Source organism: Salmo salar, chromosome ssa26, assembly GCF_905237065.1.
Source record: "Salmo salar chromosome ssa26, Ssal_v3.1, whole genome shotgun sequence".
Classification (NCBI taxonomy): Eukaryota; Metazoa; Chordata; class Actinopteri; order Salmoniformes; family Salmonidae; genus Salmo; species Salmo salar.
The window spans coordinates 3,141,198-3,429,555 of NC_059467.1; the positions used below are offsets into that span (position 1 = coordinate 3,141,198).

At 42.2% G+C, this 288,358-nt stretch overlaps 8 protein-coding genes across 13 annotated transcripts in view; 3 read left to right on the forward strand and 5 right to left on the reverse strand.

Moving 5' to 3' along the window:
• Nucleotides 1–17,726: 17,726 nt before the first annotated feature.
• Nucleotides 17,727–32,989, reverse strand: LOC106587034 (phosphatidylinositol 3-kinase regulatory subunit alpha). Of its 2 annotated transcripts, none has more exons than XM_014174884.2 (16): nt 32,731–32,989; nt 31,548–32,143; nt 30,861–30,953; nt 30,672–30,746; nt 29,815–29,931; nt 29,377–29,578; nt 27,883–27,965; nt 24,909–25,014; nt 24,665–24,763; nt 23,370–23,550; nt 23,048–23,173; nt 22,823–22,965; nt 19,642–19,818; nt 19,468–19,542; nt 19,149–19,319; nt 17,727–18,507 (listed from the first exon to the last, which is right to left on the reverse strand). In XM_014174884.2, the coding sequence occupies exons 2-16, from the start codon at nt 31,873–31,875 to the stop codon at nt 18,318–18,320; spliced, it is 2,166 nt and encodes a 721-aa protein (XP_014030359.1). In that variant the 5' UTR covers nt 31,876–32,143; nt 32,731–32,989; the 3' UTR covers nt 17,727–18,317. The 2 variants fall into 2 exon arrangements, with proteins under 2 accessions (XP_014030359.1, XP_014030360.1); XM_014174885.2 differs by having other exon boundaries at nt 31,548–32,138; nt 32,731–32,955.
• Nucleotides 32,990–41,664: 8,675 nt separating this feature from the next.
• Nucleotides 41,665–58,755, reverse strand: shld3 (shieldin complex subunit 3). 3 transcript variants are annotated; one of them, XM_045708264.1, is made up of 2 exons: nt 58,632–58,755; nt 41,665–42,833 (listed from the first exon to the last, which is right to left on the reverse strand). In XM_045708264.1, the coding sequence occupies exon 2, from the start codon at nt 42,807–42,809 to the stop codon at nt 42,051–42,053; it is 759 nt and encodes a 252-aa protein (XP_045564220.1). In that variant the 5' UTR covers nt 42,810–42,833; nt 58,632–58,755; the 3' UTR covers nt 41,665–42,050. The 3 variants fall into 3 exon arrangements, with proteins under 3 accessions (XP_045564220.1, XP_045564219.1, XP_045564221.1); XM_045708263.1 differs by lacking the exon at nt 58,632–58,755 and adding an exon at nt 58,141–58,282; XM_045708265.1 differs by lacking the exon at nt 58,632–58,755 and adding an exon at nt 52,574–52,593.
• Nucleotides 58,756–72,755: 14,000 nt separating this feature from the next.
• Nucleotides 72,756–76,624, reverse strand: LOC106587035 (serine/threonine-protein phosphatase 2A catalytic subunit beta isoform). Its single transcript, XM_014174887.2, has 7 exons — nt 76,170–76,624; nt 75,554–75,763; nt 75,254–75,427; nt 75,008–75,097; nt 74,756–74,917; nt 74,008–74,126; nt 72,756–73,879 (listed from the first exon to the last, which is right to left on the reverse strand). The coding sequence occupies exons 1-7, from the start codon at nt 76,269–76,271 to the stop codon at nt 73,807–73,809; spliced, it is 930 nt and encodes a 309-aa protein (XP_014030362.1). The 5' UTR covers nt 76,272–76,624; the 3' UTR covers nt 72,756–73,806.
• A 12,679-nt stretch (nt 76,625–89,303) lies between these two features.
• LOC106587036 (interleukin-6 receptor subunit beta) lies at nt 89,304–113,164 on the forward strand. The gene is made up of 17 exons (XM_014174888.2): nt 89,304–89,953; nt 90,091–90,144; nt 90,403–90,453; nt 98,559–98,660; nt 100,312–100,435; nt 100,669–100,802; nt 101,947–102,080; nt 102,416–102,575; nt 102,833–102,915; nt 104,985–105,201; nt 105,758–105,943; nt 106,059–106,160; nt 106,681–106,824; nt 108,661–108,801; nt 110,307–110,391; nt 112,066–112,147; nt 112,309–113,164. The coding sequence occupies exons 1-17, from the start codon at nt 89,938–89,940 to the stop codon at nt 112,699–112,701; spliced, it is 2,208 nt and encodes a 735-aa protein (XP_014030363.1). The 5' UTR covers nt 89,304–89,937; the 3' UTR covers nt 112,702–113,164.
• A 249-nt stretch (nt 113,165–113,413) lies between these two features.
• nudt12 (nudix (nucleoside diphosphate linked moiety X)-type motif 12) lies at nt 113,414–133,968 on the reverse strand. The gene is made up of 7 exons (XM_014174893.2): nt 133,759–133,968; nt 116,125–116,348; nt 114,960–115,528; nt 114,680–114,847; nt 114,414–114,527; nt 114,123–114,322; nt 113,414–113,955 (listed from the first exon to the last, which is right to left on the reverse strand). The coding sequence occupies exons 2-7, from the start codon at nt 116,328–116,330 to the stop codon at nt 113,845–113,847; spliced, it is 1,368 nt and encodes a 455-aa protein (XP_014030368.1). The 5' UTR covers nt 116,331–116,348; nt 133,759–133,968; the 3' UTR covers nt 113,414–113,844.
• A 48-nt stretch (nt 133,969–134,016) lies between these two features.
• LOC106587038 (solute carrier family 12 member 2) lies at nt 134,017–181,840 on the reverse strand. Its single transcript, XM_014174894.2, has 26 exons — nt 181,145–181,840; nt 174,156–174,287; nt 173,813–173,888; nt 173,294–173,389; nt 167,021–167,160; nt 166,793–166,903; nt 166,534–166,642; nt 166,170–166,297; nt 164,101–164,185; nt 163,821–163,972; nt 162,496–162,603; nt 160,342–160,465; nt 160,065–160,166; nt 150,663–150,818; nt 150,380–150,479; nt 142,538–142,649; nt 142,267–142,407; nt 140,140–140,246; nt 139,793–139,872; nt 139,276–139,425; nt 137,153–137,275; nt 136,814–136,925; nt 136,494–136,580; nt 135,967–136,102; nt 135,357–135,424; nt 134,017–135,218 (listed from the first exon to the last, which is right to left on the reverse strand). The coding sequence occupies exons 1-26, from the start codon at nt 181,613–181,615 to the stop codon at nt 135,083–135,085; spliced, it is 3,342 nt and encodes a 1,113-aa protein (XP_014030369.1). The 5' UTR covers nt 181,616–181,840; the 3' UTR covers nt 134,017–135,082.
• Nucleotides 181,841–215,360: 33,520 nt separating this feature from the next.
• Nucleotides 215,361–229,268, forward strand: znf608 (zinc finger protein 608). Its single transcript, XM_014174900.2, has 9 exons — nt 215,361–216,123; nt 219,647–219,875; nt 222,399–222,486; nt 224,024–226,319; nt 226,743–227,145; nt 227,387–227,541; nt 227,794–227,941; nt 228,149–228,208; nt 228,408–229,268. Exons 1-9 carry the CDS (start codon nt 215,767–215,769, stop codon nt 228,425–228,427), a joined length of 3,756 nt encoding a protein of 1,251 aa, XP_014030375.2. The 5' UTR covers nt 215,361–215,766; the 3' UTR covers nt 228,428–229,268.
• Nucleotides 229,269–266,958: 37,690 nt separating this feature from the next.
• The window catches only part of cep120 (centrosomal protein 120), a 62,080-nt gene continuing 40,680 nt past the window's right edge, over nt 266,959–288,358 (forward strand). For 2 of the 3 annotated variants that reach the window (XM_014174901.2, XM_014174903.2), the window contains exons 1-9: nt 266,959–267,403; nt 267,877–268,033; nt 268,210–268,324; nt 273,026–273,170; nt 275,017–275,165; nt 284,291–284,488; nt 284,713–284,937; nt 285,160–285,400; nt 285,726–285,900. In XM_014174901.2, the coding sequence (XP_014030376.2) occupies nt 267,355–267,403; nt 267,877–268,033; nt 268,210–268,324; nt 273,026–273,170; nt 275,017–275,165; nt 284,291–284,488; nt 284,713–284,937; nt 285,160–285,400; nt 285,726–285,900 (1,454 nt within the window). In that variant the 5' untranslated portion in view covers nt 266,959–267,354. The remainder of the gene's footprint in view (nt 267,404–267,876; nt 268,034–268,209; nt 268,325–273,025; nt 273,171–275,016; nt 275,166–284,290; nt 284,489–284,712; nt 284,938–285,159; nt 285,401–285,725; nt 285,901–288,358) is intronic. The other variant, XM_014174904.2, reaches the window with a different exon arrangement.

Sequence of the window (288,358 nt, forward strand, 5' to 3'; positions counted from 1 at the left end):
GGCGATTCACCACCTGGTTATCAGAAGGGGGAAAGGAGAAGATTAATTGTGTGTCGTCTGCGTAGCAATGATAGGAGAGACCATGTGAGGATATGACAGAGCCAAGTGACTTGGTGTATAGCGAGAATAGGAGAGGGCCTAGAACTGAGCCCTGGGGGACACCAGTGGTGAGAGCACATGGTGCGGAGATGGATTCTCGCCACGCCACCTTGTAGGAGCGACCTGTCAGGTAGGACGCAATCCAAGAGTGAGCCGCGCCAGAGATGCCCAACTCGGAGAGGGTGGAGAGGAGGATCTGATGGTTCACAGTATCAAAGGCAGCAGATAGGTCTAGAAGGATGAGAGCAGAGGAGAGAGAGTTAGCTTTAGCGGTGCGGAGAGCCTCTGTGACACAGAGAAGAGCAGTCTCAGTTGAATGACCAGTCTTGAAACCTGACTGATTTGGATCAAGAAGGTCATTCTGAGAGAGATAGCAAGAGAGCTGGCCAAGGACGGCACGCTCAAGAGTTTTGGAGAGAAAAGAAAGAAGGGATACTGGTCTGTTGTTGTTGACATCGGAGGGATCGAGTGTACATTTTTTGAGAAGGGGTGCAACTCTGGCTCTCTTGAAGACGGAAGGGACGTAGCCAGCGGTCAAGGATGAGTTGATGAGCGAGGTGAGGTAGGGGAGAAGGTCTCCGGAAATGGTCTGGAGAAGAGAGGAGGGGATAGGGTCAAGCGGGCAGGTTGTTGGGCGGCCGGCCGTCACAAGTCGCAAGATTTCATCTGGAGAGAGAGGGGAGAAAGAGGTCAAAGCATAGGGTAGGGCAATGTGAGCAGGACCAGCGGTGTCGTTTGACTTAACAAACGAGGATCGGATGTCGTCTACCTTCTTTTCAAAATGGTTGACGAAGTCATCCGCAGAGAGGGAGGAGGGGGGCAGGGGGAGGAGGATTCAGGAGGGAGGAGAAGGTGGCAAAGAGCTTCCTAGGGTTAGAGGCAGATGCTTGGAATTTAGAGTGGTAGAAAGTGGCTTTAGCAGCAGAAACAGAGGAAGAAAATGTAAAGAGGAGGGAGTGAAAAGATGCCAGGTCCGCAGGGAGGCTATTTTTCCTCCATTTTCGCTCGGCTGCCCAGAGCCCTGTTCTGTGAGCTCGCAATGAGTCGTCAAGCCACGGAGCAGGAGGGGAGGACCGAGCCGGCCGGGAGGATAGGGGACATAGAGAGTCAAAGGATGCAGAAAGGGAGGAGAGGAGGGTTGAGGAGGCAGAATCAGGAGATTGGTTGGAGAAGGATTGAGCAAAGGGAAGAGATGATAGGATGGAAGAGGAGAGAGTAGCAGGAGAGAGAGAGCGAAGGTTGCGACGGCGCAATACCATCTGAGTAGGGGCAGAGTGAGTAGTGTTGGAGGAGAGCAAGAGGGAAAAGGATACAAGGTTGTGGTCGGAGACTTGGAGGGGAGTTGCAGTGAGATTAGTAGAAGAACAGCATCTAGTAAAGATGAGGTCAAGCGTATTGCCCTCCTTGTGAGTAGGGGGGGACGGTGAGAGGGTGAGGTCAAAAGAGGAGAGGAGTGGAAAGGAGGCAGAGAGAAATGAGTCAAAGGTAGACTTGGGAGGTTAAAGTCACCCTGACCTGTGAGGGGTGAGCCATCCTCAGGAAAGGAACTTATCAAGGCGTCAAGCTCATTGATGAACTCTCCAAGGGAACCTGGAGGGCGATAAATGATAAGGATGTTAAGCTTGAAAGGGCTGGTAACTGTGACAGCATGTAATTCAAATGAGGAGATAGACAGATGGGTCAGGGGAGAAAGAGAGAATGTCCACTTGGGAGAGATGAGGATTCCAGTGCCACCACCCCGCTGACCAGATGCTCTCGGGCTATGCAAGAACACGTGGTCAGACGAGGAGAGAGCAGTAGGAGTAGCAGTGTTTTCTGTGGTAATCCATGTTTCCGTCATCGCCAAGAAGTCGAGGGACTGGAGGGTAGCATAAGATGAACTCTGCCTTGTTGGCCGCAGACCGGCAGTTCCAGAGGCTGCCGGAGACCTGGAACTCCATGTGGGTCTTGCGCGCTGGGACCACCAGGTTAGAGTGGCAGCGGCCACGCGGTGTGAAGCGTTTGTATGGCCTGTGCAGAGAGGACAGAACAGGGATAGACAGACACATAGTTGACAGGCTACAGGAGAGGCTACGCTAATGCAAAGGAGATTGGAATGAAAATTAACTAAACAACTGGGGAAGCGAGAGAGCAGGGCCTCCCCCACTAACCATTCACTGAAACACTCAAATATAACTTTTCCAACTTCCACTTTAGAAATTATAATTGATGTAAACTACAGTGGTTCAATGTTTCCAGGAATAGGCTCAAACTTAGTTTATTCAGCTAGATAACTTGGTACAGTATTCTTCCGTGAAACCCACCCTGTTAGTTTATGACGCCATAGCTAACTAGCATGCTAGCATCCAATAACACACGGTTAGCAACAATACTTGGTTACAACAAACTACCAATGGATCATTCGTGTCCGTGTCTAGTTCCTTTCATAACGCAGAAGTAATTAAACGTTGGCTAGCTAACACAAAGTCAGTCCTGCTAGCTACACAAGTGGACTTCACATCTCGAACGTTCAGGAAGTTAAGCTTACGTTGCAAAAATCTTGTTGACTAAAATGATAAATGATACAGTACTGCTAGCTGGTAGAGTTGGCTAGCTAGCAGTGGCTGCGTTGTTGACTTTGTTTGAAAATGTAGCTGGCTAGCTAACCTGTTAGGGCTAGGGGGCAGTATTTACACCGCTGGATAAAAAACGTACCCGATTTAATCTGGTTACCACTCCTACCCAGTAACTAGAATATGCATATACTTATTACATATGGATAGAAAACACCCTAAAGTTTCTAAAACTGTTTGAATGGTGTCTGTGAGTATAACAGAACTCATTTGGCAGGCAAAAACCTGACAAGGTTTCATGCAGGAAGTGGCCTGTCTGACGAGGTGTCGTTCTTCTTGTCTCTGTTTATTGAAGAGTGAGGATCTTAGCTGTCCCGTGACACTTCCTACGGCTGCCATAGGCTCTCAGAAGGCGGCAAAACACAGAATCGTGGCTTTGCAGGCTCTGGCTGAAAAAAAGTAGCGCGTTTGGGTAGTGGCTGGTTACAGTACTGTGAGACTCAGGCTCGTGCCCGCGTCGACCGAAAGCTGTGTTTTCTTTCCTCTGTTTAGCTAAATGGACATTCCCGGTCGGAATATTATCGCTTTTTTACGAGAAAAATTGCATAAAAATGGATTTTAAACAGCGGTTGACATGCTTCGAAGTACGGTAATGGAAAATTTAGATTTTCTTTGTCACGAATTGCGCCATGCGCGCGACCCTGATTTACCATTTCAGATAGTGTCTGGGACGCACGAACAAAACGCCGCTATTCGGATATAACGATGGATTATTTTGGACCAAACCAACATTTGTTATTGAAGTAGCAGTCCTGGGAGTGCATTCTGACGAAGACAACAAAAGGTAATCAAACTTTTATTATAGTAAATCTGATATTGGTGAGTGCTAAACTTGGTCGGTGTCTAAATAGCTAGCCCGTGATGCCTGGGCTATGTACTTAGAATATTGCAAAATGTGCTTTCACCAAAAAGCTATTTTAAAATCGGACATATCGAGTGCATAGAGGAGTTCTGTATCTATAATTCTTAAAATAATTGTTATGCTTTTTGTGAACGTTTAGCGTGAGTAATTTAGTAAATTGTTAGCGAATTCCCCGGAAGTTTGCGGGGGGTATGCTAGTTCAAAACGTCACATGCTAATGTAAAAAGCTGGTTTTTGATATAAATATGAACTTGATTGAACAAAACATGCATGTATTGTATAACATAATGTCCTAGGGTTGTCATCTTATAAGATCATCAAAGGTTAGTGCTGCATTTAGCTGTCTTCTGTGTTTTTGTGACATTATATGCTAGCTTGAAAAATGGGTGTCTGATTATTTCTGGCTTGGTACTCTGCTGACATAATCTAATGTTTTGCTTTCGTTGTAAAGCCTTTTTGAAATCGGACAGTGTGGCTAGATTAACGAGAGTCTTGTCTTTAAATAGCTGTAAAATAGTCATATGTTTGAGAAATTGAAGTAATAGCATTTCAAAGGTTTTGAAAATCGCGCCACAGGATTCAACTGGCTGTTACGTAGGTGGGACGAATTCGTCCCGCCTAGCCCAGAGAGGTTAACCTCGATAGTTACTCTGTACTACACCTTTATCTTTGATACAAAGACAACTATGTAGCTAGCTAACATTACACTAATCAAATCGTTCCGTTGTAATGTATTTAGTTTCTACAGTACTGCTAGTTGGTAAGGTTGGCTAGCTAGCAGTGGCTGTGGTGTTGACTTTGTTTGGAAAACGGCGTTGCTGCAAACGAATACAGCTGGCTAGCTAACCTTGTTAGTTTCTCAAAGCTACACCTTTATCTTTGATACAAAGACAGCAAAGACAACTATGTAGCTAGCTAACATTACAATAATCAAATCGTTCCATTGTAATGTAATGTAATCAGGTAATATTAATTACAGAGAAAGTATTTTATAGAATAGCATGTCATATCACTTAATCCGGCATAGCCAAAGACACGACAACAGTACCAGTCAAGTTTGGACACACCTACTTATTTTTACTATTTTCTACATTGTAGAATAATAGCGAAGACATCAAAACTATGAAAAAACACACATGGATTCATGTAGTAACCAAAAAAATTGTTAAACAAATCAAAATCTATTTTATATTTGACATTCTTCAAAGTAGTCACCCTTTGCCTTGATGACACCTTTGAACACTCTTGGCATTCTGTCAACCAGTGTCACCTTTCCAACAGTCTTGAAGGAGTTCCCACATATGCTGAGCACTTGTTGGTTGCTTTTCCTTCACTCTGCGGTCCAACTCATCCTAAACCATCTCAATTGGGTTGAGGTCGGGTGATTGTGGAGACCAGGTCATCTGATGCAGCACTCCATCACTCTCCTTCTTGGTCAAATAGCCCTTACACAGCCTGGAGGTGTGTTGGGTCATTGTCCTGTTGAAAAGCAAATGATAGTCCCACTAAGCGCAAACCAGATGGGATGGCGCATTGCTGCAGAATGCTGTGGTAGCCATGCTGGTTAAGTGTGCCTTGAATTCTAAATAAGTCACCAGCAAAGCCCCCCCACACCATCACACCTCCTCCTCCATGCATCACAGTAGGAACCACACATGCAGAGATCATCCATTCACATACACTGCGTCTCACAAAGACACAGCGGTTGGAACAAAAAATCTCACATTTGGATTCATCAGACCGAAGGACAGATTTCCACCAGTCTAATGTCCATTGCTCATGTAAGTATCTTATTGTTATTGTTGTCCTTTAGTAGTGGTTTCTTTGCAGAAATTCAACCACGAAGGCCTGATTCATGCAGTCTCCTCTGAACAGTTGATGTTGAGATGTGTCTGTTACTTGAACTCCGAAGCATTTATTTGGGCTGCAATCTGAGGTGCAGTTAACTCTGATGAACTTATCCTTGGCAGCAGAGGTAACTCTTGGTCTTCCTTTCCTGTGGCAGTCCTCATGAGAGCCAGTTTCATCATAGCGATTGATGGTTTTTGCGACTGCACTTGAAGAAACTTTCAAAGTTCTTGAAATGTTCGGACTTATTCTTTTGACACGACTATAAATTCTTGGACCCCGGGTGGTAGGAGATGGTGAAATATAGAATTGAGTGAATAGCAGGGCCCATCGAGCTTGCCTGGAGTTGAGGTGCTTGGCGGTGCGGAGAAATTCCAAGTTCTTGTGATCTGTCCATACTATGAATGGGTGTTCCACCCCCTCTAACCAGTGCCTCCACTCCTCCAACACCATCTTCACCTCGAGTAGTTCTCGGTTACCCACGTCGGGATTTCTTTCCGTGGTGTTGAGACGATGGGAGAGGAAAGAGCAGGGATGCAGCTTTAGGTCCTAGGCAGAACGCTGGGACAGAACGTCCCCCACTCTGAAGTCTGAGGCGTCGACCTCCACCACGAACTGCTGGGACGGATCTGGATGGATTAGGATGGGGCGGTAGTGAATTGGTGCTTGAGGTCCAAGAAAGCCCGGTCCGCAGCTGGAGACCACATGAATGGGACCTTGGGAGAGGTTAGTGGTGAAAGGGGGGAATCCAGGGTGCTGTAACCCTGGATGAACCGGCGGTAGAAATTGGCGACCTCAGGAAGCGTTGCAGCTGCTCTCTGGAGGTGGGATGCGGCCAATCCACCACCGCTCTCACCTTTCCAGGATCCATCTGTATTTTGCCTGCAGCTATGATGTATCCAAAGACGGAAATGGTGGTGCGATGGAATTCACATTTCTCCGCTTTGACGAACAGCTGGTACTCGAGAAGACGGCGCAGGTCTTGTCGGACATGTTCTTGAGCCGAGCGAGGAAAAAAAGAGGATGTCATCGAGGTAGATGAACACGAACCGGTTCAACATGTCACAGAGAATGTCGTTAACCAGGGCCTGGAACACAGCAGGAGCGTTGGTCAGTCCGAATGGCATCACCAGGTATTCGTAGTGCCTGCTAGCCGTGTTAAAGGCGGTCTTCCACTCGTACCCTTCCAGTATCTGTACCAGATGGTAGGCGTTCCGAGGGGTCAACTTCGAGAAGATGGTAGACCCCTGGAGAGGCTCAAAAGCCAAGGCAATGAGTGGAAGCGGGTAACGGTTTTTAACCGTGATGTTATTCAGGCCCCAGTAGTTGATACACAGGGGCAGAGATGTGTCTTTCTCCACAAAGAAGAACCCTGCACCGGCGGGGGAGGCAGAAAGATGCATACCCACTGCAGCCAAGGGAGTCCTCAATGCAAGATTCCATCGCCTTTGTCTCCTAACCCGACAGGGAATAAAGCCGTCCCCAAGGTGGTGTGGTGCCCGGTAGAAGGTTGATGTCACAGTCATAGGGCTGATGCGGAGGAAGCGAAGTGGCATGGGACTTGCTGAAAAACCCCCAGAGGTCCTGGTATTCCGCGGGAACGGCAGAGAGGTCCAGGGCTTTTCCCAAGCCCGCAGGAAGACGTCCTGGGGCAGGCTGCACCGACTTCATGCAATGATCGTGGCAGAAAGGGCTCCAACCCTTGATCGAACCCACAGTCCAGTCAACAAGGGGATGGTCTCTCTTGAGCCATAAAAACCACAACATCACAGATACCTGAGGGGATTCTATAAGTAGAAACTGGATCGACTCGCTGTGGTTGCCTGACACTCACAGTTTGATAGGAACCGTGTTGTGGGTGACAATTGAATGCCCAACAAGCGCTCTGATGTCCATGGGAATGGAGAGGGGTTAAGTGAGGATTCCCAGCTCAGACACCAGGGTAGCGTCCATAAAATTCTTGTCGGCCCCTGAGTCAATGAGTACCCGGAGAGATTTGGACCGGTCACCCCACAGCAGGACGGCATGGAGAGGGGTATGAGTAAGGGGAGACTGAACATTCTCCGTAAAGTCCACCAGCGTACTCATACCTCCTGACGAGCCGGGCCATTTTATAGGACAGGTAGAAATGTAATGACCTGTAGTCCCACAGTACAGACAGCTCTTGGTTTAAAGTCTGTGTAACCATTTGGCAGGAGACAATCTAGCCCTGCCAAGTTGCAAAGGCTCCGGGGGAGGTGAGCCGGCAGATTATTTTGGCAATGTAGATGCCTTTGACTTCTGGGATTCCTCGGAGGCGAAGTGGGATCCATGGATGAGCCAGGGGGAGTGGGAACAGACCTCCTCTCCCTCCTACGTTCCCGTAGTCGCCCATCGATAAGGATGGTCAAGGCGGTGAGAGAATCGAGATCAATGAGCAGCTCCCAGGGTGCAAGCTCGTCTTTTACCTCCTCCGATAACCTGTGAAGGAATGTGTCGAACAGGGCTTCTGGGTTCCAGGCGCTCTCGGCGGGCCAACATGGAAATAGACCGCATAGTCTGCCCCACTACTGGAGTCTTGGTGTAGCCGGAGTAGCTTCCAAGGAGCCTCTCTCTCTGACAACAGAGAATGAAACACTTTCTTCACCTCCTCCATGAACACATGGTGGACTGTTGCTCCCACACCGACGTAGCCCAGGCAAGAGCCCTCCCGGACATCAGTGTTATAAGGTACGCTACCTTCGAGCGGTCCGATGGAAAAGAAGAGGGAAGTAACTCAAAGATGAGGGAACACTGGGAAAGAAATGTCCGACAGGTCTGTGAATCTCCAGGGAAGTGTTCCAGAGGAGGTAAGCGGGGTTCTCGCGAAGGCAGGGTGGGCTTAGGTGACGCGCCACTGACAGTGGGGTTACTGAGAGGCTGGAAGGTTATGGTATTGGCTGGCAAATTCTCGGATTTGCTCCAGCAATGTATGGAAAATACGGTCGTGGCGTTCCGCCAAGGTCTGGAATCCTTCCATAAGACCTTGAAGTAACTCCTCGTGTCTCCCAATGGTGGCATTGCGGAGCTGTACCGAGTCTGCTGGGTCAGTCATGGTCAGTTCGTACGATCACGACTCAGGATAAGACCCAGATGCAGACAGTTCAAATCACAGATGTGTGAACACGGACTAGAGAGAACAGGATTACGGGGAAAAACATGCTGATAGGCATGACGAGACATGACGAACTGGCAACAGACAAACAGAAAACACAGGTATAAATGCACAGGGGATAATGGGGAAAATGGAAGACACCTGGAGGTGTGGTGGAGACAAGCACAAGACTGGTGAAACAGATCAGGGTGTGACAAAAAGTATTTTTGTGGTATAAGTTTAAAAATGTTTACTTTATTATTTAAAGCAAATCAGTTTTAAAGTATGAATGGTTTTAAAAAATGTTACAGTAGTGATGGTGGTGACTGGTTATAGTTGAAAAAAGTAGGTAGATGAAAAGTTAGGATTACCTGAACATATGAAATTTGGTTTGGCCTAACTAGCTTGAACGGTTTTAAGAGGTACTGTTGGTGAGTTATATTATGCTCATTTATGCCAATGTATACAGTTGAAGTCAGAAGTTTACATACACCTTAGCCAAATACATTTAAACTCAGTTTTTCACCATTCCTGACATTTAATCCTCATAAAAATTCCCTGTCTTAGGTCAGTTAGGATCACCACTTTATTTTAAGAATGTGAAATGTCCGAATAATAGTAAAGTGATTTATTTCAGCTTTTATTTTTTTCATCACATTCCCAGTGGGTCAGAAGTTTACATACACTCAATTAGCATTGCCTTTAAATTGTTTAACTTGGGTCAAACGTTTTGGGTAGCCTTCCACAATAAATTGGGTGAATTTTGGCCCATTCCTCCTGACAGAGCTGGTGTAACTGAGTCAGGTTTGTAGGCCTCCTTGCTCGCACACACTTTTTCAGTTCGGACCACAAATGTTCTATGGGATTGAGGTCAGGGCTTTGTGATGGCCACTCCAATACCTTGACTTTGTTGTCCTTAAGCCATTTTGCCACAACTTTGGAAGTATGCTTGGGGTCATTGTCCATTTGGAAGACCCATTTGCGACCAAGCTTTAACTTCCTGACTGATGTCTTCAGATGTTGCATCAATATATCCATGTCATTTTCCCGCCTCATGATGCCATCTATTTTGTAAAGTGCACCAGTCCCTCCTGTATCAAAGCACCCCCACAACATGATGCTGCCACCCCGGTGCTTCACGGTTGGGATGGTGTTATTTGGCTGCAAGCCTCCCCCTTTCTCCTCCAAACATAACGATGGTCATTATGGCCAAGCAGTTCTATTTTTGTTTCATCAGACCAGAGGACATTTCTCCAAAAAGTACGATCTTTGTCCCCATGTGCAGTTGCAAACTGTAGTCTGGCTTTTTATGGTGGTTTTGGAGCAGTGGCTTCCTTGCTGAGCGGCCTTTCAGGTTATGTCGATATAAGACTCATTTTGCTGTGGATATAGATACTTTTGTACTTGTTTCCTCCAGCATCTTCACAAGGTCCTTTGCTGTTGTTCTGGGATTGATTTGCACTTTTCACACCAAGTACGTTTATCTTTAGGAGACAGAATGGGTCTCCTTCCTGAGCGGTATCACGGCTGCATTTTCCCATGGTGTTTATACTTGCGTACTATTGTTTGTACAGATGAATGTGGTACTTTCAGGCGTTTGGAAATTGCTCCCAAGGATGAAGGAGACTTGTGGAGGTCTACAATTTTTTTCTGAGGTCTTGGCTGATTTCTTTTGATTTTTCCATGATGTCAAGCAAAGAGGCACTGAGTTTGAAGGTAGGCCTTGAAATACATCTACACCTCCAATTGACACAAATTATGTCAATTAGCCTATCAGAAGCTTATAAAGCCATTACATAATTATCTTGAATTTTCCAAGCTCTTTAAAGGAACAGTCAATTTAGTGTATGTAAACTTCTGACCCACTGGAATAGTGAGACAGTGAATTATAAGTGAAATAATCTGTCTGTAAACAATTGTTGGAAAAATTACTTGTGTCATGCCGATTTGCCAAAACTATAGTTTGTTAACATGAAATTTGTGGAGTGATTGAAAAACAAGTTTTAATGACTCCAACATAAGTGTATGTAAACTTCCGACTTCAACTGTATGTGTGTGGTTCAGTAGTTGCGGTCAGTAAATGTGGTCATAAATTGTCAGTAACTGTGGTCGGTAGTTGGGGTCAGTAGTTATGTGGTTGTGGTCAGTAGATGTGGCCAGTAGTCATTGTCAGTAGTTGTGTGGTTGTGGTCAGTAGTTGTAAGTAGGTGTGCAGTTCAGTAGTTGTGGTAGGTAGTTGTGGTAAGTATTTGTGGTCAGTAGCGATCAGTAGTTGTGGTAAGTAGATTTTGTGGTTGTGGTCAGTAGTTGTGGTTTCGTAGTTGTGTGGCCAGTAGCTGTGGTCAGTTGTTGTGGACATTAGTTTTGTGATTTGTGTTCCGTAGTTTTGGTAAATCTGTGTGTGGTTGTGGTCACTATTTGTGTGTGTTTGTCAGTAGTTGTGGTGTGTTCTGTTGGAGATGTAGCAAAGCGGGACATTCTCCAGCTACATGTCCAAATCAGCATCAAGTAAACTCCTCCAGAAACCACAATCTGTACAACAAGTCACAACAGGCCAACACACCTAACTCCCATCACAAGAACGACCATTCTACTCTGGGTGCTCTGACCAGAGCTGAAACCTCAAGAGTCACTGCCTACGCCCACCCATCGGCATCCCCTTCCTTTCAGCCAATACCGCACCAGCTGGTGTTACCCTTGTCAGGAAGAGCCATCCTGGACACTGGATCATCCTACACGCTGCTCAATGAGAAGCTGTGAAAGGAGGTGAAAGGTCCACAATACAACATGAAGCCATGGACAATAGGTCCTGACGGTGAGGCTTAAAGACCACTCGGATGGAGTGAGGTGGGATTCCGCCTGTGTAACCACTCCTATATGATTCCTTCTGTTATTGTGCCTTCCAAGACCCTTGCTTTTCCTGTCGTGTTGGGAATTGATTTCATGTGCTTCAGTGGTGTCCAGATGGACATCGGACTACTGGTTTCCGCACAAACAGAGCGAGAAGCATTTCTTCCAAGCAGAAGCTACACAGTTACATGATTGGGGTCCAAGTGTGGCAGTCTTCTCTGCCATTGCTCCGGTACAGTTAACACCTGGTAAGCACCGGACTCCTGAAGCACAAAACATTCCTGTTTTTTGTATTAAAGAATGCGCCTGCCACCTTCCAAAGAGTCATGGAGACTATGTTAGGTGAGCTCAAAGCGAAGATCTGTTTTGCCTACCTGGAATATATAGTGTTATTATCTACGCCCAGACCAGAGAAAAACACTTTCAAGATCTTCAGGCAGTGTTGGACAAGCTTAGAGAAGCCGGTCTGACATTGAACATCCATGTACATCCTGAAAAGACCAAGACTTCCCTGTGCCAACCACCCTCAAGGCCCTTCAACGGTTCCTTGGGATGGCAGGATGGTACCATCGGTTTGTGTCAAACTACTCCCTGGTGGCAGAACCACTCAAGGATTAAAGCAGAAAGGATCAAAGTTTGTTGTATGCACTGTTTATTGAGGACAATTGAGTGATTGAGATCACTTGGGGTTCACTCAACCATTTACTGTGCCAGGTTATTTTTTGTATGCCCGAGGTACAGGACTTTACAAGTGGACCTAGGTTGTTATTATTTTGAGACTGTTGTGACATTTATTATTTGTTTTAAGGGTTTATGAAAAGTGTATTTATTTCTATATTGACATTTACATGAGTCCTTTGTATTGGTGTAGATTTAACTCTGTCAAATGAGATCAACTCACAACAAAAGGAGAAATCCATATTTTCTCTGGTCGGCATTACCTTCCTGGCACCCCGAATAAACTCAAGTTAAGTCAAAACTGTTACAACCCTACTTCTGACAACTATTGAACACACAACTAATGACCATATTCATTATTTACTAATAACAGCTGCAAATCCCAATAAAACTACATCACGTTTTGAAAATCACTTTCCTTGCTTTTTCTAACACTATCATGAATCTAGCAAAAAAGTTGTCGGTCAGAGTGCAGTATTTATTTAAGCAATAAGGCACAAGGGGGTATGGTATATGGCCAATATACCAAGGCTAAGGGCTGTTCTTAATCAAGATGTAACGCGGAGTGCCTGGACACGGCCCTTATACGTGGTATATTGGCCAATAATCACAAACCCCCAAGGTGCCTTATTGCTATTCTGATATACCAGGGCTGTCAGCCAATCGGCATTCATCGCTCGAACCACCCACTTTATAATTAGTATTAAAACATAAAACATTGTTGGTATATTTCTCACACTGGCCATGGAGGGAGCAGGCCTGCCTCAAACAACAACTGCCACTGTTCACTCGCTTCATATTTGAACTGAAGTTTAGATAATAACCACAATAACACCTATTGAACACACAACTACTGAACCACAAAACAACAACCACACACTGATTTACCAAAACTACTGGCCACAACTACTGACCACAGCCACACAACTAATGACCACAACCACACAGCTACTGACCACAACCACAAAACAATTGACCACAACTACTGACACACAACTACTAAACCGCACAACTAATGATCACAACCACACAACTACTGACACACAACTACTTAACCACACAACTAATGACCACAACCACACAACTACTTACCATAACTCCTGAACCACAAAAATAATGACCACAACTGCTGAACACTACAACTACTGACCACAATCACACAACTACTAACCACAAGCACACAATTACTAAGGTGAGGAGTTCGCCTAGGCGTCATGATAGGGGCTGTACCAAATGTTTGATGTATTATAATAATTGATTATGCTTATGTTGTATTAACAGAAGGGGAGGGGTTATAAGACCCCGCCCTCCTTAAATTTATAGGGTCCTAGACTACAGATTAACAATATATATATATTCATTATAGAGGTTTAGTGTTGTTCCACAGTTGTATTCTAGTCTTTCTGCCTCATAAAAGAGACCCCTCTGAGAAATATGTGACTGAGACAGAACTCTGCAAGGGAGTGTTGGAGATAAGAGACTAGTCCGACATTCCACAATAAATCAACTCTGGGGAGTGGACATTTATTGCCTAGGCCTTAGAAAACACTGGAACTATTGTATCTCTCTTGCAAGTTTATATAGCTGTGTATGCGTGGGCTTGGTCTGATGAGTAGATAGTAATGATGTATGCAGTGACATCACAAGGGCTGGACTTCAGGTTTAATAAAATAACTTGGGACCTTTTATATTTTGCAGAACTTACTCGGAAACATGCGTTATGTTCCTGTTGTCAACTTCTGTCTGCAATTGCATTAATAAAGGTTTTTGAATGATTTAATTAAAGATATTGTCATAATGCTAATTTCGCCAATGATTGACAAGGAACAAGGAAACGAACCCGAACACTAACCACACAACTACTGACCAAAACTACTGGCCACTACAACAGACCACAACCACACAACTACTGACCACAACCACTGACCACCACAGACCATACCTACTGACCACAGCTACTACCCACACAACAACTGACCACAACAACAACCAAACACCTATTTACCAAAACTACTTACAACTACTGACAGGAATTACTGACCACAACCACAAAACTATTGAAGACTACTACTGACGACATCACTACTTACAACAAGCACACAACAAGTGGAGCACACACCTCTTTACCAAAACCCGCTGACCAACTACTAAAAACGACTCCAAGATCGATGGCATGGCTTGGGTATTTGTTTGGGTGTCTGTTTCTTTCTCTGTTTATATTGCTGTTGACATTCACTATCATTCTCAAACAGCTGTCCCAGTCTAACCAGTCCATCTACAGTGGTGACTGAGTTGATAGGCTAGTAGAGGGTTGTTTTTTTTCCAAGATCAACTTAATGACCTCTTCCTCCTCAATGCCAGGTTTCCACCGTCTGCACAAGGAGTAGTAACTGTATGCAAAGTCACGGATACTCTCGCTCTCTTCTTGCACTCGATTCATGACTCTGTCTGCCAGCTCATCTGTGTAGTCCTCAGACAGAAAGGTAGAAGACGCAGGCCTCTATAACTCTGCCTCTTCCTTTTTCTAGTATCAGGGATTTGGGCCTAGTCCGAGATGAGCAGTGTTTCCTTCGCCGCCGAGAAATTGAAGTAGAAATCCTCATCGAAGGTTAGTGATCTAAATGTCCTTGAGTGGCTCAGCCAGAGCCCCGGACTTGAACCCGATCAAACATCTATGAAGAGACCTGAAAATAGCTGTGCAGCGACACGCCCCATCCAATCTGACAGAGCTTGAGAGGATCTGCAGAGAAGAATGGGAGAAACTCCCCAAATACAGGTGTGCCAAGCTTGTAGCGTTCTACCCAAGAAGACTTGAGGCTTTAATCGCTGCCAAAGGTGCTACAACAAAGTACTGAGTAAAGTGTCTGAATACTTATGTAAATGTGATGTTTTTTTGTTTTTATAAATTAGAAACATTTTCTAAAAACCTGTTTTTACTTTGCATTATGGGGTAGTGTGTGTAGATTGAGGATTTAAAAAAAAAATAATTTAGAATAAGGCTGTAACGTAAAAGTTAAGGGGTCTGAATACTTTCCGAATGCGATGTACATACATACGTCCTCCATGGAGACCGTAAGCATGTAGCCCTCATCCTCAGAGGCTCTCCTCGGATGCTCAGACTAGCTATGCTCGAAGTGTGACAAAAAGGTGTTTAGCTCATCGGGTAGGGCGCCGTGTGTCCGCGACGTGACCGGCTTTATTTTTGTAATTCGAGATCGTTAGAAGCCCTCGTGTCCGACCCGCTCCTCCACTTTGTTCCTATACTTGTGTCTTGCCATATTGATCAATCTGTGTAGGTCATATTTGCACTGTTGAAGCAAAGAATTGTCTCAATTGGCAAATACATGTAAGTAAAAACATAACTAATTTAAATTATATTTCATGAATTTGGTGCTTTAATGTTCCCTATGTCATATCAAGTCAGGCATGGAAAAAGATTTAACAGTTGCAACTAAAGAATTCTAAGTAAAGGTTTTCTGATACAGAAAATACAGAATCAAGGAATGACATTTACTCTCTCAGGGACAACAAATACTTCACTGGCCTTTCTATGAGGAAATAGGGTGGTTTATATGCATTCACAATAGGGAATATTAGTAACACAATAACACAACATAAAATAATTAGAGAAACAAATCATCTTTGCACAAGGTTTCTGGGTCAAAAGGAAATAAATAAAACTTATATATATATATATATATATATATACACACACACACACACACACACACCAGTCAAAAGTTTGGACAGCTACTCATTCAAGGGTTTTTATTTTAACTACTTTCTGCATTGTATAACAATAGCTTAGACAAAATATGAAATAACACATGGAATCATGTAATAAGCAAAGAAAGTGTGAAACAAATCCAAATATGTTATATTTGAGATTCTTCAAATTAGCCACCCTTTGCCTTGATGACCGCTTTGCACACTCTTGGTATTCTCTCAACCAGCTTCATGAGGTAGTCACCTGTAATGCATTTCAATGAACAGGTGTGCCTTGTTAAAAGTTCATTTGTGGAATGTCTTTCCTTCTTAACGCATTTGAGCCAATCAGTTGTGTTGTGACAAGGTAGGGGTCGTATACAGAAGATAGCCCTATTTGGTAAAAGACTCAAGTCCATATTATGGCAAGAACAGCTCAAATAAACAAAGAGAAATGACAGTCCATCATTATTTTAAGACATGGTCAGTCAATGCGGAAAATTTCTTCAAGTGCAGTCGCAAAAACCATCAAGCGCTATGATGAAACTGTCTCTCATGAGGACCGCCACAGGAAAGGAAGACCCACAGTTACCTCTGCTGCAGAGGGTAAATTCATTAGAGTTAAACTGCACCTCAGATTGCAGCCCAAATTAATGCTTGAAAGAGTTTAAGTAACAGACACATCTCAACATCAACTGTTCAGAGGAAACTGTGTGAATCAGGCCTTCATGGTCAAATTGCTGCAAGAAAACCACTACCAAAGGACATCAATAAGAAGACGAGACCTGCTTGGGCCAAGAATTACAAGCAATTACATTAGACCGGTGAAAATCTGTTCTTTGGTCTGATGAGTCCGAATTTGAGATTTTTGGTTCCAACCACCGTGTCTTTGTTTGACGCAGAGTAGGTGAACGGATCTCTGCATGTGTGGTTCCCATCATGAAGCATGGGAGAGGAAGTGTGACGGTGCTTTGCTGGTGACACTGTCAGTGATTTATTTAGAATTCAAGGCACAATTAACCAGCATGGCTACCACAGCATTCTGCAGCGATACGCCAGCCCATCTGGTTTGCGCTAAGAGGGACTATCATTTGTTTTTCAACAGGACAACGACCCAACACACCGCGTGGCTGTGTAAGGGCTATGTGATCAAGAAGGAAAGGGAGATACCTAGTCAGTTGTCCAAATGAATGTATTCAACTGAAATGTGTCTTCCACATTTAACTCCGAATCAGAGAGGAGCGGGGGGCTGCCTTAATCGACATCCACGTCTTGCTCGGGGGCAGAACGACAGATTCATGTCAGCTCAGGGATTCGATCCAGCAACCTTCCGGTTTACGGGCCCAACACTCTAACCACTAGGCTACCTGCCGCCCCTAAAAAGGAGGGTGATTGAGTGCTGCATTAGATCACCCGACCTCAACCCAATAGAGATGGTTTGGGATGAGTTGGACCGCAGAGTGAAGAAAAAGCAGCCAAGTGCTCAGCATATGTGGGAACTCCTTCAAGAATGTTGGAAAAGCATTCCAAGTGAAGCTGGCTGAGAGAATGTCAAGAGTGTGCAAAGCTGTCAATAAGGCAAAGGGTGGCTACTTTGAAGAATCTAAAATGTATTTTAGATTCTTAAAAAAAAAAGTTAATACATGATTCCATGTGTTATTTCATAATTTTGATATCTTCCCTATTATTCTACAGAAAATAGTCAAAATAAAGAATGAGTAGGTGTCCACATTTTTGACTGGTACTGTGTGTGTGTGTGTGTGTGTGTGTTGTATATATATATATATATTTTTTTTTTGTTGAATACATTTAAAATGACTCTAATATGAATGCTTTTAACATTTTACAGACAAAGTGTAAACCAAAGTCTTGTGTGTAGAAGTAGAGAATGAAAAATGTCCCACACCATGTCGAGCTAATAGGTAGCCTACATTGATGCCCAATAATCATTAAAAAAAAATTATATATTTAGGGTACATATTAATTCTGAGGACGCAGACATCATTACATAGCATAACAAAAAATTCCACTTGACAGTGTCAGGATGTTGAATGAAGATTTTGGTATTGGAAGCCAAACATTTCAGTTAAATGCAAACACTGAAAATGCAGTTTCCCAGACACAGATTAAGCCTAGTCCGGAACTAAAAAGCAATTTCAATGGAGACTCTCCATTGACCATGCATTTTAGCCCAGGACCAGGCTTAATCTGTGTCTGAAAAACCTGTCTTAAAATGTCACATGCTGCTTTAAGTCTCTCCTCCTTTTTTCAATTAGTAGGCTTGACTGCACATACCATGCTCACTCACACATACGTAATCATGGCTATCCAAAGGAAAAAGCTAAAAATAAAAATAAATTAAAAAAAGTTTAAACGAGGACCATAAAGGGAAGGACTCCGTCCTCCATCTCCTGATTTTTGAAATTTCCAAAATGTCAAACACCTGTACCAATGTTTCACTTTTTTAATTGATACCATCCCAGGCATTTGCATTTCCAAAGAAGTCGTCTTGATTGTCCATCATGAAGTCCAAGTCCTCACCATGAGTTCATCACCGCCTCTTCTGGGTGTAAACTGGGTAGGCGAGCGTGACATTTAAAGAATCATTGTGCTGTACGAGTGATGTGTGGTGGTAGTGCAGGACTAGTTCTTTTAGGGAGCCATACAGGTTATACGGCTCTGCAAATCCATAGCCCGTATGACTCTTGTTGATAACACAATGCTTCACCTCACCCTCCACACTGCAAAGAAAGACATTTTAAATTAGAATACATCAAGATCAGAATACATCCAAATTCCATGTATGGACTATTTTTCATGGTTCCGAAAATAACGAATGGCCTGGTTTTGTTACATGTTGTCAACTTGATCATTTAGAAACACACCAAGGTCAACTTTTCCTTCTTCCTTCAGTCTCCCTCAATATGTAGCATGAGGTTAATCAGTTTGTTTATTATGAATATGATCTTGCATGACAATTCTAATCAATATGCTAATCACTTTGCCAATACACACTCAATACTAACATCATAAAATCTGTCAACATGTTAACACTGAATAATCGGATCTCATTAAATAAGATTGATTAACTCTATGAAAAATGAGTGTTTAGGTCTTAAATTATCATGACACTAAACTCAAATCATGTGTCTTCATATGGAAATGTTTTCCGGGTGATTAGGTAGCCTAAAAATCTGTCGCTATGCCCTTGAGCAAGGCACTTAACCCTAATTGCAACAGCGGTGCTATACAATAGTGACCCTTGCCGTGGCCCCACTCCTTGCGGGTGTCTCACGGGGGAGTTGGGATATGCAAAAAAAACACATTTCCATTAACAGGACAAATATAAGCACCCCGCAAACTTGTATTATTAGATACATACACAACACTGCAGGCGTAGCAGCCAGCTTTGCTACTGTCCCGGACCAGGAATGTTCCGTCCTTCTTCCCCCGGAGCAGAGCTTCTGCCTGTAGCCGGTTGATGTTGCCTAGCCTCCACGAACGTTCATCATGATGTGGGAGGTCCTCATCGTCTTCAACCATTGAGTACTCACTGTAATACAATAATCACATTAGTTTTATACGACACTAACTTCTGTTTGAATTACTCCTTTAAAAAGAAACATGCAAAAGGAGTCAAAACTTTGAAGTGGATCTTTAAAGAACAATCCAAAGTAAAAGCGTGGGAAATGGATACTTACTCCTCTGGGTTTTCATTCTTGATACCCAACCATTCATTCAGCTTCTTCTGCCTCACTCCCTTTTGTGTCAGCCACCTACCATGAGAAAATAAAAAAGGTTTAATGTCAGTCATTTAGTAACGGGACATAATAGACAAGATATTTGATAACAGCAAAGACTGGGTCTATACTTACATTAGGTATTGGTCTCTGGTCTTGCGGAGCTGAATCAGATCAGGTTTGATGCTGTTCATCTTCTTATCGATCTCCCTGTAATCTGCTGCTTGCTTTTTCAGATCATCCTCCAGGTGCCGTTTGCTGTCCACAATCTCACTTATTCTCGATTTCAGTTTGTCGTAGTTTCCCATGATTCTAGGAGAAACAATTATTGTCAAAAATATATCACCTATTGTCAATATATGAGACAGCTGTTGTACTTCTATAAGAATGGCACATTTGGCTTCTCCAACAGTGAAGTAGTAGTTGTGGCATCAACAAAACCCCAGTGATTCTGTGGGTATACAAACTTCTACTTTACTATTACCATTAGTGATGCACCGATATTACATTTTTGGCCGATAGCCCGATATTATCCTTGCCAAAAAAAACAATACCGATAACTGATATTTAAAAATGTAGCGGCCTTTTAAGGATTCTAGTAGTTAAAATAGTTCACACACACACACACACACACACACACACAGGTCTAAGGCACTGCATCTCAGGGAAAGAGGAGTCACTACAGTCCCTGGTTTGAATCCAGGCTGTATCACATCCGGCCGTGATTGGAAGTCCCATAGGGCTGCGCACAATTGGCCCAGCGTTGTCCGGGTTTGGCCATCATTGTAAATAAGAATTTGTTCTTAACTGACTTGCCTAGTTAAATAAAGGTTACACACACACACACACACACACACACACACACACACACACACACCAACAAGTTATTTTGTTGGCATTTACGTATGTCCCCATTACCAGTAAAACATCATCAAAATTTATTTCACTTACTTGCTGCGCTGTTTCATTGTTCATTTGTTCAATTGTTTCATTCTCAACCAGGGTTTATATGGAGCGCTATTTGGACCTTTGCGTGTCAAATAAGCTTGTTGACCAATCAGGACCTGAATATGACTGCACGTCACATAATAATATAACACGTTTATTTTTTTACATAGTGATTACACTATCACTCGTATTTAATATGTCACAACGATTCATCGATATTTAAGCTATGATGCTTGTAAAGTTGTCTCGCGCACCTACATTGCTGGTCATAAAAAAAAAAGCTAGCTAGCTAGCTCATGGATGCAAACAATGTTCTTCCCCCAAAACATAGCAAAAAGACAATATGTTTCAGTAGCTATAGTTGGCTAGCTAACTATATAGCTAGGTGTCACCATTTAAAATAACCCTAATTTATAAGACAGTTCTTATTTGATTAATGGTGGTCGGACCCATCTATGTGAAGCTAGACACAATAGTGAACTTTGCAGTTAGCCTTCAAAATAAAAGTATGTCATTGACAGTGATGCAAATGAATACAAATAGTAGAATTATTCCATAATTGAATAAATCATGCTAAACAAGGTTGGAATGTTATATAAAACCAACTAAAGACAATTTGTTAATTTGACAAAAATCTGTTGAAATCACACAATGTTACTTTAGAATTGCATTGGGGGGAGGGGCATACTTATTTCACTGTACAGTATTACCTATGAATTGTGGATCAACGACATGGGGTATCAGTCTACTCAGTGACACCCAGAGAACATTAGTGTCGTAGCTCTTATTGCGGGACTCAAACAACTGAATTGAGACACATTTATTGTCAACCTATGTGTATTGAACACTATTCCCGAGGAAAAACCATACTGCGTGGATATTTTGGAGTCCGATAACTCTGAGGATGTTGGGAAAAAATAGCTTGGGTATTGAGTAGACTAATAACCCATTTCATTGATCCCCAATCCTTACGTAAAGCTGTACAATATGAATGTCAATACATGCAATAGGCAGACTGGGGAGGTGATTTCAGAGTCACAGTCCCGCGATAAGAGCTACAACGCTAATATTTGCGTAAACTCTTCAGTTGTGTTCTGTGGGTGTCACCGAGTAGACTGAGACTGATTTTATTGCGTCACATTCCAACCTTGTTTAACATTATCTAGTCTAAATATGGAATGATTCCACCAATTGTAACCTTCTGCATCACTTTCAAAGGAGGTACTTTTATTTTGAAGGCAAACCGCAAATTCCACTATTGTGCCTAGCTTAACAACACATAACCCGGTCCCGTCGAGCGTCACTAGCCAGATGAAGCTAGCTGGCTGCTTATAACATTAACTTTGGGCAACAGGGTTAAGTAGCTGGCTGGCTATTTATTTTCATGAACTAAGGTTCAATTTCAATAGGTGAACAACAAGTGGCTACCTAGCTAATACTTACCAGGATTCCTAAATCATTGCTAAGAATAATGAAAATGACTGAAGTTTCGACTGGTCATTGTTTTCAGGCTGGTTGTATTGGTGCTAGCTAGGTACCAAGCTAAAGCTAGCTACCCCAGAAGTTGCGGTCGAACAAATAATGCTTTATTACCAACGCGGTGTTTGCTTGTTTGCAGACTTTTTGGACAGCTTTGACAGTGCTACTGATAGTAGGGTGGCGCTTGGCTTGCACGTGCAAATTCAGAACACACAACATTCTATAATAGAACTGCTTTTTGACGTGTCAAATTAAAAGCTTATTTAACTCATCAAATAGTGTTACTGTCAAATAGTGTTATTTGACACGCAAAAGACCCAAATGGCATTCCATAGTTTGTTGTGAAGCTAATAGCAGTGACGCTATTACTGTGTAACTCCGGTAGGGCAACATCTGAAAAATAGCGCACTTGGTAGTGTGTGCCGGTGCTCGACCAGTCGCGAAAGCCAACATCACCCACGACAGAGAACGGTTGATTGTCAAGGGCAATGAATTCCATCATCTTGGCATTAATGCATTTCGCCTTTGAGTTGTCTCGCTGAAATGTTATTACTCTTTCAAATGACTGCTCAAATTGAACTTGTTGGAAGCATGCACTTAGTATTTTTCTGCTTTTGTTCTGTGTAGCGCTGTATTTTTCGTGGCGTCATTACATCATCTACTTACGTTATATAGGTGTGCACGTCAGCTTTGACATCGGTTTTGCACATCGGCGTTAAACTAGACATCGGGCCGATGCTGGCATTTTTAGCTAATGTTCGGCCGATTCTGATACGCTCACCGATACATCCCTAACAGATATTAACCACTTTATCATAGAACTGAACTGTGATTTGTGTTAGCTACATCTTTGGTTGAAAAGATATAGATGTATAATTTTCATTATTACCTTTGGATTTCTTTATCATTACCCTCTCTCCTGAACTTTTCAATGTACTCCTTGCTATAGCGCTCTTGGGTTTGGCACTGCTCCTCAAAGATCTTAATGGTTTCATTGAATGCCTCAATGGCTGTTCTCTTCATTTGAATTTCCTGAGGAAAACAAAGAACCGGAGGTTGGATACAGTACAATCAGAAACGATTCAATCACAATTGAATGACAATAGCAATTCACCTGTGATGTTCTTGTATACTCCTCGTACAGACGATCGTACTCTCGGTTCTTCTCCTGGAACTGCAGGTGGTACTCCTGCAGCCTTTTACCAACAGCTTCAATGTTGTCCTCTTTAACAACCTGGTCCTGCAGGAGACAACAAAGCAGTTAGAGGAACAAATCTCATTCGGTCATCTGGCAAAAAAAAGTTCTGGGTGACACTCAAATGCCGGATATGAAAATGAAGCACTGACTGTGCTCACAGAATAATCTGACCAACGGATCTCTTATCTTCGAATAAGTGTAGCTTCCATTTGTGTTTGAATTGTGGAGGCACCCTTACCTGCTGGAGCCTTGACACTGGGTACAGCAGTCTCACGTCCAGCTTTGGGTTGTACTGGGCTAAGGACTCGTGTCTGTAGTGATTGATGAGCTCAACCACCGAGTTGAATGTCAGTGGGTCTGAGAAGCCGTATTTCCCATCCCGATGGAATATTTTGATCAGTTTGTTATTTCCTCCTTTCCTATGAGCGAGATCAAAAAGGGACGTTTGAAAATGTCCATGTGTCTTTAGGCTAGGGTTTCATTTTAAATTTACCGGACATTTGAGAAATATACCGGACCCATATGCATTGTGTGATTAGGGCGTCCACCAACGGTGCTCAGAATAACAGAAATCACATTTAGATTATGGTAATTCATCTTAACAGAACATGCAACTCTAGGATGCAACCAAATTCTGATGCGCACTTTGAAGACGTTGGAATAACTGCCACTTTTCCTCAGCCAACAAGACGAGTTACAAACAGCAAAATCACTAGCCTATGTCAATCTACTATTCCCCATAGTAGAAAAGTTGACCTATTCTCTTGGTCAGTTTGCAGTTCTAGCCTATTCCAAACAGACTCAGACAGTTGTGGGATCCCTAATTTATACAACCAGTTTAGCTACATAAGAAAAATGTTAGAACGCAAATCAGGCTGATGCAACAGATCAGAACGTTTAGCTTAAAATGTTGATAAACTATTATTTCTTCGCATTATAAGCTCACGAATGTGTGTTCCATAATTCATTTAGCCGGAAAATACCGTTTCCAAAAGCACACCACACCACACATAAGAGCGGCAGAGATCAAAATATCCGTTAGAAATTAAGAAAGAGGGAAGATCTAATGATGCAACAACTAGGCTCCTAATATGACTAGGATTGTGCCTTTGGCTACCGGACAATGAAAAAGTTTATTTGAAAACTATTTGAACATGAGAAAAAAAAAAGGCCATTGATTTCAATGGCATATGGAAGTCTTTATAAAATAATTGTTTCTATGGTCAGATTTTGGCTAGGCTACTTCAAAGCAAGGTAAAACATGCCTCATAATATGAAGCAAAACAATAATGTTTAAAATAATTAACTTACAGACCGATAAGCATGACTGGTCAAATTTATTTCCATCGACTGGTATTTCCATCAATTAAAAAGCATAATTTTGCTAAGGAATTATTTATTTTCTTATGGACAATTTTATTTATTGGCTTTTCAATTATTTTATTTAAAAATCGGCTATTACCGGTTAACAGAAACCCTGCATTAGACAAAGAGTTCCATATTAATTTAGCAGCCATGCGATTCACAACGTACCTCAGAGTCAGTGTGTAGTCTCCATGCATTTTGGTGGATGCATCTCGGACCAGAAACGTACCATCAGCTGTGTCTCTCAGCTTCTCATTCACCTCCTCCCTACAAGAAAACGAAGGGTTATGCTACAGTTTCTTCAAATCCAATAGGACTCATTATCAAACTGGAAACCAAGAGATTTCCATCACAAGACACTGACCATTCATTCATTATTAATTGAATTATCATTAAGATCATCAGGGCTTGCCTTGAGATGTCTCCCCAGTACCACTCCCCGTCTTGCAAGGCCATGTTGTTGTTGAACCCGTTGTTTGGAACTGGGGTAGTGGCCTTTGGTGGTTTCGGGGGCAAAGCTGCGGCAAGAAGAGAGAATGAAGCTGTCAATTTGCAGTCTCACAGTGCATAACTTACCTTTTCTGAACTTGTGAAATTTAAGTTGACTTCATTAGGTGAGTGAGGAGGATAGTTATAAGCTACCAGAAACAGGCTTAAATTCCCCCAAAAACTGCAACGGTTCATAACAATATGAGTGTAATGGCTCAAAACTAATACCTACATGTAGGCTATTGTTTGATTTATTTGTGTCAACTACTGCATTACCAGTTAAGTAGCTACACTTTGTTGCATTAACATAATGACCAGAGAGAAAAAAGAGTGGAAATGTGTTATTTGGCCACGTTTTAATGTAACAATATCAACATATTATGATGACAGACTAAATAAATCAAAAACTGAGAAAATGAGGCCTGAAAGCAGACATAAAATCCAAAAAGAAGTACGCCTCTGTACACCATAACTACTCCTGTGTGTAATAGTAGTACTTCGCTGCAGTTCATCTGCTCTGCCGAGCTATCAATGTAACATAGCCTAATCATCACAATGCACATCCATGTAGAAATACCCACAATGAAAATATGTTATACAGCCTAATGGTAACATCTCACAAAAAAAATTATGTAGGAGGATGCCAAAGGAACACATGCAAACCACAGATGGCGAACAGATGTTGCGCTGGAGGGGATGGCTCCCGTTTTATGGGCTCTTAACCAACCATGCTATTCGTTATTTATTTTTCGCATTGTTTGTAAATTATTTTGTACATAATGTTGCTGATACCATCTCTTATGACCGAAAAGAGCTTCTGGACATCAGAACTGCGATTACTCACCTTGAACTGGACAATTAAAAAATATTTAACGAGTTGGATGAGAGGGATTTACTCCAGATATGGCCCTCATCCCCATCATTCACAGGAGAAAGAGACATATCGCGGAAGGAGTCCGGGGTGCCTTGTGAGGATAAGGCAGCGAGCGGCTAATCTGCCTTTACCATCAGTACTATTGGCCAACGTACAATCGTTGGATAATAAAGTGGACGAACTACAAGCACCCATATCCGGGACATTAAAAACGAATATCTTATACTTCAAGTCGTGGCTGAACGACGACATGAATAACATACAGCTGGCGGGTTATACACTGTATCGGCAGGATAGAACAGCAGCCTCTGGTAAGACAAGGGGTGGCGGTCTTTGTATATTTGTAAACAACAGCTGGTACACGATATTTAACCTGTTATGGCTAGGGGGCAGTATTTTCACGGCTGGATAAAAAACGTACCCGATTTAATCTGGTTACTACTCCTGCCCAGTAACTAGAATATGCATATAATTATTGGCTTTGGATAGAAAACACTCCAAAGTTTCTAAAACTGTTTGAATGGTGTCTGTGAGTATAACAGAACTCAAATGGCAGGTCAAAACCTGAGAGATTCCTTTACAAGAAGTGGCCTGTCTGACCATTTCTTGAACTTCTTTGCCATCTCATTCAATTACAAAGGATCTCTGCTCTAACGTGACACTTCCTACGTCTTCCATGGGCGCTCAGAGCCCGGGAAAAAACAGAATGTCGTCATCCCAGCCCCAGGCTGAAACACATTATCGCCTTTCTCAAGTGGCCGATCAAGGGACTGTGGGCTTAGGCGCGTGCCCTGGCCGCCCCCGTCTTTGTGATTTTTCCTCTGTTTGCCGAAAAGGAGATTCCCGGTCGGAATATTATCGCTTTTTTCCCGAGATAAATTGCATAAAAATTGATTTTAAACAGCGGTTGACATGCTTCGAAGTACGGTAATGGAATATTTAGAATTTATTTGATACGAATTGCGCCATGCGCACGACCCTGATTTACCATTTCGGATAGTGTCTGGGACGCACGAACAAAACGCCGCTATTCGGATATAACGATGGATTATTTTGGACCAAACCAACATTTGTTATTGAAGTAGCATTCCTGGGAGTGCATTCTGACGAAGACAACAAAAGGTAATCAAACTTTTGTAATAGTAAATCTGATTTTGGTGAAGGCTAAACTTTCCGGGTGTCTAAATAGCTAGCCCGTGATGGCTGGGCTATGTACTTAGAATATTGCAAAATGTGCTTTCACCAAAAAGCTATTTTAAAATCGGACATATCGAGTGCATAGAGGAGTTCTGTATCTAAAATTCTTAAAATAATTGTTATGCTTTTTGTGAACGTTTATCGTGAGTAATTTAGTAAATTGTTAGCAAATTCCCCGGAAGTTTGCGGGGGGTATGCTAGTTCTGAACGTCACATGCTAATGTAAAAAGCTGTTTTTTGATGTAAATATGAACTTGATTGAACAAAACATGCATGTATTGTATAACATAATGTCCTAGGTGTGTCACCTGATGAAGATCATCAAAGGTTAGTGCTGCATTTAGCTGTCTTCTGTGTTTTTGTGACATTATATGCTAGCTTGAAAAATGGGTGTCTGATTATTTCTGGCTTGGTACTATGCTGACATAATCTAATGTTTTGCTTTCGCTGTAAAGCCTTTTTGAAATCGGACAGTGTGGTTAGATAAAGGAGAGTCTTGTCTTTAAAATGCTGTGAAATAGTCATATGTTTGAAAAATTTACGTTTTTGTATTTTTGAGGAATTTGTAATTCGCGCCACGCCTATCATTGGATATTGGAGCAGGTGTTCCGCTAGCGGAACGTCTAGATGTAAGAGGTTAATAGTTTAATCCAGCACTAGAACATATACTGATACTATTTAGTAATTACTAAATGAAAAAGTAACCAGCTATGGCCCATGCAAGAGGTGTCTATCTTCGAGATCTATAGTCAGCAATTAGTTCAGCAGACATTAAAAATCACATTCAATTCCAAATATGAAACATAAAAAATATTACTTGTATTACCTGGAGCAGCCTGGGTTTCACTCAATTCACTGTTGACCAAGATCTCTAGAATCTTGATAAGGGAATCCAGGCTGGCCTCACAGCTGAGAGATAGGAAATGGTTACATTTATTATCTGCTGCATCCTTAGTTCATTGACCTGTCAAAGGCTTTCGATACTGTTGATCACTCACTGCTAATTCAGAGGCTTTCGTCAACTGGTTTAGACCAGGATGCATGTAACTGGTTTAAAAATTACTTGACAGATAGAACTCAATGTATATCTACTGATGGTGTTAAATCTGGCTTCCTGGATATTATGAAAGGTGTGCCGCAGGGGTCGATTCTGGGTCCTGTAGTTTTTACCGTTTACACTAACAATATCGACTTGTCTGGAAAAAGTTGTAACCTGTACTTGTATACCGATTATACTTTTGTATATGCTATTGCCCCCACGGTTGACCAGGCACTATCTGAACTACAGTCTTCCTTCATTGTATTACAGAAAAACTTTATTGACCTGAAATTACTTCTGAAAGCAGGTAATTCTAGAGAGCATAAAAATATATTTGATGATTTAAGCATATGTACTTTAGATGGTGTCCACATTGATCGTGTCCCTGTTTACAAATATCTGGGCATCTGGATAGATGAAAATCTGTCTTACATAGCATATTGATGAGTTAGTTTAGAAGCTGAGAATAAAAATGGGCTTCTTCTATGGAAATAAATCCTGCCTCTCTCTGAATTGTAGAAAGCAGATTATTTAGTCGACGTTCCAATCGGTTCTAGACAATGGAGACATCTATATATGGATGCAGCTGCCACTTCATTAAAGCCGTTAGATGCAAATTATCATGCGCTTTATTACGGGCAACAATTGTTGTACTCATCACTGCATTCTCTACCAGAAAGTTGGTTGGCCCTCTGATGTCACGTAGGTTGATACATTACTGTGTTTTCATTTATAAAGCCCTTTTGCAAGAAGTCCCACTGTACCTAACATCATTACTAAACTTCAGACATACAAGTTACCACACCTGGTCTTAGGGATGTTTAACTCTGGAAATTCCTTTGGTTTTCTTCCACCTTATTTGTGGAACAATCTTCAAAATGTTCTTATTATATGATGTTCTCGTGCCTCTAGGGCAATTCAGAAAGATGATTGAGGATCTTATTACGGATTAATATGTTTGTTGTTTATGACTGTGTTTTCTCTTTCTTTCTTTCTGCTTGCATTTATATTTTGATGTGTGTAATTTATGTAATTCATGGCTCATCTGTAAAAGAGACCTTGGTATCAGTATGACTCCTTGATCAAATAAAGGTTAAATAAAATTGGTATGTGTATTTAAACACACAAAAAACAATCTGTTCACATTCTACAGTTACTGTGAGTGTTACTGTCTCTATGACATGTTGTTCTTAAACTGCCCTCGTACATAAAAGCATTCCTGTCAGCATAATTGCCCCTTGTGGGATAAATCAAGTATTTCAATTGTAATTGTATACTGACCTTGCTGGTTGAAGCCTGAAAAGCACAGGGCTAAAGATCTCCGCCAAGTCTCTGACACAGAGTTGGTTTTTGCTGGTGTTCTGAGAAATCCGGCAGAAATGTTTGATGAGGCAGTAGAACGTGAGGCAGTATTGGGGCGGATGGGTAGGTGAGCTGGCTATTCTGCGCAACAACTGGGCACAGTCCTTTGGATCCTTTACCTCTGTGAGCATGAAAAGGAGAAACAGTCACACAAGGTAACGATTAAATCAATGACAACCACTATTAAAATGTATTGCACAACATTGCCCTGGAAAACTTGCCACAACATACTATAACTTTATTTGTATGGTGAGCCACATAAAACCGGCTTGCGGGCCGGATTTGGTCTGTGGGCCGCTTCTTGAGCATACGTTTGGTTTGAGTGATTCTATTAGTTTTATATCTATCAGGTCTTACCCTGCGCTGCATGAATCATCTCACTTTGGAGAGAGGTGGGAACAACTGGATTAGGCAAATCCTGCAGGTATCTCCAAAGGCCATCACATAGCGACTGTAGGTCCAAAGGCTCCAAATCTATAAATGCATCAACAAACTTAGTAGATGGTAGAGATGAACACAACAAATGACAGTTACAACAATCACTTGGTTAAGAAAATCATATTTCTAAAGAACTATTAAAAATGGGAGAAGTAGTATGGTGGAAAAATTGCAAGATTATGTTATAATACTTTTATTGCATCAAATGGCTGTTTTATGCAACAGAATAGGGTATTCTGTTATTAACTATTGTGTGTTCTACTGAGGATGGGCCTCTGGGAGATAACACTGACAGGAGATTTACAATGTCTTTGGGTGATAAAACCTAAAGAGCATTCCAGAGCATGAGTTAATGTTTCTGTTCTATACGGGGCCAGACACTGGTCTCTATACAATGAAAACTGTTGACACAGCAGATACTGTCTGCTATGTATTATAGGTATCTTTCATACAAATCTTAACCTTGTGACCCATTCTATATATCTGTTATTCGTCATGTAGGTTGGAAGGGGTGTATCTTGGCTATAAAATACCTTTGTACTTTTGTCTCGGGGCTCTCAACGTATCATCTGAGCGTAAATCGTCAACCAGCCATCATTATCGTAGAGCACTCAATCGATTCACTTTATATGTGTGTTGTATTGACCTGCTCCCTTATTAATAAGTGATTAAAGATTTAGTTTAAGTATAACTGACTTGTGTGATAAGTTTGTCTCTCCTCATTTGATAGTAAAGAAATGAACCACCACATTAGGCACAATCTGCCACTCACTCACCACAGTCAGTGAACTGTCTCATATCCAGCCCACAAGCTGCTGTGAAAGTTCTATAAAGGGTTGGACATTCCAAACCTGCAGGACAGAAAATAGGATCAGGAGGTGGATTTGATTAACCATTTCAATGTAATTTCAAAACATTCACCATCGTTAACTACTCCCATGCACCAGGCCACGGTCTCTTCTTACCTTTGCCTTCTATTGCCTCCAAAAGCTTGACCAGGATGGGTGATGCAGTCTCTGGAGGAGCAAACTGTTCTGGCAGATCTGGCAACATGAAGCCTGCACAACAGAAAGATGACGTACCTGAAACTTTCTAAACTGCTACCGGATAGTTGATTGTTACCTGATAACAAAACACCCATCTCGCTCACCTTTCCTTTATAGGCATTCAATTAAAATGAATAATTATTTATTTTTACACACAGCAACGGTTGTGTCACATCTAACAAGCCTGCACAGATATTAATTTTCCTTGCGGAGTTACGGCACTGTTGTAGGTATAGGCCTTCCTTACAGTAAATTATTAGTATCAGATCACAGTTACACACAAGCATTTCCTGTTTGCCCCTAAAGCTTCCTTTGTAAAAGCTTATGATGCACTCTAATCCTCCACATCAGCGTTTTCATAGATCCGTATTCAGCACATCTGCAGCTCAGTGCTTAATACTAGTTGTAACCAACTCAAACTGATGAAACAGCAAGCCAAGGAAGAGCTGAAACACAAACTAGAGCCTGAAATTCATGTCTATTCATAATCAACAGTGCAAAAAGATTGGTCACAGTAATTTAAAATCAAAATTGGTTGTACAGTACTTTTAAAATCGACAAGATAAAAACATCATCAGCAATGTAACCTTATGTACAACTACTCACCCTCTGATTCTGGATCTGTCCTGGCTAGATCTGATGTGGAAGGAAGAGGCCTAGGTGGCCTTGGTTTTGGTGTTGGTGGTGAAATTATTTTTCTTCCCACAAACTCAACGTAAGTCCCGGGGAAGTCACCTTTTTCATGAGTTGTCTCATTGAATCCTGGCAGCCACCCAATCTCATCTGGTTTTTCTTCAGCCCAATTAGGGCAGCCTAGGGCCAGCAGAGCACCCTTGCTCACCACAAGTATATCGCCTACATGCAAATCAATGTCCTCCTCCCTCTCCTTTTTATAGTCATACAGTGCTCTGTACTGGTATCCTTCTGAAGTCATCTTGATATATGATATCTGTTTCCCAATACACAATTTAAGACCAATAAGATTTGGCCCGAGGTTAAAAATTGACTATATTCTTTCTAACGCATGTTTCCTCCATCTCCATTTTATGCGGATCTTCTTCCCCCCAAAAGTATGCAGATTCAGCACCTCCAAATGTTAATGTTAAGGTTCTGTCCTGTTTTTCAACACACCCTCCTTATGCTTCATGCAATACAATCCCATCAAAGGCATCGGCATCTGTAGTCCCATGAAAGCATCTGTCCTGGATGGAGGCAAAATGTATATTCAGAAATCAAAATTAAAGAACTATGGTAGCTAGATTGTTGAAATCATTTGTTGGTTTACAAGCTAACGTTTTCAATGATTTCAAATCACCAACAAAACGGTGATTGTCTATGAATAAGAAACGTTAATATCTAGCTAAAGTTACTGTATACTTGAAACTATATAAGTTCCACATTGCTTTATCCAATGTCTTTGTTCGTGACATAGCTATTAGCTTGGACATACTGTACTAGCTATACACCAATAGTCTAGCTGGGGATTGGGGAGAAGGGAAGTAGCTAACGTTACTAGCTAGCCGGGTAGCTACGTCTATTAATACACATCCACAAATCCGGGCGCACACACCATCCAAAGGACAAACGCAAAAGTAATTTAAAAATACAAATGATAAAAACATTTAGATTAAAGAAACCATGCCACTCGTTGTGTAGCTAGTTGGTATGTAACATTATTAGCTAACGTTAACTAGCATACACAGGCCCGTGAAAATGTGGGACCTCCACTGCCTCGGATCAGATTTGGCAGATGGCTACTTTAGCTAGCTAACGTTAGTTGAATAGCTACCTTATTGTTATTTTCCTCAGAAAAAATCTTCAGAAAAAACAAAGATCAGATTTCATTGGGAAGTGCAGGATAGACGCGGTCTCCAAACTATGCGACATAGCTAGCTATGATATCGAAAAAGCATCCGGGTGCAGTAACAGCTAGTAGCAAACCGCAGTGCAGCTAGTTAGCCGGTCGTCACTAGTTAAACCCTGACTTTGTGGCTGTGTTATGACCGAGGTAAAAAGTAGTGGATATTCTGTTCTCTCAACAATAGCTATTGAACCAAGCATGCCATGACAATGAAGATATTCTGAATTAGGGGAGGATGGACAAAAATCCACAACTTTTTTTTTAAGAGACATTTCATTGTATATTGTATTTTTTGTTGTTGCTTTCAATCTTCCATAGCTCTTACACAAAGCATGGCATGACTATGAAAAGTATATATTCTGAAACGGGGAAGGATGGACAAAAATCCACAGCTTTCCCCCCTATATTTTTTACCAATTCTACTGTCAATATAAAATAATTAATTGCAGACAAGTATATTTCTATAACATTTTTGAGATTGTAAATTGATCATGCAAATTATATTTGTGAAAAGCCAGTAAAAAGAATAGTCACGAGCCTCTATTGAATAGATGGCCACTAATTATTTCTGGTGATGTGGGAGGGGTTTTGTGGTCAAACAACAAAGAGAAGAGGTGCATAACTTGCTACAGTATACAAAAGTTTCGGTCTCACAACCTTCATGAGACAAAAAGGTCTAAAGTTGAATGATGGGGAAATGTAACCAAACTCTTAAACAGAGATCTAGATGCTAGGACTGACAGTCCCTGATAATGAATTACACTATGAAAACATACATCAAATTATGATAAAGGGGGCTATTAAGGAACCATTCAGCAATTGTGTGATTTTGTTATTAACAGAACCGCTTCACTCGTTCTGCTTCCATTGTGGGATGGAGAACCTGGAGGGCAAAAATATATTTGATTGGGTAAGCGGCTACACAAGTGTATATATTGATGTCTTTACATACAGTTAGGAAAGCAACAAATATAATTCATGAATCTTATAGAGAGATACTGTAGTTAAGGAAAATGAGTATAATATTGAAAACAGTAGATAATCTGCTAATGTACTGAGTTCTCCCCTGCTTGGTACAGAGGGCATCTCTGATTAACCCAGAGAGCACACTAGCTGACACATACCACAATTTCTCCAGGCACACTAACGTAGCCCATTGCCATTGCCTTCTACCACTCTGGCGAGCATGGCAACAGGGTTTGTAAGTCGCTCTGGATAAGAGCGTCTGCTAAATGACTTAAATGTAAATGTGGTTCTCATCCAGCGATAAATGTGCAGGGGCACCGGTGTCAAGGTAATATGTACATGTAGGTAAATGGGGGGCAATGCAAATAGTCTGGGTAGTCATTTGATTAGCTGTTCAGGAGTCTTATGGCTTGGGGGTAGAAGCTATTTGGGAGCCTCTTGGACCTAGACTTGGCGCTCCGGTACCGCTTGCCGTGCGGTAGCAGTGAGAACAGTCTATGACTAGGGTGGCTGGAATCTTTTTAGGGCCTTCCTCTGACACTGCCTGGTATGGAGGTCCTGGATGGCAGGAAGCTTGGCCCCAGTGATGTACTGGGCCGTACGCGCTACCGTCTGTAGTGCCTTGCAGTCGGAGGCCGAGCAGTTGCCATACCAGGCAGTGATGTAAGCTGCAAAACCTTTTGAGGATCTGAGGACCCATGCAAATCTTTTCAGTCTCCTGAGGGGGAATAGGTTTTGTCGTGCCCTCTTCACGACGGTCTTGGTGTGCTTGGACCATGTTAGTTTGTTGGTAATGTGGACACCAAGAAACTTGAAGCTCTCAACCTGCTCCACTACAGCCCCGTCGATGAGAATGGGGGCGTGCTCGGTCCTCTTTTTCCTGTAGTCCACAATCATCTTCTTTGTCTTGATCACATTGAGGGAGAGGTTGTTGTCCTTGCACCACACGGTCAGGTCTCTGACTTCCTCCCTATAGGCTGTCTCATCGTTGTCGGTGATCAGGCCTACCACTGTTGTGTCATCAGCAAAAGTGATGGTGTTGGAGTTGTGCCTGGCCGTGCAATCATGAGTGAACAGGGAGTACAGGGACTGAGCACGCACCCCTGAAGTGCCCGTGTTGAGGATCAGCTTGGCGGATGTGTTGTTAAATACCCTTACCACCTGGGGGTGGCCTGTCAGGAAGTCCAGGATCCAAATGCAGAAGGAGGCATTTAGTCCCACGGTCCTTAGCTTATTGATGAGCTTTGAGGGCACTATGGTGTTGAACTCTGAGCTGTAGTCAATGAATAGCATTCTCACATAGGTGTTCCTTTTGTCCTGGTGGGAAAAGGGCAGTGTGGAGTGCAATAGAGATTGCATCATCTGTGGATCTGTTCTGGCGGTATGCAAATTGGAGTGGGTCTAGGGTTTCTGGGATAATGGTGTTGATGTGAGCCATGACCATCCTTTCAAAGCACTTCATGGCTACAGACGTGAGCGCTACGGGTCGGTAGTCATTTAGGCAGGTTACCTTAGTGTTCTTGGGCACAGGGACTATGGTGGTCTGCTTAAAACATGTTGGTATTACAGACTCGGACAGGGAGAGGTTGAAAATGTCAGTGAAGACACTTGCCAACAAGTAAGTCTATAGGCTACTAGTGGAACTAACCTTGGGCTGAATTTAATAATCAGAATTCCCTTCTCCCAACTGCCGTGCTCCGAAGCACCTCTCACTCACATGGCTCTCTCAGATATCTCAATTCTTATTAGCTAACGCCCATCATGTGATGGGGTCCTTTTCAAAGGTATCTCAGCTAAGTAGGCTACACGTGAAGAAAGACACATCAGGGACGCAAATGTGCGCGTCCCTCGTATCGAATTCCGAGGCGCATATTGAAGACGTCGACATTTACTTTGTCAGCCAACAAGATGAGTAGGCCTAACAAACAGCAAAAGCACTAGCCTATGTCAAGCTACTATCCCCCATAGTATGAAAGCTGACCTATTCTATTGGTCAACTTGTCCTTCTGTGCAATAAATAAATATTCCAAAACATACTCTGGGACAGTTGTGGGATGCGATAGATCCCAAACGAATACAACTACTCCCATAAAAAAAAAAGGTTTAAAAGCAATGAGGCTGATGCAACAGATCAGAACATTTAGCTTAAAAGGTAAAACTATTAGGCTATTTCTTCACATTATAAGCAAGAATGTGTGAAAAATGCAATCAATTAGCAGGAAAACACTGTTCTCAAAAATGACCGCAAACGCCATTATGCATGTAATGCTTTATTATCATTGAGCATTTTTATGGTGAAAATGTTCTTCCCCAAACTTGAAACTGTGTGCCAGTAAGGCTCAACACCGGTTATAAAGTAGATTAATGTGCTTATTTGGCCACTTTAGTTGTGATACAAACCTAATCAAAACATATACAGTGCCTTGCAAAAGTATTCATCCCACTTCGCGGTTTTCCTATTTTGTTGCATTACAACCTGTAATATAAATGGATTTTTATTTGGATTTCATGTAATGGACACACATTTTAATAGGCCAAATTGGTGAAGTGAAATGAAAAAAATAACTTGTTTCAAAAAAGAATAAAAAAAGAAAAACGGAAAAGTGGTGCGTGCATATGTATTCACCCCCTTTGCTATGAAGCCCCTAAAGATCTGGTGCAATCAATTACCTTCAGAAGTCGCACAATTAGTTAAATGAAGTCCACCTGTGTGCAATCTGAGTGTCACATGATCTGTCACATGATTTCAGTATATATATATAATATGATACACACACACACACACACACACACACACACACACACACCTGTTCTGAAAAGGCCCCAGAGTCTGCAACACCACCAAGCAAGCGGCACCACCAAGCAAGCAGCACCATGAACACCAAGGAGCTCTCCAAACAGGTCAGGGACAAAGTTGGGTTATAAAAAAATATCAGAAACTTTGAACATCCCACGGCGCACTATTAAATCCATTATTAAAAAATAGAAAGAATATGGCCCACAACAAAACTGCCAAGAGAGGGCCGCCCACCAAAACTCATGGACCAGGCAAGGAGGGCATTAATCAGAGACGCAACAAAGGAGACCAAAGATAACCCTGAAGGAGCTGCAAAGCTCCACAGCGGAGACTGGAGTATCTGTCCATAGGACCACTTTAAGCTGTCACTCCACAGAGCTGGGCTTTACGGAAGAGTGGCCAGAAAAAAGCCATTGCTTAAAGAAAAAAAATAAGGAAACACATTTGGTGTTTACCAAAAGGCGTGTGGGAGACTCCCCAAACATATGGAAGAATGTACTCTGGTCAGATGAGACTAAAATTGAGCTTTTTGGCCAACAAGGAAAACGCTATGTCTGGCGCAAACCCAACACCTGTCATCACCTCGAGATCATCATCACCACAGTGAAGCATGTTGGTGACAGCATCATGCCATGGGGATGTTTTTCCATCGGCAGGGACTGGGAAACTGGTCAGAATTCAAGGAATGATGGATGGAGCTAAATACTGGGAAATTGTTGATGGAAACCTGTTTTAGTCTTCCAGAGATTTTAGACTGGGACAGAGGTTCACCTTCCAGCAGGACAATGACCCTAAGCATACTGCTAAAGCAACACTTGAGTGGTTTAAGGGGAAACATGTAAATGTCTTGGAATGGCCTAGTCAAAGCCCAGATCTCAATCCAATTGAGATTCTGTGTTATGACTTAAAGATTGCTGTACACCAGCAGAACCCATCCTACTTGAAGGAGCTGGAGCAGTTTTGCCTTGAAGAATGGACAAAAATCCCAGTGGCTAGATGTGCCAAGCTTATAAAGACATACCCCAACAGACTTGCAGCTGTAATTACTGCAAAAGGTGTCTCTGGTCTTATTTCATGTTTGTTTCACAAGAAAAACTATTTTGCATCTTTAAAGCGGTAGACATGTGTAAATCAATAGATACAAACCCCCCCAAAACTATTTTAAATCCAGATTGTAAGGCAACAAAATAGGAAAAATGTCAAGGCGGGTGAATACTGTAGCAAGGCACTGTAGGTGCATTTAAGCATCAGCTGTCAGAGCAGCTTACCGATCACTGTACCTGTACACAGCCAATCTGTAAATAGCACACCCAACTACCTCATCCCCATATTATTACTTACACTCTTGCTCTTTTGCACCCCAGTATCTCTACTTGCACATCTATCACTCCAGTATTAATGCTAAATTGTAATTATTTTGACTATGGCCTATTTATTGCTTACCTCCCTACTCTTCTACAAGCTGCCAGTCCTCAACTGGCAGCTTCATTAAATAGTACCCGCAAAAACACCAGTCTCAACGTCAACAGTGACAGGGCGACTCCGGGTCGCTGGCCTTCTAGGCAGAGACTCAAAGAAAAAGCCCTTCTCAGACTGGAAAATAAAAAGAAAAGATTAAGATGGGCAAAAGAACACAGACACTGGACAGAGGAACTCTGCCTAGAAGGCCTGCATCCCAGAGTCACCCCTTCACTGTTGACATTGAGAATGGTGTTTTGCGGGTACCATTTAATGAAGCTGCCAGTTGAGGACTTGTAAGTTGTCTGTTTCACAAACTAGACACTAATGTACTTGTCCTCTTGCTCAGTTGTGCACCGGGGCCTCCCAATCCTCTTTCTATTCTGGTTAGAGACAGTTTGCGCTGTTCTATGAAGGGTGTAGTACAGTGTTGTATGAGATCCTCAGTTTATTGGCAATTTCTAGCATTGAATAGCCTTCATTTCTCAGAACAAGAATAGACTGACGAGTTTCAGAAGAAAGTTCTTTGTCTGGCCATTTTGAGCCTGTAACTGAAACCACAAATGCTGATGCTCCAGATACTCAACTAGTCTAAAAGAAGGCCAGTTGTATTGCTTCTTTAACCAGAAACAGTTTTCTGCTGTGCTAACATAATTGCAAAAGGGTTTCTAATGATCAATTAGCCTTTTAAAATAATAAACTTGGACTAGCTAATACAACGTGCCATTGGAACACAGGAGTGACGGTTGCTAATAATGGGCCTCTGTACGCCCATGTAGATATTCAATTTTTTATTTGAAATCTGTCGTTTCCAGCTACAATAGTCATTTACAACATCTTCACTGTAGTTCGGATCAATTTGGTGTTATTTCAAATGACAAAAAAAAAAGTTCTTTCAAAAACAGTAAATTCTAAGTGACCCCAAACTTTTGAACGGTAGTGGATATTAAATAGAGTTGAAGTTTACATACACCTTAGCCAAATACATTTAAAAACTCAGTTTCACAATTCCTGACATTTAATCCTAGTAAAAATTCTCTGTCTTCGGTCAGTTAGGATCACCACTTTATTTTAAGAAAGTGAAATGTCAGAATAATAGTCGAGAATGTTTCAGGTAGCGTTCCACAAGCTTCCCACAATAAGTTGGGTGAATTTTGGCCCATTCCTCCTGACAGAGCTGGTGTAACTGAGTCAGGTTTGTAGGCCTCCTTGCTCGCACACACTTTTTCAGTTCTGCCCACACATTTTCTATGGGATTGAGGTCAGAGCTTTTTGATGGCCACTCCAATACCTTGACTTTGTTGTCCTTAAGCCATTTTGTCACAACTTTGGAAGTATGCTTGGGGTCATTGTCCATTTGGAAGACCCATTTGTGACCAAGCTTTAACTTCCTGACTGATGTCTTGAGATGTTGCATCAATATTTCCACATAATTTTCCTTTCTCATGACGCCATCTATTTTGTGAAGTGCACCAGTCCCTCCTGCAGCAAAGCACCCCCACAACATGATGATGCCACCCCCGTGCTTCACGGTTGGGATGGTGTTCTTCGGCTTGCAAGCCTTCCCCTTTCTCCTCCAAACATAAAGATGGTCATTGTGGCCAAACAGTTCTATTTTTGTTTCATCAGACCAGAGGACATTTCTCCAAAAAGTACAATCTTTGTCCCCATGTGCAGTTTCAAACCGTAGTCTGGCTTTTTTTAAATGGTGGTTTTGGAGCAGTGACATCTTCCTTGCTGAGCGGCCTTTCAGGTTAAGTCGATAGAGGACTTGGTTACTGTGGATATTGATACTCTTGTACCTGTTTCCTCCAGCATTTTCACAGGGTCCTTTGCTGTTATTCTGGGATTGATTTGCACTTTTCGCACCGAAGTGCGTCCATCTCTAGGAGACAGAACGCGTCTCCTTCCTGAGCGGTATAACGGCTGCGTGGTCCCATGGTGTTTATACTTGTGAACTATTGTTTGTACAGATGAACGTGGTACCTTCAGGTGTTTGGAAATTGCTCCCAAGGATGAACCAGACTTGTGGTGGTCTACAATTTTTTTCCTGAGGTCTTGGATGATTTCATTTGATTTTCCCATGTGTCAAGCAAAGAGGCAGTGAGTTTGAAAGTAGGCCTTGAAATACACCCACAGGTACACCTCCAATTGACTCAAATTATGTAAATTAGCCTATTAGAAGCTTATAAAGCCATGACATAATTTTCTGGAATTTACTAAGCTGTTTAAAGGCACAGTCAACTTAGTGTTTGTAAACTTCTGACCCACTGGAATTGTGATACAGTGAATTATAAGTTAAATAATCTTTCTGTAAAGAACTGTTGGAAAAATTACTTGTGTCATGCACAAAGTTGATGTCCTAACCGATTTGCCAAAACTATAGTTTGTGAACAAGAAATTTGTGGTTGAAAAACGAGTTTTAATGACTCCAACCAAAGTGTATGTAAACTTCCGACTTCAACTGTACACACGCAAAAAGTAGCGTGTCGATGAAGTAACACTTTTTCGCAAAAACCTACAGTAGCTAGATTCCCATCCAATTTGCGGCAGATTTTGATGCATATATTTCTAAAATCTGCATAATACAATATGAGCATATTCTTACCAGATGTTTCCATCTAATTGACTTTGAGGATAAAAGGCTGTGGGTGATGATACTGCACATAAAAATAAACTATTGCTGTTAAATTCTCACGTACAGAATGAAAAATACAAGTTAAATGGGTTCCCATAACATTTTCAACTCTACTGATGGTTTTGTCGTAAAAACTTTTGGTGATATAGCAAATGTACCCACTCTGGTCTTGGCACATGCGCTCTAGCCAACAGCTCGCAGATACAGTGCGGCTAGGCTACCTATATTGAGATTATTATAGATAAGAGTTTTATTATTTGCATTTGTCAAAACGGCAGCCAAGCATCGATCATCTTGTCAGAGTAAGACGCTCGATATTTATTGGAAAGGAGCATCAAGCTCATCACCTTGTACTTTTACCACCCTGTGAAGGTTATCATAACTTATTTCATCTGTAGCCTAATAAACTGCATGCTTTCCCGAGTCTTAGTGGGAGGACCACACAACATATCATCGCATGACTCCAAGTTTACTTCAATATGATGGTTATTATATGAATATTTGCGCATCAAGGTGTTTCCACCACCATTTCTCACATAATACATTTGACTGACACAAAAAGATCCCACCATGTTGAACAATATATTGGCATAATAACATTTGATTTATTATGCCAATATATATATTTTTTTTCATGGGTCAGGTAATTCATCAGAATTAAAATGGTTGGATGGAAATGTCTAATAAAAATGTAGTTGAAGTGTTTCCATTGCCCATTTAGGCAAATTGCACATTAATAAATTGTTAACAGACTGTATGCCCTCCCACCTATCTGTTTTATGTCTTAGGTAGCCCGCGAAAGCCAGCATGGATAGAACACAGTAACTAATATTTGCCATATTGTAATACTTATCATGTGCAACGGTCTGTGCCATGGGAAAACTTGCACTCCTATAGAACTGAAATAATTGGCTGGTGAAACTTGCCAGCCAACCAGAAAAGCAAGGTGAAGCAATTCAGGCATTCTTGAAAGTTAGGACAAGCAGTGTCCTGCAAAAAAACATTTTTATAGTTGAATGATGTTTATTTTTAAAGACGTAGGCATTTAGAATTCAATTGAGTGGAGCTTTATAGTTACATGGTGACATCACGTTCCCCGCGTACCTTCCAAATGATTTGGCAATAATTTATTCAAAAAACAGTTCAGCATCATTTGCCGCAATAACAAAAGTTTGACTGAAGAATAATCCACCCCTGTCAAATGGAGAAAAATGTTGTAGATCTTTATGAAATGTCTCCTCTATATGCCGTTTCAATCACACGTCTCCAATTTTTTTTTTTGCGACATTACTTTAAAATCAAATACACCTGGGTCAATGGAAACCTGCCTACTACAGTAAAAAAAAAAAAATTGTGACACACGGATCAAATTCTGACAATCACTAATTTCTATAAAGTGAAAATGTCTCCAAGTCTATGAACAAATAAAGTGATCTGTCCAGTGACTTGAAATTCTTCCTTTAAATAATTTCCAACATATTCACAGTATAATACATCGCAGAACACACAGATTTGTGTCAGATCCCTCTGAATGTTGGCATTGCAAGTCGGAAGCATGGAGTTCCTGATGGCCCGGTTCAGTCCTCTCCATGTATGTTCTATGTCTCCAGTGACAAAGTTCAGTTTGTCAATAACCCATTTTGCTCTCTGGCGCATGTGAAGTCTGTGCTTCCAAACAACCTTGTGGAATTGTTTGGAGAATGTTAGAGTGTTGTGAATGTATAAACCTCTCTGTGAAAAAACACTCCATGATCTTTTCACTTCCCTCTCACTATGGAGAGTATCTTTATTCTGTGCTGACGGTCCAATCTTAGAACATGCCTGTACATGCAAGGTGGATCTTCCCAAACTGGTTAGAGCCAAGTTCTGAATGCTTTCGGCACAGGGATGGGAGGTTAGTAATGGCTCTGCAGACTGCAGATGTGTTTGGATATTTTCCAAATCTTCCAGAGAAATAATCGGCGGTGACTTTAAGGGTCTAATTGGCAGCAATTTGTCACTTTCAGGTGGGAACCATGGTGTAAATATAGGCAAAACACGACAGGGGAAGTCCTCCAATGCCTTTTCTGTTTTGTCCACTAAGACTTTCAAGCTGCCATCTGTGCTTTTGTAATGCAACAAGACATCCATAAGGTTTTGCCATCTCATTCCTCACAAGTCCATATCACAGTCCTACAGAAGATAAGAGAAGACATGTGGTTAAAATCAGTATTGAATGACTGTACATCAAGTGCTCTTCGTAAAAAAATTGGGTGTAACAATGTTGTTTTTTTGAAGAATACTGTTTGGAAAAACCTGAAATAGCTCTGTGCTACTTTCATAGCCCAGACTGGGATCTGTCATCAGCATCTGTTATTACATTGTTGTAATGTAACAGATCTGCTGATAGGGCTGGGCGATATAGCCAAAATATCATTTTACCCTATTTTTCCAAAAGTTGCACGGAATGATGGTATTTAGTGTTTTTAAATAATAAAAAAAGGTCTAAATATGCTTTATGAGTACTTAATGACCCTGGGGTGGCAAGACATACAGTGCATTCAGCAAGTATTCATACCAGATGACTTATTCCGCATTTTCTTACTTTACAGCCTTATTCTACAATGGATAAAATCATTTTTTCCCCCTCAATCTACAGACAATATCCCATAATGACAAAGCAAAAACTTGTTTTATTTTTAAGAATACAAAACTAAAACATCACATTTACATAAGTATTCATACCCTTTACTCAGTACTTTGTTGAAGCACCTTTGGCAGAGATTACAGCCTCGAGTCTTCTTGGGTATGCTGCTACAAGCTTGGCACACATGTATTTGGGGAGTTTCTCCCATTATTTTCTGCAGATCCTCTCAAGCTCTGTAAGGTTGGATGGGGAGCTTCACTGTACATCTATTTTCAGGTCTCGCCAGAGATGTTAGATTGGGTTCAAGTCCAGGCTCTGTCTGGGCCACTCAAGGACATTCAGAGACTTGTCCCAAAGCCACTCCTGCATTGTCTTGGCTGTGTGTTTAGGGTCGTTGTCCTATTGGAAAGTGAACCTTCGCCCCAGTCTGAGGTCCGGAGTGCTCTGGAGTAGGTTTTCATCAAGGATCTCTCTGTACTTTGCTCGGTTCATCTTTCCCTCAATCCTGACTAGTCTCCCAGTCCTGCCTCAGAACAACATCCCCACATCCTGATGCCACAACCACGTTTTCTACAGACGTGACACTTGGCATTCAGGCCAAAGAGTTCAATCTTGGTTTCATCAGACCAGAGAATCTTGTTTCTCATGGTCAGAGTCCTTTCGGTGCCTTTTGGCAAACTCCAAGTGGGCTGTCATTTGCCTTTTACTGAAGTGTGGCTTCCGTCTGGCCACTCTACCATAAAGGCCTTATTGGTGGAGTGCTGCAGAGATGGTCGTCCTTCTGGAAGGTTTTTCCATCTCCAAAGAGGAATTCTGGAGCTCTGTCAGAGTGACCATCAGGTTCTTGGTCACCTCCCTGACCAAGGCCCTTCAACCGCGATTGCTCAGTTTGGCCGGGCGGCCAGCTCTAGGAAGAGTCTTGGTGGTTCCGAACTTCTTCCATTAAAAGAAGAATTGAGGCCACTGTGTTCTTGGGGACCTCCAATACTGCAGAACGTTTTTGGTACCCTTCCCCAGATTTTTGCCTCAACACAATCCTGTCTCGGAGCTCTACGGACCTCATGGCTTGGTTTTTGCTCTGACATGCACTGTCAACTGTGGGACCTTATATGTACTTATACCACTACCTTGTATCCTTTTCCCTCTTGCTCTCATCCAACACTTCTCACTCTGCCCCTACTCGGATGGTATTGCGCCGTCCCAACCTTCGCTCTCTCTCTCCCGCTACTCTCTCCTCTTCCATCCTATCATCTCTTCCCTCTGCTCAAACCCATCTCCTGATTCTGCCTCCTCAACCCTCCTCTCCTCCCTTTCTGCATTCTTTGATTTTCTCTGTCCCCTATCCTCCAGGCCGGCTCGGTCCTCCCCTCCTGCTCCGTGGCTCGACGACTCACTACGAGCTCACAGAACAGGGCTCCGGGCAGCCGAGCGGAAATGGAGGAAAACTCGCCTCCCTGCGGACCTGGCATCCTTTCACTCACTCCTCTCTACATTCTCCTCTTCTGTCTCTGCTGCTAAAGCCACTTTCTACCACTCTAAATTCCAAGCATCTGCCTCTAACCCTAGGGAAGCTCTTTGCTACCTTCTCCTCCCTCCTGAATCCTCCTCCCCCCCCCTCCTCCCTCTCTGCGGATGACTTCGTCAACCATTTTGAAAAGAAGGTTGACGATATCCGATCCTCGTTTGCTAAGTCAAACGACACCGCTGGTCCTGCTCACACTGCCCTACCCTGTGCTTTGACCTCTTTCTCCCCTCTCTCTCCAGATGAAATCTCGCGTCTTGTGACGGCCGGCCGCCCAACAACCTGCCCACTTGACCCTATCCCCTCCTCTCTTCTCCAGACCATTTCCGGAGACCTTCTCCCCTTCCTCACCTCGCTCATCAACTCATCCTTGACCGCTGGCTACGTCCCTTCCGTCTTCAAGAGAGCGAGAGTTGCACCCCTTCTGAAAAAAACCTACACTCGATCCCTCCGATGTCAACAACTACAGACCAGTATCCCTTCTTTCTTTTCTCTCCAAAACTCTTGAACGTGCCGTCCTTGGCCAGCTCTCCTGCTATCTCTCTCAGAATGACCTTCTTGATCCTAATCAGTCAGGTTTCAAGACTGGGCATTCAACTGAGACTGCTCTTCTCTGTGTCACGGAGGCTCTCCGCACTGCTAAAGCTAACTCTCTCTCCTCTGCTCTCATACTTCTAGACCTATCTGCTGCCTTTGATACTGTGAACCATCAGATCCTCCTCTCCACCCTCTCCGAGTTGGGCATCTCCGGCGCGGCCCACGCTTGGATTGCGTCCTACCTGACAGGTCGCTCCTACCAGGTGGCGTGGCGAGAATCTGTCTCCGCACCATGCGCTCTCACCACTGGTGTCCCCCAGGGCTCTGTTCTAGGCCCTCTCCTATTCTCGCTATACACCAAGTCACTTGGCTCTGTCATATCCTCACATGGTCTCTCCTATCATTGCTATGCAGACGACACACAATTAATCTTCTCCTTTCCCCCTTCTGATAACCAGGCGGCGAATCGCATCTCTGCATGTCTGTCAGACATATCAGTGTGGATGACGGATCACCAGCTCAAGCTGAACCTCGGCAAGACGGAGCTGCTCTTCCTCCCGGGGAAGGACTGCCCGTTCCATGATCTCGCCATCACGGTTGACAACTCCCTTGTGTCCTCCTCCCAGAGTGCTAAGAACCTTGGCGTGATCCTGGACAACACCCTGTCGTTCTCCACTAACATCAAGGCGGTGACCCGATCCTGTAGGTTCATGCTCTACAACATTCGCAGAGTACGACCCTGCCTCACACAGGAAGCGGCGCAGGTCCTAATCCAGGCACTTGTCATCTCCCGTCTGGATTACTGCAACTCGCTGTTGGCTGGGCTCCCTGCCTGTGCCATTAAACCCCTACAACTCATCCAGAACGCCGCAGCCCTTCTGGTGTTCAACCTTCCCAAGTTCTCTCACGTCACCCCGCTCCTCCGCTCTCTCCACTGGCTTCCAGTTGAAGCTCGCATCCGCTACAAGACCATGGTGATTGCCTACGGAGCTGTGAAGGGAACGGCACCTCCATACCTTCAGGCTCTGATCAGGCCCTACACCCAAACAAGGGCACTGCGTTCATCCACCACTGGCCTGCTGGCCCCCCTACCTCTGAGGAAGCACAGTTCCCGCTCAGCCCAGTCAAAACTGTTCGCTGCTCTGGCACCCCAATGGTGGAACAAGCTCCCTCACGACGCCAGGACAGCGGAGTCAATCACCACCTTCCGGAGACACCTGAAACCCCACCTCTTTAAGGAATACCTAGGATAGGATAAAGTAATCCTTCTAACCCCCCCCTTAAAATATTTAGATCCACTATTGTAAAGTGGTTGTTCCACTGGATATCATAAGGTGAATGCACCATTTTGTAAGTCGCTCTGGATAAGAGCGTCTGCTAAATGACTTAAATGTAAATGTAATGTACTCATGTGTGCCTTTCCAAATCATGTCCAATCAATTGAATTTACCAAAGGTGGATTACAATGAAGTTGTTAAAAAAAATCAAGGATAACCAATGTAAACAGGATGCACCTGAGCTTAATTTCGAGTCGCATATCAAAGGGCCTGAATACATATGTGAATAAGGCATCTTTATTTGCAAGAATTTCTCGAAAAAAAATTAACTTTGTTATTATGGGGTATTGTGTGTAGATTGATGAGGAAAACTAAATAATTGGATCCATTTTAGCATAAGGCTGTAACGTAACAAAATGTGGAAAAAGGTCTGAATACTTTGCAAATGCACCGTACATAAGTGATTTCAATAGGCTTTATTCATTTTGATTGAAGTTGGATTGTTTTATACTGTTCAAATAATTTCCAGCATTTTTATCAATTTCTGCACTATTGTTATCATTGCCACTGTGCCACATTATATGGGCCAAAACTCTAGGCCTAGTTAATTGGTGAACTGTTGGAAGCATGGAAATATGATTATTATACATTTGGAATATAGTGGGTAGCATCTTTAATAAATTTATGCTTGGCACAAAAACGAACGAATAGTGCAGGGAGGAATTATTTACAGGGTAGGAACCAATGTGTTGGTCACTGTTTCCAGGGGACCCTAATTAGATGTCACATATGTTTTTTTTACCTGATATCGCTAACTAACGTTGCACAAACGACATGCTTACCTAGGCCTACACCAGCACTAGGCTGTATTAGTTAGCTACGCTTGCTCCAACTTTTAGAAAGCTAGCTAGCCAGCTAACTAGCGATTAGCATCTAATACAATTTATTTTAGCCACAACTTGCTAAGAAAATAAACTAGTAGACAGTAGATTGCAGATAGTATGATAGACAAACTAATTGTGTATTTACAGATCGCTTGTGGAAAGCAGCATCATTGTCACCAACATCTTGTTGCATCTGACCATGCAGACTGCAGAGTGAACGGCAAGTGCTTACTCTCTCGAGTGATAGGGGGCAGGGCTTGGAAAGCTGCATGCAGCAAGCAGGAGAGGGAGAAAGATGACCCAAGTAGAGTAAACTATAAAAACTGACATTACATGCACCGGAGTTGCATATCACATTTAACAAACCAAACATTGAAATATCGTTCTAGTCAAAACCCAAACCAGTCGGTGCACCAATACCGGTATATAGTAAGTTATGAACTGGGTGGTTCGAGCCCTGAATGCTGATTGGCTGACAGCCATGGTATATCAGACCATATACCATGGCTATGACTAAACATTTATTTGTACTGCTCCAATTACGTCGGTAACCAGTTTATACTAGCAATAAGGCACCTCGGGGGTTTGTGATATATGGCCAATATACCACGCTGTGCCTAAGAACAGCCCTTGCCCGTGACCACACCCCCTCCTGCCTTATTGCTTAAATACGGTACACCGCCCAGCCCTAGATGCCGGTGACATATCCTAGTTAACAGCCAGGCGAAGTATGTGCACAACGGTTAACCACAGAAACAAGATAATTAAGGTGGCTATGCTTTTGATGTTGAGCCAACTTGGCTATTGTTTATAGTTGGGGTGTTAAACTCGTTTTGTCCCGGGGGACGCATTTGGTCTTCAACGAGGTCCGGAGGGCCGTACCGACAATTGATTATATTTCCTCGCTGTAAAAATGTACACAATATAATATCATTTTGGGAATTTTAGATACTCCCTGACGATCTAGATATAATTTCTGTGCGTATCAGTGAGCTGGACAGTCAAGAAACATAGGTCAATTATTTCTACACGGTTTCAATTTTGTTTTAGTCACTTTAAAGTATAGTGAGTTCGACACACCTGGTTTAAAGCATGGCAATGGCTGTTTTTTCTCAATATCATCATTGGAGGCAGAAGTTCTATATTCCTACTGCTCTACCCTTCCCCACAAAGTGTGTATTTTTATTTGTTTCTAACTTTGACCCAACTGTCAAATCTTTATTAGAAGAGTGCTGCCCCCAACTCAGTACAGCGTCAATGTGCGGGGGTACAGGTTAGTCGAGATAATTAAGGTAATATGTACTGTACATTTAGCTAGGGGTAAAGTGGCTATGCATAGATAATAAACAGCGAGTAGCAGCAGCGTAAAAAAAAGTTCAGCGGTCTTATGGCTTTGGGGTAGAAGCTGTTAAGGAGACTTTTGGATCTAGACTTGAACTTAGTCTCGTGTGAATCGATATCCCTGTGTTTTGAGAGAAATGTCTGAGTTTGACCGGTGTTGCTTGCGGTTTGAGCAAGAAAACAACTGATTTGATAATGTGCTGCGCATAGTCTGCTGTATACATGGTCTACATGTATCAACTTTCAAAGTTAATGCTTTTATGTTTTGTGCGAATTTATTGAACATCGCCAAATGCATAATAAAAACATATGACCAGTTTAATGCAACCTTTTTGTGTTAATAGATGACAAAGCAGCATGCAACTGAGCTAAACGTTTGGAAATTACAAGTTCACTTTCTCATACATAGCCTAAAACGCATATAATCTGAAGGCTGGGGGGGGGCATTTAGGGCGTATTCTACTGCGGATCACTAAAATATCCTAATGATTATGATCACACTTCCTCAATTAAAATATGGTGACACTATACCAAAGATGGTTTACAAACTTGGGAACCAAGCTCGATTTATCAGGGTAGCCTGTTATCGCCTGGAGTTGTAATATCTTCACCCCTAGAAAAAACTCCCAGGCTTCTGTCATAACTGTCAATTTATTTAAAAAAATATAATTACAATAGGGCAGTTTTTTTATTTTTTATTATCCTGTCCAATCATCCTCTGGAATAACATAACCAACATTGTCTAATACTATTCCCATGTGAATAGTTCTTTAGGCTAATGAATAGAAGGCAGAAGGACGACAGTTTCCAAATAAACTGTGGGACCAAAAATAATATTTTCATCCCAATTTCGTCCGTCTGACTGCCCACAGCATGAAGTACACCCTGTATATAGCTACGTTATTGTGTTACTTTTTTTACTTGAGCTTATTTAGTAAATATTTTCTTAATATGGCATTGTTGGTTTAGGGCTTGTAAGTAAGCATTTCATGGTAAGTATTGTTGTATTCGACGCAAGCGGCAATTTTTTACTTAATAAAAAAAAAAACATGTAATCATTGAAAAGGAAAAGGCACAACGCAATGCTACTTTTCATTTTCAATAAGTATTAACTAGCAAAATTTCCCTTGCAAAAAAAAAACGATAGCGATAACCAATATTTAAAAATGTTGGTTCAAATCCAGGCTGTATCACATTCGGTTGTGATTGGGAGTCCCATAGGGTGGCGCATAATTGGCCCAGCGTCGTCCGGGGTAGGCCGTCATTGTAAATAAGAATTTGTTCTTAACTGACTTGCTTAGTTAAATAAAGGTTACACACACACAAAAGTTATTTTGTTGGCATTTACTCATGTCCCCATTACCAGTAAAACGTCATCAAAAGCCATTTCTTTCACTTACTAGCTGTGCTGTTTCGTTGTTCATTTGTTCAGTGGTTTCATTCTCAACCCGGATTTCTATGGAACGCCGTTTGGGTCTTTGCGTGTCAAAAAGTATACAATTTAACACTATTTGATGTGTCAAATAAGCTTTTTGACCAATCAGGACATTAATGACTGCACGTCACATAATTTAACGCGTTCATCAGTGTAATAACTACGGTAAAAAAATTATCACTCGTATTTCATATGTCAGAACGATTCATCGATACGTATGCTATGATGCTGGTAAAGTTGTCTCCTGCATCTACAGTACTGGTCACAAAAAAAAGCTAGCTAGCTCATGGATGCAAACAAAGTTCTTCCCCCAAAAAATAGCAAAAAGACAATCTGTTTCAGTAGCTATAGTTAGCTAGCTAACGCAGCAAAAAAAGAAATCTCTTTTTTAGGACCCTGTCTTTCAAAGACAATTCGTAAAAATTCAAATAACTACACAGATCTTCATTGTAAAGGGTTTAAACACTGTTTCCCATGATTGTTCAATGAACCATAAACAATTAATGAACATGCACCCATGGAACGGTTGTTAAGACACTAACAGGCAATTAAGGTCACAGTTATGAAAACTTAGGACACTAAAGAGGCCTTTCTACTGACTCTGAAAAACACCAAAAGAAAGATGCCCAGGGTCCCTGCTCATCTGTGTGAACGTGCCTTAGGCATGCTGCAAGGAGGCATGAGGACTGCAGTTGTGCAATAAATAAGGACTGCAATAAATTGCAATGTCCGTACTGTGAGACGCCTAAGACAGCGCTACAGGGAGACAGGACGGACCGCTGATCGTCCTCACAGTGGCAGGCTGTGTGACAACACCTGCACAGGATCGGCACATCCGAACAACACACCTACGGGACAGGTACAGAGTGGCGGCAACAACAACTGCCTGAGTTACACCAGGAACGCACAATCCCTCCATCAGTGCTCAGACTCAGCCTATTGCGGACAGAGATGCTGGATTAAGGGCTTGTAGGCCTGTTGTAAGGCAGGTCCTCACCAGACATCACCGTCACCTATAGGCACAAACCCCCCGTCGCTGGACCAGACAGGACTGGCAAAAAGTGCTCTTCACTTAAGAGTCGCGGTTTTATCTCACCAGGGGTGATGGTCAGATTCGCATGTAATGACGAAGGAATAAGCGTTACACCGAGGCCTGTACTCTGGAGTAGAGGTCGACCGATTAATCGGAATGGCCGATTTCAAGTTTTCATAACAATCGGTAATCGGTATTTTTTTAACCACCGATTTGCAATTTTTATATATTTTTTTTTAACCTTTATTTAACTAGGCAAGTCAGTTAAGAACACATTCTTATTTTCAATGACGGCCTAGGAACTGTGGGTTAACTGCCTTGGTAAAAATCTGTCGTTCTGCCCCTGAACTTGTCAGCTTGGGGATGCAACCTTATGGTTAACAAGTCCAACACTAACCACCTGCTTTACGTTGCACTCCACGAGGAGGCTGCCTGTTACGCGAATGCAGTAAGAAGCCAAGGTAAGTTGCTAGCTAGCATTAAACTTCTCTTATAAAAAAACAATCAATCATAATCACTAGTTAACTACACATGGTTGATGAATTACTAGTTTATCTAGCCAGTCCTGCGTTGCATATAATCGATGTGGTGCGCATTCCCGAAAAAGGACCGTCTTTGCTCCGACGTGCACCTAACCATAAACATCAATGCCTTTCGTAAAATCAATACACAAGTATATATTTTTAAACCTGCATATTTAGCTAAAAGAAATCTAGGTTCGCAGGCAATATTAACCAGGTGAAATTGTGTCAGTTCTCTTGCGTTCCTTGCACGCAGAATCGGGGTATATGCAACAGTTTGGGCCGCCTGGCTCGTTGCGAACTAATTTGCCAGAATTGTACGTAATTATGACATAACATTGGAGGTTGTGCAATGTAACACGAACATTTAGACTTATGGATGCCACCCGTTAGATAAAATACGGAACGGTTCCGTATTTCACTGAAAGAATAAACGTGATAGTTTCCGGATTCGACCATATTAATGACCTAAGGCTCGTGTTTCTGTGTGTTATTATGTTATAATTAAGTCTATGATTTGATAGAGCAGTCTGACTGAGCGGTGGTAGGCACCAGCAGGCTCGTAAGCGTTCATTCAAAATAGCACTTTCGTGCGTTTTGCCAGCAGCCCTTCACAATGCATTGCGCTGTTTATGACTTCAAGCCTATCAACTCCCAAGATTAGGCTGGTGTAACCGATGTGAAATGGCTAGCTAGTTAGCGGGTGCACGCTAATAGCGTTTCAAACATCACTCACTCAGACTTGGAGTAGTTGTTTCCCCTTGCTCTGCATGGGTAATGCTGCTTCGAGGGTGGCTGTTGTCGATGTGTTCCTGGTTTGAGCCCAGGTAGGAGCGAGGAGAGGGACGGAAGCTATACTGTTACACTGGCAATACTAAAGTGCCTATAAGAACATCCAATAGTCAAAAGGTATATGAAATACAAATCGTATAGAGAGAAATAGTCCTATAATTCCTATAATAACTACAACCTAAAACTTCTTACCTGGGAATATTGAAGACTCCTGTTAAAAAGGAACCACCAGCTTTCATATGTTCTCATGTTCTGAGCAAGGAACTTAAACGTTAGCTTTCTTACATGGCACATAATGCACTTTTACCATCTTCTCCAACAATTTGTTTTTGGATTATATAAACCAAATTGAACATGTTTCATTATTTATTTGAGGCTTAATCGATTTTATTGATGTATTATATGATGTTAAAATAAGTGTTCATTCAGTATTGGTAAAAAAATAAAATCGGCCGATTAATTGGTAGCGGCTTTTTTTGGTCATCCAATAATTGGCATCGGCGTTGAAAAATCATAATCGGTCGACCTCTACGCTGGAGCAGGATCAATTTGAAGGTGGAGAGTCCGTCATGGTCTGGGGAGGTGTGTCACAGCATCATCGGACTGAGCTTGTTGTCATTGCAGGCAATCTCTGTGCTAAAGTAACAGGGAAGACATCCTCCTCCCTCATGTGGTACCCTTCCTGCAGGCTCATCTTGACATGACCCTCCAACATGACAATGCCACCAGCCATACTGCTCGTTCTGTGCGTGATTTCCTGCAAGACAGGAATGTCAGTGTTCTGCCATGGCCAGCGAAGAGCCAGGATCTCAATCCCATTGAGCACGTCTGGGACCTGTTGGATCGGAGGGTAAGGGCTAGAGCCATTCCCCCCAGAAATGTCCAGGAAGTTGCAGGTGCATTGATGGAATAGTGGGATAACAACTCACAGCAAGAACTGGCATATCTGGTGCAGTCCATGAGGAGGAGATGCACTGCAGAACTTAATGCAGCTGGTGGCCACACCAGATACTGACTGTTACTTTTTATTTTGACCCCCCCCTTTGTTCAGGGACACATTATTCCATTTCTGTTAGTCACATGTCTGTGGAACTTGTTCAGTTTATGTCTCAGTTGTTGAATCTTAAGTTCATACAAATATTTACACATGTTACATTTGCTGAAAATAAACAGTTGACAGTGAGAGGATGTTTCTTTTTTTGCTGAGTTTATATAGCTAGGTGTATAAGACAGTTCTTATTTGATTAATGGTGGTTGGACCCATCTATGTGAAGCTAGCCACAATAAGGATTAGCCACAAGTGGACTTTGCGGTTAGCCTTCAAGATAAAAATATGGCATAATTATACTATTTGCATCACTGTCAATGACATACTTTTATTTTGAAGGCAAACCGCAAATTCCACTTGTGGCTTATTTCACATAGATGGGTCACAGATACCCAAATGCCACCATAGGCATGCACGTCAGCTTTGACATCGATTTTGCACATCGGCATTAAACTAGACATTGGCCGATACCGATGTTGCCGTTTTTAGCTAATATCGTCCGATTCATGTTCACCGATATATCGTGCATCCCTAGTATTAGCCATTTGTCTCTGCCTGCAAATCGTCCACCTAAAAGGTAAAACGTAGCAAGTGTCATTGTTATTCTTGCTGCTTTAAGTTCAGTAGCCATACCTGCTAGATCAGGCACATGTGTGGTCTCAATTAAATAGAACAGGCTATAGCCTATGCATGGGCGGATAAGCACGGGGCAGTTATCTTTCCAAGGTACACTTCACAAAAATATAAAATGCAACAACTTCAAAGACCTTACTGAGTTGCAGTTCATATAAGGAAATCAATAAATTTAAATAAATGTATTAGGCCCTAACCTATGGATTTCACATGACTGTGAATACAGATATGCATCTGTTGGTCACAGATACCTTAAAAATGTAGGGGTTTGAATCAGAAAATAGTATCTGGTGTGACCACCATTTGCCTCATGCAGCACGATCTCCTTCGATCAGGCTGTTGATTGTGGCCTGTGGAATGTTGACCCACTCCTCTTCAAATGGGTGTGTGAAGTTGCTGGGTATTGGAGGGAGCTGGAACACGGTGTCATACACGTTTGGGATGCTCTGGATCGACATGTTTAACGGGTGATATGTCTGGTGAGTATGCAGGCCATGGAAAGAAATGGGACATTTTCAGCTACCAGGAATTGTGTACAGATCCTTGTGACATGGGCCGCGCATTATCATGCTGAAACATGAGGTGATGGCGGCGAATGAATTGCACGACAATGGGCCTCAGGATTTCGTCACAGTATCTCTGTGCATTCAAATTGCCATCTATAAATTGTAATTGTGTTTGTTGTCCGTAGCTTATGCCTGCCCATACTATAACCCAAATGCCACCATGGGGCACTATTTTCACAACTTCAGAAAACTGCTTACCCACAGGACACCATACATTTTGTCTGCCATCTGCCCTGTAGATTTGAAACCGGGATTCATCCGTGAAGATATCCCTTCTATTCAAATAAGCCTCACATAGCAATTAAAACAATTCTACAGTCTCCAACTACCTCTTTTCATGGTCTTATTTTCATGGACAGATGTTGGGTGGAGTAAACCGTTACGTCTCCAATTCCTCTCTGTTGACGCCCTTAATTGCAATATTCATGTTAAAACGTTATTTTTTATTTTTTTCCCCAGAGTCGTCTAACTCGGATCGTAAGTAAGCATTTCACGGTTAAGTCTACACCTGTTGTATTCAGCGCATGTGACCTGCACAATTTTATTTGATCTCTGAACTTTCATACCAGAAATCTTTATCACAGGCGCCGGAGTGGATGGCCACCGTTTTATGGGCTACTAACCAACTATGCTATTTTGTTACTCGCATTGAGGCAAGCAACACTGAAGTATTCATGAGAGCACCAGCTGTTCCAGACAACTGTGTGATCAAGCTCTCAGTAGCCGATGTGAGCAAGACCTTTAAACAGGTCAACATTCACAAAACTGCGTGGCCAGATGGATTACTAGGACGTGTACTCAAAGCATGCGCAGACCAACTGGCAAGTGTCTTCACTGACATTTTCAACCTCTCCCTGACCGAGTCTGTAATACCTACATGTTTCAAACAGACCACCATAGTCCCTGTGCCCAAGAAAGTGATGGTAACCTGCCTAAACAATTGCCGCCTCGTAGCACTCACGTCGGTAGCCATGAAGTGCTTTGAAAGGCTGGTCATGGCTCACATCAACACCATCATGGCGGAAATCCTAGACCCACTCCAATTTGCATTCTGCCACCCACAGATGACGCAATCTCTATTGACTCCACACTGCCCTTTCCCACCTGGACAAAAGGAACACCTGTGAGAATTCTGTCCATTGACTACAGCTCAGCTTTCAACACCATAGTGCCCACAAAGCCCATCACTAAGCTAAGCACCCTGGGACTAAACACCTCCCTCTGCAACTGGATCCTGGACTTCCTGTCGGGCAACAACATCTGCCACGCTGATCCTCAACACTGGGGCCCCTCAGGGTTGCATGCTTAGTCCCCTCCTGTACTCCTTGTTCACCCACGGCAGTGGCCAAACACAACTCCAACACCATCATTAAGTTTGCTGACGACACAACAGTGGTAGGCCTGATCACCGACAACGATTAGACAGCCTATAGGGAGAAGGTCGGAGACCTGGCAGTGTGGTGCCAGGACAACAACCTATCGCTCAATGTGAGCAAGACAAAGTAGCTGATCGTGGACTATAGGAAAACGAGGGCCAAACAGGCCCCCATTAACATCGACGGTGCTGTAGTTGAGCGGGTCATGAGTTTCAATTTCCTTGGTGTCCACATCAACAAACTATCATGGTCCAAACACACCAAGACTGTCGTGAAGAGGGCACAACAACACCTTTCCCCCCTCAAGAGACTGAAAAGATTTGTCAGGGGTCCCCAGATCCTCAAAAAGTTATACAGCTGCAGCAGTGAGAGCATCCTGACGGGTTGCATCCCCGCCTGGTATGGCAACTGCTGCGCATCTGACCGTAAGGTGCTAGAGAGGGTAGTGCGTACAGCCCAGTACATCACTGGGGCCAAGCTTCCTGCCATCCAGGATTTCTACCACGGCGGTGTCAGAGTAAGGCCGTAAAAATTGTCAAAGACTCCAGTCACCCAAGTCAGACTCTTCTCTCTGCTACCACACAACAAGCAGCACCAGAGGGCCAAGTCTAGGTCAAAAAGGCTCCTTAACAGCTTCTATCCCCGCACATTGACTCGGTACTGGTACCCCCTGTATATAGCCTCATTATTATTAGGTAATTTTCTCGTGTTACTTTTTGAGTCGATTTTTTAAAATGTTGTTTATTAAGTAAATATTTTCTTAACTCTATTTCTTGAACTGCATTCTTGGTTAAGGGCTTGTAAGTATGCATTTCACAGTAAGGTGTACACCTGTTGTATTCAGCGCATGTGACAAATAAAATTTGATTAATAAAAATCTAGATTTGGCACAACATTGCACACGTTACACATGAAATACATTGATGAAAAAATGACAGCCAGTAGGCTAGTGTACAAATAGCCACATAAAACTAAATTGACTTAGCTAACCTGAATTTTATTTAAATATCATTCAACTACATTTGGTCTATGTAGCCTATATTGCATTCATTTTTAATAGTTTTCGTTTTAAGCGTCTTCATATCATTCTCTTGTTATGCAACGAAATTGTAAACTTTGTATTTGTAGTCACTGTCACACATAGAATTATGAATACGAGCTCTATGATATCACCGTTCTGAAGTTATGGGGGGGGGTCACACAAAGACATAACATTAATTTTGTGTTTAGGGGAAATCTTAGTATAAAGTGATGCGAAAAGGAAAACGACTATCTAATGACCCACTTAACTGTTCTACGAGCGGTCTGATGCAGTCGTTAAAAAACGAGCGTTTTCAACAGCAACTTTAGCTAACAGCACAATGGTTTCGGGAAACAGTTCGGAGATGTAACAATGCTCCTACTAAGGGTCTAACGATGAACGTAGCCTTAAGATGCTTTTGGGAAACCGGACCCTGGCCCAAGACAAGTGAGCTTTCCCTATAACATCGGGTGTCGCAGGTTCAAACCCTACTACTCCTTATTTTATAGTTAAAAACGATGTACCGGTACTCAATGTTGTTAGCAAGCAAGCAAACTATTAACGTTAGTTATTTAGCAGTGAAACCCATGTTATTTAACTGTCACTCGCGGGGCAATGCCTTCAATTGCAAGTTAACTTGATATAATTTAAGAAAATAAGTTAGCTAACAATCATTATTTTCTCTCTTTGTTTTGGTTAAATAGCAAACGTTAGCTAGCTTAGTTAGCAATTTAACGTTAGAAAGCTACAACAAGCCAGCTAGCTAGCCAAACTGAGTGCAACAACGTTAGTTTAAATGCTAGATTACTATGCATTTCGCAACTTTATGGGGTACATACATTTGGGTTATCAATATTTGATACTAACCGGTAGTTTTGGTTGAAAATCCAAAAGGAGTCAGTAACCAGAGTAAAATTGTTTTTTTTTTAAGTCCGCACGCGTGTAGATTCAGTTCACGCCACGGTCTCGCGAGCCTTGTTTTTTATACGAGCACAGAAAAGCAGGTGGTCATCACTAGTTACAACAGCCACAAAGTCAAAGACCCACCTACTCGACCAATCAGATGAGGGAGTGTGATGACGTGTATGCCGATTGGCTAGCCGGGGCAGACGAGAGATATACATTTATTTTATTTCGTCATCTATCAATGATTTGATTATTTATTAGCTATAATAAAAACAATATTTTTAAATTAAGTGGTAATCGGATGTCTTATTAAAACTCAGCTTGCAAGCGTATCATTACGTTTGCCCATACTCATAGTTACTTGTCTTAACCCAAAATAGCTATACGACAATATCTGCATTGTTTTTAAAATGTCATGTAGACAAACTGAACCTATATTCAAATATACTTACTGGAGTAGCTCCCACTGCACATGTTATGTTTCCATGAGACGCCATTTTAACAGACTTCATTATACAAACTGACTTCATTATACAAACCGTTCTTATAAGAACTCATTGCTCTCAAATGATGGCGTCTCATGGAGACATAACATGCGCAGTTTGAGCTTACTCCAAGAAGTAGATTTTGAACTTGGGCTCAGTGCTGCCACCGCTCATTGAATAGCTCCAGTTGAATGCTGACCGGGGTACTGCATGCTGCCAGTAGCAACTACATTATCCTCTACTTTGTGCAATTTTAAAATAATCGGTTCAAGGATATACATCTCGTGTATTAGAAACAATTATTGGTAACATGATTGCCTAAATATTTTGTATTTATTTACACAAAGATTGACCACAAAGATTGATATTTTTCTATTCACTGTATTGCTGGATCCTGTTTTCTGTAAACAATGTCTGCAACTATGACCTGCAGTACTGAAGTCACCCTTGAATTACGTGGCTTCAATGAGAAGGGGCAGTTGTTCTCTCCTGGGCTAACCCCATGGCAATCTGATTGACTTGTGCTTGTATCAACAAGGCTTGCAAGAACATGATGTGAACTCAATCCACATGTCTACAGCCTTTAACTCTTCGGAAACCGACTGATCTAGCAACTCCTGTTAGATATTTAACAAAAACGACCGGTTAGTATCAAATATTGGTTGTACCAGGAAAGTCAGCGTATGTCATACAGTGAGGGAAAAAAGTATTTGATCCCCTGCTGATTTTGTACGTTTGCCCACAGACAAAGAAATGGTCAGTCTATAATTTTAATGGTAGGTTTATTTCAACAGTGAGAGACAGAATAACAACAACAAAAATCAAGAAAAATGCATGTAAAAAATGTTATAAAAGAATTTGCATTTTAATGAGGGAAATCAGTATTTGACCCCTCTGCAAAACATGACTTAGCACTTGGTGGAAAAACCCTTGTTGGCAATCAGAGGTCAGACGTTTCTTGTAGTTGGCCACCAGGTTTCCACACATCTCAGGAGGGATTTTGTCCCACTCCTCTTTGCAGATCTTCTCCAAGTCATTAAGGTCTCGAGGCTGACGTTTGGCAACTCGAACCTTCAGCTCCCTCCACAGATTTTCTATGGGATTAAGGTCTGGAGACTGGCTAGGCCACTCCAGGGCTTTAATGTGCTTCTTCTTGAGCCACTCCTTTGTTGCCTTGGCCGTGTGTTTTGGGTCATTGTCATGCTGGAATACCCATCCACGACCCATTTTCAATGCCCTGGCTGAGGGAAGGAGGTTCTCACCCAAGATTTGACGGTACATGGGCCCCGTCTATCTTTCCTTTTCATGCGGTGAAGTAGTCTTGTCCCCTTAGTGAAAAACAACCCCAAAGCATAATGTTTCCACCTCCCTGTTTGACAGTGGAGATGATGTTCTTGGGGTCATAGGCAGCATTCCTCCTCCTCCAAACACGGCGAGTTGAGTTGATCCCAAAGAGCTCCATTTTGGTCTCATCTGACCACAACACGTTCACCCAGTTGTCCTCTGAATCATTCAGATGTTCATTGGCAAACTTCAGACAGGCATGTATATGTGCTTTCTTGAGCAGGGGGACCTTGCGGGCGCTGCAGGATTTCAGTCCTTCACGGCGTAGTGTGTTACCAATTGTTTTCTTGGTGACTATGGTCCCAGCTGCCTTGAGATCATTGACAAGATCCTCCCGTGTAGTTCTGGGCTGATTCCTCACCGCTCTCATGATCATTGCAACTCCACGAGGTGAGAGCTTGCATGGAGCCCCAGGCCGAGGGAGATTGACAGTTCTTTTGTGTTTCTTCCATTTGGGAATAATCACACCAACTTTTGTCACCTTCTCACCAAGCTGCTTGGCAATGGTCTTGTAGCCCATTCCAGCCTTGTGTAGGTCTACAATCTTGTCCCTGACATCCTTGGAGAGATCTTTGGTCTTGGCCATGGTGGAGAGTTTGGAATCTGATTGATTGCTTCTGTGGACAGGTGTCTTTTATACAGGTAACAAACTGAGATTAGGAGCACTCCCTTTAAGAGTGTGCTCCAGCTCGTTACCTGTATAAAAGACACCTGGGAGCCAGAAATCTTTCTGATTGAGAGGGGGTCAAATACTTATTTCCCTCATTAAAATGCATATTTAAAACATTTTGACATGCATTTTTCTGGATTTTTTTGTTGTTATTCTGTCTCTCACTGTTCAAATAAACCTTCCATTAAAATTATAGACTGATCATTTCTTTGTCAGTGGGCAAATGTACAAAATCAGCAGGGGATCAAACACTTTTTTCCCTCACTGTACCTGGAGTCTTCACATATGAATGAATGGTGTCACGTGATCAATGACTTTGTCCATTCACATACAGTTGAAGTCAGAAGTTCATATACACTTAGGTTGGAATCATTAAAACTCGTTTTTCAATCACTCCACACATTTCTTGTTAACAAACTATAGTTTTGGCAAGTCGGTTAGGACATCTACTTTGTGCATGACACAAGTAATTTTTTCAACAATTGTTTACAGGCAGATTATTTCACTTATAATTCACTGTATCACAATTCCAGTGGGTCAGAAGTTTACATACAGTAAGTTGACTGTGCCTTTCAACAGCTTGGAAAATTCCAGAAAATTATGTCATTGCTTTAGGCTTTAGGCTAATTGACATCATTTGAGTCATTTGGAGGTGTACCTGTGGATGTATTTCAAGGCCTACCTTCAAACTCAGTGCGTCTTTGCTTGACATCATGGAAAAATCAAAAGAAATCATCCAAGACCTAAGGAAAAAAGATTGTAGACCTCCACAAGTCTGGTTCATCCTTGGGAGCAATTTCCAAACGCCTGAAGGTACCACGTTCATCTGTACAAATAGTAGCATGCAAGTGTAAACACCATGGGACCACGCATCTGTCATACCGCTCAGGAAGGAGAAGTGTTCTGTCTCCTAAAGATGAACGTACTTTGTTGCGAAAAGTGCAAATCAATCCCAGAACAACAACAAAGGACCTTGTGAAGATGCTGGAGGAAACAGGTACAAAAGTATCTATATCCACTGTAAAATGAGTCCTACATCGACATAACCTGAAAGGCCGCTCAACGAGGAAGAAGCCACTGCTCCAAAACCACCATAAAACGCCAGACTACGGTTTGCAACTGCACATGGGGACACAGATCGTACTTTTTGGAGAAATGTCCTCTGGTCTGATGCAACAAAAATAGAACTGTTTGGCCATAATGACCATCGTTATGTTTGGAGGAAAAAGGGGGAGGCTTGCAAGCCGAAGAACACCAACCCAACCGTGAAGCACGGGGGCGGCAGCATCATGTTGTGGGGGTGCATTGCTGCAGGAGGGATTGGTGCACTTCACGAAATAGATGGCCTCATGAGGCAGGAAAATTATGTGGACAAGACATCAGTCAGGAAGTTAAAGCTTGGTCGCAAATGGGTCTTCCAATTGGACAATGACCCCAAGCATACTTCCAAAGTTGTGGCAACATGGCTTAAGGACAACAAAGTCAAGGTATTGGAGTGGCCATCACAAAGCCCTGACCTCAATCCCATCGAAAATTTGTGGGCAGAACTGAAAGTGTGTGCGAGCAAGGAGGCCTACAAACCTGACTCAGTTACACCAGCTCTGTCAGGAGGAATGGCCAAAATTCACCCAACTTATTGTGGGAAGCTTGTGCAAGGCTACCCAAAACGTTTGACCCAAGTTAAACAATTTAAAGGCAATGCTACCAAATACTAATTCAGTGTATGTAAACTTCTGACCCACTGGGAATGAGATGAAACTAATAAAAAGCTGAAGTAAATCATTTTCTCTACTATAATTCTGACATTTCACATTCTTAAAATAAAGTGGGGATCCTAACTGACCGAAGACAGGGAATTTTTACTAGGATTAAATGTCAGGAATTGTGAAAATCTGAGTTTAAATGTATTTGGCTAAGGTGTATGTAAACTTCCGACTTCAACTGTGTGTTCTGATTCCATTTTGAATTCACATTTGTAGTTTAAGATGAACACCAATAATACTTTAAACAAATTATTAATGTATTCTGCTTTTTATATAACTCAGGAATGTGATTAATTATTGTGTAGCCACAGATGTCTTGGTTCATATGGATAAAGGTGTATGTAAACTTCCGACTTCAACTGTATACAGTGCATTTGGAAAGTATTCAGACCCCTTGACTTTTTCCACATTTTGTTACGTTACAGCCTTATTCTAAAATATATATATTTTTAAATCCTCATCAATCTACACGCAATACCCCATAATGACAAAGCGAAAACAGGTTTTTAGAATTTTTTGCAAATGTATTAAAAAACAAAACAGAAATACCTTATTTAGTATTCAGACCATTTTCTATGAGACTCAAAATTGAGCTCAGGTGCATCCTGTTTCCATTGGTCATCCTTGAGATGTTTCTAAAACTTGATTGGAGTCCACCTGTGGTCAATTGAATTGATTGGACATGATTTGGAAAGGCACACACCTGTCTATATAAGGTCCCACAGTTGACAGTGCATGTCAGAGAAAAAGCCAAGTCATGAGGTCGAAGGAATTGTCCATAGAGCGCTGAGACAGGATTGTGCCGAGGAACAGATTTGGGGCAGGGTACCAAAAAATGTCTACAGCATTGAAGGTCCCCAAGAACACTGTGGCCTGCATCATTCTTAAATGGAAGAATTTCGGAACCACCAAGACTCTTCCTAGAGCTGGCCATCAGGCCAAACTGAGCAATCGGGGGGAAAAGGGCCTTGGTCAGGGATGTGACCATGAACCCGATGGTCACTAAGAGAGCTCCTCTTTGGAGTTGGGAGAACCTTCCGGAAGGACAACCATCTCTGCAGAACTCCACCAGTCAGACCTTTATGGTAGAATGGCCAGACAGAAGCCACTCCTCAATAAAAGGCACATGACAGCCCACTTGGAGTTTGCCAAAAGGCACCTAAAGGACTCTGGTCTGATGAAACCAAGATTGAACCCTTGGCCTGAATGCTAAGCATCACGTCTGGAGGAAACCTGGCACCATCCCTACGTTGAAGCATGGTGGTCGCAGCAGCATGCTGTGGGGATGTTTTTTTAGCAGCAGGGAGACTAGTCAGGATTGAGGGAAAGATGAACCGAGTAAAGTACAGAGAGATCCTTGATGAAAACCTGCTCCAGAGCGCTTAGGACCTCAGACTGGGGAGACGGTTCTCCTTCCAACGGGACAACAACCTTTAGCATACAGCCAAGACAACAAAGGAGTGGCTTTGGGACAATGACTGTCCTTGAGTGGCCCAGCCAGACCCCAGACTTAAACCTGATCTAACATCTCTGGAGAGACCTGAAAAAATCTGTGCAGCAACGCTCCCCATCCAACCTGAGAGAGCTTGAAAGGATCGGCAGAGAAGAATTGGAGAAACTCCCCAAATACAGGTGTGCCAAGCTTGTAGCGTTGTACCCAAAACTTGAGGCTTGAATCTCTGCCAAAGGTGTTTCAACAAAATACTGAGTAAAGGGTCAATATGCTTATGTAAATGTGATATTTCCGTAAAAAATAATAATCAATTTAATCCATTTTAGAATAAGGCTGTAACGTAATAAAATGTGGAAAAACTCAAGCAGTCTGAATATTTTTCAAATGCTCTGTACAGTCATTGAGTACCACAGTATGAGTCTTAATACCCATAAAGCTCATCAGTAAAACCCGGAGATGGTTCCAATCGTTTTTATCCCTATACATTTTTGCATCCGGAATTTTAGAACTTTCTGTGTTTCATTTAGGTTTCACCTGGCGTGACGTTTTGATAGCAATGTAATTCTCTCTCGGACAAGGTGAGTTTTCTCAATATATTCGCCTCAATTTACTCTCAATAATTCAAAATGCTAATTAGCAACAGAGAAGACCTCAGCAAGACTACAAATTTCTGCAGGAATCTCCTGCACATCATCTGTCACGCCCTGACCAGCAGAGGGAGTAGTTGTTTAGTATTTTGGTCAGGACGTGGCAGAGGGATGTTTGTTTTGTATGGTGGTGGTTTTGTGTGTGTTGTAGAGGAGTGTTTGATTTAGTTGTTCCTGGGTTTTGGGTGTATGTTCTAGGTTAGTATTTTCTAGGTTGTATTTCTGCATTCTGTCTAGTTTAGGTTTTCTATGTTTAGGTTTGGGTGCTGGACTCTCAATTGGAGGCAGGTGTTTCTAGTTGCCTCTGATTGAGAGTCCTATATAGGGGTGTGTGTTTGTTTGGTAGGTTGTGGGTAGTTATCTTTTGCATTGCTGTCTGTTCAGCCAGTGAAACTGGCATCTGTCGTGTTTATTGTTTTTCGTGTACATCATAGTTAATAAAATGATGTGGAGCACGCAACCCGCTGCGTATTGGTCTGACAGTGATTTCGAGATATCTTCAGATGAAGGTGAAGATTGTGACATCATCTCTAGCTGACACTGTCAGCTACCGTTCACCATCCAACCCAACCAGCATGCCCAGAGACCTTCTGTGCCCAATTCATGAATTTGCATCCTCTGTTTTAGCTAGCCATTGACTACACTTTAGCTAGAAAGTTAGCAGAGCAATAGATCTAAAAAATGGTTTTACTTAGCCTAGATAATTGTTTGTACAGTATGTTGACTTAGGTGTCTATTTCTGACCTTATGGCATTTTGCAAGGATGAGCATAAGAGCATTAAAAGGGGAGAAGACCACTAAATCTGTCCATGTTTAGAACTACTTCATATTAAGGTCTGTTTTGTGTAGGCTTACCCTGGCGTGACGTTTTGATAACTGCGCAAATCTCTCTCGGACAAGGTAACTTTTATTAATATATACATTCGCCTGTAACTACACCCCCAAAAACGAAATGCTAATTAGGCACTAATGTGGTTATCATACAGAACTACACATCTTGTCGCAAGCTTTGGCGTCATCCCTCAAGCAAATTTCTCAATGCAAACTCATTGACTAGTAGCATGTAACCTAGCAAGTAGATATTATAGCCTTTTTAGTTTCTCTGTTAAATCATTGTTATTGTGTTTCTCGTGTGTATTCTTGTTTAGCATTTTTTCAAATTACCTAGCTAGCTACTTTAGCATGTTTTAATTACTCACCTTTTTTGAATTACCCTCTGCCTGGCCTTTTGTAGCGAACTAGCTAACATTAGTTAGGTCTCTCCACTAATCAGAAGCAAGGATGGTTCTGTGTTATGTACCGGATTGTAACCGCTACTCCGATAAGCACACTTGCATTTTATCGTTTTCTGTTTTCGCGAGGCATCGCTGGAACTGTGTGATAAGGTAAGCCCTGTTTTGCTAGCTGCTATTTTGGTTAGGTCAAAGACCTGTGGTTAGCTAGGTGTTTATGAAAATTAGCTAGATACCCACTGACTGTAGTTACGTGTACAACATACATTACCTACCATTTTTAAAGTAAAAATAAAAACAACATAGGCTAACATAATTTATTGACAAGTCTTTAGTGAGCTAGCCAGATACTTTTCACGTGGTGACATGCTAGCTAACGTTAGCCCCCCAGGGAAGGGATATTTAGCTAGCTAGTTAACATTAACTCACCATTCGTGTAGTCAGACTTGCTAGCCAATGTTAGGCCGGCACCATGGCAAGGATAGTTGGCTAGCTAGCATGTCACCACTTACAAAAGTCTGACTACACGAATGGTGAGCTAATGTTAACTAGCTAGTTAAACATTGCCTGGTGGTCTAGTTAGTTAGGCACCTTGGTTGTCTAGTTAGCTACATTAGCTAAATGTTTCCCCATACATAACACAGAAACAGGTTTTGTTCCACAAGTGCATCTGTTGTGACCTTTTACTTGACAAGTCTTTAGTGAGACAGTCAGCAAGTTAACCTTAACTCAAAAGTTAGTGTAGTCAGACTTGCTAGCTAACGTTAGGCCGGCACCATTTTCTGAGCACCCCCTGGGTGCAAAAACCAAAATGTGCCCCTGGACCGAGTTTGGGAAACCCTGAGCTAGCATGTCACCACATAGAAAAGTCTGACTACATGAACGGTGAGGTAATGTTAACTAACTAGCAACATATCTCCAGATTGGCTAGCTTTCTCACACATGACTTTTGGGCTCAATGTTTTCCCATACGAAACACACATGGTTTGTACCACAAGTTCATCTGTTGTACATGCCTAATCAAAGGACCTGTGAAGTCAGTTATGCATGTCAGCAGGGATGAAAATTAAGTTAGCCTGAGTCTAGTACTTTTCAGACTGGGCTAGTAGACAATGTGCCAAAATAGCCTGACACAGCAGTGAATTTTTTTCCTTTATAAACATTGCATGCCACAGATTTGGGACCAGAATGTAGAAATCATGGTCTGTTGGCCAGTGCCCAAAATCCTTACGTTACATCCCTGCAGGTCAGTCCCTTTGCTGGCTCTCCTCAGTGGCCTCATGGCTGAGGGTTTTAACTTTCGTCTTGAGAATTCGAAGTACAGTCGTATAGCTCATCGGAATTCTTCACCTCTTCGAGCAAATAGCAACCTACACTATCCTGATCATCTAGTTGAGCATTCCAGATAATTACTCAATATCAGCAGAAATGTCTGCTCCACATAGTAGGATTTTAGATGTGCAGATAGACCAAAGCCCAGTCTATTTTACTGTTACTATAGTCAAGTCTGTGGGTTACGGTATTTAAATATATGTTACCATTTAGTAATCAGCCTAGCTAGCTAGTAAAAAAAATTTAAAGTGTCTTTCAGACACTAACTGAAAACACTTGGGTCTGCAGCTGCCATTTTCTGTTGGGAAAGACAAATGTTCCTGTATTTACCAGAAAAGGTAGCTCATCCACCATGGAGGAAGAGGAGGATCCAGACTCATCCACCATGGCAGACGAAGTGTAGGAAGCTGCTGTCTGCACTGTTGTATGTTCTCACTGAGGCATCTTGAGGAAACATTAGTACAGGAGAATCAGCTGTATACCTGCAACAGGTATTCAGCATCACAGCTGTCTGATAAAGTACTTAGGATGGAAACAGGACTTCCAAACAGACATGTTCAACATCGTTGTTGAATACTTGGAACGTTACAAGGAATGGGTTGTCTACTTTGCCATGTGGAGGGTCGAGATGCTGTCATTTGAGGATCAAGTGTTTATGGCCCTTATGAAGTTGCGTCACAGCTACACCAACTTGCATCTGGCTCAACTATTCCATTGTAGTGCAAGCACTGTCAGCAACGTTACCATCACTTTCATTAACATCACGAAGACTGTTCCAATTCGGGAGAAGAACGTGCTTCACTGTGACTTATCAGGGTCCAGAAGAAACTGCAGGATGGTCATTGACTGTACTGACATAGAAGTTGCTTCTCCAAATCCGATGGATCTGCAGAAGCAAACCTACTGTGTACTACTCAATGCACTCCTTCAAGCTACTCCTGGGAGTTGCAACTAATGTGGTGATAACATACTGCAGTGATCTGTATCCAGGATCTGTGTCGGACAAAGCCATTGACCAGAATTCAGGGTTTAAGATCTTCACGTCTGGAGACATGGCAGACCGTCTCTTATGACCGGAAATAACTTCTGGACATCAGAACTGCGATTACTCACCAAGAACAGTCAGAATCCTTTTTTTCCATTAACAAGTCCGACGTGAATGACATGCAGCTTTCCCGGGAACAGGCCCAGATCCCCGTCATTTGCGTGAAGAGAAGGCGTAGAAAAATGGGCCGGAGCGCCTTCTGAGAATTTGCAGGCGATCGAATAAACCCCCACTGCACGTTTGCTAGCAGAATGGAAGGTAATCTTTGGAAAATAAAATAGATGACCTACGCGGAAGATTAAACTACAAACGGAACATTCAAAACTGTAATATCTTATGCTTCACAGAGTCGTGGCTGAATGACAACATTATGAACATACAGCTGACTGTTTATATGCTGTATCAGCAGGATAGAACAGCAGCGTCTGGTAAGACAAGGGGTGGCAGACTATGTATTTTTATAAATAACAGCTCGTGCTGTTATTTATAAAAGGAAGTCTCAAGGTTTTGCTCACCTGAGGTAGAGTACCTCATGATAAGCTGTAGTCCACACTATCTACCTAGAGAGTTTTAATCTGTATTTTACTTTAATGCAGGGAAACTTAAATCCGTCGAACCAAATCTCTATCAGCATGTTAAATGTGCAACCAGAGGAAAAACTCTAGACCACCTTTACTCCACATAGAGATGCGTACAAAGCTCTGCCTCGCCCTCCATTTCGCAAATCTGACCATAATTATATCCTCCTGATTCCTGCTTACAAGCAAAAATTAAAGCTGGGAACACCAGTGACTCGATCAATAAAAAAGTGGTCAGATTAAGCATATGCTAAGCTACAGGACTGTTTTGCTAGCACAGACTGGAATATGTTCCCGGGATTCCTCCGATGGCATTGAGGAGTACACCAGTCATTGGCATCATCAATAAGTGCATCGACGACATCGTTCCCACAGTGACCGTACGTACATACCCCAACCAGAAGCCATGGATTACAGGCAACATCCACACTGAGCTAAAGGCTCGAGCTGCCGCCTTCAAGGAGCGGGACTCTAGCCTGGAAGCTTATAAGAAATCCCGCTATATCCTCCGATAAACCATCAAACAGGCAAAGCGTCAATACAGGACTAAGATCGAATCGTACTACACCGGCTCAAACGCTCGTTGGATGTGGCAGGGCTTTCAAATCATTACAGACTACAAAGGGAAGCACAGCCAAGAGCTGCCCAGTGACACAAGCCTACCAGACAAGCTAAACTACTTCTATGCTCGCTTCGAGGTAAATAACACTGAAACATGCATGAGAGCACCAGCTGTTCTGGAAGACTGTGTGATCACAGTCTCCGCAGCCACTGTGAGTAAGACCTTTTAAACAGGTCAACATTCACAGACAGATTACCAGGATGTGTACTGGGAGCATACGCTGACAAACTGGCAAGTGTCTTCACTGACATTTTCAACCTCTCCCTGTCCGAGTCTGTAATACCAACATGTTTTAAGCAGACCACCATAGTCCCTGTGCCCAAGAACACTAAGGTAACCTGCGTAAATGACTACCGACCCGTAGCACTCACGTCTGTAGCCATGAAGTGCTTTGAAAGGCTGGTCATGGCTCACATCAACACCATTATCCCAGAAACCCTAGACCCACTCCAATTTGCATACGGCCCTAACAGATCCACAGATGATGCAATCTCTATTGCACTCCACACTGCCCTTTCCCACCTGGACAAAAGGAACACCTATGTGAGAATGCTATTCATTGACTACAGCTCAGAGTTCAACACCATAGTGCCCTCAAAGCTCATCAATAAGCTAAGGACCCTGGGACTAAACATCTCCCTCTGCAACTGGATCCTGGACTTCCTGACGGGCCGCCACCATGTGGTAAGGATAGGTAACAACCCATCCGCCACGCTGATCCTTAAAACAGGGGCCCCTCAGGGGTGCGTGCTCAGTCCCCTCCTGTGCTCCCTGTTCACTCATGACTGCACGGCCAGGCACAACTCCAACACCATCATTAAGTTTGCCGATGACACAACAGTGGTAGGCCTGATCACCGACAACAATGAGACAGCCTATAGGGAGGAGGTCTGGAGACCTAGCCATGTGGTGCCAGGACAACAACCTCTCCCTCAACGTGACCAAGACCAAAGGAGATGATTGTGGACTACAGGAAAAAGAGGTCCGAGCATGCCCCCATTCTCATCGACAGGGCTGTAGTGGAGCAGGTTGAGAGCTTCAAGTTCGTTGTTGTCCACATCACCAACAAACTAACATGGTCCAAGCACACCAAGACCGTTGTGAAGTGGGCACAACAAAACCTATTCCCCCTCAGGAGACTGAAAAGATTTGGCATGGGTCCTCAGATCCTCAAAAGGTTCTATAGCTGCACCATCGAGAGCATCCTGACTGGTTGCATCACTTCCTGGTATGGCAACTGCTCGGCCTCTGACCGCAAGGCACTACAGAGGGCAGTGCGTATGGCCCAGTACATCACTGGGGCTAAGCTTCCTGCCATCCAGGACCTCTATACCAGGCGGTGTAAGAGGAAGGACCTAAAAATTGTCAAAGACTCCAGCCACCCTAGTCATAGACTGTTCTCTCTCTACCGCACGGCAAACGGTACCAGAGCGCCAAGTCTAGGTCCAAGAGGCTTCTAAACAGCTTCTACCCCCAGGCCATAAGACTCCTGAACATCTAATCAAATGGCTACCCAGACTATTTGCATTGCCCCCCCCCCCTTACTCCGCAGCTACTCTGTTGTTATCTATTCATAGTCACTTTAATTTAATAACTCTACCTACATGTACATAATTCCTGGACTAACCAGTGCCCCCACACATTCACTCTGTACCGGTACCCCCCCCCTGTATATAGTCTCGCTATTGTTATTTTACTGCTGCTCTTTAATTACTTGTTACTTTTATTTCTTATTTGTATTTTTTTAACTGCATTGTTGGTTAGAGGCTCGTTAAGTAAGCATTTCACCTGTTGTATTCGGTGCATGTGACTAATATTTGATTTTAGAACATTAGGCTCACCCCACGAGAAGCAGTGCATGATGAACGCCACCCTCAGCAAGGAGATCTGCTGGAAGTGATGTCTCTCCCATCCTGCATTTACCAGAAAAGGAAGCTCTCCACAACAAAGGGAACAAGAAATAATTTAAACATCACGGATATAAATTCCCACTGTGCCCATGATAAAATGCAAAGTGAATTGTGTTGTACTACTGAATGAAACTGAGACCACTCAGACCAGTCTTTGTGATTGGACTTATGTTAACTACATTACATTAGTTGGCTGCTTTGAGAAAAACTTGTATGTAATATAACCTATTCTGTGAGCCTAGTGTGTGTGTATGAACTGTGGAATATTTTTGGATCACTGTCTTCCCTGAAAACAGGTACAGGAGGCGCGACAAACGCTAATGCAGTGCCCCCCCCCCACACACACAAAAAATTATTGGAATAAAATCAAGGGAAGAACAAAAACTGATTTGTGCCATAACACAAGATATTTAGAGATGTTCACTGTTGCAGTGCCAATTTTGGGAGTATGTGGTCCTTGAAAACTATTGTAGTCTGCCAGAGGTTGTCACGCTGGATAGGCATGGTGATGGTGGCTTTGGTGGTCCACGCAATAAAGAAGCAAGTGTGCCTTCCAGTGATGTGGATCTGCCCTTGGACCTGGTGCCAGTAAGGATGATCTTCAGAGGCTATAAGACCCTCCCTCTTCCTGGATATAAAAAATCCTTCAACTTCACTGCCTCTTCAATGGTAAGGTCCCTTGCACCATACGGACACTTGACCTCCACCCCCGCTGTGGTGCCGCCAGACCATACGGTGAGGCACCCAGTATTCCTGACCCCATGACACAAAGCCCTGACTCCTGCACATCCATCCCAGTAGCTTTTTTGATGACCTGTAAAGTGGGAGGCATAACGAAGAGGACAACACCCCATCCAACAACTGATCTCACGCCACTTTTTAGCAGCGACAGAGCAACGCGCTTGGCCATTACCACTGCTACAAAATTGCTGGCCATCAACATCCCTCTATTCATGGTGTGCCAGTTGGGGTGACCCTGACCAAAGTTACCCCCCCCCCACTATAGCTGCACTTCTTCACATGGCCAGACTTGGTTCTTCTCCCCATTTAATGCTTTTATGCTCATTCTTGAAAAATGCCATAAGGCTAGTCTGATAAAGGACATTTTACCACAACTGTGCTCAGGGCTTGCTAGTTCCTGCTAGTGGATTTTTTATTTCCACTTTTGCCGTCGAGGCACTTGATTGGTACTTATAACCATGGATAGAGCAAAACCAACTACTACAATCCTTGATTGCGAAAAATGGATAAAGGGGTATAGCCAAAAAGCAGTGTGGTAACTTGATAGTCAGGAAACAGTATAGGATCAGCAAAGTTTGTCAGCCTCAGTGTGAAAAGATATATTTTCATTCCATTGTCCTTTCCATCATTTGGGGAAACTTACCCCAGCTCAGTGTGGCTTAATGTAAAAAGCCCTCAAGTACCCTTATTCCAGCCTCATTACTAACTGAAACAGTAAAGCTGACCTGAGTGATAACTGACAATAAGAGGACCGTTAAATGCTCTTTATCTTTATTCAAATTATAAGGTTGCTGAGATGTTCAGCAGAGCAAGTCATCTTTATGAATGCCACTTGGCCTAAGAAGCTAAATGACTTTCAGGAATCTAAGTTTACAATCTAGCAAAAAAAACATTTCATACCATAGTCAGTTTGAGTAGCTACAGATAACATGAGCTGGTCTACAACCAAATATTGTGTCCATTACAGGAAAGCCCCATACAAACCAGCCCATAGATTTAACTAACCTGTTCTTGGAGATACTTTCTTCGTTCTCAATTAAGTGAGAAAAAAAGGACCTTAAACTGTCAATTTCCAGTTGCTTCTATAAAAACTAGAGAATTCAGAAAGATATTACATTCATGTTTTGTGTCAAGTGAGATGCCTCTTGCATGTGTGTAGAGCTTTGTTTTGGTCACACTTTAGAAACAACTAGTTCCTGCAAAGGTGCTTGGAAATGCTAGATATGCAGCAGTTAAGATTGTGAGGAACCACAGAGTGGTACAAAACATGGATTTAATCTTTGTTAGCTTTTTTTTTTTTTATAGAAACTGACAGTGCTAAAAAAATATTATGCTGAAATGAATGAAGAAAGTGTCAACAAGAACAGGTTAGTTAACTCTATGGGCTGGTTTGTATGGGGCTTTCTTATAATGGCCACAAAATACTTGGTTATCACATCTTGTGTACAATCTGTAGCAACATTGGCCAAATAGTATTCTATTGAAGTAAAAAAAAAAGAAAAAAAAAAAGGCAAGTTTTACATGTCTTAAGATTTTATGGCACATTTTGGTCCATGTTGGTACTTTCATTATTCAATCACTTTAAAACATGTATAAAAAAAAAAAAAGAAAAGTTAAACATGTATTGTAAATGTTTATCAGCACAGCATTATGACAGCATTTTCTAAACTGCAGAGGGGGTTCTTGCTATTATTTTGTAGGTTTTCTATACCATTATCTTCTGTAGAATGCATTTATTAAACCCCTCTTGTACAGTATATTCAAATCTAGATGTGCAGTACTTGAACAAGGATTGCTTCAAACATTTACAGGAAGTAGTCAGGGGTGCGTCTAGTCACATGAGGCTCTCCGCGTCGAGGAGCCGGGTCGAACTGTAGGCTGAAGGGGATTGAGAAAGACAATATGGTCAGATTGTTTTCTGTGGCTCAACACTTTTGTGCAAACATTGGATGTCTGATCTACACAATTTGAATAGTAGGAAAGTCACTAGAAATCCTCATACTTACAAAGAATATTTGAGTGTATCATCCAGCTCCATGATGGCTGCCTGGTTGCCACAGCGATAGCAGTAATTTGGTGCACTGAAAATGGTGACAACATTTTTGTCATGGCCCCAGTTGTATCCCTGAAGAAAAACAATTAAGAACCAGGCGTAAGGCATTGTTTGCACCCTTGTATAATATACAATCCTAACGATGTGGCAGGTCTCCAAACATCCCTAGTAATAACAATTAGAAAGAAATACTTCCAAGTTGTTATTCACGTCATAAACAAGTACAATGGCCAACGTGTGGGAACCCAAATGCCGGTCGCCATCTGCGCACATTCAATTTTGCCTAGATATACACCATTTTTTGGGTTGTCATTACGCTTAAAGTTTTGATTATTTATTGAATGGTCGCTAAGATTATTTGGTTGATCATTGCAAAATACCCATTTTGAATGCCGCTGTTAGTAAGAATGCTAAAGCTTGACAGACTAGCAAAGTAGCCAAATAACCTTTCTGGTTGAAGTATAATGCAGTTGATTTGCGATGACACAAACATTAAGCAGGACATCCACAGGAGCCTTACAAACCAATCCTAATCCCAAAGTAGTGTGAAATGCACTCATAAGCAACATGTAAATGGGGCTTTTTTGCTGGCAGTCTGAACTCCTGTGTTTTCTCCAAAGGTGGGGAAATTGTAAATACTGACTCAGTATTATACAACTTTGATTGAAAATGTAAAAGCAGATTAACAAATTAGATTGTACCTCCATAACCAATTGATGGGCACGGGACACAAGGGTGAGTCCGTTGGCATGGTTGAAGGTTTCAGAGATGTCTTGACCAAAGGTGTAGCCAGCACCTCTAGGGGAGATACCCCAGCCACCACGGTCATCTGGGTCTGACCACAGTAGGTCACACATTGGACCCTGAAAGAAAAATAACACAGTTAATGCTGGTGCGCCATGAAAGACTTTTAGAATGACACCTATACTCTCTGTGCAACATAATATATCTACCTCGTGTGGGACCTCTTGCAAGCGGTCCAGAGCCCGTATGTGATCAAGAGTGTCTATTGAAGGAGAGAGGCCTCCATGTAGGCAGAAGATCTGGCAATATAAAAGTACAGTTTGGATTAGAAATTAGCAGTTAGTGTGGAGGATTTAAATAGAACATACTCACTTCCATTAAACATTGACTATTCAAATATTGAGTTGGTGAAACTGTACAAATGCAGATTTAATAGGGAAAGAAACCAAAAATACCTGTTCATCTACAAGTGCAGTTAGTGGGAGATAGTCAAACAGGTCTGTGAAGGATTTCCACACGTTGGCATTGCCGTATTTCCTCAAGCACTCGTCATAGAAGCCATACACCTGTGTGATTTGCCTGCTTTCATGGTTTCCTCGCAGAATTGTGATTCGTTCTTGGTACCGGACCTGCAACATTTCACCAAAAGTAATCTGTCATCATATACAGGTCTTACCTACTTGATCAACAGTGAATTATCATCATAACTTGGTACACTAGACACCTTTGTGTAAAGTGAGTTGTGAAAAGCATACCTTTAATGTGACGAGAAGAGTGACAGTTTCCACTGAGTAGTAGCCTCTATCCACGTAATCCCCCATGAACAGGTAGTTGGTGTCAGGAGATTTCCCCCCAATCTTGAAGAGTTCCATGAGATCATGGAACTGTCCATGAACATCCCCACAAACTGTGACCGGACATCGCACTTTCTGCACATTTGATTCTTTGGTAAGGATTTCCTTGGCCTGAAAACGACAATATGTACATTTAGCTAGATCATTAACATAAGGCCCTGTCCTACCAGCGAAATTGTTGATCAGATAGCTAGCCTTGCACACCCATAAATATTGATTGGATTGAAGGGCGTTCTGAATAAGTACGTTAACTGTGGTTAGTCATCTTGGTGTTAATCATCTGGATAGTTTTGTCATTCCATGTAGGCTTCAGTTTGGCTAGCTGAATGGTTAGGCCCAATTCCCGCTAACGAGAGTTAGCTAGCTAAATCGTTAGCAAGTATGCTTTGAAACTAACTGGCTACTGTTAGTTAGCTATGCTAGCTACCTATTGTTAGCTACCGTTCAACAAGCCAACTAATCTCGTCGAACAATAATTTCAGCTCTAATCTAACAAATTGGGTTTAGTTAAAGTTACCTTCTCACACAGACTCCTGACTTGATTCTCCGTAAGTTGTTTACACTCGTTGAGTTGTTCGATCCATTGATCTAATTCCTTCGTAAAAGATTTGTCTTCCATGACAGCCGTGGTATCAATCGACGTCTTGATCGGGGAAAAAAAATGTATTAGCTAAATTGACTAGCTAACTAGTTAGCTGGCTGACTTGTTAGCTGCTCCTGTCCCGGCAAAGTAATGACTCTAAAATTCAGAACTAATGACCTATCTACTTTCTAATCATGGTAAAATATATCAAACCAAAGTCTCGTAAACAGGCGAACAGAGTATTAACTGAAGGGAATCAGAGTGGATTAAAATCCCTCCGTGCGGTAGAATTTTACCGGCGACGAAGCGCTGTAGCTAGCTGGCCTACAACAATAACATACGGGGTTTTAAGGGAGTTCTAATGCCACCATTTATTACACACCAGCCACCTTGTGGTGAAGAAGACGAATTACACGCACAGGGCATTAAACGAGAAGAGTGTAATTGCAGAACGCAATTTGGGGCGTTTTCTGATATCGGCATTTCTTGATGTCAAGTTACACCCATTGATGCTCGCCATTGGTCCCTGTCCGTTTCTTTTAATTACATGTCTTTTTCCCAACGAAGAAAGCTGCAGTCAAAATAGATTTTGACAATGTTGGTAATTACTTCTCAAATAAGACACTACCTACACAATTGTCAACATAATCGGATTGCTACAGATAACTAGGAAGCTGTTATGTTAGAAACTAGCTAGCTAATTGACATTGAACATTCCCGACGAGTACAAGTCACAAGCTTTCAAGCTAACACAACAAATGCCAAAGTTTGCCGATGACACAACAGTGGTTGGCCTGATCACCGACAACGATGAGACAGCCTATAGGGAGGAGGTCAGAGACCTGGCCATGTGGTGCCAGGACAACAACCTCTCCCTCAACGTGACCAAGACCAAGGGAGATGATTGTGGACTACAGGAAAAGGAGGACCAAACACGCACCCATTCTCATCGACGGGGCTGTAGTGGAGCAGGTTGAGAGCTTCAAGTTTCTTGATGTCCACATCACCAATGAACTATCATTGTCCAAACACACCAAGCCAGTTGTGAAGAGCTGGCTCCCGAGTGGCGCAGTGTTCTAAGGCACTGCATCTGTGCAAGAGGCGTCACTACAGTCCCTGGTTCAAATCCAGGCTGTATCACATTCGGCCGTGATTGGGAGTCCCATAGGGCGGCGCACAATGGGCCCAGCGTCGTCCAGGTTTGGCCGGGATAGGCCGTCATTGTAAATAAGAATTTGTTCTTAAAACCTCTTAAGGACCGGACAATTTTCAATTTTCGCCTAAAATGACATAATTGCCTGTAACTCAGGACCTGAAGCAAGGATATGCATATTCTTGATACCATTTGAAAGGAAACACTTTGAAGTTTGTGGAAATGTAGGCGTGATATAACACATTAGATCTGGTAAAAGATAATACAAAGAAAAAATCATGCATTTAAAAAATAAAAAAAATTGAAATGCAAGAGAAGGGCCATAATGTATTATTCCAGCCCAGGCACAATTTAGATTTCGGCCACTAGATGGCAGCAGTGTATTTGCAAAGTTTTAGACTGATCCAATAAACCATTGCATTTCTGTTCAAAACTTTGTATCAAGACTGCCCAAATGTGCGTAATTGGTTTATTAATAACATTTCAAGTTAATAACTGTACACTCTCCTCAAACAATGGCATGGTATTATTTCACTGTAATAGCTACTGTAAATTGGACAGTGCAGTTAGATTAACAATAATTTAAGTTTTCTGCCAATATCAGATATGTCTATGTCCTGGGAAATGTTCTTGTTACTTACAACCTCATGCTAATCACATTAGCCTACGTTAGCTCAACCATCCCGAGGGGGACCCACCAATCCTGTAGATTAACTGTCTTGCCCAAATAAAGGTTCAATAAAAATAAAAAGAGGGCACGACAAAGCCTATTCCCCCTCGGGTCCTCAATTTCCACAGCTGCACCATCGAGAGCATCCTGACTGTTTGCATCACTGCCTGGTATGGCAACTGCTCGGCCTCTGACCGCAAGAGGGTAGTGCGTATGGCCCAGTACATGAATGGGGCAAGCTTCCTGCATTCCAGGACCTCTATACCAGGCAGTGTCAGAGGAAGGACCTAAAAAAAGACTCCAGCCACCCTAGTCATAGACTGTTCTCTCTGCTACCACATGGCAAGCAGTACCGGAGCGCCAAATCTAGGTCCAAGAGGCTTCTTAACATCTTCTACCCCCAAGCCATAAGACTCCTGAACAGCTAATCAAATGCCTACCCCCCGTGCTACTGTTATTTTACTGCTGCTCTTTAACTATGTTATTTACATTTTTTACTAAACACTTATTTTTCTTCAAACTGCATTGTTGGTTAAGGGCTTGTAAGTAAGCATTGAACTTACTTTTTTAAAACCTTTTATTTAACGAGGCAAGCCAGTTAAGAACAAATTCTTATTTACAATGACGGCCTACCAGGGAACAGTGGGTTAACTGCCTTGTTCAGGGGCAAAATGACAGATTTTTACATTGGCAGCTCGGGGATTCAATCCAGCAACCTTTTGGTTACTGGCCCAACGCTCTAACCACTAGGCTACCTGCTACCTGCCAGGTCTACAGTGTCTACCTGTTGTGTTCGGCGCATGTGTCAAATACAATTTGATGCTGTAGCAGTTGCTAGCCAGCTCCAGTTAGTCAGCTGATGTACACTATAATTTATAAACCGGTTTCAACTGTAGCTAATTAGATTAATTTGTACACGGTTATCAGCATTTTGTTCTGAATGTATTCTATATTTGCTACAAGTTAAACTTATGAAATACTAAGGTATTCTGTAACGGCCGTCGTCAAAATGAGACCAAGGTGCAGCGGAGGATGTGTTCATCGTGAATGATTTTAATGGACCGAATGAACACTATACAAAAATAAACCAAAAAACGACCAGCAACAGTTCTGTCAGGTTAACAAAACTAAACAGGAAAATATTCACCCACAAAACCCAAAGGAAAAACAGGCTGCCTAAGTATGACTCCCAATCAGCAACAACGATGTACAGCTGTTCCTGATTGGGAGCCATACCTGGCCGAAACAAAGCAATCCCAAACATAGAAAAACAGACAGAATGCCCACCCAAATCACACCCTGACCAAACCTAAATAGAGACATAAAAAGGATCTCTCAGGTCAGGGCGTGACATATTCTGACAGTGGTTTGATATTTACACTACCGTTCAAAAGTTTATGGTCACTTAGAAATGTCCTTGTTTATCAGCAACCACTAGCAACCATCCAATGGCATGTTGTGTTAGCCTTTTAAAATGATAAACTTGGATTAGCTAATTGATCATTAGAAAACCCTTTTGCAATTGTTAACACAGATGAAAACTGTTGTTTTAGACTAGTTGAGTATCTGGAGCATCAGCATTTGTGGGTTCGATTACAGGCTCAAAATGGCCAGAAACAAAGCACTTTCTTCTGAAACTCGTCAGTCTATTCTTGTTCTGAGAAATGAAGGCTATTCCATGAACATCTCGTACAACACTGTGTACTACTCCCTTCACAGAACAGCACAAACTGGCTCTAACCAGAATAGAAAGAGGAGTGGGAGGCCCCGGTGCACAACTGAGCAAGAGGACAAGTACATTAGAGTGGCTAGTTTGAGAAACAGACGCCTCACAAGTCCTCAACTGGCAGCTTCATTAAATAGTACCCGCAAAACACCAGTCTCAACGTCAACAGTGAAGAGGCGACTCCGGGAGGCTGGCCTTCTAGTCAGAGATGCGAAGAAAAGCCATATCTCAGACTGGACAATAAAAAGAAAAGATTAAGATGGGCAAAAGAACACAGACACTGGACAGAGGAACTCTGCCTAGAAGGCAAGCCCCCCGACACATAAACCATTGCTGCATAAATACTGGAGGCTGAGACAGCAGGGGTCGGGAGACACTGTGGCCCTGTCCGACGATACCCCCGGACAGGGCCAAACAGGCAGGATATAACCCCACCCACTTTGCCAAAGCACAGCCCCCACACCACTAGAGGGATATCTTCATCCACCAACTTACCATCCTGAGACAAGGCCGAGTATAGCCCACAAAGATCTCCCCCATGGCACAACCCAAGGGGGGGGCGCCAACCCGGACAGGAAGATCCCGTCAGTGACGCACCCCTCCTAGGAACGGCATGGAAGAGCACCAGTAAGCCAGTGACTCAGCCCCTGTAATAGGGTTTGAGGCAGAGAATCCCAGTGGAGAGAGGGGAACCGGCCAGGCACAGACAGCAAGGGCGGTTCGTTACTCCAGTACCTTTCCGTTCACCTTCACACTCCTGGGCCAGACTACACTCAATCATAGGACCTACTGAAGAGATGAGTCTTCAATAAAGACTTTAAGGTCGAGACCGAGTCTGCGTCTCTCACATGGATAGGACCAAATCGTAAAGATAGGTAGGTAAGCCCATGTAATGCTCTGTAGGTTAGCAGTAAAACCTTGAAATCAGCCCTTGCCTTAACAGGAATCCAGTGTAGAGAGGCTAGCACTGGAGTAATATGATCACATTTTCTGGTTCTAGTCAAGATTCTAGCACCCGTGTTTAGCACTAACTGAAGTTTATTTAGTGCTTTATCCAGGTAGCTGGAAAGTAGAGCATTGCAGTAGTCTAACCTAGAAGTGACAAAAGCATGGATACATTTTTCTGCATAAATTTTGGACAGAAAATTTCAGATTTTTGCAATGGAAAAAAGCTGTCTTTGAAACAGTCTTGATATGTTCATCAAAAGAGAGATCAGGGTCCAGAGTAATGCCGAGGTCCTTCACAGTTTTATTTGATACGACTGTACAACCATCAAGATTAATTGTCAGATTCAACAGAAGATCTTTTTGTTTCTTGGGACCTAGAAAAAGCATCTGTTTTGTCCGAGTTTAAACGTAGAACATTTGCAGCCATCCACTTCCTTATGTCTGAAACACAGGCTTCCAGCGAGGGCAATTTTGGGGCTTCACCATATTTCATCGAAATGTACAGCTGTGTGTCATCCGCATAGCAGTGAAAGTTAACATTATGCTTCTGAATGACATCACCAAGAGGTAAAATATATAGTGAAAACAATAGTGGTCCTAAAACGGAACCTTGAGGAACACCGAAATTTACAGAGGATTATTTAATTTTTTTCACCTTTATTTAATAACCAGGTAGGCAAGTTGAGAACAAGTTCTCATTTACAGTTGCAACCTGGCCAAGATAAAGCAAAGCAGTTCGACACATACAACAACACAGAGTTACACATGGAGTAAAACAAACATACAGTCAATAATATAGTAGAAAAGTAAGTATATATACAATGTGAGCAAATGAGGTGAGATAAGGGAGGTAAAGGCAAAAAAAGACCATGGTGGCAAAGTAAATACAATATAGCAAGTAAAACACTGGAATGGTAGATTTGTAGTGGAAGAAAGTGCAAAATAGAAATAATGGGGTGCAAAGGAGCAAAATAAATAAATAAATAAATACTGTAGGGGAAGGGGTAGTTGTTTAGGCTAAATTATAGATGGGCTATCTACAGGTGCAGTGATCTGTGAGCTGCTCTGACAGCTGGTGCTTAAAGCTAGTGAGGGAGATAAGTGTTTCCAGTTTCAGAGATTTTTGTAGTTCGTTCCAGTGATTTGTCAGAGGACAAACCATCCACAGAGACAAACTGATATCTTTCCGACAGAAAGATCTAAACCAGGCAAAAAATTGTCCGTGTAGACCAATTTGGGTTTCCAATCTCTCCAAAAGAATGTGGTGATCAACGGTATCAACAGCAGCACTAAGGTCTAGGAGCACGAGGACAGATGCAGAGCCTCGGTCTGATGCCATTAAAAGGTCTTTTACCACCTTCACAAGTGCAGTCTCAGTGCTATGATGGGGTCTAAAACCAGACTGAAGTGTTTCGTATACATTGTTTGTCTTCAGGAAAGCAGTGAGTTGCTGCGCAACAGCTTTTTCATTTTTTTTGAGGGGAATGGGAGATTTGATATAGGTCGATAGTTTTTTAAATATTTTCTGGGTCAAGGTTTGGCTTTTTCAAGAGAGGCTTTATTACTGCCACTTTTAGTGAGTTTGGTACACATCCGGTGGATTGAGAGCCATTTATTATGTTCAACATAGGAGGGCCAAGCACAGGAAGCAGCTCTTTCAGTAGTTAAGTTGGAATAGGGTCCAGTATGCAGCTTGAAGGTTTAGAGGCCATGATTATTTTCATCATTGTGTCAAGCGATATGGCACTAAAACACTTGAGTGTCTCTCTTGATCCTAGGTCCTGGCAGAGTTGTGCAGACTCAGGACAACTGAGCTTTGGAGGAATACGCAGATTGAAAGAGGAGTCCGTAATTTGCTTTCTAATGATCATGATCTTCCTCAAAGAAGTTAATGAATGTATCACTGCTGAAGTGAAAGCCATCCTCTCTTGGGGAATGCTGCTTTTCAGTTAGCTTTGCGACAGCATCAAAAATACATTTTGGATTGTTATTATTTTCCTCAATTAAGTTGGAAAAATAGGAGGATCGAGCAGCAGTGAGGGCTCTTCGATACTGCACGGTACTGTCTATCCAAGCTGCACGGTACTGTCTTTCCAATTTGTAAGTCGCTCGGGATAAGAGCGTCTGCTAAATGACTTAAATGTAAATGTAGTCGGAAGACTTCCAGTTTGGTGTGGCGCCATTTCCATTCCAATTTTCTGGAAGCTTGCTTCAGAGCTCGGGCATTTACTGTATACCAGGGAGCTAGTTTCTTATGACAAATGTTTTTTGTTTTAGGGTTGCGACTGCATCTAGGGTATTGCGCAAGGTTAAATTGAGTTCCTCAGGTGGTTAACTGATTTTTGTACTCTGACGTCCTTGGGTAGGTGGAGGGAGTCTGGAAGGGCATCTAGGAATCTTTGGGTTGTCCGAGAATTTATAGCACGACTTTTGATGATCCTTGGTTGGGGTCTGAGCAGATTATAATCCTGGTCCGATAGTCCAGGATTATGAGGAAACACATTAAGATCCACAACATTTATTCCATGGGACAAAACTAGGTCCAGAGTATGACTGTGGCAGTGAGTAGGTCTGGAGACATGTTGGACAAAACCCACTGAGTCGATGATGGCTCCGAAAGCCTTTTGGAGTGGATCTGTGGACTTTTCCATGTGAATATTAAAGTCACCAAAAATTAGAATATTATCTGCCATGACTACAAGGTCCGAAAGGAATTCAGGGAACTCAGTGAGGAACGCTGTATATGGCCCAGGAGGCCTGTAAACAGTTGCTATAAAAAGTGATTGAGTAGGCTGCATAGATTTCATGACTAGAAGCTCAAAAGACGAAAACTGAGGGGGTTTTTTGTAAATTGAAATTTGCTATCATAAATGTTAGCAACACCTCCGCCTTTGCGGGATGCGCTGGGGATATGGTTACTACTGTAACCAGGAGGTGAGGCCTCATTTAACACTGTAAATTCATCAGGCTTTACCTCTCTGGGCTAGGTGGCACCAAATCGTCCCACCTACGTAACAGCCAGTTGAATCCTGTGGCGCGATTTTCAAATACCTTAGAAATGCTATTACTTCAATTTCTCAAACATATGACTATTTTACAGCAATTTAAAGACAAGACTCTCGTTAATCTAACCACACTGTCCGATTTCAAAAAGGCTTTACAACGAAAGCAAAACATTAGATTATGTCAGCAGAGTACCCAGCCAGAAATAATCAGACACCCATTTTTCAAGCTAGCATATAATGTCACATAAACCCAAACCACAGCTAAATGCAGCACTAACCTTTGATGATCTTCATCAGATGACAATCCTAGGACATTATGTTATACAATACATGCATGTTTTGTTCAATCAAGTTCATATTTATATCAAAAAACAGCTTTTTGCATTAGCATGTGACGTTCAGAACTAGCATACCCCCCGCAACTTCCGGGGAATTTACTAACAATTTACTAAATTACTCACGATAAACGTTCACAAAAAGCATAACAATTATTTTAAGAATTATAGATACAGAAGTACATAGCCCAGCCATCACGGGCTAGCTATTTAGACACCCACCAAGTTTAGCCCTATACCAAAGTCAGATTTACTATTACAAAAGTTTGATTACCTTTGATGTTCTTTGTCAGAATGCACTCCCAGGACTTCTACTTCAATAACAAATGTTGGTTTGGTCCCAAATAATCCATCGTTATATCCAAATAGCGGCGATTTGTTCGTGCGTTCCAGACACTATCCGAAATGGTAAATCAGGGTTACGAGCATGGCGCATTTCGTGACAAAAAATTTCTAAATATTCCATTACCGTACTTCGAAGCATGTCAACCGCTGTTTAAAATAAAATTTTATGCAATTTATCTCGTAAAAAAAGCGATAATATTCCGACCGGGAATCTGCAATTAGGTAAACAGAGGAAAAAACAGAAAGACGGGGGCGACCAGTGCACGCGCCTAAGCCCACTGTCCCTTGATCGGCCACTTGACAAAGGCGATAATGTGTTTCAGCCTGGGGCTGGAATGACGACATTCAGCTTTTTCCCGGGCTCTGAGAGCCTATGGGAGCCGTGGGAAGTGTCACGTTACCGCAGAGATCCTTTGTTTTGGAAAGAGATGTCAAAGAAAGCCAATAAATGGTCAGACAGGCCACTTCCTGTAAAGGAATCTCTCAGGTTTTTGCCTGCCATATGAGTTCTGTTATACTCACAGACACCATTCAAACAGTTTTAGAAACTTTAGGGTGTTTTCTATCCATATCTAATAAGTATATGCATATTCTAGTTACTGGGTAGGAGTAGTAACCAGATTAAATCGGGTACATTTTTTATCCGGCAGTGTAAATACTGCCTCCTAGCCCTAAGAGGTTAAGCCATGTTTCAGTCAGGCCAATCACATCAAGATTATGATCAGTGATTAGTTAATTGACTGTAACTGCCTTGGAAGTGAGGGATCTAACATTAAGTAGCCCTATTTTGAGATGTGAGGTATCACAATCTCTTTCAATAATGGCAGGAATGGAGGAGGTCTTTATTCCAGTGAGATTGCTAAGGCGAACACCGCCATGTTTAGTTTTGCCCAACCTAGGTCGAGGCACAGACACGGTCTCAATGGGTATAGCTGAGCTGACTTCACTGACTGTGCTAGTGGCAGACTCCACTAAGCTGGCAGGCTGGCTACCAGCCTGCTGCCTGGCCTGCACCCTATCTCATTGTGGAGCTTGGGGAGTTAGAGCCCTGTCTATGTTCGTAGATAAGATGAGAGCACCCCTCCAGCTAGGATGGAGTCCGTCACTCCTCAACAGGCCAGGCTTGGTTCTGTTTGTGGGTGAGTCCCAGAAAGAGGGCCAATTATCTACAAATTCTATCTTTTGGGAGGGGCAGAAAAGAGTTTTCAACCAGCGATTGAGTTGTGAGACTGCTGTAGAGCTCATCACTCCCCCTAACTGGGAGGGGGCCAGAGACAATTACTCGATGCCGACACATCTTTCTAGCTGATTTACACGCTGAAGCTATGTTGCGCTTGGTGACCTCTGACTGTTTCATCCTAACATCGTTGGTGCCGACGTGGATAACAATGACTAGGGTTTTCAATTTGTCAGAGCTAATGGTGGGAGGCTTCGGCGTCTCAGACCCCGTAATGGGAGGAGTAGAGACCAGAGAAGGCTCGGCCGCTGACTCCGACTCGCTGCTTAATGGGGAGAACCGGTTGAAAGTTTCTGTCGGCTGAATGAGCGACACCGGTTGAGCATTCCTACAGCATTTCCCTCCAGAAGCCATGAGAAAGTTGTCCGGCTGCGGGGACTGTGCAAGGGGATTTATACAACTCTCTGTACTTACTGGTGGCACAGACGCCGTTTCATCCTTTCCTACACTGAAATTACCCTTGCCTAACGATTGCGTCTGAAGCTGGGCTTGCAGCACAGCTATCCTCGCCGTAAGGCGATCGTTCTCCTGTATATTATGAGTACAGCGACTGCAATTAGAAGGCATCATGTTAATGTTACTATTTAGCTTCGGCTGGTGGAGGTCCTGACGAACCACGTCCAGATAAAGCGTCCGGAGTGAAAAAGTTGAATGAAAATAAAGTTGAGTGAGGGAAAAACTAAAAATATAAATGGTAATTAAAAAGTAAAAACCGTAAAGTTGTCAGGTAGCAAAGTAAGGTTAGCAACAAAACGCACAGCAGCACGTAAACAAGTCTACAAGTTCTGACCGGAAATTACATGATCAAGCTCCGTACCGCGTGTGCCTCTCAAATTGTAACAATGCAGAAGGCTCCATATAGGCATGATTGGTTGACGGTAGGAGGGGGTGGTACGTCCTGTATAAACACAAACTCACTTCCTTGACAACTTCACAAGAGCTCTGCTCCGCTAAGGTCAAGAAGTATGAAAGCCCTGACGTCTGTGGAGCCTGTGCTGACCGACTGACAATACAGAATCTTTAAATCCTGCTGGAGAATGAGGCCAGCAGATCAATCGAATTACTAAAATAACGAGTCACTCAGAAAAACAAATGTGACTCAACTGTGACCAACTGATGCATATCTGTATTCCCAGTCATGTGAAATCATAGATTATAACCTATTTTTTTCAATTGGCTGATTTCCTTATATGAACTGTAACTCAGTAAAATCTTTGAAATTGTTGCATTTATCTTTTTGTTCAGTTTATATTGAAAACAAGTTGAATAGCTGGAAGAAAGTTGAACATTTGTAACTAAAACGCTTTGTGCATACCTAAGACATTCCACGTACTATACACAGTAGTGGAAAAAGTACCCAAATGCCATACTTGAGTCAAATTAAAGATACCTTAATATAAAATTACTCAAGTAAAAGTGAGTCACCCAGTAAAATACTACTTGAGTAAAAGTCAAAGTATTTGGTTTTAAATATACTTAAGTACCAAAAGTAAATATAATTGCTAAAATATATACTGCTCAAGAAAATAAAGGGAACACTTAAACAACACATCCTAGATCTGAATGAAAGAAATAATCTTATTAAATACTTTTTTCTTAACATAGTTGAATGTGCTGACAACAAAATCACACAAAAATAATCAATGGAAATCCAATTTATCAACCCATGGAGGTCTGGATTTGGAGTCACACTCAAAATTAAAGTGGAAAACCACACTACAGGCTGATCCACCTTTGATGTAATGTCCTTAAAACAAGTCAAAATGAGGCTCAGTAGTGTGTGTGGCCTCCACGTGCCTGTATGACCTCCCTACAACGCCTGGGCATGCTCCTGATGAGGTCGCGGATGGTCTCCTGAGGGATCTCCTCCCAGACCTGGACTAAAGCATCCGCCAACTCCTGGACAGTCTGTGGTGCAACGTGGCGTTGGTGGATGGAGCGAGACATGATGTCCCAGATGTGCTCAATTGGATTCTGGTCTGGGGAACGGGCGGGCCAGTCCATAGCATCAATGCTTTCCTCTTGCAGGAACTGCTGACACACTCCAGCCACATGAGGTCTAGCATTGTCTTGCATTAGGAGGAACCCAGGGCCAACCGCACCAGCATATGGTCTCACAAGGGGTCTGAGGATTTCATCTCGGTACCTAATGGCAGTCAGGCTACCTCTGGCGAGCACATGGAAGGCTGTGCGGCCCCCCCAAAGAAATGCCACCCCACACCATGACTGACCCACCGCCAAACCGGTCATGCTGGAGGATGTTGCAGGCAGCAGAACGTTCTCCACGGCATCTCCAGACTCTGTCACGTTTGTCACGTGCTCAGTGTGAACCTGCTTTCATCTGTGAAGAGCACAGGGCGCCAGTGGCGAATTTGCCAATCTTAGTGTTCTCTGGCAAATGCCAAATGTCCTGCACGGTGTTGGGCTGTAAGCACAACCCCCACCTGTGGACGTCGGGCCCTCATACCACCCTCATGGAGTCTGTTTCTGACCGTTTGAGCAGACACATGCACATTTGTGGCCTGCTGGAGGTCATTTTGCAGTGCTCTGGCAGTGCTTCTCCTGCTCCTCCTTGCACAAAGGCGGAGGTAGCGGTCCTGCTGCTGGGTTGTTGCCCTCCTAAGGGCTCCTCCACGTCTCCTGATGTACTGGCCTGTCTCCTGGTAGCGCCTCCATGCTCTGGACACTACGCTGACAGACACAGCAAACCTTCTTGCCACAGCTCGCATTGATGTGCCATCCTGGATGAGCTGCACTACCTGAGCCACTTGTGTGGGTTGTAGACTCCGTCTCATGCTACCACTAGAGTGAAAGCACCGCCAGCATTCAAAAGTGACCAAAACATCAGCCAGGAAGCATAGGAACTGAGAAGTGGTCTGTGGTCCCCACCTGCAGAACCACTCCTTTATTGGGGGTGTCTTGCTAATTGCCTATAATTTCCACCTGTTGTCTATTCCATTTGCACAACAGCATGTGAAATGTATTGTCAATCAGTGTTGCTTCCTAAGTGGACAGTTTGATTTCACAGAAGTGTGATTGACTTGGAGTTACATTGTGTTGTTTATGTGTTCCCTTTATTTTTTTGAGCAGTGTACTTAATTAATTTCAAATCCCTTATATTAAGCAAACCAGACAGCACCATTAAAAAAAATTAAAAAAAATGTACGGCCACACTCCAACACTCATACATAATTTACAAAATGAAGCATTTGTGCTTATTGAGTCCGCCAGATCAGAGGCAGTATATCAAGGCACAAGGCAAGACCCAAATGCAGACACAGGAGGCAGATTATTGGGGTATTACAATGTTTATTAATCCAATGAGGTAGGCAAGAGAATGGTCATGGACAGGAAAAAAACAGTTTAGAGTCCAGGGGGTACAGACAGGCTCGTGGTCAAGGCAGGCAGAATGGTCAGGCAGGCGGGTACAATGTTCAGAAACAGGCAAGGGTCAAAACCGGGAGAACTAGGAAAAAGGAGAACGGAAAAAGCAGGAGAACGGAAAAAGCAGGAGAACAGAAAAAGCAGGAGAACAGAAAAAGCAGGAGAACAGAAAAAGCAGGAGAACAGAAAAAACAGAAAAAGCAGGAGAACAGAAAAAGCAGGAGAACAGAAAAAGCAGGAGAACAGAAAAAGCAGGAGAACAGAAAAAGCAGGAGAACAGAAAAAGCAGGAGAACAGAAAAAGCAGGAGAACAGAAAAAGCAGGAGAACAGAAAAACTGCTGATTGACTTGGAAACATGACAAACTGGCACAGAGAGACAGGGATAAATACACTGGGGAAAACAAGCGACACCTGGAGGGGGTGGAGACAATAACGAGGACAGGTGAAACTGATCAGGGTGTGACACAGTAGGGATGACCAGGGATGACCAGGGACCAAGTACTTTTGGGTGTCAGGGAAAATGTATGGAGTAAAAAGTACATTATTTTCTTTAGGAATGCAGTAAAGGTAGTCAAAAATATAAATAGTAAAGTACAGATACCCCCAAAAACTTACTTAAGTAGTACTTTAAAGTATTTTTACTTAAGTACTTTACACCACTGACTATACATCAATAAAAGTTAATGGAATCTATGCACAACAACAATAATGCCCAATCTGCATGTTCTTTGTAGTCTTGTGAAACGTTTTAATGTTTGTTGTGATGCAAGAGTTTGATGCTCTAGTAGATATAGTATGGATGTTATGACTAACAGATATGGGGTAATATCCTCTATAAAACCTCAGCTACCGCCTTCTTACTTCACTGGCTCAACTTTGTCACAAAATATTACTCAGAATGGACTTTTTATTATGTAAGTCACTAAGTATAGTTTTTATACTGACAGTGAGTAAAAAGAGTTGATGCTTGCAATTTGGCAACTTTGAATTGCCCCATGAATGTAATTATTTGCATTTTTTTTTATTATTTGCTTGTTTTTTGCATTTACAGTGTACAGGGTAAACCATTCCTGGATAGTTACTTGCCTATTAACCTTTTCTCATGGTAAGTGCATTTACACCGTTATATTTCCTTCATGTTACAGTAGGCTACTTGTTAAAGTAGATGTTTTATCTGGAAGCTATAATCATAATGCTGAGTAATGTTGTGCATTGCATTTAAGCCTGACAGATATTGACACAAAACAGTGATGTTTGGTGTTGGAAAGTGTTTTTTTTCTTCTCCAAAGTAAGGATACTAATTAGTCTAATTTCCATTAGCACTTAATATAGCATTTGTTTTACTGAAATACTTACATTGCAGTTATGATGTCTTGTTATACGGAAGAACACTCTGAGAGGCGCCAACTTCATGGTAAATACTTTTCAAATACTACATTCTAAATATTTATTGCTCTGGGTCCGGTTTCCCCGATAGCGATGGAACTCAGGCTTACAAGTGTTTTAACGATGTATCTTTCCTACGACCGCCGAAGATGTAACATGCGTAATTGAAAACACCATGCAGAGAACGGTTGCTCTATATGTGTAGGGAAGTATTTAAACACTTGCTTAGGTCCAACCTCTGATCTTTCCAAGCATTTTTAGGATCAAAAGAAAGGGAGCGCTGCTGTCAGCTTCATCCATTCAAATCTTACCTTAACATACTTATTTCACGACACTGACGACGGATCTGCTCCTAAAGAGATATTACCGCCTACCTCTGCAAATATTGAGGCGGCTTTTTCTAGTGCTTACCCAATAAAAAATGCATTAAATCACTGATTTGGCACATTGCGCACGTTAGGCTACATATCATGAAATACACTGAACAAAAATATAAATGCAACATGTAGTGTTTGTTCCATGAGTTGAAATAAAAATTCCCCGAAATGTTCCATAAGCACAGAAAGGGGGGTGGTGAGCGGTATTTCTGTCTTTAAAAAAGCCCTTTTGTGGGGAAAAAAATAATTATTTCTGATTGGCTGGGTTAATTCATTTATTTCAATTGACTGATTTTCTTATGAACTGTAACTCAGTAAAATATTGGAAATTGTTGCATGTTGCATTTATATTTTTGTTCAGTATTGTCACGTCCTGACCAGTAATAGAGGTTATTTGTTATTGTAGTTTGGTCAGGACTGGCAGGGGGTATTTGTTTTATGTGGTTCGGGCTGGTTGTGTAAGTTGTAGGGGGTTTGATTTAGTATTCCGGGTTTTGGGCACTGTTCTATGTTTATGTATTTCTATGTTCAGTCTAGTTATTTGTATTTCTATGTTTAGTTGATTGAGGGTTCTATAAATAGGTATGTGTTTGTTTTAGTATTTGTGGGAGATTGTGCTGTGTATAGCTTTGTTGCCTTACCGGCCTGTTATTAGTCATGGTGTGTTTTTTTTTGTGTACGTATTTATTTTGGTTTACCTTCTTTGTTCCATTTAAATAAAAGAAGATGAGTGCACATTTCCCCGCTGCGTCTTGGTCCACTTTACCCGACGACAACCGTGACAGAATCTCCCACCAACCAAGGACCAAGCAGCGGGGTAAGGAGCAATGGATAAATTATATGGACTATCAGGGGAATTGGACATGGGAGGAAATTCTGGACGGGGCTGGACCTTGGTATCAGGCTGGGGAATACCGTCGCCCACTGGAGGAGATAGAGGCAGCCAAGGCGGAGCGGCGCCGGTATGAGGCATTGTATGCGCCGAAGGGGAAGCACGAGAGGCACCCCCAATAATTTTGTTTGGGGGGGCAGACGGGTAGTTTGGCTAGGCCAGGCAGTAGACCTAAGCCAGCTCCCCGTGCTTTTTATGGGAAGCAGGTGGAGAAGAGAGCGCCGGAGTATGCGGAAGTGCGCACAATCTCGCCCATACGTACGCACAGTCCAGTGTGAGTGATCCCAGCCCCTCACAAGTGCCGTGCTAGAGTGGGCATCCAGCCTGGAAGGAGGATGCCTGCGCAGCGCATCTGGTCACCGGTGCGCCTCCTAGGTCCAGGCTACCCTATGCCCGCTCTACGCACGGCAACCATCAGGCCCCTGCACAGCCCAGTTCGCCCTGTGCCAGCACTTCACTTGTGCAGGGCTACTAGTTCCATCCAGCCAGGACGGGTTGTGCAGGAGGTGCGATCGAGACCTCCAGTGCGTCTCCACGGCCCGGTATATCCAGTACCAGCACCACGCACTAGGCTTCCAGTGCATCAGCCCAGTCCAGTACGTCCTGTTCCTGCTCCCCGCACTAGCCCTGAGGTGCGTGTCCCCAGTCTGGTACCTCCACTACCAGCCCCACGCATCAGGCTTCCAGTGCATCAGCCCAGTCTTGAGCTTCCGACGACAGTGCCTCGTCCAGAGTGTCCGGCGACAGTGCCTCGTCCGGAGTGTCCGGCGACAGTGCCTCGTCCGGAGTGTCCGGCGACAGTGCCTCGTCCAGAGTGTCCGGCGACAGTGCCTCGTCCGGAACTTCCGGCGACAGTGCCTCGTCCGGAACTTCCGGCGACAGTGCCTCGTCCGGAACTTCCGGCGACAGTGCCTCGTCCGGAACTTCCGGCGACAGTGCCTCGTCCGGAACCAGGAGAGACGGCCCACTGTCCGGAACCAGGAGAGACGGCCCACTGTCCGGAACCAGGAGAGACGCCCTACGGTCCGGAGCTCCCAGAGTCGCCCTACGGTCCAGAGCTCCCAGAGTCGCCCTACGGTCCGGAGCTCCCAGAGTCGCCCTACGGTCCGGGGTCGACGGAGAGGGACATCGCTGTAGAGATGTTATGGGAGCGGAGTGAGCCAGGGGTGGAGCGGGGTCTGCGTCCAGCTCCTGAGCCACCTCCTGAGGGGGGAGTATTTGGGGAAAGAGGGGGTGTTGCAGGAGCACCGTCGGTGACGGTGTCCACCCTCCCTTCCATGTAGTTTTGGGATTTATTTTGTTTTGGGGGTTATTTTTGGTTATTTGTGTGAGGTGCATCCGGGGTCTGCACCTTTGGGGGGGGGGTACTGTCACGTCCTGACCAGTAATAAGGGTTATTTGTTATTGTAGTTTGGTCAGGATGTGGCAGGGGGTGTTTGTTTTATGTGGTTCGGGCTATGTATTTAGGTAGAGGGGTGTTTGGTTTATGTGGTCCGGGGTTTGTTAGTCTATGTTCTATGCTAGTGTATTTCTATGTTCTGTCTAGTCTATTGTAGTTCTTTGTTTAGTTAATTGGGGTTGGACCTTCAATTGGAGGCAGCTGGTTATCGTTGCCTCTGATTGAAGGTCCTATAATTAAAAGTTTGTTTGTCATGGGATTTTGTGGGAGATTGTTGCTGTCTATAGCTTTGTGCCTTACCGGCCTGTTCTTTGTCGTTGTGTTATTCTGTCTACGTGTTTGTTTTGGTTTTCCTTCTTTGTCCTTAAATAAAAGAAGATGAGTATACATTTTCCCGCTGCGTTTTGGTCTACACCCTACGACACCCGTGACACACTATTTAACATGTATTTCAAGATCCAGAGAAGAGGGTCCTGCACAGCTGTATTTGAAAACATTTCCCAAAACTCAGCATGGTACTAGGAAAAGGGCTTTTAACAGCTCCTGGTATAAGGACAATTCATGGCTTGAATATTCTGTAAGTCAAGATTTGACTTATTGTTTCGCCTGTAGGCATTTTTCTCTGCCCAATACAGCTGAATCTGCCTTCACATCAGTCAGGTTTTTGTAACTGGAAAAAGGCGCTGTTTAAAGATTCTGGGTTTGAGCTCCATTTGAAGCCAGAGCATCATATCAATGCTATGTATGCTTGGAATCAGCATAAAATGGCTATTGACAGCAACTCATCAATGTTAGATGTCATAAATAAGGACCGGAAAAAGAAAAGCGGAGGAAAACTGTACTTACATTAAAACAATTGCAGATGTGCTCCTATTAACTGGCACCCAAAATATAGCACAGAGCGGTCATCGAATCTGATGACCCTCACAACAAGGGTCATTTTTTGACATCTTAGAAGAAATAGCAAAGCATGACCCTCTCAAAGACAAAAGGATGAATGCATGTGGCAATGCTAAGTACACAAACCACCAAATCCAGAACAAAGTTCTTGAGGGCTTAGCTGAGGTGGTACAAGCTAAATAATAGTAGTAAAAGAAAGTGACGTTTTTTGGGTAATTGCAGATGAAACCAAAAATGTAAAGAAAAAATAACAAATGTCTTTAGTTGTGAGGTACTATTACAACGGGGTCATCCACGAAAGCTTAGATGCAGCAGGTCTCACAAAAATGATAATTGACTGCCTTGAAAACATGGTCAGGACTCCAGAAATAATCTTGTGGGGCAAGACTATGATGGTGCATCCATCATGAGCGGAAAGCATTCTGGTGTGTCTGCACGGATTAAAAAGAGTGCATGATTTGCATTTTATGTGCACTGTAATGCGCATTGTTTGAATTTGGTTCTTGTCGATGCTGTAAAATCAGTGCCTGAGGCAGTTCACGTTTTTGCTCTCCTGCAGAAGCTTTATAACTTTGTATCTGGCTCGTACGTTCATCTCAAGTGGCTTGCAGTTCAGAAAGAGCTGTATCCACAGCAGCAGCCCAGGGAACTGCAGAGACTTAAGGTGGACATGCAGATACATGGCATGCCATAATCTGAGGGACAGGCTTCCAGCAGTTCTGAGAGTGCTACAGGATATCACACTTGAAAATAGTGGTAACAGATCAGTGGAGGCAAGGGGCCTTCTTTCTCAGATAGATTTACATTTCATAGGGCTTTTGGTTACCTTTTATAAAGTGCTTGGTGATGCCAAATGTCTTTCTGACATGCTCCAATCAAGCTCTCTTGACCTAGCAAGGGCTGTGGATCTAGTACATGCCCTTACAGACACATTACAGGACTACAGAAGTGAGGGTTACTTTGGAGAACTATGGAAAGAGGTTGAAGAGATGGCAGAGCACTGCAAAATAAGTGTACAAACAGTGTGTAACTGACAGCCTAAAACAAGCTTAAGATTTCATGACTCATTGATGATGAGCGCTGTAGGACAGAAAAATAGTGACCAAAGTGATGATGAGAGCTTCCAAAGGGCTATCTTTTATCAGGTGCTTGACAGTCTCACAGCTGAGTTGCAGAGGCGTTTTTCAAAGAAGAATTGCAAGATAATGCAAGGGGTCCAGTTTCTCAACCCAAAGAGTGAATGAGGAGCCTCTGCCTTCTTGAATGAGGAGCCTCTGTTTGCCTTTGCTCAGACCTAAGAGTCAGATTTAGAGGACCTCAAACATGAGGTTCATCAAACCAAGAGGCTTCTAGATAGGAGAGAGAAAAGTGGAAGGGACAGACCGTCTACTCTCCTTGACTTTGTTGTGTTTCTATAACCTTATAAAGACATCTTCCATGAGCTATTTCGACTTAGTGAGATTTCTGTTGTTACACCAGTCTGCAGTGCTTCTTGCGAGAGAAGCTTCTCAGCTTTAAAACTGATTTAAACCCACCATAGGACAACAATGGTTGATGACAGGTTAAGTCATCTCGGAATTCTCAGTGTTGAGTCATGGAGGGCACACTCCTTCAACATTAATGAGTTTGTGAAACATTTTGCCAGTTCTCACCAGAACCGCAGAATTATGCTGTTTTAAATCTACCTAGGATAATTTGGCACTTAGGCGGTCCCTCTGGTCATGATTAAAACCTGCACTGTGTACAAGCTAGCACACTTACATTCTAAAATGATAAATATAAACTGTATCATGTCACACAGATTTAATTTGTTCTTGATTAGGCCAATTTGAAATCTTTTCTTTGCTATTAGTTAACATAATATATATGAGCATAATTATGATACTGTACATTTGTAATATTTTTTCTAGTTTCTGCTTGATATCTGGTATGTCAAATTGCAGTGTGTTTTTTTTTGATTATGTACTTTTTTGAAAATAAACTATGCAATTTATGTAACACACAAATGCTATCTTATCTCCTTGGTGCTTGAGCTTTATTTTCCTAAAATATAGATCCAGATTATATATTCATGAAAACAGAGTGACCCAAGTCTCTCCAGTATGTGAGTACAGTACACAGTGTGTGTGTGTGTGTGTGTGTGTGTGTGTGTGTGTGTGTGTGTGTGAGAGAGCGAGAAAGAAATTTAGCCGCAGTTCCGAGGTTGAGACACTGACTATTCATAGTATGTCAAAGAATTCTAGTGAAGTAACCCTTTTGGACCACACTACCAAATTGAAGATCTCCGTGTTAAGTGAATTATCACTTCTACCTCTAATCAGCAATCATTGGATTCATTCATGGTCCTTAGATGCCAGGTTAGGGTTACACACACATTTTCTGTTATGGTCTATGGACCCCCTGAATTAGCCTTGGCCACGCCCTGGCTACCCCATGTATAAAACTCTAGTTCTGCCACTGACCACACTGCCAAGTCTCATCATATCCATTGATCAGGCCTACCACCGTCATGTCGGTAGCAAACTTGATGATGGTGTTGAGTGAACAGGGTGCACAGGAAGGGACTAAGCACAACCCCCCCGTGTTGCGGGTCAACGTGGCAGAGGTGATGTTGCCTACCCTCAGGAAGTCCAGGATCCAGTTGCAGAGGGAGGTGTTCAGTCCCAGGGTTCTAAGCTTGGTGATGAGCTTGGAGGGAACAATGGTTTTGAACGCTGAGCTGAAGTCAATGTACAGCATTCTCACATAGGTATTCTTTTCATCAGTGTGGAGTGCAATTTGATTGCATCATCTATGGATCTGTTGGGGCGGTATGAACATTGGAGTGGGTCAAGGGTGTCTGGGATGATGGAGTTGATGTGTGCCTTAACCAGCCTTTCAAAGAACTTCATGATTACAGATATCAGTGCTACAGGGCAGTAGTTATTGTGCCATGAAGCCTTAGAGTTCTTGGGAACAGGAATGATGGTAGTCGTCTTAAAATGTGTGGACAGTAAAAGGCCACTCTAAAATGTGCAGTTTTTGCACATTGCCACAAGTTTTGAGGGAGCGTGCAATTGGCATGCTGACTGCAATAATGTCCACCAGAGCTCTGCCATAAGCCACCTCCAATGTCGTTTTAGAGAGTTTGGCAATACGTCCAACCGGCCTCACAACTGCAAACCATGTGAAATCATGCCATTCCAGGATTTTCACATCTGGCTTCTTCACCTGTGGGCTCGTCTGAGACCAGTCACCTGGACTGCTGATAAAACTGTGGGTTTGCACAACTGAAGAATTTCTGCACAAACTGTCAGAAACCATCTCAGGGACGCTCATCTGTATGCTTGTCGTCCTCACCAGGGTCTTGACCTGACTGCAGTTCGGTGTCGTAACCGAATCAGTGGGAAAATGCTCACCTCGATGGCCACTGACACACTGTGATCTTCACGGATTTATCCCGGTTTCAACTGTACCGGGCAGATGTCAGACAGCGTATATGAAATTGTGTGGGTGAGCGGTTTGCTGATGTCAACGTGCGACCCATGGTGGCGATGGTGTTATGGTATGGGCAGACAACGAAGCAATTTGAATGCACAGAGAGATGGTGACAAGATCCTGATGCCCATTGCCGTGCCATTCATCTGCCGCCATCACCTCATGTTTCAGCATGATAATGCATGGCCCCATGTCTCAAGGATCTGTGCACAATTCCTGGTAGCTGTAAATGTCTCATTTCTTTCATGGCCTGCAAACTCACCAGACATGTCACCCATTGAGCATGTTTGGGATGGTCTGGATTGACGTGCACGACAACGTGTTCCAGTTCCCGCCGATATCCAGCAACTTCGCACAGCTATTGAAGAGGAGTGGGACAACAATCCACAGGCCACAATCAACAGCCTGATAGAAGGAGATCATGCTCCATGAGGCAAATTGTGGTCACAAGCCCCTACATTTTTAAGGTATCTGTGACCAAAAGATGCATATCTGTATTCCCAGTCGTGAAATCTATAGGTTAGGGCTGAATTCATTTATTTGAATTCACTGATTTCATTATATGAACTGTATCTCAGTAAAATCGTTGACATTGTTGCATGTTGCGTTGATATTTTAGTTCAGTGTACTTAACTTATTCATCTGTACATAAAGATGAATACGGAAACATACATATGTGTGATAGGGTTGGCATGACATCCAGGGAACTCTTACCACTCTTAGTACACTACATTTGACTAGGGCCCATAGAGCTAGTAGTATGCTATGTACGAAATAGGGTCCTATATGACACTCCCCACTGGATAAAACTGGTTGAATCAACGTTGTTTCCATGTCATTTCAACAACAAAAAATCTATATGATGACATTGAATCAACATGGAAAACTGTTTGGATTGCAAAAAGTAATCAACATAAGGGAATTTCATATTTATTTCACCCAACTTTTAACCTAAATCCAGTAACATGGTGACATTTTTGTTGATTTTATATTGAATTCACACTAGTTGACAACTCAACCAAATGTAAATCAAAAATAGACGTAAATCGTAAATTTAAGATGTTTCTGTTCCAATTCTATATGTCCAGAGTTAACTGTAAAGAGGAAAGACCTGAAGCGATGTGACAATGATAACCGCGTATGCGTCACTGACGATAGTGACTGTGTCCCCAGAACTCATGTGTCTCATGGTAGGAAGTTGACTCTTTCACCTTCATGATATCAGATTGTTTTTACTATTACTTAACTAGTACTTTTACTGGAACTAGTACATTTATTAGTACTGTTACTACTACTTTGAGAGAGAGTACATTTGCTGAGACTAAAAGTAATGTACAGTGCCTTCAGAAAGTATTCAGACCCCTTGACTTTTCACATATTTTGTTACGTGACAGCCTTATTCTAAAATGTATTAAATAAAAGATTTCCTCAGGAAGATGTTTCTACAACTTGAATGGAGTCCACCTGTTGTAAATTAAATTGATTGGACATGATTTGTCCAATCATATAAGGCCCCACAGTTGACAGTGCATGTCAGAGCAAAAACCAAACCATGAGGTCAAAGGAATTGTCCGTAGAGCTCCGAGACAGGATTGTGTCGAGGCACAGATCTGGGGAAGGGTACCATAAATGTTCTGCAGTATTGAAGGTCTCCAAGAACACAGTGGCCTCAATCCTTCTTAAATGGAAGAAGTTTGGAACCACCAAGACTCTTCCTAGAGCTGAGCAAATCGGAGGAGAAGGACTTTGGTCAGGGAGGTGACCAAGAACCCGGTGGTCACTCTGACAGAGCTCCAGAGTTCCTCTGTTGAGATGGAAGAACCTTCCAGAAGGACAACCATCTCTGCAGCACTCCACCAATCAGGTGTTTATGGTAGAGTGGCCAGACAGAAGCCGCTCCTCAGTAAAAGGCACAGGACAAGATTCTCTGGTCTGATGAAACCAAGATTGAACTATTTGGCCTAAATGCCAAGAGTCACGTCTCGAGGAAACCTGGCACCATCCCTATAGTGAAGCATGGGGGTGGCAGCATCATGCTGTGGGAATGTTTTTCAGCGGCAGGGACTGGGAGACTAGTCAGGGTCGAGGGAAAGATGAACAGAGCAAAGTACAGAGAGATCCTTGATGAAAACCTGCTCCAGAGTGCTCAGGACCTCAGACTGGGGTGAAGGTTCACCTTCCAATAAGACAACGACCCTAACCACACAGCCAAGACAACACAGGAGTGGCTTCGGGACAAGTCTCTGAGTGTCCTTGAGTGGCCCATCCAGAGCCCGGACTTGAACCTGATCGATCAACTCTGGAGAGAGCTGAAAATAGCTGTGCAGCAACGCTCCCCATCCAACATGACAGAGCTTGAGAGGATCTGCAGAGAAAAATGGAAGAAACTCCCCAAATACAGGTGTTCTAAGCTTGTAGCGTCATACCCAAGAAGACTATAGGCTGTAATTGCTGCCAAAGTTGCTTCAACAAAGTACTGAGTAAAGGGTCTGAATACTTATGTAAATGTGATTTAGAGTTTTTTATTTTTAATAAATTAACAACAACAAAAAAATTAAACTGTTTTTACTTTGTAATTATGGGGTATTATGTGTAGATTGATGAGGGAAAAAAGCAATTTCATCAATTTTAGAGTAAGGCTGTAACCTAACAAAATGTGGAAAAGTCAAGAATAAGTCTGAATACTTTCCGAAGGCACCGTATCTACTTATAGCAAAATATTCTCTCATGGCTCTGGTTTCCTCTATCATATGTTTTATGCATTTCTGACTTGATGTCAAATCTTCAAATAATTCTAGTACTCCAATGCCTTTTCGTTTCTCCATTTGCCTCCATTTTCAGAAAGGGTGAATATATCATGCTTTTTTCTACTCACTGACTATGCTCTGACTCCGTATCCTCAATGCCTTTGGAGTCAGCAATATAACGTCAATGCAGAAAGCATGCACTCTCTCATTTTCAGTCAGTAAGTACATCTTAAATATTGCACCTTTATACTTTATTGAGACATACATTTTTAGATCAAGCGTAATCAATGTTATATCAATTGACTATGCACCTATGTTGAATTGCTCCATCACCTGGGTGTCCTTTTATGCTCCCTTTCTGCTGGACAAAATACTGTATATCAGAAATAATGCTTACCATGACAGCATTGACATTTAAAATTGTCTTATTTATTATTAATATTAATTTCAGGACCACTCCGATTTATTCTTGTATGGGAATCTTCAACCTTGGTGGACGAATGAATGTAACTTTAAAAATTAAGAACAACATGAACGGAATGGAGTCGTGGTCAGAGCCCTACGAAGTGGCAGTACAGGAAGCAAGTAATAACCCTTTAATTGCTCATTTTAGCACATAATTTGAGATGAGGGACACCTTTTCATGTGTTGTTTATTTCAATTATTAACAGGTGTCTTGTTGAATCTTGAATTCATAAATGCATTTATAAATTGGTTTATACATTTATGGAATATATTTAAAAAAATGTTTTATTTATTAGGATCACCATTACTCTTCCTGGGGTCCAAACAGTGTTAAAACAGTTACATCACAACAAAATACACCAACAGCCTACATCATAAGTAAAACAATACATCATACATTACATTATTGCTCTAATATTACAAATGTACTACATAAAATCCACAATACCAAAACATTCCAGTGTGTGTGTGTGTGTGCGCGTTTGTGTATTTGTGTCTCCTCACAGTCCGCATTGTGCCTTGAGGTGTTGTTTTATCTGTTATTTAAATCTGATTTTACTGCTTGCTTGAGTTACTTGATGTGGAAGAGTTCCATGTAGTCATGGCTTTCTCAGAGTCTGTTCTGGACTTGGGGACTGTAAAGAGACCCCTAGTGGCATGTCTTGTGGGTGTGTTAGCTGAGCTGTGTGTTAGCTGCTTGAACAGACAGTTCTGTGTTTTCAACACGTCAGTACCTCTTACAAAGACAAGTAGTGATGCAGTCAATCTACTTTGAGCGAGGAGAGATTGGCGGGCGTATGTGCTTGATATTAGCCCTCTGTGTACATTTAAGGGCCAGCCATTCTGCTCTGTTCTGGGCCAACTTTAATTTGCCTATGTCTTTCTTTGCAGCACTTTCAGGTGTGATAAAACGAAAACCTGTAGACCTGTAGGCTTTTACATTTTTATATGTATTTAGGACTAGCTTATTACTTTCCACCCATTCTAAAACAAACTGCAGCTCTTTGTTAAGTATAGCAGTGACTTCACTTGCTGTGGTAGCTGCCGTATATAATGGTGAGTCATCAGTTACACAGGCTTTGTGTGTGTGTGTGTGTGTGTGTGTGTGTGTGTGTGTGTGTGTGTGTGTGCTCCTCATAGTCTGCGTTGTGCTGTGAGGTGTTGTTTTTTCTGTTCTTTACTATGATTGTGAGGAATGTGGGGACAGTAAGAGGGGATGTGAATTTGGCCTTTCATTTAGTTCTCTTTTTGCCAAATGGAACAGTAAAAGCACCTTGTCCTACCATCACATCAGTCAATGGCTCTGACAACTCACTGGAGGTGACATGGGGGATCAGCAAGTTGTACACTAGATGTCGAGTCCGTTACCGAATGGCCACCACTGACAAATGGACTGAGGTATTGACTTCATTCTCTTCTGCTCTAATCTCACTACCCAAATGGACTCAGGTATTGACTTCATTCTCTTCTGCTCTCACCTCACTATCCAGAAATCTTCAAGTCTCTGACAGTGCACATGTTGTTATATGATGCATATTTTAATCCAATGTTACATTTATTTGGGTAGTTAAAGCCTGAACCCAGACTACGTCCAAAATAGCATCCTATTCCCTATAGGGTGCACTTCTTTAACCAGGGCCCATAGGGCTCTTTTCAAAAGAAGTGCACAATGTAGGGAATAGGGTGCCTTTTGGGACAGAGACACAGTGGTATACTGCCATCTCTCACACCAGATCCCAGCCTATGTTCTTGTGGCAAACGCTGAAAAAGCAGTCTACACGATTGAAGGCCTCAAGCCTTTCAGCAGCTACATCATTGCCGTTTCCTGTATTTTGTCATTTGGTCACTGGAGTGACTGGAGCATGGAGACAACTGGGACAACACAGGAGAGTGGTAATAAAATTAATGATATATCCAAGTCATTCCTTACACATGCTTCAACATTTCGAAACCTTACTGAGACTGTCAACTACCCTGGATAGCTACATCATGGGAAATAGACTTTATGGAATCAGCAAGTATGTTAGTTCAGTGGTGTGTGACAAAGCTACATTTGAAAACAGCATATGGATGCCAGAATAAGATGTTGTGTGCAGGAGGGCTCCTGATACTGCCACATCATGCTAGGTCTTATTTTTGTGTTTTCACAGCACCCTCTAGACCGCCAGATATCTGTTATCATATGGAGATGGTGAACAAACAAGGACCTCATCACCTTATGCTTATGTGGAAGGTAATTTGAGTTTAAAACATTGTTCTTCGGTTTATCATCAACTTTTAGCTTGCTGTCGAAATCTATACTCAGGATTTGATAAAAGTCAGCATCTAATCCGATCTGAGGCCTTATCTGATTGACCTTTCAGTCATGTACAGCTGAAGTCGGAAGTTTACATACACCTTAGCCAAATACATTTAAACTCAGTTTTCACAATTCCTGACATTTAATCCTAGTAAAAATTCCCTGTCTTAGGTCTGTATGTAAACTTCCGACTTCAACTGTATGTATAGTGGGGTCCGAAATGATAGACACCCTTGATAATGATGAGCAAAAACTGTAGGTTTGCTGTGTTAAGGTTTATATGTATGTATGTATGTATGTATGTATGTATGTATGTACAGTACCAGTCAAAAGTTTGGGATTTTCTTTATTTTTACTATTTTCCACATTGTAGAATAATAGTGCAGACATCAAAACTATGAAATAACACATATGGAATCATGTAGTAACCAAAAGAGTGTTGAACAAATCAAAATATGTATTATATTTTAGATTCTTCAAAGTAGCCACCCTTTGCCTTGATGACAGCTTTGCACACTTGGCATTCTCTCAACCAGCTTCACGAGGAATGCTTTTCCAACAGTCTTAAAGGAGTTCCCACATTTGCTGAGCACTTGTTGGCTGCTTTTTCTTCACTCTGCAGTCCAACTCATCCAAACCATCTCACCTGGGTTGAGGTCGGGTGATTGTGGAGGCCAGGTCCTCTGATGCAGCACCATCACTCTCTTTCTTGGTCAAATAGCCCTTACATAGCCTGGAGGTGTGTTTTGAGTCATTGTCCTGTTGAAAAACAAATGATAGTCCCATTAAGCGCAAACCAGATGGGATGGCGTATCGCTGCAGAATGATGTGGTAGCCATGCTGGTTAAGTGTGCCTTGAATTCTAAATAAATCACAGACAGTGTCACCAGCAAAGCACCCCCACACCATCACCACTCCTCCTCCATGCTTCACGGTGGGAACCACACATACGGAGATCATCCGTTCACATACACTGCGTCTCACAAAGACATGGCGGTTGGAAGCAAAAATCTCAAATTTGGACTCATCAGACCAAAGGACAGATTTCCACCGGTCAAATGTCCATTGCTTGTGTTTCTTGGCCCAAGCAAGTCTCTTCTTCTTATTGGTGTCCTTTAGCAGTGGTTTCTTTGCAGCAATTCGACCATGAAGGCCAAATTCACGCAGTCTCCTCTGAACAGTTGATGTTGAGATGTGTCTGTTACTTGAACTCTGAAGCATTTATTTAGGCTGCAATCTGAGGCTCGTAGCTCTAATGAATTCATCCTCTGCAGCAGAGGTAACTTTTGGTCTTCCTTTCCTGTGGCAGTCCTCATGAGAGTCAGTTTCATCATAGTGCTTGATGGTTTTTGCGACTGCACTTGAAGAAACTTTTAAAGTTTTTGAAATTTTACAGATTGACTGATCTTCATGTCTTAAAGTAATGATAGACTGTCATTTCTCTTTGCTTATTTGAGCTGTTCTTACCATAATATGGACTTGGACTTTTAACAAATAGGGCTATCTTCTGTATACCACCCTTACCTTGTCACACCACTGATTGGCTGAAACGCATTAAGAAGGAAAAAATGTCCACAAATTAACTTTTAACAAGGCACACCTGTTAATTGAAATACATTCCAGGTGACTACCTCATAAAGCTGGTTGAGAGAATGCCAAGTGTATAACGCTGTCATCAAGGCAAATGGTGGCTACTTTGAAGAATCTCAAATATAAAATATGTTATGATTTGATTAACACTTTTTTGGTTACTACATGATTCCATATGTGTTATTTCATAGTTTTGATGTCTTTTAACTATTATTCCACAATGCAGAAAATAGTAAAAATAAAGAAAAACACTTAAAGGAGTAGGTGTGTCCAAACTTTTGACTGGTACTGTATGTGTATTTGTTTTTAATAGTATTTCAGTGAAGGTACATACATTATCCAATCAATAGATATATTCTTAAATCTGAATAGGCCATTTAACTTTAAAAAATGTATTTGTTTTTGTATTTCAGGCCCTTGATGTTTATGATGCTCACGGACATATTCTTGGGTACCAAGTGAGCTACACACAAACAAAGCGCCCCTCTCTGAGTGTGACAACTAACACCACAGATCTGAAGGTGGTCCTTGTGGTGACCGAGGATGAGTTGGAGGTCACAGTTATGGCGTACAATAGCGCTGGTGGATCTCCTTACTCTCATCTAAAGATTGACCTGAGTCTTCATCAGAGTGAGTTAAATGTCTGTTTTCATGAATAGATAGTGACTACAGAGGTGTTTGACTTTTTCATTTTAATGGGTGATAATCTCAACACCCAGAACCAAATCTCTGCACTAGTCGAATAACCGCTTGTCACGAGGCTAAATGCGTGATAAATGGTAATGTACTTCTGAGAAAATGAGGTAGAGAAGAAGTCTCTAATCTTAACAACCATCTGGTTGATTAGACTCCTCCACCCCTGGCAAAATTGTGCAATATCCTTTTTGTGTCAATATCACCCATTTCTGTAGAAGCCTGAGAGGGAAGTGAGAAATGGCAGATGCATAAGCCCTCTGTCTCCAGCCTTTAAGTCAAATTATTTTCCAGCGATGTTAGATGTATTTTTCTAGATTGCCCTTGAACTATTCATTCAAAAATCAAAACTGTTTAGTTAGACATTCAACATAGGTTTTTTACATTACTGACATGAATTACAGTAGTCACTGAAGGGGCAAGGCTTTTCACCTTGTGTAATTGGTCAGATATGAGGTCAATTAACTTATTAAACAGTGGATGTTGGTGTTAGCTCTACCCTCAGTGAGAAGACTTTGGGTGAATTCTGAAGATGATAGGCTAGTGCTTCAATGGGATGTGGGACACATATCCCTGCCAGTTAGTGAGGTTGCCAATGAGTGGGCCACTGATGCTGCACATCCCACATCCAGTCACTGGAAACGAGTGAATGGCTCCACCAGATCAACAGTCTTGAAAGGTAAATGCATGGGCATGCATGGTGATGAAGTAGACAAAGCATTGATACCACATGTATCACAGTTCGATCGCAATAAGACACGTTGACTGTGCAAATGCATGCACCTCTGTTTCAGACCATCTTCAGCCTGGGACAACATACAGAATCAATGTTTACCCCATATCTAATCAACTGTGTGGGCCACCCAAGTCAATCATTGCCAACCTAGAGTACGGAAGTAAGTAGGGCTAATGTTAAAGTCATAACATTTATTCACTTATTGTTTATGTGAAATGGGGTTCCTACTATTCCTAGAATATGTCGCACAGGCGGCTTGTGGCACCTTTATTGGGGAGGACGGCCGCAGAGTAATGGTTGGAACCTAATGAATGGAAGAATATCAAACACGTGATTTCCAGGTATTTGATCCCATTCCATTCACTTCTTTCCAGCCTATTACAGTAGTCCCTGAAGGGGCAAGGCTTTTCACCTTGTGTAATTGGTCAGATATTAGGTCAATTAACTTGGGGCGGCAGGGTAGCCTAGTGGTTAGAGCGTTGGGCTAGTAACCGCAAGGTTGCAAGTTCGAATCCCTGAGCTGACAAGGTGCAAATTTGTCGTTCTGCCCCTGAACAAGGCAGTTAACCCACTGTTCCTAGGCTGTCATTGAAAATAAGAATTTGTTCTTAACTAACTTGCCTAGTTAAATACTGGTAAAGTAAAAAAATATTATGAGATGTCTTCCCCTGTTGCTTCAGCGCTTTTAGGTGCAGTCGGAATGCACGTTGTGGATGTGACTAAAAACACAGTGACTGTACAGTGGGAGTGGCAGAGAAAGGAGGTTCACCACAAGGTTCTCAAATACAGAGTGATACTGTGCCTGGGGGAGATACAGGTCGAATGTAAGAGCATTTCCTCTATTTACATATTAGTCCAGGCGATTTGTGATTTTTTAACTTTTTCATTAAGCATGAAACTTGCTACACTTGTACAGTTTGAATTTATATACACTGCTCAAAAAAATAAAGGGAACACTTAAACAACACAATATAACTCCAAGTCAATCACACTTCTGTGAAATCAAGTTGTCCACTTAGGAAGCAACACTGATTGACAATAAATTTCACATGCTGTTGTGCAAATGGAATAGACAACAGGTGGAAATTATAGGCAATTAGCAAGACACCCCCAATAAAGGAGTGGTTCTGCAGGTGGGGACCACAGACCACTTCTCAGTTCCTATGCTTCCTGGCTGATGTTTTGGTCACTTTTGAATGCTGGCGGTGCTTTCACTCTAGTGGTAGCTTGAGACGGAGTCTACAACCCACACAAGTGGCTCAGGTAGTGCAGCTCATCCAGGATGGCACATCAATGCGAGCTGTGGCAAGACGGTTTGCTGTGTCTGTCAGCATAGTGTCCAGAGCATGGAGGCGCTACCAGGAGACAGGCCAGTACATCAGGAGACGTGGAGGAGGCCGTAGGAGGGCAATAACCCAGCAGCAGGACCGCTACCTCCGCCTTTGTGCAAGGAGGAGCAGGAGAAGCACTGCCAGAGCCCTGCAAAATGACCTCCAGCAGGCCACAAATGTGCATGTGTCTGCTCAAACGGTCAGAAACAGACTCCATGAGGGTGGTATGAGGGCCCGACGTCCACAGGTGGGGGGTTGTGCTTACAGCCCAACACCGTGCAGGACGTTTGGCATTTGCCAGAGAACACCAAGATTGGCAAATTCGCCATTGGCGCCCTGTGCTCTTCACAGATGAAAGCAGGTTCACACTGAGCATGTGACAGACGTAACAGAGTCTGGAGACGCCATGGAGAACGTTCTGCTGCCTGCAACATCCTCCAGCATGACCGGTTTGGCGGTGGGTCAGTCATGGTGTGGGGTGGCATTTCTTTGGGGGGCCGCACAGCCCTCCATGTGCTCGCCAGAGGTAGCCTGACTGCCATTAGGTACCGAGATGAGATCCTGAGACACCTTGTGAGACCATATGCTGGTGCGGTTGGCCCTGGGTTCCTCCTAATGCAAGACAATGCTAGATCTCATGTGGCTGGAGTGTGTCAGCAGTTCCTGCAAGAGGAAGGCATTGATGCTATGGACTGGCCCGCCCGTTCCCCAGACCTGAATCCAATTGAGCACATCTGGGACATCATGTCTCGCTCCATCCACCAACGCCACGTTGCACCACAGACTGTCCAGGAGTTGGCGGATGCTTTAGTCCAGGTCTGGGAGGAGATCCCTCAGGAGACCATCCGCCATCTCATCAGGAGCATGCCCAGGCGTTGTAGGGAGGTCATACAGGCACGTGGAGGCCACACACACTACTGAGCCTCATTTTGACTTGTTTTAAGAACATTACATCAAAGTTGGATCAGCCTGTAGTGTGGTTTTCCACTTTAATTTTGAGTGTGACTCCAAATCCAGACCTCCATGGGTTGATAAATTGGATTTCCATTGATTATTTTTGTGTGATTTTGTTGTCAGCACATTCAACTATGTAAAGAAAAAAATATTTAATAAGATTATTTCTTTCATTCAGATCTAGGATGTTTTGTTTAAGTGTTCCCTTTATTTTTGTGAGCAGTATATTTGAGGGATTTTGCATGAATGTTAGATTTCAAGTTAGGATTTGGTCCTACGTGATAAAGTCATTGTTTTGCCTGGGTTAACAATCATAGTCTTGAAACTATTGTTGATATACAGACAGATTAATTGCTATTCTATTCACCATCTCAGCTATCCCTGTCTGGCCAGATGTATGGCAGCACACATTCTTCAAACTTCGCGCAAACACAGGCTATTCTGTTAATTTACTGGCGGAGACTTCTAATGCCAACATTTCAAGAGAAATTATTCCTATTAAAACACATATTTTTGGTAAGTATTTCTTTAAGTACAGTATTGTTGAGAACATACACTACCGTTCAAAAGTTTGGGGTCACTTAGACATGTCCTTGTTTTTGATAGAACATTTTTTGTCCATTAAAATAACATCAAATTGATCAGAAATACAGTGTAGACATTGTTAATGTTGTAAATGCCTATTGTAGCTGGAAACGGCTGATTTTTAATGGAATATCTACATAGGCCCATTATCAGCAACCATCACTCCTGTGTTCCAATGTCACGTTGTGTTAGCTAATCCAAGTTTATAATTTTAAAAGACTAGTTGATCATTAGAAAATCCTTTTGCAATTATGTTAGCACAGCTGAAAACTGTTATTCTGTTTAAAGAAACTGTAAAACTGGCATTCTTTAGACTAGTTGAGTATCTGGAGCATCAGCATTTGTGGGTTCGATTACAGGCTCAAAATTGCCAGAAACAAAGAACTCTCTCTTCTGAAAGTTCTTTGTTGGCAGCTTCATTAAATACTACCCGCAAAACGCAAAACTCTGCCTAGAAGGCCAGCATCCCGGAGTCGCCTCTTCACTGTTGACATTGAGACTGGTGTTTTGCGGATACTATTTCATGAAGCTGCCAGATGAGGACTTGTACGTTGTCTGTTTCTCAAACTAGACACTCTAATGTACTTGTCCTCTTGCTCAGTTGTGCACGGGGCCTCCCACTCCTTTTTCTATTCTGGTTAGGGCCAGTTTGCGCTGTTCTGTGAAGGGAGTAGTACACTGCGTTGTTCGAGATCTTCAGTTTCTTGGCAATTTCTCACATGGAATAGCCATCATTTCTCAGATCAAGAATAGACTGACGAGATTCAGAAGAAAGTTCTTTGTTTCTGGCTATTTTGAGCCTATAATCAAACCCACAAATGCTGATCCTCCAGATACTCAACTAGTCTAAAGAAGGCCAGTTTTATTGCTTCTTTAATCAGAATAACAGTTTTCAGGGTTTCTAATGATCAATTAGCCTTTTAAAATTATATACTTGGATTAGCTAACACAACGTGCCATTGGAACACAGGAGTGATGGCTGCTGATAATGGGCCTCTGTACGTCTATGTAGATATTCCATTAAAAATCAGCCGTTTCCAGCTACAATAGTCATTTACAACATTAAAAATGTCTAAACTGTATTTCCGATCAATTTGATGTTATTTTAATGGACAAAATGTTTTGATTTCTTTCAAAAACAAGGACATTTCTAAGTGACGCCAAACTTTTGAACGGTAGTGTATATGATTAGTCAGAAAGCCTTACAGTATCAAGATGGTAGTGTATAATATCATTAGAATTGGGCAATTTTAAATATCCCATCTAGCTACAGGCTTGATTCGGTCCAAAGCTGCTTGCTTGTGCATTGGTGTATTTTAATGCATACCTCATTATAATGTTGGTGGAATATTAAATACAATGTTATTTTGTCCACATTGGTTTTGATTTACAAAATAAACATAAGTCTGAGTATATGAAACTCGTTCCATTTTCAGAACATAATGAAATAATATTCACCGTCTGTCTAATCGTCCTGCTTACCCTTGGCCTTGGAGTTTTCTTCATCTTATCCAGAACTGTGTAAGTCATACATTTTTGTATTTTTCTTCATAATTAAAACCTACACATTGCTTTTGCTTTTCTCATTGCTTATGTGTACTTAGCTTCATCAGTATCATAACATAAGGCTCAAGGCTCTTTGTCATTAATGATCAGGGATGATGCTTGTTTTTTCCTGTTGCTCTCTGTGATATGTGAATAGGCCTTATCTGACTGTCCTTCGGGTTATGTGTATGCAGGTGTAGGATCTTAATTTGACCAGTATTGTCGAAGCAAAATAATCATGCAGCAACAGGATTTGAACATTTAGTCCATAATGTTGCTTGATCAATGGTTAGGCTATTAGCTGGACAAAAATAGGCAACTGTTCATGAAAAGTGAAATACTGTTAATATAACCTTGTGTTAGTGCAGGTTTTTCAGTGAATTTATGTAAATCATGAAGCTCATCTGCATTTACTGCTGCGCAGGAAAATGATCTGCACTAAAAGTGTTATCAAATTAAGATCCAACATCTGTATATGAATGACGTGATGGCCAATCAGATAATGCCTATACACATATCACCAAGAGTAATAGAAAAAAATGGCACTCTAATTCGGGTTTTTCTTTTCTTATTTTCCGCTTGTCTCTGTATATTTGCTGTGTATGTTTTTGTATGTATGTATTTGGCTTTTTTATGCTGCACCATAATTTCCTTTCGGGGGACAATCAAGATACACTACCGTTTAAAAGTTTGGGGTCACTTAGAAATGTCCTAGTTTTTTAAAGAAAAGCACATTTTTTGTTCATTAACATAACATCAAATTGATCAGAAATACAGTGTAGACATTGTTAATATTGTAAATGACTATTGTAGCTGGAAACGGCAGATTTTTTTATGGAATATCTATATAGGCCCAAATGGCATGTTGTGTTAGCTAATCCAGGTTTACCATTTTAAAAGGCTAATTGATCATTAGAAAACCCTTTTGCAATTATGTTAGCACAGCTGAAAACTGTTGTTTCTGATTAGAGAAGCAATAAAACTGGCCTTCTTTAGACCAGTTGAGTATCTGGAGCATCAGCATTTGTGGGTTCGATTAAAAGCTCAAAATGGCCAGAAACAAAGAACTTTCTTCTGAAACTCATCAGTCTATTCTTGTTCTGGGAAATGAAGGCTATTCCATGCGAGGAATTGCCAATAAACTGAAGATCTCGAACAACGCAGTGTACTACTCCCTTCATAGAACAGCGCAAACTGGCTCTAACCAGAATAGAAAGAGGAGTGGGAGGCCCCGGTGCACAACTGAGCAAGAGGACAAGTACATTAGAGTGTCTAGTTTGAGAAACAGACGCCTCACAAGTCCTCAACTGGCAGCTTCATTAAATAGTACCCGCAAAACACCAGTCTCAATGTCAACAGTGAAGAGGCGACTCCGGGATGCTGGCCTTCTAGGCAGAGTTCCTCTGTCCAGTGTCTGTGTTCTTTTGCCCAACTTAATCTTTAATTTTTATTGTCCAGTCTGAGATATGGCTTTTTCTTTGCATCTCTGCCTAGAAGGCCAGCATCCCGGAGTCGCCTCTTCACTGTTGACGTTGAGACTGGTGTTTTGCTGTGTCATGTCGAAGGTTAAGGGCTTTTCTCTATAATTCCACACTGCATATTTAGTTTAAACACACTGTGCATATTATTATTGTGTTCTTTTCTCTGCAGCTACAAAACATATTTCTTTCCAAAAATTGCTAATCCTGGGGCCAGTGTTGTTGGACGATGGCTTTTGGAGTCACACCATGAGGTAATTTTCATGGCCACGCACGGTTTCATCCCCCATTTGGGACATGCACCACATGTCGGAAATTGTTGTGTACAAAGAGAGAGTGGAGTGTTGTGTTTAGTTAAGCTCCTTAAAACCCTAGACCACAGTCTAATGTCTATAATGTACATTTCCCCCAACAGAAAAACCGTGTGAAGAATGTACTGAAGCTGGAGGAGTTCTTAGTCACTGATCTCTCAGGAGAAAAAGGCTTTGTTGAGCTGGGGCAAGAAAGGCCACCTGTGAGAGAGGACGGGATTTTTAACCCTGGTTCATCTCACAGTACCCTCAATATAAAACATATTTTTATTCCGCAAAATACAGAATACATTGAAAATACTCCTAAAAGTAACAGAGAGAACAGGGATTCCTCCCTGATGTTTAACAATGTTGCCCACATAGAGAATGGCCAGGGTAGCTTACTTCCAGAAAGCACCCAAATACAATGCAATTTTGACTATATACAGAACAAGCATACTCTTGGGGATTCTCTAAAAATAGCATTTTTAGAGAACACCCCAAGCAATGTTGAGTAAATTGAAAACACTTTTTCTCAGCAATAAAATGCTCAATATGGATCGTCTTAAATGAATGCCGTTTTAATATTCTCAATAAACAAGCCTAGATTTTCCATTTACATTTTGTAAATGTAAACCATTTTAAGTGCTACTGTTCTTCATAATGTAACAGGCTTTGTTTATTCCTCTTATGTTTTGAGGTTGGACTTTAGCACGTCTAGCTCGTTAGCACGTAGGGCCACCGATTGGTGTCACCTCGTTAGTCATTATGTGTTACACCTGTGCCGACCTAGTGTTCTTGAGAGATGTGGAGGGTTACCACTTTTAGTTGGTGCTCCTTATTTTAGATTTATAGACAAACAATCCTTTATCTGATCATCCCTGTTTTCGTTTTTGCTCCACTGTTTGGTTTGCTTCCTGTATAAGTTTGGTGTTATTTTATTTTTTTTGTGCCTCTTCTTAGGCAAATTTAGTGGGCTCTCGTGGTGGGTGTCTTTTAGGTTCCAGTTGTTGTTACTTGACAACTTTCAGTGGACAACCCCACATCTTTCAGAACTCCCCCTAAAACCCCACTTGTTTCATTTTGGTTGTTATCAGTGACTCGTTAGTTAGGTATTTTTTTTGTAAGTGTTATGAAATGTGATAGTGTGTTATCTCCAGTGACGAGAACCATGTAGTCATGACACGTTCCTACACGATTTCCTAATTTCACAGTCGGACCACTTAGAAGTTAAATCACGGGGAAGATTTTTATTGTACTCACTGATAGAACATAGGCTTTCACAAAATTGACTGGAGTTTCATTTTTTTCTGGGGGTCAATTATCCCTTTAAAATGCCTACTTTTTCTTGACATACTTTTATCCAATTAAAATACTGCAATGATGAAAAGTATTCCATATAAAATTATAGATTAGTCGTGTTCATATCTAAGGCACAGTGGAATAGTGGAGATAAAATCAAATCTACTTTGACCACTTTATGCCAATTTTACACAACCATTAAAATGTCTTAAATGTGATATAGTAAACACTACTTTGATTGGATGGAAAATCAGACATGAGAATGTTTTGATAATTAATTAATAGATGTATCTATTGTATTTCATTATAAATTACATTTAGTGGTGTAATCCATCCTGGAGAAGTGCCCTTCATTAGGTTTAAAGATTTGAGCTCATACCAATCCAATGTTTCACCAACTGGTGTGCAATGGCCTGTCTTGGTGGCATGGTAAAGGCTGGTTTTGTTCCCTTGACAATGACATCTATAACCTGCATTACACAGACATAGCACTGAGTTAATACATTGTAATAATACAAGTTCACTGACATAGTTTACATGACTTCAATCGCCTCTTATTACATTCAGGTGATGCTTTGTTTCTATCTAGGCCTATGTTATAACATGTAAATCACAGATTAGGAAAACTAGCATTTACCTGTTGCCGTGTAAACCAACGAGCCTCTTCAATTTCCTTTTCATCGACTTTGATGTCTGTTGACATGGCAACAGCCAGGCAACCAATCATTAGTGAGGAGGGCATTGGCCAGGGCTGACAGGACACATACTGAACAGGACCCACTTTGACCCCACTCTCCTCCTCCGTCTCTCTCCTTACTGCATCCTCAATGGCCTCACCTGCATAGAGAGATGTCACTGGCATCTATCTGCACACTCCAAAATCAGAGTAAATGTTAAGTGTTTCGTTTAGTGTGTTGAGATCAACTACCTGGTTCAATGAATCCAGCAAGACATGAAAACATCCCAGCAGGAAAAGTCTTCTTTCTGCCCAATAAGCATTGGTTGCCATCTGGGTGAATGACCAACATGATCACCACAGGATCTGTATGGATACCACAACACATAACATTACATTACATAAGTCAGATCATGTTGACCTGATATTGAGGTTAGAACATTATAATAATGATTAAAAGAAAAAACATGCAGTAGTTCATTTTCAATTAATAAATACAAAAACAGGAGGCTCTTTACCAACTCGTGGGTAACAAGTGTTGTGGATGCCTTGTCGGCTTCTGCAGTCTTTGTTGAAGCAGGTCCTCTTATAGCCTCCTTCCTCCACATTAGTGTTACTCCCACATGTTGGGCAGAAGCTGTATCGGTTGTGCCAAGCGAGGACAGAGCTGGCTTGAGCAATGATTCCTGAGGGGAAAAGGGATCATACATTTTTTAGGGGGGAGGGGGTTTGTAAGTCCACATTTTGTATGCTGTTTCAATAATATTTTGATGAAGAAACTCCCAGAGAAATACTCACCAGCCTCAGCCTCACTAAGTTTCAGAAGACCTGGCATGGGTGGTTTGAGGAAGAAGCTATTTGGATTGGTGAGTTGGAGATGATCCATGGGATTGTCATCAGTATTGAGAGCAAACCAAGCAGTGGGTTCATTCCCTTCTTTTGGAGGAGAGGATGAGGAGCTTCTCTGCTTCTCTACCCCGAGGAAGATGACTGTTGTTCCAGATTTTTGAAGTAGTTCTTTATTAACCGAGCTTGCATCAAGTCTACACAGTTTTATACCTGGATGGGCTGTGTTGCTCTCCTCGGAAGCAGACACAAGAGGGTTCAAGTTAAAGAACAAGATGAACACTGTGTCTGGAGAAGACTGTTTTGCTTCTAGCCACTTGCTGTCAGGCCTCTTTTCACTCATTCTGTTGAAAACTTCTCTGTTGAAGTAGTTTTCATGCTCTTCCGTTCTGTCGTTGGGTAGAATCCGTTGACATTTGTTCTCAGTCTTTGCCAATAACCTGCCAATATGTCGGTGTCCCCAGAATTTGGCAATGTCATAAGCAGTTTGAGCAGATTTATTGACTAAAAACTTATCACACCTTGAGGGAAAGAGAAGTGTGATCAGTACATCTAATTAGGGTGTTATCTTCATGTTTACACGGTTAATCATCTGTTATCAGGTAATTAACCTAGGGTGTATTCACTAGGAACCAAACGGAAGCAAACAGGACAAAATGGGGAGGGACATACCTGAATTCGTATAATAGAAACTCTTGTTTTCATTACAGAACTTTTTCCATTGGGAAACATTTTTCTACGGTGTGCACTAATGAATACACCCCTGCTGTTATTTTAACCATATGTTTAGACATTTAAAGGCACACTCTCTAAGATGTGAATACTTAAAGTGGGCCAACATAAAAACATAAACAAACAAATGCATCCCATGCCAACTTGATTTCTATGATATATCTGTAGTGTTCAAGAATGACATTCCATGAGAGCATCATTACTTGTTTGAAATATGATTTTATCCTAATAGACCTACAATCTCCTGTGACAACAAAAACATACACAATGGAGTAATAGTTCTCACTTACTTACTTACTTAGAAAGTAATATTTAGACAATATAAAACAGTTGTAATAATCTCATGTATCCATGTCATTTTTGTTCGGTATGTTTTGATATTTACCCATTTGAAAGTAGGTTGTCTACAATATCAGTGTGTCCATTCCTTGCAGCTAGCATCAACGCAGTCCAGCCATTCTCCCCACTTTCATTGACCAAAAAGCTGGAATGAGAGATCATCCCAGAGAGTTTTGCCAGGTCTCCCCTGGAAGCATAATCCAGGAATCGCTCCAACAGCTCCTCTTTGGGACTCATCTGAATATTTGCCATTTGAGTGTGATAGTATACCTGTATGAATATGATAGAACATAGTTTATTTTATGTTTTGCTATGCTGTGTATGCACTGCCATGTGTTTAATATACCGCATGTGTTTTTATTGAGCTGCCTTCTTGGCCAGGTCTCCCTTGTAAAATAGGTATTCTGACCTCAATGGGACTTCCTGGATAAATAAAGTTTAAATTAAACAAATCTTTACTCATGTGTTTATGTGATATTCGGTTACTTGAGACTGAGATTGAATGAAAGAAGTGGGCCTACATCAATTTGCCTATGTCTAGCAATTTACTGACTGGGATTAATGCCGCGTTTACGTGCTAGTCGGAACTAGGAACCTCACAAATTTCCGACTTGCTAACTGGTTGTACCGAGTTCAACCAGTTAGCAAGTTGGAAATGTCCTAGTTCTGACTAACACGTGAAAGCGGCATAAAGAGCAATAGTAATGGCGTCTTTTTGTAAGCACCAACGGAGGCTAACTCCGCTATGGCTCGTTGGCCAAAGCCTATGGGGGAAATGAATGGGGTTTTGGAGGGTTTTTGGATAAACGCCGAAAATAAGGTCTGTGGAAACACAGGCTTAGGAGAGTTTATATGTTTTGTTCTATGAGATAATCTTCATCAGCTAACAATAATAATAAATTACATTTGTAGAGCGCTTTTCTTTTACAGACGACACTTTTTCAGTATTTTGAAGCATTTATGTAATCAAAATAAGCACATAAAGCACAACGGCTTCATAATTCATGAAGATCATATTAACTGACTGATATTCAGGGTCGTAATTTGGGTTTGGAAAGTTGAAGCACATTTGCTGAATTTCTATACAATTAATTAAACTTTAAAATTCCATTATCACATTGGCTGCTGTAAATTCATTCACCTCAGACGATCTACAAACACATAGCCTATTAGCTATACTATTGTAATGTTATACCCTTAAGGGAAAGCTTGGCTGGAGCTGTCACCCCAAAAATGCACCACCCAAAGATGCACCACAAAAACAAACAAAAAAATGCACCACCCTCTCCAATAGGCTGGGCGATATGGCAAATAAATTATCACGATATCTATATATTTTTTCATTCGACAACGATAATTATCACGATATTAATGCCTAATTCCTGAGCATTAGAGCGTTGGGCCAGTAACCTAAAGGTTGCTAGATCGAATCCCCGAGCTGACAAGATAAAAATCTGTCGTTCCACCCCTGAACAAGGCAGTTAACCCACTGTTCCCCGATAGGCCGTCATTGTAAATAAGTTGTTCTTAACTGACTTGCCTAGTTAAATAAAGGTTAATTATTTTTTTTTAATTATGTGAGCTACACATAAAATTATACTTTAAGGAAAACTGTTCCATGTTTGCGGCCAGGGAGCACGTACCTGGGGTCAATTAAATTGATAAGCCTCTTGAAACCTTCATTTTTGACTATGCTAATTGGTAGCATGTCCTTAACAATGTAACAGTGTAGGTTTCGTCCCTCTCTTCGCCCCAACCTGGGCTCGAACCAGGGACCCTTGCACACATCAACAACTGACACCCACGAAGCATCGTTACCCATCGCGCCACAAAAGCCGCGGCCCTAGCAACGCAAGGGGAAACCCTACTTCAAGTCTCAGAGCGAGTGACGTCACTGATTGAAACGCTATTAGCGCGCACCACCGCTAACTAACTAGCCATTTCACATCGGTTACACATAATAGCATAAGTGATGTCTTTGTTTTTTCAATGTTTGCCTTTAAGGCATAAACGCTGTCAGTGTTGACTGCTTATCGGGCAAACATGCCTAGATTGGCTGGTGCTTGAGGGGCGTTTATCAATACAGTGGCGCAAACTCAAACTTCCTGCATGTTCTGAAGAGTGATTTTGCTTCAGATGTTGAAAAAGGTTTGTCGTATTACCAGACTTCGTAGCCACCCGTCTACGGCACAATTTGCACCTGACATTGCTCTGCTCTTTGTCGGACTTCAAGAAGCCAAACCACTTCCAAATTACTGAAACAGTTTAACCCTTTTTATCAATAATTTCTTTGTTGGAAGCTGCTCCTTCTCCATGGCTATCACTGCCACTGTTTTCGCCTACATCACACATTTTTCGTGGTTAATAGTGGCTACTCCATCACTCGAGGTGCTAAGTGGTTTTTAGTGGGCGTATACCTCCACGTGCATATTGTCACTTCTCCGCACGTTCCTGCTGCGTCAGAGGTGAAATGGACTGCTGTACCTAATTATTCTATATCGACATTATCAAAAATTAATCTAAACGTTTTTATATCGTTATTGATAATTATTGATATTGATTTATCGCCCAACCCTACTCTCCAATGTTAAAAATATTTTAACATGACCCTTCCCTTGTACTGTCAAAAAATTGCAAACGCTCCCCCCTCAGAATTAACTCAAAATGAATGATTACCACCACAAATAACAATAAGTGTAGCAACCCTGTGTTTATAAACGAGGATATTGACTTGACCATTTCAGCATCATTTTGTGGCACAGTCGATTCCACACAGGGCTACGAGCCAGATGATTGAGGGTTCGCCGATCACCACCGACGACCTCACTCTCGCTGCCTGTCTCATTACACTTTGATCAGAGCCGGATTTTCAACATTTTGATACTATATTTATAATTATATAAAATATATGCAACGATTTTCCACCATCAGGTATCTGTGCCAATGCACCACAATAACCATAAGCAATGCATAACTGCATACCGATTACCGACTTTGAGCGCTTCTTCATGGTTTGCGTTTCAACACCACAATCAAATTGACATACCCCATCTCGACAAAAAGAAAATACATCACTCCCTACTCAGTATCGAAGGTTTGGCTTGACAATTTCTGAATGTCAAACTTTTTGGTGTAACAGATGTCTCTTTCCATTCATCGAATGGCTGGTCCGCAGATTGGATACTATAATTATATTAGAGTGGAGTGGATGAACATGTGCAGGTGGCCTACAGGAGATTTCTGAAGTAGCCTAATCAGATTAAAACATTTTGACTGGTTGTGTTTATGCCACACAGAGTTAAACAACAAATATTTAGGCTATATTGAAGCGTTAGGTTCTAGGTCAAGGAATAGCTGCTCGGATCGGGAAGGAGGCAGAATGGTGTTCAGATTTCATGAATAACTGGGCCTGCTGGAAGCATAGGCCTATGTGGCTGCACTATATAGGACGATTTGGGAGAATGATGATCGGCAACAAACAGCACATCAGTATCAGTAGTAAAAATACAGACTCCTGCACTGTGCCCTTCTAGACTTTCTAATCTGCCAAGAGTAGACTCACAACTGTCCAAATGGAATGAAACATTCAAATAACAGGGATTTTGTGCCATTATTCAAATCACACTTTCACTGCAGTTTACAGCCTAGACTAGAATTGTACTCACTTGAAAACAATAATGCAAATATTCATTGCATTGTGGTGTTGTAGGCTAGTGTAGGTATGATCATTTTAATGTCCTTAAGGCCATACAAATGTAATTAACTTTATAACAGATTTCTTTTATCTAAAAAGTGAGGCTAGCTAGCAAAAAACAACAACGCAATTAAAAAATAAAATAAAAGTTGTACAACTTGTAATAATACTGAACAACCATTGTACAACACCTACCGACCTCAACATGATATTTTACCCTTTTGGTATTGTAGCAAACGGTGGGGCAGGTAATACAACTCGGGTCGCAGGCGTGAAAGACAAACAGCCTACAAATCGTGCCAATAGGGTTAACCCATTTTCTGGGAATTGTAACATGGCTCATATAGCAAGGTTTGCTACACTGCCCCCTCTGTACTTAAATGCAAACAGCTGTGCTTCGACTACTCAGGCCCCTAGCACGTTCGAGCCGTGCGTTCAGATGGCGGCATGGCCACCATCCCACTTCTGACACCAATGTAGCAAACGGCAGTACAAGGAAGTAAAACCAGGTCAGTGGCGTGAAAGGCAAACACACTATGCCTCGTGCCAATAGGGTTAACCCACTTGATAGGAATAGTATCGTACATATGCTCTGACCCAGAGTGATTTAAATCAAATCAAATCTTATTGGTCACATACACGTGTTTAGCAGATGTTATTGCGGGTGTAGCGAAATGCTTGTGCTTCTAGTTCCGACAGTGCAGCAATATCTAACAAGCATTATCTAACAAATTCACAACATATACCCAATACACACAAATCTAAGTAAAGGACTGGAATTGAGAATATATAAATATATGGACGAGCAATGTCAAAGCGTCATAGACTAAGATACAGTAGAATAGTATAGAATAATATATATATGAGATGAGAGCAAGATATGTAAACATTATTAAAGTGACTAGTGATCCATTTATTAAAGTGGCCAATGACTTCAAGTCTGTGTATATAGGCAGCAGCCTCTCTGTGCTAGTGATGGCTATTTAACAGTCTGATGGCCTTGAGATAGAAGCTGTTTTTCAGTCTCTCGGTGCTAGCTTTGATGCACCTGTACTGACCTTTCCTTTTGGATGATAGCGGGGTGAACAGGCAGTGGCTCGGGTGGTTGTTGTCCTTGATGATCTTTTTGGGGTTAGGGTAAGTTTGCCCCAGGTGATGTGTTGTGCAGACAGCACAACCCTCTGAAGAGCCCTGCGGTTGTGGGCGATGCAGTTGCCGTACCAGGCAGTGATACAGCCCGACATGATGCTCTCAATTCTGCATCTGTAAAAGTTGAGGGCTTTAGGTGTCAAGCCAAATTTTTCAGCCTCCTGAGGTTGAAGAGGTGCTGTTGCGCCTTCTTCACCACACTGTCTGTGTGGGTGGACCATTTCAGTTTGTCAGTGATGTGTACGCCAAGGAACTTTCCACCTTCTCCACTGCTGTCCCGTCAATGAGGTTAGGGGGGTGCTCCCTCTGCTATTTCCTGAAGTCCACGATCATCTCCTTTGTTTTGTTGACGTTGAATGAGAGGTTATTTTCCTGGCACCACCCTCCCAGAGCCCTCACTTCCGCACTGTAGGCTGTCTCGTTGTTGTTGGTAATCAAGCCTATTACTGTTGTGTCCTATGAAAACTTGATGATTGAGTTGGAGGCATGCTTGGCCACGCAGTCATGGGTGAACAGTGAGTACAGGAGGGGGCTGAGCACGCACCCTTGTGGGGCCCCAGTGTTGAGGATCAGTGAAGTGGAGGTGTTGTTTCCTACCTTCACCACCTGGAGGAAGTCCAGGACCCAATTGCACAGGGCAGGGTTCAGACCCAGGGCCTCCAGCTTAATGATGAGCTTGGAGGGTACTATGATGTTGAATGCTGAGCTATAGTCAATGAACAGCATTCTTACATAGGTATTCCTCTTGTCCAGATGGGATAGGGCAGTGTGCAGTGTGATGGCGATTGCATCGTCTGTGGACCTATTGGGGCGGTATTGAAATTGAAGAGGGTCTAGGGTGACAGGTAAGGTGGAGATGATATGATCCTTGACTAGTCTCTCAAAGGACTTCATGATAACAGAAGCGAGTGCTACGGGTCATTTAGTTCAGTTACCTTTGCATTCGTGGGTACAGGAACAACAATGGCCATCTTGAAGCATGTGGGGACAGCAGACTGGGATAGGGAGAGATTGAATATGTCCGTAAACACACCAGCCAGCTGGTCTGCACATACTCTGAGGACGCGGCTAGGGATGCTGGCTGGACCGGCAGCCTTTTGAGGGTTAATTAACACGTTTAAATGTCTTACTCACGCCGGCCACAGAGAAGAAGAGCCCCAGTCCTTGGGAGAGGGCCGCGTCGATGGCACTGTGTTATCCTCAAAGCAGGCAAAGAACGTGTAATTGTCTGGAAGCAAGAGTCAGTGTTCGCGACGTGGCTGGTTTTCCTTTTGTAGTCCATGATTGTCTGTAGACCCTGCCACATACGTTTCGTGTCTGAGCCTTTGAATTGCGACTCCACTTTGTCTCTATACTGACGTTTTGCCTGTTTGATTGCCTTGCGGAGGGAATGACTACTCTGTTTGTTTTCTGCCATATTCCCATTCACCTTGCCATGGTTAAATGCGATGGTTCGCGCTTTCAGTTTTTGCGCGAATGCTGGCATCTATCCACGGTTTCTGTTTAGGGTTGGTTTTAATAGTCACAGTGGGTGCAACATCTCCTATACACTTCCTGATAAACTCAGTCACCGTTTCAGTGTATTCGTCAATATTATTCTCGGAGTCTACCCAGAACATATCCCAGTCCGCATGATAAAAACAATCTTGATGCGTGGATTCCGATTGGTCAGCCCAGCGGTGAATAGTCCTTAGCACAGTTACTTCCTGTTTGAGTTTCTGCCTATAGGAGCAATTTGGGTTAAGTGCCTTGCTCAACGGCACATGAACAGATTTTTCACCTAGCTCGCTCAGGGATTCAAACCAGCAACCTTTTGGTTACTATCCAAACGCTCTTAACCGCTAGGCTACCTGCTGCCCTCATCATGGCTCATATAGCAAAGATTGTAACAGTATAATGGTTTTGGAATGACATTCACAGGGACCAGGGTTTGAGTCCCAGTCAGAATACCCCCTAATCCACTTTATTGGTGTCAGGTGTTTCTGTCAGGTATCTGTACTGCACATGTGATGGAAGAGTATGCAAAACAAATGTGCGCCTGATTGATACAAATCATCATGATATTATTTTGCCAGGTAGGCCTACTTTGAAGTCAACATTTAATTGGGAAGGTTTTGGGGGAAAAAGGTTGAAAATGTTTCAGCGTGCATCACAGATTTTATAGAGCCGATTGTCTTTAGAAGTATTTACTTCAGGCTGACTACTACCATCAACTTAATTATGTACAAAATGTATACAATTTGAAAGGAAGACGACAGCAAAAAAAAATCCTGTCACTGTTTGCGATTCACAAATGATAACTTTGATTCTCATGATTTGATTCACCGCTATTTAACCGAACCTCAACTACTACAATGATGAAGCACATCATTCAATTCATCACAAAGAATCATATGAATTCAATGAATCACCATTTTTTTATTTTACTATTATATATGCGTATTGGGTACAGGAACAACGTATTAATATCCGTATTAAATTTGTATGGCCTAAACAAGATCAATAGGGGAGCAGTTTGAGCTGCTCAATGACGCACCTGCCCTCTCCGCTGCCTATCAGCTAATCCTCTATGTTCTTATGGATTTATATTGAAAATCGGTGCAGATTAGAATAATTTTATGTGTGGTCTGATTGCTAATTAACCTATTGCAGATCTGGACAAACGATCCACCTACTACTATTGTCACTATGGATAGAGGGCAGGCTAGAGTTGATTGCATAGTAAGCGCACAGAAAAGCATAGTGCATAAGGGATGTACCAAAACATCTTGATAGGGGAGGCGCATGCAAGCAGATGAAGGTATTTGGCTACATAGAAGATATTATATAGTAAAAACTAGCAAAATGGGATTGTAATGTAAACCACCGAAAAAAAATCCCTCCCCTCCCCTGTGCCCCCCCCCCAAAAAATAACACAACCTTCCTCAAAGCAAAATAAAAAGCTAGACAACCCTCCCCTAATTTGGACCAGCCCCCCCACCCAAGTAACTTTCGCACACGTTCCCCCAAGGGGGGGAAATATGAGAAATGTTTCACACTGACATGAAGTAGCATCAATGACTGTTCAGTCACTATAAATTGCAATAAATCATCAACTCTTTACATTTATAGAACTGTATTGTTTGCCTTTTGATTGCATGTTAATGTGGGCCTAAAGGGAAGATGGACCATGTCGAGATGCTCATATTGAAACATTTTTTTCTTCTTCTTCCTAACTTGTTTGATAAGATTAGTACAGATTTTCTCAGGGACCCCACATGGGGTGCTGACAAATAACAGAAATACCTTATTTACATAAGTATTCAGACCCTTTGCTATGAGACTCGAAATTGAGCTCAGGTGCATTCTGTTTCCATTGATCATCCTTGATGTTTCTACAACTTGATTGGTGCCCACCTGTGGAAAATGTAATTGATTGGACATGATTTGGAAAGACACAGCTGTCTAAATAAGGTCCCACAGTTGACAGTGCATGTTAAAGCAAAAACCAAGCCATGAGTTTGAAGGAATTGTCCGTAGAACTCAGAGACAGGATTGTGTTGAGGCACAGATCTGGGGAAGGGAACCAAAACATTTCAACAGCATCGAAGTTCCCCAAGAACACAGTGGCCTACATCATTCTTAAATGAATGAAGTTTGGAACCACCAAGACATCCTAGAGCTGGCTGCCCGGCCAAACTGAGCAAGCGGGGGAGAAGGGCCTTGGTCAGGGAGGTGACCAAGAACCCGATGGTCACTCTGACAGAGCTCCAGAGTTCCTCTTTGGAAATGGGAGAACCATCCAGAAGGACAACCATCTCTGCAGCACTCCACCAATCAGGCCCTTGTGGTAGAGTGGCCAGACGGAAGCCACTCCTCAGTAAAAGGCACATGACAGCCCGCTTGGAGTTTGCCAAAAGGCACCTAAAGGACTCTCAAGACTATAAGAAACAAGATTCTCTGAATGCCAAGCGTCACGTCTGGAGGAAACCTGGCACCATGCATAGTGAAATATGGTGGTGGCAGCATCATGCTGTGGGGATGTTTTTCAGCGGCAGGGACTGGGAGACTAGTCAGGGTCAAGGGAAAGATGAACAGCGCAAAGTACAGCGAGATCCTTAATGAAAACCTGCTCCAGAGCACTCAGGACCTCAGACTGGGGTGAAGGTTCACCTTCCAACAGGACAACTACCCTAAGCACACAGCCAAGACAAAACAAGAGTGGCTTCGGGACAAGTCTCTGAACGTCCTTGAGTGGCACAGCCAGAGCCCGGACTTGAAACTGACCTAACATCTCTGGAGAGACCTGAAAATAGCTGTGCAGTGACACTCCCCATCCAACCTGACAGAGCTTGAGAGGATCTGCAGAGAAAAATGGGAGAAACTCCCCAAATACAGGTGTGCCAAGCTTGTAGCGTCATACCCAAGAAGACTCGAGGCTGTAATCACTGCCAAAGGTGCTTCAACAAAGTAGTGAGTAAAGGGTCTGAATACTTATGTAAATGTGATATTTCATTTTTTTGCTTTCTCATTATGGGGTATTGTGTGTAGATTGATGAGGGGAAAAATCAATACACAGAAGTATATATTTTAAAACCTGCATATTTAGTTAAAATAAATTCCTGTTAGCAGGCAATATTAACTAGGGAAATTGAGTAACTTCTCTTGCGTTCAGTGCAAGCAGAGTCAGGGTATTTGCAGCAGTTTGGGCCACCTGGCTCATTGCGAACTGTGTGAGGACCATTTCTTTCTAACAAAGACTGGAATTAATTTGCCAGAATTCTACACAATTATGACATTACATTGAATGTTGTGTAATGTAACAGCAACATTTAGACTTAGGGTTGCCACCCGTTCGATAAAATACGGAACGGTTCAGTATTTCACTGAAAGAATAAACGTTTTGTTTTTTAAATTATAGTTTCCGGATTTGACCATATTAATGACCAAAGGCTCGTATTTCTGTGTGTTTATTATATTATAATTAAGTGTATGATTTGATATTTGATAGAGCAGTTTGTCTGAGCAGTGGTAGGCAGCAGCAGGCTCGTAAGCATTCATTCAAACAGCACTTTACTCAGTTTGCCAGCAGCTCTTAGCAATGCTTGAAGGACAGTGCTGTTTATGACTTGAAGTCTATGAACTCCCAAGATTAATATTGCCAGCCTAAAGTGTCTATATGAACATTCAATTGTCAAAGGTATATGAAATACAAATGGTATAGAGAAATATTCGACACGTAATAATTCCTATAATAACTACAACCTAAAACTTCTTAACTGGGAATATTGAAGACTCATGTTAAAAGGAACCACCAGCTTTTCATATGTTCTCATGCTACAATACTGTGTTTTTGTATTATTTAAACAAAATGGAATATGTTTGATTATTTATTTGAGACTAAATAGATTTTATTTATGCATTATATTAAAATAAGTGTTCAATGTTCATTCAGTATTGTTGTAATTGTCATTATTACAAATATACTGCTCAAAAAAATAAAGGGAACACTAAAATAACACATCCTAGATCTGAATGAATTAAATAATCTTATTAAATACTTTTTTCTTTACATAGTTGAATGTGCTGACAACGTGCCTGTATGACCTCCCTACAATGCCTGGGCATGCTCCTCGAGGTACTCCGCTATTCCCTCACATCTTCTTGTCACCGTATTTCTGGACAACTGAATGTCATTGATGGCAGCCACAATTTCAGTCTTATTCTTAAAATCCCCAAACAGCAAGTCTGCAGCCTTAATAAATGCTTCCTTGACCATCTCCCCATCTTTGAACAACTTTTTATGCTTAGCAAGAACGCGACTCACACGATAAGATACTATGGGTGCCGTCTTCCCTTTGGTCACAGGCCCTGTGAAATGAACTCCTGCGATGCCAATAGATTTTTTTAATTCTTGTACCTTTCTTCTTCGTAATTCAGTCTTCGCTGGAAAATGTCTTACCTGGGTTTTGTGTGTAGGGTTTTAAAATGTTGTTCTATGTTACCTTTCTTTGGGATAGCGATGCTATTATGGCAGATGAGACACACATTTTGAGTTTGACATGACGAAAAAATGATCCTCCTCCCATTCCTTGTGGAAATGATACGTTTTCTGGTTTGTTGTATCCTTCCCTTCACTCATTATTGCTGCTGTCGACCACACAACTTAAGAACAATTTAAGAATGAATCTGGCTACAAAGTTAGCTAGCTAGCTACCTGCCTGGCACCACCGTTACCTCGACTTGGAGTTGGTGGGCAGAATTTGACCGCCCTAACTCGGCATGCGTCAATATGTGGGCAGGGACTGGTCATATTTTATGTAAATCACATGACTTTTCAGACATTGCTGTGAATGGAGGATTGTCGAAATGAAAACAGAAAGAGATTATAGGCATTGATTTGTGTGGCTGAATTTTAGTAGATGCTTAATCATCTCACGATCAACTGGCAAGCACTCCGCGATCGACCAGTAGATCGTGATTGACTAGTTGGGCACCCCTGATCCAGGTCGTTAGTAAGCTAGCTAGCTAACTCCATTGACTAACGTTAGCTAGCTAAGTAGACAGACGTGTGTTATTGATTTAGATTATACATCAAGCTAGCTATAAAGATTAACTGCTATTCTAACTTGTGTCATTTGTTTAACTTCTCAGATCTCGCATCGTGAAAACTTGCATTGGGAACTCAAATATGTTCCCTATGATGGAACCCCTTCAAGGTGGTCGGTAGGAGAACCTACGCCTGCCACCAGGCTGGCTGCCAGGGCAAGGATAAACATGCGGGTGATAAGAAGAGGAAAACACAAATGGTATGTTAGCTAAGGTTTACAACAATTTTTATTTTATTTAACTAGGCAAGTCAGTTAAGAACAAATTCTTATTTTACAAGGATGGCCAACCCCGGACAAACCCGGAAGACGCTGGGCCAATTGTGCGCCGCCCTAAGGGACTCCCGATCACAATGAAGTTGATTATGATTGACTGATATTGGGAGGAGGGGATGTCTGTCAGGAAGGGAGAGATGAGAGAAGGTGAAAGGTTGAGAAGGGTATGTGTTAGAAAGGGACAACAGAAGAGAACCACAAGATGCAGGATTCCTTGTTTCCCCAATATCTAAGAAAACAGATGAATACAGGTATTTCTACAGACCTCTTATGTGAGAGAATTGGATGTTTCAGTCTTGTAATGTTACGTACCTAAGCCTTGGAAAAATAATCCTTGTCTGAGCATGAACGGCCCATATGTGGTGGGCGGAAGCCTATCTCCTGTTTCTGTCATGTAAGGCAGCTTGATGTACAAGTAGCCTATACCCCTGGACAGGGCGCTAGTTCACTAATTCCTTAATGCTGAGAGACAAGCAGAGAGGCATCAGGTCCCAAGGTACTGGACTGATGAACTATCCTTGCTGTCTCTGCTTGGTCAGTTCCCCACTCTCAACTGGGATTCCATACCACTGACTATTACGGGGGATGAGTCCCTGGCTTGTTGCAAGCAAGGGTGGCGTTGGAAGGGGCCACATTGTCTCTCGGTCCCCCTGTCCCAGTCTCCGGTGTTTATGCTGCAATAGTTTATATTTTTCTAGGGGCCTTGATCAGCTTGCCTCAGCTGGTGTACTGTGTCTTATCTGATGTACCTAAGCATGTTCCCACTAACCCCCTTCTTTTGTCCCTTTCTACATCTAATGACTCCTGGATGTGCCTGGCCCAAGCCTACCTGGACGTGCTACTGATCCTGGACTGGGGCTGAGAACCCTTGGGCATGCCTACCCCTAGCCCCTCTCCACACCCCCTAGCATGCTTGTACCTAAGCTAAATACTGTATATTCCATCTCACCCTCTTCTGTCTTAAGCCTAGTCCAGGACAAATAAACAATTTTATATTGAGCATGATTTTTTGTCAAGAACAAGGTGTAATCTGAGTCCGAGAAACCAGACCATACTGTAGACAATGAAATCATTCCAGAATACTATAAAAATAAAGATAGTTTTCTATGATTATCTATGGTACATTAAACATTTCCATTCTACAATATGGCCTCTGACAAAGAAAACTCTTTGTCAAAATTCTGTTATATTTGTGGTGTGGTCTGTCCCATACAGAACAGGAAAAAAAGCATAGAAATGTTAAAAAAAGAAAAAAGAAACATCAGTGGGAGTTAACACACCCACCCACACATCTAAATACAGCTGATAAAGCACATCTAGGACTACAGACCACTAGCGGTTCTGGGGGGGGGGGGGGCAGTGCCCCTGTGACAACAATTTTGGACCCCCTTGTGGCCCCCCTATATGTGGAGTATGAAATAATTTTTACATAACTGATTTTTGCTATCGTTCTTTTTTACATCCGTTATTAGACAGTGGCAACGCGGAACACTAATTTAACCCACACATTTTCTAGAGGGACGGCTTTAGGCGGAACACAAAAGTATAGTACCACATGCAAGTTTTTTTCTATTCAGAAGTTGTAAGAAATTCCGCACTAATATTATAGTTCAAGCACAAAGAAGGAAATATAGAGATTAGTAAAATTGTTAATATGTTGTATTTGTATTAAATGCATTACAGAAGTGTAACGTTAGATCAGCTTATCTTAACCTGGCCGTTTTACTTTGTGGCAGTATGAAAAAGGTTAAAGTATATGATCAACAAACTCATGGTGCAGAGTGTTTTTACTTAAACCACACTCCGTAAACGCATTGTAACGTAAAACGGTTAGACATAAAGGGTAGTTACCTAGCAAGTCAGTTATTTTAAGTAAATGAATTAATAAGCGTGGTCCCCATTGCTTTTGCTCTTTAGTTTTCACCAAAATTAAGAGAAAGAAGGACATCATGTCCTTCTTCCAAAGAAAAGACAAGGCAGACAGTGAGACAGAGCCAGATGGTTCAGGTGTAGAGAGAGCAAGAGAGAGCAGAGAGCCTGCAGAGAAAAGGCAGGAAGACTTGTCCATTGGAGAGACAGAGTGAAGGCATAGTAGAGCAGGAAAGTGAGACAGATGGAGAGGCTGAGGTAGAGGTAGAGGCTGAGAGTGAGACACCAAAAGAGGAGCCTTGTGCGTCCACAAGCAGTGGACCATCAGGTTTGTGATGTTGAATAAATCTGTGGTTACTTGTAAAGCAGTGCAATTAGTCAGTTTATATGGTGTATAGAAATGAGTCGGTTTGTGATTGAAATGAATTCTTATTTAACATGCTATTGGGCTTGTGATATAGATATCAGATGGATTTCAGAAGATGCCTAACGGCAATGGTATATCTAAAATTACCCAAATAGATACTTTTAATTATATATTTTTTCTTTGGCAGATATCAGCAAATCCCGGGAGGAACCACCGGTGCAGCCAATGATGAACATATACCCGAGAACTCTGATGGGGGACCGGAGGAGGAACTTCAAGGCGGCCTGGTACCATATCCACCCCTGGCTTGAATATTCAAAAAAATCTGACTCTGTGTTTTGTTACGCCTGCAGGCATTTTAGCCCTCCCAAAGTCTGAGACTGTATTTGATTCACAATTGGGTTTTAACAACTGGAAGAAGGCAACTTACAAAGAGGGGGGATTTGCAATTCATGCAAGGTCTGAGCAGCACAAACAAGCAATGATTACATGGAGAGACTATCAGAAAGCTGTAAAAAGTAATGCACCACTGGTAAATGCCCTAAACAAGGAACACAACAAACAGGTTCAAGAAAATCAGGACTATATTAAAACAATAGAAGTACTACTACTTACAGCCACACAAAACATTGCACAAAGAGGACACGATGAGTCTGCAGAGTCAGATAATAAAGGGAACTTCATGGCAATCCTAGAAACAATAGCTAAGCATGACACAACTGTGAAAAAAAGGTTGACTTCCATTCATAATGCAAAATATACAAGCAAAGGGATTCAGAATGAGGTTCTGAGTTGTTTGGCAGACATGGTTCGAACAAAAATTATAGAAGAAGTGAAAGACAGTGAGGTCTTTAGCATAATGGCAGACGAAACAAAAGATGTAAAAAAAGGAGCAGATATCTCTAGTACTCGGGTACTATTTCAGAGGAGCTGTCCATGAGAGCTTTCTCCACTTTGAATCGGCTGATCGACTAGATGCAGCAGGGCTTACTGACAAAATCATACACATATTAGAAAGTCATGGTCTTGAATACAAAAACAACCTAGTAGGCCAAGCATGTGACGGTGCTTCCGTTATGAGTGGCAAGCATTCAGGCGTCCAGGCACGCATTAAAGAACAAGCAAAGCATGCCTTTTACATCCACTGCAGTGCACAATGTCTAAACTTAGTTTTAGTGGATACAGTCAAAGCTGTCCCTGAGGTAGGACAGTTCTTCTCCTTACTAGAAATACATCTTCACATCTGGGTCATATGTGCATCAGAAATGGCTTAGCATACAAAAAGAGATGTACCCAGGTGCACCTAGAGAGCTTCAGAGACTAAGTGACACTCGCTGGGCATGTCGATATATGGCTCTACATACTATTATGGATAGATTACCTGCCATTAAGCGAGTCCTGCAAGACATAGTCCAAGAACACAATGGTGACAGATCTGTTGAGGCACGAGGTCTGCTTGCACAGATAGATTTACAATTCATTGTGTACCTTGTTACAATTCCATAAAGTGTTTGGAGAAGCAACATTTCTATCAGATATGCTACAGTCTTCATCACTTGACCTGTCAAAGGCTGTTGATTTAGGTGAAGCCTTAGTTCAAACTTTGAATGACTACAGGGATGAGTCATTTTTTGATGACCTATGGAATGAAGTGTTGAACACAGCTGAGCAATGTGATACTGCAATACACCGCACTGCAAAATGACCAAAAAAGCTAAGCTCTCAATTTAATGGAGACTGTGTACTCATTACAGTGGGTCAGATTCAGAACAAGAAAAAGGCCGTTTTCGTACAACCCTTTTCTACCCTGTTTTAGATCATATGCTCAATGAGCTTAACAGAAGGTTCCCTAGCAAAAACTGTGACATAATGAATGGCATCCAAACTCTAAACCCTACAAGTGATGTGTTTCTCAATGAGAGGTCCATGTTTCCATTTGCTAGAATGGTATGAACCAAATATTGAGGACTTGGGGCATGAACTACATCAGTTCAGAAGAATTTTACAAAGGAAAATAGAGTGGCATGCAGAGACTCTCCAGTGTAGTAGAGCTGGTATTATTCATTGAGCCTTATAAAGAAGTTTTCTTTGAGCTCTTTAAACTGTGCAAGATAGCTGTTTCAATCCCTGTTAGTACTGCTTCTTGTGAACAGAGTTTTTCTGCACTAAAGCTGGTGAAAACGTATCTCAGGTCCACAATGTCAGATGACAGATTAAGCAATTTAGGTATATTAAGTATTGAGTCAAGGAGGGCAAAGGCCTTGAGTCTAGATGAATTTGCTGATCTTTTTGCAAAAAACCACAAACGGAGAATACAGTTGATGTGACCTGATACTGAATATGTAATGCAAATGAAAATTATAATAGAAATGCAAATAAATTGTTGAATGATTATGAACATGGTCTTTTGCCTGCTAATGCCTACAATGCAGTGAAGAAAACGATATGGCAACAATAACGTCTAACGTAACTGGCCCCAGCTTGGCCCCCCCAGTTGAAATGGTCTAGAACCGCCACTGCTACAGACTAACCAATCAAACAAGGGTTAGGGTTGTTTCAGCCATTATCATACTACCTAAGCCTATCCAAACATCTCCACAAGTTCATAAGGGATAGGTCTAACATATCCATCTGCAGGCACAATTTTTTACTTTTCAGAAGAGAAAACATTTAGGGGAAGGTAGGAGAGGAGTGGTGAAGAGAAAACAGATAATGGGGTGGAGAGTGTTTGACTTTATATTAGGAGAGAGAAAGTTCTTTGTTGTTTTTAAAGGAAAAACTTGTAAAAATGAAATCTAAGCAGCCAATGACTTGTTCTTTTTTCCCCCTCTGTCTCATACCATATTCCCATTGCTAACGTCAGTTATTGCTATTCCATTGCTATAGTTTCTGTAGTCTAGTGGCCAGTTAGTATATGAAAAAAAATGATGCCATTCTCCCATCGTGGACTAGTAGAGCTGGGACACCAGGTGGGTGCATTAATTATCAAGTAGAACGGGAAAACAGCAGTACTCAACCTCCATACATGGAACTCTAGCCGCTGTAATCTAAGTTCTACGAGGGCAAAATAACTATCTGATAACACAATTCATGTTTGTATTACATCATGTAATGTATTGCTCAGTAGAAAGTATATTTATTGTCGAATTGTAGCTAGATTTTCCGCAATGGTTCCGCTAGCCACCGCGTGTAATTCTGTGAAAAGTAAGAACAGTCTGCTGTACAACTCGACGTTGTGTAAACGCAAACTCTCGTAGTGAATAGGACTATGACCCCACAACAGTGACCGAGTAGCAAGTGTAGAATTCGGCTATAAAACAACGAAGTGCAGACTAACAACTACAGTAGGTGTTTTTCCACATTCTCATTGGTCCATCCGACGTCAATCAAATTTAATAATGCCCTTTCACATGATGTAACTTTGTTTATATTTGGTAGCCATAGCCCCTTCAAAAGATATGTTGCAAGCTTTTAAACACATGGATACTTAAAGATTATTAAAATGTATTGCTGCCTGTCCGACAACTATAATAATGCCTTTGACAAATGTTATTATTTTGGCTACAGGACTCCGGTTATGTCACAACTCCATGTTTAAGCTATAGGCGATACGAGAGGAAATATATATAAACAAATGCAACTTGTCACGCAAAACAATCATAGCTTTCACCCGACATGTAGCCTATATCGAGTGTCATTCGATAAAACCAACGGAATAAGGCACTTTCAACCACTAACCTTGGTACGTGCCTGCGGTCTGTAGTCCTCCTGAGACTGGCCCAAATGGTTGAATAAACGATTCAGGAGCAAATGCAACAGCGACGCTGGCAAGACATGCTTATTACACTCAAACACTATCCAACTGGCCCAAAGTCTAAGCCTTTGTGCGCTTATTTTCCAAGGCTTTTGATGCGTATGCCTACTCAATGTTATGCTTCATTGATACAAATTCATCAGAAACGAAATACATTTCAGACTGACGTACTACACAAATCCTAGTGTTGCAAGTGAGCATGATTTATTTTGTGGCCTGACCAGATTACAAATCACACAATAGGCTACTGACTGTTTGTGGTTGATGTTAATTTCATAATGTACAAAATAGGCTATAACAATGTTATTTAAGAATATAGAGGCTTTGCTTTTAAAGATTGTTTTACCTTTTAAATAAAAAATGTAACGACTGTCATCAAAAAGACAAGACAACACACAGAAAACAACCATTGTTCAGATACAAAAGAATCTAATGGAAGATTAATTATTGACCAAACAAATATTCAACATTTTTAAGAAACACAATGTAAAATGAAAATATTTCAATCTCAGATAATACTAACAATCTAGCTATCGTCATCAAGGGGGCAATGAAAACCAACCGGTGTCAAATAATACATAAAGACAAACAGCCACAACAATTTCTCATTGGCCTGTTATATCCCCCCATCCCTTACATATTAGTTGACTAAATGTAATTTCAAAGAAGCATTATATATAAATAAAAACACTTCTGACTGCATTCAAGTCAGCTAACTGGTGTGTGAATTTATCATGGAATAATTTAGTTCACCACAGCATTGAACACAAGTCTTGAGGCTCCAAGAGGATGTGACCTGCATTCTACATGTGTAACTAGCCTGGGTACTAGTCTGTTTAGGTAACATTACACTCTTTGTACTCTGTCTCATATGCCAAATCTCAGTACAGGTGTGTTTAGCTGGAAAGGAGTGGCAATGACTGGAATGATAGCTAAAAAGACTGGTACCCAGACTAGTGTATAACTACATAGATTAGCAAAATGTGTTTATTTAGACACTCCGCAGTATTGTTATGTGACGTTACAATTAGGCCTACTGTACTAGTGAATTGTTATGGCAGACCATTTATGGTACTTTAGCCTACTTCTACTAATACTTGATGTAAAGCGAATGCAATTAGTACACAATTAGTTCCATAATATCCATAACATGCACTTTAAGCACACTTTTTAACCCCCCTCCCCACCCCATTCTATAAATTCCTAATATAACAGTTTTGGTCAGTTAAATGGAGAGCGCAAGGAATTTTAAGAGTAAAAAGTAAGGACACTCTGGTGGTTGCCTCGTACTAGGAGAATAGGAGGCAGGTCTTTCGACAGAGTCTCCAACCAGCACATGTAGAGGGCACTGGACACCGTTCCCTTCCGGGCCAATGGCATGCTCCTGTTGGACAGAGAGAGAGTCAGTCGGTCAGAAGGACGGACGGACGGACAGACAGACAGTATTAAATAGATCAACAGTCCATTTCAATACTATCGCTTTATATTTGTGTTCTAGACATAATGTAATATAACTACTTACATAACGATGAGTTTTGCTGAGTTTGAGTGTTCTTTCAGCAATTCATTCAATCTGATCTGTCGGTTAGTCTGGGGAAAAAAGAAATAAGAACAACTCAGCTTATATTAGTTATCCTAGGACACTAGGCAATGGCACCCTCTCAAATAGCTTTCTATACTGCCAATGTTTAGGGACTGTAGTACGACATATGGTCAAACCCTGTAGGCTTTCTTACTTTCTTACTGTGTAGCACTGTATGCTCTATGCGACTAAAACAAGGCTTATGTGTTTACTTGTGTAACCTGTATGAGAAATCAAAGCAAATAATATTTACAAAGTGTAGAAAAGTATTCCATTCAAAATTCTATTCAGATTCTTGTGGTGTACACTGTAATAAGTAAAGGACAGTGGACGCAGGTTGTATTTGCCCCACTGCGTGGCAGTAAGATCCAGACCTTTGTGGCCGGGCTGGTCTAGCGGTATTGCCGTAGCCTCCCACACACGTCTTCGACGTCAATATAGCTTAGAATCTGGCCTATTGCCCTTTGACACAACCTCTAACTTTCCCCAGTGTCATCCTCCCTCTATATATGTTCAATAAATTCAGAAATTAACTTAAAAAGATCCAGACCTTGGCCCTGTAGAGCTCCAGCTCGTTGTCTGAGATCCTCCAAGGCTCCTCAGCCTTCAACCTTTCTGCAGCATCCTGCTCCATGTCGTCCTCCTTTAGCTTATATGGCTCGATCATCTCCTCAAAGCTAAGCACACTACAAGAGACAGGTAAACGGTACACAGAATGAACGTCATTATTATTGCATTATAATTATGATTACATTGTTATTATAGTCCTAGGCTAATGGGTTTCTTTGTACTTCACATATTGCACAGTTTCTTTGACGGAGGCTTCTCAGTGACCTATAAATGACTTCATGTTGAACATGATCTTGGGGCCTGGCTGGTTTAGTGGTAATGCCGCATCCTCCAGCCACATATCTACAGTGTTGGCATAGGTTTGAATCTGGTCTACTGCCCTATGATACAACCTTACCCTACTGTTACCCTCTCTCTCTGATCAATCAAATCTGAAAATACATTTTTTTTAAATATATTTATACAGTATGTAAATAGAATATGATCTTGACACAGCAGGCATCTTACTTGTGTTTCTTTGGCTTGGTGTTGATGTCCCCGAGCACATAGATCGCAGAGAAATCTATCCTGAACTTGCTGAGTAGAGCAGCCATTCTATTAAAAAACAGGAGAAAGAATCTCAATTTTTCAGACTATGGGGCTCAGTTGGTAGAGCATGGCGCTTGCGATACCAGGATCGGAGGTTCGATTTCGGCTGGGGCCACCCATACAAAAAATGAATGCATGCATTACTGTAAGTCGCTTTGAATAAAAGCAGCTGCTAAATGGCATATATTATATTATAGATTCCTCAACCTCACATCATGACTGAAGGATCGATAACTCACGCCCTGCGATCATGGTCAATCCTGTTGATCTTCCCACCAATAAAGAGACGGATTTTGCAGTCCTTCCACTTCTTTTTTTCAGTGAGCAAGTACGGAATCAACAGAGCCAAGCCTGTAACATTTGGAACAGATAAATAAGGGGTGATGGTAAGAAATGACGACTCTTTGGGGTCCAATCTGATTGTTGACACTTGGGTCATATTCATTGGGGCTCACTGTAGCAAAACGTTTTGCAACAGAAAATTTGCTTTTCCTATTGGATATAATGCCTATTTTAGTCAGTTTTCGTTCATTTGGTGCTTAATAATATAATCACAGCATTGACTTGCCATACGGTACCTCCATCATCAAACAGCCACCACACATCCACTGTGCCTTTGCACTGCTTCTTCTTGAACTGCTGGCTGGCCTCCAGAAGCCTTTGGTCTGTGAGGCTCAGTGGCTTTGCACTTCTCTTCGTCTCTGTGGAGCAACCACATCAAAGGCAGTCACACAGTTATTATCAAAGATGGTAATTGACTGTGGACTGTTAGAATTTCCCATAGGAAAATATGTCTCACTAGCTGGGCATGCACAGTTGTATACTAGGCAGTGCCTCCATGATTTCACAGTTTTACTGTGATATTTGCAGGGCAAAAATGTTCGATTTTGCTGTGGCAATTCTGGCATTTTGTATGGCAACAAGGCACATGCACAGAGGGCTCTATCTGTGCAGAGCACATGCCCATTTGCCCTTCCAGTTTTTTTGTATACATTTTTGGTCGTTCTTGCTCTGAACCCACTGCCTACATGTCATCGGTAAATTCTCCTATATGCTTCAGAACTAAAATGTTGCACATCTTGATTCAGCATTGGCACGCAAAGTCGGGCACGCTGCGCATATTCAGATTAGTGACCAGAAATAACTTGTTTCATTTACTCAAGCCAGTTTTGCCTGGGCAAAAACAGAGTAGGCCTACATTTATCATCCAAATAAAATACAGTTTAGCAATCTACTACTGACTCATCTTTGCCAGAACAATATGCTAACCTGCTGATTCGATTGATCATTTTCATATTTCTGATATATCCACAGTTTGGATTTTTAAAGATAAGCAGCTGTAACATTGCACTGCCTTCAATATTATGGGATGATGATGTAACATATTCTGGTAACATATTCTGGCAAATGTATTACAATATTTGTGAGGAAGAACAGGGATACCCAGTTGGCCAACAACCGCTCCCTGTGCGCCGATGACGTGGATGTCGATTAAGGCAGCCCCTCTTTGATTCAGAGGAGTTGGGTTAAATGTGGAAGACACATTTCAGTTGAATGCATTCAGTTGTACAACTAACTAGGTATCCCCCTTTTCTTTCGCTGTGCAGGGAGGCTGCCCTCCAAAGTGATGGCACAGTGCAGACAGAACATGCTTTCCATCTGATCCTGCAATCTCTGCTACAAGTAGGCCATATGATTTTGCTTGCTCTGGACTCCAGAGAAGTGACGTGATATATCCCTAGTTGACATTGGCTGCTAACATGAATGACTTTCAGCTCCTTTCAGCTTAAAACACAGTATATTTCTGTAGCCTATCTTGCGTTTTTGAAAATGCTGTCAGTATGGCAGTACTGACAGGATACATTTGCGCAGCAATTGTGCGCGTGTGTTCTGGTGTACACATGTCCATGTGCGTGCGCAGGGGTTCACGTTTTGTACCACTCTTTTTTGAAAACCACTAAGATACATGATAGTGGTTGTGGCAACAAATGGAGTTTGGTTGGATATAGTAGGCTGCAGAATTTCATACAATCTTCTGTTTTGACTGGAACTGTGTTGGTCATTGTTAGTAAGTGCAGGATTTATTCCAGTTCAAAATAGTTTTGCAAAATACTTTATTCATCAGATTGTGCTGCTTTCCGCTCTTTTTAATAATGGCTCAACGAGTCATGGTTGCGAAAACATTTTTGGGGGATGCTCTTTGCCAAATGGCCTGAATTTGTCAAATTTCTTTGGAAAATGTGCTGTTAAGGGAAAAAGTTTGTTGACGTGTCGCTGATTGAACCACATAATGTGGTGATTGGTTGAAATTGCGAGCCCTCTTTTTGTACTGCAGTGATGGGTCAGTTTTATGACATAATATTGTGATGATTTGACTGTTTTGTGCGGAAATAGTGCAGTGATTGGTCAAATTTGCAATCCCTTGCATAATACACAGGTAATTGTTGATTTAGAAAATCCTGGAGGGACTGACTAAGACACATTGTAGCTTTTCAACAGAGCATAAACAGTAGACATTAATTACTTTAGTGCGAGTTAGGCCTGTTTATGGTTGTTTGGAGCTGGTTTCCTGAACCCAGGATAAGTCAACTGGACTAAAAGTGGACTTCAAGACATGAATAGGCCTAATCTGAGTATTTATGTTTTACAACATTACCTGTGAAGCACTGTGCCTATATACTCATTCTAGTCTAAAGATTACCTCTGAGAATGAGGGGGCTGTTTTGAGCACTGGTGATCAGGGATGGAGGAAAGGAGTTACTGTCCTCGGAGTCTTTACCAACCATGTTGACAGACACCACTACATCCTTCATACCCACGTCCTTCTTCTCATGGGATGACAGGAGCTCATCTGGAGAAGGGGCAATCAGGCAAATCTCAGAGCACTTTATCTAGTCCTTAGGCTGCGTCTGAAATGGAACTATATTCCCTATATAGTGCATTAAATAGTCCTCTGGTCAAAAGAAGTAATAATAACAGAAATAAATCTCAGCGCTTTATAAGTGCACTACAGGGAATATGGTGCCATTTCGGATGCACCCTTACTACTGTGAAAAAATCCATAGAACAGCTAGAAAGGGGATGTGTGCTCAATCCATCTGAAGCTATCCACTTTATGTCTGTACTACTAAGGAATGTTAAACTTGATTGTGAGGAATGAGTGTGTTGAATGAGTGTTCCTGGGCAAATGAAGAACACAGCATGACACAATACTGTACCTGGGTCTTGAATATGGGAGATATCAAGACCCTCCTGTAGTCTGATGATGACAACACCATGCTGCAAGTCAAAGGCATCACTGAAACACAACCGCACAACGTGTTACTAACACTGAAGAGGGAATATAGTATAACCATAGATGGCTAAAGTGATTTCAATCATGATTTCCTCAGGAAAGCATGCGATGTAGGTTGAAATTGCCTCTATATGCTGATCTTGGGTTTAGCATTTTCCCGTCTAATGGTTAAGGTCAGGATTGGGAAGGGGAAGCTGATCCTAGATCTGTACCTAGGGGAAACTTCACCCTAGAGCAAACCATGTAGTCAGTCAAACTAGATACACTTACTGGATGATGTTGATATACATTTCCACATCTTTCATCTCGCCATCACTCCAGTTGTTCTTAAAGCCCATTACAAGTGTGTTGGGCTTCAAACGCCCCAAACCTGTAGCCTTGAAGATGAAAAAAATTACTTAATTTTCCATCAACATATTAATATTGGAAGGCCATTACCTGACGCTTTCAATAAAAATCCCTTGAACAACGTGCACAAAGTGTGGTCATAACTACCTCCTTATGCGGCAGGTAGCCTAGTGGTTAGAGCATTGGGCCAGTAACTGAAAGGTTGCAAGATCAAATCCCTGAGCTGACAAGGTAAAAATCTGTTGTTCTGCCCCTGAACAAGGCAGATTAAGCCACTGTTCCTAGGCCGTCATTGTAAATAAGAATTTGTTCTAAACTGACTTGCCTGGTTAAATAAATAAATAAATAAATAAAAATGCCAGGAATACTCAATGATTATTATCGATATTCAAAGCCAATATCTCCTGTATCAAGGTTAGATGGTGATTTTCAATGTGCCAAAGATCATGATAGACAAGAGCCTGGGAACCAGTTCATTTGTGCCATCATGCCACTCCTGGTCATGAAAAAGACTTAACCTGTTGGGTCTAGGGGGCAGCATTTGCACGTCTGGATAAAAAAAATGTACCCGATTTAATCTGGTTACTAATCCTACCCAGTAACTAGAATATGCATATACTTATTATATATGGATAGAAAACACTCTAAAGTTTCCAAAACTGTTTGAATGGTGTCTGTGAGTATAACAGAACTCATTTGGCAGGCAAAACCCTGAGACATTTTCTGACAGGAAGTGGATACCTGATGTGTTGTATTGACTTTAAACCTATCCCATTGAAAAACACAGGGGTTTAGGAATATTTTGGCACTTCCTATTGCTTCCACTAGATGTCACCAGCCTTTACAAAGTGTTTTGAGTCTTCTGGAGGGAGATCTGACCGAACAAGAGCCATGGAACGGTGATGTCCCATTAGACACCTGGCGCGCTACTTCATGTTGGGTACCCTCGTTCCAATACGTTATAAAAGACTATGCATTCGTCCACCTTGAATATTATTCATGTTCTGGTTAAAAAAGGCCCTAATGATTTATGCTATACAACGTTTGACATGTTTGAACGAACGGAAATATATTTTTTCCCCTCGTTCATGACGAGAAGTCCGGCTGGCTTACATCATGTGCTAACGAGACGGAGATTTTTGGACATAAATGATGAGCTTTTTTGAACAAAACTACATTCGTTATGGACCTGTGATACCTGGAAGTGACATCTGATGAAGAGAATCAAAGGTAATGGATTATTTACATAGTATTTTCGATTTTAGATCTCCCCAACATGACGTCTAGTCTGTATCGCAACGCGTATTTTTCTGGGCACAGTGCTCAGATTATTGCAAAGTGTGATTTCCCAGTAAGGTTATTTTTAAATCTGGCAAGTTGATTGCGTTCAAAAGATGTAAATCTATAATTCTTTAAATGACAATATAATATTTTACCAATGTTTTCTAATTTTAATTATTTAATTTGTGACGCTGACTTGACTGCCGGTTATTGGAGGGAAACGATTTCCTCAACATCAATGCCATAGTAAAACGCTGTTTTTGGATATAAATATCAACTTGATAGAACTAAAAATGCATGCATTGTCTAACATAATGTCCTAGGAGTGTCATCTGATGGAGATTGTAAAAGGTTAGTGTATCATTTTAGCTGGTTTTATGGTTTTGGTGACCCTGTCTTTGACTTGACAAAACATTACACACAACTCTTGTAAATGTACTGTCCTAACATACTCTAAATTTATGCTTTCGCCGTAAAACCTTTTTGAAATCGTAAAACGTGGTTAGATTAAGGAGATGTTTATCTTTCAAATGGTGTAACATAGTTGTATTTTTGAAAAATTTGAATTTTGACATTTATTTGGATTCAAATTTGCCGCTCTTGAAATGCACCTGCTGTTGATGGAGTGCACCACGGGTGGCACGCTAGCGTCCCACCTAGCCCCAAGAGGTTTTAACATGATAGCATAAACAGATCTGGTACCAGGCTAGGCAGACACCACACTGAGGATACACCACATATTATAGCAGTGCAATGCAGAACAATCACCTGTAAAAGGTACTGAGCTCCATGTCTCAGGTCTTCAGCAAACACAGGGGTGTAGAAGGCCTTGATGCGGTTCTTCAGCAGCCAGCGCTGGTAGCGGGCATGATCAAGAGACATCTCCTTGAAGTTTGGCCGACGGGACACCTTAGGACAATGAAAACAATCAAAATATGAGTAAGCTGTAAACTATATGTAAGATGTATACTGTGTATGTATGTACAGAGATGCTTTGTAGTTGATAAGGCTTAGCGGCTAGGCTTGTAATGATACGTACCGTGCGGACGTGGCCACACACCATAAGGCCTACGTTCTTAGTGAATGCGTTTACCAGATGGAGTAAAGCAGGCCGGGCATTGGGGTATCCAGTCATCACCAGACACTGGGGTCTATCCCATATGAAAAAAAAAATTAATAATAATCGATACATTTTTCAGGATACATGTGAAATTTTTTTAATTGGCCAAATAATGTATTTCTTTTAAATGTATTTACTAGATTTTAATACATTCCAACAAATATTAAGTATTGTATTTACAGTCAAATCTATATATACGCATGTGTGTAAAATTTAAATCACAATATCAGTTAAATGGATTAGAAAATGATTTTAAATATACATTCTGAAATACATGAAAGAATGTATTTTAGAATATATTTTTACATATATAGTAGGTAAATATATTAAAACATTTATTTGGAAATGTTTTGTGAAATATATTCCAACAGGCACTTAAAAATGGGCAAATATACAAACTGTGCCAAATCATATTGTAACAAAATGCAATGAAACTTTAGTAGGCGCAGTGTACAAACTTAACCTTTAAATCACAGAACACAGCATGACACATTAAACCCCCCTAAAGTCTAAACCCTGTCTACTAAGCTATATGGAACTGTTTTAAGAAGGTCATACCAAGGATCATTTAGCTCTTTGATTTGGAATTTTAAGACCGCTCGAAGTATAAAAAAATATCCACAAAAATTGTTTGATGAAAAACAATTGTGGGCCTTACTGCTATTAGTCCATACAAAAGCAATGAATAACAGATTCACTACAACAGTCCCCCAAAAAATCTAAAGGAAATTTGTTCTGAAGTGAGACAGGGATGTTGCTAGGCCTGTTCATTAGCCCCCCCCTAAATAAATCAATATATCAGTCAATATATTTTCTCTGTGATATTTTTTTTTTTTGTCAACTGTTCCATCACATCTTAAACTTATCGGGGCGGGCACTAGGACCTGGGGGAGACTGCTGCTGCATGCGCTTGTGACTGTTAGACCTAGTTGTAGCTAACATTTTGGTTAACGTTAGCTACTTCTGTGGCTTGAGACTGCTAGCTAATAGTAAACGGACAGGAAAAGGCTCTGACACAACGAATTCATGCAGATAGGCTACGTTGTGAATGTGTGAGAGAGAGAGAGAGAGAGAGAGAGAGAGAGAGAGAGAGAGAGAGAGAGAGAGAGAGAGAGAGAGAGAGAGAGAGAGAGAGAGAGAGAGAGAGAGAGAGAGAGAGAGAGAGAGAGAGAGAGAGAGAGAGAGAGAGAGAGAGAGAGAGAGAGAGAGAGAGAGAGAGAGAGAGAGAGAGAGAGAGAGAGAGAGAGAGAGAGAGAGAGAACTACTATAGACTTGGTCATAATCAAAGCTTTGTCTACGAACACCATCCCAACCGTGAAGAACGGGGTGGCAGCATCATGCTGTGGGGGTGCTTTGCTGCAGGAAGGACTGGTGCACTTCACAAAATAGATGGGATCATGAGACAGGAAAATTATGTGGATATATTGAAGCAAGACATCAGTCAGGAAGTTAAAGCTTGGTCGCATATATATACAGTGGGGCAAAAAAGTATTTAGTCAGCCACCAATTGTGCAAGTTCTCCCACTTAAAAAGATGAGAGAGGCCTGTAATTTTCATCATAGGTACACGTCAACTATGACAGACAAAATTAGGAAAAAAAATCCAGAAAATCACATTGTAGGATTTTTTATGAATTTATTTTAAAATTATGGTGGAAAATAAGTATTTGGTCACCTACAAACAAGCAAGATTTCTGGCTCTCACAGACCTGTAACTTCTTCTTTAAGAGGCTCCTCTGTCCTCCACTCGTTACCTGTATTAATGGCACCTGTTTGAACTTGTTATCAGTATAAAAGACACCTGTCCACAACCTCAAACAGTCACACTCCAAACTCCACTATGGCCAAGACCAAAGAGCTGTCAAAGGACACCAGAAACAAAATTGTAGAACTGCACCAGGCTGGGAAGACTGAATCTGCAATAGGTAAGCAGCTTGGTTTGAAGAAATCAACTGTGGGAGCAATTATTAGGAAATGGAAGACATACAAGACCACTGATAATCTCCCTCGATCTGGGGCTCCACGCAAGATCTCACCCCCCGGGGTCAAAATGATCACAAGAACGGTGAGCAAAAATCCCAGAACCACACGAGGGGACCTAGTGAATGACCTGCAGAGAGCTGGGGCCAGAGTAACAAAGCCTACCATCAGTAACACACTACACCACCAGGGACTCAAATCCTGCAGTGCCAGACGTGTCCCCCTGCTTAAGCCAGTACATGTCCAGGCCCGTCTGAAGTTTGCTAGAGAGCATTTGTATGATCCAGAAGAGGATTGGGAGAATGTCATAAGGTCAGATGAAACCAAAATAGAACTTTTTGGTAAAAACTCAACTCGTCGTGTTTGGAGGACAAAGAATGCTGAGTTGCATCCAAAGAACACCATACCTACTGTGAAGCATGGGGGTGGAAACATCATGCTTTGGGGCTGTTTTTCTGCAAAGGGACCAGGACGACTGATCCGTGTAAAGGAAAGAATGAATGGGGCCATGTATCGTGAGATTTTGAGTGAAAACCTCCTTCCATCAGCAAGGGCATTGAAGATGAAATGTGGCTGGGTCTTTCAGCATGACAATGATCCCAAACACACCGCCTGGGCAACAAAGGAGTGGCTTCGTAAGAAGCATTTCAAGGTCCTGGAGTGGCCTAGCTAGTCTCCAGATCTCAACCCCATAGAAAATCTTTGGAGGGAGTTGAAAGTCCGTGTTGCCCAGCGACAGCCCCAAAACATCACTGCTCTAGAGGAGATCTGCATGGAGGAATGGGCCAAAATACCAGCAACAGTGTGTGAAAACCTTGTGAAGACTTACAGAAAACGTTTGACCTGTGTCATTGCCAACAAAGGGTATATAACAAAGTATTGAGATAAACTTTTGTTATTCACCAAATACTTATTTTCCACCATAATTTGCAAATAAATTCATAAAAAATCCTACAATGTAATTTTCTGGATTTTTTTTTTCTCATTTTGTCTGTCATAGTTGAAGTGTACCTATGATGAAAATTACAGGCCTCTCTCATCTTTTTAAGTGGGAGAACTTGCACAATTCGTGGCTGACTAAATACTTTTTTGCCCCACTGTATATATATTTTCTTTTTCTTTTTTTCTTCACCTTTATTTAACCAGGTGGGCCTGTTGAGAACAAGTTCTCATTTACAACTGTGACCTGGCCAAGATAAAGCAAAGCAGTGCAACAAAAACAACAACACAAAGTTACACATGGGATAAACAAACGTACTGTCAATAACACAATAGAAAAATCTATATACAATAAGATTAGGGCGGTAAGGCAATAAATAGGCCAGAGTGGAAATAATTACAATTTAGCATTAACACTGGAGTGATAGATATGCAGATGATGATGTGCAAGTAGAGATACTGGGGTGCAAAAGAGCAACAAAAAAATAACAATATGGGGATGAGGTAGTTGGCTGGGCTATTTACAGATGGGCTGTATACAGGTACAGTGATCGGTAAGCTGCTCTGACAGCTGATGCTTAAAGTTAATGAGGGAGATATGATATAAGTCTCCAGCTTCAGTGATTTTTGCAATTCATTTCAGTCATTGGCAGCAGAGAACTGAAATGAAAGGCAGCCAAAGGAGGTGTTGGCTTTGGGGATGGCCTTTGAAATATACCTGCTGGAGTGCGTGCTACGGGTGGGTGTTGCTATGGTGACCAGTGAGCTGAGATAAGGCGGGGCTTTACCTAGCAAAGACTTATAGATGACCTGGAGCCAGTGGGTTTGGCGATGAATATGTAGCGAGGGCCAGCCAACGAGAGCATAGAGGCCGCAGTGGTGGGTAGTATATGGGGCTTTGGTGACAAAACGAATGGCACTGTGATAGACTACATCTAATTTCCTGAGTAGAGTGTTGGAGGCGGTTCTGTAAATGACATTGCCGAAGTCAAGGATCGGTAGGATACTCAGTTTTACGAGGGTATGTTTGGCAACATGAGTGAAGAAGGCTTTGTTGCAAAATAGGAAGCCGATTCTAGATTTAATTTTGGATTGGAGATGCTTAATGTGAGTCTGGAAGGAGAGTTTACAGTCTAACCAGACACCTAGGTATTTGTAGTTGTCCACATATTCTAAGTCAGATACGTCCAGAGTAGTGATGCTAGTCGGGCGGGCGGGTGCGGGCAGTGATCGGTTGAAAAGCATGCATTTCATTTTACTAGCATTTAAGAGCAGTTGTAGACCACGGAAGGAGTGTTGTATGGCATTAAAGCTCGTTTGGAGGTTTGTTAACACAGTGTCCAAAGAAGGGCCAGATGTATACAGAATTGTGTCGTCTCCGTAGAGGTGGATCAGAGAAACACCAGCAGCAAGAGCGACATCATTGATATATACAAAGAAAAGAGTCGGCCCGAGAATTGAACCCTGTGGCACCCCCATAGACTGCCAGAGGTCCGGACAACAGGCCCTCTGATTTGACACACTGAACTCTGAGAAATAGTTGGTGAACCAGGCGAGACAGTCATTTGAGAAACGAAGGCTATTTAGTCTGCCGATAAGAATGTGGTGATTAACAGAGTTGAAAGCCTTGGCGAGGTCGATGAAGACGGCTGCAAGGTATTGTCTTTTATTGGTGGCGGTTATGATATTGTTTAGGACCTTGAGCGTGGCTGAGGTGCACCCATGACCAGCTCAGAAACCAGATTGCATAGCGGAGATGGTGGGATTCAGAATGGTCGGTGATCTGTTTGTTAACTTGGCTTTCGAAGACTTTCGAAAGGCAGGGCAGGATGGATATAGGTCTGTAACAGTTTGGGTCTAGAGTGTCTCCCCCTTTGAAGAGGGGGATGACCGCGGCAGCTTTCCAATCTTTAGGGATCTCAGACGATACGAAAGAGAGATTGAACAGGCTAGTAATAGGGGTTGCAATAATTTCAGCAGATCATTTTAGAAAGGGTCCAGATTGTCTAGCCCAGTTGATTTGTAGTGGTCAAGATTTTGCAGCTCTTTCAGAACATCAGCTATCTGGATTTGGGTGAAGGAGAAGCGGGGGGAGTGGGGGGCTTGGGCAAGTTGCTGCGGGGGGTGCAGAGCTGTTGGCCAGGGTAGGGGTAGCCAGGTGGAAAGCATGGCCAGCTGTAGAGAGATTCTTATTGAAATTCTCGATTATCGTAGATTTATCAGCGGTGACAGTGTTTCCTAGCCTCAGTGCTGTGGGCAGCTGGGAGGAGGTGCTCTTATTCTCCATGGACTTTACAGTGTTCCAAAACTTTTGGGAATTAGTGCTACAGGATGCAAATTTCTGTTTGAAAAAGCTAGCCTTTGCTTTCCTAACTGCCACAGGATGTTTTTATGCTGGTCAAGGGCAGTCAAGTCTGGAGTGAACCAAGGGCTATATCTGTTCTTAGTTCTACATTTTTTGAATGGGGCATGCTTATTTAAGATGGTGAGGAAAGCACTTTTAAAGAACAACCAGGCATCCTCTACAGATGGTATGAGGTCAATAGCCTTCCAGGATACCCGGGCTAGGTCGATTAGAAAGGCCTGCTCGCTGAAGTGTTTTAGGGAGCATTTGACAGTGATGAGGGGTGGTCGCATGACAGCGGACCCATTACGGACGCAGGCAATGACGCAGTGATCGCTGAGATCCTGGTTGAAGACAGCAGAGGTGTATTTAGAGGGCAAGTTGGTCAGGATGATATCTATGAGGGTGCCTATGTTTACGGATTTAGTGAGGCTGCCTGTAAGTTACAGTGTAACAGACGTTGCGAGATAGCTAATGTTAATGTTAACGGTGTCTTTTAAATTCAACATAAGTTATGTGGCGATGATATCTAATTAACATTGTATTTAATGTAGTTTTGCTATCTGTGCCAGGCTATAAATGAGACAGATGACGTAACATCATGCACATATCTTTTCATACTCAATTGCTTTCATTCAGTAGGCCATTGCAAAACAATTATCAGTAGGTCATGTCTAGAAAAGGTGACATAGTGTTGATCACAATGTCATTGTATTATCCTCAATTTCTCAACTGTAGGCTAGCTAACGACTAACGTTAGATGGATATACGAATATTATTCGAGAGAGGCAGTGCCAGCAGCTCTGTCGAAGGCCAATCCGGTGAAAAATGAAGATTTTACCAGTTCAAACAAACAAATTCAAACTGAAACTGATTAACACATATTAAGCCTTGAGTTATTGTAAAAATGAGTTTAATAATAATACATGTCAAAACACAGCAGAGAAGAATGAGGGAAAGAAGCTGGAGGCTGACAGGGCTGAGAGAGGTTAGTGATAAAAAAAGCAAGTAGATATTAAGCTTTCAGTTAAATTTGGACAGCATATGACAGCATATGTTTTACTTTTGTTAGGCATAAATAGATTTTGTTCATGATATCTTAAAGGGTCATGCAGAAAGAGAGGCTTCTGTGCAAGGCAGAGATCAACATGTGAGCTGTATAAGTGAGAGTAAGCCCAGACCCCCCTAAAAGAGGCTTAGCCCCCTATCCATGAATCTCTAGTTATGTCCCTGCTGAGAGATATAAGATCAGGAAACATGAGTTATTATTATATATTTTACATGTATTTAACCCCTTATTTGTAGCACTAAACAGTCTCCTTATACATATACTTCCATTCATTTTTTTAACTGGCACCGGGGTACCTTCAGACGAGTCTTGTGAGGCCTGTAGGCATCCTAGAGCAAAACAACCGACATGTACTTGTTCGTGAGGTTCTGACCTTTGCACATGTTAGTGTGTAGCCCAAACTGTTCGGACACTACAGACAGAAGTTGGCAGATCGTCTGTACTGACTTCAGACAAGTCTCAAGACGCTTGTGGGTGTCGTAGAGCAAAACGAAGAACACCATCGTGTTCGTGAGAGTTTTGTGAGAAGACCGATTTTTGGGATGTCTCAAGGTCTGACAAACACCACTCTAGCTGTGTCACCTTTCACCGCAGATGCAGAAGTGCGAAAAATGCAACAAAAACTTAAAACGGACCTTTTTTTTTTACTATACTAATAAGATTTCTGCAGGGCGAAAATATCGACTCTAGCTTTTTTTTTACTGGCTTGATAATCCGTCTCGTTGGAGGCCAAAAAGCACTACGCCCCCAATACTTCTAATAGGTTGCCGCTGCTAAAATATATTTAGTCAGAATGAATTGTTATTGTACATGACACATCCTAAAGGCATACCACAAAAATTATACATGTTAATGTTAATTTTCTTTTGTGAATCTTGCATTCAATTGCACACAACAAGCTCCCCATGTCACAATGGGATTCATGGCTGATTTAACTCATAATTACCAGTTGTGTAGGGCTGTTCAGGTGTATTTTCCCCAAATGTGGTAAATGAGTTACCGCGTGGTTATGCACGCACCATAACACCGCTAACCATCCACTGTATAATACCACTCATTGGAAGCACAATACCAAGATATACACTTTCACATATTGTGGAGCATTGTACAATGTATAGTTTTTGTTCAAATTTATAAAAACTGAAATAAAAGAGTAATTTAAGATAAAGGTAAAGAGTAATTTAAGATCCCGAATTTGCATTTGAGATGATAATGAATGGACAGGGGGACCTGATCGAAGATCAGTACTCTTACTCTGAGACACTTGGTATAAATGGGCCTTGATGTTGAACATTGAATGCTGTTGCTGAAGTACACAACGTCAAGGTGTAAGGTTCATTCCATATTACGTGGGTATTTTTTAGTAGTGTGCAGCATGATGTGGCAACAGTTACGCTGATGCTCCTCTAAAGGACCTGCTGCTATGCTACCTGAAGTTTTTGACGTGGTCCTCTACACCAGTGAGAAGGAGGCAGTGTGTCAGGGCATGGTTATAGATCAAGGCTTGAGTGGAGGAGCCCCAGTTAACATCTGTGCGAGAATAAAATGAAAAAGAATAAAGAAAAAATAAAACAATAGATTAGAGACGAATATTGAACAGAAGTGTAACAACAGCCGACATCAACACAGTGTTCTTACAGCAGAGAGAAAAGACTGGCTATAGTTTTCTGTCCCAGATACACTCAAATACTATGTGAGAAGAGGACCATTTACCTGGTTTCTTATAGCTGACATATACATAGAGAGCCAAGACAATGATATTGGTCATAAGGGCGGCCCACCAGTTTACAACAAACATGACAGCACAACAAAGCACGGCTCCAGCCAGCGAGACCCACTTATTGAAATATTTGAAGCTTGGCCTCCATCCTGTTTAGAAGGGAGAGAGCACAATGTACGGTAGAACAAAACATTAACAATAAATTCATATTGACAAAACACGTACTGGGAATATATATGTAGTGACATCAGTGTGTAACAACAGCAGAGTTAGAAAGTCATTTAACCCTTTACACTCGTGGGAATTGGCCTATATGGACAGGGCTGAATTGAAATGTTTCTTACAGAAGAAATATAAAAGCATTTGCATAACCATGGTAGCCATTGAAAGGGAACTGTTTGGAGATAATGGGAAAATTATTAGACCAAAGGTGAAGACAGTTCACCTGCCACAATGATGAATCCAAACATTACACTGTTGAATTTATGTGCATTTGACATTTATTGTACTTTTCACCGCATTTGTTGATAACGAAATCTGAAAATACTCGGGATACATGATAAGAATATTCCTGGAAAGACAAAAAATTACAAAGGTTTGAGTGAGAGGACTAACTAGTGTCGCCAAGTGGGCAAACACCTCTCCAAAGTGTGCACATTTCCTAAGTAATTTTGATGCACTTTTATGACTCAAAGAAGAGTCTTCAACTATAAGGTGCCTTTTTGAACACTCCTAGCTGTGCCGTTGAGTATCTAGAGCAAGCACGCTTGTAGTTGTTTTGAACAAAACCCTGCATCCCCGCCATCACACAATTACTGTTGTTGTTTACACAATCCAAAAATGGTCCATTTTATAAATCGCAATCTGGGTCAGTTGGGAATCATTTGAAAGCTTGTTCTATTGCCAACATGCCTAAGTTATAAAATATGATATTACAGTGTTAAGCTTACACAAAGCAATTCAGGGAAACAGATAATAATTTTGGTGCGCATAGAAAAGAGTCATGACTGCATTCAGGTGTGTGTGCCGCGGTGAACTTGAGTTTTATGATATGGAAATGTGAATTGCACATTTTGACTCATGGGTGTTTAGCAAAATACATAGGCCTCTTAATTTGCAGCATTTCCCTCACTCAGACAACACATTTTTTTTTTTAAGTTACCCAATTAGCGGGAGAGATGGGGGCAACTTCTTGTCGCACTAGGTGCTCAAATTCAGAATGGCTGTCAGTCAAAACCCATCCAGCGCTGTGAAGAGAAGAGCCAGCCCACTGGGCACACCACATCATTTCAACGTGGATATAATTGGGTAATATTTGGTTGAGACGTTGATCAATATGATTACAACCTACAGTTGAAATCAGAAGTTTACATAAACTTAGGTTGGAGTCATTATAACTTGTTTTTCAACCACTCCACAAATTTATTGTTAACAAACTATAGTTTTGGAAAGTCGGTTACGACATCTACTTTGTGCATGACACAAGTCATTTTTCCAACAATTGTTTACAGACAGATTATTCCACTTATAATTCACTGTATCACAATTCCAGTGGGTCAGAAGTTTACATACACTAAGTTGACTGTACCTTTAAACAGCTTGCAAAATTCCAGAAAATGATGTCATGGCTTTAGAAGCTTCTGATAGGCTAATTGCCTTAATTTAAGTCAATTGGAGGTGTACCTGTGGATGTATTTCAAGGCCTCCCTTCAAACTCAGTGACTCTTTGCTTGACATCATGGGAAAATCAACAGAAAGCAGCCAAGACCTCAGAAAAAAATTGTAGACCTCCACAAGTCTGGTTCATCCTTGGGATCAATTTTCAAATGCCTGAAGGTACCACATTCATCTGTACAAACAATAGTACGCAAGTATAAACACCATGGGACCAGGCAGCCGTCATACCACTCAGGAAGGAGAGGTGTTCTGTCTCCTAGAGATTAACATACTTTGGTGCAAAAAGTGCAAATCAATCTCAGAACAACAGCAAAGGAAATTGTGAAGATGCTGGAGGAATCCGGTACAAAAGTATCTATATCCACAGTAAAACGAGTCCTGTATCGACACAACCTGAAAGGCTGCTCAGCAAGGAAGAAGCCACTGCTCCAAAACCGCCATAAAAAAAGCCAGACTACAGTTTGCAACTGCACATAGGGACAAAGATAGTACTTTTTGGAGAAATGTCCTCTGGTCTGATGAAACAAAAATAGAACTGTTTGGCCATAATGACCATCGTTATGTTTGGAGGAAAAAAGGGGAGGCTTGCAAGCCGAAGAACACCATCCCAACCGGGAAGCACGGGGGTGGCAGCATCATTTTGTGGGGGTGCTTTGCTACAGGAGGGACTGGTGCTCTTCACAAAATAGATGGCTTCATGAGGCAGGAAAATTATGTGGATATAGTGACGCAACATCTCAAGACATCAGTCAGGAAGTTAAAGCTCGGTCGCAAATGGGTCTTCCAATTGGACAATTACCCCAAGCATACTTCCAAAGTTGTGGCAAAATGGCTTAAGGACAACAAAGTCAAGGTATTGGAGTGGCCATCACAAAGCCCTGACCTCAATCCTATAGAAGATTTGTTGGCAGAACTGAAAAAAGTGTGTGCGAGCATGGAGGCCTACAAACCTGACTCAATTACACCAGCTCTGTCAGGAGGAATGGCCCAAAATTCACCCAACTTATTGTGGGAAGCTTTTGAAAGTCTACCTGAAATGTTTGACCCAAGTTAAACAATTTAAAGGCAATGCTACCAAATACTAATTGAGTGCATGTAAACTTCTGACCCACTTGGAATGTGATGAAATAAATAAAAGCTGAAATTATTCTGACATTTCACATTCTTAAAATAAAGTGATCCTAACTGACCTAAGATAGGGAATTTTTACTAGGATTAAATGTCAGGAATTGTGAAAAACTGAGTTTAAATGTATTTGGCTGTCACGACTTCTACTGAAGTTGATGCCCCTCCTTGTTCGGGTGGTGTTCGGCGGTCGACGTCACCGGCCTTCTAGCCACCATTAATCAGTTTTTCATTTTCCATTGGTTTTGTCTGGTCTCTTTACACACCTGTTTCATATCCCAGTAATTATATGTTGTGTATTTAACCCTCTGCTTCCCCTCATTTCTCTGTCGGTGATTGTTTGTTTGTTATGTACGTGTTGTTTCTATATCGGTGTGCGACGGGTTATTGTTTTACCCGGATTCTTTTCTACGTTGGTTTTGGAAATAAATATTCCATTTTTAAACCACTCTGTTTTCTCCTGCGCCTGACTTCCCTGCCACCTCTACATACACGGACTATGACATTGGCTATGGTGTATGTAAACGTCCAACTTCAACTGCAGGCCTAAAGGTCGAGACAATAAGAAGACACAGTGGCAGAATAAATTCAACCACACCTTTGTTTCATCACCAAACCGGAGAACAACCTCTGTCCAGTGAAGTCCACAAAGCATATTCCATTTTGGGGGGGGGGCCTGGGTTCCCTTGGCATCCATGAATACATGCCACTCGTTATCACTGTGCTTTGAACCATCTAAAAGCACAACCAAATTCCAATAGAAAAACAATGTGAGATATTTGGTTTAGTTGTCACCCAAATGTCTATCACTGCGCTTTCAACCATTTGAAAGCACAGCAAAGTTCAAATGGGAAGACAATGTCAGATATTTTGTTTATTTATAACCAAATGACCTGGATTGCAGTTGAGGTGACATTAAAAGTACATGGTGCAAGGGATCAATGCTGTTCGAGATTACTCACAGATTATTACAGCAATTGTGAAAATATCCACAAACCTGACACAACCTTAGCATGCAATCTTGAACATGCACACTGTATATGATTACATAAGAATAAATGTATAGTTACAGTAACCTCTAAACTTCAAAACAGCAAGATGGTGCCCCCAGACATGGCAGCTCTGCTTCTAGCTCCTTAGCAACATTGCAGTATTTAGTTTCTTTTGTATGTTATTTCTTACACTATTATCCCAGAACGTTTTTTGTGTTATTACATACAGCCGGAAATTGCTTTTGGATATCAGAGCGCCGGTAACTCACCAGCACTACGACCAGGAATACGACTTTCCCGAATTGGATCCTTTGTTCCCACCCCCCAGGGCAATTGAACTTATCCTAGAGGCTCCTCCAAGAATCTTTAGGCGGAGAAGAGGTATCCGGAGTGGCATTCTAGTCCGACTCAGGAGGCGGGCACACCATCCACCACTTCTGAGTATATTACTTGCTAATGTTCAGTCTCTAGACAATAAAGTAGACGAGCTTAGGGCGAGGATCTCCTTCCAAAGAGACATCAGGGACTGTAACATACTCTGTTTCACAGAATGATGGCTCTCTCTGGATATACTGTCCCCATCCATACAGCCAGCTGGGTTCTCAGTACATCTCGCAGACAGGAATAAAGAACTCTCTGGGAAGAAGAAGGGCGGTGGTGTATGTTTCATGATTAACCACTCATGGTGTGATTGTGATAACGTACAGAAACTCAAGTCCTTTTGTTCACCCAACCGAGAATAACCTCTAACATATTGATGTGCCGCTAGCGGAACGCCTCGCCAATATCCAATGATAGAGCGTGGCGCGAATTACAAACACCTCAGAAATCCCAAAACGTCAATTTTTACAGACTCTCCTTTATCTAACCACATTGTCCGATTTCAAAAAGGCTTTACAACGAAAGCAAAACATTAGATTATGTCAGGAGAGTACCCAGACAGAAATAATCACACACCCATTTTTCAAGCTAGCATATAATGTCACAAAAACCAAAACCACAGCTAAATGCAGCACTAACCTTTGATCTTCATCAGATGACACTCCTAGGACATTATGTTATACAATACATGCATGTTTTGTTCAATCAAGTTCATATTTATATCAAAAACCAGCTTTTTACATTAGCATGTGACGTTCAGAACTAGCATACCCACCAAAAACTTCCGGTGAATTTACTAAATTACTCACGATAAACGTTCACAAAAAACATAACAATTATTTTAAGAATTATAGATACAGAACTCCGTTATGCAATCGCGGTGTCCGATTTTAAAATAGCTTTTCGGTGAAAGCACATTTTGCAATATTCTGAGTAGATAGCCCAGCCATCATGGCTAGCTATTTTGACACCCACCAAGTTTGGCACTCACCAAACTCAGATTTACTATAAGAAAAATGTGATTACCTTTGCTGTTCTTCGTCAGAATGCACTCCCAGGACTTCTACTTCAACAACAAATGTTGTTTTGGTTCCAAATAATCCATAGTTATATCCAAATAGCTGCGTTTTGTTCTTGCGTTCAAGACACTATCCGAAGGGTGACGCGCCAGCGCATATCGTGACAAAAAAAATCTAAATATTCCATTACTGTACTTCGAAGCATGTTAAACGCTGTTTAAAATCAATTTTTATGCGATTTTTCTCGTAAAATAGCGATAATATTCCGACCGGGAGACCTTGTTTTCGTCCAAACACTGAAAATAGAAAATGGAGTCTTCACATGCACGCGTGCGCCAGTGTTCTCAGAACGACCACTTTCCAAAAGCCCTACTGTTTTTCGCCCAGGGACTGCAGAGTCATCATTCCCCATTCTGGCAACTTCTGAGAGCCTATGGGAGCCTTAGAAAATGTCACATTACAGCAGAGATCCTCTATTTTCGATAAAGAGGCTATAGAAGGACAAGAAATGTTCAGACAGGGCACTTCCTGTATGGAATCTTCTCAGGTTTTGGCCTGCCATATGAGTTCTGTTATACTCACAGACACCATTCAAACAGTTTTAGAAACTTTAGGGTGTTTTCTATCCAAATCAAATAATTATATGCATATTCTAGTTTCTGGGCAGGAGTAATAACCAGATTAAATCGGGTACGTTTTTTATCCGGCCGTGAAAATACTGCCCCCTATCCTAAACAGGATAACTCACAATCAAATGCCGACCGTATTACCTCCCAAGAGAATTCTCTTCAGTTATAGTCACAGCCGTGTATATTCCCCCCCAAGCCGATACTACGACGGACCTCAAGGAACTACACTGGACTTTATGCAAACTGGAAACCACATATCCTGAGGTCACATTTATTGTCGCTGGGGATTTTAACAAAGCACATTTGAGAAAAACGCTACCGAATTTCTATCAACACATTGACTGTAGTACTCGCGCTGGGAAAACACACGACCACTGCTATTCTCTCTTCCGGGATGCCTATAAGACCCTCCCCCGCCCTCCCTTCGGCAACACAGATCACGACTCCATTTTGCTCCTCCCTTCCTATAGGCAGAAACTCAAGCAGGAAGTACCTGTGCTAAGATCTATTCAACGCTGGTCTGAGCAATTGGAATCCATGGTTCAAGATTGTTTTGATCAAGCGGACTGGGATACGTTCCGGGTAGCCTCGGAAAATAACATTGATGTATACACGGACACGGTGACTGAGTTCATCAGGAAGTGTATATGGGATGTTGTTTCCACTGTGACTATAAGAACCTACTCAAACCAGAAACCGTAGATAGGTGGCAGCATTCGCGTTAAGCTGAAAGCGTGAACCACTGCATTTAACCATGGCAAAGTGACTGGGAAAATGGTTGAATACAAACAGTGTAGTTATTCCCTCCGTAAGGCAATCAAACAGGCAAAACGTCAGCACAGAGACAAAGTGGAGTCGCAATTTAACAGCTCAGACAAGAGACATATGCGGCAGGGTCTACAGACAATCACGGACGACAAAGGGAAAACCAGCCACATCGTGGACACCGATGTCTTGCTCCCAGACAAGCTAAACACATTCTTCGCCCGCTTTGAGGATAACACAGTGCCATCGACGTGGCCCTCTCCCAAGGACTGTGGGCTCTGCTTCTCGCAAGGCTGACGGCCCAGACGGCATCCCTAGCCGTGCTCTCAGAGCATGCGCAGACCAGCTGGCTGGAGTGTTTACGGACATTTTCAATCTCTCCCTATCCCAGTCTGCTGTCCCCACTTGCTTCAAGATGTCCACCATTGCTCCTGTACCTAAGAAAGCAAAGGTAACTGAACTAAATGACTATCACCCTGTAGCACTCACTTCTGTCATCATGAAGTGCTTTGAGAGGCTAGTTACGGATCATATCATCTCTACCTTACCTGACACCCTAGACCCACTTCAATTTGCTTACTGCCCCAATAGATCCACAGACAATGCAATCGCCATTGCACTGCACACTGCCCTATACCACCTGGACTAGAGGAATACCTATGTAAGAATACTGTTCATTGACTATAGCTCAACCTTCAACAACATAGTACCCTCCAAGCTCATCATCAAGCACGGGGTCCTGGGTCTGAACCCCGTCTTGTGCAACTGGGTCCTGGACTTCCTGACGGGCCACAAGAGTGCATACTCAGCCCCGACCTGTACTCCCTGTTCACCTGTGACTGCGTCGCCACACACACCTCCAACTCAATCATCAAGTTTGCAGACGACACAACCATAGTAGGCCTGATTACCAAAAATGACGATTACCTCACCTCCTTCTCTACAGGAAGGAGGTGAGGGCCCTGGTGGAATGGTGCCAGGAAAATAACCTCTCATTCAACGTCAACAAAATGAAGGAGCTGATCGTGGACTTCAGGAAAAAGCAGAGGGAGCACGCCCCTTTCCACATTGACGGGAACGCAGTGGAGAAGGTGGAAAGCTTCCAGTTCCTCGGCCTACACATTCACTGACGATCTGAAATGGGCCACCCACACAGACAGTGTGGTCAGGAGGCTGAACAAATTTGGCTTGGCCCCGAAGACCCTCAAATACTTTTACAGATGCACAATTGAGAGCATCCTGTCGGGGTGTATCACTGCCTGGTATGGCAACTGCACCGCCCACAACCGCAGGGCTCTCCAGAGGGGGGTGTGGTCTGCCCAATGCATCATTGGAGGCACACTGCCTGCCCTCCAGGACACCTGCAGCACCCGATGTAACAGGAAGGCCAAAAAGATCATCAAGGACATCAACCACCCGAGCCACGGCCCGCTACAGTATCATCCAGAAAGCGAGGTCAGTAGAGGTGCATCAAAGCTGGGACCGAGAGACTGAAAAACAGCTTCTATCTCAAGGCCATCAGACTGTTAAAAAGCCATCACTAGCCAGCTATCACCCAGTTAATCAACCCTGCACCTTAGAGGCTGCTGCCCTATATACATAGACATGGAATCACTGATCACTTTAATAATGGAACACTAGTCACTAATAATGTTTACATACTGCTTTACTAATTTCATATGTATATACTGTTTCTATTCTACTGTATTTTAGTCAATCCGACATTGCATTTTAGTGAATCCGACATTGCTCATCCTAATATTTATATATTTCTTAATTTCATTATTTTACTTTTAGATTTGTGTGTATTGTTGTGAATTGTTAGATATTACTGCACTGTTGGAGCTAGGAACACAAGCATTTTGCTAAATCCACAGTAACATCTGCTAAATATGTGTATGTGTCCATTACAATTTGATTTGAAAATGTGGCCATAAATGTCTTTCTCATTTTAAGGTTGAATGTTACATTAGTTTGTAAGATAGCTTTGACTTTAGGCTATTTATTTACTGTATTACAAAAAAAATATTTAATTGCGTTTGGTTGACAACACAACCAAGGATCAGCTTTTAAAGGAGCTGTTTCTACTGCTTGGATAGTTGCATCTGAGCCAGTGGCTCAGTGGCGACCTGTCATTCAGGGTAGAGCACCAACTGTTTGGACCTCCACCAGTTTAAATGTTTTTCATGTAATTCTGGCATTAATTTGTGTCTATCAGTTTAGCAAACAATATAAAAATGTAGATGACAACCAACCACAATTCAATATCACTAAATATCATTACATGTTAAATAAACCAGAGCTTGAAACACATTGGTTCATTTGCTTTGTTAAACCTACCCTTTGGAATGACTTCGATAGCAACAGTGAATCTATTTGTTTGGAAGTGGAGATCTCTAAACAATTAATTCTCATGATAGTACATTGGTAATAATCAGTGACAAATATCATAGCAGGGCTTGATTAAAACCCAGGATGGGAAACCAAAGGGTAACTATAGATCAATTCTCCAGTAGGTGGTGCTGCCCAGCCTATTGTTTTTTTCTGATAGTGGATATAATGTTGAAGATCTGACATTGTTTTAAAGGTACAAATTCAACATATTTTACACAAGGTTTGTCTATGTTGAAATTGGGTTACCGTGATGATGTATAGCATGTACAGCCGCTGCATTCCAATTTAGGCTTTATCAGTCAAATCTGCCATTTTCAACCCGTATATGGCTACGAGTGTAAAGGGCTACGACTAATTTGAATGAAAAGACAGTGAGCATATCGGAGAGTACATATATCAAAACCAATCCTTACCTGGAGAGTTGGCCAGAGATGCATGGAACACAGAAAAATTGATCAAGGCATATGAGGCCAGAAAGAAGTTTGAAATGATGGGAGCAATGACATTCAGCTCAGCTATGGGGAGAAATCACAAATAAAACTATAAATAGACTGATACATGAGTGACAGGGAGAGAATGAAGTGGATCGTTTCAAGTATTTTGTACACTGTAGTAATCGGTTTGTTGGCCAATTTGGAAACTAGAATGACTTCATTACCCATAATGCTCAATAATGTACAAAAAACGTACCAATAAGAATGAAGGCCAGACCAATACAGAAGGTGAGGACGTAGCCCCGTAAAGGTTCATTGTTCTTTCCATATCCCTTAGCAAAGACATGGAGGCCTGGGTAGATGTTGTCCTTGCACAAAGCCTAAACAGCCACACATACACATTGAGATACCAAATCCAAGCGTATAAAGCGTATAAAGCGGGAAAGGTCTAACATCCAATTCAATTGACAGGACATATCGTATACTCGTTTTTGACATAATATTGGATATCTAAAATAATGTCTAAGGGGCGGTTTCCCGGACACAGATTAAGCCGCTTACGTGTCTTTTTGTTGAGCAAAACTTTTTGTGGAATGTACTACGCTGCATACAGACCCCCGCACACTCCAGGTCGTCGAGATATATAGAGTTTCCTTGTAGGCCTATTTGGCGGGAAACTGTGAAGCGAGCTGTAGCCTATTGCCTGTTTCTGTTTCTGAGTCTTTTATTAAAGAATGTGAAACAATGTTGTGTTTATTTGCTGCTTTTCATTAAATCATGTAGCTGTTCTTTAGGCTATGGGCAGAATATAATATTTTGTAGCATAGGCTACTGAATTTATGACAGTAAACAGTTCATGTGAAAAAGGCCGATATTTGGTTGTTTCAATTGAAAAAATACTCTTTGTCACATGACAATAGCAATAGCAACATTATGATTTTAGAGACACAAAGTAACAATAGCCTCTATGATTAAAGGGATCGGAGTCCATCTACTATTGGGCTCTCACCATCATTATTTACATCATTCAAATTCACCAAATCAGTTTGTTTACAAGCCCAATAGGCTACTCATTTGTTTTCATTAAAAGTCCTGAATGATAGATAGGAAAATACAAGATAGCCTAGGCAAACACCCTAGGCTATCTTACACAATTGCACACAATAGCCTTCAGTGTCCAATCTGATGCACAGAAACATATGAAAACATTAACTCATTACCTTGATGCTTTCTCTGTTACATCTTGTAGACCCTGCTGCAAATCAAGCAGATAATCAACATAACTGTTTTTGCATCGCATGCTATCTCACAACAGCTGTTTGTCACTTGACTGTCATTCAGAAAAATATTTCCTGGATCAGCTGATGATGGTTGACAATAACACTAGGCCTAACTTAACAGCTGGATACCAAATGCACATCTAACAAGCAGGTAAATTAGCCTACCCATAGCCTATTGAAGAACCACGCAAGTTAGGTGACTTTTGGTTAAAGCATTCTATTTTGCAATTGCATACATCATTTTGGATTTGTGTGCCCATAAAAACTGTTTTCACGGCATGGCTTAAATTATCATTATGAACATTTGATAAAGCGGTGCTGCCATTAATAGTGCACCATCTCATAGACTCAGCAATACTTTTGTCTAACTGATGCTCCATAAGGGGTCAATGGGTTTCTTATTGTATTCATGATTGATTCGAAGGAAGTGTAACGGCGTTGGTAGTCGCGTTTGCAGGAATGAGGCGCAGGAAGCAACGAGCACAGGGAGTGGTGTTTTTAATAACACTTTGAAGGAAAAAACAAAGTTCCCAAACACAGGGGAATAAATACAATGTGCGACAATGCCAAGCCGACACGAACAAGACAGTCGATATACAACAATTAATCCCGCACAACAAGGAGCGGGCCAGCTAAACTAAATAGCCCCTCTAATGGCTAATTGACCACAAGTGTCTAAAATAAAAAAAGGGAAAAGCAAAAGGGAATCGGTGGCAGCTAATAGGCCGGTGACGACGACTGCCGAGCGCCACCCGAGCAGGAGGGGGCGCCACCGTCGGTGGGAATCGTGACAGGAAGCTTTCAGAACATTCGCACTTTGCCTACTGGTCAATCATCTCACAGTCATCTGGACACTTTCCTATGTGCAGTGCAGGTCAGTTATATTTTTGTCTCCTTTTCATATCGAGAAAATGGTAGCTTATTGATCACAGAGCGACCAGCCAGCTGTCACATTTTTATTTATTTATTTTATACAATATTCTGCCCATATGAACAAATGTGTATATACAGTATATTCTCCATTGGCATGCTTTTAGGTCCAGGCCCAATCTGTGTCTGGGAAACCGGCCCTAAAAATGTACTCCACGAAAATACTCGAAACATAACAAATACCGAAGGAGGGTTCTCACCTGGAAGACTTTTGGGGCACTGACGAGAGAGGCCAGGGCTGATGACAGCGTGGCCGAGAAAATACCAGCAGTGATCAGAGGTCCAAACCCAGACACCAAACTCATGACCTAGCCAACAACAAGCCTAGACGTTACTTCATTAGTTGGCACCTTCAATGATATCAGGCAACACACACATTCTCTCATGAACTGAGATTAAACTACAGCTATTGAAAAGATTGAAATGCAAAAACAAAGGTCATTTTATAGAGGGTACCATAGGGGTGCTAAGCCATTAGTGGTAGTGGGGAGAAAGTCATGCAAAGTCATGGCAAAACACCTCAAGGCATAAGAAAATACAAAAAGATTAGTGCTAACCATGACCAATTTGTAAAAGGCTTGCAGTGTGTATTCATAATAAACAAAAAAACAACAACAGCAAGGTGTATTGTTCAACTCTATGTCTGCTGTGCAAACCAATCGACAAGTGCCTTTGTCATTAATGTCATGTAAGTGCACTTGGCTTTGGTACTGGGTAACCCTGTACCACTTGCCTATGATATCAGTGGCACAAAGTGGGTGGGTGCCTACGCACAGTGGTTGCTGTCAATGGTCTCATTCAAGACCTAGAGAATGCCTTGTGACTCACAACACAAGCACTATTATCCCAGCTCCCATTGTTTACCACTAACTAACACTGCAAGCCCCTACATCTATTGTCAAAAATTCAAGCAGGAAGGAGAATAGCGTAGTGAGGGAAATGCAGCTTCTGAACTGCCATGAGAGATGGAATAATTTTTGCAGCCCATTTTATCACTAAATTGCCCAACACTAACCCAAATCAAATTCTCAGCGCTCTACATCAAACAACTACCATGGTGTTAAAGGATCATATAAGGTTACCCTCTCTTTTATAAGGCTCTATGCCAGGTGACTATTTTAAAGAATAATTCCTTTTGGAAAAAAGCATATCTGAAAACATCCAAGCAGAGCATTGTGCTAGACTAGAGGTCAACTTTCAGCAGAGGTAGGAGACCTGCTTCGACCAGTAGTTCGAATGACTATCACAATCGGGGTGGGGGTTATAATGCGTGAGACTATTTTAAAGGGGATGGTTCACCTAAATTACAAAATTACGTATTGGTTTTCTTCCTGACAGCGACCAGGTAAACAAAACTGCTTACAGGGTAAGGAAACCAATATGCAGTGTTGTAGTTTGGGTGAACTATCCCTTTAAGTTGTAGGCTCTCAGGCTAAACTTTGTTACATCATGTGAGGTTAACCATTATTGGAGGTACATGTCAATGTTAAGATAATCCTACACATTACCCCAGGCCCAGACATACTTGGAAATCGTTCATAAGCCCAAATTTGCAGCCTCCTTCCTTACAAATCGAGAAGTCATAACCAAGTGTGCAGGCAGCATCCGTGCAGTTCAAGCCACTGACACTGGAGGTATCATTGTGATCGCCAGTGGCGTCTCTAAGGATACAAGATCCTGTAAGAAAGGATGAGAATATTAACTTGAATCTTCAATTAACTAATTGTGGAATTTTTTATAATTTTAAACAGTGTACTTGTCTTGCTACTGTAACTTCATGTTCATTTTATAAAGAGAAAGATTACCAGTAGAAACAGTCACTGCCACATAAGTAATTCCAGTTATAAGGATGGCCAAAAGAGTGCCCTTTGGAATGGCTGACTGAGGATCCTAGGGGGACAGAACAACATATTTCTCAATGTTTTGTTGTGAATACATTAAAAACGCATGACAGTTTTTGCTCTATATTGAAAGTGCTCCATCTTGAAAACTTCACTGCTGACATGCACCCTTTCTAGGGATTATATTAACAGTGGACTAATGAACAAAATGCAAAAATGTAGTTTGAGTGTACAGTAGTATTCCTTTAAAGTTCCAGTGAAGTCAAAAACATGATATTCCTGTGTTTCATATATATTACCACACTATGGAGGTTGAAATAATACTGTGAAATTGTGAAAATAATGATAATGCCCTTTTAGTGTAAGCGCTGTTTGAAAAGACTGCCTGAAATTTTTGCCTGTTTTGGTGTGATGGAGTTTTGGCCTGCCTGGTGACATCACCAGGCGGTAAATTAGTTATTTGACCAATAAGAAAGTGAGTTCCAAACCTCTGCCAATAACAGTGAGTTTTCAGTTTCCTCCTCCCCACTCAGACCTAGGGTTACAACAGTGGTGTAAAGTACTTAAGTAAAAATACTTTAAAGTTCTACTTAAGTTGTTTTTTGGGGTAGCTGTACTTTTACTTCACTACATTCCTAAAGAAAATCATGTACTTTGTACTCCATACATTTTCCCTGACACCGAAAAGTACTTGTTACATTTTTAATTCTTAGCAGGACAGGACATTTTTCCAATTCACGCACTTATCAAGAGAACATCCCTGGACATCTCTACTGCCTCTGATCTGGCAGACTCACTAAACACAAATGCTTCATTTGTAAATTATGTCTGAGTGTTGGAGTGTGCCCCTGGCTATCCGTAAATATAAAAAAACAAGAAAATGGTGCCTGGTGCCGTCTGGTTTGCTTAATATAAGGAATTTGAAATAATTTATACTTTTACTTTTGATACTTAAGTACATTTTACCAATTTTATTTACTTTTGATACTTAAGTATATTTAAAACCAAATACTTTTAGACTTTTACACAAGTAGTATTTTACTGGGTGACTTTCACTTTTACTTGAGTCATTTTCTATTAACGTATTTTACATTTACTCAAGTATGACAATTGGGTACTTTTTTCACCACTGGGTTGCAAAGCTACCGGTAATTTATCACGGTTACCAGAATCTTCAGTAATTTTGGTAATTAAGAGAAAATATATGGCAATCTATTGTAACTTTGGTAATTTATACTGGAATAACTTAAAACAAATGTATTCATATATAGTATTCTTTATATTTATATATATATCTGTGTCCATATTGTCCATGAGTTTCTAGTAGATAGACAATTTGGTCCAAGAGAAAATAGCCTAATTAATAAAAACAACATCTAAACAACAATTTTCAATTACTGTACCTCTGCAACTCATCCAACTATTTACTTTCCCCACAACTGCCACCAGTTTGACATCAAAACATTGACAAGAAAAACATTGGCATAATAAAATAAATATAAAGGATATTAAATGCTGAAACCCTCATATCAAACACCAATAGTATTCACTAAGTTGATGGTTTATATTTAGGATAATGTTTTACAGCTTTGTCATTCTATTTTTTTATTTAATTATTTCATATATTTTACATGTGATAAGTCCAGAGAGAGGGCCAGAGATAATTGCAGACACGTGATAAGTTTAATAAAGGTTAAATTTCAAAAAAAGAAAAAATAATCTACCCAAAAGGGCCACTAGAAGTATTTTGATAGATTACATAAAATCCTTGAAATATACCAAAATTCCAGGAGTTTACTGGTAAAGTTTCCAGTAAAATACCCTCCCTTTGCAACCCTACTCAGACCACTCACAGACAGTCTTTGCAAAATTCTTGATTGAGAAATTGCTATCTACTAAGAAGCTATTTTTGTTTGTTTTTGACCGTTTTAATTGAAAACAATCACAGTAGGGTACTTCATTGTTACTGGGAAAGGATTTGATATTGATATAAAACGGCTGCTTTGGACCTTTGAGAGAAGCCAAGGTCTTACTGTAAGGTCTCCTGAGATGTTGGCACCTGCCAGGATGCCTGTTGCAGCCGGAAAGAAAATGGCAAACATGGAAAAGAACGTCTCGCCGTCTCGGAAATCCGGTCCCATGTTCTCCATCATGATAGCCGCTTCGGATGAAAAAGAACACAACGTGAGAATTTCATCTTGATTCAATGGGGGCAGTCGTAAGCCATTAAATATAATGCTAGCCTGTGTGCCAGTCTGTTTCTGCACTCTTGCCAACTCCTAGGTAGGCAAAAGCACAAACAGATCTGAGATTAGATTAATGTAATGCATGTTCAACAGAAGGAGAATTACAATTTGGGATATGGAAATGAGTGCATAGTTGAACTATCAGACAAACCTTTGTAGCCAAAGAAGCCTTTGGGCTCTTTTGACTCCATGGTGATGACGGTTCCGATGAAATAGTTGAAGATGGCGGCCAAAAGAATGACCAACAGCACAATCTGGGCCTGGAAGGGAAAGTTGGGTCATGAGTTGTACAGAGTTTCAACACGTTTATCTGCCAGAAGTTCCATAAAGTCACTACGGCAAAAGTCTAAAGTAAAGCAAGGGTTCCTTGTGTTACTATGTGTGACAGTGCATTGCTCTGTGGGTCTTACCTTCGCCTCCCACTCCATCCCTGCCACTGAGATGCCCAGAAGCAGGATGACAGTGAGGGTGCCCACTATACGGACGTCATTGAGCTCATCTGTCATTAGGGCATCTACATCCTGTCAATCAGAAAACAATCACCCAAGGCTGTTACTGTTGTTGCTATGTAAAATGTCAACATGGCACACAGCGATCCAATCAACGTTCACTATACAGGCATATCAAATGTTCCTTACATTAAGCATCTCAACGACAGTTTCAGCAAAGCCCACAACATACATGGCCACAGCCACAGCATTAGCAAAGGCGAAGATGAGACCAATGGAGCCACCAAATTCAGGGCCCAAACTCCTTGATATGAGGTAATATGCTCCACCTAAGATAATAGGAAGAATTACAGACGGGTTAGACCAGAAACACACTAGGGTTAGACCAGAATTACAATTCAAGCGTGTTAATGCTCGGCACACTATATCTGACTTTAAAGGTAATTTCCGATTGAGCTGACATTTTCTGCGTTTATTGTGAGTGTTGTAACTGACAGTTAATCTGTAAGTCTATGTCGTTGTTTTTTGTTTGAATTGTTTACGTGTTCGCTATGCGGAGGAAATGATAAGACAGGTGGAACTACGTGGCTAATAACTGTTGTAACGGGGATCATTATCATAGCAACACATCTTTGGGGATGAAGGCTTTCCCGCGCGATGTTAGCTAAGTTTTCATGTTACCGGGTGTAGTTCGTAAAGGTTGATATGTGTATGTTAGGATGAAGAGTGAATTCATGCCAGGAATAATAAGTGTGAAGTTTGATTTCCTCCCTTCTGTAATAAGCAGCCAATTAGGTATTTTTTCCTTTATTCGTGTGTTCAATCTGATACTGTTATAGCTCCGGCTAAACTGTTTATGTATGTAAGCACTTCAGAGTTATACCAAGCTAATAAGTCACTCATAAGACAAGAAGGTGTAAGAGTGTGCTTAAACTGTATTTTCATTTACTTTATAGTTCTCACGGAAGGTGATAATTCTGACTAAACTACAGAATAAAGCCGCCAGTAAAAATCAAGGAACGGTTGTGCTCGTGGTTACTGGAGGGAGTTACAGTGAGAACTCAATGCTCTTCACGAGCAAGAGAGAAAGAAGAATCTCGTCCAGCTGTAAACGTCTACAAGATACCCAAATCCTGGTAGGCCCTGTCATCTGCCAGATAAGAGTTTTGCACCTACCTGAAACCTAAGAAGAAAATCTCCACATAAGGAAGCATCGTGAGGCAACATAAGGTCAAGGCTAACAGGAAAGTCAGACACGTATGTACAAGTCAAGGTGTTTGAAGGTGTCCCTAAGCCTTGTGAACTGCTAATAAGAGACTTTAAGATTACAATTTGTGAGGACTGGAGATAGTTGTGCATTTCATCAAGACGCTGGTATTATGCATTTGCTCTTTCTATCTTAATGTATCGCTGTTATGTGTATTACTGGAAAAATATGATTTGATACTTACTAAAACAATATATATATTGCGACAAAACATTAAGGGTCAGCGTACACCTATTCATTATATTTTCACCTGTAAGTTAATAGTGTAATTGTTTGGTAAGGTGTTTGTTCAAGCCTTTGTTACAAGCATTATACATGTTTATACCACGTACTAAGGTTTAAATTACCTACTCACTTATCCAAACCTTACCTAGAATTGATTTGATTTGATTTAGAATGTCAGAAAAGGGTAGTTTCACTAAAGGTGATAGAGATGGGGTGGGTCAAGTTGAGCAGCTGCAGCAACACCTCGCAAACTTCAAGCCTTCATCAGAACAAACAGAGCAGCAGGAAGAGACCCAGACTGGTGTGGAGTCACGGCTGCCAGCGAATGATGATACAGAAGTTGCTAATGACACATCACAACAACAAGAGCCACCAGACATCTTAGAAGAAACTGAGACCTTTCCCAGCTTCAGTCAGTTTGTGAAGTTTCTCACTAGAGAAGCCAAGATCGCTTGCAATCCTGTAACATCCCTTCACGCTTTGAAACCAAGCGAAGATGGAAAACCTAAGACGCCAAGGATTCAAAGCCCTGGAGCAAGGGTATTATCAACTAACTCTGATGAGAAAGATACTGTCACTAGTTGTGTCTTCTGTGAGAAGTCAGGTCATAGTCTCCACAAATGCTGGAAGTTTATGGATAAGCCCACCGCAGAGCGACAGAAGTTTGTTCAAGAGAATAAATTGTGCTTCGGCTGTTTAAGGCCTGGGCATCGTTCGAAAGATTGTGATAACAGGAACACCTGTGACACGTGTCAGAGGAGGCATCCATCCTGCCTGCACGAAGATCGTACTAAAGAAAGGTCAAGGGATAGGAAGACAGAGCCCCCACAAGATAAGGGGACAAGTGCGTCAAGTGAGGCCATATCTAACAGAGTCGTAAGGGACATTAACAACACTCACACCTCCACAATCATTCCAGTATGGGTGTCAACCACAAGCGAGCCCGATCGTGAAGTTCTCGTGTATGCACTTCTTGACACCCAGAGCGACACCACCTTTATCCTTGAAGAGACAACAAAAGCTCTCAATACAAGGAAGGAGCCAGTACATCTGAAACTCTCTACAATGGCTTCAAGGAATACCATCGTGCCCAGCCAGAAGCTGTCTGGTTTGCAGGTTAGAGGGTTTTACTTGGAGAAGAAAATCCCTCTGCCAACGACCTACTCGAGAGAGTTTATTCCTGCAAACAGAGATCATATTCCTACTCCAGAGACGGCAAGAGCATGGTCTCATCTTGAACACATTGCAGAGGAGATTGCTCCTCAACAGAGCTGTGATGTCGGTCTCTTAATTGGCTACAACTGCTCCCAGGCTCTTCTTCCAAGAGAAATTGTGTCTGGTAAGGGAAATCAGCCTTTTGCTCAGAGAACAGACCTTGGCTGGAGCATAGTCGGCTATGGAAACCCATGTATCGACTATGGCGACGCTATTGCAGTGAGTCATCAGGTGATCGTTCGACAGGTGATGCCAAGTCTTCAATCTTCTTCCAACCTCACAAATCAAGTACATTATGTTTGTAGAACACGCGTAAGAGAGGTAATCACAGCACTGGACATTATCAAGGCGCTTGAATCCGACTTCAATGAGAGAGCTACAGAAGAGGACCTCATATCTCAAGAGGATATCCGGTTCCTGACAAAAATGAAAGCGGGCATAAAACGCAAGGACAATGGACATTACGAGATGCCGCTGCCGTTTAAGGAAGAAAGACCCAACCTGCCGAACAATAAAACATGTGCAGTTCACCGCCTCAAGTGCCTGGAAAGGAGGCTAAGGAGAGACAAGCAGTACTACAAGGACTACACAGCATTTATGGAAGAGACCATAGCTTGTGGAGATGCTGAGAAGGTCTCCAAGGAAGAAATTAACAAACATCCAGCATGGTACATCCCACATCATGGGGTTTATCACCCACAAAAGCCTGGGACGATACGAGTCGTCTTTGACTGCTCAGCTAAGTTTCGAGAGACGTCCTTGAATGACCATCTCCTGCGGTTCCTTTGGTGGGAGAACGGAGATCTAGAGTCTCAACCCTCAGTGTATCGTATAAAGGTCCACTTGTTCGGCGCAGCTTCATCTCCTGGTTGCGCCAACTATGGTCTCAAACATCTCGCTGCCGAAGGACGAGGAAGCTTCAGCGAGAAGTCTATCCAGTTCATAGAAAGGAACTTTTATGTTGATGATGGGTTGACGAGCGTATCGTCTGAAGCTGGTGAAAGAAGCAAGAGAGCTTTGCAGCATCGGCAAACTTCAGTTGCACAAGTTTATCTCTAACAGCAAGGAAGTTATAGCCACAATTCCCAAGGAAGAATGTGCTGAGGGTGCCAAAGACCTGGATATGGCTCTGGGTGAACCACACATGGAGAGGGCGCTTGGTGTACTGTGGTGTGTCGCATCAGACGAGTTCCAGTTTAGGGTAGTTGTCAAGGAACGCCCACTCACAAGAAGAGGAGTGTTGTCTACAGTAGTCTCTGTATATGATCCGCTTGGGTTTGTGGCACCCTTTGTCCTGGCAGGGAAGCAGATCTTGCAGCAGATGTGTCATGACAAGATCGACTGGGATGACCCCATTCCAGATGACCTACGTCTCCAGTGGGAATTCTGGCTCCAAGGTCTACAAAACTTGTCGGAAGTAAGGATCCAACGAGGCTACTTGCCATCAAGTTTCAAGGAAGTGCAGAGTTATGAGCTCCATCACTTCTCCGACGCTAGTACCTCAGGTTATGGAGAGTGCTCATTTCTCAGAACAATCAGCACAGCAGGAGAAGTTCATTGCTCCCTAGTTATGGGAAAGTCGAGAGTCGCCCCTTCCAAGATTACGACCATACCACGACTGGAACTTTCAGCAGCGGTGGTAGCTGTTCGAACAAGTGACATGCTCAAAAGGAAGCTAGAGATACAAGGTCTACAGGAATACTTCTGGACAATGAAGCCAGAAGATTCCATGTCTTTGTAGCTAACCGTATCCAACGCATTAAGCAAAGCACAGATCCCGAACAATGGAGATATGTGACCTCTGAAGAGAATCCTGCGGAAAATATGTCTATTTTTCTGCATACCTCTTGAAATGATCAGTCTATAATATTAATGGTAGGGTTATTTGAACAGTGAGAGACAGAATAACAACAACAAAAATCCAGAAAAACGCATGTCAAAAATGTTATAAATTGATTGGCATTTTAATGAGGGAAATAAGTATTTGACCACCTAAGATAAGCACACTCTTAAAGGGAGTGCTCCTAATCTCAGCTTGTTACCTAAATAAAAGACACCTGTCCACAGAAGCAATCAATCAATCAATCAGATTCCAAACTCTCCACCATGGCCAAGACCAAAGAGCTCTCCAAGGATGTCAGGGACAAGATTGTAGACCTACACAAGGCTGGAATGGGCTACAAGACCATCGCCAAGCAGCTTGGTGAGAAGGTGACAACAGTTGGTGCGATTATTCGCAAATGGAAGAAACACAAAAGAACTGTCAATCTCCCTCGGCCTGGGGCTGCATGCAAGATCTCACCTCGTGGAGTTACAATGATCATGAGAATGGTGAGGAATCAGCCCAGAACTACATGGGAGGATCTTGTCAATGATCTCAAGGCAGCTGGGACCATAGTCACCAAGAAAACAATTGGTAACACACTACGCCGTGAAGGACTGAAATCCTGCAGCGCCCGCAAGGTCCCCCTGCTCAAGAAAGCACATATACATGCCCGTCTGAAGTTTGCCAATGAACATCTGAATGATTCAGAGGACAACTGGGTGAAAGTGTTGTGGTCAGATGAAACCAAAATGGAGCTCTTTGGCATCAACTCAACTCGCCGTGTTTGGAGGAGGAATGCTGCCTATGACCCCAAGAACACCATCCCCACCGTCAGACATGGAGGTGGAAACATTATGCTTTGGGGGTGTTTTTCTGCTAAGGGGACAGGACAACTTCACCGCATCAAAGGGACGATGGACTGGGCCATGTGCCGTCAAATCTTGGGTGAGAACCTCCTTCCCTCAGCCAAGGCATTGAAAATGGGTCGTGGATGGGTATTCCAGCATGACAATGACCCAAAACACACGGCCAAGGCAACAAAGGAGTGGCTCAAGAAGAAGCACATTAAGGTCCTGGAGTGGCCTAGCCAGTCTCCAGACCTTAATCCCATAGAAAATCTGTGGAGGGAGCTGAAGGTTCGAGTTGCCAAATGTCAGCCTCGAAACCTTAATGACTTGGAGAAGATCTGCAAAGAGGAGTGGGACAAAATCCCTCCTGAGATGTGTGCAAACCTGGTGGCCAACTACAAGAAACGTCTGACCTCTGTGATTGCCAACAAGGGTTTTGCCACCAAGTACTAAGTCATGTTTTGCAGAGGGGTCAAATACTTATTTCCCTCATTAAAATGCAAATCAATTTATAACATTTTTCACATGCATTTTTCTGGATTTTTTTGTTGTTATTCTGTCTCTCACCATTAAAATTATAGACTGATCATTTCTTTGTCAGTGGGCAAACGTACAAAATCAGCAGGGGATCAAATACTTTTTTCCCTCACTGTATGCTTCTCTGCTTCTCACATCTCTGAGGAAATCTGGGTAAAAGATTGAAAGGAATGTGAGTCTTATTCAGTACGTTTAGTTATTGCTTGCTTTTCTAGAAATTGAAAGTCTACCAACCTTGCCCGCTACTTTAACTTGATCGATAGGCTGAAATGCTTTTGGTAACTAGTTATGAGGTTGGGAGATTGGGAACCTATCTGGGTTAGCTAAAGCCAACTGAGGGGGCACATGCCCTTCTGTACGGGCATGACGCTTCTGTCGACAGTGCTCTACGGATCTAATCCCGGTATCATGAAGGATCTCAATGACTTTACCAAATTAATACTCCTTAAAATCTCTTCTAATACCTAATTTATATAATTCTGCTACAGGATCCTAATGCATTGTTAATATATTAGCATTTCATCAGGAATAAAGCTTTCCCTTACCTCCTCGCACAAACCCATTGGTTGCTATGGCTGAGGTGGAGAGTCCAGTGATGGTGGTTACAACTGTTGCCATCAGAATAATAACACATGTCAGACCTGTTAAAAAAGATGAGCAAATGATCTTTTAGTAGATAACTTTCTCATCATGCTTACAGGTAAAATCGATTGTGACAAAGGCTTGGAGGAATTTGTTTTACCTGACCTGGAAAAACTCTGAGCCCTAGTTATAGAACATGTTACTAGGCCCACTTGGTCAAAAAGCATAATAATAATATACCTGCAAGTATATAATTTTATGATAACAAACTTTACAACAAGGGGTGCGTTTATTTTGTGTCACCTGGTGCCCCAGGTGGGTGGAGATTTCACTTTAAGACCAATGGAATGGTCTAAAATGAACAAACCCTGAAAGGGGTTTTGGTGATGCAAAACTAACGCGCCCAATGCTCAAGCAATACTATGAGGTTTGAAACCTTAAATATTTTGGTCTTGATTGAACATAAGTCAACACCTACGTACCAATGCCTGCCTGTCCCACGATCCATGACATGCGAATAAAGAGCATCACACCCCAGATGTTCAACATGCAACGTATCTGAAAACACAGACACACAGGTGACAACATTCATGTTACCAACACATACTTCTATAGTGGGGGGAAACCATTAATTTGAAAGCTTGTTTTTAGATTTGTGTTGGATGTCTTTGAAAGGATTTACATTGATGTGCAATTCAATGATTCATCACAGAGCAATAAGGAGAACATGGTAGAGTTTGAATAGTTCTAAAAGAAAAAAACGGGATGTTTGGGCCAGAGACAACAAAATGTTTAGTTCCCAGACCCAGTTCTGGTCACACTAACCAGGACACCTTTGACCCAGCCAAACTTGATGGTGCCTCCCTTTGCTTGTTCCTTTGTTCCTTCTTTGGCTGCAGCCTCCTCAGCAAGAGTAGACTCCTCCCCAATAGGAAAGCCATCCTCATCCAATGGCTCCTGAAAAATACCACACATAACAAATGCTGACAAACATTAAGGGCTAGATTCAATTCAATGATTCATCACAGAGCAACTGATTGACTGATTTTAGCCTTCCCTGTAGCTCAGTTGGTAGAGCATGGTGTTTGCAACGCCAGGGTTGTGGGTTCGATTCCCACGGGGGGCCAGCACAGAAAAAAAAAACAAAAAAAAAAATGTATGAAATTGTATGAAATGTATCCATTCACTACTGTAAGTCGCTCTGGATAAGAGCGTCTGCTAAATGACTAAAAATGTAAAATGTAGGAAGATATTCCTTCTCGAACATATGAACTTTCATGTGCCTTCATAACAAACTTGTATGCCATCTGTAAATACGAATACAATTGTTAAATTACGAGACTTGTTGGTTAAACCACAGAAAAAGTTTGCAACCTTCCCACTAGCCATGATTGACTAAGATATTGAGTGGCCTGGACATGCCGAGAGATGAGTTCGGATTGATTTGCCATAGAAGGCTATCTATTATTTTGAGCTCGTCAGTCTGTGTCGGTAATCCTGTCGAAAGCGGCTTTAAAAAAAAATGTATTGTGACCTGCATAAGTGTTGCTCTCCGCTTTCTGGAGGATCAAGTTTTGAAATCAATGGAATTAGAGTATGATAGTTAAATAGATGGAGAAAACACCTGTCTCCAGATTACATCTTCATCTGTTAGTTAGCTAGCTAACGTTAGCTGGCTGGCTCGTTAGCTAACGTTACGTGACGTGTGTGATCTTAAATGTTGTTTACCTAGCTAGGTTCATTGTTTACCTAGCTAGCTAGCTACATGTCTTAAGCTAAAGTGTACTGTTAGTTAGCTAGCTAACGTTAGCTGGCTGGATTGTTAGCTAACGTTACGTGACGTGTGTGATCTTAAACGTTGTTTACCTAGCTAGGTTCATTGTTTACTTAGCTAGGTTAATTGTTTACTTAGCTAGTTAGCTACATGTCTTAAGATAAAGTGTACTGATAGCTAGCTAGCTAATGTTAGCTGGCTGGCTCGTTAGCTAACGTTACGTGTGTGAACTTACACTTTGTTTACCTAGCTAGGTTCATTGTTTACCTAGCTAGCTATATGTCTTAAGCTAAAGTGTACTGTTAGCTAGCTAGCTAACGTTAGCTGACTGGCTCCCTAGCCAACGTTATTATTTGTATTGTTGGCACTGTTCATTGTTGTTTAACTAGCTAACGTTAGCTGGCTGGCTTGTTAGCGAACGTTACATGATGTGTGTACAACACCCGTTGAATATGGCCGGTGTCAGTAAACATCTGCAAAAAAGCCTAATGAAATTGTTGCTAGCAGAGCTGGTTTGGCTGTTTTCATGTTATCCATAGGTAAACAAATCCTCGGCCAGAACGTCAAGTGTGCGCTACGAGAGCGAAACAAGTTGGGTGGGGCTAAAGCTTAAGATGGTGTAAACGATGCTGAATGGGTGTAGACAAAGAAGACCTCTTCGCTAGATACCAAAACATTCAAAGGCCAATTTCTCAAAAGTGAGTTTACAAGTTAATCAACTTTCAAAGCAGAATTACTTTCCTATTGTTCCTCAAATGGTTCCCATTGTTCCTCCTCATTTTGTTGCTCTCTACTTTTATCCAACACAATTTCAAATGTTGCTACATAAGACCGAATCCAGGTGTTGAGTCACATATGTCAACTCAATTGGAAATGACCTTTAACCCTAAAAGTGGCAACATATTATTTGCTATAACGTGGATCTTCTGCTGAACTGAAATCGGAAGTTCAAACAATAACAAAGGGCACCCCGTCACTGTTTTGGTTAACAGCTGAGGGATGGGGCTGGAGAAATGTAATTTTCCTTTTCAAATTCATAGACAGAGCTATGAATGAAAGGACTGACCATCAATGCTTTCAGAATAATAGTTGTAACCATGTTTTGCATTGTCTGCATATTTACAAACAATGGAGAAAAACAAGCTTATATTTTGGGTTCTGATGGGGTATGACAGTTGAAATAAGGTCATGAGGCATTTCTAAGTTATCTTCTTCAAGAATCATTGGGTATGTCATTCATTTAAGGGAGTGGCTGCATGACTGGATTATCTGGAGTTCTTTCTGATAGCTAAACAACCGTACCTTCTGCGCATGTGCTAGTTCGGCAGCCTAGAGATGGAATAGGCTACTCGGGCGAATTTCAATGATGTACTATCTATCAAATCATTCTGTGTTGCATGATCACTGAGAAGCAAAATAACAGTTGCATGTCATCTATGGTTAAAACACAGATTGTTTTGCCCCAATGCAATGTGTAGACAGGGCTCTCGAGTGGTGCAGCGGTCTAAGGCACTGCATCTCAGTGCTAGAGCCGTCACTACAGACCCTGGTTTGATTCCAGGCTGTATCACAACCGGCTGTGATTGACAATCCCATAGGATGGCGCACAATTGGCCAGCGTTAAAAAATTGTTCTTAACTGACTTTCCTAGTTAAATAAAGGTTAAATAAAATTTGCTACATGTTACATGTGATGTTTTCATGTAGGCTAAATGCATTTGTCTGACTCGTGCTTATGTTTGTGCTACTGCAATATCCTTAGTTACAACAGACAGAAAAGGTTGCAGCTACATATTGATCATGTAGTCCTATATTAGCCTACAAAATACACTACCGTTCAAGAGTTTGGGGTCACTTAGAAATGTCCTTGTTTTTGAAAGAAAAACACATTTTTTTGTCCATTAAAATAAACACAAAATTTATCAGAAATACAGTGTAGACATTGTTAATGTTGTAAATTACTATTGTACCTGGAAACGGCAGATTTTTTATGGAATATCTACATATGCGTACAGAGGCCCATTATCAGCAACCGTCACTCCTGTGTTCCAATGGCATGTTGTGTTAGCTAAACCAAGTTTATCATTTTAAAAGGCTAATTGGTCATGAGAAAACCTTTTTGCAATTATGTTAGCACAGATGAAAACTATTCTTCTGATTAAAGAAGCAATAAAACTGGCCTTCTTTAGACTAGTTGAGTATCTGGAGCATCAGCATTTGTAGGTTCGATTACAGGCTCAAAATGGCCAGAAAGAAAGAACTTTCTTCTGAAACTTGTTCTGAGAAATGAAGGCCATTCCATGCGAGAAATTGCCAAGAAACTGATGATCTCATACTACTCTGTATACTACTCCCTTCACAGAACAGCGCAAACTGGCTCTAACCAGAATAGAAAGAGGAGTGGGAGGCCCCGGTGCACAACTGAGCAAGAGGACAAGTACATTAGTGTCTAGTTTGAGAAACAGATGCCTCACAAGTCCTCAACTGGCAGCTTCATTAAATAGTACCAGCAAAACACCAGTCTCGACGTCAAAAGTGAAGAGGCGACTCCGGGATGCTGGCCTTCTAGGCAGAGATGCAAAGAAAAAGCTATATCTCAGACTGGACAATAAAAAGAAAAGATTAAGGTGGGGCGACTCCGGGATGGTCTTCTAGGCAGAGAAGCAAAGAAAAAGCTATATCTCAGACTGGACAATAAAAAGAAAAGATTAAGGTGGGGCCTCCCACTCCTCTTTCTATAATTACAAAAGGGTTTTCTTATGTTTAATTAGCCTTTTAAAATGATAAACTTGGATTAGCTAACACAACGTGCCATTGGAACACAGGAGTGATGGTTGATAATAAGGGGCCTCTGTACGCCTATGTAGATATTCCACAAAAAATCAGCCATTTCCCGCTACAATAGTCATTTACAATACAACATTAACAATGTCTACAGTGTATTTCTGATCAATTTCATGTTATTTTAATGGACAAAAAATGTGCTTTACTTTCAAAAACAAGGACATTTCTAAGTGAATCCAAACTTTTCAACGGGAGTGTATATACTGTATGTTTTTGGAATGCTTATTCAGATCGACGTAGGGAACGGAGGGTGGAATGGGACGGTTCGATCCGGTCTCCTAGCCTCAGCCTTAATTTAAGAGTGTAAAAATGGAAATAGCAATTGCAGTTTTCCCATTTCAAGTACAATTCAGTTCCATTTGTGCAATACAATTCAATAATCAAATTCAACTTACGTTGGCACTAATATCACTCCATATCAGACTTGGGAAGTTTTTGTTTCCTCTGCAAATGGAAATGGAACCTTTGACATGCAGGTATGCATGTACAGTTGAAGTCGGAAGTTTACATAGACCTTAGCCAAATACATTTAAACTCAGTTTTCCACAATTCCTGACATTTAATCCAAGTAAAAATTCCCTGTTTTAGGTCAGTTAGGATCACCACTTTATTTTAAGATTGCGAAATGTCAGAATAATAGTAGAGAGAATGATTTATTTCAGCTTTTATTTCTTTCATCACATTCCCAGTGGGTCAGAAGTTTACATACACTCAATATAGTCTTCCCTGTGGCTCAGTTGGTAGAGCATGGTGTGTGCAACGCCAGGGTTGTGGGTTCGATTCCCACGGGGGCCAGTACAAAAAAAAACAACACATGAAATGAAATGTATGCATTCACTACTGTAAATGTGCATACAAGCCTTCCCTGTAGAGCATGGTGTTTGCAACGCCAGGGTTGTGGGTTCGATTCCCACGGGGGGCCAGCACAGAAGAAAAAAAAAAAAATGTATGAAATGTATGCATTCAATACTGTAAGTCGCTCTGGATAAGAGTGTCTGCTAAATGACTAAAATGTAAAATGTATTTGGTAGCATTCCCTTTAAATAGTTTAACTTGGGTCAAATATTTTGGGTATCTTCCACAAGCTTCCCACAATAAGTTGGGTGAATTTTGGCCCATTCCTCCTGACAGAGCTGGTGTAACTGAGACAGGTTTGTAGGCCTCCTTGCTCACACACACTTTTTCAGTTCTGCCCACAAATTTTCTATAGGATTGAGGTCAGGGCTTGTGATGGCCACTCCAATACATTGACTTTGTTGTCCTTAAGCCATTTTGCCACAAGTTTGGAAGTATGCTGGGGTCATTGTCCATTTGGAAGACCCATTTGCATCCAAGCTTTAACTTCCTGACTGATGTAATGAGATGTTGCTTCAATATATCCACATAATTTTTCTTCCTCATGATGCCTTCTATTTTGTGAAGTGCACCAGTCCCTCCTGCAGCAAAGCACCCCCACAGCATGATGCTGCCACCCCCGTGCTTCACGGTTGGGATGGTGTTCTTCGGCTTGCAAGCCTCCCCCTTTTTCCTCCAAACATAACGATGGTCATTATGGCCAAACAGTTCTATTTTTGTTTCATCAGACCAGAGGACATTTCTCCAAAAAGTACGATCTTTGTCCCCATGTGCAGTTGCAAACCGTAGTCTGTCTTTTTTATGGCGGTTTTGGAGCAGTGGCTTTTTCCTTGCTGAGCGGCCTTTCAGGTTATGTCGATATAGGACTCGTTTTACTGTGGATATAGATACTTTTGTACCTGTTTTCTCCAGCATCTTCACAAGGTCCTTTGCTGTTGTTCTGAGATTGATTTGCACTTTTCGCACCCAAGTACGTTCATCTCTAGGAGACAGAACGCGTCTCCTTCCTGAGCGGTATGACGGCTGCCTGGTCCCATGGTGTTTATGCTTGTGTACTATAGTTTGTACAGATGAACGTGGTACCTTTAGACGTTTGGAAATTGCTCCCAAGGATGAACCAGACTTGTGGAGGTCTAAAAAATGTTTTCTGAGGTCTTGGCTGATTTCTTTTGATTTTCTCATGATGTCAAGCAAAGAGGCACTGAGTTTGAAGGTAGGCCTTGAAATAAACAATTGTTGAAAAAATTATTTGTGTCATTCACAAAGTAGATGTCCTTACCGACTTGCCAAAACTATAGTTTGTTATCAAGAAATTTGAGGAGTGGTTGAAAAACGAGTTTTAATGACTCCAACTTCTACTGTATTCATAAACATTGTGTAATATCTAGAATATTAGATATAGAAGGCTTAGAACCTGTGGTTTGAATAGATGTTACAATATTTCGGCCTGTGGGATGGACTGATGTATATACTCTGTCCTCCATTACTAGTGACCTGCCCCCATGAGAGGCATGTGAGTGATCCAACAGGATAGCGTGGCTATAAAGTGTTAGAGACCAGAGACTGGGACACTGGACCATTGAGTATAGGGAAGGGAGAGAGAACCACGGCAGCATTGTTTGTTGGTGGCTGCAAAGGCTGTCAGTTGCCAAGAGTAGCCGGTGATCAGGGTTTGGGCATGGTCAGAGAGAGCATTGTCTGAGCAAAATGTGTGGGTCATGCCCCTGATGTCACGCTGTCCATTCAAAGGACTGCAAAGGAGAAGAAATGTCCCTGTGGAAGGGAATGCTGTGATTGTGACAGACGAGGTCACTTCAGCTTAGCATAGACACATTACACTGGCAGTTGTGATACAGCATCGACGGACTGGCCATAGGGCATTCTGGCAAATGCCAGTGTATCTGTCTAAATGTAGATTTTTTGGTGCAGAATGGCTATTATTTGGGTAATAACGAGGGGCCTCATGGAAAACAATGGGCCAGAATGGGGGCCTCTAGGAAAAAAATGGGCCAGTGTGTTATAAATGCACAGGTGGATTTTAGGTCCTAGTCTGTTCCTGTGGTACAGTGTCACTAAGGCTGAATGTAAGGATGAACTATAGATTTACATACAGTGCTTTCAGAAAGTATTCATACCCCTTGACATATTCCACATTTTGATGTGTTACACCCTGAATTCATAATTTTTGTCATCCATCTACACAATATACCCCCATGTTTTTAGACTTTTTTATACACTTGGCACCAATATAGGCTATCTCAAGTGCGCTATCAATCCCCACCTGTCTGGTAAATAGCGATGTAGTGCCGCGTCAAAACAGAAGGTGGTAGCAGGTTACATACCTTGTCAAGCTCATCGTGTAGCTCCGAAAGAGTTGGCCGTATCAACTTATCTCCAAGAGGCGCTTCTGTTTGTCGGTAGAAATCGATGTTTGGGACAGCATCAATTGTGTTATGGCCAAATGTTCGCATATAATACGTATTTGAGTGGGTATCTGAAATGTTAGTATGACCGCTTGCGGATGAACGATGGCTGCCCGTGCTCCTGACAGTGTCACCATTCTGAGCCACATCAGATGCGTCCGTCCCTATTCCACCTGAATCAAGAAACTTGACTACGCTAAATCTCCCTTTGGACTCCTCTCCACCTGCCGACCCCTTACTACCAGTCGTACCCGTAGTTCCATCAGTCCCTCCCGATGTGCGCTCTCCAGATGTGACGGGTCCTAACTCCGTTACCTCTGTCACCTGAAACCTGCTTTGCCCTGAACCCGCTGTCTTGAGAGCTGGTTTCTGACCTGAAGGTGATGACATGTCCGCTGAGTAGTTATCACTGTATAATCAGATGTATTGCAGAAAATTGTTTTAAAAAGGACCATTTAAATTCCTTCCTTCAGCAATGTATGTATGCATCAGTACTCAAGCCAAAGCTGCGCCGTGTGCATCTATCTACCCAATCCACGCTCTCCTGTTCTGGACCCCAACAGTGATGCCTCGAGTGTGGGTTGAATGTTCTGAGAAATTAGCAACTCTGAGTACGTCACCCGCCAACACGAGGTCTAGAGGTCGCAGGGCAGCACCAGGGAGCAAACAGGCAAATGTGTCCATGCGCTTTTCGTGTGCGCTTTTCAACCGCAGACACCCCACTAAGATTATTAGTTTTGAATGTATGTGAAATTAATATTTTATTATCCTGTATAGTTGTTCATTCACAGAACTCTAGTCAGGCAACTATTTCACTATTGATTCCAATAGAAAACAAGTGCTACATTGTAAACCTTACTATAACTCCCTAACTCATTAAATAAATTGAGTCGTGGCTACTCAAACATCTCCAACTGTCTGTAGAAATCAAATCATATAAGTGGTACTCACTCAGATGTCAATAAAAAATGTTAGCACTTCATTTTTTGTGAGGAATGTTAACAAATATAAGGTCATTGAGTAACTATATAACTTTATCTATCTTTGTCCTGCTAATCTAAAATGAACATTTTTGCAAGTTAGGATTATTTAATAGTTTAAAGTCAATTTAACATTTATTCAAAAAGTTGTTCTTACTTGATTCTATTGTTTTACGTCTTTACTTATAATGATAAAGTATTAGTTAGACACATTGATATTTGAGTAAAACACACTTGATTTATTTTTGTTGTGTTGATACGCAAATTATGAATACTTAATAATTTTATGTTCTTGCAACAACTTCCCTCGTTTTAATAGAGGATTGTGGGTAATTACATGTTTTGGACTTTATGATACTTTTACTCAATGTTGTATGCATGTTTGAAGAAAGATAACTATATTTCTAAAATAGTATTAAACAGTTCGTTGCGCTATGAGGTGTAATGGATCATAATGAACGGATATCAAAACCGTTGGGCAAATTGACGTTCAATAATATGCTCAACAATCCCTGCAAGGTAGGTTAAAATTTCAAATCGTCAAATACATAAAACAATGTTAAACATTAAGACACGGCCACTGAAAAATACTAATCAGAAATGCTTACTTGATTTAACAAATTTACAATACTTGAAAAAAAATGAGTAATGAAAGTTAATAATCTAGGTAGAAGGGACCCTAAATGTGTATGTTTTAGACAACAAATATTAATGTTCAAGTAACTTCAATCGTTATAATTCAGAATACATAATGCAAATTAGTGTACACAAGTTCATAAAACAAAAAAAGTTATGTAATTACAACTTAAAAAGATAACCATAACGAATATTTTGAGTTGGGTCGCTCGAATGGTTCTATCGCTTTCCACAAACATTTTTAGTTAGCAGAACTAATTCTATGTTTTACAGTGTAGACAGATATGCATAGTATTTATTTTATTTATGTAGAATTATTGACTTAAATAAAAAATGTAACGCCGTTCAATAATTATGAGTTATACTCAATAAAAACAAAGGAATCTTACAAGCCCCACACTCTCAAATACTCATGCATTCATATTCAGACCCTAGTCAATGGAACACAATGTTGTCAGTACTGCAACCACATTAACATAGTGAACAACAACAGTCTTTCACTGTCTGGTACTTGATGATTGTGAATAGAAAAGCTCTCCATACAATGATTCTATAAAACAAAAGTAAGGACTCTATTTTTATTTAGCCAACTGAAAAATAAAGTAGGGGGGAAGATGACTGTGTAGGCTAATACTACTGTAATAACAATGCAAGTCGATCATTGCAGGTAAATTGATTGAAAAACCGCCATCATATTTCTGAAACAAACAAAGAGGGCAGTGTCCATTTAAGAATTGTATTACTGTTTCAATACTTTAACAATTCAGCATTAGAATGTTTCAATCAATTGCTTGTAAGAATAACTTTGAGTTGTCCTCAATTTACTTTTACTTACTAAAATACATTTTCTGTTTCTGAAGCTGAACTCTGGACATTATATCCCTTTGCATCATACATCAATTTAGAAAGAAAAATTAAATGAAAAGTGATGCCTCTTAGCAAGTGTGTCTGTCCATCGAGTCCACAATGGCACAGTACCAGTATTTGTCAATACTAGATACCACCATGTCCAACCCTCTGAGTGAACAATGTGGCAGCTCAGACAATTTCAATCATGGTCAGAAGTGTAGAAATGCTTTGTCCAAGTGGAAGCGACCCCAGAAGTATCATCATGACATTTCAGGTTGCTGTCTGTAGTCCTGAAACTCACAATACATGATTTTGAGGTGAGAAGGACTGCTTTGCAAGACTGCATGGTTGGTTAAGTGACAATAGATGTACATCACCTCCTACTGTGACCAACAAAGTGGTTGCTTACTGCCACCTAATTGATGAACATGTACAAGACTGAAGGAACCCAAGCAGTCTGACAGGATACTCTTATAAGGGTTGGTATTCATGATAAGGATCTGTATAATTACTTTTAGACACATTCAATTCTGCAACCACAAAGACCTCATTACATAAGAGTAAACTATTTCAAGCTGTAAGATGTTTAAAGAAAAGAACATTGGGGAATGACATTTCCTTACATATTTATTGAGGGAATATCTGACTCCATTCCAAACGTTCCCCTATTCTCTTAGGGAGGCTGGTACAGTTGGCGAGCTGTGACCACAACTGTTGTACCTGAAAAAGTGAGAGGCGTTGTGAGCCTCAAGGCCTGTCTGTGTTGCACTGAATGCAGAGTGCTGTAATACCCCACCTCTGTCCTGGCCATGACACAGATGCATGCAGCCCTTGAAACACAGGCTTTCCTCCTGTGGTCCATGAGGAACCTCAGCCAGTGCCTCATTCTGCCCAGGGAGGGATAAACAAATATAGAATAACTTCATTTTCCCCAGAGGAAACTGTATATCTGCTATGCACATATCCATAAAAAATATATTTTTTAAAGAAAAATACATCCTACTCAATATTTTAGGTAGAGTTAAATGACTTTGCAACACTTAATTATATGCTTTGTGAGAATAACGTCAGGAAGTCTACTGATACTAAGGTTTTCACATGTATTTTAATATAATATTTTGTTTGTGTTTATTCGTTTGTAATGTTTTAGGTTACAAAAAATTATATGTAGTTTTACAAATTGTAACACATTTGAACTTCTTACCTTTCACAATGTATGGAATTTCAATAAAGAACAATGTTGTTTTTTATTATGGAGAGGAGATGCCTCGCGAAATGATGGCCTCAGCTTTAGCGAGAGTCTTTGGTTCTTCATATCTTGCTTCCATTGCATTACATAGAGTTTAGGGATCATTGGATGTTTACTGAAGAACTTTGGGGCATGAGAAAATAAATCCATTAGAAAAACATATAATAACATTATTATGAGAATGCGTCACACAGCAAATTTCTCATTATCACACATTTTGTTTTGTACTAAGAGTGCTCTACTTTTGAAAACTAAATAACAATGGTGATGTTTGAGCTTATGGGTTTATAATACACTGCTCCAAAAAATTAAGGGAACACTTAAACAACACAATGTAACTCCAAGTCAATCACACTTCTGTGAAATCAAACTGTCCACTTAGGAAGCAACACTGATTGACAATAAATTTCACATGCTGTTGTGCAAATGGAATAGACAACAGGTGGAAATTATAGGCAATTAGCAAGACACCCCCAATAAAGGAGTGGTTCTGCAGGTGGGACCACAGACCACTTCTCAGTTCCTATGCGTCCTGGCTGATGTTTTGGTCACTTTTGAATGCTGGCGGTGCTTTCACTCTAGTGGTAGCATGAGACGGAGTCTACAACCCACACAAGTGGCTCAGGTAGTGCAGCTCATCCAGGATGGCACATCAATGCGAGCTGTGGCAAGAAGGTTTGCTGTGTCTGTCAGTGTAGTGTCCAGAGCATGGAGGCGCAACTAGGAGACAGGCCAGTACATCAGGAGACGTGGAGGAGGCCGTAGGAGGGCAACAACCCAGCAGCAGGACCGCTACCTCCGCCTTGTGCAAGGAGGAGCAGGAGAAGCACTGCCAGAGCCCTGCAAAATGACCTCCAGCAGGCCACAAATGTGCATGTGTCTGCTCAAACGGTCAGAAACAGACTCCATGAGGGTAGTATGAGGGCCCGATGTCCACAGGTGGGGGTTGTGCTTACAGCCCAACACCGTGCAGGACGTTTGGCATTTGCCAGAGAACACCAATATTGGCAAATTCGCCACTGGCGCCCTGTGCTCTTCACAGATGAAAGCAGGTTCACACTGAGCACATGTGACAGACGTGATAGAGTCTGGAGACGCCGTGGAGAACGTTCTGCTGCCTGCAACATCCTCCAGCATGACCAGTTTGGCGGTGGGTCAGTCATGGTGTGGGGTGGCATTTCTTTGGGGGGCCGCACAGCCCTCCATGTGCTCGCCAGAGGTAGCCTGACTGCCATTAGGTACCAAGATGAGATCCTCAGACCCCTTGTGAGACCATATGCTGGTGCGGTTGGCCCTGGGTTCCTCCTAATGCAAGACAATGCTAGACCTCATGTGGCTGGAGTGTGTCAGCAGTTCCTGCAAGAGGAAGGCATTGATGCTATGGACTGGCCCGCCCGTTCCCCAGACCTGAATCCAATTGAGCACATCTGGGACATCATGTCTCGCTCCATCCACCAACGCCACGTTGCACCACAGACTGTCCAGGAGTTGGGAGGAGATCCCTCAGGAGACCATCCGCAACCTCATCAGGAGCATGCCCAGGCGTTGTAGGGAGGTCATACAGGCACGTGGAGGCCACACACACTACTGAGCCTCATTTTGACTTGTTTTAAGGACATTACATCAAAGGTGGATCAGCCTGTAGTGTGGTTTTCCACTTTAATTTTGTGTGTGACTCCAAATCCAGACCTCCATGGGTTGATAAATTGGATTTCCATTTATTATTTTTGTGTGATTTTGTTGTCAGCACATTCAACTATGTAAAGAAAAAAGTATTTAATAAGATTATTTCATTCATTCAGATCTAGGATGTGTTGTTTAAGTGTTCCCTTTATTTTTTTGAGCAGTATATATTTGATGGTAAACTCAGCAAAAAAAGAAACGTCCTCACTGTCAACTGTGTTTATTTTCAGCAAACTTAACATGTGTAAATATTTGTATGAACATAACAAGATTCAACAAATGAGACATAAACTGAACAAGTTCCACAGACATGTGACTAACAGAAATGCAATAATGTGTCCCTGAACAAAGGGGGTCAAAAGTAACAGTCAGTATCTGGTGTGGCCACCAGCTGCATTAAGTACTGCAGTGCATCTCCTCCTCATGGACTGCACCAGATTTGCCAGTTCTTGCTGTGAGATGTTACCCCACTCTTCCACCAAGGCACCTGCAAGTTCCCGGACATTTCTTGGGGGAATGGCCCTAGCCCTCACCCTCTGATCCAACAGGTCCCAGACGTGCTCAATGGGATTGGGCTCTTCGCTGGCCATGGCAGAACACTGACATTCCTGTCTTGCAGGAAATCACACACAGAACGAGCAGTATGGTTGGTGGCATTGTCATGCTGGAGGATCATGTCAGGATGAATCTGCAGGAAGGGTATCACATGAGCGAGGGGATGTCTTCCCTGTAATGACAACAACCTCAGTCCGATGATGCTGTGACACACCGCCCCAGACCATGATGGACCCTCCACCTCGATCTCGCTCCAGAGTACAGGCCTTGGTGTAACGCTCATTCCTTCAACGATAAACGCGAATCCAACCATCACCCCTGGTGAGACAAAACCGCGACTCATCAGAGAAGAGCACTTTTTGCCAGTCCTGTCTGATCCAGTGATGGGTGGTTTGTGCCCATAGGCGACATTGTTGCCAGTGATGTCTGGTGAGGACCTGCCTTACACCAGGCCTACAAGCCCTCAGTCCAGCCTCTCTCAGCCTATTGCGGACAGTCTGATGGAGGGATTGTGCATTCCTTGTGTAACTCGGGCAGTTGTTGTTGCCATCCTGTACCTGTCCCGCTGGTGTGATGTTTGGATGTACTGATCCTGTGCAGGTGTTGTTACATGTGGTCTGCCACTGCGAGGACGATCAGCTGTCTGCCCTGTGTCACTGTAGCGCTGCCTTAGGCATCTCACAGTATGGACATTGCAATTTATTGCCCTGGCCACATCTGCGGTCCTCATGCCTCCTTGCAGCATGCCTAAGGCACGTTCATGCAGTTGAGCAGGGACCCTGGGCATCTTTCTTTTGGTGTTTTTCAGAGTCAGTAGAAAGTCCTCTTTAGTGTCCTAAGTTTTCATAACTGTGACCTTAATTGCCTACCGTCTGTAAGCTGTTCCACAGGTGCATGTTCATTAATTGTTTATGGTTCATTGAACAAGCATGGGAAAATGTGTGATATGCACACCTCTTGGAGGAGGGAATGCAACACCCTGCTACACTCAACTCCCCGTGGAGTGAAAGAGGTATGTGACTGTAGGTGCGGGTAAGGATGACAGAGGCAGCATATATTACCGTTTACAGGGAATTTATTTCCTTCACATGGTAATTTGGGGAAAAGGGGCTGGACGGAACCAAAGCAAAGAAAGGAAAAGTTAGAGCCCCCTCTCCTACCTTAACTTCAACTTACCTAACTAGCACCAACTGGCGCACTAACCAAAATACAGGGGATGGTCCACCCAGGTCTTACCTAGTGTGCATAGTAGAGGTCGACCGAGTATGATTTTTCAACGCCGATGCCGATTATTGGAGGACCAAAAAAGCCGGTACCGATTAATCGGCCAATTTTTTTGAATTGTTTTATTTATTTGTAATAATGACAATTACAACAATACTGAATGAACACTTATTTTAACTTAATATAATACATCAATAAAATCAATTTAGCCACAAATAAATAATGAAACATATTCAATTTGGTTTAAATAATGCAAAAACAAAGTGTTGGAGAAGAAAGTAAAAGTGCCATGTAAGAAAGCTAACGTTTAAGTTTCTTGCTCAGAACACGAGAACATATGAAAGCTGGTGGTTCCTTTTAACATGAGTCTTCAATATTCCCAGGTAAGAAGTTTTAGGTTGTAGTTATTATAGGAATTATAGGACTATTTCTCTCTATACAATTTGTATTTCATATACCTTTGACTATTGGATGTTCTTATAGGCACTTTAGTATTGCCAGTGTAACAGTATAGCTTCCGTCCCTCTCCTCGCTCCTACCTGGGCTCGAACCAGGAACACATCGACAACAGCCACCCTCGAAGCAGCGTTACCCATGCAGAGCAAGGGAATCAACTACTCCAAGTCTCAGAGCGAGTGACGTTTGAAACGCTATTAGCGCGCACCCACTAACTAGCTAGCCATTTCACATCGGTTACACCAGCCTAATCTTGGGAGTTGATAGGCTTGAAGTCATAAACAGCGCAATGCTTGAAGAATTGTGAAGAGCTGCTGGCAAAACACACGAAGGTGCTGTTTGAATGAATGCTTACGAGCCTGCTGCTGCCTACCACCGCTCAGTCAGACTGCTCTATCAAATATCAAATCATATACTTAATTATAACATAATAACACACAGAAATACGAGCCTTTGGTCATTAACATGGTCAAATCCGGAAACTATCATTTCGAAAACGAAACGTTTAATATTTCGGTTAAAATACGGAACCGTTACGTATTTTATCTAACGGGTGGCATCCCTAAGTCCAAATATTCCTGTTACATTGCACAACCTTCAATGTTATGTCATAATTATGTACAGTTCTGGCAAATTAATTACGGCCTTTGTTAGGAATAAATGGACTTCACACAGTCCGCATAGATAGAAATGGTGAGTGTCTCCATTTTCAATTTGTGGACCTTATTGGAAATGATCTCAATATTATTGTTTTGTACGCTTTAGAAACAATGGTTTCTTTATCTCAGGGAAAGTCAGATTGCAGCACTCTGGCTTGTGCAGGATGAGTTTTTTGGTGAACATTCTTCAGATGGTGGGGGTTTTCAAATCTCACACTCTGGATTGGGAAAGGATGAGAGCTGTCAAGGCAGACAAAGACATGACTGAGAGAGGGGTATTCCTCACTTTGCTGCCTGGTATCTCCCTCCTTATCGGTTTGTTTCAGGTGAGAGATCACAAAATACAAGATGGGTATCACCTAAGCCCGACAAGACGTAAATACGTCTTATCATAATGTTACAATTGTTTTAACAAGCGGCACCATTAGTTGTGGTAATAATATGTTTCCAGAATATCGTGACACAAGCCTCACTTCATGTAAATATCAGACTTTACAGAACAATAACAATGTATTCTTTGTGTTAATTTTGTAAGCGTGTCGAGATGCTTCTCAACCTGACATGCAAAAAGTACTGAAGCCTATCAGGACCTGCATGACCAGTTTCAGGTAAATTAATTAATAGTGGTTGGAGCAGTGATCCACATTCCTTCTCCTACACTTAGAAAAAAATATGTTATCTAACTGAACCAAAATATAAATGCAACATGCAACAATTTGAAAGATTTTACTGAGTTATATTTCATATAAGGAAATCAGTCAATTTAAGTAAATTCATTAGACCCTAATCTATGGATTTCACATGACTGGGTATACAGAGATGCATCTGTTGGCCACAGATACAGTACCTTACAAAGAAAGTAGGGGTGTGGATCAGAAAACCAGTCAGTATCTGGTGTGACCACCATTTTCCTCATGCAGCGCGATACATCTCTTTCGCTTAGAGTTGATCAGGCTATTGATTGTGGCCTGTGGAATGTTGTCCCACTCCTCTTCAATAGCTGTGCGAAGTTACTGGATATTAGCAGGAGCTGGAACACGCTGTCATACTCATCAATCCAGAGCATCCCAAACATGCTCAATGGGTGACATGTCTGGTGAGTATGCAAGCCATGGAAGAACTGGGACATTTTCAGATTCCAGGAACTGTGTACAGATCCTTGAGACATGGGGCTGTACATTATCATGCTGAAACATGAGTTGATGGCGGTGGATGAATTGCACACAATGGGTCTCAGGATCTCGTCACGGTATCTCTGTGCATTCAAATTGCCATCGATAAAATGCAATTATGTTCGTTGTCCATAGCTTATGCCTGCCCATACCATAACCCCACCGCCTCCATGGGACACTCTGTTCACAACATTGACATCAGCAAACTGCATGATGACGAGCATGCCTATGAGCTTCCCTGAGACGGTTTCTGACAGTTTTTGCAGAAATTCTTCAGTTGTGCAAACCCACAGTTTCATCAGCTGTCCGGCTGGCTGGTCTCAGACAATCCCACAGGTGAAGAAGCTGGATGAGTAGGTCCTGGCCTGGCATGGTTACATGTGGTCTGCGGTTGTGAAGTCAGTTGGATGTACTGCCAAATTCTCTAAAATGATGTTGGAGGTTGCTTATGGTAGAGAAATGAATATTAAATTCTCTGGCAACAGCTCTGGTGGACATTCCTGCAGTCAGCATGCCAATTTCAAGTTCTCTCAAAACTTGAGGCATCTATGGAATTGTGCTGTGTGACAAAACTACACATTTTAGATTGGCCTTTTGTTGTCCCCAGCACAAGGTGCACATGTGTAATCATCATGCTGTTTAAATCAGCTTCTTGATATGCCACACTTGTTAGGTGGATGGATTCTCTTGGCAAAGGAGAAATGCTCACTCACAGGGATGTAAGCAAATTAGTGCACATAGTGTATATTTCCACACTATGAGGTTGGAATAAGTGTGAAATTGTGAAAATAATGATAATGCCATTTTAGTATAAGAGCTGTTTGAAAACTGTCGTGGAAATTCAGTACTGAGAGAGACTTGGTAATTTCGTCAAACAATCATCTATTATTTAATATCGATTAATTATTGCAATAATGAAACCGTCAGCCCAACAGTATTGACTGACTGTTAGGCTGAGAGCCTAACTCAAGATGAAAAAACAGATATTATATAGGCCCTAAAAAATGCTTAGTCAGTCATTTCTAACCTTCCCATAAGCCACCTTGGTTATCTACACAGTATGGTGTTTTACCCCTAACCCGGCTTAGTTTCCCAGATGCCAGGAAGATGAGACAATGAGGCATTGCTCTAAACTCTTCCAGGCTCTCTCTATCTCGGATCACAAACACCACAAGTTGTCTATGGAATGCTGGCTTTTAGGTTTTTATCACCAAGTCATTGTCAGCTCAAGCTATCTCTAGCAGACTAACTGCAGGAAGCTGGAGTGGGAACCATCTCTTTACAAAAACATTATTAAACAGAACTTATTAACTTATTACTTGCTAACTATTAATATTAAACAAATCAGGTAAATATGTAATTTTTCTATCACATTCCCCCATTTGAGAATTCTCTCAGCTTAAAAGTAAAATTAAAAGGTTTTAAAATACATTTGTTCTATTTAGTGCCTAATGAACATGACCCAGGTCAAGCATCATGATTCCACTATGTATAATTCCACCATAACCTTAGCATAAACCTGCTATAGTTCCTGAGTATTATCTTTATCATCAAAAATTGCAATTTGGCAATGGATATAAATCAAGTAGATTAGGATCAGTTTCACTCTGAGAATAGTCTCAACATAGTACACAACTTAACACACACCAATACTGGCAGAATGTACGTTTATATTAACATACAATATAATCACCTTATAATTAACCCAATTAACTCTCTCATCAGGGTTATAATTACAGATCAGTATCTCAATGCATTATTAACCTAAATCACTATACATTTTGCAGTGTAGACCTCCCCCATCAACCTCATACCCCAAATAACAATTTCAGACAAGTCTAAATCAATTACGGGCACAGTTGACCAACCCGCTCCCCTCTCCAGCACTCAATCTTCTGGCATTTCTTCATTCTTCAGACAGCTTCACAGTTCAAAGTGGATGGCCCATGATAATGTCCCAATTTCAATGTCTCACCTGAACCCCACCACAACTCATTATGTCTTGTCAATTGCCAAACAAGTATACCAACGATATGAGAACGGATCTCTCTCTCCATGCTCACTCCAAGTGGACTTCTGTTTCACTCCTGAGAGAAAAAGGCAGTTGATACTTCAACTGGATGCTGTACACCGGTTGCTGGCTCAGACTCAGTTCTCTCGATAGAAGTGGTGCAGGACAGGGCAGTAGTGAATGCCATTTCTTCAGCTGGTTAGAGGGGGTTTTGAGGTCCACACCATTTGGTCAAATTATTCTTCCTATGCATCTAGATACCATCTCCACTATAACCTCGAGAAAGGACAAATCAGAACAACAATTCAGTTCAGTTCATTTCTGATTCAGGAAATCCAGACAAGCATTTCAAGAAATCCAAACAAATGATCTACTGTATGACAAATTATTACTACTACCGATATTCTTAATGCAAATCTTTAAAGCACATGTCAAAGAAAAATGTAAAAAATATCACATTCTGTTTAAACAATGTTTCACATTAACATACTGTCAACCTCATCGCAGAGTCATAGGATCAGGAAATTATCCCGATCATCCAGCAGACACAATCTGGTGAGATTTATCAAAACAAAAACACAACAATACAAAATACACTCCTTCCTATATCACTCAAGGTGTGTAAACTTCAATCCAAAACCTCCATAAATGTGTAATTCCCCCATTTTGACACATGACTCACCATAGTGACTAATGTGTAAAAACATCAACCCTGCATATCCAATTCGAATTACTAGCCTTAATAACTCCATAAAGAAAAAATGTTACCCATAACTTGATTCAAGAAATGGAAAAATAGACTAGAGACACGTCTATCCTTCTCGTAGTCCTATTAGTTGTAAAACTTCTCCGTAATTATCAGTATTACAAATTACCTTCAAATTAGTATTAAATATGACCTTTAAATCACCATCCAATGTCACTCGGCATTCCAGTGAGGGCGATCAAACCACAATAGAAAGTCAGGACAGAGGTCAGCGGTCATTCAAACCCTTCAAAGAAGTGTTACTTTTTCTGTTAGACCAATTATCTAAAAACAGCCAAACATTTCATACATTTTGTATCCCAGGTTTACAGTAAGTTTCTTCAGTAATTTTTTTAATCAAAATAATTCACATGTTCAATTAAAACAAAAAAAAAACTTCTGAAAATTCCATATGTGTGTGTGCCCCTTTAAGATACCTCGGCACTAACTCATATGCATAACCAGTAAGGTGTGTGTGTGTGTGTGTGTGTGTGTGTGTGTGTGTGTGTGTGTGTGTGTGTGTGTGTGTGTGTGTGTGTGTGTGTGTGTGTGTGTGTGGTAAACCATATGGCAAAAACAACAACAGAAAAAGGGCCAGGCCTTATTTAATTTGGTAACTGCTCTTTACCACCGAATCCGGATACCTTTATACCTATACAACTGCTGAATTTTACTAACCCCTCTCTCAAGACCATAGCCTCAGGAAACATTTCAAAGAGAGAGAAAAATGACAACCCCCATTCTCCTGGAAGAGTGTCAATTTCTTTTAGCATTCACTATACTAATATCATAATCAGCAACCCAAAGGTTTCAACTACAAACAAAACATGATGATAATAAGTCCATTGTACTCCCTCAAATCATGAATTGTTCGTTTTAATCTACCCCAACGTTTATGTGCGCTTAATTTAGCATGTGCTACCCTTAGACACAATTCACTCCCATATCGTATTATATGATTGGTCTCTCTTTTTCATAACCATGTAAAATTATCCTGGTATCCTTACTAGACCATTGTCCAATCAACAAGCTGTTTCACCTTAGATTGTTCCTGTTAACCTTTATTTAACTAGGCAAGTCAGTTAAGAACAAATTCTTATTTACAATGACAGCCTACCCCGGCCAAACCCGGACGACGCTGGGCCAACTGAGCGCCTCCCTATGGGACTCAATCACGGCCGGATGTGATACAGCTTGGATTCGAACCAGGGTGTCTGTAGTGACGCCTCAAGCACTGAGATGCAGTGCCTTAGACCGCTATGCCACTCGGGAGCACTAATACAGTGTTTCAAGTGTGGAATCGACACGGTCTAAAATAAACAAACCCATAACCCCTTTCCGGTAATCTAATCATTGCAATCTGTTGCATTAATTTAGTAAAAATATAAACCTGTTGTTTAACAAATGTAGAACCTTCAAAAAGTTGGTGCTGTTTTATCAGCTTAATATTCAATACTTATTTCAATCTACTTTAATTACTGGACACTGTTCCACGTAATGGAAACATGTTACAATTTTAGAATACATTAACTTCCTGCTCAAATTCACTGGTGTTACCTAACTATAAAACCAAGCAGTAATAATCAGAAACTGTCAAAGAATGTTTCTCATACCTCTACTTCAAATGTCCCACTGCCTGCTCGCTTTCAACTGCACCTAATCTTTGTTACAATCTCAAGGCTCAATCCCTCTACTCATCATTTAACCTTGTATTGAAACCTCAGCTTTTCAAATTACTAAAATATCGCATCATTAGAGTGCTCGTAATAACATATCGTAATAACATATTACGATTCACGTACTGTCAACACTCATTAAGTTTACATCAATCCTCTATATCAATGTCATCATCACTGTCACCCATCGTAAGGTTTAGAAAATAAAAGAAACCAAACCATGATAATTCCCTCCTTACTAGAAAAAGAAAATGTTTACATGTAGTCTACCCTAACAATATTACTCTATATTTTTATACCAACCTCTGCGTCACACTCATTAAACGTCTATTATTTTAAGATGAACCTGTAATGTGCCAAATGTAGAAAATACATCAGCCAATTCTTAATCAATCCAAACAATTAAAATGTGAAATTCTTACTTTCTAATTGACTTATTCTCCTTTGTTACCTTCACTGGTCTACATCTCTTCCCTTAAACTCAGAAAGCCCTCTAGAATCTTTACTATACTCTACCTCTGTCTTTCCGTCTAATGTTATGTTACCAGTTGAACAAAATGTTAAAAAATTATAGTCAAAACAAACATAACTTCAGTTCTCAATATATCTATTTTAGAGTAAAACTAAATAAATTGACTCGTGAGATTAAAACTACTTGGGTTTTCTCGAAACCCCAAAATATGTTATTTCTTGTTTCGCTGGTTGTCCTTTACCATTTAATGCCTTGTGACCCTGCTCTACCACATAGTTTACTAATGTGGCGAAGTTTGGTATATGAGTTTCACGGCAATAACAAATTCACTACATATTGCATCAATCAAATCAAATTTAGTAATATAAAGCCCTTCTTACATCAGCTGATGTCACAAAGTGCTGTACAGAAACCCAGCCTAAAACCCCAAACAGCAAGCAATACAGGTGTAGAAGCACAGTGGCTAGGAAAAACTCCCTAGAAAGGCCAGAACCTAGGAAGAAACCTAGAGAGGAACCAAGCTAGGAGGGGTGGCCAGTCCTCTTCTGGCTGTGCCGGGTGGAGATTTTAACAGAACATGGCCAAGATGTTCAAATGTTCATAGATGACCAGCAGGGTCAAATAATAATAATCACAGTGGTTGTAGAGGGTGCAACAGGTCAGCACCTCAGGAGTAAACGTCAGTTGGCTTTTCATAGCCGATCATTCAGAGTATCTCTACCGCTCCTGCTGTCTCCAGAGAGTTGAAAACAGCAGGTCTGGGACAGGTAGCACGTCCGGTGAACAGGTCAGGGTTTCATAGCCGCATGCAGAACAGTTGAAACTGGAGCAGCAGCATGACCAGGTGGACTGGGGACAGCAAAGAGTCATCAGGCCAGGTAGTCCTGAGGCATGGTCCTAGGGCTCAGGTCCTCCAAGAGAGAGAGAGATAGAGAGAGAGAATTAGAGAGAATTAAAGAGAGCATATTTAAATGCACACAGGACACCAGACAAGACAGGAGAAATACTCCATATATAACAGACTGACCCTAGCCCCCGACACATAAACTTCTGCAGCATTAATACTGGAGGCTGAGACAGGAGGGGTCAGAAGACACTGTGGCCCCGTCCGACGATACCACCGGACAGGGTCAAACAGGCAGGATATAACCCCACCCACTTTGTCAAAGCACAGCCCCCACACCACTAGAGGGATAACTTCAACCACCAACTTACTATCCTGAGACAAGGCCAAGTATAGCCCACAAAGATTTCCCCCATGGCACGAACCCAACAGGGGGTGCCAACTGGACAGGAAGATCACGTCAGTGACTCAACCCACTCCAGTGGCGCATCCCTCCTAGGGACGGCATGGAAGAGCACCAGTAAGCCAGTGACTCAGCCCCTGTAATAGGGTTTGAGGCAAAGAATCCCAGAACCCCAAATCTACTCTTTCACCGGCGTGATACAAAGTTTGACTATTTGTAAACATCATTCGTGCTCTTGCCCATATATACTGCCAATTGTAATATGTTATGTAATATCCACTGTCCTTGATTCTCACAAGGATTATTCAACCCCAACATCTGCTAAGGAGCAGGGTTGATCCAAACTCTCTGATTCATAAAATATACTACTTTTCTTGCCACAAAGCAGTCAAGCACCCAAACTGGCTAAAGTGGGCTAGCTTGCTAGCTAACGCTACAGTACTTCCAGACACAAACAAGAAAGAGAATACATTTTCACTTTCCATTCTACTCACCTAGCAGAGCTGGTTAGGCGTTTTTCATATTTATTCAAAACATTGGTGACTAACTGTGCTGCTGGCAATAATTTAAATTACGTTATTTCCCTAACGTCTACTGACACCAGTCATATTCAACCGGTGTTGAGCATTCGTAAATGCATAAGTTATTCTGCGCTCTGGTACATTCAAACCAGTGCTCTGGAATCCGAACAAAATAGCCTGAGCGAATTTTCCATGACCCCATTTAACAATGCCCATTGAGAACACATTTAGCTAAGCTAAGATTGACGTGAATAGTCAAGTCAACAAACACTGGGTAGTTGAATAGCATATAGTTCCTATACTAGCTCGATGCAATGATATACTATGGCGTTAATAAAGATAGCGCAAGCAACACATTTGTCATACTTAGTTAAAACGAATAATTTACAACTTAAGACCAATAAGAATACTACATACTCAAATTACTTCACAAATAGTAGTTAGTGTGATTACGCTGATAGAACGCTAACATCAATACGCTGGTGTATTGAGCTAATGATTCTTCTTTTATATCATTGTGCCAAGACACAATTGCATCCCTAAATTTTCTATTTAGATTAGCATTTCCCATATTCGAGCCGAATTGGTAGAATGCTCATGCGCTTCTATTAGTATCTCTATGGGTATGCTCTCTAAAACTGCTGCCTGAAATGTATGCCTATTGTGGTGGGATGGAATTTTGGCCTGCCTGTTGATATCACCAGGCAGGAAATTAGTTAATAGACCAATGAGAAAGAAAGTTCCAAACCTTTTGCTTGAGAAATAACTTTTTGCCAAGGAGCTATTTTTCTTTCTTTTTGGCCATTTTAATTGAAAACAATCACAGTAAGGTACTTAATTGTTACCCAGAAATGATTTGATATTGAGATAAAACGGCAGCATTGGACCTTTAAGATGTCTGAAGAAATCATGAGACATAAAATTGTTAACAGGTGACTGCAATTCTGGTATTTTCTGTGCAGTTTTATTAAATAGAGAATACATTTAAATATTACATCAAATATATCCTTTAAATAAATTACAAGTAAATATATTTTATTGATTTGTTTTATTGATCAGGGATGCCAACCTCATATGTTTGTCACACCTGAGCTGTTTCCCCTGTCTCTGTGCTGGTCTCCACACCCCTGCAGGTGTCGCTCATCTTCCACATTATCCCGGTGTATTACACCTGTGTTCTCTGTTTGTCTGTTTCCAGTTCGTCTTGTCTCGTCAAGCCTAGTTCTCCCGGTTTTTGACCATTCTGCCTGCCTGCCTGCCTGCCGTTCTGTACCTCTTAACACTACCCTGGATTACTGACCCCTTCCTGCCCTGAGCCTGCCTGCCGTTCTGTACCCTACGGACTCTGCCCTGGATTACTGACCTCTGCCTGTCATTGACCTGTCATTTTTCTGCCCCCTGTTTTCTAAATAAACATTTGTTATTTCGAACTGTCTGCATCTGGGTCTTATCCTAAGCTGGCCACACACCGAGAACACAGGTATAAATGCACCGGGGAAGATGGGTGACACCTGGAGGGGGGTGGAGACAAGCATAAATACAGGTGAAACAGATCAGGGTGTGACAGCACCATGTCAAGCCAGATGCACTTTCACGCCGCTATAGCCCCGCGGCTACTCCCTCGAACCCCGAGACCTTCCCAGTTCATGTCTGGCGACGGCACTCAGTTGGGGAATAGAGAATCAAGTCTGTAAGGTGCAGCATACCCTCTGAAGAGGTTGGCATACCCTCTGCCCAGATGTTTATCCGTCGCTGTCGCCAGACCGGAAGAGAGCTCGTCAGCTCTTCTCAAGACGACCTCCAGGTATCGATGACAGACGGACCGCCACCGGACCCTGGCTCCCTGGTATCGTCTCGGGCAGAGGGTATGGCTGGCCACTCGGGATCTGCCCCTCCGGGTGAAGTCCAGCAAACTTCTACCCCCTGTTTTATCGTCCCTTTCCCCATCTCCAAGATTCTTAGCCCCTCTGCTGTTCCTCTTCTTTTGCCCCGTAGAGTTATTAAAGTGACTATGCATAGATGATAACAACATTTTGTTGTGTTACAGCCTGCATTTTAAATGGATTAAATTGAGATTTTGTGACACTGGCCTACACACAATACCCCATAATGGCAAAGTGGAATTGTGTTTTTTGAAATGTTTACAAATGAATACAAAATTAAAAGCTGAAATGTATTGAGTGAATAAGTCTTCAAACCCATTTTTATGGCAAGCCTAAATCATTTCAGGAGTAAAACATAATTAATTGCATGTGCTTACTCTGTTCGCAATAATAGTGTCATAGAGTCGATGCCTGCGCCCCGCGGAAATCGAATTAGCAAAATAAAAAAATCCCCATAAAAATCCATCAGTTTAAGCTAGAGATACACTACATGACCAAAAGTATGTGTACACCTGCTTGTCGAACATCTCATTACAAAATCATGGGCTGGCCTACATACATATGGAGTTGGTCTCTCCTTGGCTGCCTTCACTCTTCTGGGAAGGCTTTCCACAAGATGTTGGAACATTGCTGCAGGGACTTGCTTCCATTCAGTCACAAGAGCATTAGTGAGGTCGGGCACTGATGTTGGGCGATTAGGCCTGGCTCACAGTCAACATTCCAATTCATCCCAAAGGTGTTCCATGGGGTTGAGGTCAGGGCTCTGTGCAGGCCAGTAGAGTTCTTCCACACCAATCTCGACAAACCATTTCTGTATGGACCTCGGTTGGTGCAAGGGGCATTGTCCTGCTGAAACAGGAAAGGGTCTTCCCCAAACTGTTGCCACAAAGTTGGAAGCACAGAATCATCTGGAATGTCATTGTATGCTGTAGAGTTAAGATTTCCCTTCACTGGAACTAAGGGGCCTAACCCGAACCATGAAAAACAGCACCAGACCTTTATTCCTCCTCAACCAAACTTTACAGTTTGAACTATGCATTGGGGCAGGTAGCGTTCTCCTGGCATCCGCCAAATCCAGATTTGTCCGTCGGACTGCCAGATGGTGAAGAGTGATTCAGAAACGTACTCCAGAGAGAGCGTTTCCACTGATGGCAAGATTTACACCACTCCAGCCGATGCTTGACCTTATGCATGGTTATCTTAGGCTTGTGTGTGGCTGCTTGGCCATGGAAACCCATTTCATGAAGTTCCCAATGAACAGTTCTTATGCTGACTTTGCTTCCAGAGGCAGTTTGCAACTCGGTAGTGAGTGTTGCAAACAACTGAGGACAGACTATTTTTATGCGCTAGGCACTTCAGCGCTCGGCGGTCCCATTCTGTGAGCTTCTGTGGCCTACCACTTTGTGGCTGAGGCGTTGTTGCTCCTAGACGTTTCCACTTCACAGTAACAGCACTTACAGTTGACCTGGGCAGCTCTAGCAGGGCAGAAATCTGACGAACTGACTTGTTGGAAAGTTGGCATACTATGACTTTTTCACGTTGAAAGTCTCTTCAGTAAGGCCAGTCTACTGCCAATGTTTCCCTATGGAGATTGCATGGCTGTGTGCTCGATTTTATACACCTGTCTGCAATGGGTGTGGCTGAAATAGCCAAATCCACTAATTTGAAGGGGTGTCCACATACTTTTGTATCTATAGTGTATCTGTTTTTTTTTGCGTTGGATGCGTCTCAATCTACCTCATCCGCCGATGTCGTACTTTCGCATCTGCCATGAAAGGTGACAGAGCTTGAGCAGTGTTTGTCAGACCTTGAGACATCCCAAAAATCTGTCTTCTCACAAAATCGCCTGTCGCGTCTGAACGGTTTGGCCTACAAACTACTATGAAAAGATCAGACTCTGTGCAAAGATGAGACTCTCACGAACACAATGGTGTTTTACATTTTGCTCTGAAGTCGGTACAGCCGATCTACCAATTTCTGTCTGTAGCGTCCAAACAGTTTGGGCTAGACACTAATATGATCCCTAATGGACTGGTCTAAAGGTCCCCCGGTACAAGTTTAAAAATGTGTAAAAGTATATATGGAGACTGTTTGGTGCCAAAAATAAGGGGTCAAATAAATATTTTTAAATAACAAATGTTTCCTTCTCACTTACAGGTGAAGTTGGAAGTTACATACACCTTAGCCAAATACATTTAAACTCAGTTTTTCACAATTCCTGACAATTTATCCTAGTAAAAATTCCCTGTCTTAGGCCAGTTAGGATCACCACTTTATTTTAAGATTGTGAAATGTCAGAATAATAGTAGAAAGAATGATTTATTTCAGCCTTTATTTCTTTCATCACATTTCCAGTGGGTCAGAAGTTTACATACACTCAATTAGTATTTGGTAGCATTGCCTTTAAATTGTTTAACTTGGGTCAAACGTTACGTGTAGCCTTCCACAAGCTTCCCACAATAAGTTGGGCGAATTTGGCCCATTCCTCCTGACAAAGCTGGTGTAACTGAGTCAGGTTTGTAGGCCTCCTTGCTCGCACACGCTTTTTCAGTTCTGCCCACACATTTTCTATGGGAGGTCAGGGCTTTGTGATGGCCATTCCAAACCTTGACTTTGTTGTCCTTAAGCCATTTTGCCACAACTTTGGAAGTATGCTTGGGGTCATTGTCCATTTGGAAGACCCATTTGTGACCAAGCTTTAACTTCCTGAATGATGTCTTGAGATGTTGCTTCAGTATATCCACATAATTTTCTTCCCTCATGATGCCATCTATTTTGTGAAGTGCACCAGTCCCTCCTGCTGCAAAGCACCCCACACAACATGATGCTGCACCCCCGTGCTTCTCGGTTGGGATGGTGTTCTTCGGCTTGCAAGCCTCCCCTATTTTCCTCCAAACATAACCAGCGGACATTTCTCCAGAAAGTACAATATTTATCCCCATGTGCAGTTGCAAACCGTAGTCTGGCTTTTTTATGGCGGTTTTGGAGCAGTGGCTTCAAAATATACAGGATTGTTATTTTAAAACGAGGACATTAAAGACCTAGATAGACTACATGCAAATGTTTAAAATATAATATGCTATAGGCAAGCCCTATTTGGGCTGCGCTCTTTTGGCAGTTACTCTTCTGTTGACGCCTTCTTGTGTGATCAGCTGATTTGAGGTTAGCTTTGGGATGAGAGAGAGCATAGTGATTTTTGTTCTTGTCTCTCACACCTTTCTGGTTATGTCGATATAGAACTCGTTTTACTATGGATATAGATACTTTTGTACCTGTTTCCTCCAGCATCTTCACAAGGTCCTTTGCTGTTGTTCTGGGATTGATTTGCACTTTTCGCACCAAAGTACATTCATCTCTAGGAGACAGAACGTGTCTCCTTCCTGAGTGGTATGATGGCTGCGTGGTCCCATGGTGTTTATACTTGCGTACTATATTTTGTACAGATGCACATGGTACCTTCAGGTTTGGAAATTGCTCCCAAGGATGAAGCAGACTTTTGGAGGTTTACAATTCTTTTTCTGAGGTGTTGGCTGATTTCTTTTGATTTTCCCATGATGTCAAGCAAAGAGGCACTGAGTTTGAAGGTAGGCCTTGAAATATATCCACAGGTACATCTCCAATTGACTCAAATGATGTCAATTAGCCTATCAGAAGCTTCTAAAGCCATGACATCATTTTCTGGAATTATCCGAGTGGTTTAAAGGCACAGTCAACTTAGTGTATGTGAACTTCTGACCCACTGGAATTGTGATGCAGTGAATTTTAAGTGAAATAATCTGTCTGTGAACAATTGTTGGAAAAATTACTTGTGTCATGCACAAAGTAGATGTCCTAACCGACTTGCCAAAACTATAGTTTGTTAACAAGAAATTTGTGGAGTGGTTGAAAAACGAGTTTGAATAACTCCAACCTAATTGTATGTAAACTTCCGACTTCAACTGTATGTAATCAAGATATATTAGTGTTTTGTTTTTCATAATATTTTTCCAAATGTTAGATTTTTTTCTCCACTTTGACGTTACAGAGTATTAATCCCACTTTGTAACACAACAAAATGTTGACAAAGTAGAGGGGTGTAAATACTATCTGAAGGCAATGTACTTGAGCTTGTGTCCTCAAAAGTTGGTATAACTCAGCAATTTATTACTATTTTACCAGAAAGTTGAGTTCCCGATGAAACATTACCAGTTATTGTTTATGGCCACCTCATGAAAAAATAATTACATTTGGGTATGTCTATTTAGATTTTGCCCTATCATTCCTCTGGTTTTAAAGGAGAACTACAGTTCCTGATTTGGCCTTGCTTTTCGCCAATGCTCAATAAAGGGGAACTGCACCTGCTGATTTGGCCTAATTTTTTGGCTTGCTCCTCAAGAAATGCTGTCGGCCATGACAGGAGCCAAACGAGATTTGCATTGGGGGTGCGGTTTGATGTGGGTGTTTCTTGGGTGTGTCCTTGCCACCCCACAAACAATCATGGAGAGTAGCAGTAGTGATGTCATGTCAGTGAAGCTAGCTTTGCTAAGGAGAGAGGTTTTGAAGTTGAGGACATCTCCCCTCGGCCCTATATGTTTGAGCCATTGTGTCACAGGATCCAATGAAAGTGGCGCCCCTCCTTGGTCGGGCGGCGCTCGGCGGTCGTCGTCGCCGGCCTATTAGCTGCCACCGATCGTTGTTTCTGTGTCGTTTAGTTTTGTCTGTCTGTTCCGCACCTGTTTTGTGTATGTCATTAGTGGGGACTTATTTAATGTGTGTTTTCAGTTGGGATTTTGTGCGGGATTGTTTATTGTCCACGTTGTGTTACCGACAATTATTATCGAAGGATTTACCGGGCTGCGCTCCTTGCCTTTTTGTGCCTTTGAATTATATTTTGTGTTTTATGGGAAAGTGTTTCTCCCAGGCGAACTTTGTATAGCGCCCTGTGCTTTTCGGCGTTTGTGTGTGTCCGTTTTATTAAAAGACACTCACCTCCAGCACCTCTGTCTCCTGCATTTGATTCCGCCTATCCGCCAGTCCAAATCAGACGTGACAGAATCCCGCACCTAAACTGATGGAGTCAGCAGGAGCAGAAGCGCCATCCATGGCTGAGCAGGTCTCCCAGCATGCCGGCCTCCTCCACCGCCTAGGCTCGGCCATGGATCAGGTGTTGGCCCGGTTGGAGAGATGGGAGAGAAGTGCCTCCCCAGCAGGACCAGCTCCGGTCCCTCACCCTGCGCCCCTACCCACATCCACTGAAGCGGGTGCCAGCGGGATCCGGATTTCACCTCCCAGGGAGTTCAATGGGACGGCCGCTGGGTGCAAGGGGTTCCTCCTCCAACTGGAACTGTACCTGGCGACCGTCCGCCCCCCTCCCTCCGACGAAGAGAGGGTGAGCGTCCTCGTCTCGTGTCTCACGGGTCGAGCCCTGGAATGGGTCTGGGATGGTCCAGACTCGGCCCGGGGTGACTACCCTGAGTTCACCCGCCGCTTCCGGGCGGTTTTCGATCATCCCCCGGAGGGCAGGGCGGCGGGTGAGCTACTATTCCATTTGAGACAGGAGACGAGGACCGCTCAGGATTTCGCGTTGGAATTCCTGACTCTCGCCGCTGGATCGGGGTGGAACGAGCGGGCCCTGATAGACCACTATAGGTGCAGCCTTCGCGAGGACGTCCGCCGGGAGCTGGCATGTAGGGACAACACCTCCACTCTGGACCAACTGGTGGATTTGTCCATTAGATTGGACAACCTGCTGGCTGCCCGGGGACGTTCCAGTCGGGGCCTGTTCGTTCCGCCTACCAGTCCTCCCGCTCCACAGCCCATGGAGATAGGGGGGGCTGCACCAAGGAGGACCGGAGGGGGGGGTCTCTCCTGCACCCGATGTGGACGCAGAGGACACAATGTGGACCGTTGCTGGAGAGGTCCCTCCGGGAGTTCGGAGGGCAGGCAGAGCACTGCTTCGGCCCCCCAGGTGAGTCCGCACCAGCCACACCCAGAGCCCCCTGTCGACCACTTGTACACCTCCGTTTGTTTTCCTAATTTTTCCCCTCACTTCCAGTATAAGGCGCTAGTCGATTCAGGTGCAGCTGGGAGTTTTATGGACCATGGGTTAGCTAAGAGGTTAGGGATTCCCCGGGTTCAGCTGGACCACCCCTTCCCTGTGCACGCCCTAGATAGTCGACCGCTAGGGTCAGGCCAAGTAGGGGAGGTCACCGTGCCACTGGTTATGCAGACGTGGGGGGGTCATGTGGAGCGTATCAGCCTGTTCATCATTGACTCCCCAGCGTTCCCAGTGGTACTGGGAATCCCCTGGCTAGCCACACACAACCCCCAGATTTCGTGGGGGCAGAGGGCTCTAACGGGGTGGTCGAGGAAGTGCTCAGGTAGGTGCATAGGAGTTTCCATCGGTGCGACTACGGTGGAGAGTCCAGACCAAGTCTCCACCGTGCACATTCCCTCAGAATATGCCGATTTGGCTATCGCTTTCAGTAAGACGAAGGCGACTCTATTACCACCCCATCGACGAGGGGATTGTGCGATAAACCTCCAGGCTGACGCGGTTCTTCCTAGGAGTCACGTGTATCCTCTGTCTCAGGAGGAGACAGTGGCTATGGATACATACGTCGCTGAGTCCTTGAGACAGGGATACATTCGGCCCTCTAAATCCCCCGTCTCCTCAAGCTTCTTTTTCGTGAAGAAGAAGGAGGGAGGTCTGCGCCCGTGCATTGACTATAGAGGTCTAAATGCTATCACAGTGGGTTTCAGTTACCCGCTACCTCTCATTGCTACGGCAGTGGAGTCATTTCACGGGGCGCGCTTCTTCACGAAATTGGATCTCAGGAGTGCGTATAACTTGGTGCGTATCCGAGATGGAGACGAGTGGAAAACCGCATTTAGTACCAACTCGGGCCACTATGAGTACCTCGTCATGCCGTATGGGTTAAAGAATGCTCCCGCTGTCTTCCAATCCTTTGTGGACGAGGTCCTTAGGGACATGCTCGGGCAGGGTGTGGTGGTGTACATCGATGACATCCTGATCTGCTCCGCCACACGCGCCGAACATGTGTCCCTGGTGTGTAAAGTGCTTGGGCGGCTGCTGGAGCATAACCTATACGTCAAGGCTGAGAACTGTGAGTTCTTCAAAAGAACCGTCTCATTTCTAGGATATCGCATTTCCACCTCGGGGGTGGAGGTGGAGTGTGACCGCGTGACGGCTGTGCGTAATTGGCCAACCCCAGCCACTGTGAAGGAGGTGCAGCGGTTCTTGGGGTTCGCTAATTATTATCGGAGGTTTATCCGGGGTTTTGGCCAGGTAGCGGCTCCCATTACCTCACTGATGAAGGGGGGACCGGTGCGGCTACGATGGTCAGCAGAGGTGGACAGAGCCTTCCATCGTCTGAAGGTTCTGTTTACCAATGCACCTGTCCTGGCGCATCCGGACCCCTCTTTGCCATTCATAGTGGAGGTGGACGCGTCCGAGGCTGGGGTAGGAGCTGTGCTGTCGCAGCGTTTGGGCGTTCTTCCGAAGCTCCGCCCATGCGCGTTCTTTTCTAAGAAGCTGAGCCCGGCGGAGCACAATTATGATGTGGGGGACCGGGAGCTGTTATCCGTGGTCAGGGATTTGACGGTGTGGAGACATTGGCTTGAGGGGGCACGTCACCCTTTTCTCATCTGGACCGACCACCGTAACCTGGAGTATATTCGGGCAGCGAGGAGGCTTAATCCCCGTCAGGCGAGGTGGGCCATGTTTTTTACGAGGTTTAACTTCACTCTCTCGTACATTCCAGGTTCCTGGAACCAGAAGGCTGACGCACTGTCGCGTCTCTACGACACCGAGGAGCGGACCATCGATCCTACTCCCATACTTCCCGCCTCCTGTCTGGTGGCACCGGTGGTATGGGAGGTGGATGCGGACATCGAGCGGGCGGGTCGGTCAGAACCTATTCCACCGCAGTGTCCCGTGGGCCTGAAATACGTTCCGCTTGGTGTTCGCGATCGCCTGATCCGATGGTCCCATACTCTACCCTCCTCGGGTCATCCTGGGGTGGAACGGACAGTGCGGGGCCTGAAGGGGAGGTACTGGTGGCCCACCTTGGCTGAGGATGTCCGGCGTTATGTCTCGTCCTGTTCAGTATGCGCTCAGTGTAAGGCTCCTAGGCACCTACCTCGAGGGAAATTACAGCCCCTCCCTGTTCCACAGCGGCCCTGGACTCACCTCTCGGTGGATTTCCTTACGGATCTCCCGCCGTCTCAGGGGAACACGGCGATCCTGGTCATTGTGGACAGGTTCTCTAAGTCCTGCCGTCTGCTCCCTTTGCCCGGTCTTCCTACGGCCCTGCAGACCACGGAGGCCCTGTTCACTCACGTCTTCCGGCACTATGGGTGCCCGAGGACATCGTATCTGATCGGGGTCCACAGTTTACGTCCAGGGTATGGAAATCATTTATGGAGAGGCTGGGGGTCTCGGTCAGCCTGACCTCGGGGTTCCACCCCGAGAGTAATGGGCAGGTAGAGCGCATCAACCAGGATGTGGGCAGGTTCCTGCGGTCGTATTGCCAGGACCGGCCAGGGGAGTGGGCGCAGTTCGTGCCATGGGCCGAGATGGCCCAGAACTCTCAGTGCCACTCCTCCACTAATCTGTAACCCTTCCACGTGGTGCTGGGGTATCAGCCGGTCCTGGTGCCATGGCAACAGAGCCAGACAGAGGCTCCTGCGGTGGAGGCATGGGTCAAGCGCTCTCAGGAGACCTGGAACGCGGTCCAGGAATGTTTAAGGAGGGCGAGCGAACGGCACAAGGAGAGCGCTGACCGCCACCGCAGTGACGCCCCCGTGTTTAACCCGGGGGATAGAGTCTGGCTCTCGACCCGGAACCTGCCTCTCCGCCTGCCCTGCCGGAAGCTGGGTCCGCAGTTTGTGGGGCCGTTTAAAGTCCTGAGGAGGATAAACGAGGTGTGTTACAGGTTACAACTTCCTTCGTATTACCGTATTAACCCCTCGTTTCATGTGTCTCTCCTCAGGCCGGTGGTAGCTGGTCCGCTGCAGGACAGTGAGGTGCTGGAGGCCCCCCCGCCCCCCCTGGACATCGGGGGGAGCCCGGCGTACACAGTCCGAGCCATCCTGGACTCCCGACGTCGGATAGGGGGCCTGCAGTACCTCGTGGACTGGGAGGGGTACGGTCCGGAGGAGAGGTGCTGGGTTCCGGCGGCGGACGTTCTGGACCCCTCTATGCTGCTGGACTTCCACCGTCGGCGCCTCGCCCTCCGGGCCGTCCCCGAGGCCGGCGTCAGGGGAGGGGTACTGTCACAGGATCCAACGAAAGTGGCGCCCCTCCTCGGTCGGGCGGCGCTCGGCGGTCGTCGTCGCCGGCCTATTAGCTGCCACCGATCGTTGTTTCTGTGTCATTTAGTTTTGTCTGTCTGTTCCGCACCTGTTTTGTGTATGTCATTAGTGGGGACTTATTTAATGTGTGTTTTCAGTTGGGATTTTGTGCGGGATTGTTTATTGTCCACGTTGTGTTACCGACAATTATTATCGAAGGATTTACCGGGCTGCGCTCCTTGCCTTTTTGTGCCTTTGAATTATATTTTGTGTTTTATGGGAAAGTGTTTCTCCCAGGCGAACTTTGTATAGCGCCCTGTGCTTTTCGGCGTTTGTGTGTGTCCGTTTTATCAAAAGACACTCACCTCCAGCACCTCTGTCTCCTGTATTTGATTCCGCCTATCTGCCAGTCCAAATCAGACGTGACACATTGGCTCCCCCAGGCCCCCATAAGGAACCGGTGGCTGTTGACGAACCGAGTGAGAGGACTGGGGATGTGAAGGAATCGTAGCTGAATAAACTAGCGTGGTAGGAAATGTTGACATGTCTTTATCTACACAATAAAGTTGAATATGAACCTGGGCCTCTGTTAGAGAGCTGTTGTATTTTAATCCATAGATATTTATAGTCGCCCGCATGTTAGTCGACAAAATAGCTGTGTAGGCTTAGGCTATATAGCCCTGAATCAGGATGAGTGGTGGTCTATTATTCAGTTCTAAAGAACGTCAAAGCAGGCAGAACTGAATAATAAACCACCACTCGTCCTGATTCAGGGCTATATAGCTAGCCATAGCTTAAGCCAGGATAGCTGCAGTTAGCTAGACTAGCTAGCTGATATTTCTCTATTAAATGACAGTTGTGCTGAAGATAGCAAGAGCCAATGTTTGCATGTGTTTCATGACACTCGTTTGTAACAACAACTTGCTCCAAAACAAAAGTAGATGCAACCTTATCTGCTGTTAGATCTGTAGAGGGTGACTAATCCCAGAGCTACTCATATCATATCCCCTGCAGGTGGACATGTCTCCAAGTTTGAGAACTTGTGCTGTAGTTCCAGAGGTATGTTTGTAATGTCGATTTGACTGCACTAATTTGTTTTACACACCTGATTTCAATCCCACAATTACTGGTTCATTATTTAACCCTCTGTTCCCCCATGGGTTTTTGTGAGGTTCTTATATTTTGGTCGAATGCTGTGGATGTTTGTTTTCATGTGGTGAGGGATTCTGTAATGAGTCCTATGTGTGGCTGGTGTAGAGAGTCAGGCGCAGGACAGAAGATATGAGTAATTAATGTACTTTTACTCAAAATGTCAAATATACAAAGTACACACACCAAATATACACACACACACACCATGACAGACCGAAAATACAATAAACAATCACTCCCAAAAACCCAGGGGGGAACAGAGGGTTAAATAATGACACAGTAATTGTGGGATTGAAATCAGGTGTGTAAAACAAAGACAAAACAAATGGAAAATGAAAAGTCGATCGGCGGTGGCTAGAAAGCCGGTGACGTCGACCGCCGAACGCCGCCCAAACAAGGAGAGGGACCGACTTCGGCGGAAGTCGTGACACACGTATACTCCCTCTCTGGCGCTCGAGGTCACCAGGCTGTTCATTATTACGCAAACCTGTCACCATTGTTACACGCACCAGCGCCTCATCAGACTCACTTGGACGCCATCACCTGCCTGATTACCTTCCCTATATATGTCACTCCCTTTGGTTCTTCCCCTAGGCGTTATTGTTTCTGTTCTGTTGTTTCATGTCTGTACGTTACTCGTGTTTCTTGTTTTGTCCAAGTTCGTTTATTTATTAAATTATTCACTCCCTGAACTTTCTTCCCGACTCTCAGCATACACATTACAGAATAACGCCTCACCAAAAGGAAGCATCAGGGAGTGTTTTCTTTTTTTTGTTAGTGTAGGAGATGTCGGGTCCGAGTGTCGCTACCGTAGCAACCGTAGATACCTCAGCTGGCTCGTCAGGTTTCCATGCCTCAGCCGGAACGTCAGGTTCCATGCCTCAGCTGGCTCGACAGGTTCACAAGACTCGGTAGGCTCGGCAGGCTCCCGCGCCTCGGCCGGCTTGTCAGGTTCCCGCACCTCATCACCTTCCTGATTACCTTCCCTATATATGTCACTCCCTTTGGTTCTTTCCCTAGGTGTTATTGTTTCTGTTCCTGTTACAGTTAGCTGATATTTCTCTGTCAAATCACAGTTTGATAATGCTAGCAATAACCAGTGTCTGGAATGTGTTTCATGAGACACTGAGCTACTTGCTCAACGTCAACATTGAAGAGGCAACTCCGGGATGCTGGCCTTCTAGGCAGAGTTCCTCTGTCCAGTGTCTGTGTTCTTTTGCCCATCTTAATCTTTTATTTTTATTGGTCAGTCTGAGATATGGCTTTTTCTTTGCAACTCTGCCTGTGCTCACTTGAACAGGAAGGTGGCGCAGCAAATTTTCTCATCAAACTTTCTAATCAAAGTTTGGCATTCTCTGGATTTATGGTGCTTTCAAGACAACTGGGAACTCGGTTGAAAGGTTGAATCATGACATCAGTGATCTTCAGGTCGGCGCTCTAGAAAGAGGCCAGAGTTCCCCATTTGGAATTCCGAGTTGGATGACAGTTTTTTCCCAGTTCCGAGTTTCCAGTTGTTTTGAACGCGGCAGAAGTCATGTTGAGGTTGACAGCATGGCCAATGTATTCAACCTTTTCTGACTCATGGTGTTGTATGTGAATGTTTATTCTTTTAAGCTTGGAAAAGAGACCCTTAAACCCAGACTTGGACCACACACCCACTTCACTGAATAGCAGGCTAGTGATTGCTTAGCAACGCTTGCAGTTAGCCGCTGATTCCTCATTGTTGAATTTGCGATTTCCAACTTGTTGTGTTAATGTTTATGTCCAATGGCCGATAAGCACCGATACATTTTATCTATAATTTCTCTTCATATGACAAGGGGTGAAAAGGATTTGCCAGTAGATTGTCAACTTGACTCATGATGATGTCTGCTTGTCTAGCTTGCTAGCTAAGATTTTGAAAGTATGATATTGACATGATCAGTCTGATCAAAGCTACGGTAGATATTACGTGATTTGACGTCATTTTATCTGTGGCCATTGACCCTGAGCCTTCTTGGATGGGTACTTCTAATGTAAATCTATGGCAGCACCCAGGGGCTAGAATTTTCGAGATCTCCCTGTAGATTTTGCGGTGACGTAGTGTCCCCATGAGTGACAGAACACTGAGCCAATCACTGACGCAACTAGAGAACATTACCAACCCCTACGCTCCTTATTTTCCGCTGGCTGCCCCACCGCCACAGAAAGCACTGAGCTAGGCTGAAACACCTGCCTTACTCAAGAAAGCAAAAAATAGAAAATGATTGTATCCAGCTTTATTAACTCAATTATTATTATTTTTTTACATTGGTTGCAAACTGATATGTGACACGTAAAAATAACATGCAAAACAGGCAACCCCCCAAACAGGTGGGGCTCAAAACAAGTGGGGCTCTGCCTCACCTGCCCTGAACGACAGGTCACCAATGGTCTTGGAGAGCTGAAATAGGACCAACACTATTAGAATGCTACATTATCTTCAGTTCAAGAAGTGGCATTACTAATAACGAGGACAATTCACTCTAATTCCTAAACTACCATTGTTAGTGAAAAGATGACTTCCTGTGATAATTGGTCTAGAGTGAAGCTCCCCATGAATCTGTACCTAGGGGAAACTTCACCCCAGTGTAATAATCATGGAGAGCTAAACTGATTATACTGAGACTTCGTCCTCACCATCACTTTTATTTTGTGACAGTAGTGAGTGGTCGAATGTCTTCGGTCTAATAAAGAGAACTATACAGAGTATACAACATTGCTCTGATAAGAAATTATATCCTATGGCTCAAGTGTTACAGTTATACTTAGATATAAATGTGTAACTTATTGGTAGTATTTATGCAGCAGCCCATACTACAACTCCAAAATAAACTGACAGTTGTAAAAAAAAGTTGTGGCAAGTGTTAAAATAAAGATCTGAGCAGTTTTCATACCTCCCAAGTGGTCGTTTTCTTCTTCCAGATTCAATGTCTATTGTCAGTGTTTGACCAGAAGCAGGTTTCCCATTTCTGCTATGTTTGTCCTCTCCCACATTTTCTGCATCTGAACTGTAAGATATTAATGAAGTCAATAAAGAGTAGGCTATTACAATGATAAGAGTTGTTGTTACCACGTTGTAGGCTATCCTGCGCATATTGTTCCATATTTGACAATTAGCTCATCACCACAATCTCAATGGGAAGTAAATGACATACAAATATGGAAAGGTTCATTCAGTTATTCTTAATATCATTGTTCGAAATCAAAATAAAACATTAAAACCACGTAAAAATTGATTTGACTACATTGTAATATTGATCGAAATAAGGTAGCCTATTTTTTAGCTAAAATGAATGCACATAAACGTACTAATAATCTCTTGCGTCATTCTTGAGGTTTCCTTTAGTACGTTTTCTAACTTCCTTGGGTGTCGCTAAATAGTTTTGAGGTTGTTTGGTTATCATTGTTCGCTTCAAGAGATAGTTCTACTGCTGACCTGCACCTTAGGCATATTTCACCTGCCCTATCTGAGCAAGTGACCATTGAGATGAAAGCCACCTCAGCACCAATAAGGTAGCAGAGGCTACAATATCCAATGGAATATGGTAGCCTATCTTGGGTCAAAGTCGATCATCTTTTTAGGTCATTATCTAAGTTCAAACTATGTGATACAAAATAATGTTTGCATCAGTGTGGCTTTCATACTGTATCACACCTGCCCCATGAAAGTATTTTGGCCAAATTTAAAATGCATAAGATCGTTTTATAGCTGACCCAACACAATATGCCTAATAAGTAGGCCTAGACTACCGTGATATTTGCTTACTGAACTGAGATGGAAGACAAAGTCCCTTCAACTAGTGTGTATTGTGTAAACCTACAGTAGATGGCAGGCTGACCCATTGTACTTTGAAATACAAATAACCCTCTGTATAGTTTCGTATTGGCATTATGTTGATGTGCATACAAATCATACAGAAGACTTCCAGTTTTGATAATCTCGCCATTTAGCACATACAAACATGTGGAGGAAAGGGATGATCCTCTCAGAAACGTAGCATGATGTTACAGGTTTTCTTATGTTAGATGTAAAACATCAAACAGACACGCTGAAAAAGGTCAAATAACATACCGTTACAACACCAACCCAGGGGTAGGCGGACAGGCAAGGGTTAAGATAAGATATCATCTTATCTTAGTTAAGATATTTCTCCATTGAAGAGATAGGAGGTTGCAATTCAAAGATTGCTCGTATGGGCTTCTGCATAAGTGATCTTACAACGGAACTAAAACCACTGAGTCTTGCCCCATATTTGTTATAAGTTAGTAAGTGATTGACCACTCATAGGCAGCATTGGAAATGTTAACAGGTTCATGTACACCTGGTCCCAGACAAAGGCATTTTGAAGATGTTAACTTCAATGATTTACTGGCATTTCATTAATATAGTTATCAATGTTTAGGAAAGGACTACAGTGACAACCAACATAATTATAAATTAGAATAATTGTTTTAAATGGAATGGAGTAAAGCCTTTTCACTTCACTCTAAGTAATAAATACAAAAAGCTAAGTGATATCAAACCCAATATCTGTCATTGTGCAAAAGCAGTTTATACATCAATTCAGTCAATTGTGGTTTCCTCTGTACAGTAATGTTAGAACAGCCATATCTACATACAGTCAATATTGAATCAGTACTTAAAATCCCTGCTATAGGGACAACAGGGGTGACTATTGACAGGTATTGTTTTGTTAGGCATCCCTGGATACTTCCCTATTTGAGCGGTGAATCTAATGGTTTGCTAGCTGTTGACTGTTGAGCTTTATTCTAGAGCGTGATGGGCTTAAAGAGAAGAAAAATATCTATAGTTTATAAGTGGTTTGACACAGTTGCTTGGATGCGAGGCTTGGCAGACAGAGGGGAATTCTTGTCAAGTGGTTGGCCGGGCAATATGGTAGACTCAATATGACAATTCCATGAGGCACACTAGGGAGAGGTCAAACCCTTTTTTCTGTAGAATACTCATTTGGCCATGTTGGTAGCTAATAAGCTATAAGTCAATGTATAGAAATCTCACAAACAGAATTCTTTGCATGTCAGTGTCAACAGTGTGAAATCATATGTGTTACAATTGTAGCGGCCCTATCACAACCCCCAGTGTCCTTGTCAAGAGGTTAGGACCTCTTGATGTAATGGCTAAGGTGTTTGACTGACAGTTGCAGGACACCCAGTTTCAAGTCCCAGTCAGGATACCCCCCCAAATACGCTTACCCAGGCAAACCCAGGCTTATGGGGGGAGATATTGAGCAATAATCTTCCACTTTTATTCACTATTAGTTCACATTTCTTATTCAGGGGATAGGGAACAATAGCAAAGCATGGCAAAGGTCTGCCAGAAGGCACAGAGCCCAACTAGCAACTTAGACTGAACGACACAGGTGTATTGCATCGATCTTTATGAATTATGAGCAGGTTTGAGACCCAATCGGGCTATGGCAGGATACATTGAGCAATTTTGCACAACAGGAGGTGTCCTCATAACCCCTATGGGGTATATTACACCACAATACCTTTGGTTGTTTTTTTAAATATTCTATTCATTAAATGAGATATACTGTAGGTCTACACTGAACCGAAGGTAGCCTACTGACAATTTATACAGGATAGAAGGCATCTGACTATGACTTCCTTTTGTGAAGTCAGGGGGTATCACCGTTTTTCTGTCATAATTCAAGTCAGTCAATTTCACAATAGAATAGACTGTTAACCAGCTAGGCTGACACGCAGCCTACTACTCCCGTCAGTGACTGCGGTTGGCAATTTGAGAATTGACTTGAATGCTGATTTGAGGAGAGATCGACAAAGACAGGAGATTAGTGGATTTTTTAAAGGAAAAAATGGGACTATGACGGATTGTGAGGAGCTGTCCAATTGTTCAAACGCACCTGCTTTATCAGACAGACTAACAATTCCCTCCGTTCAAATCCAGGGACACTTCAGCAAGGAATCGAGGAAATATAGATTCAAAAGAAGCAAAACTTCTAAGGGTTTTGAGCCGTCGGTTCTCGCACTGTGTGGTATCGCTGAGAGGACGCCCCATAGAGGCATTTGAAATGAATTCAGCACTGGGCCAGGCGGTCAGCAACCCAAAGTCGAGTGATGTAACCGTTTCATGCGCCAAAGGCAAAGAGGAAAAAAAGGGAAAAAATCTAATCAGAGGCTGGAAAAGGGAGAGGGATGCTTTCAGGAGGAGGAAAGAGAAACATGATGGTCAAAGAAGTCCCGTCTTAAATTCTGTACCTGACCATTTGTGCACCCTCGGAAGCAAAGCGAATCCGTGTCATTGTGCAGGGGGCAGAATGGAAGACATTACCCAAAACGGTTTGGATTGTGGAATAACGGGCAGCGCTATTGTTGTGAGGAAGAATGACGACACTGTCACAACGGCAAAGAAACTGAGAACAGAAAAGGTAAGCTTAATGCACGTTTTAAAACATGCAGGCTACCAATCATTATCTTATTAGCTTAATTGCCGTGGAATATTTTTTTCATAAGAAATGTAGCCTAACAGGATTACTTGGCAGATGTTTTATGCATGAGTAAGGTAGCAGCCTAATAGAGATACAGTTCTATCATGGTAATCCTTTATGTGCACAGAATACACACAGCTGTTCAAGAATGCAGTTCCAAGGGCCCAGGCCAGAACATCCCCCCCAAAATATAGGCTAAGAATGACAAACGAATATATAATGTACAGTGATGTGGCTACAAAACACTACCACACTATTATTTACAATATATGATGTTATTTACAATATGGACAATGATTGAATAATTATTATAATGACAAGGTAGCCTAAGCACACAAGCAAGCATGCAAGCAGAGAGGTTTTGCATAGCTGTGACATATGAAAGGCTATAACCAGATGTAAACCAGGGGAATCACCATAATCTCAGACCCATCAGTTGTATCCTAACCTGATTAGTTTATCTTATTAGCATGTCCTCTATTTTGTTTATAATATAACTGAAACTCCACAGCAAAAGGAAGGGAAGTTTTTTCAGGTACTAATTTCTTATGCTTATCCTTTTACAGTTTCTGTAATTTATGGTTAATGTTAATGCTATTGGAGGCTGTTGCCCACCATTTATTGTTCTCAGGGAACAGTCCCACACTCTCCTAACATTTTACCTGAGTCTTTTGATTTTATTTATTTTAAATAGCTTAGTAGGGACACCACAAAGTCCCAACCTACATAGGCAGTTGTTTTTTTATAATGATTTAATCTAATTTGTTACAAGAGAAGACGCCTATCTTTCTTCATGACAGATGCCATCAGTAATCAGTGTTTTTCACTCAGCAGCAGGGGAAGTGGAGTGTGTGAACGGTAGCCATCTTTTCTCCCTGCTCTTGGCTATCAGCTCCTCACCGTGCTGCATATTAAAATCACACATAGCCTGTAACAATGAACGCTTGTGTTGCTTTTATGGTTACAAGACAAGGCATTTGTGATGTAGACAAGCCCTAGGTTTTTGACTCATCATTGTGGTCAATGTTTGAGACGTTTGCTGAGTGATTCTGTCTGAGGGAGGGAGGGAGGGAGGGAGGGTACAGGACTGTGGCATTGCATCTTGCAATCAAAGCAGGGGAGCATGCATCAGTCTTTGTTTTTGTCCCTTTATAGGTATCTGATCAGACATAAACAACCCTGTAGGAATGACTTCTCTTTCAAATGATGTTATATGCATACATTAACATTTAAAAATGACAACACATTTAGTCAGAAGTACAAACATGTTCAGCACTGCATACAAACCTAAATAGCAAAAATACATGAATGACAATCTTTTTGCAGTTACAACACAGAGCAATAGTATTGCTTGTTGTTCTTTTTATTTGTTTTTCAGGTCATGCACAAATGCTATTTTCACAGAATATTTCATTAAACTGCTGAAATGTCTACATCACTGTTATTCAAAGATACATATATTTTTTTGAAGATGAATTGTCAATAGCTGCTTGTATTTTATGAAATTACCAATAGGCTTTGGAAAACAACACTTTGTTTATTACCATCCATATGATGAAAATAGATATGAAATTATTTATGAATTAAAGGTCAGGATGCTTAAAAGCCCAGTGCAATCAACATTTAAAAAAAATCTGCATTTTGTATCATACTGTGCCTTGCAAAAGTATTCATCCCCCTTGGCGTTTTTCCTATTTTGTTGCATTACAACCTGTAATTTAAATGGATTTTTATTTGGATTTCATGTAATGGACACACATTTTAATAGGCCAAATTGGTGAAGTGAAATGAGAAAAATAACATAAAATAAAAAACGGAAAAGTGGTGCGTGCCCCCCCTTTGCTATGAAGCCCATAAATAAGATCTGGTGCAACCAATTACCTTCAGAAGTCACATAATTAGTTAAATAATGTTCACCTGTGTGAAATCTAAGTGTCACATGATCTGTCACATGATCTCGGTATATATACACCTGTTCTGAAAGGCCCCAGAGTCTGCAATACCACTACCACTACCAAGCAAGCGACACCATGAAGACCAAGGAGCTCTCCAAACAGGTCAGGGACAAAGTTGTGGAGAATTCCAGATCTTTCCATCAAAAACTGGAAAGAATATGGCACCACAACCTACCTGCCAAGAGAGAGTTGCCCACCAAATCTCATAGACCAGGCAAGGAGGGCATTAATCAGAGGGGTAACAAAGAGACTAAAGATAACCCTGAAGGAGTTGCAAAGCTCCACAGCAGAGATTGGAGTATCTGTCTATAGGACCACTTTAAGCCGTACACTCCACAGAGCTGGGCTTTATGGAAGAGTGGCCAGAAAAAAAGCTATTTCTTAAAGAACAAAATAAGCAAACACGTTTGGTGTTTGCCAAAAGGCATGTGGGAGACTCCCCAAACATATGGAAGAAGGCACTCTGGTCAGATGAGACTATAATTGAGCTTTTTCGCCATCAAGGAAAACACTATGTCTGGCGCAAACCCAACACCTCTCATCACCCCGAGAAAGAACATCATCCCCACAGTGAAGCATGGTGGTGGCAGCATCATGCTGTGGGGATGTTTTTCCATCGGCAGGGACTGGGAAACTTGTCAGAATTGAAGGAATGATGGATGGCGCTAAATACAGGGAAATTCTTGAGGGAAACCTGTTTCAGTCTTCCAGAGATTTGAGACTGGGACGGAGGTTCACCTTCCAGCAGGACATTGACCCTAAGCATACTGCTAAAGCAACACTCGAGTGGTTTAAGGGGAAACATTTAAATGTCTTGGAATGGCCTAGTCAAAGCCCAGACCTCAATCTAATTGAGAATCTGTGGTATGACTTAAAGATTGCTGTACACCAGCGGGAACCCATCCAATTTGAAGGAGAAGGAGCCGTTTTGCCTTGAAGAATGGCCAAAAATCCCAGTGGCTAGATGTGCCAAGCCTATAGAGACATACCCCAAGAGACTTGAAGCTGTAATTGCTGCAAAAGGTGGCTCTACAAAGTATTGACTTTGGGGGGGTGAATAGTTATGCATGCTCAAGTTCATTTTAAATTTTCTTATTTCTTGTTTGTTTCACAACCAAAAATATTTTGCATCTTCAAAGTGGTAGGCATGTTGTGTAAATCAAATGATACAACCCCCCCCCCCCCCAAAAAATCCATTTTAATTCCAGGTTGTAAGGCAACAAAGCTCTCTCCTAATAACAGCTAGTTTTAAGTCTGTCCGTCTCCCCCCACCCACCCCCCACTCAAACCACTCCAAGACACAGTCCTAGTAAAAATCTTGCTTGAGAAAATAGTTTTTTTGCTATTAAGCTATATAATTCTTATTGATTTTATTGATGGAAAACTATTACAGTAAGATACTTAATACACAGAAATGATTTGATATTGATATAAAAACGGCTGCTTTGGGCCTTTATGTTGAAAAGTCAGAGGTGATATTTGACTCCTCCTCCTCCTCCTTTCCGTAGGTGGAGTCAATGTTTACAGTGCCTGCACCCCCGCCACCCGGCCCTCAAAGCCCAATGTCCAATGCCCTCTTCTCTTCACCCATCTCAAAGCAACTTCTGGTGAGGACCAGATCCATAGGAACCAACACACAAGATGGAGGGCCAGACATCGATTCATGTCGCCCTGGCCCTTGTCAGCCAGGCACCAGTGTCAACCTGGAGGGCATTGTGTGGCATGAGACTGAGGAAGGTGAGGATTCCATTCCTCCAGCTCTCCTACAATTTCAGCATTCCACCATGTGGTTCAGCATGTACATGATTGACCATGAATGAAAGGCTGTACAGTCGATTATATCAGTGGGCATAAAACAGTTTATTCCACGGTAATATTATTAACGGTTAGCCAGTATTAATAATTATCATCTGATCAAAGGTAGGCCTTAGCCATGCGGAGATGTAAACATAACAGTATTTACAGCAGCCCAAAACCGAGAGGCTTGATTTAATCTACTTCACTGAAGAAAGCAACATTGCTGGCTCACTTGAGGACTAGTGTCACTTATAAAACTGAATTTGGTCTTTGCACACGGCCAACAAAGTGATTTGTGAGCTAGAAGATGCATTTGTATTCAAGGCTGGTTTTAATTAAAGGATCTCTGCTGATGTAACAGTGTAACAGACCATGAGAGAATTCATCAGATGTGTGTTCTGTTTTTAAGAGGCCTATTATTCCTGTAAAACTCAGATTTGAAGAGAAAGGCTGTTGCCGTCTTATTAGGAAGCTCTGCCATGGGACCTCCCTAGTAAGACACCTTAGCGTTCGAGAGCTGCAGAGATGCCGAGTGCATATTGATTAGGCAAATGCTAATTGCAGACCACCATCTTAATGTCCCCGACTGTGAGCTAGATTTTGATGTATGCATATCAAAATGCAATTGAGGGGTTTGATTTTATTTTCAGCAATGTTGGTAAATGTATATTAATTGAAAAACACATGTTGTGAAAGAGAGCTATTTTGGGGGGGCTAGTGAAAAGACGGACATGATTTTGTTTGAAATACTGAACATTGCAAGGTCATTTTATTTTAGAGACAAATAATATATATCCACTCCAAACAACAGAACTCCAGTAGAAAAAGTATCCCGATTGGGTTTTAAACGGTTACATGTAATAAAGTATCAATCCATAAATAAATCCATATTAAAATAATCCTTTGTTTCAACTATATTGTACAAATATAACATTAGTGATTTATTGTATCCAGAGGATGAACAGTGTATATACAATGTGTGTTTTCTTTTTGGAAAAAGCAACTTTTGGAAAAATTGTATGGGGGTTTTACAGGTTTTTTTCATTAGGATAAATCAATCTTTTTGAATTGTATTCTATATACATTTTAGGGAAGGATTTAAGGACATTGAAAGTCGTTTGCAATTAAGTTGCCAATTAAGGATGGATGGATGGATTCTTATTGTCTGAGTTACACAGCCCGCCAGGGGTTAGCCTACATTATTTTATTTAACAAGGCAAGTCAGTTAAAAACACATTTTTATTTACAATGACGGCCTACCCCAGCCAAACCCTAACCCAGACGACGCTGGGCCAATTGTGAGCCGCCCTATGGGACCCCCAATCATGGCTGGTTGTGATACAGCCTGGAATCAAACCAAGGTCTGTAATGACGCCTCTAGCACTGAGATGCAGTGCCTTAGACTGCTGCACCACTCGGGAGCCCCCTAACCCTAATTGAATACGATTACATTCCTAAGTGTGGAAAAAATATTTAGAGAAACGTAACTTATGATTGGACAGACAAATATCATGGAAATGATTCACAAAATGACTCACTTTTGCACCAGCTGCGAAAACCATATGGAACGTTCCATCCACCTGGACAATGGATATAGCGCATCTTGGGGAAAAAAACGAGTGTGCTGGATATCGCATTTAGCAATAAAATACATTTTAAAGCACACCTAAACTAAATGTTTGAAAGTTTGATAACAGCCATAATTCATGCACATGGAAAGGGACCCATGAGCATTCATTTCAGATTAAAAAAAATGCACATCTGAAAAATTGGCATTTATCGTGTTTTGGAAATAAACCCTTCAATTGTAGAGCTCATTAAAATTGTCACAGCAACAAGACATTTCAGTTTGCAGTTCACAGATTTTAGTGTTTACTTTCAAGAAAATTAGACTAGAATCCAAACTAGTTTATATGGCCATTTGCCAAGGAAAGATAAAGGTGTAATATGTTTTCATACAAAATCACTTCTGTAAAAGCATTTGAATATACTCGGTACAGTGAAATAATAATGTGCAATATCTATTTGATTCTCGATTATCTTGATTCTCGACTCTTGGTTGTCTTGGAGAAATCACAGAGGGCGATTGGGTTTTAAAATGTTATTCATTCTTTGTGTAAAAAAATAGTAAACTACATAATTCAACCTTATTGATGCTGTGGTAAGAACAAGGCTATATCCAACATTGTACTCTATTCCCTATATATAGTGTACTACATGGGCCCTGGTCAAAATAATTGCACAATATAGGGAATAGGGTGCCATTTGGGATGCCGACCAAGCCTCCATAAAAGCCACAAAAAGAGGATCCCATCTATCAGTGTGATGTCATTTCATCTGATAAAAAGTTATCACAATGCCATCATGGTAGTCAACTGGACCTCCATCCATGCCACAGTTCAAAGCACACCATTATAAAATGTCTTTAATGTAACATGCTCCTTTTTGCTTTTTGAATTGTAGGTGTCCTTGTAGTCAATGTAACATGGAGAAAAAGAACCTATGTGGGGACTCTTTTGGACTGTACCAAGCATGACTGGGCACCACCCAGGTAATAATAAATATTCATATTTTGTTGTATAGTATTGAAAGATAGTATATGAGTAGCCTATTTTGTTTTAGCCTTTTCTGTTGCCAAGAAAGCTGTCAGTGACTGTATTTGTTGCATGTCATTACCATTGTAAAAGTATTCAGTAATGAGTACTTATGTAATTTTTGATGGATTTGATTGATTGATTTTATTTCCGTGTCATACACCAATTTTGTATAGATTTTTTTGTATGGTTTACTATATATACACTAACGTTCAAAAGTTTGGGGTCACTTAGAAATGTCCTTGTTTTTGAAAGAAAAGCTATTTCTTTGTCCATTAAAATAATATCAAGTTTATCAGAAATACAGTGTAGACATGTTAATGTTGTAATTTACTATTACTATATGTGGATTCGATTACAGGCTCAAAATAGACAGAAACAACAAACTTTCTTCTGAAACTCGTCAGTCTATTCTTGTTCTGAGATATGAAGGCTATTCCATGTGAGAAATTGCCAAGAACAGCGCAAACTGTCTCTGACCAGAATAGAAAGAGGAGTGGGAGGCCCCGGTGCACAACTGAACAAGAGGACAAGTACATTAGAGTGTCTAGTTTGAGAAACAGACGCCTCACAGGTCCTCAACTGGCAGCTTCATTAAATAGTACCCACAGAACACCAGTCTCAACGTCAACAGTGAAGAGGCGACTCCGGGATGCTGGCCTTCTAGGCAGAGTTCCTCTGTCCAGTGTCTGTGTTCTTTTGCCCATCTTAATATTTTCTTTTTATTGGTCAGTCTGAGATATGGCTTTTTCTTTGCAACTCTGCCTGGAAGGCCAGCATCCCAGAGTTGCCTCTTCACTGTTGACGTTAAGACAGGTGTTTTGCGGAACTATTTAATGAAGCTGCCAGTTGAGGGCTTGTGAGGGGTCTGTTTGATTCTGGTTAGAGACAGTTTGTGCTGTTCTGTGAAGGGAGTAGTACACAGCGTTGTACGAGATCTTCAGTTTATTGGCGATTTCTCGCATGGAATAGCTTTAATTTCTCAGAACAAATTCTTGTTCTGACGACTGACGAGTTTCAGAAGAAAGTTCTTTGTTTCTGGCTATTTTGAGCCCGTAATCGAACCCACAAATGCTGATGCTCCAGATACTCAACTAGTCTAAAGAAGTTTTATTGCTTCTTTAATCAGTACAACAGTTTTCAACTGTGCTAAAATAATTGCAAAAGGGTTTTCTAATTATCAGTTAGCCTTTTTAAAATGATCAACTTGGATTAGCTAACACAACGTGCCATTGGAACACAGGAGTGATGGTTGCTGATAATGGGCCTCTGTACGCCTATGTAGATATTCCATTAAAAATCAACTGTTTCCAGCTACAATAGTCATTTACAACATTAACAATGTCTACACTGTATTTCTGATCAATTTGAAGTTATTTTAATGGACAAAAATGTTGCTTTTCTTTCAAAAACAAGGACATTTCTAAGTGACCCCAATCTTTTGAACGGTAGTGTATATATATATATATATATATATATATTTTCTTCTTCTAGATTTTGTGAGTCACCATCCAGTGACTCTGATCTGCCAGGTGGCCGTGGCCGTGGTAAAAGGATGCGACTGGCCATCCCGGATCGACCCTGTGTTGAACCTGGGCTCGCCAAGGTCCGAGGGCTGCCACATAAGAGTCGTGGCGGGGGCATTCACAGCAAGGGCCGAAGAGGGAGCCTTAATCTGATCAATAACTGCAGAACACCTCCCTTTTTCACAGTTGAGGAGATCAAGCCAAACTCCATCCCATCTGGGAAGAGGAAAAACAAACCACCGACTGATCTGGATTTGAGTTTAGTCGCAGAGGACATGAAAAATGGAAACGGGAAGAGGATCCGTGCCAAGTCCCGGAGTGCTCCTTCCACACCACAGGGAAAGTCGGATCCAACCTTTAACGATCCGGCGTGTACCTCTCCCATACTGATAGACTGCCCCCATCCGCACTGTAACAAGAAATACAAGCATATCAATGGGCTGCGGTACCACCAGACACATGCACACTTAGATGTGGACCGGAAGCCAGAGTTTGAGGCTGAGAGTGAGGACAGACTGTCTGACTGTGAGGAGTCCCTCAGTAACATTACTTTTGACTGCTCCGATATAACCAATAGCTCATCAAAGAAGCCCAGCCCTCTATATAAGGTTTCTACAATAGGGTCTCCAAAAAGCAGACGATTAATGTTCAATAGTGATCATAGTCCCATGGCAAATTCTAAAATGAGGAGGAATTCGTTGATCAAAGAGGGACTCATTGATGACTTGAGTAACTTGCCAATCATCTCGAACATGACTGTGGTACTGGAAAATTGCCTTGTTACTGATAGGAACTCCTCTGTGGAGATGCCTAAGCTTGAAGCCGAGGGTTTGATCGATAAGAAGGGAGTGTGTGATAAAGGGAAAAAGGTTAATGGGAAAGTTGAGAAGTGTTCATCTAAATCTAGGACCAACAGGCCTATAGCTCCTGCTCCCCCAAAGCTGATTGCAATCCCCAACACTCTGTTCTCCACTAACACAACAGAAGCCAACACACAGCAGTCTTCCCCATCAGTAGCTGTTGGTGTCACCACAACAAAGAACCTCTCACTTAAACCCATCAAGCCAAAGTTAAACATCATGGTAGAGCCAAGTCTGGTGAAAACAACCCTAGTCACTTGCAAGGAGACCAGGAACAAAGACAAACGAAGATTAAAAGACAAACACAATAAAGACACAAGGACCTCTAATGGCGATAGCATTCAACTAAAGATGGACGAGGGAAAGGTGGTGGGAAAAGAACCTTCTGGAAGCCTTCTGAAAGAGCACTTGAGCAAACAAGAAGTCATGAACAGTTTAACGGAGTCTCAAGAGAGTAGAATGGCCAGCATCAGAGCAGAGGCTGACAAAGTGTACACGTTCACTGACAACTCTCCTAGCCCTTCCATAGGTAGCTCTTCAAGACTGGACTGTGGCTCCCTTGAAAGTGGAGATGGCACCACCACCAAAACTAACAGCCCGGCATACTCAGACATATCGGATGCAGGTGATGATGGGGGTTCAGACTGCCGTTCAGACACTAGGTCCAAAAGTCCAAGGTCCATCTCAGCCTCTGAGATGAACTCAAACAACAATCCCAATCTAAATCCAAAGACTCCTCCAGCTGCATCTATTCCTGCAGGGCCTGTCAAAGACCCCCAGTCTCCTTTTTACCACGGATATGACCCCTACTATATTCAGAATTACATGCAGTCCGGCCAGTCAAACACAGCTGCTTTCCATAAGACCTCCACCCTTCAAGACAGTAAATGCAAAAAGGAGGACAATGAGGGGAGAAACACCCCGGAATTATTTGATTCGAAGAAGACTGATGTCATCAACTCAAGTTCGCAGTCCCAGCTTCAGATGGCGATGACACAAACACACACGGCTCTAGCCCAGTCCTTGTACTACGGCCAGTATGCACGAGGTCTTTACATGGATCAAAAACTCTTAATTGCATCCAAGTGCTGTGATCAGCAGCAAATCACCAAGCAGAGAGGAGGTCAAGCAAACCGAGAACCAGATGAGATGAAACACATGATAACCTCGACATCTGTATTATCTAAGGGGACAGACTCTGTGAAAACATGCTGTGCCAAACCTGGGCTCTCGTTTGCAGAAATGGATGAGCGACCCCAGACTCTGACCACACAGCCACAAGGGAAGCCGATGCTTGTCAATATGACTGAAAACCAGGGACTTGTCAAAGACAGTGATGAAATGAAATCATCCATGAATCCAAATAATCAGACAGATCTGGACTCAAATGTATCATTTTCAAATGTAAGTTTTTCACTCTGTCTTTAGCAATTTGGATGTTGGTGTGTACGACTGTTGTGAAGGTCAGATTGTCAGATTGTTGCATTATGTAAACCTTTAGTCCAGGTAAAGGCTGTTTATGTAGTACTGTAGATGTACTTTTGCCTAATATTTTCAAGAAGACAGATTAGGAAGATAAGTTTTATTTTATCGGTCAAATCTAAGATGGCCATACTACTAAAGGACGTAACCCAATTTTAGATGTAAATGTAAACATTTAACATAAGTAGCTAAGTAAGGAATATTTGAAAAGAAAAGTTGGTTTTGATATAAATGTTGAATTTGCATTTGATGGATTGACTTGTCAATTCACAAACTGGGATTACTGGTATTCAATTAAATATTAAGAAAACCCATCACAAACAACACTTTTCCTCATCGATTTAGCATGCAGAAGTCCAATGCTGGTCCCGCCCAAATCAATCCAATAATGTGGAGCAGCAAAGTGAAGAGCTTAGCCAGAGCTCAGAGGAGTTAAATGCTGACATGTCTAAGGAGTGGGAGATGCCCTCTGAGCCAGTGACAAAGTTGGGAGTAGAGCTCAAAAAGGCCACGAACCAGAACGTCACCACATCAGACATAGAGGACTGTGATAGGCTAGAGGAGCAGCAGCCAATAGGGGTCATGTCTGAGGACTCACAGAGTGCCAGGGTGGCTGTATCACCAGCGATGAACCCCCAACAACAACCCTATATCCAGTACCAGCATTCCTACCAGTACCTACAGATGTGTGACCCCAGCAACAACTCTTACACGGTCAAGTCACCCACCCTGGTGCATAACTACCCACGTAAGTCTATATGGTTTGAGAAATTATGAGTACAATGGGCAATAGAAACTGAAATCGAGTTGTTTGCAGGAATTCTTTTGCTTCATCATATTTTGTGTATTTAAGATTTTGGATTATATCACGTGTTCAAGATTCATGCCAAGTTTGTGTCGTGTTGAAGAGATTGCTATTTGGCCCGACATTGTGAATTAATTTATTGAAGGGCTGTTTTCTAAATTGTGTTTTGTACTGTACATATTAGGTTTCCACTATCCTCTCTATGGGAAAACAGCAGGCAGGGAGGAGTCGGATTTGACTCAGAACAGCCGTAGTGTGAGCAGTAAGCCAGCCAGTGAGTCTACTGCCCTTGAGCTTCTGCAGCACCACAATATGCCATACCATGGCAAATCCCCTGCGGTGAGTGTCCATCAAGTATAGGCAGAATTGAGGCTGAAAAATATAAAGCAAAAGGGAATCCATGAAATGAACATGCATCAGTTTATGGCAGAAGAGAGAGGAAATTGAAATGAGCATCTGTGAGATACTAGCCCTATTGCAAGTGTGATCTGTGACATGCTGTTGAAATTATGATATTAGTGTGCAATACATACTGTATATATAGTACTACAAAGACATATTTGAGTAAAGAATCCCCCTTTTTGTCAATAGCCTGGTGAGAAAGGATCCCTTGAAGGAGAGAGAGAGACTGACCGGGAGAGGAACCATGTTCCCTTTGCCAGGCACCTTCACACTCATCATCATACACATCTTGGAATGAGCTACCCACTCATGTCTGGGCAGTACGACATTTTCCAAGGTAAACAAACGTTTCCTGAATTATTGAAATTTAAAGTGAAAAAAATATTTTACTTTGAAAATATTATATATTTCATTTCTAAAAACAAAAAGTATGTGATTGAGAGGAAGGCATGCTTATTATGTCTATCATATGTTGTTTTCTTTACCTATACTAAAACACAATAGTTCATTAGATAAAGCTAGATCTCTCATCTCTCTTTTGAAGGGATAAGCTCTAGAGCCCTGGTTTCCAGCCAGAAGGTGTTGGTACACTCATCTTCAACTGGTATGTCCTCTTAGTTTCCCAATCCATACCCTCTCTATGATAGGCCTATTGTTTGATCGTTTTGTCAAAAGAGAAAAGGATCAGTACTGAATAATGACGTGAGGTAGATTTAGCAAACTTTCTTTACTGTGAGAGGTAGGTATTGTATATAAAATCATTCTAAAATCAAATAAGATGTTCATGAACTCTGCTTCTACAGATAATGAAGGGAAGAAGTAAAACCATGTGACTGGCTCACATGAGGATAAGAAGATTTACAGGCATCAATTCCATGGTGTTATATTCATAGCCTCTATGGGAGGCAGAGACCAATTTCATTTGCGATTTAATCAATATTTTATAAGAGTCAGAATAGTGGTATTGTAATATTGGTGGAGATATGTATCAAGTAACAAGACTTAAGTATTTTGCATTTGGATGCCTGTCTGAAAACACACGTGACAAAACACATAGTGTCATAGAATCAGCCATAAATTGCCATGCTACAAAGTTTATATGCACATGTATCGTAATGTAAATCATATGGTTGAATGTACGGAAATTTGTATTATCCCAATGTTTTTTTCCGTTGGGAAACTGCAGTTGAAGTGCAAGAGTCTATAAAGTGGTCCTCCCAGTATTACTTAATTACATTTGTATACTGTACTTGACTGTAGCCACTTGTTGATTGTATTGTCTTGTGTGAGAGTAAATCTTCACATTTTACCAGTGCCATAGAACTGTGGTGTATATATTCTGTATAGTTACATGGCATAGTATTAAATGCTTATTATTTCTGTTTGTTTTAATTTCAATGCATTGTATTGTGATTTACATTACAGCACATTACTTGCATAGTTCCAGTGGTTGTTTTATTACTTGAATAGTGCTACAAACTCAGTTTACAAGTATTGACATCTCTAGAGAAACTCTTCAATGAAATTGCATGATCAGTGTAATTCACACAGTGTATCAAGTTACTTTGGAATCAATTAAACATGGAAACTGCTGTTGCTTTTTTATACTGTTTATGCCTTAATTCATATGTGTGGCAATCAGAATTAAAGGGTGTTTATATACACCTTATGTGTTCTGTCTATTTTGTCCTTAATAATGCCCATGCACTATACACTCTCTTCCAGGGCAGAATCTTCTACATACAGTGGGGGAAGAAAGTATTTGATCCCCTGCTAATTTTGTGCGTTTGCCCACTTACAAAGAAATGATCAGTCTATAATTTTAATGGTAGGTTTATTTGAACAGTGAGAAACAGAATAACAACAAAATAATCCAGAAAAACGCATATCAAAAATTGTATAAAATGATTTGCATTTTAATGAGGGAAATAAGTATTTGACCCCTCTGCAAAACATGACTTAGTACTTGGTGGCAAAACCCTTGTTGGCAATCACAGAGGTCAGACGTTTCTTGTAGTTGGCCAACAGTTTTGCACACATCTCAGGAGGGATTTTGTCCCACTCCTTTTGCAGATCTTCTCCAAGTCATTAAGGTTTCGAGGCTGACGTTTGGCAACTCGAACCTTCAGCTCCCTCCACAGATTTTCTATGGGATTAAGGTCTGGAGACTGGCTAGGCCACTCCAGGACCTTAATGTGCTTCTTCTTGAGCCACTCCTTTGTTGCCTTGGCCGTGTGTTTTGGGTCATTGTCATGCTGGAATACCCATCCACGACCCATTTTCAATGCCCTGGCTGAGGGAAGGAGGTTCTCACCCAAGATTTGACGGCACATGGCCCAGTCCATCCTCCCTTTGATGCGGTGAAGTTGTCCTGTCCCCTTTGCAGAAAAACACCCCCTTAGCATAATGTTTCCACCTCCATGTTTGACGGTGGAGATGGTGTCCTTGGGGTCATAGGTAGCATTCCTCCTCCAATCACGGCGAGTTGAGTTGATGCCAAAGAGCTCCATTTTGGTCTCATCTGACCACAACACTTTCACCCAGTTGTCCTCTGAATCATTCAGATGTTCATTGGCAAACTTCAGATGGGCATGTATATGTGCTTTCTTGAGCAGGGGGACCTTGCGGGCGCTGCAGGATTTCAGTCCTTCACGGCGTAGTGTTTTACCAATTGTTTTCTTGGTGACTATGGTCCCAGCTGCCTTGAGATCATTGACAAGATCCTCCCATGTAGTTCTGGGCTGATTCCTCACCATTCTCATGTTCATTGCAACTCCACGAGGTGAGATCTTGCATGGAGCCCCAGGCCGAGGGATATTGACAGTTCTTTTGTGTTTCTTCCATTTGCGAATAATCGCACCAAATGTTGTCACCTTCTCATTTTTTCAAGCAAAATGTTTGTCTAGCAATGATCAACCACCAATTTGACAGAGCTTGAAGAATTTAGAAAAGAATAATGGACAAATGTTGTACAATTCAGGTGTGGAAAGCTCTTAGAGACGTTTCAGGAGACGACCCAGACAGTGTCGATGTAACAAAAGTTTATTTCTAGAACAGGGGGCAGGCAAAACGACAGGTCAAGGGCAGGCAGAGGTCAGTAATCCAGATCAGAGTCCATAAGGTACAGAATGGCGGGCAGGCTCAGTGTCAGGGCAGGCAAAATGGTAAAAACAGGAACTAGATAGGAGCAAGGGGAAAAATGCTGGGGGAAAACGCTGGTAGGCTTGACGAACAAAACAAACTGGCAACAGACAAACATAGAACACAGGCATAAATACACTGGGGATAATGGGAGTGGTGCCTGGGAGAAGTTCGATCCCGCAGTCATGGGGTCGGTGCGGCGGAAGCGAAGTGGCCCGGGCTGTAAAGAACACCTCCCAGAGGTCCTGGTATTCCGCGGGAATGGCGGAAAGGTCCGGGGCAACTTCTGAGCACAAGGAAGATGTCCCGGGGCAGGCTGCGCTGACTTCAGGCAATGAGCGTGGCAGAACGGGCTCCAGCACATGCTGGCACTAGCAGACCAGTGAATAAAGGGGATTGTGTCGCTGGAGCCAAGAGAATCCCAATACCACAGGAACCTGAGGAGACTTAATAAGCAGGAATTAGAGCTTCTCGCTATGGTTCCCTAACACACGTAGGTTGATGGGGGTGGTATTGTGGGTGCACCGGCCTATAGAGCGCCTGTCCAGTGCTCTAACGTCCATGGGAATGGAGATGGGCTACCCAGTTCGGATGCCAGGGTAGCATCTATAAAGCTCTCATCAGCCCCAGAGTCGATGAGTGCCCATAGAGATTGACTGGTTCCCCCACAGCAAGATGGCATGAAAAGGGGTGCGAGTAAGGGGAGAGGAAAAGTTCTCCATATGGCCCACCAGAGTACTCGCTCCTACCGGTGAGCCTGGTCTTTCAGTGGACAGGTGGCCACAAAATGACCAGTAGTCCCGCTATACAGGCAACTCTTTTCGTGTGAAACCTGCATAGCCGTTCGGCTGGGGACAGCCTAGCTCTGCCTAGTTGCATCGGCTCGGGAAGAGGTGAGTTGGCAGACTTCGGAGACTCTCGGGGGAACTTGGGTAGCCTCGGATTCTCTCGGCAAGGGAGCTGTCGTGGACTTCAGGGATGTCTCGGAGGCGAGGTGGAAGCCTTGGGCGGGCAAGTGAAATCGAACCTCCTCTCCTTCCTTCACTCCCGTAGTCGCCCATCGATCCGAATGGTCAAGTTGATGAGCGAGTCGAGATCCGTTGGTAGTTCCAGGGCTGCAAGCTTGTCCTTTACTTCCTCCGTGCAGGAACATGTCGTACAGCGCTTCCGAGTTCCAGGCAACCTCAGCTGCCAACGTGCGGAAATCCACCGCATATTCTGCCACATTGTGGGAGTCTTGCCGAAGCAACTTCCGGGCAGCCTCTCTCCTGGACAATGGAGCATTGAAAACTTTATTCACCTCCGCTACGAACTGAAGCATACGGCCGACTGTTGTTCCCATACTGTCGTAGCCCAGGTGAGAGCCTTCCCGGACATCAGCGTGATGAAGTACGATATCTTAGAGCAGTCCGAGGGGAAGGAGAAGTGCTGCAACTCAATGATGAGGGAACATTGAGCGAGAAATGCCCGACAGGTGCCCGACTCTCCATTGAAGCTTTCCGGGGGAGGTAAGCGGGGTTCCCGGGAAATGGCCAGGGAGGCAGCGCTGCTAACAGCCGGATTACTGAGGGGCTGGGAAGTTACCATCGTGGTGGCAGAGGTCAATAATCCAGGGTGTTGAGACAAGGTACAAAACAGGAGGCAGGCCCAAGGCAGGCATAATGGTCAAAACCAGGAACTAGACCAAGACAGGCGCAAGGGGAAAACCGCAGGTAGGCTTGACGAACAAAACAAACTGGCAACAGACAAACATAGAACACAGGTATAAATACACTGGGGATAATGTGGAAGATGGGCGACACCTGGAGGGGGGTGGAGACAAGAACAAAGACAGGTGAAACAGATCAGGGTGTGACTCACAGAAAGACTCACAAGTGTAATCGCTGTCAAAGGTGATTCTACAAAGTCTTGATTCAGGGCTGTAAATACTTACGTAAATTATATATTTCTGTATTTCATTTTCAATAATTTAGCAAACATTTTATAAAACATATTTTCACTTTGTCATTATGGGGTATTGTGCGTAGATGGATGAGATGTTTTATTTATTTAATACATTTTTAATTCACGCTGTAACATGTCAAAATGTGGAATAAGTCAAGGGGTGTGAATACATTCTGAAGGCACTGTATAATGCAATTCTATTCATGGTGCAAAATGTATCTTCCAGACATAGGGTCTATGATTCAGAGGGATTGGCTTAAATGCGGAAGACACATTTCGGTTGAATGCATTCAGTTGTGCAACTGACTAGGTATCCCTTTTCCCTTTCCCTTACTACTGTTGGCTATTGTCATTATGTGTAACACAAGAGCAGTAACTTGGAACAGCATTGTGTAAACCTTTGTCCATGTAAAAACTATTTTGCAATTTTTGGCGGTTCAAAGTTAAGAATGGCTTAAAAAATGTATATATTTTTTGGCACCACCAAATAGATGTACAAGCCCATTTTTTAAATAAAAAAAACCTACAAAATGTATTTCTGGCACAGGCTTATGGAAACAAACTCGATATACACTGAGGATACTAAACATTAGGAACACTTTCCTGATATTGAGTTGTATGTGGAAACCTGGTCGTCGACTATCTCATTCCAAAATCATGGGCATTAATTGGGAGTTGCCCCCCCCCCCCCCTTTGCTGCTATAACAGCCTCTACTCTTCTGGGAAGGCTTTCCACTAGATGTTGGAACATTGCTGCGGGGACTTGCTTCCATTCAGCCACAAGAGCATTAGTGAGTTGGCGTTCCAATTCATCCCAAAGGTGTTCGATGGGGTTGAGGTCAGGGCTTTGTGCAGGCCAGTCAATTTCTTCCACACAGATCTCGACAAAGCATTTCTGTATGGATTTCACTTTGTGAACGGGGGCATTGTCCTGCTGAAACAGGAAAGGACCTTCCCCAAACTGTTGCTATAAAGTTGGAAGCACAGTCTACAATGTCATTGTATGCTGTAGCATTAAGATTTTCCTTCACTGGAACTCAGGAGCGTAGCCCGAACCATGAAAAACAGCTCCAGACCATTATTCCTCCTCCACCAAACTTTACAGTTGGCACTATGCATTGGGGCAGATAGCGTTCTCCTGGCATCCGCCAAACCTAGATTCGTCCGTCGGACTGCCAGATGGTGAAGCGTGATTCATCACTCCAGAATACTCGTTTCCACTGCTCCAGAGTCCAATGACGGCAAGCTTTACAACACTCCAGCCGGTGCTTGACATTGCACATGGTAATCTTAGGCTTGTGTGTGTGGCTGCTCGTCCATGGAAACCCATTTCATGAGGCTCCCGACAAACAGTTATTGTGCTGACGTTGCTTCCAGAGGCCGTTTGGAACTCAGTAGTAAGTGTTGCAACCGAGGACAGACCTTTTTCATGAGTTATGTGCTTCAGCACTCGGCGGTCCTATTCTGTGAATTTGTGTGGCGTACCACTTCGTGGCTGAGCCATTGTTGCTCCTAGACGTTTCCATTTCACAATAACAGCACTTACAGTTGATCGAGACAGCTCTAGAAGGGCAGAAATTTGTTGGAAACTTGTTGGAAAGGTGGCATCCTATGACGGTGCCACGTTGAAAGTCACTAAGCTCTTCAGTAAGGCCATTCTACTGCCAAAGTTTATCTATGGAGATTGCATGGCTGTGTGCTCAATTTTATACACCTGTCAGCAACCGGTGTGGCTGAAATAGCCAAATCCACTAATTTGAAGAGGTGTCCACATACCTTTGTATATATAGTGTATTTCTGCCTCTGTAGCCTTTGCTTTGCCAATACTCACACCTGCTGTCAAGGGGGAAAACAAATATTAGCAGGAGCAGGTATTCAAATGTCATGTGATTTGGACTTCATTGTACCTATAGTGACACGGCAAAGGTTAGTGTCCTCAAATTTTACAAAAGGACACTAATGCATTACACATGTACAGGATTTTTCCATCCAGTACCACATGGCAATATAATGTCATTCAACTCCTACCAATGATACATATAATTTCTCACTATGCATTTTCAAAAATCATTCTCCATTAACTGCTCTTTCATCTTTAGTCAATTTTACTCTGTCTCGTTCAGATTGAAGTCGTATTCCTCAACTGGACTCAGGCGACTGTCCTTTAAAAGGTCACGGATATCACAAAATGAGATATAGTTTTACATTTGTTCACTTTCCAAATATAACAGCCTAATTATTTTTTTTTATTATTTTTTTTTAAAATAAATGTGTCATACTTGCTTCCGGCATAGGTAAAGAGTCACAGCCTTTGGTGAGGGGGATCTGAAGAGGCAGAAGGAGACTGCCTCTCATCTGAAGAGGCAGAAGGAGACCTCGGTCTGTCACATGACCTATCCCTGGAGCATGAAGGCTCAAGATTCTCTGCAATAAAAGATTGGACAACATCATGCCAGTTGTTTATACAAATTAGAGTACCTTTCTCAAATACAATGATCAAGAATAAGGAGTTGGCTTATGTTGTGGACAGTCGTCCTCACTGTCATTACTTGCTGGCTTGTCCTGCGTTTTAGCCATTATGCTTCTTGGAAGCAGTGGAACAGGTTTGCTGGTGCTTCAGGGCATATTTTGTTGGGGGATTGGGTAGACCTTTGCCTGAAAATAAAAATGCAATTGTAAAATAACATCCTGCCTTTTTCTAAACACGCATTTGTAATGTGTTTAAGTTTTATTGAAATCAAAGAAGACTTTAAAAAAGTCAGCCTAAACACCAATCTTTAAACCCAAATTCTACAACAAGCCAAAGTTAACCTCCCAAGCCCCTACCCCCTAGCCTGGAAATCCAGATGGATTTCAGCTCGGTTTCACATTTGTTTCACTACACTCTTATGGTTCTTTGGCTGTCCCCATCTGAGAACCCTTTGAAGAACCCTTCTTGGTTCCAGGTACAACCCCTTTGGTTCCAGGTCTTTTTTGTATTTATTCCTTGTCATCTGTACGAGTTAATAATAATACTACCATCACCAAAGATGAAAATAACAAATAAAATAAATGAAACTGCAGTGATACAGAGTTTAAGGCGGATATAAGATAAGATGTACTTTATTTTCGATTAACTTGCATAGAACAGAAATGTGTCTTTATGCTCACAACCCTACCCCCGAGACACACAGACACACACACCCAGAGAAGCTGGAAAAAAGGGGGTTAACCGCAGTGCAGCTCAGCAACCCTGGAGCAATTGTAGGGGGTTAGGTGCAATTGTAGGGGGTTAAGTTATTCCTTATTTTAAGCTTAAAAAGGATGAAGAGTGCAGAAGGGCCAACAGCTTGGAGAAGCTCAAAAGGATTTACATGCAAGCTTTGGATTGTTTGTTCTTCTCCATCTGACCGTGACATTTAAAAAAAATTCTGGGTAGAGTTTACATTGAAAATACAGAAGTGATTTGACTGCAGCCTTTCTGTTTAAGTAAGAGCAGTGAGTACAGTCGTGGCCAAAAGTTTTGAGAATGACACAAATATACATTTTCACAAAGTCTGCTGCCTCAGTTTGTATGATGGCAATTTGCATATACTCCAGAATGTTATGAAGAGTGATCAGATGAATTGCAATTAATTGCAAAGTCCCTCTTTGCCATGCAAATGAACTGAATCCCCAAAAAACATTTCCACTGCATTTCAGCCCTGCCACAAAAGGACCAGCTGACATCATCATGTCAGTGATTCTCTTGTTAACACAGGTGTGAGTGTTGACGAGGACAAGGCTGGAGATCACACTGTCATGCTGATTGAGTTCAAATAACCGACTGGAAGCTTCAAAAGGAGGGTGGTGCTTGGAATCATTGTTCTTCCTCTGTCAACCATGGTTACCTGCAAATAAACACGTGCCGTCATCATTGCTTTGCACAAAAAGGGCTTCACAGGCAAGGATATTGCTGTCAGTAAGATTGCACCTAAATCAACCATTTATCGGATCATAAAGATCTTCAAGGAGAGCGGTTCAATTGTTGTGAAGAAGGTTTCAGGGCGCCCAAGAAAGTCCAGCAAGTGCCAGGACCTTCTCCTAAAGTTGATTCAGCTGCGGGATCAGGGCACCACCAGTACAGAGCTTGCTCAGGAATGGCAGCAGGCAGGTGTGAGTGCATCTGCACACATAGTGAGGCAAATACTTTTGGAGGATGGCCTGGTGTCAAGAAGGGCAGCAAAGAAGCCACTTCTCTCCAGGAAAAACATCAGGGACAGACTGATATTCTGCAAAAGGTACAAGGATTGGACTGCTGAGGACTGGGGTAAAGTCATTTTCTCTGATGAATCCCCTTTGCGATTGTTTGGGGAATCCGGAAAAAAGCTTGTCCGGAGAAGACAAGGTGAGCGCTACCATCAGTCCTGTGTCATGCCAACAGTAAAGCATCCTGAGACCATTCATGTGTAGGGTTGCTTCTCAGCCAAGGGAGTGGGCTCACTCACAATTTTGCCTAAGAACACAGCCATGAATAAAGAATGGTACCAACACATCCTCCGAGAGCAACTTCTCCCAACCATCCAGGAACAGTTTGGTGAAGAACAATGCCTTTTCCAGCATGATGGAGCACCTTGCCATAAGGCAAAAGTGATAACTAAGTGGCTCGGGGAACAAAACATCGATATTTTGGGTCCATGACCAGGAAACTCCCCAGACCTTAATCCCATTGAGAACTTGTGGTCAATCCTCAAGAGGCGGGTGGACAAATAAAACCCCACAAATTCTGACAAACTCCAAGCATTGATTATGCAAGAATGGGCTGCCATCAGTCAGGATGTGGCCAGAAGTTAATTGACAGCATGCCAGGGCGGATTGCAGAGATCTTGAAAAAGAAGGGTCAACACTGCAAATATTGACTCTTTGCATCAACTTCATGTAATTGTCAATAAAAGCCTTTGACACTTATGAAACGCTTGTAATTATACTTCAGTATTCCATAGTAACATCTGACAAAAATATCTAAAGACACTGAAGCAGCAAACTTTGTGTAAATTAATATTTGTGTCATTCTCAAAACTTTTGGCCACGACTGTAGTTGGTAGAATGTGTGTGAACACATGTTGAGGTGAGTTAAGAAAGTACTCTGCCTAGTAGTCATGGTCCATGTGTGTGCAGGTGAGAGCATAAAAGGTGTCTAATTGGTAGCCTGTGTGTTCTGGTGAGTACAGGAAGCACTCTGATTGATGGCTGGGGTACACAGTTGATTAAAGGAAAGGTTCTGATTGGTGGGAAAGGTGTACACAGGGGTGAGGGGCCATGTAGATGGTGGTCCTAAGAACAGCAGCAGGGTCAGCTCCACTCCACACTGACTGAGCACTGGGGGCATCATGCAGACAAAGATCAGCTTCACTGCGCTCCTCATCACTGCTCTGTGTGCAGAAGCCTCAGGTCGACTCAGAGTCTCAGACTGACCTGGCCTTCATCAGCAACCAGTAGGAAGTAAAGCAGCTCTCTCAGAGTGGGTAATGACAGAGGCGTCATGGCCCTAGGGGGCACAAGGGCACATTTTTGTCCGTTTTTTTTATTTTTTTTATTTTAAATGAACTACTGAACTTCATTTTTAAACCCACGCTTCATCATACGATCTGTCAGCTGTATTTTGCAAGTGGGCACACTGATGGGACCAGGCAAAGACCCCCTCTAAAAGTTATGCTTAGATAATCTATGCAGTGAAATATACTTTTTTTTTTTTTTTACAGAGAATTAGGTATAATGATTATGGTGATTCAGGTGTTTCGAAAATGCTAAATTCTCCGACTTACCTTTCCCCCCTCCAGATCACCCCCCCATCCCCCCATTAGGAAGGAAAGAAATTCCACTAGTTAACTTTTAACAAGACACACTTGTTCATTTAAATACATTCCAGGTGACTCCCTCATGAAGCTGGTTGAGAGAATGCCAAGAGTGTGGCTACTTTGAAGAATATAAAATATAAAATATATTTCGATTTGTTTAACACATTTTTGGTTACTACATCATTCCATATGTGTTATATCATAGTTTTGATGTCTTCACTATTATTCTACAATGTAGAAAATAGTAAAAATAAAGATAAACCCTGGAATGAGTAGGTGTGTCCAAACTTTTGACTGGTACTGTATGCTTTGTTTAAACATCTATATTTGGCTGTCCATGGTACTGATTTTTGTCTGTGTGTGTGTGTGTGTGTGCATGCGTGTGTGTGCGCAAGTAAAACATTTTTTTTTTACTCACCCTACTTGTAGACTAGTTGAATGACAATGCCATCCTCCTCTTTTTAATGTTGGCTGTCACATCTGCTCCTGCTCCGCCCTCTGGTGTTCATCTGGTGTCTTCTTGATCTGCAATTACTCCCCCTGTACACTCTCTCTCCCTCTCCCTCTCTGTGTGATTGTGTGGTTGGAGACAGGTGTGCTGGAGTCAGAGCAGATCCCTACCAGCTGCAACTCGTTCCATAATAAAGACCTCTACACATACTCAGTCCTGCCACTTCCACTCTGCCAGATCATAATCTCTGATCAGTCAGTTCATGAGTCTAGCCATTTATGATTATTCAAGATCCTGTTACTCTACTGTACCTGTTTCCCTGCCTGACACCGTTTATCTTCTCATTGCAGTTACGTCTCTGTCTCCTGTTTCACATCTCACCACCCAACTACCTTGCTCTGGATTTTACTCACCACCACTACCTTGGATTCCCCTCAGGACCTGTTAACTCTGTCTACTCAGCTAACTCCAATCTCAGTCTCCACATCTGGTTTTTCTGTAACTCATCTGAGCTTCCCCGGATCTGCACTCCATACCTCCCTGTGTAACAATCAATATTTTGGTTCATTCATCCCTGTTTCCTCATTTGAGTCTGCTCTTGGGTTCCCCTGTGTCACTCTGCTTAACAGTACGATCTGGCGTGATGAACCCAGCAGACTCCACTACTCTTCACCAATTTCTTGTTGGTCAAGGCGCCCTTCTTGAGCAACATGACCAAGCCCTGAAAGCCCTGCTGGAGAACATCAAGGAGTTTTCATGGAGCCTGTCTGACCTACAGGTCTGACCCTCCGCCCAGAGTTCACAACCAGTCTCAAGTCCTTCTTCTCTGCCCTGTGAGACTTTTGTTCCAACTCCTGAGCGCTATAATGATAATCTTGGCACTTGCAGAGCCTTTCTTGTGCAATGTTCACTAGTATTTGAGCAACAGCCCTACTCTTATGCTAGTGAACGAGCCAAGATGTCTTTTTTAATTGGCTGCCTTCGGGGCGCAGCTCTTTCCTGGGCCACTGTGATGTGGGAGAGACAGTCGCCTATCTGCTTCTCCTATGGTGGATTCACAGATGAGATGAGGAAGGTCTTCGACCACTCGGTCTGTGGAAAGGATGCCGCTAAATTACTTCTGTCCCTTCGTCAAGGCTCTGAGTGTAGCTGAAATGGCATGTGAGTTCCGTACCCTTGCCGCAGAGAGCAGCTGGAATGACGAGGCCCTTCAGGGAGCATTCCGGAAGGCACTCCTTGAGACCCTCAATGACGAGTTGGTGTCCAGAGGAGCCTGATGGACTTGACAAACTAATTTCTCTCACTATCCACATAGACAACCATCTCCGTAAGCGTCGGAGGTAGGGTTGCATGTCCCATAACATCTGCTTCAGTCCCTTGCTCTTCTTCTCCGACTGCATCAGGTCTCCAGGCATGTTCTAATCCTGAACCCATGCAGCTCTGCCGGACCCGTCTATCTCCAGAGGAGAGGCAGTGGCGTCTCAGTACTAGGAGCTGTCTATATTGTGGCCAGGTTGGTCACCTGGTCTCCACTTGTTCCCTGTGTTCAGCAAAAGTGGGGGCTCAGCAGTAGTGGGTGATATACTATTGAGCCAAATCGCCTGCCCATCATCTCCCAGACCCCTGCTTGAGGCCAACCTTGTGTGGCAGAGCCAGGCTTTTCCTCTGCCTGCTCATTGATTCAGGCGCCGACGAGAGCTTTCTGGACCGAGGGGTCGTTAATCAGTTGGGTCTGGACACTGTTTCACTCGCTTCACCTCTGGATGCCAATGTTCTAAATGGAAAGCTATTCTTCCGTGTTTTGGAGAGAACTGTTCCTGTTATCCTGCATCTCTCTGGAAATCACCAGGATAAGATCAGTTTCCACATAATCAACTGTTATCACTCACCTCTGATTCTGGGTCATCCATGGTTAACGCTACACAACCCACAGATTGACTGGTCCACCGGAAGGGTAATTACTTGGAGTACATTTTGTAATTCTAATTGTCTACAGTCTGTCCTTCCTCCTGCCTTGTCTGCACCCCAGTCCATTCCAGAACCCCCAGACCGGTCTTCTGTTCCTCCAGAATATCACGGTCTAGCTCCTGTATTCAGTAAGCACCACACCCGATCTCTGCCACCTCATCGGCCGTACGACTGTGCTATCAAGCTTCTTCCTGGAGCTCCTTTCCCTAGGAGCTCCTTTCCCTAGTACCAGGTTGTTTAAGCTGGCTCTTGAGGAGTGGCGTCACTGGTTAGAGGGTTCAGTCCTTCCCTTCATTGTGTGGACGGATCACACAAATCTAGCCTACATCTAGACCACCAAACATCTGAACTCTCGGCAGACCAAGCGGGCCAACCAGGAGTTGGAAACTGCAATTCGTTGGGTGACTTCGGCTAACCCTTCCTCTTGGAGTGCCCAGCTACCCTGGGTGGAATATGCCCACAACACCCTCATCAATGCCTCATCAGGTATGTCTCCCTTTGAGTGTGTGCTCTGGGTTACCAACCTGCCCAAGAGGTCAAGGTAGCGGTGCACTCAATCCAGGACCACATGCACCGTTGTCGTCGCACCTGGAGGAGGGCCCGGGCTGCTCTTCTTCGTGCATCCGCCAGGACTCAATCCCAAGCTAACCGTCGCCGTGCTTCAGCCCCAGTCTACACCCCAGGCCAAAAGGTATGGCTTTCATCTAAGGACTTGCCCCTGAAAGTGGTTTTCAAAACTAGCTCCCCGAGTCATTGGCCCCTGTGAGATTAATCGTGTCAGAAACCCCTCTGCTTTTCATCTGAAACTCCCAGACTCAAAATTTACCCCACCTTCCATGTATCCCTTATTAAACCAGTTTGCTCTAGTCCCCTCCTGCAGCTGCTCCTAGAGATGCCACAGAAGGAGAAGAAATGGTCAGACAGGGCACTTCCTGTATGGAATCTTCTCAGGTTTTGGCCTGCCATATGAGTTCTGTTATACTCACAGACACCATTCAAACAGTTTTCGAAACTTCAGTGTTTTCTATCCAAATCTACTAATTATATGCATATTCTCGTTTCTGGGCAAGAGTAGTAACCAGTTTAAATCAGGTACGCTTTTTATCCGGCCGTGCAAATACTGCCCCCTAGCCCCAACAGGTTAATGTGAGCCTACTAGGCTGCATATTGAACTTCAATCGTCTCAGGCGTGTGGCACAATATATTAATTTATGGTTAGATCAGAATTGCCATCATATTCATTGGCCTGTACAGAGAATTAAGTCAAAACCACAAGTCCAAATCCCCATCCATGGCTTGGGAAAGGGACGATTTAGCAAGCTAGCTACTGCAGGACATCAACACAAATTGACAAATCAAAGTTATTTGATTGGTCTGAGGCCAAATCCAAACTGGCCTCCCTTACGGGGCGTTCTGCTGCACCAGAACAATCCACAGTTAATCTCAGCTCAACGCTGATTGGCAAATTATTTTATTTTCAAGGGACGCCAAATGCTTGCTGGCATGAATCAATAAAATGTTACAGCGGCAACATGTTATACTCTTTTAGTCCAGACGGCATCAGATACATGAGCACATATTGAGACAGAGGGGCGCTGTTTCCCTCACGCGGATGATTTCTCCTGTGAGATTCAGCCGTTTGTGAATTGAAGTAAAATTATTAAAACACAGAGGGATGAAATCAATTATTTTATAATTGCAATTTATTTATTGGTCAAATACTGTATTTGTGGATGCCTGGCTTCGCTTGACATCCATGAATACACGCCACTGGATATACACAATATGCACCAGCAGTAGACCATTCAAAATATACAAGGGAATTAGCTGCAGGATACCAGTAATACTAATAAAGTTACAAATGTAGGAAACAACTGGGAAGTTACTATAGATAACCAAGCATCGCTAAACAGCATAAACACCATAACAGTAAACCCACAACTGACTTCATGGATACACACACAATGCTCCGAGGGTAACCAGCAAACCTTGTCACGAGCCAAACTTGTGTCCTCTTCTCACAAGGTCGATACCATAGTCAACTATAGTACAACGTTTCTGAACTTTTACTGTACCAGTAACCGGTGAAACATAGTCGCTGGTCGATCCTCTTTTCAGTTCGCTGCAGCTAGCGACTGGAACGAGCTGCAACAAACACTCAAACTGGACCGTTTTATCTCAATCGCTTCATTCAAAGACTCAATCATGGACACTCTTACTGACAGTTGTGGATGCTTTGTGTGATGTATTGCTGTCTCTACCTTCTTGACCTTTGTGCTGTTGACTGTGCCCAATAATATTTGTATCATGTTTTGCGCTACTACCATGTTGTGTTGCAACCATGCTGTGTTGTCATGTGTTGCTGCATTGCTATGTTGTTGTCTTAGGTCTCTCTTTATGTAGTGTTGTCTCTCTTGTTGTGATGTGTTTTGACCTATATTTATACTGTATTTATTTATTTATTTTAATCCCAGGCCCCCGTCCCCGCAGGAGGCCCTTTGCCTTTTGGTAGGCCGTCATTGTAAATAAGTATTTGTTCTTAACTGACTTGCCTAATTAACTTCTTAGGGATAGGCCCCTTTCTTCTCCATTTCCTGTCTGAATGACGTGCCCAAAGTAAACTGCCTATAGCTCAGGCCCTGAAGCCAGGATATGCATATAATTGGTACCATTGGAAAGAAAACACTTTGAGGTTTGTGTTAAAATAATGTAGGAGAATATAACATAATAGATATGGTAGGAGAAAATCCAAAGTGTTAATTGCCATTACATATAGAGCCAAATTATTAATTAATAAAGGAACTGGGAGTACATCTCTCTGTTTTCTTCCTACAGTGGCTTGCGAAAGTATTTGATTTACACAACATGCCTACCACTTTGAAGATGCAAAATATTTTTTAGTGTGAAACAAACAAGAAGTGAGACAAAAAACTGAATTTGAGCATGCATAACTATTCACCCCCAAAAAAAGTCAATAATTTGTAGAGACACCTTTTGCCGCCGCAAAGTCTCTTGGGGTATGTCTCCATAAACTTGGCACATCTAGCCATTGGGATTTTTGCCCATCTGCAGAGATGGTTGTCCTTCTAGAAGGCAAAACTGCTCCAGCTCCTTCAAGTTGGATGGGCTCCACTGGTGTACAGCAATCTTAAAGTCATACCACAGATTCTCAATTGGATTGAGGTCTGGGCTTTGACTAGGACATTCTAAGACATTTAAATGTTTACCCTTAAACCACTCGAGTGTTGCTTTAGCAGTATGCTTAGGGTCATTGTCCTGCTGGAAGGTGAACCTCTGTCCCAGTCTCAAATCTCTGGAAGACCAACAGGATTCCCTCAATAAATTCCCTGTATTTACCGCCATCCATCATTCCTTCAATTCTGACCAGTTTCCTACTTCACCGTAGGGATGGTGCCAGGTTTCCTCCAGACGTGATGCTTGGCATTCAGGCCAAAGAGTACAATCTTGGTTTCATCAGACCAGACAATCTTGTTTCTCATGGTCTGAGAGTCCTTTAGGTGCCTTTTGGCAAACTCCAAGCAGGCTGTCATGTGCCTTTTACTGAGGAGTGGCTTCTGTCTGGTTACTCTACCATAAAGGCCTGATTGGTGGGGTGCTGCAGAGATGGTTGTCCTTCTAGAAGGTTCTCCCATCTCCACAGAGGAACTCTGGAGCTCTGTCAGAGCGACCATTGGGTTCTTGGCCCTTCTCCCCCAATTGCTCAGTTTGACCAGGCAGCCAGCTCTAGGAAGAGTCTTGATGGTTCCACTGTGTTTTTCGGGACTTCCAATGCTACAGAAATGTTTTGTTACACTTCCCCAGATCTGTGCCTTGACACACTCCTGTCTCAGACTATTCCTTCAACCTCATGGCTTGGAATTTGAGCTGACTTGCATTGTCACCTTTGGAACTTACAGTTGAAGTCGGAAGTTTACATTCACCTTAGCCAAATACATTTAAACTCAGTTTTTCACAATTCCTGACATTTAATCAGTAAAAATTCCCTGTTTTAGGTCAGTTAGGATCACCACTTTATTTAAAAAATGTGAAATGTCAGAAAAATAGTAGAGAGAATGATTTATTTCAGCTTTTATTTCTTTCATCACATTCCCAGTGGGTCAGAAGTTTACATACACTCAATTAGTATTTGGTAGCATTGCCTTCAAATTGTTTAACTTGGGTCAAACGTGTCAGGTAGCCTTCCTTGTTCCCACAATAAGTTGGGTGAATTTTGGCCCATTCCTCCTGACAGAGCTGGAGTAACTGAGTCAGGTTTGAAGGCCTACTTGCTCGCACATGCTTTTTCAGTTCTGCCCACACATTTTCTATAGGATTGAGGTCAGAGCTTTGTGATACCAGAGCTTTCTCCAATACCTTGAATTTGTTGTCCTTAAGCCATTTTGCCACAACTTTAGAAGTGTGTGTGGGGTCATTGTCCATTTGGAAGACCCATTTGTGACCAAGCTTTCACTTCCTGACTGATGCTTTGAGATGTTGCTTCAATATATCCACATCATTTCTTTCCTCATGATGCCATTTATTTTGTGAAGTGCACCAGTCCCTCCTGCAGCAAAGAACCCCCACAACATGATGCTGCCACCCCCGTGCTTCACGGTTGGGATGGTGTTCTTCGGCTTGCGAGCATCCCCCTTTTTCCTCCAAATATAATGGATGAACATGGTACCTTCAGGCGTTTGTAAATTGCTCCCAAGGATGTGGAGGTCTATATTTTTTTTCTGAGGTCTTGGCTGATTTCTTTTGATTTTCCCATGATGTCAAGCAAAGAGGCACTGTGTTTGAAGGTAGGCCTTGAAATACATCCACAGGTACACTTCCAATTGACTCAAATTATGTTAATTAGCCTATCGGAAGCTTCTAAAGCCATTTTCTAAGCTGTTTAAAGGCACAGTCAACTTAGTGTATGTAAACTTCTGACCCAGTGGAATTGTGATACAATGAATTATAAGTGAAATAATCTGCCTGTAAACAATTGTTGGAAAAATGACTTGTGTCATGCCCAAAGTAGATGTCCTAACCGACTTGCCACAGCTATAGTTTGTTAACAAGAAATTTGTGGAGTGGTTGATGACTCCAACCTGTGTATGTAAACTTCCGACATCAACTGTATATGTATGTATGTATGTATGTATGTATGTATGTATGTATGTATGTATGTATGTATGTATGTATGTATATATATATATATATGTATATATATATATATATATATATTAACATCAAATCAATACAAAAGCACATGGGGAACAAAGTTATATATAAAGAATACACAAATGACATTTGGGTTAGGGCTAGGGGGTACAATATCACATTACACAAGGACCTTAATGGACATAAACACATTTATAATTCTAACAGCTGTTTTTGGCAGAGTATTCCATTGTCTTAAAATGTAGTTCAATTTCTTTTTGCAAAGTAATAACATGTGATGTTTTTTTGTCAATTTAATTTTGTGAATATGAAAGTTGGCCAAAAGAATAATGAAATGAATTACATAAAATTGTTTCAACTTATTTCTATCATAAGTAAAGAATCCAAGCAGCACATCTCTCCATAATAGTGTAAAATCTTTATAAATGTGTTCAATTATAAATTTACTGATGTCTTGCCACAGATTCCTGTCAGGGAAAAATTACATACTTACCTGATTTGTTTGCTATTAATGGTAAACGATTATATATTTAACTAAGAGTACGGCTGAGTTTCTATGGTGTCCACTCTAGCTTCCTGCAGATAGTCGGTGCGTTGAGGAAATGGGTTTTACTACAGGGCTATAAAACTTTACAGCCACATTCCATTCTGTGATCAGTGGTGCACTGGGGAGATGTATTCCATGGAAAGGATGTGGGGTGGTTGTAACTGGGATAGAGATGGCCTGGAACAAAGCGTCCTAGACATCCTGGCATCGTGGAAATTAATTCAGGGTTGGGGGTTAGAACAACACCATGTGCTGTTATCGACAGGATGAACCCAAAGTGGCTTATGATGCTTTTTGATCTGCCTGAGAGGGGTGGAACTAAATATTCTTAGTGTCCTATATAAGATGTCTGTTTTTCATTGTTAGGGAAGCTCTCGACAACACAACTTAGAGTGTGCGGTCGACGGTTTCATTATTGCAATAATTAATCGATGTTGAATAAAGATGATTGTTTGAATAATTGTCCAAGTCTTTCTCAGTACTGAAATTTCCACTAAATTCCTTATATGAATACAATGCAAAAAAATGATTGTTTCTGGGTGGTCATTACAAAAGGTACAATTGGAAATCATGTGTTTTTCTACTTCTTCATATAGCGGTTGACAGGATAATATTTATAAATCATTTTAAAAGAAACTTCCTTCTTTTTGTTAATAGGTAGATATGTGTGTGGAAACATCCACACTTTTTACAACAGACATACAAGTAACGATAAGTATTCAAAATTAGTTGACCTGCGTTACAGGTGCATAGTCAATATTGGACCTGACGTCAACTTCCCGCAAAATGCTGTGGAGCAGGATGACACACACTCTAAAGTGCAGTAATGCACAGCAACAAAAAAAAATACGTTTTTGTTTTTTCCAGAATTCAATTTTCTTGGTTTTGTTTTTTTCTGGTCTACCACAGTTTTTTTATATACTTTTTTAATTTGTTTAAGCAAGTCAGCCATATCAGCTATGTTTTTTTAAAAGGCAGTAAATGAGGCTGAATGAACTGTTTCACTGCCAGACAAGGCTCCGCTGATAGCCAGGTGTAAGTTTGTGGGCACTGTTATAGCGCAATTAATGTATTGTTTAGTTTTGTGTTGTGGCTTTGCTGGCATGCATTCCACTTTAGTTTTTTTTTTCACCAAGATCTACATGCTAAAATCGCCACTGCTTGGAATGTATGGGAATTGGCACCAATTTCATTAATATGATTAAAATACTATATGCCAATCCCTCAGCCATAGTTATCACGGGCAATATCTGCTCTGCACTGTCCAGAATCACTAGAAGCAGCAGACAAGGCAATCCAATTTTGCCACTGCTATTCTTATTATCCATGGAACCCCTGGCCCAGGCAATTTGTCAATCGAAGGAAATAACACACATTTCTCTCAAATGTACTAATCACTTCATCTCATTATACACAGACAATATTTGACTATAGCTAGACGATATATCTCAGTCGCTCCCAAACGCATTGAAGATCATAGATAAATTCAGCTTCATCTTAAGTTTGAAAATGAATCTAACCAAATCAGCCCTACTGCCTCTCAAGACCCGGACGGTGGACTCCTTCTCTATTTATGGAATCCCAATCGCTTCCCATTTTAAATATTTGGGAGTACATATACAGTACCAGTCAAAAGTTTGGACACACCTACACATTCCAGGGTTTTTCTTTATTTCTTTGCATTTTCTACATTGTAGAATAAAAGTGAAGACATCAAAACTATGAAATAACACACATGGAATGATGTACTAACCAAAAAAGTGTTAAACAAATCAAAATATATTTTATAATTAAGATTCTTCAAAGTAGCCACACTGCGTTGATGACAGCTTTTCACGCTCTTGGCATTCTCACAACCACCTTCATCTCATTTTATAGCTTAAATAAAAAAAATATATAATCTCATCAATCTCCACACAATACCCCATAATTACAAAATGAAAACAGGTTTATTCAAAATAAAAAACAGAAATACCTAATTTACATAAGTATTCAGACCCTTTGCTATGAGACTCAAAATTGAGCTCAGGTGCATCCTGTTTCCATTGATCATTCTTGAGATTTTTATTCAACTTGATTTGAGTCCACTTGTGGTAAATTCAATTGATTGGAGATGATTTGGAAAGGCACACTCCTGTCTATTTAAGGTCCGACAGTTGACAGTGCATGTCAGAGCAAAAACCAAGCCATGAGATTGAAGGAATTGTCCATAGAGCTCCGAGACAGGATTGTGTTGAGGCACAGATCTGGGGAAGGGTAGCAAAGAATTCCTGCAGCATTGAAGGTCCACAAGAACACAGTGGCCTCCATCATTCTTGAACGGAAGAAGTTTGGAACCACCAAGACTCCTCCTAGAGCTGGCCACCCTGCACAACTGAGCAATCGGGAGAGAAGGGCGTTGGTCAGGGAGGTGACCAAGAACCCAATGGTCACTCTGACAGAGCTCCTCTTTGGAGATGGGAGAACCTTCCAGGACAACCATCTCTGCAGCACATGACAGCCCGCTTGGAGTTTGCCAAAAGGCACCTTAAGGACTCTCAGACAATGAGAAACAAGATTCTCTGGTCTGTTGAAACCAAGATTGAACTCTTTGGGCTGAATACCAAACGTCACATCTGGAGGAAACCTGGCACCATCCCTACGGTGAAGTATGGTGGTGGCAGCATCATGCTGTGGGGATGTTTTTCAGAGTGCAGGGACTGGGAGACTAGTCAGGATCGAGGGAAAGATGAATAGAGCAAAGTACAGAGAGATCCTTGATGAAAACCTGCTTCAAAGCGCTCTGGACGTCAGACTGGGGCAAAGGTTCACCTTCCAACAGGACAATAACCCTAAGCACACAGCCAGTCTACTAACCACCGATCCTGGCAAACCATCATTACGCACACCTGGCAGCTTTCATTACGCACAGCTGCGCCTCATCATTAGGCACATCTGGACTTCATCACTTCCCTGATTACTCCCCCTATATATAGCATTCTGTTGTTGTCACCCATCAGGCAGTATTGTTTATGTTTCTGTGTTATGTTCAGACGCTACTCTTGTTCCTGCATCAACTCTTTTTGATTTTATTAAACTCACTGACTGCACCTCCTTCCTGACTCCCTGCGTCTTTGTTACAGAATACTGCCTCACAGAATGGAAGCAGCAGCCAACCGAGACATCTCCAGATGGTCGGCGAACAGGGAGACCTACTTTGCCAACACCACGACCAGCTGGTGCTACTGGAGATGGCTATGGATGAGGTCCTCCGTGTTCTTCAACATCTTCCTCAAGGGGTGTCACCCCCAACGAGCGGAGGATCTTCTACTATGAGTCGACCCAGCGAGTCAGCACCCCAGCCCATTCAGCAGTCTGCCCAGGTCAGCAATGCCCGTTTGTCCCTCCCGGACATATATGACAGGACTCCATCCAAATGCTGTGGTTTCCTCCTCCAGTGCTCCCTCTATTTTGCTCATCACATGGGAGCCCCCACCACCGAGAGGTCCAAGGTTACCTAAAGTTTTATACATTGTTGTCTCTTGGCGTCTTTACTATATATAACTCTTATTTTAATTTGGGCCTCAGGATCTCGTCATGGTATCTCTTTCATTTTATTCATGCCAATTTGAATGAACAATGTGTTCATTGTCCGTAGCTTATGCCTGCATATCCCATAACCCCACCACCATGGGGCACTCTGTTCACAATGTTGACATTAGCAAACCGCTTGCCCACAAGACGCCATCTGTCCGGTACAGTTGAAACCTGAATTCATCCATGAAGAGCACACTTCTCCTGTGTGGCAGTGTCCATTGAAGGTGAGCATTTGACCACTTTAGTCGGTTAAGACGCCAAACTGCAGTCAGGTCAATACCCTGGTGAAGACAACGAGCATGCAGATGAGCTTCCCTGATACGGTTTCTGACAGTTTGTGCAGAAATTCTTCTGTTGTGCAAACACACAGTTTCATCAGTTGTCCGGGTGGCTGTTCTCAGATGATCCCGCAGATGAAGCCGGATGTGGAGATCCTGGGCTGGCGTGGTTACGCGTGGTCTACGGTTGTGAGGCTGGTTGGACGTACTGCCAAATTCTCTAAAACGATGTTGGAGGCTTATGGAAGAAAAATGAATATTCAGTTCTCTGGCAACAGCTCTGGTGGACATTCCTGCAGTCAGCATGCCAATTGCGCGATCCCTCAAAACTTGAGACATCTGTGGCATTGTGTTGTGTGACAAATCTGCACATTTTAGACGGGCCTTTTATTGTCCCCAGCACAAGGTGCAAGTGTGTAATGATCATGCTGTTTAATCAACTTCTTGATATGCCACACCTGTCAGGTGGATGGATTATCTGGGCAAAGGAGAAATGCTCACTAACAGGGACGTAAACAAATTTGTGCACAAAATTTGAGAGAAATAAGCTTTTTGCACGTATGGAACATTTCTTGGATATTTTATTTCAGCTCATGAAACATGGGACCAACACTTTACATGTTGCATTTATATTATTGTATGTCATGAGTCATTATTCTCTTCACATATTTATTAATTTATTTTTGTACTTTTTACCCCTTTTTCGTGTTATCAAATTGGTAGTTACAGTCTTGTCCCATCGCTGCAACTCCCGTATGGACTCGGGAGAGGCGAAGGTCCAGAGCCATATGTCCTCCGAAACATGACCCTGTCATGCCGCACTGCTTGCTTAACCCGGAAGCCAGCCGCACCAATGTGTTGAAGGAAACAACATCCAACTGGTGACATTGTCACTGTGCATGCACCCGGCCCGCCACAGGAGTCACTAGAGCATGATGGGACAATGACTTCCTGGCCAGCCAAACCATCCCCTAACTCAGACGATGCTGGGCCAATTGTGTGCTGCCTCATGGGTCTCCCGGTCACAGCCGTCTGCGTCACAAGCCGGGATTTAACCCGGGTCTGTAGTGATGCCTCTGGCACTGAGATGCAGTGCCTTAGACCGCTGCGTCACTCGGGAGGACCATCTTCTTGACATATTAACTTAGATCACCTGACAATTATTGGACGCATGAAACCTGCCAGGAAGGACCCCTCTGTCACTGAAGTTGCCAAGATGATGAGGAATGTAGTGGGTGATGGCCTGGTGATTGACTGCAATAGCACCTGTATTTAGCTTTTTAACTAGGCAAGTTTTCAGTTAAGAACACATTCTTATTTACAATAACGGCCTAGAAACAGTGGGTTAACTGCTTGTTCAGGGGTAGAACGACAGATTTTTACCTTTTCAGCTCAGGGATTTGATCTAGCAACCTTTGATTACTGTCCCAATGCTCTAACCACTAGGCATACCTTGTTGATCTTGTGAACTTCACATGTGAATGCAGAGCCTCTCAGTCAGGAAATGTGTGCAAGTACCTAAACTTTGCAAACATGGTGTTGTCAGTCAGTGAATGAAACATGGCAAAAACTTGCTCAGTTGATAGTGGAGAAGAAATCAGACCTGCTTGATAGAAACAGTCTTAACTGTATTTTTGGACAAAGGTAGTACTGGTGTTGTCAATATGGAGAATGGTTATTGTTCATGTAACACCAGTAGCTTTGGGCAAAAGTGTGTCTGTCAAAATGTTTATCACACGATAACAGAGGAGCAAACTGAGCATGAGGTAGCTACATCAATCGAAGCTGAACCACCAAGCACTTATTTTTCAGCAACATCCCCACCGCTGCTACACACACTGACCACTGCTACAGATACTGACACACAGACCATGCTTGCTGAGCTTCACCAGTGGAGCACCTCTTCTCAGTACACGGAGACAGAGTTGTGCAACTCTGTAGAGAGAGCCTACATGATTGCCTTTGGTAAATTTCCCTCTTGCGCATCAGCCCGCAGAATCACACCTCCACATCCATACAGACAGAGAATACATGGACAAAACACAGCAGGGTAGTCAGAGAAAAAAGGCAGTCAAGAATGTTAACACTGACACAGCGTTTGTTGCAAGATCGAATCCCCGAGCTGACAAGGTAAAAATCTGTTGTTCTGCCCCTGAACAAGGCAGTTAACCCACTGTTCCTAGGTCGTCATTGAAATAAGAATTTGTTCTTAACTGGCTTGCCTAGTTAAATAAAGGTCAAATAAAACAAATTGTGTGAGGACTGTAAATCAAATGTCTATGCGTTTATTGATGTACATTATTGTTACTGGTGTAGAGAGTAGGCAGGAGGCAGTCGCAAGTTTAGAACTACTGAGTTTATTTAACCTGTTAGGGACAGACGTTCTGCTAGCGGAACGCCTCACCAATATCCAACGGTATAGCGTGGCGCGAAATACAAATACCTCAAAAATGCTATAACTTCAATTTCTCAAACATATTACTATTTTACACCATTTTAAAGACAAGACTCTCCTTAATCTAACCACATTGTCCGATTTCAAAAAGGCTTTTCAGCGAAAGCAAAACATTAGATTATGTCAGGAGAGTACCCTCCCAAAAATAATCACACAGCCATTTTCAAAGCAAGCATATATGTCACAAAAACGAAAACCACAGCTAAATGCAGCACTAACCTTTGATGATCTTCATCAGATGACACTCCTAGGACATTATGTTATACAATACATGCATGTTTTGTTCAATCCAGTTCATATTTATATCAAAAAACAGCTTTTTACATTAGCATGTGATGTTCAGAACTAGCATACCCACCAAAAACTTCCGGTGAATTTACTAAATTACTCACGATAAACATTGACAAAAAAACATAACAATTATTTTAAGAATTCTAGATACAGAACTCCTTTATGCAATCGCGGTGTCAGATTTTAAAATAGCTTTTCGGTGAAAGCACATTTTACAATATTCTGAGTACATAGCCCGGCCATCATGGCTAGCTAATTTGACACCCACCAAGTTTGGCCCTCACCAAACTCAGATTTACTATAAGAAAAATTGGATTACCTTTGCTGTTCTTCGTCAGAATGCACTCCCAGGACTTCTACTTCAACAACAAATGTTGTTTTGGTTCGAAATAATCCATAGTTATATCCAAATAGCTCCGTTTTGTTCGTGCGTTGAGGTCACTATCCGAAGGGTGACGCGCGGGCGCATTTTGTGACAAAAAAATTCAAAATATTCCATTACCGTACTTCGATGCATGTCAAACGCTGTTTAAAATACATTTTTATGCTATTTTTCTCGTAAAATAGCGATAATATTCCAACCGGGCGACGTTGTATTCATTCAAACACTGAAAGAAAAACATGGAGTCGTCTCGTGCCAATGGAAGCCTTAGAAAATGTCACGTTACAGCAGAGATGCTGTATTTTTTATAGAGATGCCCTAGAAGGAGAACAAATTGTCAGACAGGGCACTTCCTGTATAGAATCTTCTCAGGTTTTGGCCTGCCATATGAGTTCTGTTCTACTCACAGACACCATTCAAACAGTTTTAGAAACTTTAGAGTGTTTTCCATCCAAATATATGCATATTCTAGTTTCTGGGCAGGAGTAGTAACCAGATTAAATTGGGTACGTTTTTTTATCCGGCCGTGAAAATACTGCCCCCTATCCCAAACAGGTTTTAAGCACCATAGATCAAAGCGGGACGAAACCCAAACGCTGTTGTGCTCAAAATATATCTTCATAAACAAAAAGGCACAGGGTGAACCCAAAGTGCAAAATATAAAGTACTCAGGAAATCGTAGGAGAGATTCCTCTCAGGAAAACAAGTAATATTTGCAATGACCGACAAAGACAAATGGAGTATATGTGATAGAGTGGGGATTGGAACCAGGTGTGTGTATTGATGACAAGACAAGTCCGTGGTTGACAAGGGAAGGGCGTTTGCCAGCAGTAGGTTCGGCAGCAGCTAGAAGGCCGGCAACGCCGAACACCTGAGCTGGACAGGAGGGAGAGCCAAAGCGAAGGCTGGTGTGACAATTATTAATTAAACTGTATACAGTATATTCCCTGAGCTATTGTCAAACTTGACTCATTAAAGACATCAGACAATTAGAAAGCTTATTTCAGTTTATTTTGTTCTGTAATATTTTCTCTCTTTCTGTCATGCACTGGTCCAACACATTGCTGAAATGGCTAAGCAGATTTCCTACCAGACCATGAGTGGCCAAATTGAATGGGAGGCTAGAACTGCGACCACGTCCTTCAGTGTTGCTCTGGAGGATAGAAAAATAACTTTATGTAAACATATGGTAGATATTTTTGTGAATGAGCAATAAGTGAAAGAGATTGCACAATGATAATGGATTATCAATGCTCACATGCCATGGCAGGCCAGTAATCCCAAGACAGGCCAGTAATGTTTGTGTTATTGTGTATTACTTTTGAGTAATCAGTTGTAGTGATACACTACAGTACTATCATTATATCTATTCCATTGCGTTATATACATAATAAACTTATTTGAACTGTTGCACCTCATCAAGCTCTACTATCCAGCTTGGCCCAAAGGGCATGCTGCTGGAAGCTCCTTTAAAATCTATTAATGTACTTGCCAACATCTCGATGTCCCTGCCTAGATCAGCAGCTCACCTGAAACCCCCCAAAAACTCTAAGTGATAAAGTGGCTTTAAATAAACATTTAGTTGTGTTTGTGTTATTGCAACCACCACAAAATACACAAATGGTGAGCTTCCCTGAATACATCAAACTTCTATTTCACAAATTTCATATTTCAGAGAAAATCCTTTAGAAAACCCTCTGTGATATTGGTGCAGAGTTTTTTTTAGGCCTGAGGGCTTTGCTGGGTGAATCCCTGCCTCACAAAGCTGCCTACAGAGCGCTGACATTTTACTCTTGGCCTGGCACAGGTAAGCAACAAGGCCATTTGCAGAGAGCTTCACAGGGTTCCCACACCTCCCTTTCCACTCCCCTACACTAACCTTGTACCTGACAAAGAAGCATTCATAATAAATACATAGGAAATTAAATTTGTTGAAGTAAATATGGTGTGCTTGCTAGTGTTAAGGTATGTATGGTTGTGAAATAGTAGTAGTAGTGGTAGTGACGGTAGTAATAATGGTAGTAGTAGCAATGGTAGTAATAGGGTTTTCATAGGCTATATGTTAGTTATAGTACCGTAATTTCCGGACTATTGAGCGCACCTGAATATAAGCCGCACCCACTGAATTAAAAAAATATATATATTTGGAACATAAATAAGCCGCACATGTCTATAAGCCGCAGGTGCCTACCGGTACATTGAAACAAATTAACTTTACACAGGCTTTAACGAAACACGGGTTGTAACAAAAATAAATAGGCTTTAACGAAACACGGCTTGTAACAAAAATAAATAGGCTTTAACGAAGCACGGCTTGTAACAAAAATAAATAGGCTTTAACGAAACACGGCTTGTAACAAAAAATACAAAATGAGCAGTAAACAGTAGCCTACCAAGAAAGTCATTGTTCACCATCTTCCTTCTCCTGTGCACTGAAACCATCTCCTTCGGTGTCGGAGTTGAATAGCCTCAGAATTGCTTCATCAGATATTGGATCGTTTTCATTGTCGCTCTCGTCACGTTCATCCGGAGGCAAATCCCCCGCTGAGCACTCTTCAACATGCAGCAGTCCAGCCTTTCGAAACCTGTTGATGATAGTGGATTTTTTGACAATGCTCCACGCTGTCTGGACCCACTGGCAGACTTGACCATAAGTTGCTCTTCGCATGCGGCCCATTTTAGTGAAGGATTTCTCCCCACTTGTCATCCAAGCCTCCCGCTGAACACGGAGCGCACCTTAAATGCACGATTTACACTGATGTCGAGTGGCTGCAAAAACTTTGTTGTGCCCCCAGGAATCAGGGTGACAAAATGACTACCGTAATCAGAATGATGGGAAGTTTGAGAGCGCTCGATTTAATCTAAACAGTAAACAAAAATAGTTGTTTGACCTTAACCCGTTCGGCAATTTCATTGATCTAATGAAAGCTTCATGCCGCCAAAAAACTGAGCACGTCACAGAATGTGTTTTTTTGGAGAAAAAAAATTGAAAGCGGGAAAAATCCATATATTAGCAGCGTCATTGTTTAAGCCGCGACGTTCAAAGCCTGGGAAAAAAGTTGCGGCTTATAGTCCGGAAATTACGGTAACTTATTTTGTGATGGTTTGTAGGTGTGCAGTTATTATAGTGGGCTAGTACAGTAGGCTAAAGTGAGTTCTAGGTATATCATAAGAAGCCATATACTGTGTTTTTAAGCTCTCAAAATGTTTTTGTCTGAACATTCTGAATGTTTTGTGGCAACGATTTCAGTTTTGAATGTTGAAGCCTGCCAACAAGCAACTTTTAGTTTATGAAGTAGGAATGGTAGCAAAAAGCTGTGTTGAAGCCATCTAAGTTGAGTCAGTCTTTACATGTCAATGTTGGGGTGGTGTTTGTAGCTGTGGTCAGCAGTTGTGTAGTTGTGGTCAGTAGTTGTGGTCAGTAGTTGTGTAGTTGTGGTCAGTAGTTGTGTTGAAGGTTCTTTAGCTCTATAATATCTACGTTGTCAGTAGTTGTATTCAGTAGTTGTGTGGTTGTGGTCAGAAGATGTAGTCAGAAATGTGGTCAGTAATTGTGTGGTTGTTGTCAGTAGTTGGGCAGTCAGTAGTTTTGTGGTTGTGGTCAGTAGATGTGCGGTTGTGGTCAGTACTTGTGGTCAGTAGTAGTGATCAGTAGTTGTATGGTTGTGGTTAGTAATTATGTCAGTAGTTGTGGTCAGTAGTTGTGGTCAGTGGTTGTAGTCAGTAATTGTGGCCAGTAATTGTGTGGATGTGGTCAGTAGTTGTGGTCAGTAGTTGTGATCAGTAGGCCTGTGGCTGTGGTCAGTAGTTGTGGTCAGTAGTTGGGTGGTCAGTAGTTGTGTGTTTGTGGTCAGTAGTTGTGTGGTTCAGTAGTTATGTGGTCAGTAGCTGTGTGGTCAGTAGTGGTTAGTAGTTGTGGTCAGTATACAAGCACACTATTCCAGACCGGTCTGCACATTTTAAAGTTTGAATGGCATTTCTAGAAGACTAGAAGTAACAAGAATTGTTCCCATTTAAGTCTAAAGTCTATGGCACCTGAAATGCATTGGGATTCATTCAAATATGGATGTAGTGTGAAAAGTATAAGTAGTATCAAATTGTGTTTTTCAAGCAATAGTAACAAATCAAATCCAATTTTATTGGTCACACACATTGTTAGCAAATGTTAATGCGAGTGTAGCGAAATGCTTGTGCTTCTAGTTCCGACAGCGCAGTAATATCTAACAAGTAATCTAGCAATTCCCCAACAACTACCTAATATCAAATCAAATTTTATTAGTCCCATTCGCCGAATACAACAGGTGTTCACCTTACAGTGAAATGCTTACTTACGAGCCCCTAGCCAACAATGCACTTGAAAAAAGATGGATAAGAACAAGAAATAAAAGTAACAAGTCATTAAAGAGCAGCAGTAAAATAACAATAGCGAGACTATATACAGGGGGGTACCGGGACAGAGTCAATATGCTGGGGCACCGATTAGTTGAGGTAATATGTACATGTAGAGATGATAACAACAGAGTGTAGCAGCAAGGGGGGGGGGGGGGGGAGCAATGCAAGTAGTCTGGGTAGCCATTTGATTAGGTGTTCAGGAGTCTTATGGCTTGTGGTTAGAAGCTGTTTAGAAGCCTCTTGGAACTAGACTTGGCGCTCCGGTACCGCTTGCCATGCGGTAGCAGAGAGAACAGTCTATGACTTGGGTGGCTGGAGTCTTTGACAATTTTTATGGCCTTCCTCTGACACTGCCTGATATAGGGGTCCTGGATGGCAGGAAGCTTGATCCGAGGAATGCACTGGGCCGGTCGCACAACCCTCTAAAGTGCATTGCGGTCGGAGGCCGAGCAGATGCTGGATGAATGCTTCACGGCAGACTGGAACCATTTAACTCCGTTTTGTTTGTAGCTACATCTTGTTTGGCCAGCGTTTGGTCAAGTCACTCCAGTTCACACTGACCGTGGCGTGTGCAGAAAGTAGCCCATAGGGCCCCCAGGATGCAACCAGTCAGGATGCTCTCGATGGTGCAGCTGTAAGAACCTTTTGAGGATCTGAGGACCCATGCCAAATCTTTTCAGTCTCCTGAGCAGGAATAGGTTTTGTCGTGCCCTCTTCACGACTATCTTGGTGTGCTTGGACCATGTTAGTTTATTGGTGATGTGGACACCAAGGAACTTGAGCTCTCAACCTGCTCCACTGCAGCCCCGTCGATGAGAATGAGGGCGTGCTCTGTCCTCTTTTTCCTGTAGTCCATAATCATCTCCTTTGTCTTGATCACGTTGAGGGAGAGGTTGTTGTCCTGACACCATACGGCCAGGTCTCTGACATCCTCCCTATATGCTGTTTCGTCATTGTCGGTGATCAGGCATACCACTGTTGTGCCATCGGCAAACTTAATGATGGTGTTGGAGTCGTGCCTGGCTGTGCAATCATGAGTGAACAGGGAGTACAGGAGAGGACTGAGCACGCACCTCTGAGGGGCCCCCGTGTTGAGGATCAGCGTGGTGGATGTGTTGTTCCCTACCCTTACCACCTGGAGGTGGCCCGTCAGGAATTCCAGGATCCAGTTGCAGAGGGAGGTGTTTAGTCCCAGGGTCCTTAGCTTATTGATGAGCTTTGAGGGCACTATGGTGTTGAACTCCGAGCTGTAATCAATGAATAGCATTTTCACATTGGTGTTCCTTTTGTCCATGTGGGAAAGGTCAGTGTGGAGTGCAGTAGAGATTGCATCATCTGTGGATCTGTTGGGGCGGCATGCAAATTGGAGTGGGTCTAGGGTTTCTGGGGTAATGGTGTTGATGTGAGCCATGACCAGCTTTTCAAAGCACTTCATGGCTACAGACGTGTGTGCTAAGGGTCGGTAGTCATTTAGGCAGGTTACCTTAGTGTTCTTGGGCACAGGCAATATGGTGGTCTGCTTAAAACATGTTGGTACTACAGACTCAGACAGGGAGAAGTTGAAAATGTAATTCAAGACACTTGCCAGTTGGTCTGTGCATGCTCGCATTACACGTCCTGGTAATCCATCTGGCCCTGTGGCCTTGTGAATGTTGACCTGTTTAAAGGTCTTACTCACATCGGCTGCGGAAAGCGTGATCACAGTCTTCCGGAACAGCTGGTGCTCTCATGCATATTTCTGTGTACTTGCTTCGAAGCTAGCATAGAAGTAGTTTAGCTCGTCTGGTAGGCTCGTGTCTCTGGGCAGCTCTCAGCTGTGCTTCCCTTTGTAGTCTGTAATGGTTTGCTAGCCCTGCCACATTCGACGAGCGTCAGAGTAGTACGATTCCATCTTAGTCCTGTATTGGCACTTTGCCTGTTTGATGGTTCGTCGGAAGGGCATAGTGGGATTTCTTATAAGCTTCCGGTTTAGTCCCGCTCCTTGAAAGCGGCAGCTCTAGCCTTAAGCTCAGTGCGGATGTTGCCTGTAATCCATGGCTTCTGGTTGGGGTATATACATACAGTCAATGTGTGGACGACGTCATCGATGCACTTATTGATGAAGCCAATGACTGACGTGGTGTACTCCTCAATGCCATCGGAGGAATCCCGGAACATATTCCAGTCTGTGCTAGCAAAACAGTCTTGTAGCTTAGCATCTTCTTCAGCTGACCACTTTTACACACAAATGTAAATGAGATGGAATAAGAATATGTATATATAAAAATATGGATGAGCGATGGCCGAGCGGCATAGGCAAGATGCAATAGATGGTATAAGATACAGTGTATACAGTTGAAGTCGGAAGTTTACATACACTTAGGTTGGAGTCATTAAAACTTGTTTTTCAACCACTATATTTTTGGCAAGTCGGTTAGGATATCTACTTTGTGCATGACGCAAATCATTTTTCCAACAATTGTTTACAGACAGATTATTTCACTTACAATTCACTGTATCACAATTCCAGTGTGTCAGAAGTTTACATACACTAAGTTGACTGTGCCTTTAAACAGCTTGGAAAATTCCAGAAAATGATGTCATGGCTTTAGAAGCTTCCGGTAGGCTAATTGACATAATTTGAGACCTCAGAAAAACTTTGTAGAGCTCCACAAGTCTGTTTCAACCTTGGGAGCAATTTCAAAATGCCTGAAGGTACCACTTTCATCTGTACAAACAATAGTACGCAAGTATAAACACCATGGGAACACACAGCCATCATACCGCTCAGGAAGGAAACACTTTCTGTCTCCTAGAGATGAACGTACTTTGGTGCGAAAAGTGCAAATCAATCCCAGAACAACAGCAAGGACCTTGTGAAGATGCTGGAGGAAACAGGTACAAAAGTATCTATATCCACAGTTAAACGAGTCCTATATCGACATAAACTGAAAGGCCGCTCAGCAAGGAAGATGCCACTGCTCCAAAACCACCATAAAAAAGACAGACTACGGTTTGCAACTGCACATGGGGACAAAGATCGTACTTTTTGGAGAAATGTCCTCTTGTCTGATGCAACAAAAATAGAACTGTTTGGCCATAATGACCATCGTAATGTTTGGAGGAAAAAGGGGGAGGCTTGCAAGCCAAAGAACACCATCCCAACTGTGAAGCACGGGGGTGTCAGCATCATGTTGTGGGGGTGCTTTGCTGCAGGAGGGACTGGAGCACCTTACAAAATAGATGGCATCACGAGGCAGGACAATTATGTGGATATATTGAATCTCAAGACATCAGTCAGGAAGTTAAAGCTTGGTCGCAAATGGGTCTTCCAAATGGACAATGACCCCAAGCATACTTCATGACCCCAAGTTGTGGCAAAATGGCTTAAGGACAACAAAGTCAAGGTATTGCAGTGGCCATCACAAAGCCCTGACCTCAATCCCATAGAACATTTTGGGCAGAACTGAAAAAGTGTGTGTGAGCAAGGAGGCCTACAAACCTGACTCAGTTACTCCAGCTCTGTCAGGAGGAATGGGACACAATTCACCTAACTTATTGTGGAAAGCTTGTGGAAGGGTACCCGAAACGTTTGACCCAAGTCAAACAATTTAAAGGCAATGCTACCAAATACTAGTTGAGTGTATGTAAACTTCTGACCCACTGGGAATGTGATGAAAGCTGAAATAAATCATTCTCTCTACTATTATTCTGACATTTCACATACTTAAAATAATGTGGTGATCCTAACTGACCTAAGACAGGGAGTTTTTACTAGGATTAAATATCAGGAATTGTGAAAACTGAGTTTAAATGTATTTGGCTAAGGTGTATGTAAACTTCCGTCTTCAACTGTACATATGAGATGAGTAATGTAAGATTTGTAAACATTATTATAGTGGCATTGTTTAAAGTGACTAGTGTTCCATTTATTAAAGTAGCCATTTGAGTCTCTATGTAGGCATCAGCCTCTCAGAGTTAATGATTGCTGTTTAGCAGTCTGATGGCCTTGAGATAAATCTGTTTTTCAGTCTCTCGGTCCCAGCTTTGATGCACCTGTACTGACCTCGCCTTTTGGATGGTAGCGGGGTGAACAGGCAGTGGCTCGGGTGGTTGTTGTCCTTGATGATCTTTTTGGCCTTCCTGTGACATCGGGTGCTGTAGGTGTCCTGGAGGGCAGGCAGTTTGCCCCTGGTGATGCGTTGTGTGGACCGCACCACCGTCTGGAGAGCCTTGCAGTTGAGGGCGGTGCAGTTGTCGTACCAGCCGGTGATACAGGCCAACAGAATGCTTTCAATTGTGCATCTGTAAAAGTTTGTCAGGATTTTAGGTGACAAGTCAAATTTCTTCTGTCTCCTGAGGTTGAAGAGGCGCTGTTGCGCCTTCTTCACCACACTGTCTGTGTGGGTGGACCATTTCAGTTTGTCTGTGATGTGTACGCCAACTTAAAACTTTCCACCTTCTCCATTTCTGTCCCTTCGATGTGGACACAGGCGTGCACCCTCCGCTGTTTCCTGAAGTCCACGATAATCTCCTTTGTTTTGTTGACGTTGAGTGAGGTTGTTTTCCTGACACCACACTCCTAGTGCCCTCACCTCCTCCCTGTAGGCTGTCTCGTCGTTGTTGGTAATCAAGCCCACTACTGCTGTGTCGTCTGCAAACTTGATGATTGAGTTGGACGCGTGCATGATGCAGCATGGGTGAACAGGGAGTACAGGAGGGGGCTGAGCACACACCCTTGTGGGGCTCCAGTGTTGAGGGTCAGCGAAGTGGAGATGTTGTTTCCTACCTTTCCTACCTTCACCACCTGAGGGTGGCCTGTCAGAAAGTCCAGGACCCAGTTGCACAGGGCAGGGTCAAGACCCAGGGCCTCCAGCTTAATGATGAGCTTGGAGTGTAATATGGTGTTGAATGCTGAGCTGTAGTCAATGAACAGCATTCTTACATAGGTATTCCTCTAGTCCAGATGGGATAGGGCAGTGTGCAGCATGATGGCGATTGCATCGTCTGTGGACCTGTTGGGCGGTATGCAAACTGAAGTGGATCTAGGGTGGCAGGTAAGGTGGAGGTGGTATGATCCTTGACTAGTCTCTCAAAGCACTTCATGATGACAGAAATGAGTGCTGCGGGGCGATCGTCATTTAGTTCAGTTATCTTTGCCTTCTTGGGTACAGGAACAATGATGGCCATCTTGAAGCATGTGGGAACAGCAGACTGGGGTAGGGAGCGATTGAATAGTAGTAGCCTACAATAAGGAAAAAGTCCAGGAAAAAATACACTATATCTAGTCCTTGGCCTATATCCTAATCTGACTTTGGTGCAGGTCATGTTGTTCTTCACATTATCTTCTCTGGTAAACACACACTACATCAAATCAAATATATGTTTATTTGTCACATGCACAGGATACAGAAGGTGTAAATGGTACAGTGAAATGGTTACTTGCATAGTAGCAATATCAAAAACAGAAAGTGTCCAGATACATTTTTTTTTATAAATATTTAATAATTATTAGATGACGCTTACCTGACACACTTGTCTAAATTGATTGGTCATGTGAAGGACATGTAGCAAGCTAGCTAGCTAAGCAATGAACCAGAAAAATCCCAACTCATACTACTACCAATACAAACATTGTCATGGCTGTAGTATGATTCTGCAGGTAACTAATGAGTTAACCAACTAGGTTCAATGTTAGCTAGCTAACATTAGGCTATAACTAGCAATACCATTGGATTACTGATTGGAATAATATTACAACACAGATCATACATGTAACGTTACCTAGCAAGCCAGGAAGCTAACGTTCGCTAGCTAGCTAACAGTACGCTTTAACCTGCAATGAAAATTACTTTCTGACTTATAATTTCTGAAAATGTAGCTAGACTCTTACCCGTATACATGGATGAATGCTTCACGGCAGACTGGAACCATTTAACTCCGTTTTGTTTGTAGCTATATCTTGTTTGGTCAGCGTTTGGTCAAGTCACTCCAGTTCACACTGACTGTGGCGTGTGCAGAAAGTAGCCCATAGGGCCCCCTGAGTCACACAGCGGTCTGTAGGCATCCCTACAGATCTGGGTTCGATCCCGGACTGTCGCAGCCGGCTGCGACGGGAAGACTCATGAGGCGGTGCACAATTGGCCCAGTGTCGTCTGGGTTAGGAGAAGGTTTGGCCGGCCGGGATGTTCTTGTCCCATCGCACTCTAGTGACTCCTGTGGCAGGCCAGGCACATGCACGCTGACATGGTCGCCAGTTCGCCTCCAACACATTGGTGCAGCTGGCTTCCGGGTTAAGCGAGCAGTGTGTTAAGAAGCAGTGCGGCTTGGCAGGGTCGTGTTTCGGAGGACGCATGGTTCTCGACCTTCGCCTCTCCCGAGTCCGTACGGAGTTGCAGCAATGGGACATGACTGTAACTACCAATTGGGGAGAAAAGGGTGTAAAAAAACAAAAAACCTTATAAATTGAAAGTAGCCCATCACTTTTTCCAACTGATCTGTCGATAGCGCCTGCTAAATTCAGGGCATCAAGGTTGTTGAGAAAAGTAGCAACACTTTTGTAGTTCTCGATGGCTAATGTTATATCTTTCAAAAACGACGTGGTAGAAAGGACTATCAACACATTCTGAGCAGCTCACATTATAGACAGAAGCATGCTACATGGCAGACCAATACAAACTCATCTCCTGGCATGTCCAGCCTATCCATTATCTCAGCCAATCATGGCTAGCGGGATGGTTCCTGCCTTTTTCCATGGCTAAACCAACTAGGCTTGTATTGTAACAATTGTATTTGTGTTTACGGATGGAATACAAGTTTGTTAATAAGGACATGGAAGTGCACGTTCCACAAGGCATTTCTGCCCAAAAAAACAATTTTGATATAAAATGTATGTTTACGTTCAAATACCTCTCCTATGGAGTAGTGAAGTGCGACATATGCTGAAACGAGTCACAAATGGCATTGAAAATCTCTAAATATTGATTTTTCAGGGGGTGCTGCAGCAGCCTCAGCATCCCTACTACCAGCGGCTATGTATACAGCCTATAGCATACCTATCTATACCCAGTGGCGACCCGTAATTTTGACCTCCATATTTTTAGGTTAAAAAAAGGGGGGGGCTTGCCTGTTTTGCTTGTTATTTTGGCAATAATACCTGTCACATATCAGTTTGCATACCCCAAAAATTATTGAGTTAATAAAGCCGCATACAAACATGGTCTCTTTTTTGCTTTCTTGAGTAACCAGCTCCAAAATGCATGTGTTTCAGCATAGCTCAGTGCTTTCTGTGGTGGTGGGGCTAGCCAACAGAAAATACAGAATGTTGCGCCTGATTGGCTTAGTTTTCTGTCATGATTGGCTCTGTTTTCTGTCACTCATGGGACAGTATGTCACTGTAACAGTGTAGGTTCCGTCCCTCTCTTCGCCCCAACCTGGGCTCGAACCAGGGACCCTTGCACACATTAACAACTGACACCCACGAAGCATCGTTACCCATCGCGCCACAAAAGCCGCGGCCCTAGCAACGCAAGAGGAAACCCTACTTCGTGTCTCAGAGCGAGTGACGTCACTGATTGAAACGCTATTAGCGCGCACCACCGCTAACTAACTAGCCATTTCACATCGGTTACATCACCACCAATTTTTAGGTTGAAGCTCGAAAAATGTTGCCCCTTGGGTTCTGCCAGAGTTATATTAGAAGTGTCCATCCAAGAAGGCTTTTGGAGCTTTCATCGTCTGCTTATATGTAAGAACGGCCCGTGTTCTGACTTCTGTTGCTGTACACTTCAAAAGTTCTGAACAAATTGTTATACTGATTACGTGGCGGCAGGTAGCCAAGCGGTTAGAGCGTTGGGCCAGTAACCGAAAGGTTGCTCGATCGAATCCCCGGGCTGTTTTGCCCTTTAAGTACCCACTGTTCCCCGGTCGCCGAAGACGTGGATCTCGATTAAGGCAGCTACCCGCACCTCTCTTATTCAGATTTCAGTTGAATGCATTCAGTTGTACGAAAGGTATCCCCCTTTCGTCCGTCTCTCGCTCATTAATGACTGAAACGAAATTACCATAATTACCAAATGCCATAGTTTGTACATCTCAATTGTAAGTAGGAACCACATTTCTACATCTCAATTGTAAGTAGGAACCACATTTGTTTAAGCAAGTCAGCCATATTAGCTAAGTTTTTTAAGGCATTAAAATGAGGCGGAATGAACTGTAGCAGTGGTAAGGTGTTGGGGCAGCTTTATGTAGGCACCGTTTGTCACCGTTATAGTGCAATTAATGTATTTGTTTAGTGTTGTGGCTTTGCTGGCATGCATCCCATTTTTGTTTGCCCCACCAAGATGTACATACTAAAATCGCCACTGCCAAAATCTCAATTTATTCTTGAGGTAAATCTATTTCGCACCACCAGCGGGATTCCCTTCAGCCTCAACAGGCTGGTGAAGCGAGCCAATCAGAAGAGGGTTTACCAGCGCTGTAAACTGACCAATCAGCGAAGCGGAGTAGCAGAAAATTCTGTGGGAAGTTTTAGTTTCAACTAATTTATGCCCGATGTCCACAAGTTCAATATTTCCGTCCTTGATGCACATGTGCCTCGCAAGGCTGCAGAAAGGTTTGCAGCATTGATACGGTCATTTTCGCTGTATTCGACCAAAGCGTCGATAACCACCGGGATCTCCATGCTAAAAATGTTGCATGGAGACACATTGCCAATATGATTGGATTACCTGGTTAGTTGAATGTGAAATAATTAGCTGGAAAGTGGAAGATAGGTGCTGGCAATTAGCTAAACGATCTAGCAAAGTGTTTGGCTTTGTAGTTAGCTGGCTTGACTGTTTTATGAACGTCTGTTTGTAACAATGCACGAGTTGAAAATACAGAATTCTTGCGGTATACAGAACGCACCGCAGCATCACCAACCCAGCGTTGCGGACTGCTTCATTAACAATAAGACTTCCGCCGGAAGACAAATAGTTTGAGCAACTTCTGGATGAGACTTTATGCGATTCTGCAAATGTAACGAAACGGAGGAGGACCTACCTGAATGTGTCCGATATAAACTCTCGTTTTCGTTCCAAAACGTTTTCCGTTTGGAGTAAACGGTTGCTACAGACGAAACGTTTTGCAACATAATCGGCGTAATGAATACACCCGAGGTCTCATTCGACACTTCCGATTTTGAACGAAAGGGGTGGCGGCAATTAATAACAACAAAGCGGGGTGTGCAACGGGCAGACAGACTCTCCCTGGTGAAACATATTTCTGACAGCCATTGCTAGATACGTCTAGCAAGACAACCAGAAACACTTTATTAAAAAAATAAAGCTAGCTAGCCCGTCTAACTTACACAAATGCCATTATGTCATCGAAGTCCGACCAACTTCTCATCGTGGTGTCCATTCTTCAAGGTAACGTTTGGTCAAAGTCAATCCGTCTTGTGTTTTCTTTATTTACTAGGCTAGTTATCTAACATTAGTACGAAAATATTTACTAAGCGTATGTATTGTAGCTAACGTCAGCCCAAAGATACTGGTAGCTAGCTAGCTAGCTCATTTTCTCACTTTTATTTCTGCAACGTTAACGTAGCTAACTAACGTTAGCTAGTTAGCTATCTTGTAACTAGTTAGCGAGTACATTACGGTGATGGTTAGTTAACGTCAGCTAGTTAGCTAGTTAGCTATCTTGTAACTAGTTAGCGAGTACATTACGGTGATGGTTAGTTAACGTCAGCTAGTTAACTGTTAAATCTAGCTAGCTGATAAGCTTCTTATTGAAATGGTTGGTTAGATGGCTAGCCATGGTGTACATTTAGCTAAGCACATTATTATATGCCACAGAGGCTACAAGCATGTCTGTTTGAAATATATTTTGCTCGACCCAGGTCGTCAATTCCCAAAGAGCCAGCGCCACAACCTTATAGTACATGCAAAGTTTGATGGAGAGCAGTTGGCTACAGACCCTGTTGATCACAAGGAGCAGCCTCAGTTCTGCACAGAGTTGGCCTGGGAACTTGATCGCAGGACCCTGCACCAACACAGGTCATTCATAACTACATACCTTCTCTCTAGATACTATTGATGCCCCGTTACTTAATTTTACTTTCATGATGGTTCATTTCCCTGCAGTTATGCACTTTGATTGCTGATGCGCTAGGCTACTACTAGTACACATGCATGCAACTGAAGATTGTAATGTCAATGTTCTGTACCCCCAGACTCCAGCGCACACCCATCAAACTACAGTGCTATGCTGTTGATACAACCACATCTGTGAAAGAGTGTGTTGGATATATTATTCTTGATTTAAGATCTGTGCAAGAAATCAAACAGGTGAGCTCCTCCGGTGTTCTCTGAATATTGCTATTCAAGATGTTAGCTATCAATGTGATACCGGCTTTTTGTTAATTACGTTTCATATGTTGAAGATAAATTGTATCTGTCACATGCTTCGTCAAAAACAGGTGTAGACTAACAGTGAAATGCCTACTTATGGGTCCTTTTCCAACTATGCAGAGTTGAATAAATAGAAATAGTGTCATGAGGACTAAATACACAGACAATAACGAGTAAATGTAACATGGCTGTATACAGGGAGTACCAGTACCGAGTCGATGTGTAGGGGTAAAAGGTAGTGGTAGGTATGGGGTAAGTGAGTAGGCAACATGATCGATAATAGACAGGAGCAGCGTATGTGGTGTGTGTATGGCGTCAGTATGCATATGTATTGGGATGTGAGTGTGTGGGTAGAGTCCAGTGTGTTCCTAGTCAGTGCAAAAGACGGTAAGTCCAGGTAGCCATTTGATTAGCTATTTAGCAGTCTTGTTTAGTAGTCTTATGGCTTGAGGCTAGAAGCTTTTCAGGGTCCTGTTGGTTCCAGACTTTGTGCACTGGTACAGCTTGTCATGCGGTTGCTTGGGTGACTGGAGTCTTGGACAATTTTTTTGGGGGGGCCTTCATCTGACACCAACCACCTGGTGTAGAGGTCCTGGATGGTACCCTCTATAGTAGAGGTCGACTGATTAATTAATCGGAATGGCCGATTTCAAGTTTTCATAACAATCGGTAATCAGCATTTTTGGACGCCGATTACATTGCATTCCACGAGGAGACTGCGTGGCAGGCTGACTACCTGTTATGCAAGTGCAGCAAGGAGCCAAGATAAGGTGCTAGCTAGCATTAAACTTATCTTATAAAAAACTATCTTAACATAATCACTAGTTAACTACACATGGTTGATGATATTACTAGTTTATCTAGCTTGTCCTGCGTTGCATATAATCGATTCGGTGCCTGTTAATTTATCATTGAATCACAGCCTACTTCGCCAAACGGGTGATTTAACAAGCGCATTTGTGAAAAAGCACTGTCGTTGCACCAATGTGTACCTAACCATAAACATCGATGCATTTCTTAAAATCAATACACAAGTATATATTTTTAAACCTGCATATTTAGTTAATATTGCCTGCTAACATTAATTTCTTTTAACTAGGGAAATTGTCACTTCTCTGCGTTCTGTGCAAGCAGAGTCAGGGTATATGCAGCAGTTTGGGCCGCCTGGCTCGTTGCGAACTGTGTGAAGACCATTTCTTCCTAACAAAGACCGTAATTAATTTGCCAGATTTGTACATAATTATGACATAACATTGAAGGTTGTGCAATGTAACAGCAATATTTAGACTTAGGGATGCCACCCATTAGATAAAATACGGAACGGTTCCGTATTTCACTGAAAGAATAAACGTTTTGTTTTCGAAATGATCGTTTCCGGATTTGACCATATTAATGACCCAAGGCTTGTATTTCTGTGTGTTATTATATTTAAGGATGATTTGATCGAGCAGTCTGACTGAGCGGTGGTAGGCAGCAGCAGGCTCATAAGCGTTCATTCAAACAGCACTTTCCTGCATTTGCCAGCAGCTCTTCGCTGTGCTTCAAGCATTGCGCTGTTTATGACTTCAAGCCTATCAACTCCCAAGATTAGGCTGGCAATACTAAATACTAATCTTATGTCTGAAGAATGTACAAAGTTAGCTTGAACACTTGAAAGTCTATATTTTGACAGAATGTCACATAACATACTGTATGTGGATTGTGTAAATTCTGTCTTTTTATACATGCATACAGTGCATTCAGAAAGTATTCGGACCCCTTGACTTTTTCCCACATTTTGTTACATTACAACCTTATTCTAAAAATGTTTTTCCCCCCTTTTCAATCTACACATAATACCCCATAATGACAAAGCAAAAACAGGTTTTTAGAAATTGTAGCAAATTTATAAAGAAATAGGAAATATCATATTTACATAAGTATTCAGACCCTTTACTCAGTACTTTGTTGAAGCAGCTTTGGCAGTGATTACAGCCTAGAGTCTTCTTTGGTATGACGCTACAAGCTTGGCACACCTGTATTTGGGGAGTTTCTCCCATTTTTCTCTGCAGATCCTCTCAAGCTCTATCAGGTTGGATGGGGAGCGTCGCTACACAGCTATTCTCAGGTCTCTCCAGAGATGTTCGATCGAGTTCAAGTCCGGGCTTTGGCTGGGCCACTCAAGGACATTGAGACTTGTCCCGAAGCCACTCCTGTGTTGTCTTGGCTGTGTGCTTCGGGTCGTTGTCCTGTTGGGAGGTGAACCTATGGCCCCGTCTGAGGTCCTGAGTACTCTGGAGCAGGTTTTCATCAAGGATTTCTCTACTTTGCTCTGTTCATCTTTCCCTTAATCCTGACTGGTCTCCCAGTCCCTGCCACTGAAAAACATCCCCACAGCATGATGCTGCCGCCACCATGCTTCACCATCGGGATGGTGTCAGCTTTCCTCCAGACATGACGCTTGGCATTCAGGCCAAATAGTTCAATCTTTGTTTCATCAGACCAGAGAATCTTGTTTCTCATGGACAGAGTCCTTTAGGTGCCTTTTGGCAAACTCCAAGCGGGCTGTCATGTGCCTTTTACTGTTTGGCCACTCTACCATAGAGGCCTGATTTAGTGGAGTGGTGCAGATATGGTTGTCCTTCTGGAAGGTTCTCCTATCTCCACAGAGGAACTCTTGAGCTCTGTCAGAGTGACCATTGGGTTCTTGGTTACCTCCCTGACCAAGGCCCTTCTCCCTTAATTGCTCAGAGCAAACTTTTTCCATTTATGGATGATGGAGGTCACTTTGTTCTTGGGGACCTTCAATTCTGCCAAAACAATTTTGGTACCCTTCCCCAGATCTGTGCCTCGACACAATCCTTTCTCTGAGTTCTACGGACAATTCCTTCGACCTCATGGCTTGGTTTGTGCTCTAACATGCACTGCCAACTGTGGGACCTTTTTATATAGAGCGGTGTGTGCCTTTCCAAATCATGTCCAATTAATTGATTACACCACAGGTGGACTTCAAGGAAGTTGTTGAAACCTCTCAAGGATGATCAATGGAAACAGGATGCACCTGAGCTCAATTTCGTGTCTCATAGCAAATAGTCTGAATACTTGTGTAAAGATTTACATTTTCAAAATTGTTTCAACCTGTTTTCGCTTTGTCATAATCGGGTATTGTGTGTAGATTGCTGAGAATTGTTTTATTTAATACATTACAGCCTTATTCTAAAATGTGGAAAAAGTTAAGGGGTCTGAATACTTTGCCGACTGCATTGTGTGTGTGTGTGCGATATACAGTACCAGTAGAACATTTTAAAATATGTACTATTTTCTACATTGTACAATAATAGTGAAGACATAAACTATGAAATAACACGCATGGAATTGTGTAGTAACCCAAAACGTCAATGTTTTATATTCTTTGCCCTTTGCCTTGAGGACAGCTTTGCACACTCTTGGCATTTTCTCAACCAGCTTCATGAGGTAGTCACCTGGAATGCATTTCAATTAACAGGTGTGCCTTGTTAATTTGTGGAATTTCTTTCCTCAATGCGTTTTGAGTCAATCAGTTGTGACAAGGTAGGAGTGGTATGCAGAAGAAAAAACCATGAAGCGCTATGATGAAACTGGCTCTGAGGACAGCCACAGGAAAGGAAGACCCACAGTTCATTAGAGTTAACTGCACTTCAAATTGCAGCCCAAGTAAATGCTTGACAGAGTTCAAGTAACAGACACATGTCAACATCAACTGTTCAGAGGAGACTGCATGAGTCAGGCCTTCATGGTTGAATTGCTGCAGAGAAACCACTACTAAAGGACACCAATATGAAGAGACTTGCTTGGGCCAAGAAACACAAGCAATGGACATTAGACCGGTTGAAATCTGTCCGTTGGCCTGGAGTCCAAATTTGAGATTTTTGGTTCCAACCGCCGTATCTTTGTGACGCAAGTAGGTGAACAGATTATATCCGTTTGTGTGGTTCCCACCTTGAAGCATGGAAATGTGGTTGTCCTTTGCTGGTGACACTGGTTTATTTAGAGTTTAAGGCACACTTAACCAGCATGGCTACCACAGTATTCTGCAGCGATACGCCATCTCTTCTGGTTTGTGCTTAGTGGGACATTCGTTTGTTTTTCAACATGACAATGACCCAAAACACCTCCAGGCTGTGTAAGGGCTTTTTGACCAAGAAGGAGAGTGATGGAGTGCTGCATCAGATGACCTGGCCTCCACAATCACCAATTTCAGATGGTTTGGATTGAGTTGTACCGCAGAGTGAAGGAAAAGCAGCCAACAATTGCTCAGCATATTTGGGAACTCCTTCAAGACTGTTGGAAAAGCATTCCAGGTGAAGCTGGTTGAGAGAATGCCAAGAGTGCAAAGCTGTCATCAAGGCAAAGGGTGGCTACTTTGAAGAATCTAAAATATAAACACTTTTTCGGTTACTATGCGATTCCATATGTGTTATTTCATAGTTTTGATGTATTCACTATTATTCTACAATGTGTCCAAACTTTTGACTGGTACTGTGTGTCTATCTGTATGTTTTTTATGTTTTTTTATTTTTTTTGTGCCAGCACAATTTCACCAAGTCAAATTCCTGAACATACAAATTTATTTGACGAATAAAGGGGATTCTGATGAGACTTGTTTCATTTTGTCACCAGGCTCCTAAATGGTATCCCTTACTAAGCAGCAAATACACCAAGTTGAAGCCAGCCATTCTGCTCACCATTGTACTGGAGAATGACACCAAACAAACAGAGCTGTCAATAGAACGATTCAAGGCCAAAAAAGCACCACCAAGACGAGGTGAGGAGTGTCTTCATAGGATGTGTCCCAAATGACACCCGTTTTCCTACATGGTGCTCTCTGGTCAAAGGACTCTCATCAAAAGAAGTGCACTGTATAGGGAATTGGGTGCCATTTGGGATGCACAAATACGGTGCCTTGCAAAAGTATTCACCCCCTTGGCATTTTTCCTATTTTGTTGCCTTACAACCTGGAATTAAAATAGATTTTTTGGGGGGGTTGTAATCATTTGATTTACACAACATACCTACCACTTTGAAGATGTAAAATATTTGTTGTGAAACAAACAAGAAATAAGAAAAAAAACAGAACTTGCATAACTATTCACCCCCCATCCCCCCAAAAAGTCAATACTTTGTAGAACCACCTTTTGCAGCAATTACAGCTGCAAGTCTCTTGGGGTATGTCTCTATAAGCCTGGCATATCTAGCCACTGCGATTTTTGCCCATTCTTCAAGGCAAATCTGTTCCAGCTCCTTGAAGTAGGATGGGTTCTGCTGGTGTTCAGCAATCTTTAAGTCATACCACAGATTCTCAATTGGATTGAGGTCTGGGCTTTAACTATGCAGTTCCAAGACATTTAAATGTTTCCCCTTAAACCACTCAAGTGTTGCTTTAGCAATATGCTTAGGGTCAATGTCCTACTGGAAGGTGAACCTCTCTCCCAGTCTCAAATCTCTGGAAGACTGAAACAGGTTTCCATCAAGAATTTCCCTGTATTTAGTGCCATCCTTCAATTCTGACCAATTTCCCAGTCCCTGCCGATGGAAAACATCCCCACAACATGATGCTGCCACCACCATGCTTCACTGTGGGGATGGTGTTCTTAGGGTTATGAGAGGTGTTGGGTTTGCACCAGACATACCATTTTCCTTCATGGCCAAAAAGCTCAATTTTAGACTCATCTGATTAGATCATTCTTCCATATGTTTGAGAAGTCTCCCACATTCCTTTTTGGCGAACGCCAAACGTGTTTGCTTATTTTTTTCTTTAAGCAATGTTTTTTTTTCTGGTCACTATTCCGTAAAGCCCAGCTCTGTGGAGTATACGGCTTAAAGTGTTCCTATGGACAGATAGTCCAATCTCCGCTGTGGAGCTTTGCAGCTCCTTCAGGGTTATCTTTGGTCTCTTTGTTGTCTCTCTGATTAATGCCCTCCTTGCCTGGTCTGTGAGTTTTAGTGAGCGACCCTCTCTTGGCAGGTTTGTTGTCATATTCTTGAAAAAAAATTAAATAATGGATTTAATGGTGCTCCGTGGGATGTTCAAAGATTTTGATTTTTTTTATAACCCTACCCTGACCTGTTTGGAGAGCTCCTTTGTCTTCATGGTGCCGCTTGCTTGGTGGTACCCCTTGCTTACTGGTGTTGCAGACTGGGGCCTTTCAGAACGTGTGTGTGTGTGTGTGTGTGTATGTATGTATGTGTGTGTATATATAAAATCTACTGAGATCATGTGACACTTAGATTGCACACAGGTGGACTTTTATTTAACTAATTATGTGACTTCTGAAGGTAATTGGTTACACCAGATCTTATTTTGGGGCTTCATAGCAAGGAGGGTGAATACATATGCACGCACCACTTTTAATATTTATTTATACATTTTTTTTAAACAAGTTTTTTCCATTTCACACAAAATAGTCCAAATTTGTGAGGTATGTCCATTACATGAATTCCAAATAAAAATCAATTTAAATTACAGGTTGTAATGCAACAAAATAGGAAAAACGCCAAGGGGGATGAATACTTTTGCAAGACAATGTAGATAAGTTATAATATATTACTTGAACACGTTTGGGAGATTTGGCTATATTTGGTGTTTTAACAACTGTCACCTGTTTTTGTAGGTTCTCCTGTGTTGAGTAACCTTTTGCCAGAGAAACTAGAGGCTGTTCTAAAAGAGGATGAAGGATATCACCAGATTGGACATCAAGATTATTGCACTGACTTGTTTGTTTTGTCTGTTACTGTGGCCTTTGCTACCAAGCTTGAACAGGTAAAGAGCTTCTTCACAAGCATTGTGTAAACATATATGTAGTAATTACTTTTCAATAGCTAGGTTTCCATCCAATTGGCAATAGATTTTCATGCAAATATTCTATAATCTGCATAAAAACAGTATGCACATTTTCCCACCAGAGATGTTTCCATCAAATGTTCTTGTTGCTGTACGTGATGGTGTAGTGCACATAAAAATACTTTTTGTGGCTAAATTCCCATGTATCAAATAGAAATACAAGTTAAATAGGTTTCCATCACATTTAACTACTGAAGGTTTCTCACAAAAATTTTTGCTTTATAGACCGAGTGTGCCCACTCTGGTATTGGCATGTGCGTTCTAGCCACTAGTGCTATCTGCATGCTGTTGGCTATAGCACATGTATAGCATACATGATGATATTATTATTATTATTATTATTATTGACAAAGAGCAAGATAATTTCTTTGGTCAAACGGCAGCAAAGCATCGATGATCGTGTCACCAGAATAAGATCCTCGATATTTATTGGAAAGTAGCATCATAACTTATTTAATCTGTAGCCTAATAAACTGCATTGTTTCCCCGAGTCATAGTGGGAAGACCACACAGGTCGTCATGTGACTCCAAGTTTACTTCGATATGATGGTTATGTCAATATTTGCGCATAAACTTTTCCACCTGCATGTCTTGCAAAAATAATTTTGCTGACACAAAAAGATCACACCATGTCTAGCATATTTTGTTTTGTCGACATTTGAAAAGTTTCCATCAGGCCGGTCATAAATTGTTTGACATGTGCTTTACTTGCATAAAGGTTTCGCGGAAACCTGGTTAATATAAACTTCCTTTTAATCTGTCTGTCTGCATATTTCAAGACATGCCATAAGGCGCTGTAGTGAGATACCCAATGGGCTGGACGATTCTATTCTCATCACCAATGTTCCCTCAAATCTTTTGGGGCACTGAGCAAATTTGTCTTATGAGCGGAATCTTGAGAATTTTGTGCAACTTCCGGCGCATGTTTAGAGTAAACACTGAGGTTGAACCCTTACAGTTTTAGACAGTAGCCAATATGCTTTGTAATGTATGATGCGAGAAACCACTTTTACAAAATAACATTGAATTATTATTACCATTCAGAGAGGTTGACTATGTTGGCTACCCCTCTGCCTATTTGCAAATTCAAGCCTGTCTCAAAGTGCAACACTGCCTCTTTTTAAGATATAAGATTTTTATCTGACTGGCTTTACAAAGACAGCTTGAAATGAAGCGTACATGCTTTGTGCTCTTGTAGGAAGCAGTAATGTAACGGTTGTCGTACGTAGTGGACCAAGGCGCAGCGGGTTGAGTGCTCATAATGACTTTTATTGAACACAAATTAAACAAGAAAACAATCAGGATTGCAGGCTAAAACACACAGCTATGCAACCACAACTTCCCACAAAGGGACAGGTAAAAGAGGGCTACCTAAGTATGACTCTCAATCAGCAACAACGATGTACAGCTGTTCCTGATTGAGAGCCATACCAGGCCAACACAAAGAAATACACAACATAGAAAACCATAGAAATACAAAACAAGAACATTACCCAAAAACCCCGGAACACATAAATCAAACACCCCTCTTACATAAATACATATCCCATTAAACCCCGAACCACATAAAACAAATACCCCCTGCCACGTCCTGACCAAACTACAATAACCAATAACCTCTTATACTGGTCAGGACGTGACAAGTAACTCCCCGTTGCTGACATATACTTATCTATAACTTGGCTAAGAACTCACTAACTAGCAAAGAATATCCACAAATGTGCACACCCAGATCTTAACTGATCTGAAAAGCGCATTCACTCGCAGATGATTGAAAGATCACTTTTGGGCTACCCCCGCCAGAGGAATTCTACTCCGTTGCTCTCTGGCTCTGCCTACAACAAAATCACGAACTAAATCCTGCAAAGTTATATTTGTTTTGGTTTATTGCATTGAAAATGGGCTGATTTATAATGTTGATTCGATCAAAGAAAGTGTTGATCTATGTAGTGAAACTAATGGGATGTAGTTCAATTTCTTGCGTCTCTGCAAAGCCTGGCATTTTTTTTTCGCGGTGGCTTAGAGGGAACATTGCGCATCACTCATCTTGAAAAAATATACTATATGCTAAAAACTTGGAAATCAATCAATGCAGGCACTAGGGATGGTGGTGTGAGCATGCTGGTCTGGGCAGATGAGATTAAGTCGTAGTTTGTGTGTCTAAGTTGTTCGCATATGCAGTACCTTCAGAAAATATTTATACCTCTTGACTTATTCCATATTTTGTTGTTACTCCCTGAATTCAAAATTCGTTAAATATATTTTTTTCCTCACCCATCTACCCCATAATGACAAAGTGAAACATGAATATGAAACACAGAAACATCTATTTTACATAAGTATTCACACCCCTGAGTCAATAGTTTGTAGAAGCACCTTTGGGGTAAGTCTCTAAAAGCTTTCCACATCTGGATTGTGCAACGTTAGCACAATTATTATTTTCAAAATTCTTCAAGCTCAGTCAAATTGGTTGTTGATCATTGCTAGACAACCATTTTTTAGGTCTTGCCATAGAATTCCAAGTAGATTTAAGTCAAAACGGTAACTTGGCCACTCAGGAACATTCACTGTCTTCTTGGTAAGAAACTCCAGTGTAGATTTGGGCCTTGTGTTTTAGAACAATGTGGCAGTGTGGCGAGCCTTATTCTGGTCAGAATATGATAATTAGGGCCCTCACGGAATCCAGGCATTAAAACGAAATTCATTGATATTACATTTTTTATTGACCTTAAAGGAAAGACCCTCCCAAAAACAATGTTTTGGTATTTGTCATTAGTCCATTGTTGACATGGTCCCAAAATGTTTTGCTTGTTGGAAATCAAAAAATGCATCATAAGGCGGTGATTTCTGTATTTTGAAAGTTACATACTTTTGTATGAATCATGTATGTGGACACCCCTTCAAATTAGTGTATTCGGCTATTTCGGCCACACCCGTTGCTGACAGGTATGTAAAATCGAGCACACCGCCATGCAATCTCCATAGAGAAACATCGACAGTAGAATGGCCTTACCGAAGAACTCATAGGATGCCACCTTTCCAACAAGTCAGTTCGTCAAATTTCTGTCTTGCTAGCGCTTCCCCGGTCAACTGTAAGTGCTGTTATTGTGAAGGGGAAACGTGTAGGAGCAACAACTGCTCAGCCGAGAAGTGGTACGCCAGAGAAGCTCACAGAATGGGACTGTAGCTCATAAAAAATCGTCTGTCCTCGGTTGCAACACTCACTATCGAGTTCCAAACTGACTCTGGAAGCAATGTCAGCACAATAACTGTTTTTCGGGAGCCTTATGAAATGGGTTTCTATGGCCGAGCAGCCGCATACATGCCTAAGATCATCATGAGCAATGCTAAGCGTCGGCTGGAGTGGTGTATCACTCTCTGGAGTGATGGAGTGATGAATCACGCTTAACCGTCGTCTGGCAGTCTGACAGACAAATCTGGGTTTGTTGGATGCCAGGAGAACTAGAGGTCGACCGATAATGATTTTTCGATACCGATTATTGGAGGACCAAAAAAGCTGATGCCGATTTAAAATAAAACAAATTGTGTATTTTTTTCCCCGTTTTTATTTAATTTATTTACTTTTTTTTTTTTTTTTATTGGGTTTTTTATATATATTTTTTTATATATATATATTTTTTGTAATAATGACAATTACAACAATACTGAATTAACACTTATTTTAACTTAATATAATACATGAATAAAATCAATTTAGCCTCAAATAAATAATGAAACATGTTCAATTTGGTTTAAATAATGCAAAAACAAAGGGTTGGAGAAGAAAGTAAAAGTGCCATGTAAAAAAGCTAACGTTTAACCTCTCTAGGGTCGGCGGGACGAAATCGTCCCACCTACGTAACAGCCAGTGGAATCCTGTGGCGCGTTATTCAAATACCTTAGAAATGCTATTACTTCAATTTCTCAAACATATGACTATTTTACACCATTTTAAAGACAAGACTCTCGTTAATCTAACCACACTGTCCGATTTCAAAAAGGCTTTACAACGAAAGCAAAACATTAGATTATGTCAGCAGAGTACCCAGCCAGAAATAATCAGACACCCATTTTTCAAGCTAGCATATAATGTCACATAAATCCAAACCACAGCTAAATGCAGCACTAACCTTTGATGATCTTCATCAGATGACACACCTAGGACATTATGTTATACAATACATGCATGTTTTGTTCAATCAAGTTCATATTTATATCAAAAACCAGCTTTTTACATTAGCATGTGACGTTCAGAACTAGCATACCCCGCGCAAACTTCCGGTGAATTTACTAAAAATTTACTAAATTACTCACGATAAACGTTCACAAAAAGCATAACAATTATTTTAAGAATTATAGATACAGAACTCCTCTATGCACTCGATATGTCCGATTTTAAAATAGCTTTTCGGTGAAAGCACATTTTGCAATATTCTCAGTAGACAGCCCGGCATCACAGGGCTAGCTATTTAGACACCCAGCAAGTTTAGCACTCACCAAAGTCAGATTTACTATAAGAAAAATGTTATTACCTTTGGTGTTCTTCGTCAGAATGCACTCCCAGGACTTCTACTTCAATAACAAATGTTGGTTTGCGTCAAAATAATCCATAGTTATATCCAAACAGCGGCGTTTTGTTCGTGCATTCAAGACACTATCCGAATGGTAAAGAAGGGTGATGAGCACGACGCATTTCGTGACAAAAAATTCTAAATATTCCATTACCGTACTTCAAAGCATGTCAACCGCTGTTTAAAATCAATTTTTATGCCATTTTTCTCGTAAAAAAGCGATAATATTCTGACCGGGAATCTGCGTTTAGGTAAAAAGACGAAAGAAAATAAAGCATGGGGTCGACTCGTGCACGCGCCTAAGCCCATTGTCCTCTGATCGGCCACTTGCCAAAAGCGCAAATGTGTTTCAGCCTGGGGCTGCCTCGATATCATTCAGCTTTTTCCCGGGCCTTCTGAGAGCCTATGGGAGCCGTAGGAAGTGTCACGTTACAGCAAAGATCCTCAGTCTTCAATAAAAAGAGCCAAGATGAAGAAGAACTTGTCAGACAGGCCACTTCCTGTTCAGAATCTTCTCAGGTTTTTGCCTGCCATATGAGTTCTGTTATACTCACAGACACCATTCAAACAGTTTTAGAAAGTTTAGGGTGTTTTCTATCCAAAGCCAATAATTATATGCATATTCTAGTTTCTGGGCAGTAGTAATAACCAGATTAAATCGGGTACGTTTTTTATCCGGCTGTGTAAATACTGCCCCCTACCCCCAACAGGTTAAGTTCCTTGCTCAGAACATGAAAACATTTGAAAGCTGGTGGTTCCTTTTAACATGAGTCTTCAATATTCCCAGGTAAGAAGTTTTAGGTTGTAGTTATTATAGGACTATTTCTCTCTACGATTTGTATTTCATATACCTTTGACTATTGGATGTTCTTATAGGCACTTTAGTATTGCCAGTGCAACAGTATAGCTTCCGTCCCTCTCCTCGCTCCTACCTGGGCTCGAACCAGGAACACATCGACAACAGCCACCCTCGAAGCATCGTTACCCATGTAGAGCAAAGGGAACAACCACTCCCAAGTCTCAGAGCGAGTGATGTTTGAAATGCTATTAGCGTGCACCCGCTAACTAGCTAGCCATTTGACATCGGTTACACCAGCCTAATCGTGGGAGTTGACAGGCTTGAAGTCATAAACAGCGCAATGCATTGCGAAGGGCTGCTGGCAAAACGCACGAAAGTGCTGTTTGAATGAATGCTTACGAGCCTGCTAGTGCCTACCATCGCTCTGTCAGACTGCTCTATCAAATCATATACTTAATTATAACATAGCACACAAACACGAGCCTTAGGTCATTAATATGGTCAAATCCGGAAACTATCACATTTATTCTTTCAGTGAAATACGGAACCGTTCCGTATTTTATCTAACGGGTGGCATCCATAAGTCTAAATATTCCTGTTACATTGCACAACCTTCAATGTTATGTCATAATTACGTAAAATTCTGGCAAATTAGTTCGCAACGAGCCAGGCGGCCCAAACTGTTGCATATACCCTGACTCTGCGTGCAATGAACGGAAGAGAAGTGGCACAGTTTCACCTGGTTAATATTGCCTGCTAACCTGGATTTCTTTTACCTAAATATGCAGGTTTAAAAATATATACTTCTGTGTATTGATTTTAAGAAAGGCATTGATGTTTATGGATAGGTACAGTCGTGCAACGATTGTGCTTTTTTTTCGCAAATGCGCTTTTGTTAAATCATCCCCCGTTTGGCGAAGTCGGATGTCTTTGTTAGGAAGAAATAGTATTCACACAGTTCGCAACGAGCCAGACGGCCCAAACTGCTGCATATACCCTGACTCTGTTGCAGAGGTGACACATTTTCCCTAGTTAAAAGAAATTCATGTTAGCAGGCAATATTAACTAAATATGCAGGTTTAAAAATATATACTTGTGTATTGATTTTAAGAAAGACATTGATGTGTATGGTTAGGTACAAGTTCGAGCAACGACAGTCCTTTTTCACGAATGCGCACCGCATTGATTATATGCAACGCAGGACAGGCTAGATTACTACACATGGTTGATGATATTACTAGTTTAACTAGTGATTTATGATTGATTGTTTTTTATAAGATAAGTTTAATGCTAGCTAGCAACTTACCTTGGCTTCTTACTGCATTTGCGTAACAGGCAGGCTCCTCGTGGAGTGCAATGTAAAGCAGGTGGTTAGAGCGTTGGACTAGTTAACCGTAAGGTTGCAAGATTGAATCCCCAAGCTGACAAGGTAAAAATCTGTCAATCTGCCTCTGAACAAGGCAGTTAATCGACCGTTCCTAGGCCGTCATTAACTGACTTGCCTAGTTAAAAAATATTTATATAAAATGTAAAAAAAAATCGGCAAATCGGTGGCCAAAAATACCGATTACTGATTGTTATGAAAACTCGAAATCGTCCCGAATTAATCGGCCATTCCGATTAATCGGCCAACCTCTAAGGAGAACGCTACCTGCCCCAATAAATAGTGCCAACTGTAAAGTTCGGTGGAGGAGGAATAATGGTCTGGGGTGGTTTTTCATGGTTTGGGCTATGCCCCTTAGTTACAGTGAAGGGAAATCTTAACGCTACAGCAAACAGTGACATTCTAATCTAGATGATTCTGTGCTTCCAACTTTGGGGCAGGCCCTTTCCTGTTTCAGCATGACAATATGCTGAAACATAGTGGGGGGGCAGGCCCGCCCCCCATGCACAAAGCGAGGTTAATACAGAAATGCTTTGTCAATCAGTGTGGAAGAACTTGACTGGCCTGCACAGAGCCCTGACCTCAACCCCATCTAACACCTTTGGGATGAATTGGAATGCTGACTGCGAGTCAGGCCTAATCCTTCAACATTTGTGCCCGACCTCCCTAATGCACCTGTGACTGAATGGAAGCAAGTCCCTGCAGCAATGTTCCAACATGTAGTGGAAAGCCTTCCCAGATGAGTGGAGGCTGTTTTATTTATAGCAGCAAACGGGGAACCAACTCCATATTAATGCCCATGATTTTGGAATGAGATGTTCGACGAGCAGGTGTTCACATACGCTACATGACGAAAGTTTCTTAACATGATTACTGACAAACAAAACATTTTCGGACTATATCAGCAATGGACTAATTAAACAAGTACCAGAATATGGGTGGAGTTTTCCTTTTTAATAGGGAATCAACTAAATGTATTTAATGTATTAATTTGCCCAAGTTTGTCATAAGACATTAAACAGAATGTATCAGTGATTTGTACTTCCTGCAACTTTTTGAAGAGGTGACGAGAATGCCCCTGTCTTTGTGCGTGTGTCTAATGAAAACAGTGCTAATGAAAACAGTCTTCCTTTCCCAAAGACCTTTTCAATTAAACGTTAACTACAAAGTTGCCTATGCTTGCCTGGCACAATTTTATGATTATTTTCATCAATCCGATGGGTATTTGTTTAGCAAATTTTACTATCATGTGGGCTACAAGCACTGCTAAACAGCAGCCTCTTGCTAGGTGTGAATTAAAAGGTAACTACACCCAAATATCAAAATTTCTCAGATTTCTTCCAGACCTCAAAAGCGGTCTACTGATGTGGTTTAAGTATTGTTGTGCATTTGGAACATCCATTTTAGTTTTTCTATAATAATAAAAAAAAATTAAGTGGATTTTGAAAGCGAAAACATAAAACAAATGGTTAAATGGAAACCTTATTTTTCAAGATAATGTGGGCTATGTGCTTTTTTTCTGTTTTAACCTCTTGAGCTGACGGCCTTGGAGCGATTTTTGCGTACGTCAATGCCTCGATAAAGTATAAAGAGGGCCATGAAGACTAGACTAGGCTTTCGAGTGGTGCCGCGGTCTAAGGCACTGCATCTGTGCTAGAAGCATCACTACAGACCCTGGTTTGATCCCGGGCTGTATCACAACCGGCCGTGATCGGAAGTCCCATAGGGTGGCCACAATTTGCCCAGTGTCGTCCGGGTTGGGGGGGGGGAGGGTTTGGCTGGGGTAGGCCGTCATTGTAAAATAAGACTTGCCTAGTTAAATAAATAAAAATAGGCCACCACCTTCTGCTACTCTATATACTTATGGAAAACACTGAGAATTCAAAGAATACCGCAATGTACACTAATGCTGAAAATATTAACATAAACATTAGTCAAACTTGACCCCAGAATTTGAATATAAATTCAAAACAATAAGTCATGACTTTACGAAGGATTACCTGCTGCATTCAAACATAACCAACCTACTGCACTAGACTAAACTTGACTTGCGTCATCTGTTATCACTTGGTATTAAGGGATACACATGGTAATGCTTTCACTGATTGTATATAAAGGAAGATAGTTCCTAAATAATAGTGCTTGCTTTGTTATCCAACTGATCTTGTCCTTTGTCATCCTGTGAACACCGTTCATTGCTGCTCGCAGATAGATTTAAATATGTATTCTGAAGCTCATGCCGGTATTGCAGGTGTGCATTGACAGTGATTTGTTTGCTTGTGTATTTCAGTTGATTCCCAGTACGATGAAGCTGGTCGGTGAAGGGTCTGAGTTTTTCTTCTATTATACCCTGCTGGGTAATGACATCACCAGTGAACCTTTCCAAAACCTGATTAGCCCCAGCTTTGAGCCAGAGAGGGCCTCGGTCCGAATCCGCAGCAGTGATCCAGTTCTACTGGCCTTTCTCAGCCTGCAGCCCAGTCTTCAGGTGCTGTGCTATCTGTCATGCTCTCACATGCTAACACAACGCAAATAGTTGCTTTGCTGGAGTGTCAACAAAGTCTGGTGTCATTATCATTTGATTTTTAATCAGATATAACATGACTCCCATAAAATGGTGACAGAAATATTGCAAAAAAGTTTCCTTCTTGCCATCAATGGAATCCGTTACACAGAGACACTAGTGTTTCATAATCGTATGTTTTGTCACAGGTCCACCTCTGCTGTGGGAACCACTCCCTTGGCAGCACAGAGGTCTCCCTGGCTGGCCTGGCTAAGAGCAGTGTGGACCTGGAGAAGCAGGTGGCCACAGTGGAGGGGGCCTTCATCCTCCAGCCTCCTAACCGAGCCAAGCAAAGCTTGCCTCCTGTCCCCATGGATCTGCAGCCCACTGTGGGGGTGTCCGTCACACTCAGGAGAGAGGCTCTCACTACTCCGGTAAAGAAAGGCCTACCTGACACATTGAGCTAATCACGGTTACTAACCTACTGATCTAATGTAATAGAATGTTTAATACCCTACTGCTGTAGGGCTCAATTACTTGGTAACTGTCTCTGATGTTGGTCGTCTCGATTTTGCATCATTGCAAATGACCGGAGGAACACTTTGATAAACTTTGACAGAGGTGGTTTCTCTCTGTCTCTCTCTGTGTGTTGGTAGGTGGGAGCTAATGCAGAGGGAGGAGATGGTCCTCTGATTCCACTGAAGACCGGGACTGTGGCGCACGTCCTCCCTCCATCTCCCCCTGCTGAAAAGTGGCCCCGAACTCCCTCACCTGGCATAAAGTCCCCCATTAAATCTCCCACGTCCCTAGCTGAGTCCCCTCCCAACCCCCTCACAGAAAGCGAGGCTGACAGCCTGCAGGTAGAAGCTGCCTTGCAGGCTCAACCTCTCCCAACTGGTAGGTGTTTGTTTGAGTGGGCTCTCATTCACATTCATTTGAACATTTTAGACCATTCCATTGGTCCTAAAGGGAAATCTCTGGGAGACGCAACACAAATGTGCCCCGTCTCAAGGGTTTGGCAGTAAAACCTGACCGCTTTAGTTCCACTTTTGGGAACCAACACAGAAGGCACACCCACCACACTTCCTCTAAAGGCTTCTTAGTCCCCGGTTAAGCTCAAGAATTATTCCATTTGAAAAGCTGCCGTTGCCTCTGAACAAGAAAGCCAGGATGAAAAGCACTAACATGTCTGTGGTTGTGTCTGTCTGACTTGGGCCTCCAGGTTCGGTCCTTTCCCCGTGCCAGGTGGAGGACGAGCCTGAAGGAGGCCTGTCCTCGGTCAGCGTCTCCGCACCAAAGATAGCCATCCCCTCCTCGGCACATCACTACTGTTTCTCCATGGACCTGCGCAGTGTCCGCAACCTAAACCTGGGCTTCCCCGTCAGCTGCACACTCCGGTAGAGTGATCATTACAGTTTTTGCTCTGTACTGAAAGTGCTCTATCCTGAAAACTTAACTGCTGAAATGCACAATTTTCTAGGATTGTATTAACAGTGGACTAATGAAAAAAATATTGAAAGATATTTGTGTAGTATTCCTTTAACAAGCCTTTGGTTTAGTCCAGTTATTCCCCCCTTCTTGGCACATTTTGAGATCTCGTTTTATCTCTTTATTTTTCTTGAAGTGTCCACTTTGATTCAGCTCGAAAATGTACATTCCATTCCTCCAATCATTCTTTCATACCACAAAATGTAAGCCACGTTACCATGTGGGTCATTCCAGCAATTCGGGGCCTTTCGAGAAGTGTAACTTGGTCAAAGAAACGTTTGCTTTCACAAAATGTTTACATTCTGGGCTCTATTTAACAAGCCCTACAGCAATGGTAAATCTTAGCGCTGGTGGTAGCGTTATAAGTTCAGGGGTTCGTCAAATCTTTTTGCTACTTTCACAACTGGAATTATGGGCACAGTAGCTGGCGCTGGTGCGAATGAGCTGGGTTTTGATGAATTAACAAGTTGTGGGTATGTCGAGGCTTGGCCCCTCACTAGCCAATCCGAACGTGCTCAATGGCGTAATACAGTTCTTTCAGAAAGTATTCACACCCCTTGACTTTTTCCACGTTTTGTTATGTTACAGCCTGAATTTAAAATTGATTACATTTATATTTTTTTGTCACTGGTCTACGTTGAATGCCCCATAATGCCAAAGTGGAATTGTTTTTTGAAATTCATATATATATATATTTATTTATTTATTTATTTATTTATTAGTTTTTTATATATTTATTTAATAGTTTTTTATATTTTTTTATTAGTTTTTTATATTTATTTATTAGTTTTTTTTATATTTATTTATTAGTTTTTTTTATATTTATTTATTAGTTTTTTTATATTTATTTATTTTTTTATATTTTATATATTTTTTTACAAATGAAAAGCTGTAATGTCTTCAGTCAATTATTCAACCCCTTTGTTATTGCAAGCCTAAATAAGTTCAGGAGTAAACATTTGCTTAACAAGTCACATAACAAGGTGCATGGATTGACTCTGTGTACAATAGTAGTGTTTAACATGATTTTTGAATGACTACCTCATCTCTGTACCCCACACATGTAAGGTCCCTCAGTCAAGCAGTGAATTTCAAACACAGATTCAACCACAAAGACCAGAGAGGTTTTCCAATGCCTCAAAGAAGGGCACCTATTGGTAAAAATAAAAAAAGCAGACATTAAATATCCATTTGATCATGATGAAGTTATTAATTACACTTTGGATGGCGTATCAACTCAAAGTCACTACAAAGATACAGGCGTCCTTTCTAACTTAGTTGCCGGAGAGGAAGGAAACAGCTCAGGGATTTCACTATGATGCCAATGTTGACATTAGAACATTTAGAGTTTAATGGCTGAGTTAGGGTTATAGGACATTGTAGTTACTTCACAATACCTATCTAATTCACAGAGTGAAAAGAAGGAAGGCTGTACAGAATACAATATTCCAAAACAAACACTAAGCCACTAAAGTAATACTGCAAAAATGGTGGCAAAGCAATGAACTTTTTGTCCTGAATACCAAGTGTTATGTTTGGGGCAAATACAAGCATAGTGGTGGCTGGTTCATGTTTATTCGTATGCTTGTAATCATTAAGGACTGGAAACTTCTTCAGGATAAAAAAAACAAAACATAATAGAGCTAAGCACAGGCAAAATCCTAGAGGAAAACCTGGTTCAGTTTGCTTTCCACTGGCACTGGGAGATGAATTCACCTTTTAGCAGGACAATAACCTAAGACACAAGGCCACAATAACACTGGAGTTGCTTACCAAGAAAACAGTGGATGTTAGTTTTGACTTAAATCTACTTGAAAACATATGGCCAGACCTGAATGTTTGTCTAGCAATGATCCACCAATTTGACAAAGCTTGAAGAATTTTGAAAGGAATAATGGGCAAATGTTGCACAATCCAGGTGTGGAAAGCCCTTAGAAATGTACCCAGAAAGACTAGCAGCTGTAATCGCTGCCAAAGTGCTTCTACAAAATATTGACTTGGGTGTGAATACTTCTGTAAATTAGATATTTCTGTATTTCATTTTTAATAAATTGGCGAACATTTCGAAAAACGTTTTCACTTTGTCATTATGGGGTATTGTGTGTAGATGGACCCCCCCCCAACCTATTTAATCAATTTTGAATTCAGGCTGTAACACAACAAAATGTGGAATAAGTCAAGGGGTATGAATACCTTCTGAAGGCACTGTATAGCCAAGATGCATGATTTATGAATGGCAAAGATTTGACTTTATTCAGTCAGTTCGTCACCTTTTCTAAACTAGTTAACACTTGCTGTTCAGTTGTCAAGCAAAGCACAGCAAATAGCCTATGCACCACGACTCTGCGTAGCTAAGTGGATTTCGAC

What these genes read in the sequence shown, in the direction of transcription:
- znf608 (XM_014174900.2), top strand. Translation starts at nt 215,767, where the DNA reads ATGAATTCAGCACTGGGCCAGGCGGTCAGCAACCCAAAGTCGAGTGAT. An exon ending in GTGGCATGAGACTGAGGAAG is followed by an intron (nt 219,876 to 222,398) that starts GTGAGGATTCCA and finishes TTTGAATTGTAG; the next exon opens with GTGTCCTTGTAGTCAATGTA. An exon ending in CAAATGTATCATTTTCAAAT is followed by an intron (nt 226,320 to 226,742) that starts GTAAGTTTTTCA and finishes TCATCGATTTAG; the next exon opens with CATGCAGAAGTCCAATGCTG.
- LOC106587036 (XM_014174888.2), top strand. An exon ending in TGAGAGGCGCCAACTTCATG is followed by an intron (nt 90,454 to 98,558) that starts GTAAATACTTTT and finishes CTATATGTCCAG; the next exon opens with AGTTAACTGTAAAGAGGAAA. An exon ending in GGGGGAGATACAGGTCGAAT is followed by an intron (nt 106,825 to 108,660) that starts GTAAGAGCATTT and finishes TCACCATCTCAG; the next exon opens with CTATCCCTGTCTGGCCAGAT.
- LOC106587035 (XM_014174887.2), bottom strand. Translation starts at nt 76,271, where the DNA reads ATGGAAGACAAATCTTTTACGAAGGAATTAGATCAATGGATCGAACAA. An exon ending in TCAGGAGTCTGTGTGAGAAG is followed by an intron (nt 75,764 to 76,169) that starts GTAACTTTAACT and finishes TGTCGTTTTCAG; the next exon opens with GCCAAGGAAATCCTTACCAA. An exon ending in TGCAAGAGGTCCCACACGAG is followed by an intron (nt 74,918 to 75,007) that starts GTAGATATATTA and finishes TTTTTCTTTCAG; the next exon opens with GGTCCAATGTGTGACCTACT.
- LOC106587034 (XM_014174884.2), bottom strand. Translation starts at nt 31,875, where the DNA reads ATGACTTCAGAAGGATACCAGTACAGAGCACTGTATGACTATAAAAAG. An exon ending in TACTGGGGAGACATCTCAAG is followed by an intron (nt 24,764 to 24,908) that starts GCAAGCCCTGAT and finishes GTTTTCTTGTAG; the next exon opens with GGAGGAGGTGAATGAGAAGC. An exon ending in AATGATAAAGAAATCCAAAG is followed by an intron (nt 19,819 to 22,822) that starts GTAATAATGAAA and finishes TGTTTCTCCTAG; the next exon opens with AATCATGGGAAACTACGACA.
- LOC106587038 (XM_014174894.2), bottom strand. Translation starts at nt 181,615, where the DNA reads ATGTCATCACCTTCAGGTCAGAAACCAGCTCTCAAGACAGCGGGTTCA. An exon ending in AGGCTTCTTTGGCTACAAAG is followed by an intron (nt 166,298 to 166,533) that starts GTTTGTCTGATA and finishes TTTCATCCGAAG; the next exon opens with CGGCTATCATGATGGAGAAC. An exon ending in TCTGGCCTTCATTCTTATTG is followed by an intron (nt 160,167 to 160,341) that starts GTACGTTTTTTG and finishes TTCTCCCCATAG; the next exon opens with CTGAGCTGAATGTCATTGCT.
- shld3 (XM_045708264.1), bottom strand. Translation starts at nt 42,809, where the DNA reads ATGAGATGGCAAAACCTTATGGATGTCTTGTTGCATTACAAAAGCACA.
- nudt12 (XM_014174893.2), bottom strand. Translation starts at nt 116,330, where the DNA reads ATGGCAAATATTCAGATGAGTCCCAAAGAGGAGCTGTTGGAGCGATTC. An exon ending in GACAACCTACTTTCAAATGG is followed by an intron (nt 115,529 to 116,124) that starts GTAAATATCAAA and finishes CTTTCCCTCAAG; the next exon opens with GTGTGATAAGTTTTTAGTCA. An exon ending in ACTTAGTGAGGCTGAGGCTG is followed by an intron (nt 114,848 to 114,959) that starts GTGAGTATTTCT and finishes TTTTCCCCTCAG; the next exon opens with GAATCATTGCTCAAGCCAGC.